General features: G+C 37.0%; 2 protein-coding genes and 1 long non-coding RNA gene across 6 annotated transcripts in view; 2 read left to right on the top strand and 1 right to left on the bottom strand.

The window, feature by feature from the left end:
- Positions 1–2,419: 2,419 nt before the first annotated feature.
- On the top strand, positions 2,420–113,854 carry dph1 (diphthamide biosynthesis 1). The gene is made up of 12 exons (XM_051862635.1): positions 2,420–2,587; positions 6,030–6,179; positions 23,030–23,093; positions 60,501–60,622; positions 67,668–67,822; positions 70,706–70,827; positions 74,072–74,140; positions 75,615–75,771; positions 79,770–79,870; positions 92,479–92,557; positions 99,822–99,956; positions 113,186–113,854. Exons 1-12 carry the CDS (start codon positions 2,449–2,451, stop codon positions 113,264–113,266), a joined length of 1,374 nt encoding a protein of 457 aa, XP_051718595.1. The 5' UTR covers positions 2,420–2,448; the 3' UTR covers positions 113,267–113,854.
- A 22,073-nt stretch (positions 113,855–135,927) lies between these two features.
- LOC127495009 (uncharacterized) lies at positions 135,928–222,754 on the top strand. 3 transcript variants are annotated; one of them, XR_007925037.1, is made up of 6 exons: positions 135,928–136,473; positions 195,273–195,438; positions 200,313–200,461; positions 204,635–204,837; positions 214,689–215,065; positions 216,390–222,754. It is a non-coding gene; the product is annotated as an uncharacterized LOC127495009 (long non-coding RNA). The 3 variants fall into 3 exon arrangements; XR_007925036.1 differs by lacking the exon at positions 214,689–215,065; XR_007925035.1 differs by lacking the exon at positions 216,390–222,754 and having other exon boundaries at positions 214,689–216,375.
- Positions 222,755–237,310: 14,556 nt separating this feature from the next.
- hic1 (hypermethylated in cancer 1) overlaps positions 237,311–239,729 on the bottom strand; it is a 19,484-nt gene continuing 17,065 nt past the window's right edge. For both annotated transcript variants that reach the window (XM_051861367.1, XM_051861366.1), the window contains exon 2: positions 237,311–239,729. This exon is cut by the window's right edge and continues 9,217 nt beyond it. The gene's annotated coding sequence lies outside the window, so the exon portion shown is untranslated.

Genomic DNA, 239,729 nt, shown 5'->3' with positions numbered 1-239,729 from the left:
GAGATATCTGAAAGCGAAACGAAAGTGATTATTGCCTCGACCAGCGACGCAGTGGGGAGGACGCATGAGAGGAGACCTGCGCGTTTAATTGGTATGTGTATACTGTAATACTGCATTTACAATGCATATCAGTGGCGTGCACTTTGATCGCGAAAGTGAAAGTGCCCTTTGCGGTCGTATCGCGGTGCCCCCGCGTTCCCATTTCTCCCCCTCGGAACGCGATTTCTACCGCGGGAGAACAATACCCACCCCCCCACCCCCGGAACGCAGTTTGGTCCCCCCCCCCCCCCCACTTTGAAAATGTCTCCTGCGCCCCTGATCCCATGATTTACTCACCCTCAAGCCATCCTAGGTGTAGAATTAATGAACTATCCCTTTAAGGCAACCAGGTAACTTACTTTTTTAAGTTAAACCAACAATTCTTTTTTACAATGTAGTAGGCAAACGTTGAATACAATCTTGCATATATATATATATATATATAAATATATATATATAGTATGGTTCTTGGCACGTAATCATAGGGGAACCACTTTTGGTGCTCTACAGCACCTTTGTCAAATGGTGCTATGTAGAACTCATAAGAGGTGCCATATTGCATTTTATTTCTTCAACAAAAATGTTGCTAAACAGCACCAACAGTGGTTCTTTGGCTCATAAAGAACATTGAAAGGGGCTTAACAGGTTCTTATGGCAGTGGTGCAATATAGCACCTTAACCACCCCAAAGAACCACTGAAGAACCATACAGGGGCTTAACAGGTTCTGTATACGGTAGCGGTGCTATATAGTACCTCAGTCATCCCAAAGAACTGGTGAAGAACCACTGAAGCACCGAGAGTTGGTGCTATACAGCACTTAAAGTGGTTCCCCTATGATTATGAGCCAAAGAACCACTTTTAGTACTATATAGCACCTTTTTTATATATATATATATATATATATATATATATATATATATATTACAATTAAAAAAAAAAATAAAACTACAATAAAATAATAAAATAATTAGATAATATAAACTTAAACTAAATCACATCATTATCCAATTTGAAGTCAATTTTGGCCATTATTGTAAGGGAATGATTTCTCAATTAGGCCTAAACAATGCCTATGTATTTTATATGGCAATATGTAAATTAATTCTATTCCATTAAAATATTTAATCCTCCCATGCATGCATGTGTCACGATTATGTTCTGTTTGGTTGTTCCTGTCATTGCTATATTAGTTCTCGTTAGTCTCTATGGTTACTAATCAGTTAGTCCTCATCCAGCTGTTCCCATTTAGTTCCCTTATGTTCCTTGTGTATAAATACTTCCTGCTTGGTTCAGTTTGTTGTCGGTCATCGTTTATGTTTAAGTGGTTGTGTTAATATTATTCTCCACAGAACTCCTGTGTTTCTGTCAGTGGATTTAATAAAGACGGTTTTGTTTATTCTCCTTTGTCATGCGATGTATATACACAACCAAATCGTTACAGCATACATGAGGAGCTACATCAAATTTAATTAAGATATACAACTACTACTACAAAAAACAAAAACAAAAAAAAACATAACATGCTAAAAGGTTACCATTTGGGCCAGATGTCTTTTGGAAAAGAGTTTTTTTAGTAAAATAAATTGTAGCCCATGTAAACACATGCATAACTATTATATTTATCAAAGATTAAATATATATATATATATATATATATATATATATATTTTTTTTTTTGTGTGTATTTATTTGTCTGGCCCTTTCACCTCTGTCTGTAGTTTGTACATGCAGGAACACTTGAAACCACTGATTCATTCACTGTGAAGGAGACTGGTGACTCAAGCTATAGCACTTCTGTCTCCATTCACAGGCAGACACACCAGGCGAGAGAGCACAGATGGAGATGAGGAGTCATGAAAGAATTTGATTAATGAGGAGACTGCAGGCTGTGAGAATGACAACACCTAAGCACCAACCCTGTTTGTGTTTAGAAAGCTTAATTTTGTTAAATGCTGACATTTTTCTTATAGTTTCAGTCCTATAAGTTTCAGATATGCATACAGGAGGCTAATGCAGGGATTCCCAACCGGCTACTGTATCTATATAAATAAAATGTAAAAATATTATAAAAAGATTTTGCTTTGTTAATTCTACAGACAGAATTTACAACTTTAAAATACAAAAACAAAACTAAATTTGCATTTAGCCTTACAAAGTAGCTAATTGAATGGAAAATGTGTCTCTTCAAGTTTTTACATCTATCATTACTCAATGTCATACAATGACAATTTCAAAACTTTTGTACAATGGCAATATAAAAGCAATGTATTTAATTTGGGAAACAACTTGCTTTTGATTTTTTATAAAAGTGAATAAATAGTCGCCTTTTTATTTTAAGAAAGGGGTCCTCCTTGGCATCAAAATGTCAGAAAACGTTTTCCTTGCCCCTCAGTACATCGTTCCTATCAATGGTATCGACAGTTGATTTGCTCACATCAGCTCTGTGTTCGATGCGTCATGTCTGTTTCACTCCACGTGCACTTGTTTGGGGAAAGATGGCGGCTCCCACTAGCGAGATTGAAGTGATCACTGCGAAAAAACCTAATGGTGAGTATTATTAGTTTGATTTCTTAATAGTTCATCGTGTTGCGTTTGCGATGTCTATCAGCTATAAAAATCAAGATCTGTGTTTTAAAGTAACGTCGCGATAAATCTGTAGGCGGTAATTCTGTCTAATGCTAAGTGAAATATATATCTTGTGTTATGGGATATATTGCTGTCACTATGTGGCTTAATTCATCAGAAATGTGATCTAAATGTGATCTAAAGTAAAGCATGTGTTACCGGGGCTAGTTGTCACAAAGGCTATGTCTCAAGCACAAATATTTGTTTATTTAGCAGTAATTTTATTTTGGTTTCATACACCTCAAACACTTAATTATGTATAAATTGTAGTTTATGTCGGTCAAAACATTGATTTGATATTTTTCATGCTTCCGTTTCCATTTTACTGTTTCATGAATTGATTTTATTGTCATTTTTTTTTATTGTTACATAAAATAAGACAGGACGTTAAATGCATATATGTTTTGGAAGGCGTTTTCTTTTTACATCAGTACTGTTTTGTCTTTAAATTAAAGAGAACTTCAGTGTTTCTTTACCTATCCCTTCACTCCTGTCCATGAGACGGTACAGCATCACTTGGCTGCAGTGGGCTTGTGAAAAAAGATCATGTTTTCATGTGTTACCATCAGTCCTGCTACACTCAGATCACATGTCTGTCCTCTTACTGCCACCCCTCTTCCCATCATCCTCAGTGTGTTCAAAAACACTGCATCTATATATAGAAATATTCACTGGGAAGTAAAAAAAAAAAAAATTGTAAACATATTATAAGGTTTCTTGCCTGAACATTGCTGTGTTTTTTTGGCTGAAAATGGATATTATTATGATAAGAAATATTGGAATGATTGTAATTTTTTATATATCTAATGAATATATGTTGTACTTTGCCCTTTAATAAGCACTGATTAACTCCGATTAGCATAATAATATATAAATACATTTATCTTAATGTATTACACTTATTAAAATAGTTGTTTGCTTAAGTATTCACCCCCTTTCAGGGCAGTATTTTGCAGAAGAGGCTGAAACAATACCACTTGGTCAAGTTGCATTGAGCCCTTTTTCAAGTCCACATTTAGAGTGAAATCTGAATTCTGACTTTTTTCGTTTCTCCAGAACATTGTTTTGCTGTCAAGTTGAAAGTCAGTCATATTTTCCTCCAGGATTTTTGGATTTTACTCTTTACCCTCAGAAGACTTTGAGGGCCTGCTGTGGAGAAATATCCACACAGCATGCTTCACTATAGGGAATTGTGTGTTTCTGCATAGTGTTTGGTTTATGATGAACATGATGTTTAGTCTGAAGCTCAATTTTGGCAATCTGTAGATATTAAAGATATAGTTCACCCAAAAATAAAAATTCTGTTATCATTTACTTTCAAGTTGCTCCAAACCTGTATAAATGTATTTGTTCTGCTGTAGACAAAGGAAGATATTTTGAAGAAAGTTTGTAACCAGGCCACTATGGGGCACCATTGACTTCCATAGTAGGAAAAAAAATACTATGGAAGTCAATGGTGCCCCAGAACTGTTTAGCTTCCCACATTCTTCAAAATATCTTTCTTTGTGTTCAACAGAAAAAATAAATTTATACAGGTTTGGAACAACCTGAGGGTGAGTAAATGATGACAGAATTTTCATTTTTGGGTGAACTACCCCTTTAATATGACATTTATTGTAAAATGCTTACTTTCTCTTTTCCAGTCTCCAATAAACTTGTGAAGCACCTGAACCACCATTGGTTCCTAATTAGTCTCTTTCTTGCATGGTCATTCAATTTTTGAGGCTGTATTCTGTCTGTAATAAGTAGATTTACCACTGTGCCGTACATTTTCCATTTTTTTTTAATTATTGATTTAGCAATACTAACATTCTGGGTGGGCCGGTATGCAATACCGGTGTTGTGCCGAATTCCTACCCCCACCAAATTATTACCCCCCCTAGTATTGGTAGGTTTAGTATTAGGTGTGGCGGTGGGGTTAGGATTAGGCAATCCGATAACAACACCAGCACTTCTGTATTGTAATCTGTAGCGTACCCTCACTTTTTTTGCGTACCGGCGCTTTTCACATGTTGCCGGTACTCTGACCGTTCCCGGTACTCTGACCGCCCCCAGAACGCGATTTCAACCAAGGTGGACGCTCTGGTGTCCCTTTTTTTTTTTTTTTTTTTTCCCCTTCGCACTGCTCCCAAGGATATTCAACAAGTTGAAAGTATTCCATACATCCCCAACCTTGTGCTTTTCAGTTACTTTTTCTTTTTCTTTTTTTTCTTCATTGTGTAAGTTTCTGCCATAAAACTGGCGTTCCACGAATAGGTAGGGATGTCACTGTGAGGAAATTTTCACACGGGTAAATAAACTTGCGACAACGTCGGTATTAACACCAGGGGGAGATATTGTATATGATTTGCGGGCATCAGGGAGCCGCTATCAATATGCGAGTATTGAAATCGCTTCTGAATGTGCGCTCGCTTTTCACTTTCGCTTTCGAATTGGCGATCATGTGCACTCTGTGTATAGGGAGCGGCGGTACTGACTGCACATTTTACAAAATAAGATATTTGTCAGTGACGGTCAGGATCTGTTGCGCACCAAATCCTATGCCATCGTCTTGTCAGTCATCTCACTGACAAGTGAAATCTGTCTCCTGCTGCAACTCTGCAGCTCGTGCTGTATGGAGCAGAACAGACGCTTTCAGTTTATAATTGTAGCGTCATTATCCAACTCAACTAAGTAGATCAAAAAATCAAAACAACAGTGGGGGCGGTGCCAAATAATGTAATCATGAACACTGTGTAACACCGCTAACACCAACTACTGCAGCAAGCCTACACACAGGTTAAGTATTTATGTGACTTCTAAACCAATTGACTGCACAAGTGTTCATTTTGGTCCATCATAATACATTAGATTTTTTTTTTCTGTTAATCAGTGGCAAAAAATGTTGTCTATTGTTATTTTAATGCTGTAAAATAAGTAAGCATGTTTTATGGATACTGTGTATAGGAATATAGCCATTTTAACTAGCTAGAGCTTGCATTACAGATGGTCTGTCTGTCATAGACTTCAAAAATGAATGAATGTCACTGACAGACTCATTCTGCTGATGGCTGACCTCTCAGTTCAGCTGCTGTCCTGACAGTGTGCTGATTGATTTGTGTGATGATTAATTTTGGATCTAAGAAATGATTGCATGGGCTTTCCTTGTCTTATTATATAGGCTATAGCGCAATCAATTTCTCATAAAAATGAAATGAGATTTTTAGTGGTACTTGCTAAGGCAATTTGCAATTGCACATGTTGTACATTGCACAACAGTGTCTTAAAGCACACTTGAGTTCACTGATGCCTACAACAAACTCAGCCTTCAGTATCTCTAAAGCAAATTAAGCGAATTAACTCTCATATTGTCTTTTTAATGTAGTGCGAGGACCGAGGAGAGTGGCAAATCAGATTCCTGATGAGATCCTCAAAGATCCAGAGCTCAACGAGGCAATTAAGGCTTTGCCAGCGAATTACAATTTTGAGATCCACAAAACAATATGGAGGGTGCGACAAGCCAAAGCCAAGAGGGGTGAGTACATTTAAAATCAGTTTGTTGAAAAAGCTTATGTGTTTAAGGTTATATTAAGCCATTAGCAAGGCTTGAAATTGTGACCATTTTAGTCGCATATGCTCCCTAAATTTAATGTTTACGACCTTAAAATATGTTTGGGACCATTTGTGCGAGTGCAAATAATTGTTGAGGTGCGACCTGTTTTCATTTCTCCACAAAATGTTCGCTGATTTACTGCACAGTATGTGTAGCAACATTACACGACCAAGAGTAGGCCTACAGTTTTCCTGAATATCCTGAATAAAACCATCACGATTGAAAATGTAACACTGGTTTCATAACAGTTCAATAAACCATAAAAAGTAGTTAAAATTAAATCAATCACATTTTAGACGCAATAGTGGCTGTTTTTGTTCTGTTTCAGCAGCGAAAATAGTTCCAAACAAAGATCACAGCAGAACCATGCGCATTTCATGACAACACAATCATGTTTTCATTACTGAATGATTCAGCATTTTAAATGAATCGGTTGAGTCAAATTCAATGACCCATTCATCAACAACCGCCTCATTCTTGAATGAATCATCCGTTTGAACGAATCGTTTGAATGAATGACTGGCGGCTTAGTTTCATGTTTAAAAGTATCAGTCTTTCCAACATTTCTTATTTGTATATTAAAAAAAAAATTAAAACAATCTCATAACATTATTTAATTCCGTTGTAATTTTTCAGTGTAAATTATTTAATTTGACTGGTAACGGCTCTATAGTGTCTTATGATTCTAGTTAAATTTACTGATCAAATTTAAGAATTTAAAATGAAAGATGAAGCATACATTTAATAAGATTAGAGGAAAAAGCCCTTTATAAAGGTTAAAAAAAAAAAGCCCTCGGAGTAAATATCACAAATATGCCGATTTAAATGTCAAAGCTGAGTGAACACTTATTGCTTCAGAATAAATTATATTTACAACACAAGAATCCTATTTTTTCCAGACAAACAACATTTTTATTCGGACAAGCGAATGACAAGGCTTTTTAGTTGTGGTGCTCCTAAATTTTTGCTGGTGCTCCTAACTTTTTGAAGTTGGGAGCACCAGTGCTACCAAGTAAAAAAGTTAATTTCGAGCCCTGTATTAGGTTATGCAGTTCATGTTATATTGAGCTATTTACTTCCTCTAAGTGTGCAAATAAACTTTTGTTTTGCTGCCTACTTCAACAAAAGAGGCTATATATTGTAGGTAGTTTGAGCATGTTCTCGTGTGTTGTATTTTATGTTATTAGGCTTACACTTTCAGTTCCAGAACATTAGTCATTCTGATTGTCTGTCCATAGAAAATTAAATTGCCTTAAAGTTCATCTCTGTTTGCTGGAAAATGCAGCAGCATTACATAAGGTATGTCTCAAGCTTATTGCCTTTATGAGAGCATACAGGCTGCGTTATATAGATTAATGTTCTTCACTGTTGTGTTTTTAGTTATATGGACAGAGGCAAGCAAACTAAAAAGCAGAATTGCCTTGGAGGTTTCCACACAGGCATAAATTAAGTTGTGGTCTTTTTGCTGTTCTCTGGAACAAAGTTCAAGCTTTAAATTACTGCAGAGGGCTGCTTTAAGCCAACTGGGAAAATTGGTGAAATTCATGATGACATTTAGATGCATAATTACCTAATTTTGTCAGAAATTTGCTTCAGTAAAATGTGGAAGATATAGTCATTAGCTTATTAACCATCAACCGATTCTGCTGAATAGCAAGGACGCATTTGCCACAGTCAGAATGACTTGTATTCTTCAGAGCACAGCAGCTTGAAATATTATCTTGGTGTTTGATTTTTTTCTTCAGATTTCTGTAACACTTTACAGTAAGATTAAACTTTGTTAATTCATGATATCTAATGGTACCTAAGTAATGAACTTTTTCTTGGTTTATGTTAATTTCTACACATTCTAATATATATATTTTTTTATGTTTAAGCTCTATAAATTGTTCATGTATTATGAATGAACATGAATTATCAATGAATAATAGTATTTTTATAAAGAAACATGAACCTAGATTAATAACTGCTGTTTAAAAAGTGCCATTCATTTATGATGCCTAATGCAATTTAAAAAAAAAAATGGTTAAATAATTTAGACTTATTGTAAAGTGTTACCTAGATTTCTAACATAGTTTAAGAATCTCAGTAAGTCTCAAAAATGTATGTTGTGTTTTAATCCATGCCTACAACGACCAATGTATAGTCTCATACGGTCGCAAACTGAAGTACTCTGGGCTGTTTTGCATCAAAATATGTTATATCCTCTGTAGTGACTTCCATAAGTGTTTTTTTCAAAGATCTTGTCAGATTGGTGTGAAATTATTCCCCCCGGAAAACAACACTTATGGCTTGTTTTAAAATGCTCTAATGAGATGTCATACAGTTTCTTAGTGAGATTTCAGCAATTATAAGTGGTCAACTTTTTCCCAGGGTTGGCCCAAGCTGTCTCACTATAGCATTTTACTGTAAAAAAATCCTTTTATTGGAAGTAATTACATCTTATTCTAATGCGCGCACTTCACCACCTTAAGCTAACCTCTGAGAATTTCATCATAGCATAAAAAAGATGGTGAAATCACAGCTAGCAGCACGCTAATCCTATTATTCGTGCCGTATCATTTATCGTTATGCAAATTTAATCCTCATTTAGTCTGATGCGTCCAATCAAGAGCTGTTTATCTCTGCGTTGATGATGAATTGACTCAGCTTGAAGGCCTTGTAATGGGTGCCGCGGCTTAGAGTTGTGGGTCTTGATCCAGCAACCCTTTGGCTCTTACTTGGCTTTGCTTGTTTAGCCTGCGCTCTTAATCTGTCATAACCGTGATGTCCGCGCGCTGCAAGCCAAACATGTTATACCAATGACACAGTCTCTGACGTGTCAGAACAGCTGAGTCAAAATAGGCCAGTAGGGCAGTTGTACATACAAACAGTTTTGTTTCAAGAAATGCCATTGCTATGTGACCTTCTATGTTTTTTGGGCTTCTAATTGTGATTTTTGTCACTCTCACCCGACCGACCTCGTATCCTCTCCTTTTGGTCATGCATCACTGTTTGACGGAAATTCGTCCCAAGAGCCTTTTAGCATGTCCTTCGTCATTCTAGTACAGGTGTCAAAGAGCCTTCAGGATGGGCCATTACACAGTAAGACGAGGATAAAAGATGAAGCAGAACAAGGCTTCAGTTGATTTCAGTAAATCTGGATGCCTGTTCACCATAAGGAATTTGTCTGTAGAGTTCAGACCTACAGCGATGCCCAATCTTTAATCACAAAAAGTCCTAATAATGCACAGCAGCCGCAGAAATGCCCAATTTCAAGCCTCTATTGATGTGAATGACAACAGACAAGTGTTTGATGTGCTGAATGTGTTAGCAGGTGGCTTGTGCGGAGTACTTTCATGGGGATTGGAGAGAATGCTACAGTCTGCTGGGCTCTTTGTTGTGGAGGTTTTCTTTTTTAAAAGCCCCCTTTATTTGTGGACTCAATGGGTAAAGATAATTTTTGACCAGATTCTCTCTCTTTTTACGTTTTCCTCTCTCTTCTGTGGTTTTCACTATTATTTTTCTTAAATAGTATCTGAGAAATATTTAAATATTTCAAAATATATCAAGATTCACTAAAATAACATTAAACTCATAAACACAATTTTGCTGGAAAGTGATGGTTTACAATGCAAAACATTACTGATTTGTGCATAGTTTTCACTAGGGCTTTTATATATATATATATAAGCCCCTGGCTAGGGACATTCTAAAATGCTTAACATGGCTTAATGTACTAAGACAGTGATATTAAAAGACCAAACTCCATAAACATCATAATAAACCATACTGTACAGCAAAGCAGATGAGCCCAGAATATGAACGCAATGTGTTTAATTACACGTTTAGTGTTTTCCTCCCATAGAAAACCGTTAAAGAAAAAGCTTAACGTCACTTAATGTAGCCTATACTAAGTGATATTAAAAGATCAAATTCTGCACAAAGCAATTTTTCTGTATAGTATGGTTTATTAGTATAGTGTTTAATAAGTTTGGTATTTTAATGTCACTGTCTTAGTACATTAAGCCACGTTAAGCGTTTTCTTTATGGGAGTAAAATGCTTAATTAAACATGTTGCGTTCTTATTCTGGGCTCATCTGCTTTTCTGTATATAGTATGCTTTATTAGTATGGTGTTCACTAAGTTTGGTTTGTTAATAACACTGTCTTAGTAAATTAAGCCACGTTAAGCTTTTTCACGTTAAGCGTTTTCATGTTAAGCGTTTTAGAATGTCCCAGTGGCGGGATCATTTTCAACTGATTAACATTATGAAAACTGGTAAAACCTTTAGGAACTTTAAAAGATAAAACAGCGAAACTCCTAATATTATTTCCAATAATTCCAAACTATGTTAATTTTCCTGATTGAATTGTCACATAGGTGCATTCTGCAAACAGTAAGGTGGAGATCCTTGTTGCATTTGTTGGAATTCATCGCTGAAGGTTTGATCATGGCAGATTTAGTCACACAAATAGTACAAGTGGCTTATGAAGAAACAAAGACTGGCTGTATGACACTTTCATTGAAGCAGAATTTTGCTGTGGAGATCGCTAAACTCCAGCGCACATGTTTGTTTTCAGATCATCAGCGCTTCTTCCGCATTTAGAGGGAGCGCGTGCACAGAGTTGCCAGATTGCACAGATTAAGTAAAATACGGCAAGAAAGTATATCCTTTAAAGTGAAAAGCTCTATTTGGGAGATTAAAGTTCTTTGCATCTGGCAACCACAAGCATATCCCTAAGAAAAAAACACGTTTTCAGGATAAATAATGAGCGGGCCAATATCGTGACGATTATTTGTAATCAATCGAGAGAAGCAGATATCGTTATCGTGATTAAAATACGATTAATCGTGCAGCCCTAGTTTTCACTACATTCTAGGAGTGTAATGGATCATAATTGATCCGTATGGACCAGGCCCCACGGTTCGGCACACATGTGATTTGCGTATTTATTGCAAAGTTTAACCATCGATCATAGAGTGAAAGTTTATTTTTTGCTTGTGTTTTGCCTTACATATTCAAGTGCAAGAAGAGGCAAAAGAGAACTGAATTTGGCACTCGCATGCTGTTATCTGTGTGCTCGGCCGCACGCACCCAAAGTGCGCTTAAAGAGAGCTGCTTTTCAGACACCGATTTGATTCCTCTTTTGCATCTCTTTGCACTTGAAATTATGTCAAATATACCCGTCTCGGCAAGTATTCTCATAAACACAGTTGGTTATTACTCAGTTGAGAAATAAATTGGATGTATATTGGAGAGGTGGTGTTAACATTATGGCATGGCATCTTACACACAAAAGCCATTGACACATGCCGCCATGCTTAGTGGCAGATCCAGTTGTCATTGGCATGTGCCAATGGATAGTGGTATGTGCCACTAAAATTTGTGATATGTGCCGATGGATTTGATCATGTGCCATTTGACATTGTTGCGGAGCATGTCATTGTATGTTGTCATACCTCCAGTAATCTAATGATACATGGAGCATTAGCTTATGTAAATGGTGTAACATACGCATTTAATGGCAGAATGACATTTAATTAATAATACACTGCTTTCAAACATAGGGTATATTACATTCCGGTTGTTTTTGATAACACTTTTGTTTTCTATTTGCATAGGATTGACAGTTCAGCTGTGTAATTTGGAATAATAAAAGATATTTTTGGTGGCCACAACTAAAAAAAAAAAGTGAAACATTCTAATTAAAGTGGTACCAGCCAGCAGGGGTATGAGCTATTACAAATTGACACTTACCAGTCAGGTTGGTATTTCATATAATTGTAAACTAGCATGAGAGAAAATGCCACAAACCATTCTAAAGTGACACCTACCATTCTGAAATGCATTATGAAAACTGGCACCAAACATTCAGAAGTGTGCTGGACCTTGACACGGCTCTTCACAATGCAGAATAATGTAGGTCTGTAGAAACTAACTTAAACTGGATGACTATTATAATCTGGCTACAGCAAGTCAAATATTTTTAACAAAACATTCAGGTATCTACAGAAGGAATGCATGCTCACATTATTAAAAAAAAAAGAAAAGAAAAAAAAAGGTTTTATTTCTTATTACGTAATTACATAAACTTATTTGTGAAATACTAGATTCATAGATGAGAACCACTAACCACATATTAAATTATATCTATATTTATTTAGATAAATATCAGACACTGATTACTTGTTTTTGTTACCGTCTACCTCGCAAATAACAAATAGACCACCCGTGGATCTTCCTCAGCTGTCGTAACTTAAGTGTTTGTTTATCTTGCGCTGGACAATGTTGCACTTATTTATACTAAAACCTACCAGCGTCGGCGTGCATGCAGCATCATGCAAAAATAACGGTTTACAGTAATGGATGTGACTGTTAATGCAGTATTCATAGTGACTCATGATAGATTTATTCTGTGTGTTTCCTAGAATGGGCAGTTTGTGTGATCAACAACACGTATCGCTTTTTTGCTGATCCGAAAAATGATCTGTGACTCAATCTTATATGGTCTGAACAGTGAGTTTTGTGATCCAAATACATTCAAACTGATGATTTTTGAAAATGTAACCAAACTGCATCTGTGTTAGCCAGCTAGAATTTCCATTGATCATATAGGTGTCTACCTTTCAAATGTAAACATTTGGCCTTGTGTGATGTATTGACTAAATTTTAAAGTAATGATTTGCACTACACTTTCAATATATCAACTGATTGCAAAAACCTTTGTTGAGAGCTGCAGGGCCTTGTCATTTTCACTTGTGTGTATTCAATTTGATGTAGTTATAGTAGGCTGAATTGTGGTTGTATTTATTACCTGTGCCTGGTCAATGTTTATTCTTTGTCATATTAGATTTGTATCAAATATTCTTGTTCTGTGGCATCAGTACAAACTTCATTTCGGTAACACTTTCTATGAAGACCATGCTTATAATGAATTATAGCTCCATTTATACTTATTTGTAAGCAAGTATTACTATTTTATAAACATATTTATAAAAGACCTATACCACATTATAAGAACAGTTATAGTTACATTTATATTATTTATATAATTAATTATAAGTTATGCATTTGCTTTTTCAATGCTCATGCTCATAATCCATTATACACTGATTTATAAGTATTAATTAGTCAGTCGTACGGTTCCATGAATGTATTTATAAAGATACAACCTGCATTGCTATAATGTTATTATATTATAGTTACAATTACTTTTTAGTAATTCAGATTTAGTTCTGTCAAATAAGTGAATATATTGTTATTAATAGCCGTGTTTTGTTCTTATCAATACTTATTGTGAGTAATAGTTACTACTCTCTATAAATGCATCATTGTTGGCTTTAAGTAAAGTGAAAACATAGGTTGCAATTTTCCTAAAGAAAATGTTAAGAAATCATGAAGATGTGCTCATTATATATTTTAATTTGCTTACTTATAAATGTAACTAATGAACAATAATTCCTGTAATAATAAAAAAAAGAAACAAATCATTAATACAAACAGTTTTTTTAAATCTTTTTTAATGTTACATACTTGCAAAACACTGCAACAATATTTTTAAAGTATAATTCCAAACTGCTATAAGCAATACCATGAATATGGCTGAGGAGATATAGATTTTAACAAATCAAAATTAAAATTCATGACCTCTAATGCAAACATTAGCCATTAAAGACATAATTAATAACTAAATGGTACAGAAAACAAGAGTCTATGGAACTATTTTATATATGATCATTTATAAATCAGTGTATAATGAAACATTGAAAACGTAAATGCATGGCTTATAAGTAATTATAAAAATAATATAAATGTATCTATAACTGTTCTTATAATGCAGTATAGGTCTTAATGAGTCTTTTATAAATATATTTATAGAATTGTAATACTTACTTATAAATGGGCCTATAAATCATTATAAGCATGGTCTTCATAGAAAGTGTTACCTTCATTTCCAACTATGAAGAGGAGAACTTTATGTGATAAGGAAACTTCTGTTACAGGCGTCTTTTAAATGTACTGTAATGTGTTTCGTTGTAATGTTCTCTGGGACCGGTGAGTCATGCCTGATATATAGACAAGCTTTCCACACACCTTTTCCACACTAATATAATATGTTTTGTTGCACATGATGTAGTCATAGCCCCAGAGTTCAGAGTAACAGCACTTTTCAGAGATATAGATACATTTCCTGTCTGAAATGAGAGGTTCTTCTGAATATTTTTTAATGCTATGACTTGCATAGCACTAACATTGAAAACGAAACTGGTTTTGCAAGCATTTTTATAATGAATCAACGCTACACATAAGACCACATCCATTAGTTTGTTGTCATAATGCAAATTTCTGCAAATATCATAAATGGTCTTATTAATGCTAGCAAATATAATAAAATAAATGATCTACTGAAACAAAGGGTCACAGTTCTAGAGAAATGATGCAATAAAATTAAAATATAAATAAAGTCTGTGATGTCGTACAGCTCATTATTTTGCTATAGGTCTCAAGTTCAAATATGCACTTTTTTTTTTAAAAAGACCAAGTAAAATCGCAATTTTATGCCAGAGGATAAATGTTAGAAGCCAAGGTGCATTTTATTCTGTGATTGAATTAACTTTACTTGAACTATATGGCAGTAACATGGCTTCTAGAAGGTCAAGAGGTTTCTTTCATGGGCAGACAGATAGAAAGCAGCAGCAGTGAGATGGGGTGGCACAAGAGATGCTCAGCAAAAGGTAATTGCTAGTAACAATTTTCAATGAGGTTTTCAGTTTCAACAAAATATTAAGAAGCACAACTGTTTTCAACATTTATAATAATAATAAGATTTTTTTTTCTAGAGCACCAAATCAGCATATTAGAATGATTTCTGAGGATTTATGTGACACTGAAGACTGGAGTAATGATGCTGAATTCTGCTCTGCCATCACATGAATAAATTACATAAAAAAAAAAAAAAAAAATGGTAATAATATTTCACAGTATTACTGTTTTTATTGTCTATATTTTTTGTTCAAATAAATGGAGCCTTCTGAAGATTCTGGGCTACATCCCCTTCTGCCCAGGTCTAGCATCACTCCCGTTTCATTCTTGTCTCTCCTGTGTCTCTGTTGTTCTTATCTGGCTCAGTAGGCTTCATCAGAGCTGCACAAACATCTGTTTGTATGTTCATTTCACATAATGAGGATGCATTGGTTGCCTGACTGATTATTTTTGAGCTTTTCTGGTCTAAGGATGGCGATGATGAATGCAGAGGATTGTAGAGATGACTTGCCTCCCAGATTAATTCATTCTTGTGTTTGAATAATTCGTCCATGGTATCTTGAAATAAATGTAATCATAATGCAAACTCTATCTGCAGGGCTGTCTGTTTGTATTTGCCAACAGACTGACGGAAGGAGTGAAGATGCGATGTTCATTCAGAGCTAAACCTCTCTGAAGAAGCATCAAGAAATATAATATTTAGGCAAGGTACAAGGGGTTGCACTGTATTGTGAATATACAGTTTTTTTTTTGTGACCATAATGGCTGTTTTCAAATAGGTTTTCCCAGAACACTCCCCCTATCTATTATTGGATGGCCAAACAGGTAGTCCCGCGACCCCGACTTCGCTGTTTTGCATGATAGCTTTTACAGTGTGGTCTATTTTGGAAGGGCTGGAATGCATTCCTGTGTCAACCAATCGTAATTTACGATAATTTAACTAATTATAACATACCTCATCCATCTGAGTATTAGTTTTTATTGTAGCAGCTGTGCTCTTTCAGTCATCCAGAGAGTTTGATGAGGGTTAACATTTTGTTTGTCAGTCCTTGTGGCATGGTAACAGGTGTAGCTGAACACACTAAGCACATTTTCTCTGTGTGTGTTTGTGCAGTTGGGGGTTCTGGCATTTTGGCATTTCCTTGAGCTTCTATGGCATTTCTGGATATGCAGTGTACAAATGTGTGCTCACTTAGCCCTTGGCCAGTGCCTGGCCTCCTTAGTGAGATGGAGCTCGTCAACGGCCGGCTGAGGATGGATGGATGGATGGAAAGATTTGTCAGGCAAGGCTGTACTGAGCTGAATAACCTTTTATTGTTAATAAACTCGCCCTTTCCTAGGTAATGACCTGTCTGTATCTGTCCGAACTGAAGGGGGCCGGTCTTTTAACCTTTTATCAGAGAGTTGCTCAGCCCAGCTGTATTCCCCCTTCTTTGTTTCATCCATCACCATTCCTGGCTGCTCTTTAGCTTGTCTGCACTCAAAACAAATTGCTTATGTTCTTTCTTTCTTTTTTTTTTTTTTTTTTTTAACTTTTCTCCACTCTCATTTATTGCTTGTTTCATCCCAGCTGAGCCATATTCATGTAATTTCAATGTTTCCTAAAAGAGAGTGTGAATTCTAAGTAGGGCACATGCTCCTGAGCTCACACTGATGCATGTGTCTTCAATAGCAGGGCTCAGCATTAAAGTGTTAGTTAACCCAAAAATGAAAATTCTGTCATTTATTACTCACGCTCATGCCGTTCCAGACCCGTAAGACCTTTGTTAATCTTCGGAACGCAAATTGAGATATTTTTGTTTAAATCCGATGGCTCTGTGAGGCCTACATAGGGAGCAATAACATTTCCTCTCTCAAGATCCATAAAGGTACTAAAAACATATTTAAATCAGTTCATGTGAGTACAGTGGTTCAATATTAATATTATAAAGCGACGAGAATATTTTTGGTGCGCCAAAAAAAAACAAAATAACGAATTATTTAGTGATGGCCGATTTTAAAACACTGCTTCAGGAAGACACGCTGATTCATTACGCTCCGAAGCTTCCTGAAGCAGAGTTTTGAAATTGGCCATCACTAAATAATTTGTTATTTTGTTTTTTTTGGCGCACCGAAAATATTCTCGTCGCTTTATAATATTAATATTGAACCACTGTACTCACATGAACATTTAAATATGTTTTTAGTAACTTTATGGATCTTGAGAGAGGAAATGTCATTGCTGGCTATGTAGGCCTCACTGAGCCATCGGATTTAAACAAAAATATCTCAATTTGCGTTCCGAAGATTAACGAAGGTCTTAAGGGTGTGGAACGGCATGAGCGTGAGTAATAAATGACAGAATTTTCATTTTTAGGGTGAACTAACACTTTAAGGTTTTTTCCAGCACGTTCAACATTTAAAAAGTAAAATTTATAAAATTGTTATTGACTACTTACCAGTAGTTGAAAGAGGCCACCCACTTGTCTTTAAGATGTTCTGATCCAGATATCCATCTCACATTTTTTCAATGAAAGTCTATGGGGTGGTTGCTAGGGTGCAGTAGCTAGTTGCTAGGGCATGGCTATGACATTATGTCTCTACTTATTGGCTGCTTGCTGGGCTGAGTCAAATGAGCTCACCCCCATAACTCTATAACGTTCTGATTCCGAGATATGATCGCACAAATTTCGTTCCACCCACCGGGCGAACATTGTACGCCTGATCGCTTCTAAAGGCCCGTTCACACCAAGAACGATAGCTCTAAAGATAACTATAACTAATAACTATATTTGCGTTCACACCAACGAACGATAACAGTTTGTTTATTCTAAGCTCACGCGCTGTGGTTTGTACAACATGTTTTTGCTGTTCTTGATACATTTACATGGCTTTAACCAGCAGATGTCCTCAGCATGCTATGTTTCGAGTGAATAGCTAGTGTAATCGATCTAATCTAACAGTGAATTTAGATGACGAAGTGAATATACAACGCCTAGCAACTTCAAAGGAAGCTAGACATTGTTGTCGAAACTAGCGCTGGATAGCCTACCTGACCTGAGGTCATTTTATTTTACACCGTTTGCTAGCCTGGCATATATTCTGATTGTTTACCATATATCCATTTTCTTTAAATTATCTCTGAAAAGGGGTTTTGAATTGTCAAACAGTGGTGGCTTTTTCTGGACCTTGGTGATTAACTTCTCTGCAATGTCTTCTGCCATTCTAAATGCGCGAGCCCTTAAATTAAAATGGATTCTGATTGGCTGTCAGTGTTTTATCATTTAACAGCTGGAAAAAAAAAAATCATCCTGAAAGTGATCCCAATGATATTGTTTCTCTATATCGTTATAGCTGTTGTGTGGACACTGCTATTCTTGTATGTTTAGAATGATTTTTAGAACTATATCTTTATTTTTATCTTTATAGTTATCATTCTTGGTGTGAATGGGCCTTAAAAGTCAGAGCCCACTTCTCTTCAATAAGTTGCACAATTGACAAGCTGACACCTCATGTGTCCATGACAAATGGTGCGGGATGAGTTACACGCCAAAGTTTTGTCTAAAAAAGATTAAATAGTAGTGTGAGAGATAACAATAGTGATGCTTTGCTTCACAAGCACCACTAATAATAACTGAAAGCTATATATCTGTAACTCCATGTCCGCTATAAATTCATAAGCACCGTTTTGCTGGGAAATGATGACATACGGTGCAAACACATTACACCACAAAAACGACTTCAGTTAGAACCATTTTAACTGATGCTTCCATGACTTTCACAGTCATTTTCGCAATTTGCACAGCACTGCCTGTGTATATACATGTATATACATGTATATACATATATACATTTAAGTAGAACACGCAATGGTGTTCAATACCTCATAGAAAACCAAATGTTTTCAAAACTGGAGAATGCATCGCTGGTCAGATGTGTCAGAAACTGGCCAGAAACTCTCTCACGCTGGAGGGCATGCCATGTTTTGATGGAATGATTATGGTTGTAATTGATTTTACTGCAGTGATCCAGCATATTTTAATAATTCATACAGCAAACTACACCGCTGACAGTAAGCCACTATGTATTTCAGTACTGAGGAGAGGCAGAATATGGCATTTGTAATGTACAATTATGAAAATATTCAAATATTGGCTTGATTTTTTTTTTTTTTTTTTTTTGTAGTGTAGCAGAGTCAGAAGTTGAATTAGATGAGGTGAGATGGAAAAGAAACTGTGGTTTGTTTCATTCTCGCTTATTGACTTATAGAAAAGGCTCCTCCATGGATTGGTCACACTTGTATGACATCATTATGACCTGATAGACATGTACAGAGGTGATAATTGGAAATTTCACTCTCCCTTTGTTTCATTGTTCATTTGTTAGTCTGTATGGTACATGTAATGGATCCAATTTTAGGGCATGAGTCTGTTTCCAAGACAACAGTGCAACATATCTAAGCATGATGTTGGCGTCCAACGAGGAAGAAAAAAAACACACGTGTCTAATGTTATGAAGTTCATCAACCACATAATTTATAGATTCAATGATACAGTGATTTCAGGCAAAAAAGCACAGCGCAAGAACATGATCTCATTAGACTGGTGATAGAATAAGCTGATCTCTCTTTAGCTGTTCTTTTAGCTGTTTTTCAATATTAAATATCCAGGTAAAGTTAATTTGTCACCTTCTTAGAAAAGTGATTTTATGCAAGATAAATATCTCCAAAACTGGGCATATGGAGTATTGTCATTTTGTGTTTTAATTTTGTAAAGTAATATGTTTAGATTTCAATCACTGTTAATATGTTGAAGTTAACCGCTTTGCATGTTTTAGTAATATGTAGTCACTTATTGAATTATTATCATTTAATTGAATTTAACAGTGCAGATATGGTTTGTATGACAGGTCAGGGTCCTCAATAAGGGATAATGTATTGATTTTTCTTAGTTTAAGACATTGTAATGGATCCAACAATGGTATACCACTCAGCTTTGATAACGTCCACGTACCTATTATCATCTCTTTTATTTTATCCACATTAATTTCACACTGATTTAATGCATTCCTCCTTCACAGCATTTAACCGCACATGTATTTCCACCCTAAGTGACGGCTTTTTGTTTTGCACTGTTTTGAGTTCTCTCGAGAAATAAAAAAAAAGTGTATCTTTGTCTCGGTTTTTTATGGTGTAAATTTAGTGTGACAAGCAAGTTATTGCAGCTGTTAAAATGGTTAGCTTGTCTGAAATGCCGCCAACTTTGCATTTATGTTTCATGCCAACTTTGCCAGCTGCTTATGTGATTTATATGCAGAATATCTTAAATGTGTGCATATAAATTTGACCACCATTTATCTTAGAACTTGCACCTAATTGTTATGTTATGTTATGATATATTATATTATTTGTTACATACCTTCTTGTTTACAGTCGCATATAAGTTTAGATTAACAGTTATTTTTTTTCACCCCTTTTTAAGATTTTAGTTTTGAGATTGTCAAGCTGGCAGTGGATAGAAAACAGATAGTATTACTTGTCTGAAATAATTAACAACACAGTAATAATGCAAATGTTCCAGAATTTCTTTATGTACCACTGCTGCAATAAGCAGAACATTGTTTTTTTTTTTTTTTTCCACAGAGACAATGAAAATTTTTAAGTTTGTGTTCAACCTCAGCAATGTGCCAGATAGAAATAGCCAGTGCTCCGTTTCTTTGAACCAATTAATTTCTCTGTACAATTTGTTGGCTGCATTTCATGATTGAAACTGGTTGCTCATAATGAGGCATGACTTTTGTGTTTTGGCATTGTGAAAGCGCGAGACAGAAGCCAATAGCATGTCTCACACCAAATGCGTGAGAGCTGACAACCCCATCTAAAGTATTGTACTGTGGTTTCCTTAAATAATTAGCTGCTGTAGTTGTGCTCGGATGTTCCTGTGATATAGCTCAGTACACAAAATCATTAATAAGTGCTAAACAGAAGGTAAAGTTTTGTGTTTTTATCTCGACAAATAGTTTTGAGGTCTCATACTCATTTGTTGAGTGAATGACACCCTTATTTAGAGTAAATTTGATAGAATACAGATTATAATAGGGATGCTTGTTATATTTGTGGCCGCATTGGTAAATGTGACTACATGTTCTTGTATAGGTCCGATAAGCAAAATAGTGTTTAAGTCAAAACCAACTGTTTATGGAGCCCCAAATTATTTTACATTACATTTAGTTGACCGCACAAATAAAATGTTTCACTTGTATAAAATGTATTTATTAGTTTATTTGAGGGTTTTTTTATTGGCTATTCATGTTGGCTACACAGGGAAAGTAACAGTGAAGACATTGAATTAAATGTAAACACAACTTCTGTGTCTTTATCAGCTTTTCTGCATATATAGCCTACTGTCCCTGATAATCTTCACGCACTTACCGCTTGCTCCGTTACTGTAAATCCGTTTTAATGAATGAAATGAATGACTTGCTCTAACTGTTGCTCTGCTCTTCGTCAATATGCACTTGCACCACCTGCTGGTGAGGTTGACTAACAGCAGATGGAGATTATGTTCGGTACTCTACTGCTTTTCCTGCAGTTCCCGGATGTGAAATGTTGAAATTTGAACCACTGAATTTGTGGACACGAATTTGTGGACATGAAATAAAATGGACCGAAAATTGCCTGCTGAATATTATAGGTTGTATTTTTAAACAGAATGAATATTTTGGAAGTGAAATCTGAATATGCATTTTTAACAATGAAAATGTGTGTGAAATGTTTTGAATTGAAATATTCACAGCTTATATATACAACCATGTTGAATTTCAGCCCATAAAAATGCAAGCCCTAAAAATACAATGCATTAAAATTAGGGCATTTTCCGGGGACAGAACACGAAAAACCGTGACTGTCCCCGGAAAACGCCCTAATTTTAATGGAGCTGTCCGCAGAAATGTCCCCGTTTTACAGTTTGTTCAAAACAACCCGCAAATACATTGCAAAAAAGCCAGACCAGCATTCAGCAGCCTGTTGGTTGTCGGAGTTGGTTATAGAGTACCTCAGAGATTTTTTATTTTTTTATTTTATTTTTTTATATTTATGTTGTTTTATTTTTTGTAAAGTCATACTTTTGTTATAACATAATAGGCATATTGTTTTGAACTGCTTTTACAATGGTTACTATTAATAGTGCAATAGTTTTTTGGTGAATTGTATTAAAACCAGACCAAAAATCCTAATAGGCTAATCAAACTAAATCATAATAATTATTAATGTAGCCTGATAATTCAAAAATGTATTGTCACCATTTTTTAATTATTAGATAATAACAAATGAGATTTCTGCGATATTTGGCCACTCAAATAGGAAATGTCCCCGGTTTCCATTTCAGAAATCTGGTCACCTTAATTAAAATACAATTAAAATTTCAAGTAGTGCAATTTAACATGCTTTTTGTTTCATAAACATATGGCATTATTTTACTTCCATACTCGAGATCATTTTGCTTTATGATAAGTTATCTTCTCGGCTCACTCGCGGTACAGCTGCGCTTACCTGTCGTGAATGCAGTGATGGACAGCTGTCTTTCCTCATTCAACGGGTGTTTGGATTTCATGTGTTTTCTCAATATGGTGGTGATATTATGATAACTCGGTTTCATTAATTCATTTAATCAAAAGCATTTCCATTTTGTAAGATGATTTTCATCTAAGTAATTCCAAACTTTGCGAGGCAGACGACAACATTATGTGACAAACAAATAAAATAAACTTGTTAAACACGCTCCACAGCGCCACCCAGTGCATTTAGTTATAACTGCGAGTTTTGTTGCTTAGGATTTATCATGGATTCACTACATTTACGGCCAGCAAAGCAACAGAGTAAAATTCGAATAGTATTTTTATCTTTTGAATATTAATTACAGGTCGAATATTCAACTGTTTGTGCACACCCCTATTTTATTTATTGCGTCACCAGACTGACATGCAGGAGACCAGGGCATTCATATTGTATTATATTGCACTGACTGGACTCTCTGTCTTTGACCTGCAGTGGCCTTGCAGTTGCCCGAGGGTCTGCAGATGTTTGCCTGTGTGATCGCTGACATCATTGAAAGGTGGGTACCACACACACACGCAGTCTCCCTCATGCAGCGCACCTAAGGACTGTGGATTGGCTTGGGTAGACGTCCTTGGTTAAAAAAGGCAGTGTTTGAGTCTGCAAAAGACCTTTGCGCTCATTAAAAACTTATCATCATTCCCCACCATAGCCCGTATCTGGGGCTCAGCAGAAAATTAGACACAATTGCAGACACAAGCTAGCTATCACGGTCTCGCTAGTTAATGACATGAAGTGGACAAAACCATTATTCTTCTCAATTACATCTTGTTACAGTCTGGGCAGACCACGCAGCATACAAAAGTACAAATCATGGTCCAGTGTAGGTTAAGAACGAGTCTGGCCACATCTCCCACTTTGATTGGGTATAATGTTAATGCTAATGAGCGCTAGCAGCTCCATTTAATGACAAACAATGTGCTGTGACAACAAATAGTCTTGCTAAAAAAAACCAAACAGCTAAAACCAGCCTAAGCGGTTGGCTTGTCTTAGCTGGTCTTCCAGCCTGGTCATAGCTGGTTTAGCAGGCCGGATTTTGGCCACATTTGGGAGGCAGGAGGCTGACCAACCAGCTAAACATCAGCTAGGCCAGGCTAAGAGACCAGCTTAAACCAGCTTAAACCAGCTACATCCATCTTAAACAAGCTATGACCAGTCAACCAGCTGTTTTGTTTTGTTTTGTGTTTTTTATTTAGTTTTTTTGATTTTTGTGGGGGTTTTTTTGTTTTTGTTTTTTTGTTTTGTTTTGTTTTGTTTTCCCAGGTAAATGTTTATGTTCATAGTATAGTCACAGGGCAAGCAGACTTTTCTTTGCTAGAGAAAGAATGTTATACAGGTTTGGAACAACATGAGGATGAGTAAATAATGACAGAAATTTCATTCTTGGCTCAGATATTTCTTTAAGAGCCTTTACATCCTTTCATACTAAACATTTCATTTCTCTCCTACCATCTCCTGGGATGAATGTTCCACCTGTTTCTTTAAAGTATGTTCCCACTTTCCTCAGAATAAGCAGTCCTATTCTGGATGTCTGCTCAATAATAATGAGGGACATTCTCAGCTGTGGAGAGATGGGTGAGCGTTTCCATTGAGATATGTTTAGCCCCAGGAACCACATTCAAAGTGTCACATTCCCAGAGGATTCATCTGTATTACAAAAACATTATGGGACTGAAATGGTTCCGTCTCACTCAGGGCCGCTGGTTCGATTTGGAGGTGAGCATAGAGTCAGTGAGTTGAAGCGAACAGCTTTGGATATTTTGATTGGGTTGTGTGAAAGTCTTGCTGTCTGATGACTCTCCTGGTTAACACAAATCTCTCATTTTGATGTAGTTCTGCTGTCAGCCCTTCTGCAATCACATCCTGTATTCATCAACTTCCAGTTTATGTAACCATCTACTTTTTGCTCTTGTTCCAGTGTTATTCTCAATGAAAACTATTGTTAAAGGGATAGCCCTCAAGCCATCCTAGGTGTAAATGACTAAGTTCTCTCAGACAAACACAATTATAGTTATATTAAAAAATATCCTGGCTCTTCCAAGCTTTATTTATAATGGTAGTGAATGGCACACGATTTTAAAGCCCCAAAAAGTGCGTCCATCCGTCATGAAAATATTCCACACGGACCATGGGGTTTAATAAAGGCCTTCTGAAGCAAACTATAATCCGTACGCAATCCAAAGCGTACACGGAAATGTAACTTCTGATGCAACGAATGACGTATTGACGAAGGTGGAAGCGCAGAGGATAGAGTAAAACAAAACACTGGTCATAAATTATTAGTCTAAAATGAGAATTTTTAAATAGAAATGTCGTAGGATTTCGATATATGAGTGTGGGAGGAGATGAGTCAGAGGTTACGCTTTCGCCATAAGTCGACTTGGATACGAATGTTTGTCAGAAGCTGCTTATTATAGTTTATAAAGTTTTAAATATGGATATTTTTCTTACAAAAACCCATCACTTCACTTCAGAAGGCCTATATTTAGCCCTTGGAGTCGCATAGATTACTTTTATGATGGATGGATGTACTTTTTGGGGGCTTCGAAATCGTGAGCGCCATTCACTACCATTATAAAGCTTGGAAGAGCCAGGATATTTTTTTAATATAACTCCGATTGTGTTAGTCTGAAAGAAGATAGTCATATACACCAAGGATGGCTTGAGGGTGAGTAAATCATGGGATAATTTTCATTTTTGGGTGAACTGTTCCTTTAACAAGGTTTTTTGAGGGTTCCTGTCAAAGATGATGATGACGAGATGGGAAAATGTGTGATAAATTATTTTAATTAAAACATACTGTTAACAAAAAAATTTGACAAGAAAAAAATAAACCCGCAAGAATTTCTTTTAAATGCACTATTGTTAAAAAGTTTGGGGTCTGTAAGATTTTTTTCTAAATGTTTTTGATAGGGATGGGCATTTTTCAGAAATATTGTATTTGAATATTTGGGCTTTTTTTTTTTTTTTTAAAAGAAGTAATATTCAAATATTTGTATATTTAAATAAAGTTTAAATAGAGATGTTATTTTTTAATCATTAAGTTTTGTCTTTCTGAACAAGCTTATGATTAGGCAGTAGTATACACAACAAGCTTAAATTATATCTTGAGGTTTTCATTCAGTTGAAAACAATTAAACAGTGTGTAAAAAAAATATACAGAACAAAAGCATTTAAGCTCAAGCAGTGTGAGCAAATAAAACGCTAATAAAGCAGACTGCGCCAATTATCGTACAGAACGTATGCACTTGAGTTAGCATATGGTTATTGTGCTTATATTGTTTCACATGTTCGTGTTGAGAAAAACAAGAATATCCACATGCTCAGGTGAAAGTTGGCACCTCAGTCTGGCTGCAGAGAAAATACGCTCAGGAATATTGTGAAATTATTAATATTATTATTACAATTTAAAATAATTGTTTTCCATTTTAATATATTTTAAAATGTACTTTATTCCTGTGATAAAAGAAATTCCAAACAACATTTGAAGTGGATATCTGACTTTACTATCACTCAATTTAAAGTGTCCATGGAGAACAAAAGTGTTGTTTTTTTTTTTTTAAGAAGTCTTGCTGACCCCAAATTTTTGAATGGAACTACGTTTAAATGAATATATAAAATATTTTAATTATTTGGTATAACTGAAATTATATTTTCATCAACTCAAATTTTTAATTTGACTAAAATGATTGAATTTAACATGATTAAATACTGACTACATTTAAAAGACATTTTCATTAAACTGACAAAAAAAAAAAAAAAGAAAACTGTAGAAATAAACACTGACCTAATCTCTTTTTTCTATATATTTCCAGCTTTTCTTCTTTGAATATTCTTCATATTGTGTTTAAATGGTATTCTGACGTATGTTATCAATACCATGGTATTAACATCAATATAGTGTCCCAGTAATATCATGGTACAAGGGTTTTGACCTCTCTCTCGCTGTCTCTATGTCCACTTAAGTGTGTGAGAAGTGCTTTGAGTGTGTGTCATGTAATGTGTATAATCAGACAGCCATAGTGCTCTCAGTCAAAGAGCTACCTCTTTCTCATCGTAGCAGGGCTTAGCATCGCAAATGTCCAGACACTCGAAAACCTGTTAAAACCAGTCAGTGTTTAATGAGAGCAATTAATGTCCATTAATTAACTTTGCAAAAGCCCCCGTCTCCTCCTGACATCAGCCACAGCTTTCCATCCCTCTTCTGCATGTTCTTCCCCTCATTCCCGCAGCCACATCTTTGGATCTCTGCCAGCAGGATTTCTTCGATCTGCTGTTTCTCTGAGGGCCTTTAGCTTGGCTTGCATGGGACATTTATTCCTCGTTGGTATTTAGGGCTCCGGCTGTTTAGACGTGAAGCACTTGTTGGAAAATAATGCTCATCATTAGCCTTTGCCACTGTTCAGCATGCGAAACCTAAGCAGGTGCCCACAGATTGCAGGAACACTGTTTACAACTGGTATTAAGCAGGGATGTGCCGATCATTATTTTTTCATTGCCGATTCTGATTGCTGATTTTTTAATTTATTTATTTATTTTTTGTTAACAAGCATATGGGCTGATTCTGATACCAGTTACATATTTTTCATTCTAAGTTGTTCAAAGCGTTTTTTAAGGATGCTGATTTTGGTTACTTTATTTTACAGTGCCTTGTTACACAAATTACGTGTAGTTGCTGTAGTAATAACTATAAATTATGCATAATTGCATGCGACTAACCCTAAACCAAACCCTAATCCTAACCCTATAGTAAATACATGTAGTTAATTGTTAGTACTCAGGACTTAAATATATAATTACATTGTAACACGGACACCTTAAAATAAAGTGAAACCCTGATTTTTTTTTTTTTTTTTTTTTTTTTATATCTAAAGAAGGCAGCCGTCTGACTCCGAGATGGCGACCGGGAACATGGTTTGTGTAATATTAGCAACACATTAGCTGTTTGATAACGTAGTCAAGCCAAAGGCCAATCATCTAAATTACCATTATGTGTCCGACGTTGTAAAAAGCGATACCGTTGTGCAGCGTTTACCTCAGGAAGTTGACCGAGTGGATCTCTGAGTTTGTGCGAGTGAGTGGAGGCGGGGCTAATTAGCATATAGGGTTTAGAGTTACATTCAAGCTATTTAAAGTTTAAAAAAAAAATCACAGGAAACAACATTTAAATATGTCATTTTTGTGATCAAAGATGAGTTTTAAGGGATAAAATTATTGACTACAGAGGGACTTTAAAGCAAAAAACTCTGGTCTGATTTTAGCTTTGCATACCCGCACAAAACAAAAACAACAGACATACTGAATGAAAATACAATTCACTTTCTGACAGTAGGTGGCACTTATGGAATATCAGCGATTATAGCGTTTTCTGGTTACCGCTGTACACAAGCCGCGCTGTGCTCATAAACACTACTTTAATTGGAATTATATGGATGTAATAGGAAAAGAAAATGCTGTCTAAAATTTTCTGAAGACAGTTCCTTTCAGAGATACATTGATATATACCTGCTCAACTCTCTTTGCGAGATGCATTGCTGGTTGTAACGTGGCTTTTAAAATGATTTAATTCGGTGCTTTATTCTGATTTGATTTTACACACACACACAAAAAAAATAGAATTTAATATTTGTCTGAAATAGAACCTAGTCGGTACCGAAATTTTAAAAATGTGATGCTTTGAGCACTGTTGAGTGGATTCGTAAACACCTCTGATTGGCCATTGTGTTGACGCGCTCATCGGATATGTCTGTGATTGGCTTGTCTTGCTGAAGTCAGTACTTTTGACAACTCTAAGCTGAAATATAAACTACCAATCAAACTACCAGACAGGTTTACCTCAGAATGTAGTTTCAAGTGATCCGATCGCAAAAGTTTTGGACACCATTTACATTTTTGCTTAGCGATTCTCTCGATCATATTGGCCTAAGTGGATGTTAATACCAGGTAAACAGTTCCAGATGTTTAATGTGTATGTTGTGGCCCCAGATTACAGTTTGTTCAGGGTCGTACTGGTCTGCCCCAGGGCCATGGGAAAGGATTAATTGTTACATGACACTAAAGACAGCAATAGGCACAGCTCCCAAACATGAGATAAAATAAAGATCGTATTAGACAGTTTGAGAACCAGAATGGATTAGAAACAACGTTGCATACTGGAATCAGCTTGAATGGTCTTTATGGGACTGAGAAGAACACTAGAGGTTGGAGACTCCACTGTCATGTGGTCTGTGATAGACTGAGCTCCATGTCAGTGTGCGGAAAAGAGGTTGTGTAAATCTAGTCAAAGTATAAGCTGATTAAACAAGATGAGGTTTTAAGCTCTAATGAGAGCAAGCTGCTATGTATTACAGCAAAAGCTGCCTCTGATTCACATACACACTCACAATCAGCTCCACTTCCACATAAGCAAATAGCATGTTTCCACATCTGAGACACAAGTTTGTAGGTATTTTCACACAGTGTATTTACATTTCCTCAAACACCTACACAGGGTAAAGGTGCATATACCTTCTTAGAGGTGGATTCCCACACACTTCATGGCCATAATGTATAACATATGTCTCTCGTACACTCGCACCTACTTCTAGTGGAATGGAAATATGAATTGTATGTGGATTGGCTGGGTATTAATAAATCAGTGGTTCTCAGTTTTTTTTTTTTTTTTTTTTTTTAAGCCTTGTTCAGACTGTCAGTCCAAATTAGATTTTTGTGCATATCCGATTGAGATCCGATCCGATTTAGCAGGTGTGAACGTCCAAAAATCACATGAACCACATAAGAGCAACATTCATATGTGGTTTTAAATCCTATTTCAGTCTGACTGCTCTGATCAGATTTCATGTGGTTTGTGACTCTCACGCACGTAAACCGTAAACGTTGTTATTTGGAAACATGCTGAAAGTCACTTGTGTTGTTGCAAAGTGCCGGTCGAGCAGAAAATGACAATATAACGGAGACATGTTTTGAAACCGGCGGAGAATCTGATTAGACCGTTAGCATCTCGCTGCGTAATATCATTGCGCCTGCTGCACCCATGGTACGGCAGCAAAGTTCCTTGATTATATTTCCTAGCCATATCGGCCTAGAAAATCGCAACTTTTCATTTTCCGTCGGTCTTAGTACACGATGTAACTACAGAAGAGTCAAGTTTTAAATAGGAAAAATATCAAACTCTTTGGTCATTTTTGAGCGAGATGCTAACGGTCTAATCAGATTCAATGAACTATGCTAAGCTATGCTAAAAGTGGTACTGCCAGACCCAGAGATCGGCTGAATGGATTCGAAAACGGTAAACCTCAACTGTTTAACGCTAGGGGAGTTGGAAAATGAGCCTATTTTCAAAAAAAGTGGAGTGTTCCTTTAAGCAGAGGGGTTTAGATTAAGGTCTTTGAGTGATTAATCAAATTCTAACCTGATTAAAAATATTTATTTCATCTACAACAACATTGTGAACTTTTAAGCACATCATTGTGCAAAAACATGAGGAGAGTTCTTCACATGAAAGACCCGTAACTGGCAGATCAATGTAATACTTATTTTCTCTCCAGTACGGTAGGAAGAATTATTGAGTAGTGTAAATGAAATTAAATCTGGACTGTGTATTTAAGGACATAAACTGTAACAAGATGATTGACAGGCCAGTTTACTGTGTAATGTAACTATATGCAACAGCAGTTATGACGTGGCAGTATGTCCCGAAACTTGCCTACTCTTCTGCTTTATACTCATGTACTTTTTCTTCACAAAAAGAGTATACTTTTAGGGCATAGTATAAGTAGGCGAATTGAGATGCAGCAAATGCTTATTTTCATGTTATAGCTGATAACCCAAAAAAAGACTCATTCTATATTTTTTCTAAAAATCTATAGTTTTAAATGTGAAAGTGAATTTAGTAATCACAACATTATAATGTACATTTAAAGTGCCCCTATTATGGCATTTGAAAGGTTTTTGTTTTGGGAGTCCCCAACAACAGGTTTACAAGCATGCAAGGTCAAAAAACACTTTCACTGTCTTATAATATGCATTTATTTTTACCTTATTTGCTCAACGACTGCCAAATGATGAGCTCAACGATTCATTTTTCCAAACCCCTCGTTTGCGTGACGCTAATCTGCGGTGATAGGTCAGATGACCAGTAAGATATTATATATTTTATGCCTATGATATCTAAATTAGGAAATGAATGAAATGAATCAACTGAATTCTGTCACTTATTTGTTTGATTTGTTTTGCAGTTTTCTGAGATCTCCAGGTAGACACTAAACGGGGCAAACTAGCTCTACCCCTAATGAAAAAAACAAAACAAAACAAAAGATGATACTCAGGGCTAAATATAGTCATGCTACCAGCATGTTAAATAAAACATCACTGAGCTCTGTGGTACCGAGTTGCTGTTTAACATCTTCATCTGGTGTTCTGCTTTGAGTTTGGCATGTTAAGACACACTGCGACAAACCACGAGAGCCGAGCATACGTCAGTCTGACTTTGATACACCGACAGCCAATTCTTCGAAAGCGTAAAAGGATCTCATGTGAACCCCATTGAACGTATACACAACACTGGTCCAAGACTCCTGCAGTTTTTGTCATGTTTGAGGCCCTTGAGGAGTTCAGAGAAACCTCCTCCTGTGCTGTCTGTCACTAAGTGTTATGTTCTTGATAATGCCGCCTTCACAGCTAAGACATCTCAGAATAGCAACAGGCTTTTCATCCACTTTCCTGTTTAAAGGTCTAGGCTTTTTATTGTATCGATCGTTGCTCATAATGTTTCATAAAAATGTTGGCATATAGTCGCAACTGTAGCCTTTCAGCGCAGTCGTATTGAACAAGGTGATTTTTATCCTTCTAGCCCACAACATTTATGCAAATGTGTTTGCGCTACTCTAAGTATTAAAATAATATGCCTGATTTTTTTTTTTTTTCTATACATGACTACAAGCTTAAGAGAATGTCTTTTGCCAAGTTCATCGGAGTGCATCAGCATAATGGAGTTGAAGGAATATATTTAGCAGAATATCCAGGCTGCTCATGTCACATTTCATTCACACTTCTGCACTTTCAACTTCTGCTAATTAACAATGCTCAGAGGAACCAACTGGGTCAGTCCATGTCAAATCAGACAGATTTAAAGAAGTGTTTTGCTGTGTTGATTTTGTTCACACTTTGCTTATGTGGTATTTGGGAGCTAAAAATGTAGATTATTTCTCATGTTTTTTCTTTAGCCCCCAAGAAATGTTTTCCAGTCCAAAAATATGTCTGTGAAGCCAAGTTTAGGGTTTGATATCTGTAAACTTGTGATTGCTGGCCTCCTATGAATTTGGAGATAAATGGAAAAGCTTGTTCTCTTCAAGTCCAAGTGGTTCATGTCTCCTCAGGGTACAAATAGTACAAATATTTTCATCATTGGCACCTAAATTTGTGAAAAAGTATTGGGTATTGGGGCCTTATTAATAATGAATAAAATTAAAAAGACCAAGAATCCGATTTTTTTTTTTTTTTTTTTTTTAAACTTTCAATTAGAAAGACCCCATCATTATTATAAATATTAACAGTGTAGTCAGGTAGACCTAACATTTATTTTTGTGAATAATGGCATACATTTTGCTCTGCTCTGTTTGTATAGCTTTAGAGAACCTGTAATGGACCATAGTCAGGGTAGACAACATATTTAGTTTTACATGGATGAAAACAAGGCTGTAAGGGATAAGGCTGGCTTGTAAATTGGCTTTATATGAATGTTTCTCTGAAGGGAACTGACTGTCTTCAGAAAAGATTTCATGGCATTTTCTTTTCATCCTAATTAATAAAGTAGTGTGTAGTGCAGTGCTGCTTTGTATACAGGGGTGGAATTAGGGGTAGACTTGTATTATTCACAGTATTTTGACATGACCATAATAACAGTTTGCATGCTAATTACCGCAGTATACAGTAATACGTAATACTGGCACATCTAATATGTATATGGGTCAATGACGTGACAGGTCATTTTTCTGTCCAAAGGCCTTAATAATAATAATAATAATAATAATAATAATAATAATAATAAACAAAGATATGACATCCAACATATGTAAGGTAGTACTCTCTTTTAGATCTCTTTTATAGAATCCAAAAGGTTTTAATTATATTTTGCTACATTTAAAGGTATTTTGAATATTTTGAAGTGTCAAAAGGTCATTCGGTTTAACCGTTCAAAGGCCAATACAGCCATTTCATTTGTGATTTAAAATATCTTAAAATGAAATAAATGTATATTTTTTTTTTTGTTCTGGCATGATTTTATAACATCATATATTAACAGTGCAAAATGGTATTAAAATTATGTGTAGAAGTCGTTGCTTTGTTATGAGAAAGAATGTCCGGAAAAATTAATTTCACTGATGTCATTCGGAGTAACCAATATAAAGGGACCATTCTGGATCAAGTCATGCAGTAGATATCATGTGACAGGATGTGACATCATTCAGACACCTGCACAGGACCACATGGTCATAAAGCAAAGTAACTAACTCTCTCTTAACTATTTGTTAAGAGAGAGCAAAAAAAAAAAATTGAATTGAATTGAAAAATTCATGTTTTCACTTGCTCATACACATGTCCCGAAACATCAGGTCATTCGGTACAACCGCTATAAAACATGGAAAATGTTGTAATATTTTAAAAACTTGCACTAAATATAAAATGTTTGATTGTCTTTTTGCCAGCTAGCTAGCAAGCTAACTAGCTAGCTAGCTAGCTAGATAACAGCCTGTTAGCATTGTTTGAAAATATCGTCATTCGGTGTAACCAAAAGTGTCATTCGGTAAAACCGAAATTTTGGTTAAACCGAATGACTTTTCTGGTGACAAATTTTGTCCATCTTGTAAAAAATGACAAAAGCACTGTTAATTGATTATAAAAACCACAATCTCGTTGTTAACACTTAATAAAACTACAAAATTAATTATGTCTCCATTGTTTTTTTACACTTTTAAAAACCTTATTCGTCAATGACCATATATATAATAATTTCTAATTTTGACTTGTCCCTTTTTCCTAAAAAAACTAAACATTTACAGGTCGAAATGTGAGGTTTATCATTATGTAAAACTTTATTTGTCAATTTCTTTGACAGTTTTTTTTTTTTTTTTTTTTTTTTTTTTTTAACTGTAAAGTCAAACTGTAAGACCAATGTTTTTCTGGTCATTTTACAGTTTAGGATGTTACTATAAACACTAGAGTTGTTTCAAAACCATGTTCCTACTTAAACAACATGTAATTCTATTTTAATATTAGAATTTTCCAAAACAATTTCAAAATCTGATTCCAATAAATTTTAAGTCGAATTTAGAGAATATTAATGTGCATTATTTGTATTATTTGAGTTGTTCTAACCCCTCCTTCTCACTACCTGCTTCAGCACTCGTCCTCATAGGCTTTTTTTCATTTGCTTTAAATTAAATGTGGGGTAAGCCATATTTCAAAAACACTGTTGGGAAGTTAGTCAGACTGAAACCAACAACAAACATGTAGCCAATCAGCATTAGGGGGCGTATGATGATCGAGGAGACAGAACAAGCAAGAGGACAATACAACAGGATATCACTGGAATGAAGGTTTATGACTAAGCAAGCACTTTAGGATACGGTTTAATATTAGAAAAGCTTTCCTGCGCTGAAGAGAGCTAAGAGGGATGGCCTGAAAACAGACGCAGAGGCTTCTTTGATTCTGCTTCACATGTGAGTAACACTGGGTTTGAGTATCATTGAATGTCTGTAGCTGCTGTGCTGTTGGCGACTAACAACAAACTCGTTTGTATTTACTCTTGTGTACTGTACGTTCATTTTTTGTGCTTCCTTGCCGTTCGTTCATCATCTGCGCTTTATTTTTCATGAGGCATTATTTTGTTGAACGTCAGCTGTGATAAACAGACATCCACTCTCGCATTGCATGTGAAACAGAGGCCAGCTAGTGAGAGTTGAGCAGGTAAACCACTGCGCACTGACAACCACTAAGAGAGGGGTGGGTTTGTTTGGGTTGATTTCAAATATCAACACTGTCCAACAGCGTTTTTGAAATATCGCTTACCCCACCTTTAAACGTGACATCTCATCTACCTTAAAGGGTTAGTTCACCCAAAAATGAAAATAATGTCATTAATTACTCACCCTCATGGCGTTCCACACCCATAAAACCTTCGTTCATCTTCAGAACACAAATTGAGACATTTTTGTTGAAATCCGATGGCTCAGTGAGGCCTCCATAGCCAGCAATGACATTTCCTCTCTCAAGATCCATTAATGTACTAAAAACATATTTAAATCAGTTCATGTGAGTACAGTGGTTCAATATTAATATTATAAAGCGACGAGAATATTTTTTGTGCACCAAAAAAAACAAAATAACGACTTATATAGTGATGGCCGATTTCAAAACACTGCTTCAGGAAGCTTCGGAGCGTAATGATCCGAATCATGATTCGATACGCTGATTCATTACGCTCCGAAGCTTCCTGAAGCAGTGTTTTGAAATTGGCCATCACTATATAAGTCATTATTTTGTTTTTTTGGTGCACCAAAAATATTCCACTGTACAACTGTACTCACATGAACTGATTTAAATGTTTTTAGTACATTAATGGATCTTGAGAGAGGAAATGTCATTGCTGGCTATGGAGGCCTTACTGAGCCATCGGATTTCAACAAAAATATCTTAATTTGTGTTCCAAAGATTAACGAAGGTCTTACGGGTGCGGAACTGCATGAGGGTGAGTAATAAATGACATTATTTTAATTTTTGGGTGAACTAACCCTTTAACTAAGGTACATATGAACAACATTTATGTTTTTTTTTTTTTTTTTTTTTTTTTTTTTATGGTACTTTTTGTAGCTGACAGCCAAAATCACCATCCGTATTCACCTTTTGTGCTCCATGAGAGACCAAACAATCATACAGGTTTGGATTGATATTACCAGGAACCTTTGTGATTGATTGATCAGCTAAACTTCACAGACCACATTGCTAGAACTGCCCAGTTCTGCAAATTTTCCTTATATAACATTAGGAAGATCAGGCCTTTCCTATCAGAAACTCCTTGTCCAAGCTCTTGTTCTATCCAGGCTGGACTATTGTAATGTTCTCTTGCCAGGCCTTTCAGCATGTACTGTTAAACCTCTGCAAGTGATCCAGAATGCATCGGTGAGAGTGGTCTTTAATGAACCGAAGAGAGCACATATAACACCCCTCTTTATCAATTTGCACTGGCTACCAATAGCCACTCGCATCAAATTCAAAGCACTGATGTTGCCCACAAAACAACAACTGGCTCTGCACCCCTATACCTAAACTCACTACAGACTTAAGTGCCCTCCACAAGCTGGCGTTCTGCAAGTGAACAGCGGCTTGTGGCGCCATCCCAAAGAGGCACAAAATCACTTTCATGGACCTTTACCTTGACTGTTCCCTGCTGGTGGAAAACCTTGCTACATGTAGTCTAACTTGGACTTGTCACAGCCATATACAGTACATATTGTTGCTCTTTTGTTTTTTCAAAGGCTTCTATTGTTCTCCTCATTTGTAAGTCGTTTTGGACAAAAGCATCTGCTAAATGTAAATGTAAATATGAGGGTGAAGAGATGATAACAATTCTCACATTGCATTGAACTGGCCCTTTTGAGAAGGCTATGAATCATTCCCATCAACACAGCCAGTTGACACGGATTGGGGAAAGATGCCTCCTCGTGCTTTTTATCCGACAATGTTGTTTCGCTCTGCCGTTAGAGCCTCCTATCTGACGCCTGGCCCCATTTTTGCTTTCTTTGATTCATATCTCCAGGCTGCGGCCCACGGCCCCTGTAGGGGAAATGTCAGAGTTAGTGTGTAGGAAAGATCCTGGCATGGGGCTGACAATCCCCATTCCCGACTCACACTGCACAGCTGAGCTGTAGGTGGCAGGAGCAGGGCTATGATTGCGCGTGTGTGTGTGTGTGTGTGTGTATTTGTGAGTCCCAGCTGTCTGTCTTCCTCAGTTCTTACATAAGGAGCTCGTACTGGGAGGAGAGATCACCAGGCCCACAGCCACTGGAAGAACAAGCCAATTCTCTATCTCCCCTTTCTCACTTTCACTCGCTGTGTCTTTCTTGCTCGGTCTGTGTCGATGACTAATGAGCTGCCGTGCCTTTCCATGTAATGAGTTACCTGCCTACACACCCAGTGTGTTGCCTTGTCTCGCTGGCATGAAGTACTGCGGGGGAAAGGGTGAAGGAAATAGAGAGGTATGTGGAGTGGATGGACGACTAGTTGAGTAGTTGATGTTGAGGAGGTCTCAAGGCTCAGTGTGAGAGCGTTTCGGGCCCTCTAATTCACCTAGATGTTTTTTAGGTTTAATATTTTAAACTTCTCAGGGAGGGATTTAACATGCTGTGTTTGAGCCATCAAAAGACAAGCTGTAACAAATTCACCACCTTGAACTGCCTGTCTCTTCTGAGTGCTGTGTTCCTGTTATTATACTCCGTTTGAAAGCATTTGTTTGGTGAATGTCTTTCAGTTAAACTGTGGAAGGGCAGCGCTTTAAGTTCTGTTTGTGATGTGTATGTTTCCCCGATTTTCAACCCACTTTGTATTGTTACAATGTCAGTAGTATATGTAAAATGAACGTTTGCTCTTTCTTTGGGCGGAAATGACTGAACGGCAGTTTATTTCATTTTTTCCCCTCTGTTTTGCTTAAAACACTTTGTTCATTGTCATCCAGATTGAAATACTGAGGTTTTTCAGATTTTCAATTGCGGGGTTCTCTCCATGTTTATAATTCTATGCGTTTAGCCACTGCTTACAACATGCTGGATCCTTCACTGGAAACTGAAAATTAATTTTAATTAATTTTAAAAGGTATTGAATGATGGAGAAAATTCTGTATTACTGTTACTAAAAATAAAGCTGCATCTGATTATGCTATGTTAGCTACTTAACAAAATAGTGTTTTACTCTGAGGCATGGAAAAACATGGTACTCGCAAAAAATCACGAAAATTAGATTTAAACAATAAGACTAAACGTGTTGAGCTATATAACAACAATTCGTTTTCTGTCTATAAATATATCAAAACAGTTGTTCCCTTGTCTATTAAAATGTGTAATATATTAAAGCGTCTTTGGTGTTTCCATGGTTTCTACAAAATAAAATCGGAAACCGAAGCAGACCGAGGGTTAACGCGGGTATGACGCAATTGACAGGCGACTCCTCACACGTCCCGGAGCTTTGGATGAAATTGCAATTTTCTCACGATTTACAAATAGTTGGAAACATTTGGGATATTGTAAGTACTCAAGTGAACAAAATATATAACACTGGCCTAGTGGTTTTTGGATATTTTACTGCAAAAATCTTACATATTGCACCTTTAAGTGAACTAGTTAACTGTTGGGGAAAAACATCTGATGTGTAACATTATATTAGATCCGTGTGATACAGTAGGTCTTAATATATAGGCTGTCTGTTTCATTAATGTTAATCAAACAGTTGTGGAGTTATGGAAAAAAGTTGAATATATATTTCTTCCTGTAGATATGGGCCAAATTTGGTGTTATTACCAGGGATTTTAAGGTTTGGCTGCTAGGTGATTTTGTTTTGGAACCTTCAGAAAACTTTAACTCGATTTTTCTCAAAATTGACTTTGCTGACTCTATCGACTTCAAACAGGTGTAGCTCGTTTTTTTTGTCGGATTCCAACAAATCATACATCATTTTGAAGGTTTTTTAATGTAGAATGTGATAATATACTCCTTGCAACTCATTTTGCCAGCACAGGTCACAAATGCTGTTGATGCATTGAGCCTTACTGTAAAGTGATACCAATAAATTATTCAAAGTTAAGCCTAAGTACTTGGATTTCCTATATCTTGTCAGACTTTGGTTAAATGTAATTGCAAAAATGGCTCATAAAAGTAAATTTAGACACAAGCTCTAGCATAAATTGTTTGCAAATGCCACTTGGCTTGATATGACATTCAGAGATTTTTGTGACCAAAAGTGTCCAAAGGCATTTTGTGGCCACTTTATGTAATTTTGTAGTTAATAAGGAAGAATATGCTACGGAACAAAGTCTGCCAGCTCTTCTTGTTGTCTAAAAAACATATGTAGCTTCTTTCAGCCATTTTGAGATGATTTAAACCAGATGGCCAGCAGTCAACTGCTCTTAGTTTTGATTTGAAGGACGTGTGATTTCTTGAAGACCTTTCGCCTGAGATCCTCTGCAGTCACAGTCACTTTTACAGATGGCCATAACAGCGCTTACAGATGTTAGCGGGGAAGCTGTCATGTCATTTTCGCCTGAAAGATTCTCTCTGTAAACTTTGCTCAATTCCTTTTGCTGTCCACTCTGTTGGGTCTGTCACAGGAGGCGATAGCAGGTGGGCAAATTGTTTGATATACTTTTTTTTTTCTTGGGTACTTGGAATGGAGCCCTTTAAATCCATGCTGTGAACATCACACTGAGGTGCAAAAAGGAGAACCCGCACCTGCAGGTTGCACCTGAACATCACCTTACTTCCAGAGAGTCCCAGGGAACCTTTATCTACTGAAGCTTATATCTACTAAATAAAGACTCAAGTGAGAATGCACCTGACTCGGATCAAAGGTCTGTCAAAGGAAACTCCAGATCTGTTTTGGACAAAAGACTGGACTACACTAACCAAGTTTTGGTAGCAAACACGTATATAAGTCACAAGAATCAATATAGGGTAAAGAAAAAAACGCTGAAATAATGAAGACAGACACCTGGAGAAAACAGCAAAAGTTTGATTCGATCTGTCTTGTCAGTATGGCAAATTGGACGTTGAAAAACCTGTTGGGCTCCAGAGCCATCACACAGGCTGCAAAAGCAAACGGTACATTGGGAATCAGTTCCCAATCTGCTTGACATCACTGTCGTCATAGAGACAGGCCACCTCTTGTCAAAGTTTGTCAACACATTTGGTCATGTTACTTAGTGTGTGTGAAAGTGTACATGGTTGTGAAAAATAAAGGTGCCGCGTAGTAGTCAGACTTTGCTAATTACACAGAGACCACCTCAACGGCATGGTCCTCACCGGTGTTGGTTTTTATTATTTATGAAACGATAAAATAAACATTCTGTGCCTCTGCACAGCAGTGTTGCAGGTTATGGTTGCTAATTCAGTCCAATTCAAGTTGCAGCTTCGATTCTCACTGCTTAATTATTCGCTTAACAAATCTTGTATGCATAATTTAGGGGTAGAAAACATACCCTATTGTTTAAAAATTGGTCACTTTTGATCAATTTAATGCATCCTTGCTGAATAAAAGTATTAATTTCTTCTATTTAGACTACAAACTTTTGAACGGTAGTACATCTTTAAAATAGTTCCGTTTGAATTTGTTGTTCTTTTAGAATCAGTTCTCCAAAAATAAGACACATTAAACAATCTACTATAGAGATTAAGAAATGTAGATCAGACGTTACAGAGTTTGTTTTGTTCGATTTTTATTATTTTGAATAGAGACTGGAGATGGTTGTAAAACAGTGTAATTTTTTATTTCCCAAATTGTCTGCAGTTTTAGAATAATATTTTCTCTTCCTTTTTTTTTTTTTTTTTTAAATAAAATGCTTGAAGTTTGGGAAAAGGATTGATGGGAGTTGGTATAGGAATAGTGATTGATTTATCAAATAAATATGTGTACAAAATTTCAACCGTTTCTGTAACTGGACTCTACCAGTAGTGGAGACATTTGTAACAACAGCGCTTTTGTAATTTACACAATTTGGTAATTTGTATGTTAATTTGTAGCAGATAAGTGTGAGCAAATTATATGAAAGTTTGAAAAATACTGAGTTACAGACATTAAAGCAAGAAGTGTTACAGTCATCCTCCCCTATATGTGGATATATCTGAATTTATTATGGAACATTTTTGAATATATTATGGGATATTTGCTGGTTGTGAGTAAAAATCAACAATGTGGGCTCTCAGCTCACCTTCTCTCCTCAAGGTTACACACACTCACACTTTCCTGCAAATCCTATTTGGTTTAATTGAGGAACAAATGCCCAGACAAGTATCTAACCATAATTTTCTCTACTGTTTGTGCCTTTGTGACTCCAATTTGCATATTTTCCTCATCCACTTTCCAGCATGATCTCTGTGCCTGTGGTGCTTGACAACAAATGTCTTCAGATTTATTTTCACGCTAATGATGTGAAATTATTTAGCAGGGCTTTAAAAGCAAAGTTGAGTGTTGATTTTGTTTTGTTATAGAAAGCGGCCAAACTTGGTTTTACACACCGCACTGCCTTCTTTCCTTGTGCTGTCCTCAGAAAACCTTTTTCTCTGTTAAGGGTTTAGCCTCACAGACTTGCTGACGAGATGGAGGTGCAGAGCACACGAGGCACCTCTGTGAGACTGAAGGGGGTGATAAGGTGCCTCCGGATTGGAATTTGATGTGTGGGCCAGTCGTTCTGTTTCCTCTAGCACTTAGAAGATGCTGAAAATTTTTGACAGGAAGAGAGTGGCTGACTAAGTGAACATTATACCGCACTGTCCAGTTGCATAAATAGAGCCACTAAGTTAAGACTGTATCTTAAAAGGGGTCCTTGATTATGATTTTACTTTTTTCACTTTTTTTAGTGTGTAATGTTGCTGTTTCAGCATAAACAACATCTGCAAAGTTATGACGCTCAAAGTTCAGTGCAAAGGGAGATATTTTATTTTACAGAAATCTCTTTTTAAGAGCTACAACAAACGGCAGGTAGGGACTACAATGAGCTTCTTCCCGGGTTGGTGACATCACAAACTGCAAAATTTACATAAACCCCGCCCCCGGAAACGCGCAACAAAGGAGGTGAGGCAATGTTGAGCTGCTTTAGAGAAGAGGAATCATTGTTGTAGTAGAGTATTGTTGCCATGCCGCCATTTTACACTGGACTGCTTCACAAACGAGGGTCAATTCAACGCTGGATTTCCACAAAAGATTAACATGACGGCACATGCTAGTCGATGAGTTGAATCAACTACACAGCAGCTACATCAATTTATCCACTAACCATTCAGAATTGTCCAGATGCATTCTAAAAGTTGGAACTTCTTCCTGAGTCTCTCCATCAGTGTCTGACTCCGGTTTGAACAATGACCGTTACTGACACATGTCATTTTGGCTGCGTGAGATTCTCCAGCTTTGTTGTTGTTGAGCAATCGAAGCTGTTAAAGCTCTGGCCTCTTTTGGAAATCAGGCCCGGAATTTAAATTTGCATTTAACGGGACACACACAAAAATGGCGTCACACCCAAATAGGGACAAATTTGACAAGCTATAATAAATGATCTGTGGGGTATTTGGAGCTGAAACTTCACAGACACATTCTGGGGACGCCAGAGACTTACATTACATCTTGTGAAAAGGGGCATAATAGGTCCCCTTTAAGACCTAGTCTAACCAACTAACAGTTAGTTAGGGCTAATCAGTCTTACTTTTTGGATTCAAATCAGTCAAAGTATCAGTCTTCTGTTGGTCACATGTATTTGGTGAATTCTGCCTAATTGAACTCTGGAAGGAAGCAAAATTTGCACAAGCTTGCATTTCCTGTCTCCTGCATTTGCATGCAAATGAACAGAAGTCAGTGGAATGAAAAGTATAGTGTGACTGTCCCTTTATTGTAAAAGTCATCGTCTCGACTCTTTTTTTTTCCCTGACCTATCGTTCTGACTTTTTATTTAATTGTTTATTTAAACATTTATTGTGTTATGACATTATTTATGGTTTGATTTATTAAAACTGACCTTTTATTTTTAATTATTCATTGTTTAATTTTTTTTCTTTTTTCAGAGAATTACAATTTTAGCAGCGCACCTTATGTTAATAGTTTTGGTGTAGAAAAGATTGTTCGGTGCAAAAGTTTTGTGGGTTATGCAAATATACTTTTGTAGTTATTTTGTTGAATTGAACTCTGTTTGAAAAAAGCCTTTAAAGTGTGAAAAGGGGAAAAAAGCATTTAATGATGCTTGGGGAAGTGCAGAGCAAGAAGTGTCAAAATTAGAGGAATTTGTGAAAGATGTGGAAAAAAGGGAATGAGAAGAAATGAACTAAATGACTTTACACAACAGAGGAGAAACTGTGAATAGAAACATAAATAGATTTCTGTGATCAGAATGACACGACTGATATATTGAGTGAACCAAAATGTAGATAAAGATGGTCATTTAATTCCACTGTGATAGGGCTTTGAAATCAGACGGATTAAAGGGATAGTTCACCCAAAAATGAAAATTCTGTCATCGTTTATTCACCCTCAGGTTGTTCCAAACCTGTATAAATTTCTTTGTTCCGTTGAACACAAAAGAAGATATTTTGAAGAATGTGGGAAACTGAACAGTTCTGGGACACCATTGACTTCCATAGTATTTTTTTTTTCTACTATGGAAGTCAATGGTGCCCCAAAATGGCCTGGTTACAAACTTGCTTCAAAATATCTTCGTTTGTGTTCAGCAGAACAGAGACATTTATACAGAATTGGAGGGTGAGTAAATGATGACAGAATTTTCATTTTTGGGTGAACTATCCCTTTAATGAATGAACTTGAACCTCATTATTTCCGTGATATGTCTGAATGCAAGGCTTCTCTGTAGAGTCTTAAATCTCAAGCTATGCATTATCATATCCAGCATGTTTTTTTGTAATATCTCAAATATGCAATAAACAAATAAAACAAAACCAAAAACAACTGTCCGTCTGAATGTGTTTGTGTAATTATTGTATAAAGAGATAAAAAGAGAGTCATTTCAAAACTTGAATGATTTACTTTCTTCTGTGGAACACATAATACATTTTGAATAATTCTGTTTTTTTTTTTTTTTTTTTTTTGTCTGTACAATGAAAGTCAATGGGTCCCAATGCTATTTGGACCCAACTGCTCTTCAGAATATTGTCTTTTGTGTTCCACAACAGAAAGAAAATCATACAGCCTTGGAACGACATGAAGGTAAACGAATTACCAGTCATCCGAATCTACCCTCAAATCTCACGGCCGACCTTTCAAGCCCTACACGCACCACTGGATGTACGTTATCCCTTTCTTGCCTTTATGCCAGGTCCATTCGTGATAAGCTCCTCAGATAAGCCCAGAAATTCAGTTTACCTCACTTACAGTTCATCTTACCATTAATGAAAGATCTTTATAGTCGCATATACAGTAGACATATATGACTACTGATTGAGTTGTCTTAGCTTGTGTGGGTGTTCGTGTGAGAACTATCTATTTGCATAATGGCAAACCCATTGGAGGCTAAAAGCATGTCAGGACCAGTGGCTGAGATCCAGCGTGTGGAATAGCTGTAATGATCTTGTTTTTCAGGGGGTTAAGGGATTATCCAACAGCATTAGAGAAAACATCTGTCTGCATGTTCTGGAAACAGGTTCTGTTTGCTTTACTTATTGCACGACTCGTTGCCCAACCAATAATTAGAGGAGGCGCTAGGCTGTGTGGCGGATGCTTTTTCGATCTCGGTTTGTGCAAGTTGTGTGGGTATGGAGACTTTTTGGTCTGACAGGACAGGGAGACTGCTTTCACAGGACAAAAAAAAAAAAAAAAACCCTCAGAGGCTAAAGTGGAGAGCGTTTGATCTTCGCAGTGTCATGCCCTCCTGCTGGTTCTCTTTGTGCTGTTGTAGAAGTGAGGGCTTTTTCCCCTATTTTTTGATAGTGATGGTACTTTTTGTGCTCTCTGTGTGCAAAGTATTGTTGAACTAATATAAAAATTTTGGTTGCGTATGAAATCAGATTTATAATAAAATTTTAATCAAATTAATCTGATATCTTTATTTTTTAAGAAAGGCCTCCAAATGAAGACAAGACCTATAAAGAGGCTTTATTGTCCACAGCAATCCTTTTTTTTTTTTTTTATCTATGTACTCAAGCAGGCTTTTGCCATTTTCATCTCATTTTTAGTTCCATAAGTACCGCATTTTTAAGACTCCATATCAATCTCCATCTTTAAATGCATGTTTTTTTTGTTTGGTTTTTTTCCCCTGTTTTTTTGTAAGATATAATTATGACGTTTGTTAGTCATCCCTTCTGGATTTCGTTTATAGATAAATTACAGAATGAGACATTATGAGTTATAATGTCAAAGTCAGTAAATTTAGTAAGTTAAAACCACCGTTAAGTAACCTGATTCACCAAACTGTACTGTATAGCTGCACATTGCTGTCTGCTTCAGGTGCCGAAATCTGCAAAATGATGTACCGTTTGTTAATAAAGCAAACCTTACAACATACAGCTCATCTCCCTAACTCTGTCTTTCTCTATTTTCCCACTGTTCCTTTCATTTTCTTTTTTATCTTGCTCTCTCTCGATCTTTCCTGTCTTATTCTCTCAATCAGTTTAAAGAGGAAATAATGAGGCAGACCGTCTGTAGAGTTGCTCAGATATCAGGGAAGAGCCTCTCCATCTTGGAGGTAATCTCTCCTCTCCTCATGTCCTCACGCCAGGCGCGTCTGCCAGCGAGAGGAGGGATGAGCCCACGCGCCACAGAACCAAATGAAATATGAGGCATCAGCAGGTGCGGCATATAAATATTTCACATCCCTAACCTGATTTGTTGTGCGCTGTGCCGGACCCCTGTGAGTGTGTATTCGGGGATTACTGAAAGTGGTTTTGTTTATGTATGCATAGATGTGTGTTTGTGTACCTTTTGAAGCAGAGCCTGCATTTACAGAGTATTTAGTAAAACTTTAGAGACACTGAAGGATGATTCAAAATGCTTACCGTCATTTTGACAGATAAAAGATCTGTTTCCCTACTCTGGAAACATTCCCACGGTAAAGGATGCTAATAGGGATTAGAAGTGAAGAGGAAGTTTGAGCCATAGCTTTGTGGGCAGCACTCTGATGCGCAAGAGCGCTTCAGGCGACCCAATAAGTTCGAGTCCCGGCTGGTGATCCTTTTCTAGATCCTGTGCCCCTCTCTCCTTTCTCTCCTTGACTGTCCTATCCAATAAAGGCAAAATTGCCCAAAAAATATAGCTTAAAAAAAGAGGTGAAGAGGATAAAATTAAGTTTTAAAAGAACCCCTGCCGAAACAGACGGGTGTGGGAGAGAGACGTGAGTGGGGAGGATTTGGGCAGAGAAATTAAAGATTCCCAGTGTAGCCCAGTGGAATAATTCATGGAATATTTTTCATTAAATTGGGTGACCAGATCACTTTTTTACACTTTAAAAGCAGAATAGAAAAGAAGTCAAGAGCCCACAACACAGTGCTTGTAAAACTAAAAGAGCTCCTGTTTCTGAAGTTGTAATATCAGTATCACATTAAAAATAGTTAGAATATTTTACTGAACAATGACATGGTAGTTTGAATTTTATTATAGATGTAGTGGTATAAAGTTAATGAAGTCAAAATTGACAATTCTTGTTTTTTTTATGGAATATTGCAGTATTTATTATAATGATTTATCCATGCATGTCTTTCTTTTTATCTTCTTCTTTTTTTTTTTTTCTTTTTTTTAAATTGTGCCTTAATAATCTTTAGTCAAAGTAATTTTTCATCCCTCTTGCAACAACATCTCTTCTCTGATGACATTTACTGGGGCGAAGGCGGGACAATCTGTCGCTCACTTGAGATCACAGCGGTAGCAAACCACGACGATCCAATCAATTTCCGATGGACAAAATCAAGCCCCGTCCTACATTTTTTTCTTGTTTGAGAAACCGTTTCACTCAGATATATGATACAATAGGGAAGAAAAGGCTGTTGCAACTTCCGTTTCATGTTTTAAATCAAATTTTTTGAATAGTGTAAAATAAAATTACAGTATTTTACCACAAAAACACAAATGATGTACCATATGTTATATGATAACTAACTGGGTTACATGTTGAACTCAGTTCATTTATTACATGTTCAATTCAGTTCATTTACTCACCCTGACCAAATTTTGACTTTCATTAAATGGAAAAGTATATCCAAATTATTCTTAAAATCCCTTCCTTTTATGTTCTATTGAAGAAAGAACATCATACAGATTTGAAACTACATTGAGGGTGAGTAAATGATGACTGAATTTTCATTTCTCTGTACAAGATTGTTTGTATAATGACTGTTTATACATGTACATGTATCCATCGCGTCTGTTTGCATGTGATTGTATGTGTGAGTGTGCTATACAGAATGCAGTGACAGCTCTTCACGTACAGATGCACCAGTCAGAGCACTTCTATTGTACTCTGCTCACCTGCCTCTTTCTTACTGCTCTCATGGGATGATGCATCACTTTTACTGTCTCTGAGAAAGCGAGAGAGAGACAGAGTGTTCAGATATCTGATGCGTGTCATAGACCTGGCTGGAATCCTGTAGTGGTAACTGGTGAACACTGTGCTTGCCCTATCAACAGGTTTGGGGTTACGAGAAAAAAAACAAAACAAAAAAAAACAGGCACATGTCCTAATAAATGACACAGCATCGGCACATCGTTTTGCTGCCCCCAGTTTATATAACTGCACACTGGCTTGACTGAATTAGGTCAGATAAAAAAGGCTGTATTTATGTCTGATTAAATTAGAAAAATAGGCAGATTTGTGGCCTGGTGGTTACCACAAATGCAACTGTACACAGCAAAATCCCCAGAGTTAAATTAACTCGGTTCAGAGTACACATGGTCCCTTACTATATAGTGTTAAAGTAACACTGAAGCAGAGTTAAAGTTAATGAGATAATCAACCGATTAATTAAGTGATGATTGAGCATTAGTGATGAACACCTACTGTTAACAAGAATCAGTGAAGAAAAGAGAAACACAAGAACTACAACTGATTTCAGCCAAAGCCTTAGATGAAATCAACTGAAGTAGGGCTGTAACTAACGATTATTTTGAAAATTGATTAGTTGGCTTATTATTTAATTTTTCCGATTAATCGATTAATCAGATAAAAATTCTAATTTTATTTATTTTTATTTTATTGACAAAAAACGCACTCTTGCACATCCTGCTCAATGTACTTCAAACAAATGTGCCAATTAAATGCTATGACATACAGTGCTTAATTTATTAGACTACCTGTCATAATAAAGAGAGAACACAAATATTGTAGGAATCTATCAAAAACTAGTTTAAAGCTAAAAATGGTATTGCCATTTATTAGGAAAATAACAAACTGAAACAACTAAATAGTTTCTAAATAATATTCACACATAATATAAAAAAAAAAAACAACTTAATAACAGTCTCTGTTCTTATTGACTGTAATTGGTCATCTGAAGAAAAAAACAACTATAAGGTGTTTTACTTTTTTTTTTTTTTTCTTTTTTTTTTTTTTTTTCTGCCTTTCTTGTAAAACAGTAAAATCAAAAATTCATGGATAACAACAGTAATTATTTTGTAGCTTTAGAAATACTGCTGTAACTTAAGAGCTTACACATACTTGTGGATTAACCATTACAGAAACATGAAAAATGATTTTAGCACCAATACTGATAGTTTGCGCTGCCCTGACCAGTGGCACAAACCTTACATTGGGTAGCAGATGTCTAATAACTTTAAGCACTGTTTATAGTGAATATAGTTTAAATCTCTACTCTACATTAAAAATAAAGATAGTAATAAAGATAATAAAGAAAAACAGACTCAGTGTTAACCAGCAGGCAAGATAAATGTTTTGCAGGAACACACTCATTCACTCTGGACACAATCACCTCTTACTGTCATTTCTTTACCCTGTAAATAGGCTATAAGAAACGTCTTACATTTATATTCAATTACGTGTTGTTAGCCCTTTACAGTTACTACTCTCATAAAATACTTGAATGAAATGTTGATTTTTAAATCAAAATTTAACTTTAAACAACAGATATTTCAGCAAAATGAATTTTTTTTGCGCTGAATATCCCTCTCTACCGCGTGCCGTCTGTCTGACGCAGGTGTGCGCCGGCGCTCATTCAGTAAAGTTTGAAGTTTAACGCAGACTGTCAGGACAAACATTTATGCAAAATGGAAATCCTAACATTTACAGATAAGGATATAGCCGTAGAATGAACGTTTTGCGCTGAGGACGCACATGCATCTGTCAAAGCGCCTGACAGGGCAAGCCATTACGCTAATGCATTAGCTTGAAGCTTAAAATAAAGAATTCTCATGTTTTGATCAGCTTTGATCACGTAACTTTTTTTAATTGCATTTTGTCCATAGAAATGCTTTATTCAGTTCTGTAATTTGACGTGAATGGCGAAAGTCTTCCATGCACGGTGGGCAGACCCAACTCCCAAATCGATTTTCATTATCGATTATTATCGATTTTATTGAATAGTTGTTGCAGCCCTAAACTGAAGATAAAAGAAGACATTAAATCTCTCAAGATCTCAGCAGAGGAGGATTAAACAACTCCACAAACGGCATTACCAGATTCACTTATTATTAACCGGTTTGACTTTATTTCTGTCATATGTCTACAGAAACTCTTTTTGAGAATTAACATCGGTTTAGATGTTGATGTTTTATTGGGCAAGTAAAAAAAGAAAAGAAAGGAAAAAACAATGCCACCACAATGGGGATCAGTGTTTGCTTTAGTTGGGCTCTTGACCCTTGACTTCCTTTGTACAAGTTTGAATCTAACCTGCTACATTTTCAAAATAACTATAGATTTTTGCATGCTTGACCATGCCAAGCTGCTGCTGTGTGGTTGCCCGGACAATAGGGGGTTACTAAGGATCTCTGGATGGTTGCTAAGTGGTTACCTACTGACACAAGTCAAAAGAGTGTCTTTATTTTGAGTCTTAGATGAATCTGGTCTCTCCATCAATGTCCATCAACATTTTACAGTAGCCATTGAATTTCTATAGTATTATTTTCCTACTATGGAAGTCAATAGCTACCGAACGGGTTTGGAACAACTTGAGGGTGAGTAAGTGATGACAAAATTTTCTCTCGTCAGTAGTTTATCTCCATTTCAGTAGCACTTACATAAACCAAAGTTTGCAATTTTATTCCTATCTATTTTCTGAAGGTTTTTAATGAGGGGGTATATACATATATTATTTTCCTTGTTTTGTACATTTTATTTATAAAATGTTATTTGTTTTTCTGGCCTTTGATGTATTTTGGAGTGATAAAAATAAATATTCAAAATTCTGTCTGTAAAACCTTTGGCTCTAATATGTCAACAAAATTTTGAACCTGGCTTTATCAAATGTTCTGGTAATGTATGCAAATGAGTGCATATTTAATTTGGCCTTCTTTGCATATTTAAATAACGTTTCAGAAAACGTGTAATACAAAAAATGTTTGAAATTCTTAATTTAATCAATAATCTGGGGAAATAGGGTGATATGTATTAGTCAGATAAGTAAATTATTAATAATTAATTAATTTAAGTAATTTCTAGAATCGCTCAAACAGTTCACAAATATAAAGAGAACTCTTAACAAAGGCACTCTGAAATAATAGCTCGGACACAGTTCAATTCAGGTCATCCTCCATATCAGGAGTGTGTGTGTGTGGGAGACCTGAGGCTGTTGTGGGACGGGCATCCTGGCATCCTCAACAGAGCGTCTATCTCTCCTGGGCTGATTTCTGCCCTGAAGTGGACTAACAGGATTTCATAGACGGTGTCACACAGCCAATGATGCATCCCCTCCAGACACTGAGACCTGCTCACACAAGGAGAAAACCACTAAGCGGTTTTGAGGCCAGCTTTTCAGGCTTTTCATCAAATGAGCAAAACGCATACCCGCTCATCTCGTACACCCTCGCACATTATCTCAGCCCCTAAGCTAGTCTGAGAAAACCTCAGTCCACAGAGGCACACAGCTGGACAATTAGAATATTTTTGCCTTTCATAAATCACGTTGACACTGGTAGGTTTGTATCATGCCGAAAAGAAGAAATAGGCACAGAAGCTTTGCTAATAAGGACTTTTATGGCTTTGCAGACCGGATTTAGGGCTGATTTACTCTTGTGTAGGTTGAGAAGGTACAGGTAATGTGATTTGTGTGGGCTGGTGTGTATTGTGCTCTGCTAAGTGGTTCAGGAGTAGTTTGTAGACTGGGGAAACAGGACTGGGATAGGGAAAGTCCAAAGGGACGGTTTTCTGTGACAGCCCCTTGTCGCTGATCTAATATTAGTCTTTGTGTTAACTGAGCTCAGTGAAGTGAGAGGCTAAACACACAAGCACACACAATCCGAGTTATTGAAACAGGGCAGAGGGTGCAGCATTGAATCACTCAGGGGCTCATGTCCTGGGCTTTCATCCGCAACCTTACACAACACAAAAGCTTTCATTCTTATTGTATTTTTAAGATGTGCACATTGGCCCCAAAAATATTTGGACACTTAAGTCAAAGACCCCCTGTGGTGAAAATCAAGTTTTAATTTTGTTTCATTTTTAAAACTTTTAAAACCGCAGTGTACCAAAGACAGTCTCAAAAACGCAGTTTGAAACCGCCCCTGTTTCCTACTGTCATAAACATGTAACCAATCCGTCAACGTGTGGGGCAGGGCTTTTCTCCACTGACTTTCTATGATGTTCAGATGATGCTGATTGTTAGAAGGTGAACAGAAACATGGTTTGTGTAACATTATTATAAGCTGTTTAATAACGTAGTCAAGCCAAAGGCTAATCATATCAATTACCATTATTTGTCCCATGTTGTAGAGAGAGATACATAAAACACATTACCATTCGGATGCATCTAATTGTAGAGGAGCCTGTATAATTCACTCTTCCTCTTCTTCTGAATCAGTTTCTGGTTCAAACATACATGGCTGAATTAAACCAATATTTCCACTTGCCATTGTATAGCCTTTACTACGGTTTACCGAGTGGATCAGGTAGTACGAGCTGGTGTGATTCAGTGGAGGCTGGGCTAATTTGCATATTCATTAATCCACGTATGCTAAATGAAGCAGAGGTGTAGTTACATTCACTGTATTTTAAGGCATGAAGAAATGTTTAAAGGGGTGGTTGATTATGATTTCACTTTTTTAACTTTAGTTAGTGTGTAACGTTGCTGTTTCAGGATAAACAACATCTGCAAAGTTATGACGCTCAAAGTTCAATGCAAAGGGAGATATTTTTTATTTTAAAGAATTCGCTGTTTAAGGACTACAACATACTGCTGGTAGGAACTACAACGAGCTTCTTCCCGGGTTAGTGACATCACTAACCCTAAAATTTACATAAACCCCACCCCCCCCGAGAACACGCAACAAAAGGGGCGAGGCCATGTTGGGCTGCTTTAGAGAAGAGGAAGAGTTGTTATAGTAGAGTGTTGTTACCATGCCGTAATTTTACGCCGAACTGCTTCACAAACGAGGGTCAATTCAATGCTGGATTTGCACAAAAGATTAACATGATGGCACATGCTAGTCGATGAGTTGAATCAACTCCACAGCAACTAGCCTACATAACTTTATCCACTAACCATTCAGAAACATCCAGATGCATTCTAAAAGTTGTGACTTCTTCCTAAATCTCTCAATCAGTGTCCGACTACGGTTTGAACAATGTAAGGCTGAACACTGTTACTAACAATCGTCATTTTGGCTGCGTGAGATTCTCCAGTTTTGTTGTTGTTGAGCAACCGAAGCGCAAGCTTTTAAAGCTCTGCCCTCTTTTGGAAAGCGGGCTGGGAATTTAAATTTGCATTTAAAGGGACACACACAAAAACGGCATGTTTTTGCCCGTACCCAAATAGGGGCAAGTTTGACAAGCTATAATAAATGATCTGTGGGAAATTTTGAGCTGAAACTTCAGACACATTCTGCGGATGTCAGAGACTTGTAAAAGGGGAATTATAGGTCCCCTTTAAACAAATGCTACTTTGTTTAAAATTTTGCTAATGCAAAGAAGACACATTTTTAAGTTTAAGTATACAAATACTGTATGGGTCAACTGTCTCTTAATTGGGATGGGTTTGGATCATTGGGATGGGTTTAGATATCTAGATTTGTAGCTTTTTCATGTAAATCTGGTGGAATATGGTTGGTCTATGTTGGAATTTTTATATGTTTGACAGTGATATAAATAAGAGGGAAGTAATGATCCAAAAGCGCTCCTTCACAGCATAGAAAAGCAGCTGGACTGGCAAATGCCTCTACTGCGTCTTTATACCGCTGCTATATCATGTCAATCAGCGTGCATCATGTATGCGGCCCTTTGTGCACACACTATTCAATAATCAACATTTGTGCTTTGCATGTTTAATGATAAGGGATTATGATTCAAACATTAAAGATTAAAGATCTTAAAGTCATAACTTGGCTCTGTTTCTCACGTCTTCTGAAATATCCTTTTATAATTATAATTATCACTTCTCTAACTCTGTTTCGCTGTCATACTCTAGACAATTACCGGTCATAAAAAGGCACAATATATTTGAAATCATTTGCTTTTGAAGGCTTTGATTAAGTAGCCAAAAGAGAAAGATCTGTTTTCTTCCAGCTTTCACAAACAGGAGAGCTTTGAGCCAGCAGCCCCTCGCTCACGCTGAGCTTTGATGAAAGTCCTGTCAAAGCCAAGTAAAGATTTTACCTCTGAGAGACAGGAGGAATAGCTTGAAACGGATGGATCCGCTTCCAGACACAGCACACCCTAATGTTCATTAACTGAGAGAGTGAGAGACACGCAGAGACGCTGACCGGTCCTGCAGGAGCATGACTCTGAGGCAGGAGGAAGAGAGACATGACAGAGAGACAGACACGTGAACTGTTTGTGGAGTTTATGAGAATGTGTCAGAGAGAGACACTAAACCGTCCAACAACCATCACATTGACAGGGAGTCCAAAGCCATGTTGAAAATCTATATATTGTACATTTTTAAATATATAATATATTACTTTTATTTTATTTTATTATGATCCACTCTGTGTGAGTGTGTCGCTGGCTGACTGTTTTTTTGTGCAAGCTAGCTGCTACAGAGACACTAATTAACAAGCCCTGTTATTGAGATCACAGACATTTCTACATCTTAATTGCATCTTAATGACATTTCAGCTCAGATGTTGTAGTTGGAGCCAGATAGCATGACGGAAAGAGAGAGACAGTGGATTTGATTTTGATGGAAGAATAGCAGAGCTACAGTAACAAGCAGACCGGGGCCATATCTGACGGTGACTCTTCTATCCTGCGGTCAGCATTTGGAGGGGCGTGCAAAGCACTAATCACGACTAAAACCCCTCATCTTACTCGCTCCGAGCCTCAGTCCCAGTGGGAGCACGAACTTGATCCACACTCCTGCTCCAATAATTACAGCGTCATTCCCAGGTAGCAAACACTATCTCGCTCTTGCACAAGCTCCGGTAATCTGACACTCAGAGTTTATATTAATGTATTTCCGTTTTTCATCCGCAAGCCCCTTTAGTCTGTTAATCGGATATACTCGCAAATAAGGAAACCTGACAATGAGGTTTTGCATGTGTTTTGTCGACGCAGGCTGGGGTAGTTACCGGCAACAGATTTGCAAGAGTTTATATTTGGGTCCTGCTTATGGGTGCTGTATGGAAGGCCTTGAATTTAATTTGAGGTGGCAAACAGAATTCAAAATTGTGATTTTAAAATTTGCATTCAAGTAAGTAGATTAAAATAAATTGAAATTTTAAATAATATAACTGTGGTAAATGTAATTTTTAACTAGAAGAGTAAAGTTCGTCAAGGCAAACTTTGACTATTGCCTGTCTTAAAGTTATGCGATGGATGGATGGATAGATAAACATAAAGAATTGTATTTCTATATATATATTTCATTATATTTAAATAGATCTGTATTTATTTCATTAATCGTATTAATTATATAACTTTTGCAGCTGTAGCTCAAGCAGTAGAATGGGGGCTAGTAGGGGGGTATTGGTCTTTTTATTTTAAAGGAATGAAATAATTATAGGATTAAAATGGATTTAAGGGAATAAAGAAATATTAACGGTACATAAAATAAGTTCTAGGCCTAATTGTGAAGTAATTAATTTAAACTATTTGCAAATTCTATTTTATTTTAAAATATGCACACATTCACTGTGTCAAAAACGCAAAATGTTTCTTGTCTTGTCACATTCAGTCGTGAGTTACGTAAATTATAGCATATTTTCAATTCAAAACAGCGAAATTTCATAGAGTTGAGTAGTTTTTGTCGGTTGTTGAATATTTCTATCAGTCAGATATGAAATATTTAGCTACTTGCATCTTATCACACCCTCTTTCGCCGCTAAAACTAGAGAGTTGTATTGGAATTCGCGCTCGTCTTATGTGAACGGTAAGGCCCGCCTCCTTTGATTTGATTGGCCATCTCGATCATTTTGACATTGATGAGCGCAGTTAGAGCGCTGAGGCAGACCAGCCTAAAAATGTAACTTTCAAAACTTTTTGAAACAGAGCAGCATCAATTATATCAAATATTTGGGGGGGACAATTTGGCCATTTCTAATTATTGTGGAGGAACTTGTACCCGTCAATTTCTATGGTGGTTACGGCCCTGCTTCAACTTTTTCTCGGTAAACTGTCACTTTAAATTGTGAATTTCATGGAACTTTAGAGACTTTTCATATATTCTCTGCTTCTGAACTTCCACAGTCAACCTCTCCTCATCCATGTTTTATGTTTAACATGAGAAGTGGGATTTTCATACTGAGTTTTCAGTGTGGGCGAGGCTTCTCTGTGCAGTGCTTCAGTTTGATATTTTGTTATGTGATGCAATGACATTCATACATTTTTAAGTGTGGCTTAAGTTTCTAAATATTTTGGTGCCACTGTATATGTATTGTTCTGAACCATCTCATTTGTGTGCATCTTATCATTTTGGGCTGTTGATGATTCCACCCACTCGTGAATGTGTATCCGCAAACGTGCAGCAGATGGGCAGAAAGCGAGGGACCTTGATGAGAGAAAGGATGAGCGAATCAAATCTACCACAGCAAATATTTATTTACCAGATGAGCTCTCCTCATCCATCTCTCTCTGCTTTACAAGCAACGGCTACTTGCCTGCGTCCTTCACATGAGAATAACTGTGTGAGGAGAAGAGGGTGTGTTTGGGGGCACTGGGTTACAGAAGTAAGCCATGCATGAGACACAAATACAGGCAGTGTGTTATGAAGAGTCGATGTGTGTTTGTGGCTTGCAGACACAGTTCATATTATAGTATAAGTATTATACGTTTTTTTTATAATTAATTGTTAGATTGACATCCTTCATTTTTACATACAAAATGTATTTATCAGGACTATATGTATGTATATTTCAATCATGACAACTCGCGGAAGATTTTTAGCATGGTAATGGATATGACAATGTTTATGTATTTGGTCTTGGTGGAATAGATCTGCTACACTGCTACCGAATTGCTGCTGCTGTTGATTATTGCTGTTGTTGTAGATCATTGCTGCTGCTGCAGAGCAAGTACAGGAACTTGCTACTGCCAATACACCGATACGCTGCTGCGAGTAAGACATAGTACTGCTGCACAAATAGCATATATCAATAACCCATAGCAGATCTATACAGGTGGAGCTGGGGAAGGTGGAGGGTTATAGAGGAGGTCTGAAGCGCGTTGCAAACTGCTATAGTGAATGTAACCAGCCATTTAAATGTGTGAGCAACAAGCTCATTGGCTGCAGAAGTGACATGGACCCATCAGCTTGTGCCATCTAGAGTTTCATGACTGAATATATATATATATAGCATTGATTGATATGACAATAAAGCACTTAAGTCAAGTCAAGTCACCTTTATTTATATACCGCTTTTTACAATGCAGATTGTGTCAAAGCAGCTTTACAGTGATAAATGGTATATAATTTTGGCTGCACAGCAGCTCTTTAACAAAATGCTGTCAATGTATGCAGATGCAAAGCACTGTTGAATATCAAATGTCAAATGTTAAGCACCTAGAAATTAGTTACCATAATGCATTTTTTGTTTTTAGTTGTTTGTAATTCCATTATCTAAATGGTGGTTCTCATTAGATTCATGTATTTCAGTTAAACCTATTGCAGTAAAAAAAAAATTGTTTAATCAGTGCTGCAAAACCCATTGCCTTTTGGCAAAATTCACCATTGTGGCAAAATTCACTGTTTTGATTGCAAAAAATGTAATTTATGTGATTTGTGAAGGAGGTGTTTTTGGATGGAGGTTAAGAACACCAAAGAGTTTTTTTCTCTTCATTTAATTAGATATTTATTAGCCTATAAATCCACATAAATGTTTTTTTCTCGGTCGATCATGTGCTCGACTACAGTGGTGCAAGAACAGGCACTCAGGGACCAGAGGATCACATAGAATAAATGTAAGTCTAATATCTATTCAAATGCTACATCTATCCAGAAATAATTTGCAGTTGCCCCTTTTTGGTGAAATATAACCAGGACATGTTTTTTCGAGAGATTCACCCACCAAGCAGTTACTTGGCAATAGGCAAAAAAGTTGACTTCAGGTGGGGCGCTTGGCTCGTAACAGAGGTAAACGACTACATAGTTTGACAAACTGAGGAAAAAGACCCAGACAGGAAGTAGAAAAAATGTCCAGTGAACAGTCCAGACAGAACGATCAGTACAGACTTTACTATGCGCCATGGTGTTGTATTGGCCACTTTAGAGAGCTCAGTCTGAATGAGAGGTTAGAAGGTGAATCAGGTGGAGGGGTTTAGAAGTGCTAGTGTGTGTGTGTGTGTGTGTGTACAAAAAGACAAAAATGTGCCTGTGTTCTATTAATAATACCTGTCCTAAATATGTCTGCTTCCAGACAGCCAGCTTCCCATACAACAGCCTCTACTCTCTTTTTTCCTCCTCTCTTCTCCTCGCATATTCATTCTCTCTCGTTTTTCTCACTCATAATTTATGTGCTCCTGTCTCATGTTTATCCTGCATTTAAATTTCACACAGAGGAGAGGCGGCAGCAGTGCGCTAGTCAATAGATGTGCTAACACTTAACGACCCCTGCCGAAGCAAACAAAAACAGATCGTTGGCTCTTCAAACAGCTCCTCAGAGATCCACCTCACTGGAATGCTTGTCATTGTCCTACAAAGTGAAGGAAGGAAGCCAAGGACAATTTGTAGCAGCATTTCTTAAGAGTGTGCTTTACTGGACATGGAGGCTCAGTAATGTCCTCCAGTCACTATTTTTGAAAGTTTCATAGTAAAAAGTCATTTAGCAGACACTTAAATTCTTGCTTTCAGAGTCTAATGTTTTACACATCAGCCAATGACTAGTGAATTAATAAATATTTATTAAGTATTTCTTGCTGGCCATGAAACTGTTTTGTATGATATTAAATTACATTTAGATTTGTTTTTGTACTTAGCTGTTGTTTCTTGCATATTGGTAACAAACAGCACAAGTTATTGCATCACTTGCAGCATCAAATGCAAGTCTCCTCTCAAGCTGCGTCTGAATATCTGTATTTTTACAGTATACTTATTCAACTCTTGAAATATGCACTTCTGTCATGACAACTCTGGCATGGTAATGGGTATGACAATGTTGTATGTTTGGTCTTGGCGGAATAGATTTAAGACACACTGCTGCTGTACAATATAGTATACGTGAATTACCCATAGCAGATCTATACAGGTAGAGCTAGGGAAGCTGGAGGGTTTCTGAAGCACGTTGCACTACTAAGGCAAATGCTACCAAAGTATTTTAAAGGTTGAGCACGCGTTCTCATTGGCTTCTAATACAGCAGGAACCAATCAGCTGTGCCCTATAGATAATGATGTGATTATGAGCAAGTTGAGTTAAAGGACATATTAGCCTGCGCCATCTAGAGTTTCATGGCAGAACTTTTGTATTTTTAGGAATGCGGGCCAATGTAAAGGCTGATTTATACTTCTGCATCGAGTGTATGCCGTAGCTACGGCGTAGGCTGTTTGTACCACGCGTAGCCTGACGTGCACCTCTTCAAAAATGTAACAACGCGTCAGTTCTACGCGGACCGCAAGCACTGTGATTGGTCTGCTAGAACCCCTCCCTCGGGTCAAAAAACTGGTGCGGAGCAGTAGAAGATCGAGCGTTTTCAACTTCCATAGGAATGAAAAACGCTCTGTTTCGGGGGACACATTCAGTCAAACTGCAACAAAAGCCATTACCTATTTGCCGCTTCTCTGCCGCTTCTATTTGTAAGCTTCTCTGACAACGTACATTACAAGCTGCTGCTTCTTCGGCTTTTGCCTTGATACTCAACATGACTGCGGACACTGACTACTAGTGGTCTGCATGCACGTTGACGCGGACAACGACGCAGAAGTAAGTTAAATGAAAACAGACGCATAGCCTATGGCACAGAGGTGCCGGTGAAGGTCCGACGCAGAAGTATAAATCAGCCTTAAGAGTTTTGGGTTACTGGCCTTATTGAGTCAGTGCTATATCTCATATTTTCTGATCATGTACGTCCATTTTATTTTTGTGCTTTTCTACGACACTTGGTTATAAATTCTGTAAACCATTTAAACTTGTAAGCTAGGTAAAATGTTCTAGCATGCTGACATAGATGAGGCTTTGTCGAAATTGCAAGAAAGGTAGAATCAGTTAGAACGTGTAATGCACTGTATGCCATCATTTTCCAGCAGACATGTTTATGTATTTATTGCAGTTTCCAAATGAGAGAGAACTGTATAATTTAATAACTGTTTATTTATCGTTTCTCATAATGTATTAATTTATTTGTGAAAAATCTACATTTTTGAACAGAATTCTTTAGAAATATTAAATAATAAATGTAAAAAGTATATATTTAAAAGTGTACATTTAAAATTATAAATGTAAAAAAAAAATAATAATAATAATAATGATCATTTTTATATCTTTAATTTTTATTGAGGTTAGTGAGAATGTTGGCAGGACGGTTAAAAAAAAATCTCATTGGTCCATAATACTGCTCCACATAAAAACATATGTTTAGTCTTGATTGGCTGTTATTGTGTCCCATTGTCAGTATTTTTGCTTCCAATGTAAGCAGACACATTTCTGAGAGGTTTTGCTGAGGAAGTACCATTGAGATGAATGGGAATGCTAACATGCTAACAGACAGCTTTTTCCAGAATTTTTTAGACATCATTGGTTATGGCACTGTGTTAAAGGGTTGGTTCACCCAAAAATTTAAATTCTGTCTTTAATTACTCACCCTCATGTCGTTCCACATGCTCCGGACCACTGATTCCAAACAAAAGATTTGTAAAGCTTCGAAGCTTCATGAAGCAGTGTTTTAAAATCACCCTTTACTATATATTGTTGAATAAAGTCGTTATTTTGTATTTTTTTTTGGCGCACAAAAAGTATTCTCGTCGCTTCATAACATTAAGGTTGAACTACTGTAGTCACATGAACTGTTTTAAATGTCTTTAGTACCTTTCTGGGTATTTGAAAGTCTAAATTAACTTGCTCTCAATGCAGGCCTCACAAGCCATCCGATTTTATCAAAAATATCTTAATTTGTGTTCTGAAGATGAATGAAGGTTTTACGGGTGTGGAACGACATGAGGGTGAGTAATTGACAGAATTTTCATTTTTGGGTGAACTAACCCTTTAAGTACCCAGTTTAGTGGCTTTCTAAATGGTGATAGCTCATGGATTACCTCTTGCAAAATTTAAATCTACTGTATAATCTTTTAGTTACTTACTACTTTTACTACTTAGAGCAAACCATAGCTATTAACCTTAGCATGGAGCTTGACCCTCTACCATCAGTGAAGGTTTTATGTTAATCATTGTCCAGCGCTCTGTTGTCTCTGAAGGTTATTCTAGATGTTTTTCGAGACTGCACAGAGTGCATCAGTTTACAGCTAGCGGGAGCCCACTTAACTGGAGGCATGGATGTCTGAGTGACATTTCCGCTTGAGAGTGATTGATCTGCCAAATGTGTGGACCCGTCATTTTACTTGCGGCCTGAAGATTTGAATTGCAATAGGGTGGTCATCAAGGTCATTGATTGGTTGATTTTGTTGTTTGTCAGATTCACAGAAGCAGACACTTTGGTGATGGGAGATGTGACATATGGGGCCTGCTGCGTGGACGACTTCACTGCGCGTGCTTTGGGAGCCGACTTCATGGTGCATTATGGGCACAGTTGTCTCAGTGAGTTGCACACACAATCATTATTCATATGTGAATTAAAGGGGTAGTTAACCTAAAATGTAACATTCTGTCATCATTTTCTCACCCTCTTTCCAAACCCATATGACTTACTTTCTTCTGTGGAATGCAAACTTTTATGATACTTATTTTGGTGCGTTTTTGTTATTCTTCACAGCTTGGTCACCATTCACCTTAACTAAAACTACTAAAAATAGTTTTCAGTAATTGAAATAAAGCTGAAATACATAAATATAAGATGAAAAACCTAAACTTGTCAGTTAGTTGTCAAGGCAACATTTCTAATATTCAAGCACTAAAATTACTAAAACTGAAATTTAAATAAATGACTAAAAATGACAAAAGCACATAACAAAATTACTCAAATTTAAAATTAAACACTAAAATGAAAGCTTAAAATATATTTTTTTTTATAATATAATAATACATATATAATACTAAAATAACACTGGTACGGAAAAGGGCATGTGAACTTCTTTTGTGTTCCACAGAAGAAAAAAGAAAAAAAATCAGCTTTGGATTCTTCATAGTTGGGTATTATAACTATTCCTTTAACATATTTATAGACTACACACCCTCAAATTAATTTTCTTAAAAGAAGGTGTCTCATGTTTCCCCATCACCTATCGTCTTTCTATGTTCCTACAATTTCTCGTGAGCATGTTTCAAGGTCTTTCATTGACGGATAACTGCTTGTTTGAAAATATAATTGAGAAAGAGACCAAGAAAGTTCCAGGGGAGTCTCTAAGAGCAAAGGTTGGAGACCGTTGGCCGTGGTAAGGAGAAGTGGAGATGTATAGATTTTACTCTTGAAGTGCTTTGCAAAGCTGCTCTCAATAGCTCAGTGTGGTAGCCGTTCCAAGTCGTGATGTGTAAGGGATAGCAGATGTTTTGAATGGTCCTGCCTGCACGTGTACTCAGCAGATCAATAGTGAACATGCATTAAGGGTGTCCTTTGAAAGGCCTGGATGTGCCAGCCTAGAGGAGGCCGCTCCTTCATCCCCCGCTGCCCGCCCGTCAGCAGCACAACATACAGTAGAGGAAATGCTAAATCAATAGGGCCAATATATCTCCAGCAGAACAATCAGACCTCTCCCAAATACCAGAGCCGGCCAAGGGAATATTAATCCTACATCTGAGGGCCGAAGCCTCCTGGAAATATATGTATAGACACAGTACATTATTACACTATTATTCTTGCTATGCTGTGTTCAGGCCCATTGTTGGCGTGTTGCTATTTTGAGGCAACTGAAAATGACTGCGCCACTGACCAACAAAAACCTGGTCTAAAGTCAATGCCGCAGTATTTTTTTTCAGCAGCACACAAACATGCCAAATATTAAAAATAAAAGGATTGAAAGGAAAAGATTATTATTGTGTACATAAAGATAAATATGTCTACTAGAGTTGTCAAAAGTACCGACTTCGGTACCACGTTGGTACTGAAATTTTAAAAATGTGATGCTTTGGGCGCTGTTAAGCTGATTCGTAAACACCTCTTATTGGCCATTGTGTTCATGCGCTCATCAGATATGTCTGTGATTGGCTTCAATGATCAACGGTTCAAAAACATTGTAAATAGTCATCAATGACGCTCTTCACCAAGCGCTTACACAGGTACACATGGGAGCGTTTGAAAGCAGGCATCTATCGTGGACCAGTCCACTGATACACACCTGCTTTCAAACGCTCCCACTTTCAAAACACTTTTAAATTCAAACACTTCCGTGTGCTTTCAAACACTCCTGTGCGTTGATCATTGTAGCCAATCACAGACATATCCGATGAGCGCGTCAACACAATGGCTGTGTTTACAAATCCGCTCAAAGCGTCACATTTTTACATTTTCAGTACCGATTGGTACCGAAGTCGGTACTTTTGACAACTCTAATGCCTACATGTCATAATGGATAGTCATTGCCTGTATCAAAATTACCTATTCGCAGTAATGACGAATGAAATTGGCTAATTATTTGACCAATCGTGGCAATACACACATGTATTTAAACTGACTTGTCAGGTTGAGGGTGTCTATATTCCGCCATGGTGCAAGCGCATCTGCATTTTAAAAGGAATGGGAGATGACTTTTTTTTTTGGCTGGGTAGTGTATATACACATATATTTATACAGTTTTTATTAAATATATATTGAAAGCAATAGCTGTACATTTTATAAACACACAAAGCTGCAGACCTCTGGCATTTTGCACATTATTGAGCGTATTTCTCCATGCCACTTGACACATGCTCCTGTATCTGTGCATTCTTTCATGTTTTCCAACTTTATGAAGCTCCTCAATCATATCTGCGTATATTTCAGCCCTTTAAAAAAATAGAGAAGGGAAGGAGGTGAGGGGATGGAGACGGTGACTGAATTCATGACTATTGACAAAAGCTGTAATTGCAGTGAGTAAGTGCTCTCAGTCTGCCGTGCTAATTGGATAAGAGAAATGGATCGATTCCACTTAACTTCAACCCCCCCCGGCCCCTCCACGTCTTTTTCTTTCGTTTTCTAGCACCTGCGGAAAGAGGTTATTGCCACTTGTGTGTTTCATGTGTGTATGAAAATAGCCCTGCATATATGTGCATTTTGACAGTGCCCCACTTAAATGCGAAACTTTGCAAAAATGAAACTTTATTGCCACAGTCAGTAAAATCTTTCTCCCACCTCTCTGTTTCTTTCTCTCTCTCTCTCCTCAGCCATGTACATCACTTCTTCTAGTTTCTAACCATGAATGTTGTTCATGATGTTTATTCAGTAGCTCTGTTCTAAAACCTTTTTAGCTGACTCACTGCTTATTGTCTATATAAGCAGCTGCCTTCTAAGGGATCATCCTAACTGCCATGGAAACTCATAATTGTCAGATTTGGACGCTCTGCATAGGTAACAACTTTACAACCAGCAAGCAAGAAGCTTGACACACAATACAGTAGATTTTGATGTTAGCATGTTGCTAAGCTAACAGCACAGTACTCTAAAGCCTCGTTCAGACTGTCAGTCTAAATCATACCAACGCAGATATTCTGGAAAACGAAAGAACAACACAGGACACACAAATCGGATCTGAACAGTTGTGATACAATATAGTATCTCATTAATTAAGATTAGATTCTAATCGGATACACAAATAATCGGAATTAGACTGACAGTGTGAATGTGGCCTAAAAGCATAACACAAAGCACACTAACATTTTTAACAATCCTTTTCAGTACTGAATGAAATACAAGTTTGTAATCAACATTTCTCTCACCTTGTCCATCTTTTCCTTAGCTTTTCGCTGTGCATTCTGGGATTTCCTTCCCCATCAACACACATGTGATGCTGTCTTTAAATAATTAATAAGAGACAGTATAATTATGTTTCTAACACGTTCCATGTCGGGTGTTAGAACAACACTCAGCATGATTTTGAATGTTCACCAGTTGTCCTTTTTAAAATGTATACAGGTATGACACTTAAAGAGATGGTTCACCCAAAAAAATTAAAATTCTGTCATCGTTTCTCTGTCATGTCCAGGGCTTGACATTAACTTTTTTGCTCACCAGCCACTGCATTTTCACTGGCCACAATTTTGCTGTTGGGAAATTACATCTTATATGATTAAAGTTGACTTTGGCATGCTTAAATTACTTGATTTTGAGTCATTTTACTTGATTTAGAAGATTTGAAACCCTTTCAAATGCAGAGTGACCACCCAAATCAAGACTACATTGTATATCAGCTGGTATGTACAGGTGGGCAAGAGGTGGGCAAGGGGTGGGCAATATGAGCATAGGCTAATATGAGAAATTTTTATAAGTTATTTTTGTTAGGCTATATAAAAGCAAATTAGCAACAAAGAAGCAAATTAGCAAATTACAAAAACATACAGTAGGTTTATTTAACATGTATACATTTATTTAACATCTTTTGTTGTTTGATTAACATTAATGACAGACATGTATTTAATTGGGCTGCTGAATGCATGGACGTAATATACTGACACATATCCAGTTATTACCCACCTGTTTACGCCCACTTAAGCCATAACCGACTGTATTCACGCGAGATACTCCACACGGACATTTTGACATCTGTGTGTGCGTGTATTTGACTATTCAGGCGCAAGGAGATCTGATCGCGCGTGCGACAGAGAGAGCGAGAGCGCACGTACGCGAGAGAGCGCTTCTGTTGTGTGTCATTCAGCGCAATTCCGCCTATCCCGCCTTCACTAACAGCAAGTTAATCAATAAAGAATTGTAATTGAATTGTAATTTTGTGATACGACGATCTTGGCATTTCATTTGGCTGTAGGCTGAAATTATATTCAACCCGCCAAAGTGGCTAGTGGGAGTGGCTGTCTTACCCGCCACAGCTGATATCAATCCGCATTTGGCAGGTTGGCGGGTGTTAATGTCAAGCCCTGGTCATGTCATACTGTCTTTCTACTGCAAAACACAAAAGAAGATCCTTTTGAAGAATGTTGGTAACCCAACTATTTTGGTTACCATTGATTTACATTGTATGGACAAAAAAAAAAAAAAACAGCACTGAGACAGAATATCCATTTTTGGGTGAACTATCCCTTTAAAATATGCCGTGCTTTCCGGAGTATGTACTCTTTCATAGACATCTCATCAACGAGTGCTTACTGAGAACCCTCTGTTGATCTTCTTGCTTTGAGCATTGTAATTTTACTTCCTCTCTTCCCACTTGCTTTACTGTCTTGTCATCTGTTCTTGCATAGTTAAATGGGCTCCATGTTTAAAACACTCCCTAAAGGTGGCATTTGCCTAATAGCAGTGAAATGGCCATTAGAGCAGTGGCTTTAAAGAGAATGCTACAAGAAGAGCAGCAATTATGACCATCAGCAGTAAATGATAATGTAGATGGAAGAAGACTGAAGCCCGCCTCCCTCTTTCAGCTCTGCTGTCTTTTAAATGGGGTGTGAAATGAATGGCATTAATAGCAATTGTGAGATTTTTCTCTTTTCTTTAGTTACTGTCATCCGTAGATCTGAGGTAGGCTGAGTAACACAAACTTTTGAGTTTTCAACATAATTTTGTAAGTGCAGTTTCTTTATGACAAATTGTTTGCAATGAATGACAGTTCCTACATGGCGGATAGTAATCATTCTACACATATCCATACTTACACAGTAGAACGAAGATTGAGAATTGCTTTATTGATGAAATGAACTAATTTAATAATTGATCATCATTACAAAGGAACTGAATCAACTCTGAACTGACATCAACAGCCAAAATGCATCATTTTCCTGTTATCACTGTAAAGCTGCTTTGAAACAATCTGTATTGTATAGAGCGCTATATAAATAAAGGTGACTTAAATGGACTTGTTCATCAAATGCAGCACATACTCTGACGGTATGTGATTTCAGATGCGTCTTAATGGGATAGTTCATTTTAAAATGCTGAAATTCTGTCATTATTTACTGAACCTCATTTCATTCCAAGCCTGAATTCTTTCTTACTCTTTCGTACTCAGAATTTTTTGAAAAATGTCTTTGTTTTTTTTTCTTTCAATTGAAAGTCATTGAGACCCAATATTGTTTTTGCTTTTATTATGTAGACAAAAACAGTTCTTCTCTTGTGTTCTTCTGTTATGATGATGATTTTAAGGCATTCTTGTGCCAGTTTTATCAGCCAGGTGAAAATCGTCGGTTGGTGCATTCAAGAAATATCGGAAAGATCGTATTTTACAAGTTTGATGCACGTGAATGCCACACCACATTGCTGTACATGAGTGGGGACACGCAAGATTTCCATGTTGGGCACATCAGTAAAAAAACTCAATAAACGAAATGGACAGTGTTTATATTGACCACAAATTTGTTCAGAAGAATGTAATGATTTTTTTTCTTTTTTCTTTTTTTGAAAGTACATAGTTCAGTTTACATCTTCAAAAAAAGAATGAAAACATAAAAAAGCCAAAACTCACCTGATGCACATTCTTTGTTAATTATTTTGTAGAAGTAGAGTTAAAAATCTTACTGTTTTTTTTTTTTTTTTTTTTTTTTGTAGACACGGTACAGTGCCATCTTGCTCAGAGCAAAGTTATTTTAACACATCTGTCATTGTAATTATAGCTTCCCAACTTGATTTAAAGAATTTCAACCAAAAATGAAAATTCTATCATCACTTACTCACCCTCATGTTGTTCCAAATCCATAAGACTTCTGTTCATCTTCAGAACACAAATGAAGACATTTGTAATGAAATCTGAATTTCTGTCCCTCCATAGACAGCTACGCAAGTACCACTTTGACACTTCAAAAAGTTCAAAAAGAGATCGTAAAATTAATCCATATGGATTGAGTGGTTTAGTCAAAATTTTCTGAAGAGAATCGATCGCTTTATACGCTGAACAGATTTACTTTAGGCTTTTATTCACATATAAACATTGATCAGCGAACATAAGCAGAAGCTCAACCGAACCTGTTTTTTTTTGTGAGAACAAACCTCATTGGTTCTTGCGGAAGCTCAAACGTGCTAAGTAACCTCATTGGTTCTCGCACGTCATGCAAACATGCTTGAGCTTCTGTTTACCACAAATGATGTGTGAGTTGATGAATGTTTATATGTGAATAAAATCCTAAATTAAATCTGTTTAGCATATAAAGCGATCGTGTCTCTTCGGAAAATTTGGACTAAACCACTCAATTCATATGGATTAGTTTTACCATCTCTTTATGATCTTTTTGAAGCATCAAAGTGGTAGTTGCGTAGCTGTCAATGAAATGGAGGGACAAAAATCGCTCAGATTTCAATAAAAATGTCTTTATTTGTGTTTCAAAGATGGACGAGTCTTACGGGTTTGGAACGACATGAGGGTGAGTAATTAATGACAGAATTTTCAGTTTTGGGTGAACTAACCGTTTAAGGGATCATTCGTGTCTGTAGCACAAACAATGTTAAACGGCAAATTTCGATTTTTACAGAAAAAAATAGACAGTCTACCTACGAATGGAATAATAATTCAAATGTGTGTTGTGTGAAGTATGCTAATGTTGTTTGTGTCTTCAGTCCCCATAGACTCGACTGAGGGCATCAAGATGCTGTACGTGTTTGTGGACATCCAGATTGACACTGCCCACTTCCTGGACACGCTCAGGTTTAACTTCCCTCCTGGCCATTCGCTCGCCCTCGTCAGCACCATCCAGTTTGTGGCTGCTTTGCAGGTGACCTTTGAACCCCCGATTCTTACTCAATGATAACCATTCCCTGCGGTTAAAGATGTTCTCTGATTCGTTTACTGTCTCTTTCTCTCTATCACTTACCTTCCTGCTTCAAGGTCTCTGACAGTATATACGGCTGCCCATGTGTGTGTGTTTGCTCCTATAACAGTGTGTGTTTGTGTATGTGGGTGTGAAATGCAGTTAAAGTTATTTTGAACTGCACAAGAGGAGGAATTATCAGAAGTCATGTTGCACTCAGCACTCCACCTTACATAAGTGTGAGATTTTCTTCCCTTCCTCTTTTTTTTCCTGTTTCGCTCTCTCCTCCTCGCTGTCGGTTTCACCCTCCTGCCTAAAAATGACCCATGTTATTTCTGGAAATAGCACGGCCTGTGTATCGTGTGTGTAGGCCCGTTCCTGTGCTCTGGGTGGGTGCTGGGGGTCAGAGGGGTGCGAATGCAAGTGTTTTTGTTAATCTCTCTGCTCATCAAAAACAAAATCTTAACCGTTAAGTCTCCACCCCCGTTGCATTACTGCAGCTTTTTTGCTTTAATTTATTTGGCACAATTGCTTTGCTTCCTTTTTGTTGGAAAGAAAAACCTGTAGGTGTTGGGAGATGTGCTGGATGACTCTTCCTCTGATTGTATCTGTCTCTCCTACCTCTTTTCCAAAGAAAAGGTGTCATTGCACGTTCCGGAGCCGGTGCTCAGCTAGAACTGCAAACTTCTGTCAGAAACAGACCATGTTCCCACTGACTATATTACAGCATAACCTGGCCACAAACAAACACTGTGGCATCAGGAGCTTTTCATGTTTATGTATATAACGAATAAGGGTGTGTTCACACTTGTCATGTTTGGTTCGATTAAAACAAACCCTGGTGCGATTGCTCTGTTAGTGCGGTTCATTTGAACATGTGTGAACGCTGCCATCCGAACCCTGGTGCGCACCAAACAAGCGGACCGAGACTGCTGAAAAGATGGGTCTCGGTCCGCTTCCAAATGAACTCTGGTGCGGTTTGAATGATATATGAACGCAACACAGACCAAAGACATGTAAACAAACCAAAAACAGGAAGATGAGACCCTAAAAAGGACAGAATCCTCGCGTACATCGGTTTTTCTCATCATGGTCGCGAGTTTGCCCATGACAGGCATCAGACGCGCGCCTCCACGCAGCAGATCGTTTGTGTGTGTGACGGAGGGATTCCCGCCACTGTTTTGACTCCTTTACACATTTTATAACTCTTCACAAGTTCCCAGCTGGCCAAAATACCATCAAATGCAGGCTACGCACACACAACAAGAGCATTTACCTCAGCACACAGCATTGTTTTGGATGTTCGGTAAGTTCCGCCTCAAAACAGGCAATATGTCATAAAATTCGACCAATCAGGTTGTGAACGTATCCCTATGCCTTTAGGTTTGGTATCTTTTGGTTCGGTGATAAAATTGCCAATCTGAACGCAAGTCGAACTACAAGTGTGAACGCATCCTAAAATTACAATATACAATATTGTTCAAATGTACTTTTTTTTTTTTTTTTTTGTATTATACTTTCATTTATACACATTAAATTGCTCAAAAGTGGCAGTACAGACATTTTTTTGTTAGAAAAGATTTTTATTTCAAATGAATGTTGCTTTTATTCTTTTGAACTTTCTATTCATTAAAATAATCCTGAAAAAATACATGATGATTTAAAGAAAAAAAAAATCATAGTAATAAAAAATGTCTGAAGGATCATGTGACACTGAAGTCTGAAGTAATGATGCTGAAAATTCAACTTTGCCATCATAGGAATAAATTAAACTGCGTTTCCTCCGAAATTACCCGGAACAATTTGTCCAAGGAACTTTTTCCCCCCCAGACCTATTGCTAGCTGCGTTTCCATAGCGGTCTAAAGTACTGTGAAGATAGTCCGGTGACGTAGGACTGCGCACGACTTTCTAGTTCCCGCTGGATTTCGTCCTCCGCAAATAAGCTTAATAAAGCCTGAACCTCATCGTCAGTCCATCAGTCATATTTTTTTAAACTCCATTGTTGATTTGAATAGCAAGCAACTCTTACTGCAACAGACTTTAAAAAAAACAATGGTTGAAATAAAATGCTGCATGGAGTCAACCAATCAAAATGCTGCGTAAACTCAACCAATCAGCATGTTCACCTGGTTCCTGCAAGTCCCACTCCCGAAAGTTCCGGAGCTTTGAAAAAGTACTACCTAGCAAGCAGGTACTTTCAGAGGGGGAATTTTTTACCCGGAACTTCATTTAGACCCTGGTTCCTGCGGTCGAAACACACCGAGTACCACCCCAAAGTCCCTAGTTCCTGGGTAAAGTTCTTGCGGTGGAAAACGCGTCTTTATATTTTAAAAATGTAATAAAATAGTAAGCATTTTCACAATATTGCTGTTTGTCTGTATTTTCGATCAAAGAAATGCAGCTTTTGTGAGCATAAGACACTTTCAAAAACATTTAAACAAGACCCCAAATATTTGAATGGTAGTGCATTTAATATATTACGGCAGCTTTGATATTCAGTAATATGCAGTATATTCAGCATGAAAAAAGAAGTTAATACAGAGGCTTCCAAAATTTGTCCAGTTTGTTCTCCAGCAAAATATTGTTCCAAAAGAACCCAAAGATAAGACTGCCTTTTTCGTTAACTTCATTTGGTGCAAATATTATCCTGCCTTCGGGCGTCTGACATTAGTGATTCCTGGTTCAATACCCGCTGGTATAAGGGATGGATGCGGAGCCTTTTTTCCATCCCAGAACTGCCTTTTCAGGAAAGATAAAAACATGTGGAGAGATTTCAGATTGGACACACCTTGTTGGTTGAAAATTTGCTTCCTTGGTCTCAGCATCCCTTTTCTTTCTCTTCTCAGGCAGCCAGTGCAGAGCTGAAGCCAGATTACGAAGTGTTGGTGCCTCAGTGTCGGCCGCTTTCTCCTGGGGAGATCCTTGGGTGCACCTCACCTCGTCTGGGGAAGCATGTCAATGCCGTCATGTAAGGAAAAAAACTCTAGCCCATGTTGAGTATGTGTAGTAGCACTATGTTTGAATGAGAGTGTGTGTGTGTGGTCCTGGTATACCCTACAATATATTATATTATATGATACAATATATTATATGATATTATTACCAGAAATGTTTAACCTTGTGGGGACATTTTTTTTTTTTTTTTGGTCCCCATGAGGAAAACGGCTTATAAATCACACTAAATGATGTTTTTTGATAAGCTTTCTGTGAGGGTTGTGTTTAGGGGTAGGGTTAAGGGATAGAATATACAATTTGCACATCATTATGTCTATGGAAAGTCTCCATAAAATATGGAATGTCTACTTATATATTTTTATTATGTTTTAAACCATGTGATGAAATTAAAAAGGTGCTCAAGGTTGTGCTTTATTTTTGATAAATTGTAGTTAAAGTTGAAAGAGTGTGAACACTGAGTCTAACACGCTCTATTCACAGCATGGCCTTTTATATAAATGAAATTTTCTTACTTTCTATTCACAAATTCACTAATTCATGTTATTGTTACAAAAAAAAAAAAAAAAGAAAAAAAAAAATTATAGGCTTTCATCAAAATAACCTTCACTTCCTTTGAAACAACTTTCCAGATGATGTGACTAAGGCCTCATGGACAGGAAAAATAATACTAACCAATAATATGATTTTCTACAATCCAGTTAAATCTTTATGGATAGCATCAAGACCCTCCTTACATTTTTACCTACTGAATATTGTTTCTCTATGAAATGTCACATTGCGTAAGTTAAATGCGTTGTGAATGCAGTTTCATGCTGTCATTAATGAGGAGCATGTCAAGTGTTGTTGTAACACAGAGATGAGACATTAAGCAGCAGGTGTGTGTGTGTGTGTGTGTGTGTGCGTGTGCGTGTGTGTGTGTGTGTGATCTATTATTCTCTGTATCACACAGCGGCCGTGAGCAGCAAGCTCTGCTTTTGTGAGATAGAGGGAAACCTCCTGTCTGTGTGTGTCTACACACTGAAAAGGTGTGTGTGTGTTTGTGTTTTCTGCCTCTTAATCCAGCATGCAGAGTCTTTGATGAATGTTAGTGTGTGTTTCAAGAGAGCGGAAGGAGGAGAATTGATGTGTGTTTTCTTTAATTTTCACCCATCACCTCTTCATCAGGGCATCTGTCAACATTAGACACACAAAAGTGGCCCTGTCACTGACCCCCAAAATGACATGGTTATTATGCAAATAGCCTTTCATAGATCATTTACTTTTTGCCCTCACCCTCTGCAAATTAAAAACTTTCTCTGACAACCACAGTGTAGTAATGTGATGTTATATTGCAAAGCCAAATCACCACCATATAATTAACAGCTTATTAAGCTTATACAGAGCCTGACTTTCGCATAAGAAGTAATATGTTGGCCGAGAATCTGAATAAAGTCCTACAGAGAAGATGATTGCAGCATTGTGCTGAAAAATTACACAGGTCTTTGACCGGTTGGCACCTTCATGAAGTCTCTGTTAAGTTGGGCGGATTATAAAACTCTCTGTATTTAATAAAATTTGACGAATGCTACAGGTCTTCACACAGACCTCTGGTTTCCACTTGGGATTTCTTTTGAAACAAGAGGCAACTCCGTCTCATTGCTGAAGGCATAATGAACTGAACTGTGGGTTGAATGGGTCGGTGCTGTGAAAAGCAGTTTTTAGACCTGCAAATTGGGCCATTTCTAATCTTGTATTCTCAGTAGTGCCATCTCTATGAAATGCATCAATTTGTGGCCGTTTAAGTTATACCATTAAAAGCTGAGCCGGGGAACCTCTTAGAATTTAATGTCTCTGCCATAAATGCAATATTTGTAATAGAGGCCCTTGAAGGAGACAGTGCGGTAATCCGGGAAAGCTGGTGTGTTTAATTACAGCAACATATAAAGGAATGCGAAAAATATGTGGAGGGGGAGTTTTTTTGGTGAATGACTGTGTCCGACAGCTAAAAATGCTGCCTTTGCAGGTAGTGCAGTATAAGGACGTAGGAAGGCATCAGTTTTTGGCATCATTTCACTGTGATATCACATATTTCTCACGGTGTAGACGGTGTTATTTTAATTAGTTCTTTTAACAACTGTCATTTTATTTGAAGGCTATTGTACTGTATATGGGGCAATTTTAAAAATTTAGTTATTCAGTATTGGCCGATGCTGCGTGTGCTGCTAATGCAGGAGCCGGCCAATAATGAGCCGGCGTTCTGACGTAGAACACGGAAGCTCTCTACAGTGTTCACTGCGTAGCAGACTGACAGGGAAGAGGAAAAATTGTTGAAGTCGTTATTTTTATGTTTTTGCACACAAAAAAAGTATTTTCGACGCGTCATAATATTAAGGTTGAACCACTGTAGTCACGTTGACTATTTTAACGATGTCTTTACTACTTCTCTGGATCTTGAATGTGGTCATTTCGTTGCTTTCTATGGGAGATTAAAAAAAACCTCTCTGATTTCATCAAAAATATCTTAATTTGTGTTCCAAAGATGAACGAAGGTCTTACGGGTTTGGAACGACATGAGGGTGAGTAATTAATAACAAATTTCATTTTTGAGTGAACTAACCCTTTAATCCAGCAGGTACAACAAGACAGCATGGCAGCAAAACAGTTTTTTTATGTTTGAGGGACAAGGAGAATGAACGCTAAAGAGTTTTTCTGTCACTGTGTGTGTGCGAGAGTGAAGTATGGCAGGTTTAGCCTTTGCTCCAGTGGGCCCAGGGGGATCCCACCCACAGTATGTTCCATAGCGTTTCATAAACGTGTCTTAATTAGCCTTTCTAATTGTGGCTGCGTTCCCCAGGGCATCCATCAGGTTTGCCAGCTTAATCTATACTCCCATTACCTGTGGCAGGTCTTCTCCTGACTGCCCGGCCAAGGATAATTAGTGTGTTGAGTTCTGTTTGCGTGCTGTCCGCGTCATGACCTAATCATATCACGCAGGTTTATTTGTGGAGTATCTGGATTGTAGCCCATCAGCCTCCGTGTCTGTGACTCGCTATCCGGCTGGTTAATGTTGCCGTGACTTGGAAGTGAGTAGGTCTTGCCCAGATTGCTTGATGAATGTTAGAAGGGTGCTGCTCTGGTTAGTGAGTCCTCTAGGCCGGGACCCATTGACCTTTTATATTTTCTTACACAAATCCCAGAAGGAGAATAGAGTTAGAAGTGTTTTATTCTTTCTGCCCACTCAGAATTTCTCTCTGATAGAGTTGTGTTTCTGTCTATAGCTATCTTGGGGATGGAAGGTTTCATTTGGAATCCATCATGATTGCCAACCCAGAGATACCTGCCTACAGGTAAACAAATGTGCAATTGTAGACTTTTCTATTTATTTATTTATTTATTTATTTATAGCAAGCATCATTATTACTATAACTCATAGTCTTTAATCTTTGATCTACAAGTCCAGCAAAGTAGAAATATCCAAATTTAATTGACCAAATTTAGCCATTTTAATAATATACTCCCTGGTTGCAGAGGGTTGCTCCTTCCTCTTGGCCATTTTCAATTATTTATTTATTATTATAATAATTTATAATAATGATTATTTATTTTCTCTGTATAATTTTTTAATACTTTTAATTTGAGAGGCACTACGATATTATTATATTATATTATATTATATTATATTATATTATATGCAAAAAGTAGGGATGCACCGATACCATTTTTTAAGGACCAAAATTTCGCAGTGTCCAATAACCTTCAAAGGGCATAATTACCAATATATACAATTGTTATATAAAAAGAAATAATTTACAAAAAAATTACTAACAATACAACAAATACTATAGAGATACCAATTAAATAAACTTGTTTTTCAGATACAGTATGTTTATCTACCATGTATACATTTATTTAACATCTTTTGTTGTTTTATTAACATTAATAGGCTACTGTCCCTTTGAGACCGAATCCATGGATGTAATATCTGACACATATCCTGTTTTCAGCCACCTGTTTACGTCCACTTAAGCCATAACCGACTGTATTTACGTGAGATACTCCACACAATGGACATTTTGACAACTATGTGTGCATTTGACCATTCAGGCGCAAGGATAACTGATCGCGCGCTGTCTGAGAGAACTGGGATCACTAATCGATTCACTAATCGATAACGAATTGTGATTAAAAGCATGCAGTTCGCAAGGTGTGGGTTGTCGTCTTTAATTTTGAAGTATTTCCACACCCCTGAGGCAGACATTGTTTCTTCTCCTGCCGCCGGTGTCTCTGTGCACAGAAAATTTGTCATGTGAGGTATCGGTCTACCAAAGACCGATTTTATTTTTATCGGTCGGGGGTATTTTTACAAGTACGAGTACAAGTACATAAGCTTGGTATCGGACCCGATACCGATACTGGTACTGGTATCGGTGCATCCCTAGCAAAAAGGATAGTTTCAGCCTTCAGTTCTGACTGACATATATAATATAATATAATATAATATAATATAATATAATATAATATAATATAATATAATAGTATATAATAGTATATAATATAATAGTATATAATAAGATATAATAGTATATAATAGTATATGATATAATAGTATAATAATTATTACAATAATATAATTGTTATTGATGTTGAATCAAATTGTTTTATAATACATTTATATTTGAATTAATACTTTTTATTGTTGAAGGATAATGAAAAATTTAGCTGAACTTCAGCTTTTTATATTTAGCTTTAGTTACAGTTTCTTCTTTCTTTTTTTTTGTATTTTATTGTTTGAAAATCATGTGTTGTCCTCTATATCTGCAGGTATGACCCATACAGTAAAGTGTTTTCTCGAGAGTATTATGACCATGAGGCCATGAAGGCCACCAGACTGCAGGCTATAGAGAGAGCTCGCTCGGCCCAGAGATGGGGCCTCATCCTAGGTACCCTTGGCCGTCAGGGCAACCCCAAAATTTTGGAGGTAAGACCCATCTGCTACCCTTTGTCATACAATATGTTTTCTGTTAGTGTAAAGATGTCTGTCTTCCTTGCTCAGTTCAGTCTTGCACCTGCGCTGAAAGAAACGCCCTGCGGCATTTGGCCGAGAGTAGAGTTCACCTGGGGCATTAATCGATTGTTTTGGGAGGGGCAGGTCGTCTCCCTCTCTTCTTCCTCTTCTTCTTCTCCTTCAAATCCTCCTCTCTTTGTTCTCTGCCTCTTTTCATCTGTTCAATTGTATGTATTTGGATTTGGCTTCGTTTTGGCAGCTTTCTCTCCCTTTCTCGTCTCATCCTTTTTCAATTGGTATGCATAGAGAAGACGAGTGAGATGAATTCAGCACCTAGACAAACAGATAGTAGTGGATGGTGATTCTGACAAATGTTTTTTTCCGTTCCGTATATATATATATATATATATATATATATATATACTGTATATATATTAGGACTGTCGATTTAACCTGTTAATTAGATTAATTACGGTGAAAAATAACGTGTTAAAATTATTAACGCATCTAACGCACTTACCCCGCCCCAGACCTACGTAGGTCATCTGACATTTCATACAGTTCCTTGATGATGAAAATGATGCAGGACAACAACTCACTGCACGATGAAGCCTATAGAATGCAGTCAGAAAGTCCCTAAATTTCAAGATATATGGGCAAAGAATGCCCGTTTGAGTTTTTGAGATTTACATCATATAAACTATATCACAAAAGCAATGAGTGCAATATCGCACGAGTGCCGTTTTTCTGTCCAGAATAGCACGAGTGCAACTGTGATACTGATTTTATACAACAGTTCAATAAATCAGAAGTTAATATTGTTATTTTATAAAACGGTTAGTTCCTGTCCTTGATTCTGATTGGTCAATAGCTGTGTTTTATTCATGATAAAACACGGCTATGACCGCTTCACCCAACGGTGCTTTGTATCACTACACAACACCCTTAGCAACCACTCTTAGCAACGTAAACTGTATGTTTTCAATTGACATTGTTAGTTGAAGCTTACTGTATTATGTAGAAGAGTATTGTGAGAAAGATAGAGTGAGCGAGTTTATTACCTGCATTCAGATTTAGAATTTTCCTTCAGGCCGGTCTTATGTTCATATTAAAAAATCAGTTTAAATGTCTGATGTATTATCTTGTCCTTTTAACAGTTAAGGGGTTTTCCCATGACTGACAGCGCTAGTCAAAGCATTTGTCAGTTGTGTCTTGTTCCGTGCTCACAACAATTCAGTCTTTTCAATATAAAAGTCTTCGCTACTGACGACTCACTCATAAAGACAATCTTTGCCGCCATCTAATGGCGTAATAATGTAACTTCTGTTGCTGTTCACGGTCAGGGACTATTTTTTCCGGCAGAAGGAAGGCTTTTAGTAAGAGTTTACTTCATGAAAGTTGCATTGTTACAGCTGTGACTTGTTCACGATACAGCACAGCCTCTCGTACCTTATTGCTTACTTAGACACAATATTGTCTGTTTTGCTCAATTTTGCCAACGAAAATATAAAGACAAAGCTGAAATGTTCATCTCCGAGCAACACAGAGCTGCATTTCATTTCTGAATCCGCATTTTGAACGAATCGGGTGAACCGGCTTGTTGGACTTAAAGTGGCGCTACACAGACCACTCGGTGTATGACATCAAAGTAACGCAAGAGCGATTCGAAAACATGCAGATTTGGAGTATTAAATCAAATGCATTTATTTACGAAATGTCTCTGGGTCTATGTAACACATCCCTGCATGTTTTTTATCATATAAAACATACTGGCTTAACAGTGAAGAGCAAATGTGACCTAAGCCAGCTTATTTCATAAAATTTGTTTGGAAAAGAGTAGCAGAGTCTACTTCCCCTTCTCCAACCCCCACTTCCTCTCCCTTCCTTTTTTTATATATGGTTGTGCTTTGAAGCTGCCCGTTCACCTGAATGCCTCCTCACTGATGTCTGGAGGTTTTTGCTGGTAATATTTGTGGTCCACTGGGTTTCACACTTCAAAGTGTGTGGGGAGAGTCTGGTAATGCATCACTTTATCCTGAAATGAGCTAGAATTGTGTTATTATTCACGTTCCTGCTGCCTATCACTGGGGAATGAATAATTAGCATTGATGGATAATGAACAAATGAAAGGTGCATTACAATGTGTTTATATACACACTCACACTTGTTTCATATTGTAGTAGGGACCGCCTATGTCTTCTATTGTTCTTAAATTAAAAGTGAAGTGTGTCATTTCTGTGCCACTAGCATCACTGGTAGTAGGGAAAAGTTTAACAACAGAACTCTTTGTACTTGTCAGTAATTTACACAGTTTAGCAACAAGTTTTCCTATAAAGTCAAAGATTTCCTATCAAGGTAAAATGATGGCACAGGTGATCTGTGAAAGTGTAAATTATTAACACAGAATAAATGTGATTCTATTCTTTTTTTTTTCTCACTAAAATATAAACAAAAACTTGCAAAGAAAGGGTTTCAAAAACTTAAATATATGAAAAATATTATTTTACGTTCTAATTTACCTTAGTTTGTATCAGATAAAAATGAATATATTATATAAGGATTCACAATAAATTGGGACCATATCAGTTATTTGGATATAGCTAGTTCTTTTTATTATTATTATCAGATGATACATATACAGAGTCCTCATATTTCATGCTGTATATTATCAGTTATCAGCCATAACAAAAAAAAAAATGATTGGATTATTATTTTGGTGAGAATTTTGATTGGCTTCCTATATATACCAAATTATCCCATTCATGCCTTTTTCTTATGAGCAAACGATCTTGTCCCAGACTTTAGTTCAGCTGTGACATTATCATAGTGATGCCAAAGTAGAAATTGAACCGACATGGGAAAATGTCTTAGCGTGACAAACTGCAAGACAGTGAATCATCTCAATATCATTTTTAGCAGAGAGTCAGATAAGACAGATCTTTTAAACAGGACAGCAGTGCTCTGTACAGGCTTAGGCTAAAATTGAGCTGGATCATGATCAGATGATATGGGCAATGGGAAATGTTCAGTGATAAATCACCTCAAAGTGTCCTACTGTCTTTGAAATGTCATAAATGTTTATTTTGTAATGACTAGGAGAGCCAGAAACCTCTCATAATACACTAAATATCGAGATGTTATGACTGATAACTAATTAAAATTAAATTACTATTTTGCTTAAATAAATTTAATAGAAAACAAACAAAAAAACAGTTTTAAACTCTACAAGTGAATTTAGGCATCACAACATTATAATTCAGTACAGTATTAGAAATGAATACTTATTTTGAGATTACATTTAAGTGTTAATTATTGGATTAACTTTAAGTTGGTGTTAGATGATAGCAAAGATAATCTAAATGAAAAAATAGAAGTCAGCATGAACAATTAAATGTACAATCCAATGGTATCTGATATTTAAAAAAAAAAAAAAAAAAAAAATTGCTGGTTAATTACCAATATGGTACCAATATATTGTGCATCCCTAATTCCGAATCATCTTAAAGGTGTTCAGTGGAGTTCAGGTCTTTGTGCAGACCAAATAGATAAGTATAAATCAATCAAAGGCAACAACAAGGCCCCACATTTTTAATGGAAAAAATAAAAAAATAAAGCTAACTGGCCATTTATGTTAGCAACACAGAGCTGATGGTGGTTACTAAAGCTTTGAAGAACATAAAGGATTTACACAAGCTGTTTGCACACGTTCAGCATCAGCGGTCCTGTGAAGATTTCTCATTAGGCGATAGGAAGCGGTTTTCTTGTTCTTCAGTAAATTTGGGAATTCTTTGTGGTAATGATTTTCTGTTCTCTTTCCTCCTTCAATGTTTGTTGTGGGCTGTTCTCGCTGACCTTGAGCTCTGTGCATGAAATTGTGTTTATGTAAATATGCGTAACAATCAGTATTCAACTCCTCTTTCTTTCTTTCTTTCTTTCTTTCTTTCTTTCTTTCTTTCTCTCTCTCTCTCTAGCACTTAGAGTCTCAGTTGGAGTCTTTAGGCCGTTCGTTCACGTGTGTGCTCCTGTCTGAGATCTTCCCCAGCAAGCTGGAGCTCCTGGCAGACGTGGACGCGTGAGTCTCTCCCCCATCTACATGCACAATCACGCTCTCCATTTCACACAATTAAAAATCAGCTCCTGTGCATTATATGAAGAAGCTCCTCCATAAGGTGCACATTAATCGTAGTTTCAGCATACCCTGAGGACAAGGCAAGGGCCAGTAGAAATATCACTGACAAATATGTCAGACGGGGTCACAGGTTTTGTTAGTGAGGAGCTCCTCTGTGGCATGTGTCTTATTGCTGTGGTGGGCTTTGAGGTTATTGAAGTTCTGTGGAACAAAGGAGTTTTGTACCTTTTGTTTCAGTATATGTACAAGATGCTGTAAGTCATTTTTGTTGATGTTTCACAGGTCAGTGCAATAGAGGTTTCCCATGGTTTCCATGGTCATGGAAAACTTGGAAATATCAAAGAATTTTAAAATGGTCATTTCCAGGCTTGGAAAGTAATGAAAGTACTGTCTTAATTAAAATCTAAATAAAATTAAAAAAATGTATAAAACATTAATATTAACATTCTGACATAGAACCTGGAAGCACTGCACTGTGTTTACAGCGTCACATAGTGTAAAAGACTGATAGGGGAGAGAAGAAATTGTTGAATGAAGTCGTTATTTTTGTTTTGTTTTTGTGCACACAAAGTATTCTCGTCTCTTCATAACATTAAGTTTGAACCGCTGTTGTCATGTGGACTATTTTATAGTATACTATTTTACTAATAGTATACTAAAGTATACATTTTTATGTATAAAGGAGCATTTATTCTGTGTGAAAAATAGTAGGCATGACTCCATAAATGTTTCCAAAACAGAATTATTAGCTTTTATTTGTACTGAAGCTGAATTGACCTGTAGGGAATCAGAACCACTTAAATGCCATTTTTTAGACCTTTTTTTTTTTTTTTAGATGTAAAATTATAATTGTTTGAACTCTGTTTGAACATGGAGCGTGCCCATACTGACTCTTTTTTCGAGGAAGTGCTGCATTATACACACTCCCCCACTGCCTGCCCTCTGCCTCTGGGTACTAGTGAGGGGCACGACGGCCCCCCTAAAATGAAGGAGTGGGTGAACGAAGGGACAGAAAGGTCTGAGAGAGAATGAGGAGGTGGTGGAGGCTGTTAAAAAGGGAACGAGAGCGAAACAACTCAGAGAGGGAGAGAGAGAGAGAAGATCAACCGCCCCCATCAGTCGTGCCGCTCTCACGCCACGTGAGTGACACCACAGATGTAATCGAAGCATAACCATGACCAGAGGAAAGTTACACCTCTATCTCTCCTCCTCTCATTTCCTCCGTTAATGTCAGTCGCTTGTGCTGTGACTGCTGCGGATTGGTGTCATCTTGGCAGAAACATGAGGATCCGAGCAGAGGAAGACATTTCAGAGCGTAACGTGAGTGTTGATTAATGCTGCACTGATGATGTATATGACGTCCTGAAGAAGATAAGATAAGGAACGAAGCTCCAGTCTGCCAGCAGTCGTCACTGTAATGAGAAGGTTAATCGAAATGTCCAGCGTTGAATTACCAGACCAGACAGAAGTGGACATATGATGCTTGGTAGGGCTGCACAATTAACTGACAAATTAATTAATCACACACATGTCCATTGTGCACAATGACAAGAAGTAAAAATCTACAGTAACAACAGTCTGTCCTAATGAGCACGGTTTTTGCTTCTGTTTGTGGTGGCACACGAAAATAAAAGTGCTGTTTGTGGAGTTGTTTAATCAGATCTTGAGAGATTTAATGTCTTCTTTTATCTTCAGCTGATTTCTTCTAAGGCTGTGGCTTAAGTCAGTTGTAGTTCTTTTGTTTCTCTTTTCTTCAATGATTCTGCTTGTTAACAGCAGGTGTTCATCACTAATGCTCAACTATCACTTAATCACTAATTATCTCATTAACTTTAACTCTGCTTCAGTGTTACTTTAACACTATATAGAGAGGGACCAAATGTTCTCTGAGCAGAGTTGATTTAACTCTGGGGATTTTGCTGTGTAGACAGTCAAAAAGCTATGAAACGAAGCAGTAGTCATCATCAATAAATTGTAATTGTGTTAGATTCACTACATTCCGTCTGTTTGCTTACAACCCAATATACACCGAAAGTGAACGATGCAACAAAACTAGAATGCACCCATTATAATCAACAAAAGGTTGACTGTCTAGACAGCTTTGTTGATTATAATGACATGGGAAACAAAGTAAGACCTAAATAAGCATTTTAATGTAAATTCCATTCATCAATTAGAATATCAAGGGAAATAATCGACAGCTATGATTTTTGTCAAATTGTGCAGCAGTAATACCTAATTTAGCACAGTCGGATGTTTGCTAGCGTGGATGAGGCTGTTTGTGGTGCTGTTGGGCCTGGAAATGTGGAGGCTAAACCAGCAGACCATAGCACTTGAAAATACAGTTCAACTTTAATACTCTGAGGTATTTGTGGATGTTTTGGCTGGTGTGAAGTGCTAGGAGCTAGGGTCATTCCTGTTATGCAGTGCCTTTTGGACTACGAATGTAACTTTTGAAAAATTAATATGCCTGTATTGTAATATGTGAAAGTATATTAAGGATAGACAAGATATTCAGAAATACAGTGTGCTCTTGACAAGATGATATTTATTAATTAACTTGATTATTTACACATTTCGGTAATTACATTTATAATTACACTGTTGACCCATCCCTTACACCTTATCCCACCCTTAAACCTACCCATACCACCAAACCTGTCCCTAACCTTACCCGTATCCCACCTCAATAGCAGCAAAAGTGTTTTGTAATACAAAATGAACGCAATAAGTACAAGTGGGACCTTAAATTTTGATAGAGAACAAATTTATACTTGTGATAGTGATAAAAGACAATATTGTTTCATTTTAAAAAAATAGATATTTGAAATGTTTGACATGTTAATTTGTTAAATGAGTTACAAATAGGGGTGTAACGGTACATGCAGTTAGACGACGAATACAGTCAGTCACAGGAGATCCACACTCCAATCCAAAAGGGGGCATGCACACACAGTAATGCTTTTTAGCCTAACCACTTTCAACCAGCATTAACCACCAATAATCACAATAAGCTCTGTGTTTTGTTACTTTCGATTAGAAACAAAGTGCCATCTTTCAAATTCTGTCCATTTTATCACAAAATTCAAACAATAAATGCCGTTTTGACGCTTTTTGATGTGGCGTGACAGATCGCTGTATATGCACCTCAGTTCAAGCGTGGAGCGCGAGTGAACGCGATCATACCTTCCTCTTCACTACTACAGAATGAACATGAAGGTATGTTGAAAGATGCAGTACAACTTACTGAAACATATCATATCTTGTGTAATCACTCAATGAGTGTTTCAACCATGGAAAGATGTCAGTAAAACGGTTTGTAAACAATGTCACGTAGTATTACATTTAACGTTACCTCAGAAAAGCCGTTCAGTGTCAACAGCTTGTTAGTTCCCTAGAGAAATTAACTGTTTTGCTAAATATATGCACTATATTAGCCTATATATTAATTATATTTTGCTTAACCTGTTAGTTAATGTAAGGCCTAAATAAATCTGTCATGAAAACAAGTTATGACAGCCACTGTGTAAATGATTATATTTCAGCAATGAATTGGAGAAACAGAAGTTAATGCAAAAGCTGCCTTATATGTAATTTACATGTTTACAGTACATACATTTTTTATTATTATTTGAGTGTTGATGAAACATACCAAACTGTCATTTTTATGTACCGTTATACCCCTAGTTACAAAACATACACTACCATTCAAAAGTTTGGGGTCAGTAAGTTTTTTAAAATGTTTTTCAGAGAAGTCTCTTAAACTCACCAAGGCTACATTTATTCAGGGCCGGCTCAAGGCATCTGTATTGGCCACCCAATCAGATTTTTTTTTTTTTTTTTTTTTTTTTTTATAAATACGATTTGTGCTTTGATTAAAAACAATCTGAAGTGGGCTGTGTGTTGAGAAGTTTGAAGAAGGGTTGTAGAATGCCCCAACCAAAAAAAAAAAAAAAAAAAGCCAGAAAATTGCAGCATTTTTCTTTTATTAGCTGAAAGGAACAGCTTGGCGTGGCTTCAGTCTATAGTGGATAGCAGAGGCTGACAATCACACGAGCAACAACGGGTAGAAATATTTGTGTGCTATCAAGAAGTTTAATGTATCTTCATGAATATGTATTTTCATATTTACTTGTAAATATGAATATACATTTCTATAGCTCTGACTGATTTTAAAGTGTCATTCGGCCGCCACTAAACTTGGTCATACCATTGCAATCACCTGAGCAGTTGAAATACGTTAGAAAACCCAGCTCATTTAAGAAAATGCATTTATTGCATAATAGGAGCAAGAACATAATGTAAGTGTATAAAATGCATATGCATACCTTCCTCTTTTTGGCTTGCTGTTAAATAAATGTACGAGGCAAACTGTCTCCTTAAATAACAACACTGGAATAAGTGGCTTCAGCATCATTACTCCAGTCTTCAGTGTCACATGATCCTGCAGAAATCATTCTGATACACTGATTTGATGCTCAAGAAACATCTCTTATTTTCAATGTTGAAAACTTATTCATTTTTTTAAATATTTTTAGGATTCTTTGATGAATATAAAGTTTATTTGAAATGAAAATATTTTGTAGCATTCTGAATGCCTTTACTGACATTTTTTTCATTACTTTACTGCAACCTTGTGTTAATATTTTTCAAAAACAACATTGAAAAATTACTGACCCCAAATTTTTGAATGGTATCGTAAATGATGGGGGCCATGAAAATGCCTGAAAGTGTAGCTCAATAGAATTGCCAGAAAGAAGTGTTGGGAGAATGACCTGTTGCTCTGAACTCTTCCACTCTACCCTTATAATTTAGATCAGCATCTTGCACCCATCATTTTGTTTGAGAGCAGACAACCTCTGGGCAGAGATACATCCAGGGAGGTCACTCCAGACAGGTCAATGATACCTGCATTAATTTTTTGATCTTACCATTGGTGCAAAACAGTGTATATACACTATCGATGAGCATGGATTTGAGCTAAACTCAGAAACTGTGAGCGAACCAGCCCACACTAAAGAATCTTGTTTCCACACACGCACAGACATGATGCCACATCAAAATTATACTATATTACATATCACATTATGTAACTGAAGCTATAAATGTTCAATCTAAACATTTGTAAACTTTGTTTGACATTTAGTTAGCGAGCTGACAAAGTAGCCTGATAGCTTAGCAAAATGCTAACAAGAAAAGCATTTTGATTAGCTAAATACAGTAATAATGTTGTAGTGTGACAGGTTCAGATTTTACAAACAGCTACTTTTTAGGGTCCAAGGGAGTAGTATTGTGCACAGTACACCAGAACTGATTAGCTTTTACACTATTTCCATGCTAATTGACGTTGTTGCTGTTAGCAGTTGAGGATTAGGGCAAAAACCTTTGATTACAATAGAAGAGATTTGATTTATCATACTTTATCATGCCTAGTTAGGACAAGATTTAGTAGTTAACACCGACTGATTGAAAGTTTAACCCTATACCTACTGAATCATAATTGATTTAGAATTTCTATGGTCGTTGGATTGATAGTTTACACTTTTTAGCAAGGGCCTTTTTATGTAAATTATAAAATTGGGTACTTTTTTTCTGTGAAATTGATTTTTATAAAGTAAAAGTGAGAATATGTTTATATTGTTAGTAATATTTTATGATGAACATTTTCTGGACTGAATCAGTTTAGGTTTATTTGATTATCCATACATTATTTTTAGAAAAATCATGTTAAAATGTATCAATATGATACAACAGACTTTTGAGGAATGTTTATTGCATCTCTCAATCATTATATTGCATTTCATTATATGTTTCCCCCCACAATAAAAACTACAGATCTTTGATCATAAAACTAAGTATTTAGAAAGTATTTGAATATCATATTGTATCTTACTGAGACATTTTATTGGGAGATTTAGAGTGACAACTGATATGTGTATTTTATGTGTGTAGTCTGCTATAGTGTTATAAAGATCTCATTGATTTGCATTACAAGCTTGTAATGGCTAATTATCAGCATCTGCACCAAATTGCATATTTTTTCTCAGTTTGGGCCCCTGAATAAAATTGTTTTTGTTTTTTGTGAGCTCCAGATTCTCACTATATTATACTATATGGACCATAGAAGCCTGATGTATCAAATATAATACTCAACAAAAACACATTTGTTGAGCAAAAAACTTTATCATTTCGTCTAAAAGTTCAATAAACTGTTCCATTTTAAATTATTATTTCATATATCAGGCTTTACAAGGTTAAAGGCTATTAGCTAACCTGTGTCTACTTGCTCGCAAAGCCAGATGGCTGTCTTTTGGAAAACTTCCGAAAAAGTTTCTTTGCAGCGCTCACCGGCATATATAGGGGCCCTTTATTGTAAGCCTAATGTAATTACACATCTCTGTCGGCTCTAAGTGATGTTTGGAGGCACCGGTGCCTATTTCCCTGTGGATCGGAAAGGTTAATTGTGCTATTGTATGCTGCAGGTCGAGTGGCTAATTAAAATCCATTATTTCCACTCTGAGCGAGGAGAGCCTATTGGGGCTGCTTCTCCCACCAGCATGAGGAAAACCCCCCTGCAGTCATCGCAGACCTCCCGTTCTTCTTCCTCCTTCAATTAGACTCTTTGATGTGAAGTCTCACCCCCCCACCTTCAGGCGATGGTTAGGGGGATCAGCAGGAGCGTGCCCTCATCAGGTCTGCCTTCACATGCTGATAGGGCCATTTCAGAGGAAGCAAAACAGGCATCATTACATGTCTTTGACCTCTCCTCTCATCCACGGAGCAGAAGTGGATTGCGAGAATGGGCTTGATGCGGCCAGACGGAGGAGTGTGTCTCTGCCCGTATGGCTCCCTGCAGCGAGGGCTGTCTCAGGCGAGGGGACAGATGCTGGCTCTGAAAAGCCTGCAAATTGAATTTGGTGGCGTGCTGAGGTTCCCGATGCAGCCTCAACCCTCCTGCATATTTGAAATCCGATTCTGATGCAGATACTAAGTTGATATTTGCATTTACCACCCATTCCTTATTTCTCTCTCTCTTTCTCTGTCTGTCTTGAACTAGACTTCTAAGGAAGACTCCTGTTGCCTTCAGCTCTCTTTCTTTGCTTTCTGCTGCTTTGTGTTTTGTATGATCTTTGCTTGATATTTCTGTAAAACTAGACACAACCCCCTGACTGGATGTTACCACACAGTGTTACCCAAGAAGGTCTATATTACCTGGAGGAAGCTGTTGATATAGATATAGATACAAACCCGATTCCAAAAAAGTTGGGACACTGTACAAATTGTGAATAAAAAAAGAATGCAATAATTTACAAATCTCATAAACTTATATTTTATTCACAATAGAATATAGATAACATATCAAATGTTGAAAGTGAGACATTTTGAAATGTCATGCCAAATATTGGCTCATTTTGAATTTCATGAGAGCTACACATTCCAAAAAAGTTGGGACAGGTAGCAATAAGAGGCCGGAAAAGTTAAATGTACATATAAGGAACAGCTGGAGGACCAATTTGCAACTTATTAGGTTAATTGGCAACATGATTGGGTATAAAAAGAGCCTCTCAGAGTGGCAGTGTCTCTCAGAAGTCAAGATGGGCAGAGGATCACCAATTCCCCCAATGCTGCGGCGAAAAATAGTGGAGCAATATCAGAAAGGAGTTTCTCAGAGAAATATTGCAAAGAGTTTGAAGTTATCATCTACAGTGCATAACATCATCCAAAGATTCAGAGAATCTGGAACAATCTCTGTGCGTAAGGGTCAAGGCCGGAAAACCATACTGGATACCCGTGATCTTCGGGCCCTTAGACAGCACTGCATCACAAACAGGAATGCTACTGTAATGGAAATCGCAACATGGGCTCAGGAATGCTTCCAGAAAACATTGTTGGTGAACACAATCCACCGTGCCATTCGCCGTTGCCGGCTAAAACTCTATAGGTCAAAAAAGAAGCCATATCTAAACATGATCCAGAAGCGCAGGCGTTTTCTCTGGGCCAAGGCTCGTTTAAAATGGACTGTGGCAAAGTGGAAAACTGTTCTGTGGTCAGGCGAATCAAAATTTGAAGTTCTTTTTGGAAAACTGGGACGCCATGTCATCCGGACTAAAGAGGACAAGGACAACCCAAGTTGTTATCAGCGCTCAGTTCAGAAGCCTGCATCTCTGATGGTATGGGGTTGCATGAGTGCGTGTGGCATGGGCAGCTTACACATCTGGAAAGGCACCATCAATGCTGAAAGGTATATCCAAGTTCTAGAACAACATATGCTCCCATCCAGACGTCGTCTCTTTCAGGGAAGACCTTGCATTTTCCAACATGACAATGCCAGACCACATACTGCATCAATTACAACATCATGGCTGCGTAGAAGAAGAATCCGGGTACTGAAATGGCCAGCCTGCAGTCCAGATCTTTCACCCATAGAAAACATTTGGCGCATCATAAAGAGGAAGATGCGACAAAGAAGACCTAAGACAGTTGAGCAACTAGAAGCCTGTATTAGACAAGAATGGGACAACATTCCTATTCCTAAACTTGAGCAACTTGTCTCCTCAGTCCACAGACGTTTGCAGACTGTTATAAAAAGAAGAGGGGATGCCACACAGTGGTAAACATGGCCTTGTCCCAACTTTTTTGAGATGTTGATGCCAACATTATTTTTCCCTTAAAATGATACATTTTCTCAGTTTAAACATTTGATATGTCATCTATGTTGTATTCTGAATAAAATATTGAAATTTGAAACTTCCACATCATTGCATTCCTTTTTTATTCACAATTTGTACAGTGTCCCAACTCTTTTGGAATCGGGTTTGTGTGTGTGTGTGTCTATATATATATATATATATATATATATATAAATTGCCCTAAAAAATTGCCCTAGCACAACACCCCATCCATCCATCCATCCATCATCCATTCATCTACCTAGCAACCACCCAGAACAAATTTCCATCCATCCATATATATATAATATGCAAATTCATTTAAAAAAAAAAAAAAATTATGAGCCCATATAGCATAGGGACCCACTTAGCAACCACTCAGACCCATCTGTCTGTCATCAACTTTCAGAAAAGATCTTGGCCAACTTTACCTGTCCAGTTATTATAAAGAACTACGACGTAAATTGTGTCAGAATCCATAGCTTGTTTTTGATTTGCTGTCAATGTAAAAAATTCTTTTTTTTTGATGGTGTAATTACAGCATCTACCAGCAGGAGTTAACAAGGTCATGCTAATCAGCCAAACTTTGACCCCTTTGTGTTTTTCTACACAAATGCATGGAGTAGTTAAGACTAGTGTCTAGTGTAAGATGGCCTTGTTATGCTTGCAACTGTGTCAACTGCCAAATCACATCAAAAAACTGTGGTTGGTCTTGTACATGCCCATCAAACAGCTTCTTCCTGTAGGTGGTTTTTGGCCAAAGTGAGCCACAATATGGGGCAGACTTTATACCGATCAAAAGAACCAAATTCCCACACACAGTAGTCAAGTAAGGCAGCTGTTACACAAGTCTGTGTCCAAATAAAACAAACTTGCGCCTTTCGCTTAATCAGGGATTTTATGAGTCTTTATCCAAGGAAAGGGTTTCAATAATGTACTGTCATTCGTTCATTTAACTTTGGGGGGTTTGGCTCATTTAGCAACAGGCATACCATGATGCAACCCCTGGAGCAACTAAGGATTAAGAGTCACGCTCAAGGCTGAGATTAGAGGGGTCATGAGAACCAGCGGCATTTGCAAACATCTGTGGATTTACTGACAAGGATTCAAACCAGCAACACCATAATGGATCTATTACTCACCAAAACATTCTTAACCCAGTTATAAGTGTTAAAAGTGAAGCTACAGTCAGTCCTGCCATTTGTGTGTGCGCATATATATATATATATATATATATATATCTCTTTCTATTTTTGAATGCAAGAGTGCATCCTTTTGTTAAAGCCTGCTTATAATACATATATATTGTCTTGTCAGTTTCCCAAGTGTGGAGTTTAACTGCAGGTGTGCAAGTCCAGTGAGTTTTCTCTTACATTAGGCATCCGAATACCCACAATTCCAGCTCCAGTGCTTCTGTATTCATAACACACATTCTAAAGACAAATGCAGTTTCTCTAGACACTCTCGCTTTGTCTGCCAACGATCACTCATACTGTTCTTCATATGACTCTCTGAGCCCTCCCTCACCTCTAATGCCACTGTTATTCTTTTCTGTCCCTCCTTCTCCCTCTCTCTCTCTCTCTTTCTTATTCTCTCTTTGCCGCCTAGTCTGGCTGCTATGTAGGGTAGCTCCGTGGAGACTAGGGCATTGCAGTGCAGTTGTTTTTGCTCACCTTACCTTTCTTATCGCTGCCTCTTTCTCACCTCAATCCGCTTTCCTTTTTCCTCCTCCTCTCCCCACTCTTTCTTTATTTTATTTGACTCCATGCTTGTCTAAATAATAATGCTTTGCAGGGAAGCTTTAGGGCAGTGCAGATTTACTCTCATATTTACAGGAGAGAGCATCAGCACTGCACATCAATGCAGTTCATATTCACATTCTCCCTGCGAGCTGAGCTGTGCTCTGCTTCCCCAAGTGTGTGTGTGTGTGTGTGTGTTTCTCACTTTTCCTTCACTTGTATCTTAAATAGTATGAGGCAGTTTGGTTAATGTTAAAAAAAAATAAATAAAGTGATTAAAGTAAAGCTGAAATAAAATAAAAAACTTAGAAATATTTTTTTATATTTTCTAACTACTAACTGAAATAGGTATACTAAAACTGTAATACAAATAAATGAAGGCTATGTAGAAATATTTAAAAAATGACAAAACCACAATTACTCAAATGAAAACTGAAAATATAAAAATAATGCTAATTCAAAAATACTATAAAATAATACTAAACTAACACATTTGATTTCATTTTGAAATATTTCATTATTTATGTGTTATCGATGGGACACAGTGATGACTACATTATCTATGATAAACTAGTTTATTTTGCATATTTTTAAATAACTCTTACCCTGCCAGCGTTTTTGGAAAAAGGTTGCCAGCCAGCTCTAGCATTTTTGATCATTTTCACAAAAGTTTCATGGCCTCCAGAATATTTTGTTGTTTGAATATCTGAACATGCAATATATCAAAAGAAAGAATCTTTTTTTTTTTTTTTTTTTAAATCAACATTTGAATGTGGCAAAGTTTCATTTAAAAAAAAAGCAACATTTTGAGCAAAAAGCTGAAAAAATGTTTTTTGTCGAAGACTACGTCAGGATCAGATTCACAAGGATGATCAAAACATGGAGTAGATCGAGTCCATCAACACCCCCAAAGCTTTACAGTCCTATAGCTCATCCTGGGTCGACATTTAATTCTGTAACGTTAGACAGTTTTGATTTATATGCTGTTTAATGTTGATGATCGTGTTATTTTACATATGCATCTGCTTACATAATGCTATCGCTTGTTTCTGCTGCTTCTTCGCCTGTGTTTTGATAGGAGATTCAGTAATTTTTTCAGATGATGCATAATAGTGCCCACTACCGTATAACAGTATTTATTTATTTACACTTATCTTTTCATCTCTCCTAAATTAATTTTATTCGTCTGATGTCATTTTAAACACCTTGTAATCACAGTGAGGAGACCACACCCTCTTTCATTTATCACCATAGACTGTAAAAAAAGATGGACAACGCACCTTCACTCTCTTCCATTGTAGTAAGTGAAGCCGCCAGTGTGCCAATATGGTGCTGACATCTTGAGTCTCAAGTCTGCACATAGTGAACTTGGAGCCCGAGTCTGCGCAGTAGTGAACGTGAAGTGGAGCCGCGATATCAAGTTCCCGCCCACGCTCAGAACCACTCATTATGTCGGTGTGAAATAAACAGTTATGGAAACGTAGATATTAAAGTTAAAGCTCCGAATCTCCTCGCGAAGGTCCAGAAAAAAGTCACAGTGACTACTTCACTCAGAGAAGCTGTCAATCTCAGCTGTCCATCATGACGTCTCACCCCCGTTTTTATAGCAGCAAATAACTAACTAAAACCAAACTTATTTAAAGAATGAACACTTAAACTGACACCAGCGTGATAAAAACTTCCTAAAAGGACAGAAACAGTCTTTGGACTGAATATTTGACGTGTAATTTGATTGTTTAGTTTGTCTTGCGTCCCATTACATTTCATGGAGAGGGTGGGGTTTATGACCTATACTGCTTCCAGCCACCTGGGGGCAATCAAGATGCTTTGGCTTCACTTTTCAGGACTCGTGTGGCACGCTTGGTTATCACAAACTTCCCCATGGACACTTTATATTTCATTGTTTATATCACACCCACTGTGTCTGTATTTGCTCAACCAGCCGAGACAAATTTTAGCGATCCAGTCAGTTCCTATTGTTCACACTCTGAAATAATCACATAACTCAAGTAAAATGGTTTACAAACATTTTAATTTTGACTATTTTAACTACCCCTCTCTCTCTCTCTCTCTCTCTCTCTCTCTCTCTCTCTCTCTCTCTCTCTCTCTCTCTCTCTCTCTCTCTCTCTCTCTATGTAAATAGGTGGGTGCAGATTGCTTGTCCTCGCCTCTCCATCGACTGGGGAACAGCTTTTTCTAAACCCCTGCTGTCTCCATATGAGGTACTCGAGACTTACATGCATGCACACAGCACAGTTCTCTACTACTGTACTTTACTATGAAAGCAAAGGCAAAAAGACCATACTGACCATAAAAAACCCGATCTCCTGGGATAGTTAACCAAAAAATGAAAATCTTGTCATCATTTACTCCCCCTCAAGTTGTTCCAAACCTGAATAAATTTCTTTGTTCTGCTGTACACCAAGGAACATATTTGCAAGAATGTTTGTAACCAAGCAGATCTCGGCCCCCATTGACTATCATAGTATTTTTTTCCTACTATGGTAGTCAATGGGGGGCGAGATCTGCTTGGTTACAATCATTCTTCCAAATATCTTCCTTTTGTGTACAGCAGAACAAAGAAATGTATACAGGTTTGGAACAACTTGAGGGTGAGTAAATGATGACAGGATTTTCATTTTTGGGTAAACTATCCCTTTAACATCAGGCACACCTACACATCCACTGCAGGTGTTCACCTCCGCCCCGTCAGTCGACATGCTGCCAGTCATGTTTGTTATGCGTGTTTCTGGGCATTTCTGAGTGCCTTTGGGACATAAAGGCTCTTAATGCATTTGTGTGTACAACGTGTGTATGTGTTTGCATTTGCAAACAAACATCTCTGCATACACCTTTGTGCTATGTGAAGGAACAGGGTTTGTTTACCCACCATCTCTACTCCTCAGAGACCGGCGGGATGAGTCGGCCAGCTCAGGGTGGAACAATAGCTCCTCCCACTGGCCAACTAGCTGCAGCGCCTCTCCAAACATGTCTTTCTCTCTCTTATCACCAGAAGCAAGTGCGCATCTTGATTCATGTCATGCCAAAACAGGACTTAGCCAGAATCACACACCAAGCGTTTTTTCTGGGATAGGTGTCTCGGGTAAATCCCTATTCCCCATTCCCAAATGCAAAACAAGAAAATCTGGCGGGCTTTATCTGCAGATAGACCTCATTAGGATGCCTGTTACTCTTCTCAATTAGTCCATCAGGAATATTACAAGCATAATGTACTAGTGGTTGACTGATATGGGATTTTCTGTGGCAGATACCAAAATCTATACTGATATCTAGAGATGATAGCGGTATAATGCTAATACAAACAAAAATTACATGCAATCAAGTGTGAGAGTAACAGTGGAGTTAGATACACATAAGAGAGAGTTGCTCTCATTTGCTATGTAGTATCCAAAGCATTTGAAATCCACTAACAACTATTTAACAGTAGCTTTCAAGTAGGAAATAATACAGAAATTGAATAATCAAATGAAAAAACATGATGATTCTTATAAAGATACTAAAGTTATTCAGTCAGAAGCAGTGAGTGATTTTCTCTTTTACTTTTGTTGCTTGATTAACGACAGACAGCAGCAGGTTTATTAGGCTGCTGTCACTTTAAGAACGAACGCATGGACCGAATATAGTGACACACATCCAGTTTTCATTTGACCCACCCAGTCGCAACATCTCTATCTTAGATTCAGCCATCCATGATAATTACTTGCTGTTATTTTTATGTTCTTTAGCCTATTCCTTTTCTGCTTATTTGCCTGTGTCAGATGCGGCTTTTTCTTTGAAACTCTGCCTAAAGGTCAGAAGCTGTTGTTTAGCGTGAACTGTTCAATGAAGCTGCCAGCTGAGACTCTACTTGAGGCTCTGGTGTGCTTGTCGTCTTGTTCTTGTGCATCTGGGCCATTCACTTCACTCTCTGTCCTGGTTAGATCCAGTTTGCTGTCTTTTTTTTTTTTTTTTCCCTCCAAGACAGTAGTGCATGAAAATAGCCTTCATCTCTTAAAAGAACGTACTGATGAGTTTCCTGAAATGTGTTTTTGTTTGATCAGTTTTAAAACTAAAATGTGAAATTGCGCAGTGACTTAAAAGAAATGAGACAATGTTTGGCTGTTTCCACACTTAATGAACCATTTGCAACTCTGCCTATAAAAAGGTTTCTCGAATACCAATCAGCACATTAGAAGGATTTATTTAATACAAGGCTTTCTTAGCAGACTGGAGTAATGACAACTGAAAATTGGGGCTTATATGTAGTATATTATAATTTAAATTTATATTTGTTTGTAATAAATATATTAAAAAAAAAACTAAAATATTATTTCAAACAGTATTAATAATTACTGTTTAGTATTGTATTTTTTTATTTATTTTATAAGTTATATTAAAAATGTGTACTATTGTTCAAAAGTATGGGTTAGTAAGATTAAAAAAATATTTAATAAAGTAAGAGTAAGTAAGATATTTTATTGTCATTGTACCTGTACAAGTGCAACGAAATTTAGAGTGGCAGCTCTCAAGACAAAATTTACCCATTAAATATAGACATACACATTAAATTTCATAAAAATCTCTAAAAGTATATTGCACATTGTATAAAAAGTGTTATAAAATGGTTAGTTCCTGTCCTTGATTCTGATTGGTCAATAGCTGTGTTTTATTCCCGATAAAACACGGCTATGACAGCTTCACCCAACGGTTCTGTGTATCACTACACAACACCCTTAGCAACCACTCTTAGCAACGTAAACTGTTTGTTCTCAATTGATATTGTTAATTGAAGCTTACTCTATTATGTAGAAGAGTATTGTGAGAAAGAGATCGAGTGAGCGAGTTTATTACCTGCATTCAGATTCAGCATTTTCCAGTCCTGTTCATAATAAAAAAATCTGTTTAAATGTCCGATGTATTATCCTGTTCTTTTAACAGTTAAGGGGTTTCCCGTGACTGACAGCGCTAGTCAAAGCATTTGTCAGTTGCGTCTTGTTCCGTTTTCAAAACAATTCAGTCTTTTCAATGTAAAAGTCTTCGCTACTGACTGACACACTCATAAAGACAGTCTTTGCCGCCATCTAATGGCGTAATAATGTAACTTCTGTTGCTGTTCACGGTCAGGGACTATTTTTTCTGGCGGAGGAAGGCTTTTAGAAAAAGTTTACTTAATGAAAGTTGCATTGATACATATTTTTGGCTTTAATATTTGTATTGTGTGGTAACCGTTTTATAAAAGCAATAAGGTACTCGAGGCTAGTGCTGTATCGTGAGTAAGTCACGGCTGAAGGGATTGCAGGCACTCTGCTTCGTGTCGTGCCTAACAACACCCTTCAGCCGTGACTTATTCACGATACAGCACAGCCTCTCTTGCCTTATTGTTTACTTATAGTGCATGTATTGAATGTCAACATATAAAAACACAAACAGTCCTCAATTCTTGATAATTATAAAAAAAAATATGGAGTTACTGTAGAAAAAATAAATAATATTTTTAATAATAATAATTAATAAAATATTTTGAATAATAAAAAATAAAGTAAAATAATACTTCATTCAGCAATGGTGTATTGATCAAAAGGGACAGTAATTACATTAATAATGTTAAAAAATATATATGTTTCTATTTCAAATAAATGCTGTTCTTTCTAATCATCAAATAATCCTGAAAAAACTTTTCAACATTGATAATAAAAAATGCATTTCTTTTCTTTATTTCTTGAGCAGCAAATTAGCAAATTTGAATGATTTCTGAAGTAATGGCTGCTAAAAATTCAGCTTCATCACAGGAATAAATGACATGAATAAATGAAACGGCTATTTTAAATTGTAAAAATATTTCACAATATGTTTTACTTTATTTTTCAATCAAATTCAGCTTTTGTGAGGTAGTGTATAATTTTATTGTTTTATTTTAATATATATTTGTAATATTACATTAATTAAAATGTTAAATTACCTATACAGTATGTTTGGGTTGTTGGATAGACCCCAAATATAAAACATGAATTAGCACAATCAATTTTCACATGCTAAGATTACTGGATTTTTAATTAGGTCAGAGTAACTTGCTGGTAAACAAGAAGTTCATTTCAAAATGACTTATTATTTTTATACAGTACATACAGCATTGTGTTCACAATCATAAAGTATAACAATTCAGAAACTTATTTTATGCACTGTTTACTCAAAATTCACTATGCATTGACAATGCTGTTGATTTCATTCTGCCATGAGAGGAATCTTCCACTTCTGTTAATCGGCCAAGCAGGCATGGTTATCTGCCGACACCTCTCAAAATGACTAAATATCAGACTATTAATCATTCTGGCCAATATTTCGGTCTATAGCCACAATGTACCCACTGTACCAGTAGAAGATCATTTATGTTGAGTATTTTATGGCATCATATCTCTTAGTGAAAAATGATAATGCTCTGTAGAGTCATATTGAAGCACTGCATAATCATATGTGGCTCTCATATTATGCGTCACCATAATCCATTTTTATTGCCGCTTGGCCCACGCTGGTGCTCAGCGCATTTGGTCTCGTAGAAACGTAGAGCAAATATGGCATTATGAGAATACATTAGAATAACACGCTGATGTTTTGTAGTGTAACAGCGTTTCTGCCCAGCCGGTTTGCTTAAATATCTAAACATGGAGTTCATAGTAAAAGTTTTCTCGGACACTGCCATCTTAATGCATCTCTGCTTGTGTTTGATCTTTTTGTGGAGTCGGAAAGAAATGAGAGGACTTAAGGGAGTGTAAAAGTGAAGTATGATGAAGAAAGAGAGAGAAGGCAGTGATTTTCAGTGTGTCTCATGTTATATTTATAGTCAATGACACACTTGCCTCTCATGTCAGTGTAGGGATTAGCAGGTAGCTTATGCACAGCACTGATGAAAAGCCAGTGAAAGAGGGATGGATGTGCCAGGGTTAATAAGGACAGGATGGATGGAGGAAGAGAGAACGAAAGACTGATGTTAGCAGCACATCCAGAGCAAGTAACATGCTCATCCTAGATCTTTTTTATCTCATAAACATACATTTTTTCCCACCGTTTTACATTTGTAGATCATTCATTGACTATATTCACACAAAAATTCATATATTTGTGTTAAATGTTTATTTATTTATTTTTTAAATAATGATAATGATTATTATAAAACGGTTAGTTCCTGTCCTTGATTCTGTTTGTTCAATCGCTGTGTTTTATTCACGATAAAACACGGCTATGACCGCTTCACCCAACGGTTCTGTGCATCACTACACAGCAACCACTCTTAGCAACTTAAACTGTATGTTCTCAATTGAAGCTTACTGTATTATGTAGAAGAGTGTTGTGAGACAAAGATCGAGTGAGCGAGTTTATTACCTTGTTCAGATTTAGCATTTTCCTTCAGGTCAGTCCTATGTTCATAATAAAAAATCTGTTTAAATGTCTGATGTATTATCGTGTCCTTTTAACAGTTAAGGGGTTTTCCCGTGACTGACAACACTAGTCAAAGCATTTGACAGTTGCGTCTTTTCAATATAAAAGTCTTCGCTACTGACTGACTCACTCATAAAGACTGTCTTTGCCGCCATCTAATGGAGTAATAATGTAACTTCTGTTGCTGTTCACGGTCAGGGACTATTTTTTCCGGTGGAAGAAAAGCTTTTAGTGAAAGTTTACTTCATGAAAGTTGCATTGATACATATTTCTGGCTTTAATACTTGTATTGTATGGTAACTCCGCTTTGCGTTGTGCCTAACAACGCCCTTTAGCCATGACTTATTCACGATACAGCACAGCCTCTAGTACCTTATTGCTTACATATAATATGTTAATATAATAATACTTGTTTTTTTTATTAATTTTCCTTTTTGTTGTATTTTATTTTATTAGGATATATTTTATTAATGTAATATATTATTTAATAACATTCAATATTATTACATTTTTATTTAAAATTATTAAAGTTTACATTTTTTTTATGAACAAATATAAATAGTGAAATAATGTTTGTATCAATTTCTTGACTTTTTGGTCCCTACATAATTCTTTTACTTCCATTTGTTTTATATTGTAGTTTGATGGCTTTACCTATTAATACAATAGTATATAGTTTATAATATTTTTGTTAATATTTTATTTATATTTAAATATGTTATATTAATAAAAAATAAATTAATAAAATAAAATATTAATACTAAATTTTATAATTTTAATACTTTAATAGTAATACTAAATATTTTTTATTTTTATAATTTTATAACTGTAATAATAATATTTTATCAGTAATATTAATAAAATAATAAACATCATATTGTAAACTATATAATAATATATTAATAGTTAATATTATTAATAGTTGTAATTTCATATTATTAAAATTATAGTTAAAATGATCAATTTACTTTGTAAACAAATAAACTGAAATAGTGCCTATGTATTTTTTTTTATGTACTTTTGTACTTTTTATGTACTTCCATTTGTGTTATTTTCTTGTTTGTTGGCTTTAACTATTATTCTAAAACATTAATAAAACATAAAGATTGAGTAGGTCCAAACTTCTGACTGGTAGTTTAGTCACGGCTCTGACAGTTTTTAATAAACAGTTCACAATGTTCTGCAATCTCCTTCTAGAATATTTTTATTTTTTAAAATTAGAGAAAATGTCATTTCTATGTAGAGCTACTATATTATATAGAGTCTATATTATTAAATACATACTATATTTCAGAAGCCTCAATTTTCACAGAAAAACATTCAGGCATGAACTTCTCGACTGTCACTTTTCCAGTCAATAAAAGCGAGCGACTGTAGTATTAGGTTTTGAAGGGTATTTAAGAGAGATTTATGAAGAAGCATTTGTTTGTGAGGTATTGTAGTATTGTCAGCAGAGAGAGACAGTCCTTCACCGGAGGCGGGGGCGTTTGTCATTTCTCCCACGGTATTAGAGCCGTACGTTACAGCGTGCCTCGCTTGTGAAGTGGGTATACGTGCCCACGGGCGGAGACGAACACGGCGCATTGATTATTCATATAAGCAGCTCAGTCTGACTGGTGAGATCCTGCTGGAGTTTATGTAATGTAGCCACATGCACGAGGAAGTCCTGCATTCCTCCAGAGGCCTTCTAATGTATTCGTCTGCATTTGTAGGTCACATGGAACAGCACGGATCTCACCTCGACTCAGAGTCTCTGCTCGGTGCATTTTGCCAGTGGGGAAGATCTTTGCGCGTCGGTAATACATGGAGCCATCGGGGAGATTTTTTGCGGTATTAGAGTCATGTGACGTGCCCTCTTAGATGAGAAGCGGCGTGTTTGACTAGATCTCCCTTGATATCTGACTGCGCTCATAGCTGATGCGTGTATCGACCCGTCGGCTGTTGGCAGCGCTGCCATGTTTTCTCAAGATTCTCTCCGTTCCTCTGGCTTGTAGCTACAGTGTTTGATGCTGCAGTCAGTTGTCTTTAATTAACAATCTCTCTCTGTTTCAGGCAGCAGTAGCACTGCAGCAGGTGGGATGGCAGGAAGTGTATCCTATGGACTTCTATTCCAATCAGAGCCTGGGGGCTTGGACTCCTAATCACCCAGACAACCAACCAAAAAGGCCTTCACGCAAACCCACCCAGGTGTGTGTGTGTGCGCGCTCATGTGCGTGCGTGATGAGGTTTTTGAGGGGGAAAAAAGCATTTTTTATTGGCTTTTATGTGTGTCAGAGATAATATATGCAGTTTCACCAGCATGTACATTGAAATTCGCTTTCAGAAATCCCAAAGTAATGTGATCTAAGATGCACAAAGTTAACTACAGAAAATAAAATTAGAAATAAAACATTGAATAAGATGAATAAATATACTCTTTATTTTTAGAATTGCATCTGTTTATTTTTATTAATATTTTACTATTTTATTTTAGGCAGTGGCTATTTACACTAAGTGACAATAGCAATATATTCTATTATCACTAAGTGACAATAGCAGCATTTTCTTAGCGATATGCTATTTACACTAGGTGAAAATAGCGATAGATTCTATTTACACCATGTAAAAGTATCAGTTCTTTGCAATAAGAGTAAATAGTAATTAGATGCTATCTATACTTCATATTGGCAGATACTATTTGCACCTCAGTGTTTTTGTACATTAACAGGATGCAATAATATCATAGAGTGTAAATGATTATATTTATTAAAATTATTAAATGGATGCTGCCTTATTGGTAGAATAAAAACCCTCCCTACACCTTCCCCTAACCCTACCCAATAAATACTTTTAATATTATTAGACACTCGTTGGCAGTTTATTTCCACTTTTAGAACATTATTTTCATTTTTATTGAAAATAAATGCGATCTCGGAAAAAGACAGATTCAAACCTGCGTTGATTGTGTTAAAGGCCGGGTCTGCGAGCCTGACTCACTACTGCTGCGCCACTGAAGATGTTGAATTCTGCGTCTCCCAACCAGACATTAGTGGGCGGAGTTAGTGTAAATAGCGTTTGCCAACAAGGGACGCTATTTGCACTTAGGGGGCTTTCACACTGGCAGTTTAGTTCGAAACGGGGCACAGTTCGCATGAAAAATCGCTAATGTGAAAGCTGTCATGTGAACCCGGGTGCGCACCGGGGTATCGAACCCGAGACTACCTGAAGGAGGTGGTCTGAGTTCGGTTGCACTCGAACTGTGCCGCGGTTCGCATGAATATGAAAGCAACACGGACTCTGGTGCGCACATGTTCAGGAAGTAAAGTAACCTGCGCATGCGTTTTCGCCGATTGTAATGTATTTACTTCAATAAAACGCATGTAAGAGAAGATAGTGTTGATGATTTACCTTGGATTCGAGCAGGAGTGAGCCTGCACTGTATTCGCACTTTGCGAGTGCAGTCAGAGCGGCAAATGAATGGCAATCAGCTGTCTCCTCAAAATTGTCTGTTTGCAAGCAGTAGAAAACCATCTACATGCGGCGCACATACAGTAAACACAAGTGTCATTTACTCTGCTGCACATAATAGCACCGAATTAATAAAAAACACAATTTATTGACCCACGTTCAGTTTTCTATCATGCGGCGTGCACGTCTGTGATGACGTAAGATGCACGCAAACGCACCAGGGTTCGATAGAATCAATTTGAGTGTGAAACCAGACCAACGCTGCGGGGGGCAGCGGGAACAATCGCGCCCGGGCTCGGACCGTGGCAAACAAGCCCAGTGTGAAAGCCCCCTTAGTGTAAATCAGGGCTCCAGACTGCACCTAAAACGGTCGCATTTGCGATTAAGTAATCGATTGGCGACCATACAAGTTCACACGTTAAGACTGTAAAATTTGCATGTTACTTGCGTGTTCTGTGACCAGTATCATTTGTTGTGTTGACATAATTAAATGAGATGCTGCGTGTGAAAGTTTCACTGAGTTAGAGCGCCAAAATATGAACGGGTAGGGAAAAATATCACACAACAAACCGACGCCAAAGAACTAGCGCTGATGAAAGCCAACTGTGCTGTTGCACCGCGTCACCTGCGTCGGTGCAAAAAAGCTGCATTTGAACACACCGTTCTCCTCCTGCGTAAAGGAGACAACTGCCTACTTCATATAAATTTGTCTATATTCGTCATTCAAAAGGGGATGGCCCTGCAGAGTGCAGATACATACACAATGCAGCGCGTGCTTACCGTTTTGAACATCGATCATGCTGATCACTTTCATTATTCCACTCCGCTCATGCTCATCAGATAAATTTAAGGTTATTAAAAGTCTTCAGTACCTTAAATGGTATAACAAGAGTATTAATGATCATTTTAAGGCGTCTTATATTTTCTGGATGGAAAAACAAATCGCGATACTCCCTAATGTGATTATTAACATTAATTTCATTAAAAAAATGTGAGCGCTGCATGTTTTAAAGTCAAAAGTCACTGTTTCAGAACAGCTCGCATTCAATGATTAGCGCACGTTTGTCAACCGATTGCTTATGAACTAATGCTGATCAATTATGACAGTTTACTTTATATTATTTATATTATAATGTGTTGTCAACGGTTGTAACAACGTAATTTTTTTTATCTTACTCATCTGAACTTGAATGAGCAGCAAAAGTAAAGCAAAGACATTTCAAAATAAGAGTCCTGCTGTATTTCGGCCTGTTCAATAATCAAAGTCAAGTAGTATGTATATCAATTTCCCCTGTTTGTTATTTGGTTACACAAACCAAATTTAATATATTTATATATTTAATATTTAATATTTAATAAATATATTTGCATATATTTATATTTATTTTCATTTGATTCAAAGTAAACTGTTGTAGCTTCAGGAAGGAAAGACTAAGAACATTATTTGACTCATATTATTCAATATAAAGATTTTGCTAGCCTCAGGGTTAGACTATTATAGATAACTAAAACCATTAAAAAAACTTATTTTTCATTGCTTGAAATAAATGTTAATACTGAAATAAAAATGTATACAAACTAAACAGACATGTTTAAAAACAACAAAAAATAAAACTAAAAACAAAAAAATTATTAAATCTTAACGAAAAATGAAAACAGAAAATATAAAAATCTAATCAGATTCAGAATATTAACAAAAACTATATTTTCACTTAATACTATTATAGTTTTTGTTAATATTTTGAATCCGATTAGATTAAGTGAAAATAGTGACATTCACAAGATGAAAATGCTGAAACTGTAAAGGGGAGATATATAAACACAACAGGAAGACTAAAAGTAAGTGATTTTAAGTTCATTGTTGTGTGGCTCTTAAAATTATTTGGCGCCCGTTTTTTCCCCCTATAGGAGCCAGTGGCTCCTTAATGATTTTTTTTGTCTGGAGCCCTGTAAATAGACTCTCAGTTTATTTTATTATATTATTTTTATTTTTATATTTTTATATTGAAGAAACCAAATCTTGATGTTTCTGATTTAGGTAATTTCAGACCAATTTCTAATCTTCCCTTTATCTCTAAAGTTTTGGAAAAGGTTGTACTTATTCAACTACATTTTTTTCTGAATTCAAATTCAATAAATGATACCTTCCAATCAGGCTTTAGAAAAATCTGCTTTATTAAAAGTCACTAATGACATTATGCTGGCTACAGATAATGGGAGTGCTGTTGCTCTGGTCCTTTTAGATCTCAGCTCAGCCTTCAATATGGTTGATCATACAATTCTCATTTCTCGTTTAAAAAATCTAGTAGGCATTCAGGGTACCGTTTTAAAATGGTTTCAGTCTTTTTGAACTAATAGGAAGTTTTCTGTATGTATTGGTAAACATAACTCTTCAGCTGCACATCTTTCCTGTGGTGTTCCGCAGGGATCAATTCTTGCTCCATCATTGTTTTCTTTATTTTTGCTGCCTTTGGGTTCCATCTTTTTCAAATATGGAGTATTTAGTTTTTGTTTTTAAAGCACTACATGGCCTAGCACCAACGTACCTATCTGACATTCTGCGTTGTCATAATCCATCCAGGTCACTTAGATCTAGCAACCTTGGACACAGGGGCGTAGCCATCATTTCAGAAGTGAGGGGGACAGAAATGTTGGGTGTAATACCAGTTTTTATCTGACCTTTGTCTAATTGATGTATTTTTTTTTTTATCTCATCTCTTGCTTTTAATTTGAAATCAATTTGCTTTTGATAAGAAATCAAATACACTGCTGAACAATAACCAATATCTAATATTTTCCCCTATATTTTTATGACAATTTTATGATTGGTTTATGTACTACAAACACTTGTACATTAAGTCCTCATGGATTTTATACAATGTAAAAAAAAAATATCATAGAATAAGGCAGAAAATACAGTACCTATCAAAATTTTGGAAACATTACATTGTAATTGTACAATTGAAATAGGCCTTTGTGTCTTCTGCTCACCAAAGCTGGATTTATTTAATCAAAAAAATGCAGTAAAAACAGTAATATTGTGAAATACTATTACAATTTAAAATAGATGTTTTCTATGTGAATATATTGTAAAATGTATGATGATTTGATGCTCAAGAAACATTTATGATTATTATCAATGTTGAAAACAGTTGTGCTGCTTTATATTTTTGTGGAAACCATGATACCAATCAAACATTTGTGGTAAGATAAAAAAAGAGAGATATTAATACTTTTTTTCATCAAGGATGCATTAAATTTATCAAAGTGACAGTGACAATAAATGCAAGTAAATGCTATTCATTTGAACTTTCTATTCATCAAAGAATTGAGGAAAAAATGTATCATGGTTTCCACAAGCAAATCAGCATATTAGAATGATTTCTGAAGGATCATGTGACACTGAAGACTGGAGTAATGATGCTGAAAATTCAGCTTTGCATCACAGGAATAAATTACACATAGTATTTTCACATAGAAAACAGCTATTTTAATTTGTAATACTTCGCAATATTACTGTTTTTATATTTTTGGATTAAATAAATGCAGCCAAAGTGAGCAGAAGAGACTTCTTTCAAAAACATTAAAAAGGTTGTCAATTAGCACTGCATTATTCATATACTTTATTGTCAATAAATACCTTGAGATGGCTTGAAAAACACACATAAACCATATCTTGTTGCAATCGTGTGTTTGTCTTCACGTTTCATCAGTCAATACGTTTCTGCATTTTAATCAGCTACTGCTGCTACAGCAAATAGCTGAATTACTTCTACGAAACCGGAGGCGGGGCCAAGATGGCGCCTGTGTAAGTCGCGTTGTTAGTTGCTCTTAAACTATTTTGTGCAATACTTGACCTAACTTGTCCTCATGTGAGTAAAGACAGTATTAAATGTTATTAATCTAACAAAATTAAGAACCCTTATTTTTCTTGAGGATGATGGATGTTTCCTATACGCACTTTATTGGAAATTAGCCTGCTAGTTGCTATTTGAGATGTGACTGCTCTCTCTATCGGTTATAACAATTCAGTCATAAGATTTATTTTCCTCATCGCAACAAATGGAAGATGCTTTAGCAGTGAAACGTGTGCATGATTACATAACGGCACCTGTGCAGGAGGATAAAGCTGCTCTTTTAACTTTATTACCTGATACTCCCACCAAGAGTCCACAATCAAAGATGCGACGCCACACTACAGAACCATCAAATGCAGTTCTCTTGGAAGCAATTGAGAAACTAGGGAAAAAACAGGACGATTTTTTAGAGAAATTAACGGCAATTGAAAACTCTGTCTCGTGTAACTCAAACCGCATCACTGAACTTGGAACTAAAATGGACGCGATCTCTGATAAGGCTGATCTTGCCGTTACTAACTCCAGTGCGATGAAGGATCAAGTTACGTCACTAAAGACTGAAAACAAGCAACTCTGGGAAAAGTTGGATGAATTGGAGGCATACAAAAGACGGTGGAACCTACGGATTGCTGGTATCCCTGAAGTGGAAGGTGAAAATGTAAAGATGGCTGTGATGGAAATAGTGCGTTTAGTTTCACCATGTCTAGCAGATGTTCTCCAGTCTTCCATCGACGTGGCCCACAGGCTTGGGAAGAAAGGACTCACTCAGCCTCGTCGCATTATTGTGCAGTTCACCTCTCGCACGCACCGTGACCTCATCTGGGCCGACGCGAAGCGCTCCGAAATTCTCAAACAAAAGAATATCAGGATAACGGAGGACTTAACACAACGCGCAAGGGAAGCTCGAAATAAACTGTGGCCACTCGTGAACCAAGCTAGACTGGAAGGTAAACGTGCAGGGTTTCAGGGTTCAGCTGCCATCATCGACGGGAAGAAAATTACAGTGGACAACATATAAATGACTATATACAGTGACTCTAATATTCTGTAGTGAGGTTTTTCATCCTTATGGGAATTGTTTCTTGTTAAGGTTCCAACTTAGAATAGTTATGTTAAACTGGTTCTTACTACAGTGAGGAGGTCTGGATAAGTGTTGCACTTACTTTTTTCTACCTCAATCCATTAAGAAGTTTTAGTTTTATTTACTAAACAATAGATTTTTGTTACAAGTTCTTGCTTGTTGTTTTATGTCATTTAAGTTGAATTGTTTTTCACTCAATGTTAGGGGAATTCGAGACTTAACCAAACGTAAAGCTTTATTTCTTTTTTGTAAATCAAAATGCAGAGATGTCTATTTTTTACAAGAAACACATTCAGGTGTGAAAGACGAAAGTTTCTGGTCCAATCAATGGGGGAGTAAAATTATCTACTGTCATGGTTCCAATAATTCTGCTGGGGTTATGATTTTATTTAATCAGCACTTTAATAACACTGTACTTGAATCACATTGTTCGAATGAAGGCAGATGGTTAATTATTGTTATCCAGGTTGGGGAAAGCGTTGTTATTCTAGCTAATGTCTATGGCTTTAACAGATCCAGTCTTAATAATTGTCTCTTTACAGATTTAACATCCAAATTAATATCTTTAAAAATAAAATACCCATCTACATCACTAATTATGGGTGGGGACTTTAATGAGGCTCCTGATTTATGTTTTGATAGATTTCCTCCAAAATATGGCACTACCACTGTTAACAAAATAATTAGTGATATATGTTCCAGTCTCTCGCTGGTAGATATTCATAGATTCTTACATAATGACTCTTCCTCTTCCTTTACTTGGTTCAAATCTGATTTGACACAAAAATCACGTATTGATTTTTGGTTAATATCTGATAGTCTGATTTCTTCTGTTAAATCATGCTCTATTTCCAGTGCACCTTTAACTGATCACTCAGGTATCGAGTTAGAAATTTCTGACCTTAACTGTAACTCGTTTAGGAAACCAGGGTATTGGAAATTAAATACCTCTTTATTACACAATTCTAATTATTGTTTGGGTATTAAAGGCATAATTGATTCTTTTAAAAAAAATACTAATATTTCTCATACCTTAAATTGGGAATTGTTTAAATATGAGTGTCGAAAGTTCTCTATAAAATTTAGTAAAGAACTTCTAAAATCAAAAGGATTACAATTTGAATCTATATTAAAAGAAATTAATCGTATTACTTGTCTTGCCAATCCAAATGATGCAGAGAAAGAAAGTTTATACCTATTAAGAGAAAAATTAGACTCCTTTTATATAGAAAAGGCTAAAGGGGCCTTCATTAGATCTAGGGCCAAATGGCTAGAAGCTGGAGAAAAAAACTCTGCATACTTTTTTAATTTGGAAAAAAAGCGAGCCGAACTTAAAAAAATTTCCTCTTTGTATATTGATGACACTATTATATCAGATGACAAAATAATCTCAAAATTTGTTTCAGACTTTTATCAAAAATTATATACATCATCTTTTAACCCTGATTCAAGTGATTTATTTTTTAACAAGATACGACCTTTCACTCCTGGTATAAGTATAAATAACAAAAACCTTTGTGAGGAGGAAATCTCATTGAAAGAATTAGATGATATCATTAAAAAAACACCATTTAATAAAAGCCCAGGACCCGATGGTTTACCTTTTGAGTTTTACAGAGTTTTTTGGGAAGATATTAGAGAGTTTATTTTGAATGTGTTCAATGAGTGTGCAGCAAATGGGGAACTTACAGAATCTATGAAACAGGGAGTAATTACACTAATTCCAAAACCAAATAAAGACATTTTGCACTTAGACAACTGGCGCCCAATCACACTCCTTAACTCGGATTACAAATTAATAGCGTCTCTATATGCCAATAGGTTAAAACCATGTTTGGAGGAAATCATATCTGTCACACAGTCTGGATTTATGAAGGGAAGAAATATTTCAAACAATATTAGACTGGTGTTAGACATTTTAGATTATTCAAATTTAGTAAATGAGGAAGCTCTTATTTTGTTTTTAGATTTTTGTAAGGCTTTCGATACCGTTGAGCACAATTTCATGTATCAGGCCCTTAGTTACTTTGGTTTTGGCCCAACCTTTACAAATATGATGCACACATTCTATAATAATATCTCAAGTAGTGTTTCTTTATCCGGTGGTACGTCTTCTCGTTTTGTTATCCGAAGTGGTATTAGACAGGGATGCCCTATTTCCCCGTTTTTATTTTTATTAGCAGCTGAAACATTAAATCTTTACACTCTGCATTGCTCCCAAGTTAGAGGTATTGAGATAGGAGATTTCACTTTAACTATCAGTCAACTTGCTGATGACACTTGTTTATTTTTGAAAAACAAAAATCAGGTTCCTGTTATTCTAGAGGCACTCAAACTGTTCTCTGATGCCTCAGGTCTGTCTGTGAATCAGTCTAAAAGTGAGATTATGGCTGTACACCAACTAGAAGACTCATGTATATCTGGAATACAGGTTAAACAGGTAGTTCGATACTTGGGTATTGTAATTAGTAAATCAGCCTCAGAGAGAGTCACAGAGAATTTTTCGCAAAGATTACAAAAAACAAGAAATATTTTTAACTGTTGGCTTCAAAGAAATTTATCTATCCAAGGTCATGTATTGATTTCCAAGGCTGAAGGGATCTCCAGACTTGTATATCCTGCATTGTCTCTTTATGTAGATTCTAAAATGTGTGCTGCAGTTGATAAAATTTTATTCAAATTTATCTGGAGAGGCAAGACAGAGTATATTAAAAGGAAAACCATAATCAGAAGTGTATCAGAAGGAGGACTTAATGCTTTAGATTTCGACACTATCAATAATGTATTTAAAATTAATTGGATCAAGCACTGTCTTTGTCAAAATAACCTTCCATGGTTCTTTATTCCCAATCTAATTTTTAAAGAATGTGGTGGTCTTGACTTTTTACTTGCCTGTGATTTTAAATGTACTAAACTCCCAATTAAGTTGTCTAATTTTCACAAACAAGCTCTTAATGCCTGGAAATTAGTCTACAAACATAATTTCTCTCCTCATTCCTGTGTAATTTGGAATAATCAATATATATTATTCAAAAACAAAACCATCTTTTGGAATGATTGGTTTAACAAAGGGTTAATTTTTGTTACAGACTTGATAAATCAATCAGGTGACTTATATAATTATACTGATTTTATTAATTATCTTGGGACAAATGTATCTTTTAAAGAATATTTAAAACTCATTCATTGTATCTCTTCGAAATTACTCTATCTTATAAAAAACGAAAAGATGTATAATCCTGTAATTGGTTCTCTTCCTGCTCTGACTGTTGAGGGCCTTTCCATTAGGGATAAAAAATTTAATAATATGTATATTAGAAAAATATTAACCAGAGAAAAAAAGTGTTTCGCCTAAGGCAATGGTGAAGTGGAAACAGGATTATCACTCCCTTGTTTTTCAGAATTTGTGGTCAGATATAAATAAATTTGTAATTCCTAATAAAGTCAAAGAAACTCACTTTAAAATAATAAACAGATACTATCCATGTAACAATTTTATTAGTAAATTTAAAGAAGGGTTTTCGCCATTATGTAGTTTTTGTAAAGAAGAAACAGAAACAATTGTACACTTATTCTTCAGTTGTAATTATACCAAATTATTTTGGTCCCAAGTTTCTATGTTTCTTTTTGACTTGTTTTACAAGTTTGTCACTATAACTGATGTAATGGTCTTGTTTATGGATTGTGATACTGGTTTAATGGAATTGGATAATATAATTAAACTTCTTATACTACCAGGGAAATATCATATACATAAAGCAAAATGTATATCGACTGTACCAAATGGTAGACTATTTTCCACTGATTTGAAGATTTTTTATGACTCTCTAACATCAATACAGAACAATCGAAAAGCTGTTAAGACATCTAAGCTGTTGAAAAGGATACTTAATATAATAGAAACGTGACTGTTTTGTGATATAAGATACAGAATTTTGATTTAATTGTTTTATATATTCAAATGTCTTTGTATTCCCCTACTGTTGTTTCTATAAAAAAAAAAAAAAAAAAAACTTCTACGAAACCGTTTTGGACTTTCTGCGAGAGAGCGCCCTCTGGCTTCCAGTATGAAGCACGAGAGTGATCGCTCCATAATGTTTAGATCGGCTCATTTTAGTTAAGAATAAAACGACAGGTCATGCATAAAGTGCGGGGGGCGAATTTACATTTTATTAAAAGTGCGGGGGACACGTCCCCCACGTATTCTACGCCCTTGCTTGGATAGCTTTCTGTTCTAGGCTAAAACATCGTGGAGACTGAGCATTTGTGGTAGTAGGCCCTAAACTCTGGAACAGCCTTCAGGTATTGATCCGAATGATACCATCACTCTCCTCTTTTAAATCTAAACTTAAAAAACATCATCTTAGGGTTCGTATTTAAATGTCTGCTGTTTTATATATTGTAATTTCTTTTTATCTTTGAGTATTATGATCTGTAAAGCACTTTGGTCAACCTTGCGTTGTTTTTAAATCTGCCCTAACCCTAAATAAATAAAAAAAATGTATTGATATGCAATAATATAATTTAATAATATTCAATATTATTGAAATTATATTTAAAAATTATATTTAAATTTGTTATTTTTAACTTTTTTTGTCGTTGTTCAAAATTAACAAAATTGAGTAAATGCATCATCAATCCTTTCCTTTTTGCCTTACCCTGACTAAAGGGTAAGACAAAAACTCATTGATTAACTATGGTAAGCCCATTTTAAGTACTTTATATTTTAGGAATAGTTTTCGTGGGAAATTGCGTTCATACGTCACTCACCTGTGCATGTCTTGTCATATCTGCCAGTGTAGAAAAGTTGCTCCGGCTACTTTGACCCGTGTATGCTGTGGGAGTGGCATAGGTTAGTTGTCACAACTAGCGAGAAAGGTTGACATGGAGCGTGCAAAATCTCAAACCTTCGGGGAATCACCTGTTTTTTAAAAAAAAAAAAAATGCTGAACAGAAGAGAGTCTACTGGCAAAAAGAGAGCTCAACAGAGCTCGTAATTAAACACGAATCAACATTGGAATTTGAAAAGTAAAATTGATGCAGAGATGGTGTTTTTATTACTCAACAGGAGAGTAAGGTATTTTATTGAACAAATAAATTGCCTTATTCACTGTAAAGAATTATTTATTGTGAAGGGTCATATTCATCCGCATAGTCAAAGCACAACCAAAACAATGTTCTTCTGTAAAATGCATGCAGTTTTTTTTTTTTAACCACTAGAGGGCCAAAAGTTACATAGTGTACCTTAAATATATTGAAATATTTAATATGATTACAATTATAGTCAAAAGTAATGAAATTTAGTTAATTTGTAAACACAAATAAATGTTGAACTAGTGCCTAGGCTATGTATTAATTTTTTTGACTTTTTTGGTCTCTACATAATTCTTTTACATCCATTTGTGTTATTTATTAGTTTGTTGGCTTTTAACTATCATTCTAAAATATTAATAATAATACAGAGTTAGTTTGATGGTTTTATTTACTAGTTTGATGGCTTTTAACTAGTATTCTAAAATATTAAAGGAACACTCCACTTTTTTTGAAAATAGGCTCATTTTCCAACTCCCCTAGAGTTAAACAGTTGAGTTTTACCGTTTTCGAATCCATTCAGCCGATCTCCGGGTGTGGCGGTACCACTTTTAGCATAGCTTAGCATAGTTCATTGAATCTGGTTAGACCGTTAGCATCTTGCTCAAAAATGACCAAAGAGTTTAGCTATTTTTCCTATGTAAAACTTGATTATTACGCCGGAATGAGAGTATAGTTCCTAGCCATATCGGCCTAGAAAATCGCAACTTTTCATTTTCTGTCGGTCTTAGTACACGATGTAACTACAGAAGAGTCCAGTTTTAAATAGGAAAAATATCGAAACTCTTTGGTCATTTTTGAGCGAGATGCTAACGGTCTAATCAGATTAAATGAACTATGCTAAGCTATGCTAAAAGTGGTACCGCCAGACCCGGAGATCGGCTGAATGGATTTGAAAACAGTAAAACTCAACTGTTTAACTCTAGGGGAGTTGGAAAATGAGCCTATTTTCAAAAAAAGTGGAGTGTTCCTTTAATAATAATACAGAGTTAGTAGGCCTGCCCAAACTTCTGACTGGTAGTTTGGTCATGGCTCGGATAGTTTTTAATAAACAGTACACAATGTTCAGAGTTGAATCTACATATGTGGGAAATACAGTTTGAGACATTGATGTATGGTATAATGAAAATTATATAACAGTGCCACCTAGTGATGAAGCACTAGCAGAGTATCTGTGCATCTGTTCCTGCACTAAAACCCACCGTCAGCAGAGTCTTACAGGAGTGATGTTCTGTGTTATGTTTATCAAGCTTTGTATGGCTCATCATTGAAAAGCAGCAGTGTGTTGTGAAATATTCCTGTCTTAAAATATTGAAGGGTCAGTTGAATAAAGTCGTTATTTTGGGGGGGGTTTTGGCGCACAAAATGTATTCTCGTCGCTTCATAACATTAAAGTTGAACCACTGTGGTCACATGAACTGTCTTTAGTATCTTTCTGGGCATTTGAAAGTGTTAATTATCATGCTCTCAATAGAGGCCTCACTGAGCCATTGGATTTTATCAAAAATATCTTAATTTGTGTTCCGAAGATGAACAAAGGTCTTACAGGTGTAGAACTGAGAAAGCCATGGAAGAGCAGAAGAAGGAGACGAAGTGATGATAATAAAAACAGCAGAGTTTATTGAATAATCTTAGTTGCGTATGTTTAAATGCTCAGCTTTGTCTGGCTGTTTCAGTGCTCAAACAAATCTAGCAAAGGAAATGAAATTATTTTCATGTTCTGTGAAAATCAGTGCAAAAATAACCTCAAACTCATCCTTCATCTTGTTTCTCTCCATTACACAGAATCAACTTTAGTCAGAAAGGAGCGATATCGTGTAATTGCTGTACTTAGCGTGTGATTAGTTGTGGAAAGTACACCAATAACAGAAACAAGAAACTGTGAATTGATCTTCTTGTAGCTTGCTTGAACATAATAATGTCTCTTCCTCTTCCCGCAGAAGGTGGGTTCAGATGCCGGTCAGCAGGTGAGGAGCTGTGGCCGTGAGCAGAGCGCCTCCTGTGGTTGCCAGGCGGAATAAACGCAGCCTTCAGCACGGCCAATCATCGTGGACATCTGCAGGAGACAAGCAAGCCAATCAGATCTCACTATTGACATCAAAGCTGTGTCCACAACGCACTTCTTCAAATCAGCACTCTGTTGACTTGCACTATGAGTGAGAGACAGGAAAAAACGCAAGTGAGAGGGAGAATGAATGAGTGAGAGGAACACACAAAAATATGAGGAACTCTGTATGTTTCTGCCTGACATGTCACTGGTGTGTGAGAGAGATAATCTGTTGAAAAGAGCGCTGACCCTGAATGCACAGTGTTTCGTCTTACGGCGTGTGGGTGGTTTTAGTTAAACGTAATCATCTTGTCTCTCACTTAGAAAGGAGCTGCCAGCCACTTTGCATTGGTGACCTTCATCCTTTCAAAATTACAGCGGGAAACAAGAGCGCGTTCAGAATTATTCCTCTGCAAAGAAAGATAATACTCATTCTAAATTCCGACCCTGGCTTTTTTATTTCCCATTATGTCGGGATGAGTGGTTCTCCGACATAAAGGAGCTCTTTGAATGTTTTGAGTTTTAGTTAGGCGCAAAATAAAATAAAATGATTTGTTTACAATTTGCTGTCAGACTTTGATTAACTGCTGCTACATGAATGCCAGCATATATTTTGTCTTTTGTAATCACTGAACAGTGAAACCCAGGATGGATCAGCGGTCAGCTGAAACACATGGAGCCAATTTCCCTAAAGCGGATTAGGCAGAGTCTTGGACGAACTTTCGCTGTCAGTAGTGATTATTCTTGGTGAAATCTTTTATAGTCTGAGACTAAACATGATCTGAGTCCAGGAAAGCAGCCATGTTCCTGTGAATTTGGCTCTGAAGATGCTGACTCTGAGACTATCATGCAGGCCTCTATTAAACTAGTTTAACTCCTTTAGTTGTCTTCTCTTAGGATTGAATATATTTTGTGCACATAATTGTTTATTGATATACTAGATTATTTTGAATCAAAAAGAAACTATAAATGCAATATGTGGTGTTTTTGTTGAGTGTCTGTTAAAAATCAAAATAGGATGTATGTGACTTAGATTTAAAAAAAAAATTCCATTATGTTTTTTTTCCAGTCAGTGTGTGTTCCTTATAATAATAATAATAATTAGTCCAACATTTTGAAGTAATAATTAATAGAATAATAATTATTAGGAATTTAATTAGGGATAATTATTAGTTTGACTCTTTATTGCTTACTATTTTATAATAATACTAATACTACTACTACTACTAATAATAATAATAATAATTATTGTTATACGTTAGTCCAACATTTATGGAATAATAATTATTATGACTATAGTTAGTCATAAATAATATTATTATTTTTATTTTATTATTATTTTAAAAATACGTTTATTATTATTATTATTATTATTATTATTATTATTATTAATTAGTCCAATTTAACATAATAATTATTTGGGGGGGGGGGAGATATAATATATATATATATATATATATATATATATATATATATATATATATATATAATACAGTCAAACCAAAAATTATTCAGACATTTTTGATATATTTTTAGCAAAATAAAGTGAACACTGACATATTATACCCAAAAATTCTTCATACAGTAAAATTTGATAAAAAATTTGGAACCAAAAATTATTCAGACACTTTGACCTGACCATGTTTTGTTTAAGTGTTATCTGACATAATTAAGATTAATTTTTTCTGACACAGTTTAACTCTGAGACCTTGTCATATTTTATTACTATTTTTTTAAACTATAGTGAATAAACTGTATTAATGAATAAAAATGTTCAAGGTGTCTGAATAAATTTTGGTTTGACTGTATGTATGTATGTATATATGTATATATATGTATGTGTGTGTGTGTGTGTGTGTATGTATATGTATGTATATATATATATATATATATATATATATATATATATGTGTATGTGTGTGTGTGTGTGTGTGTGTATGTATATGTATGTATATATATATATATATATATATATATATATATATATATATATACATATACATATGGGAATATTTTATTTTTACAACTATAATTAGAATTATAATAACAATAATTATTAGTAACATAATTAGTAATAATTATTTGTATTATTGGTTTGTATTTTATTATTATTATTATTTTAAATTAGTCCCAAATTTATTAAATAATTGGAATATAGTTAGGAATTGTTATTTTTGTTGTCTTACTATTTATTATTTTGAAAATAATAATAATAATTAGTATTATTATTATAGCATTGTGAAATTGGCCAAAGTAAGTGATAAATGAACATGACAGGGAATTGCATAGTCCATTATGAGTCACAGATGTTCAATATTCATGCAGTAATCTATGGCGTTTTTGCCGAGTTTGCAGGTGGACCTGGTCGTACATTATTGCCACTCTCTCTTATATAACATCTGTATCATTTTCTTGATGTTACTGCATTTTTATTGATTACTTGTGTAATGAATAGAGGTGATCATCTTTTTTCATCAGGTTAGGTATTCCTATGTATCAATGTCCACTAGGTGATGCTGTCTGCCTGATCATACAGCAAAGTCTTACCTGATAGTTCAGCCGTCGCTGTTTGCTGTTGGTGATTGATTTACAGCTTTATTTTGCATGGCAGTGTACGAGAACGCATGCTTTAGTTACTGGTGTGGCAATCATTTCCAGATGTGATGAGGATGTCTGTGTTTGCCTCTGTCTCTCCTCCACACACACTCACACATTTCTGTGGCTGTACTAGGTATTCATTTCCTTTCTCATGGGAAGGGCACGAAAATTGACAGGAAGAGCCGAGAGATGCTCGAATTTCTTTCTGTCTTTGCCAATGCATGCGTGCTGAGCTCATGAGGACTAGCAAAAGTTCATCAAGAACCTCATGATGTTTACCATATGTGCATCTGTTCCTCAGAAGACAGGACTTCTTGAATAAATTTGCACAGATTGTTTACTTTTGTCATTTTAGCATTGTTAAAATGTTGAATTCTTTTAGGTTTTTTCATCTTTGATTATTTCACATGTATTGTTCTTCAGGTTTTTTTTGTAGTATGGCTCCCATACAAAAGTATTGTATTGACTATTTTGTATTGGCAAAAATACAAACTAAATATGAGGAAACTCAACTTGGAGATAACCTTATATTTAATTATTTTAAATTCATTGCCACATTTTACTGAACAGACTGATACTGATAACATTAAAAAAGTCTTTTATCATTTTATCAAAACATTTATCATTCAATTCCATTATGACCACCAATATATTGTGCACTGATGTACTTTTTTGCTAGTACTTTTAGAGTCCTGTATCTGAATCTGCTGTGGTTATGAAAACATCAAACTGTCAATTGTACTTTGGCAACAATGTTGACAGTAAGTGTAACAATAGAGAAATTACGTTTTTATAAAAGCTGTGAAACAAGTATTTTTTTTATCCAGCCTTTGTTCAGTCTATGAGAAGCCATATATCTTGGCAGTGTTTTATTGTGTCGTGTGTGTTTGTGCGCATCTGTATTTGAGCTTTTGTCTCTCCTCCTATTGAATTTGAGCAGCTTTTGTTAAGTGCCTGGCAAAGTGTTTATCTTCCTGCTACAGGAAACTCTGAGTCACCTCTGTCGCTATCATGTTTCCGAGCTTTATTTTTTGTTTTTTTTTTTGCTTTTCTTATTATCTGTGTAGTGTTAGGTCTCGGTCCTAATTGTATACTCATCTTCATGCACTTTACCCACCCACCTTAAACAAGGACAAAATGGACGTATTAACTGACCTCTAACCATCTATATCAGATATGGTTCCAGTGGCCATGTGGAACAGAAGCATTTGGGTTTATTTTAGTATGTTACAGTTCAGAATTCTCTGAGACATCTCTTACCTGCTGGCCACCTGACCGCAGACCCGGTGAACATCAGGACTCTTATGTTCAACAGCAGTTACTGAACTGAAGATTAGCCCACTTCTTCTCATTTCATCTGCACTTCAGACTCATTAGATTATCAGTTAAAACCATTAAAACCACTTTTTTGGATGAAACCGTGTCCTTGGCAATAAAGTATTCCCATAGGAATCATTATTTGAAGTGTTATTTAATCGGAAGCAAGACTTGCATCTGATTTGCATCTTGCATGTTAAGCAAAATAATATAAGTACCAGTATATGCTTAAAATCTCATTGAAAGATGAGACTGAATATCTGAATGATTGAATATCTGTGAGACATAAACATTTGAAATATGGCTTCATGGCTGCCAGCTGTTTTTCCTCCATATATATATATATGGTAACACTTTACAATAAGGTTCATTAGTTAACTACGTTAGTTAACATGAACTAATAATGAACTGCACTAACACAGCATTTATTAATCTTTGTTAATGTTAATTTTAACATTTACTAATACATTTTTAAAATCTTGTTAACATTAGTTAATGCACTGTGAACTAACATGAACAAACAATGAACAACTGTATTTTCATTAACTAACGTTAGCGAAGATTAGTAAATACAGTAACAAATGTATTGCTCATGGTTAGTTCATGTTAGTTAATACATTAACTAATGTTTAACTAATGAACCTTATTGTAAAGTGTTACCATATATATATATATATATATATATAAAACACACAAAAGAAATATGGTTAAAGAGTTGGTTCACCCAAAAATGAAAATTCTGTCATTAAGTACTCACCCTCATGTCGTTCCAAACCTGTAAGACTTTCGTTCACCTTCAGAACACAAATATAATACAATTTATATTTATAAAAAAAAAAAAAAAAAAAAAAACATAATTTATCACTTTATTTATGAAATATTAATCTCCAACCCACGTTTAAGAGAGCACCACGACACATGCGTGTTGTGTTGACGCGAGATTTTAATATTTTGATAAAGTGGTAAATTATGTTTTTTTTGCGCAAACAAAACACTCATGTCGCTTCATAAAATTGAGGTTAAACCACTGGACTCACATGGATTACTTTACTGATGTCTTTACTACCTTTCTGGACCTTGAAAGTGGTAATTCGTGCTAGGCTGTCAATGGAGGGAAGAAAGCTCTCAGATATTTCATCTAAAAATATCTTAATTTGTGTTCTTAAGATGAACAAAGGTATTTAGGCCCGTTCACACAGGACGCGAGAACGGCACCACTGCGCTATGAAACCCATTTATTTCAATGGTTTGCGCTGCGCGAGGATGGTTTGTTGCTGCGTCGACCAAAGCGCACGTGCAGCGGAGCACATCATTGGCGAGCTCGCGCGCATGCTGCGGTCAAAGTTCAAAATAGTTCAACTTTTGCTGCTGCGCTCTGTGACGATTACCCATGCGGCAAATAGAAAAGGGGCATCAAATGACAGGACATAGAGCTCCCGCTAAAAGTTTTGAAAACTCCTTAAGATACAAATCGCTTTGTATCTGAAGGACTACGCTGAACCCAGCGGCCAGCGCAGCGCATTCCGCGTCCTGTCTGAAAAGGCCATTACGGTGTGGAAGGACATGAGGGTGCGTAAATTTCATTTTTGGGTAAACTAACCCTTTAAACACAGTAAAGGACATCCCTGCTTGACACTTCATTTGATCATCTTTTGTTATAATAGCTGTTTTTATTACAATAAGTTATGTACATTATGTTTTATTGTATTGTATTTTTTTTTTATACACTATATTGTATGTTACCCTGATACAGTTTATCTATATGTGTGTAACACTGCAGTCAAAAGTTTATTAGCCAATATTCAGTAAAATGTAAGTCTTGATCAACTTTAATTCGTCATTTTACTACCTGTATTTTATATTTTAAGGTGAAAGCAGATTTGATGTAGTTTCAGTAGGTTGCGATATATTAAAACTAGGCTTATAGTATATCAGTATATCTATAAAATATATCATGCTGTAATACCTGAAACATTGTCACATTATTTATTTATTTTTTTTTACAGTGCTGAAAGAGGGGGGGGAAATTTTACCCAATATAGTAAGGGGACCAAAAAAGTGACCAAAATGACACAATCCAAGGTAAGAGAGTTGAAATGAAATGTGAGATTGGATTTTGTGATCCAAAGCCTCGGGTGAAGACTGAACACTAATATCAGAGAAACTCTAATCTGCTAAAGTGAACCATGCAGAGCTGAAACTAGTTGGAGATTTACAAAAAAAAAATAAAAAGAAGAAGATTGACTGTGAAAGTGAGGGAGAAATATCAAGTGTTGAAAGGAGATGAGTAATTATGTGTGGGAGGTCAGTCTGTCCTGTATGATACAGCCAAAAACACCTCTACAAAAATCCAACATACAGTACTACAAATGAATTTTACCACTGTTGGCTTTTTCTTTCCTTTATAGCATCTTACTTTACATTATTACTGCGTCGCTGTTTGGAGATACCAGCTTAGTGAATCATGCACATTTCTATTAACAGTTCTACTCAAAGCTCTTTTAGTTTTGCAAGACAGTCCAATTAAGATTGACCATGATTTGGCTGTTTTCTCTCAAACATATTTTGAAAATCTGGCCATCGACATGTGGCGATGACTGTGTCTGAACAAGCAAAAGCACTCCATACAGGCAGAATACACTAAGAATCACTAAGTAGAAAAACTGCAAGACGATATCAAATGTAATTTGTATATATTTTTATATATATTTAGTGATTTGACAACTCATTTACATTACATTTCAATTATATCAAATACAACCACGTCTAATCATGTTCATTCTACTAATGTTCCTCTGAGGGTACAGAATAAAGGCCTCTTCACACTGAGGACAATAACTATACAGTTCTAAAAATCGTTCTGAATATAAAAGAATAGCAGAATCCACACCACAACCAATACGATAACGGCACAGGGAAGTTATATTGTTGGAATCACTTTCAGAACGATCACCGTATGCTTACACTCCAAAAGTGTAATAAAATTTGCCTTTCCTATTGTGACGCTGATCCATTTAAATTCTATTGAGTGTTTACATAAAATGCTATGGAGAAAGGCAAGTCAAACATGATCTAAAACAGCCACATCAACTAAAAAGACTGATGAAAAGAAGAGAATAGGCCTACATCATCTTGCACCAACATAAATTAAAAAGTCATTATGACTTACAAATCATGCACTTACCTGTACAAATTAATCACTTAATTTTGCTTTAACAGAAAAGATGGTCATTGAATGAAATAATGATACTTTATTTAAGTTTTACAGAAACGTCTTACAGAACCATATAACTAATTACATTGCATTACAAACATTATATACATAGTTAATATGAAAACAACAATTGACAATATACATGCAGACATGGTTGTGGTAAATATTAATGTCCCAATATTTAATATACAGTATGTAATCGTAATTGTATTTTTTTTTAAATGGAGGTTTGATAACTAGTCTGATTTGAGCTTATTCTCAATGCATCAGACAGTTACTTTCATAAATTATGTTAACACATCCTACAGCAGGGATAGGCAACTCTGTACCACAATTTTTAGTTCCAACCTTAATCGAATACAACTGCATGAAATACTTTTTTTAATCTTTGATTTTGGCCATTTAATTCAGAAACGTATTCTTAAAATTCTGACACACGTTTTACACTTGCAATTTTACATTTAACAGCTGACAAACAAATAGCATTTTATTATGATATACTAAAAATAGTGATACATTTACAGTAGCCTAAACAACTGTGAGCTATATGGTTTCCAGAACTTAACGCATAAAAAATATGGTGACCAAATCTGAGAAGTTAAGGTATTTGGGTTAGCATACATTTTACTGTAACCAACCTTTCTGACAAAAATCTCACTTTATTTTAACCCTAAACCTATAGTAAGTGCTTTTTAATATTACTCAGTTGTGTAATTGCACAGTAACAACAACACATTAAAATAAGGTACAGCAACACTTTATTTTAATGTCATTGTTACATATGTTAAATGTAGTTACTATAGTAATAACTATAAATCATGCATAATTACATGCAACTAACCCTTTAGTAAGTACATGTTTTAATTAGTATTACTCGGTTGTGTAATTGCACTGTAACAAGGGCACATTAAAGGGATAGTTCACTCAAAAATGAAATTTGATGTTTATCTGCTTACCCCCAGGGCATCCAAGATGTAGGTGACTTTGTTTCTTCAGTAGAACACAAATGATGATTTTTAACTCCAACCGTTGCAGTCTGTCAGTTGTATAATGCATGTCAATGGGAACACAATCTATGAGAGTAAAAAAAAACATGCACAAACAAATCCAAATTAAACCCTGCGGCTCGTGACGACACATTGATGTCCTAAGATACGAAACGATTGGTTTGTGCGAGAAACTGAACAGTATTTATATCATTTTTTGCCTCTAATACACCACTATGTCCAACTGCCTTGAGCGCACGGCATCCGGTGCGTGAGGTGTGTACGCGCTCTGGCGTAGTTTAAAGGATTAGTCCACTTTCAAATAAAATTTTCCTGATAATTTACTCACCCCATGTCATCCAAGATGTTCATGTCTTTCTTTCTTCGGTCAAAAAGAAATTAAGGTTTTTGATGAAAACATTCCAGGATTATTCTCCTTATAGTGGACTTCAATGGTCTCTCCAAACGGTTGAAGGTCAAAATTACAGTTTCAGTGCAGCTTCAAAGGGCTTTAAACGATACCAGACGAGGAATAAGGGTCTTATCTGGCGAAACGATCGGTCATTTTCTACAAAAATACAACTGTTTATGCTTTATAAACACAAATGATCGCCTTGCTTCCTCTTTCTGTATTCTTCAAAAAACTTACGCTGTATGTCCTACGCCTTCCCTATTCAACTTACGGAACGAACGCGGCGCCAGTTCCGTTTTTTCTGTCAGTTGAATAGGGAAGGCGTAGGACATACAGCATAAGCTTTTTGAAGAATACGGAAAGCGGAAGCACATGGGCGATCATTTGTGTTTATAAAGCATATACAGTTGTATTTTTGTAGAAAATGACCAATCGTTTCGCTAGATAAGACCCTTATTCCTCATCTGGTATCGTTTAAAGCCCTTTGAAGCTGCACTGAAACTGTAATTTTGACCTTCAACCGTTTGGAGAAACCATTGAAGTCCACTACAAGGAGAATAATCCTGGAATGTTTTCATCAAAAGCCTTAATTACTTTTCGACCGAAGAAAGAAAGACATGAACATCTTGGATGACATGAGGGTGAGTAAAGTATCAGGAAAATTTTATTTGAAAGTGGACTAATCCTTTAAACTATGCCAGAGCGCGTACACACCTCACGCACCGGATGCCGTGCACAAGGCAGTTGGACATAGTGGTGTATTAGAGGCAAAAAATGATATAAATACTGTTCAGTTTCTCGCACAAACTGATCATTTCGTGTCTTAGGACATCAATGTGTCGTCACGAGCCGCAGGGTTTAATTTGGATTTGTCTGTGCATGTTTTTTTGACTCTTATACATGGAGTTCCCATTGACATGCATTATACGACTGACAGACCGCAATGGTTGGAGTTAAAAATCATCATTTGTGTTCTACTGAAGAAACAAAGTCACCTACATCTTGGATGCCCTGGGGGTAAGCAGATAAACATCAAATTTTCATTTTTGGGTGAACTATCCCTTTAAAATAAGGTAACACTTTATTTTACCCTGTCATTGTTACATATGTTATATGTAGTTACTATAGTAATAACTATAAATTATGCATAATTACATGCAACTAACCCTAAACCAATCCTAACCCTTCAGTAAGTACATGTTTTATTTAATATTACTCGGTTGTGTAATTACATATTAATTAATATTACTCAGTTGTGTAATTGCACTGTAACAACGTCACAGTAAAATAAGGTACAGCAACACTTTTAGTGTCATTGTTACATATGTTACATGTAGTTACTATAGTAATAACTATAAATTATGCATAATTGCATGCAACCATATCAAACCAAACCCTAATCCTAACCCTGTAGTAAATACATATAGTTACTTAATATTACTCAATACTTAAATGTATAATTACAGTGTAACAAAGACACCTTAAAATAAAGTGTGTACAGAATTTTTATCTGATTGTTACAGCACATTATAGCACCTTTATACAGGCAGAAGATGGAAGTTCACCTGATGACTGTGTCCCAATTTTCACACTACCTATGCTAAATAATATGCAAGATTAAATTTAGGGCATCCCTAAGTGTGTAAAAAAGCCTGGGAAATGTACTATTTTCACAGAAGGTTTTTTTCTTTTTTACATGAATGAACCTAAAACTTAATGCATAATGAATTTTAAGGTAAATAATTTTAGATGTTTGCGCTAGATACAAACAGTACCTGATATCAAGACAATTATATTATGGCCAAATAATAGGGCACTGTTTTAATATATACAGAAGTAAGTACTTTCTTATCACTAGAAGTTATAGTGTACTTTTAGTGTGTAAGTATATGCAAATTGGAACACAGTGTCCAGGTTCATCAAAAGACACATTTCAAAGAAATTAAATACTAATGTACTAAATAAAAAAATAAAAAAATAAAAAAACATTTGTATCATGACTGAAACAAAATTGTTGGTTATGAAACAGATTTAGAGAGAGGATGATGTGTTCTGCCCCCTAGCGACCATGGCTGTAGACTGTTACCAGAAGTGCTGTTGCTACAGTAACAATCTAATGCCACGGTCGCCATGGAGACAGGAAGAGAAGGGTTTGCAATGGAAACTGTAGACAAGCTAACCTGATTGGTCCGTCGGCTACGACACAGCCCACATATTCAGCACAGGGGTTTCCAGGGCAGATGACACAGATTCCTACTCACCGTTCTTAAAGCTGTACTAACCAGGCCCACGTGGACTTTACAAGATTCTTTCAGTGGTTGAATTCTCTGTGGATGGTTGCCAGACGTCAGTAGCCATGACTGTAGACTGTTACTGTACTTTCAGGCACTTTTAGCAGTAAGCAGTCTAGAGCCAAGGTATTGATGCACTGACCTTGGACGCATTCTTCGAATGTACTATTTACTATTACACATCTTGTTTTTCTGAGCCTTGAAAAAAAAATAAAACATTCTTTAGAATATTTATGTTAAAATAAATGTTTAATTTTAAATGTAAAGTCTAAATAATAGTATTTTAATCTACATCTGAAAATCTCTTTAAACAATAAGCAAGCATCTCCGATGGCAGCTATAATAGGAGTTTTCCTGCCCTAGAATGACACCATCAAGAGTCCATAATGGCATGGCCCGCTTCCACAACTCCGTATTGATTGCAGTGGAGAATATCGGACTGACTCACTCCAGGATATTAGCTGGTGGTGGTTGTGATGTTGGGGGTTATGTAAGCCTAATTCAGTAACATGCTCTGACGTCCATGCTGTTGATGTTATGTGTAGAGACATCATAAACTGATGCCCCTTTAGCCGAGAGGATAAACTAAAGTATCACTTGTTGTGACCCTGTAGTCATTATGCAGTATATTTTTTTCCTCTTGCTGTTGTGTTGCTCCTTAATATTTTGGTTTGTGCCTTTAATTTCAATTTTCAAAACACATTGCTAGTTGACAGAAAACAATGTGATGCCTTTTAGATATGCTGACAATCTGTTTTTAAAGGAATAGTCACCCAATAATTAACATTTTTTGTCATCATTTACTCATTCTCGAGTTGCTTCAATTCAAACTCATATGGCTTTCTTTCTTTTGTGAAACACAAAATGAAATGTTTGGTAGTCTAGCCTTAGATGTTAGGCAGAATCTGTCAGTCTCCATTCACTTTCTTTGTATGTGAAAGTGTATAGCCTATATATGAGAAAGTAAGTCACAGGTTTAGAACAGCATGATTGTACATGGTACGTTTTGGATGAACTGTCCCTTTAAGTTATGGCTTGTTTTCTGCTTGAAACCATGTGTGCTATCCATGGTGCTGACAGGGATTTATTTTTCCATTGATTGATTTTTACAACTTCAAAAAAGTTATACGTTTTGATAAAAAAGAATTCAGTTTTTTTATGATTGAAGTTTTAAGTAGCAACATGTCGTTAGTCATATTAAGCAATGGTGCGTGAGCAGACGGAAATATATCTAGGCTATATTAGATATATATAGGCCTATAAGAGAAGAAATCATTTAAATGTTGGTGTTTTAGCCCCACGCGTTTATTTTATTCTCTTAAAGTAAAGTTTAAACGACTTATTCGTGCTTATGTGTTACTAAAAACCCATCCGAAGATTTAGGATCTTAGCCTTTCCCTCACACAATCTCCTGTTCGTCAAATGAGGGGTAATCCCTGGATGATGTCAGTGAGAAGATAGCGACAAGAGTGTGAATTCCATGCCGAATTATTCTGCAAAGCTCGTGGTGGAGAGTTTTGGATGTTCTCCACGTTGTTTCCACCGCCCTCAGAAACCCCCACCTCCCGCATTGCGAACCCTCGTGGGGCGCAAGGTGGACGGCTGCGCATGCGCCACACGCGCGCTGTCTCTTTAAATGATCCCGACGGGCTGTTGGAAATCGTCGGCGTGTGCGCAGGAATGACGCAGGATTGACTTCATCTGAAAGTACGTCACGATATTGTTAATTCAAAATCAAGAAGCTCGAGAAGGGGCATAGAGCGACATTGTAGGCTCGTCTTTTTCCCCTCAACGGAAATGTGTGATTAGGAAATGACAAGTGTTAAGATAACATGAATCATGTCGCGCGGACAGCAAAAAAGAACAGCTGGACACATGCATGCGTAATATGAACGCGCTTGAGGTTTAAGCGCTTCATCTTAGTGCGTTTAATATCAAATCTCAGCGTTTCGCCCATCACTTGCGCTTATTTAACCTTTAAGCGATTTCTCAAAAAGGTCTGTCTATAGTACCGGACAAATATAAGCTCGACTAAGTGTTTGTTCTATACAGAGATGCTTTTCAAGATATAATAATACCAGAAATGTGACATTTTTCAAACATAGCTGCCACATACATTTCTATCACAGCATTTGCTCAACCTTGAATATCTAATTTTTGCGTAGCGACAGGACAAATAGGCTACTTTTAACAAATCCAGCATGAATGTAACAAAATAAGTCTGTAGCTACTAGTAGGCTAATAAAACATATGAAACAAATTGCAAGTCTTTACAGTTTTAATGGTCCCTTAAGGAATAGAGAGAGTTCTAATTCCTTTTTAAAGCAAAAAAAAAAAGCATTTATATGGAATTTAGCAAATAAAATAAGGTTTATCACATATAAATTATGACTATGTGTCTTTGACTTTCCAAGAGACTGGTTTCTGATCTGTCACTGCACATGTGCGCAAAAGTGAGTCACACTGCAGTAACTTTCAGTCGCTCACATCTACGAAATATAACCGGGAAGGCCATTGACACCACAGATCACAAATGTATTCCATTTTTTACGATAGCCGGATTCAGTTTACCTATTTTATCAGTGGTAGCCTAATAATAATAGCCTAATAATTGTAACGTTTTGTTTTATTTTAGCCCTATTTTGTCCAGCATTTATTACCAAAAAGTCACTTACCTCGTATTAAAGCAGTCCAGATTGATTTCAAGAAACTTCTCAGCTGGCATCACCAAAGTGACTATCAACTTCGGTGCATCATTGGTTACCTCTGCTGATGAGAAATGATGCTGAATGGCATGTGTAATGTCTTCCGCTGGATGTATCCACTCACTCTTTTGCCGTCGATCATACTTGTGAAATTTAACGGGTTCTCCCATCGTTCGCAATTTATAGACAGCCTGTAGTGATAGTAATGCGGATGGGAGGGGGATCTCATTCATTGAAAAACATCAGCAGCATCGCGCTTCGGACGTGCTTTATGACGTCACCGAGGACATGCAGTCAACGGGCTGCGCGCGCTAGATAGAGAGGGTCACACAGAAAATGCGTAAAGACCTTCACGACTCGAGTTCAGAGTATTCTTTTTATTTTTATTATTCACCGCGCTAAACTTGTGAGATTAGGGCATCTGGGATTCTTTTTTAAAGTGATAGTTTAAAAAATGTTGTTTTCATTTAGGCTACTTACCTTCATGTCGTTCCAAAGCTTTATGACTTACTTTCTTTTGTGAAACACAAGAATATATTTTAAAGAATATTGGTAACTAAACCGTTTAGGTGACCATTGGCTTTCAATGTATGGACAAAAAAACACATTTCTCAAAATATCTCCTTCTATAGGCTATTCCACTGAAGAAAGAAAGTCATACAGGTTTAGAATGACATAAGGGTGAAAATGAAGAGTTTGTCAAATGTTGTGTGAAATATTTCTTTAAGTTCTATTTCTGAACAGTTGTCTAATGCAGGAGGTTATTTAGCAGTGTATCTGTATAGTGTATCCGTACATCTATGATGTATTCATTCATATTCTTGAATTAAGATTAGTTTTAATATTTTGTGTGGGTCTTGAAGTAAAACATTAGTGTAACTCTGTACAGAGATTGTAAAAAATGAATAATAATAATTTATCACTATTTCTTTTTAAAAAGCAGTGAAGTTCTGTAATATGATATTTTAAGCATTTAAAAAAATAAAGACTAAGAAAAATTGATGAACTTTTGTCCACCAAATGAAAGTCAGTGTGTGGTGCAACCAGTATGTTGGAAACCATTTGTGACCCTGGACCACAAAACCAGTCATAAGTCGTATGGGTATATTTGTAGCAATAGCCAACAATACACTGTATGGGTCAAAATTATCGATTTTTCTTTTATGCCAAAAATCATTAGGATATTAAGTAAAGATCATGTTCCATGAAGATATTTTGTAAATTTCCTACCGTAAATCAAAAATTTATTTTTGTGAGTGGATGTGCGTTGCTAAGGACTTCATTTGGACAACTTTAAAAGCGATTTTCTCAATATTTTGATTTTTTTTGCACCCTCAGATTCCAGATTTTCAAATAGTTGTATCTTGGCCAAATATTGTCCTGTCCTAACAAATCCTAACAAAGCTTATTTATTCAGCTTTCAGATGATGTACAAATCTTAATTTCAAAAAATTGACCCTTATGAATGGTTTTGTGGTCCAGGGTCACATTTTATCATCATGTGCCAAGTAAACTGAGAAAACCCTTTTAGATATAACATTTGAAAATAGCACATTTATACTGTATACTTCCATTCAGGAACGTTTTTAGTACTTTTTATTTCATGGTTACACACTTGACATGTTGATATATATATATATATATATATATATATATATATATATAATGTTATTTTCCAAAAATATAAAACAACAATCACACATTTTTACCAATTAGAAGCTTTTCAAACCAAAAGTGCCAGATTTTTTAAAATGATTTCTCATTTCTGTCATCCTGGACATCATGCTTTGTCATTGACCTGTCCTATAGCATCCAGCAACCAAAAGTCAAATTGAGTAATTCTTCTCATTCACCTGTAAGGATTTATATCTCTAACATGATTTTCAAATGTTAACTAGAGTCTAACAGCAACTAATGGGAATTGGGAATGGCATGTGCATGTTTGCCCAACATGCAGCCTGTCGTCGTGTAGTTTTGCTCACTATGATTCACCTCACACCGATTGGCTTTCAGCTCTCGTCGGCAATGCCAATCCCTCGTACTTCCCCTGTCACTTTCTCTCCTCTCTTGTCACTTCCACCCACACTCTCCTGATCCCACTCTCTGCTAAACATGATCGCCCACACATACAACCACCTCATTCACCTCTTCCATGACACTTGGATTTATTTGCTCTCATTTGTGTCCATGTACCTTAGATTGGAGCTTTATGTTCACACGCAGCATGTGTCCCTGATGAATCACCTGAATCCACTGATTACTCCACCTAATTCTGACATTAGGCCTCCTTCAAAGTTCACGTTCAGGTAGATACATAGATACTTCAAAGGAACTTCAACTTAAATTTGGTGTAGCTAATACAAAAAAATAGAACTATATTATTATTGACCCTTTACACATTCTTATCATCATTTAAGAATATACACTCTAAATAATGCTGGGTTAAAAACAACCCAAGTTAGGTAAATATGGACAAACCCAGTGTTTGGGTTGTTTTGACCCAGTGGTTGGGTTAAATGTTTGACCAACCTGCTGGGCAGTTATATTTAACTCATGTGTTGTTTAAAAAATACTATATGGCTGGTTTGAAATGAACCCAAAATGGTTGGAAATGAAAAACAAAGTCCCTTTAAGACAAGTCATTTCACTCGGCGGCCATCTTTGAAATGCCTCTTGGGCATTCAAGTGCAGCTCCTATCTCTTTGAATGGGGAAACATCAAATTCTCCAAAGCTGTTTGCCAAGCTTTCAATTAAATTTCATATTTGAAATCACCAATGAAATCTGACAACAACTGTCTCATAAATTTTGTTTCTAAACACTCGAATCATGACAAAAAACTGTATTTTTCAGGATGGATCAAGCTAATGCGCATGCGCGATCCGAAATGCGTGTCTCTTGTGTCTCATACTGAGTTCGCACCGCCTTGTATTTACTGGAATCTTGAGATGACAACACGTGACGTTATATTTGGAGCTGTTCACGTCCTTTGACTGGGAATTACACGTTTCTATGGCACCACTATCAACGCCTAAATTAACCTATAGCGGTCAGGTGGTACAGCAGCAACATGGTACATGTGGGAGCTTTCAGAAAACTCCCAGCTTACAAGCTGTAATTACGAGCTCTACGAGGACGTGAACACTTTTTACGAGCCATAATCTCGTAGTTACAGGAATTACGATATGGCGTGAACGCACCTTCATTTCGGAGGCGCGCGTCTGACTGTTTCTATAGGAACCGGAGCTTCTAATGGCCGCTGCAGTGACGCGGTGACATTACCAATCGGCGATTGGCTCTTATTTAGAAGGCGGGACTGATTCCGCCATATTACGCGTTGCACTTTCTCCCATTCAAAACAATACGAGTGACGCATCTTGTGTTATTCTATCCACCTTATTCCTGACTAGCCTACTGCGTTTCGAATTATGGGTTGCACATCCGGTTTAGTCGAACTTCCATTTAAAAAGACTGAAACGAATCGTTTTAAATCATAAGGTTGCCCTACAAATAAAGCTTATCCGTCAGTTTGACTGAATGAGCTGTCAATTTTTCTTTCATGTTTTATTTTCAGACATCATGAGAATATACGTAACGCTTGGTATTTTAACATAACATTTTATAACAAGAATATCTATGGCAAAAGAGCTCTTTTCAGCCGCTGCTTTCTATCCTCGTGATTATTTTCTTTTATCCCTTTGCATACCGCTGTAATAGTATGAAAAAGGACAACATATACTGCATATTTGTGGTCTGTTCTCCCGATATAATTTACGATATATCCCATTAATAATTCACTGGAATGCACGAAGAATCTCTCGTTTTTCTCCTCACAAGCCTCGCGTTTCTTTCCAGGTTTGTTTTCACAGGTAAATACAATTTATTATCTGTAAAATGATGGAAATCACTTTGAAATAGAAGGCTATCACGCAGTGCTGAAGTTCATGAACATTTTTTATTAAGGCAACGTATATTACACAATACAGATATATATCATAGTTATATTTAACCCGTCCGTTATTGCTGTGGAAAGAATCGCGCTTTTTCATGGCCTGTTGAAAGTACCTTGTTGATGCTTAAATGTCCTTTTAATTTTCGTTGGTTGAAGGGTGAGTAGAATAATGTCATCTCATTGTACCCATTTTAAAAATAAAACGTATTATTGCGTTCATAAAGCGAGCCTTTCACTGACTGTTTACAGCTTAACGGAAGTTACACCCATAATTCGCGCAAAGCGTCATGGGGCGTCGGAATAAGGTGGATAGTCTTTGGTTATAATCAAAAGGTGAGCATGTATTAATACGCAATTTAATAAATGTTTATTATTTATTAAACTTATTAAGAAATGTTCATTGATTAAATATAATAATAAATGTTAATTTCCAACCTGTTTTGGGTTCATTTTCAGCAAGCAATATAGTCATTTTTAAACAATAGTTGAGTTGAGTAAAACTAACCAGCAGGTTGGGTCAAACATTTAACCCAACTGCTGGGTTTGTCCATTTTTAACCCAAAATGGGTTATTTTTAACCCACTTTTTTTTTTTTTTTAGAGTGTGGATACATGTGTGTTTGGAAAGAGGACTATAAGTACATTGGGCACTTGAAATAAAAATTTTACCTCAGGTTTGACAGATTTTCAAGATCCTCACTTACTTTAGTCAAGCAAAGTTAATAGCAAGTTAACATAATATATTTATAATGTATTATTTATATTTTTTTATTTTACATTTTTATTTATGCACATAAAATATATTAATGTGAATATATTTATACACATTCCATAGAAGTGTGTGTGTGTGTGTGTGTGTGTGTGTGTATTATATTATAATATTAATAATTAGTATACAAACCAGACCTGTTTTCTTCTTCTTTTTCAATGTCGAAGAGGACACTATTATATAGTATTCATCATTCTAGTTTGCTTGAAAAATCCAACAATCTTTAGTCCTCATTCTCTTCACTCTTCACAGAGTTCTTCAAAGATGAGTCTCCCGTAGCTGCGAACTGATCGTGTTGGAAAACAAGGCAGAAACGCAGCATGAGCTATGCAAACTTATAAGAGAGTCATAAATAAAAGATGTGCACTCTGAAGCAATCATGGTCATGCTGATCCAGAGGCAGCCATTGATTCCCGCCATCTCAAGCAGGGCATAATTAGTCTTGTGAATTAAATATGAAATAGTAGTACGTCACTGAGAGCTCCTCTGAGCCTTACCTCCATCCCTCCTGATCTCCCTCACTTTGCCCCAGTCTCTGCCCTACTTAAACAGCATGTTCCCCTGCCTTGGTCTTTAAACCCACTCTCTTTATGTCTTTTATACTGTAGGTTGCTGTCTCCAAAAGCACCCTGAGCTGGCTTGCCCAGTTCCCCACCATGCAGCAACCGCATCTGTCAGAGAGGCTCTACGGGGCTCAGCATCCATCTGCAGAGTTCTGCCTCCTTCTCCCCTAACAGTCAGTCATCAGTATTCTCTCTCCATCTCTTCCTCTCACGCTCTGTCATTCCCCCTCTTTCACTTCTCCTCAGCCGTGGCATAAATTGAGCCGCACTGAGGCATTCCTCTGACAGATATGGTGCAATCTGCCTTCTGGTGCAGAACATCCCCTCTCTATCTGAAATGTATTGACATGCGGCGTAGCGCATAGACAACATGCGTGACAACTGTTGAATCATTTGATATTGTTCAATGGTGATGCTTTGTTAAACTTACAAGAAAAATTACGCTCTGACACACATTTGACTTGTGCTGGGAAACCTGCTAAATAATTGTTATTCAAAGCAAAAATCAGTTATCATATTCACAAATAATGGATAATTGTATCTGAATATCGACAATACAAACTGAGTAGATAGCTGCAATCAGTGTTTATTTGTGCCTTATCTGTTCTGTACTTGCGTTTAGTGTCCTTTAAAGAAACATTCAAATGGTTCAGTGGCAGTTAAGCTCAATGGACAGTATTATATATATATATATATATATATATACTGTATGTGTATATATATAATTTTGAATCATCCCTTGTTTTCTTATTTAAAAAAGAAGCAAAAATGTAGGTAAATTGAAGCACTTACGGTGAAAGTAAATGGAGTAAGTTTTGAAGGATTTAAAAGCAGAAATGTGAAGCTTGTAATTATATAAAAGTACTTGCATAAATTCCTCTGTGTATTATATGAGCTGTAAATCTGGTAAATTTGTTTTACGGTTTATGAAGTTTCATGACGATAATACTACGGATATAACTACACAGAAAAGGTTAGTAAGCGATTTTTCCATCTAAAATCTTTTTAATGCATATTGTTTATGTCTTGATGTACTTTTGAAACAGTAAGTATTTTAATATTTATGAATTGGCTCCATTCTCTTCCATTGTAAATACCTTTTTTTTTGAAGAAGAAGAAGAAAAAGAAACGGAGGGACACATCAATTTCTGTAGTAATCAACATTATGCCACAAATTCTTTAAATTAAGCTTAACTTGTATTGAACCTGAAATATTCCTTGCGGTGCACAGATATTTAACCTTTTTCGTAAATATAATTAAATCATAAGCACCTAAACATTTTGAGATTTCTAAAGTTTAAAAGTTTGCAGAGCCAATTATGTTGTGTATGCTAGTATGTAATATTAGAAACCTTCTTATCTATTCATAACAGAACAAAATAGATCTCTTAGCTGCACTTACCATTGAAAAGCCCGATCTTAAAAAGCCTAGTGGATATTCTCATCTACAGCAAGTAACTGGAGGAGATAACCAGCCATATGTCCCCATTTATATATGAAAACACATTACACATGCCTCCAGAAGTGGCATACATCTTCCTGTGACTTATGGCCCTTAATTCAGTCTTAGATTTTCCATCAGTCATCATGTTTTCTGTGCAAAAAAAATTCTGGAAAGGATGTCATCCTGGGCTGGTGTAGGTGTTATTGGCTTGTTTCATGAAACACACAGCGCTTTCCAAAAAAACTATTAAAAAAAAAAACATTTTCTAATGACTCACTGCCTGACTACAAAAACCTTCAGACTGACTCACTCATTTAGTGAGTGGTGAAATGGTAGCACACATTAAAGCACATTGACTCGATAATGTTTTATCACTATAGGCCTATACATCAGTCTAAATGCTACTCTGGTTAAATTACAAAAAAAAAAAAAGCCTGACAGAATGCGTCACTGGCGATGCGCTCTATTCAGAAAAAAAAAACCGGTAAGGAGCATAAAACAGAGGCAGATGCAACGCCACATCTCAGGCTTCAGGGAAATGCGTCAGTCTTTCATCTTAACCTGTTCTCCAGGGGCCAGAACACAGAAGAAACAGGCCCGGGAAAAGCACCATGGAGTAACGAGACTTACTCCACCATGAAAACCGCTTTTATCAACTCAGTTCACTCAGATCTTATGTGTGTACAGCTCCAGTAAACAATTCAGAAGTGCTCTGCTTTAAAGCAGCAAGCCATAAATATTCATTAAACTTTACTGTTAGGTACTAAATTCAGAATGGTTATACCGTAATTGTCAAGTCATGCACGGTTTCTGTATATAGGTTTATCAGTAAGTTTAGGAATAAAATATTATATATAATATCATATCATGTTTAAATGGATATGAGGTCCAAGGATATCAGATTTAGGAAATTAGGTATTTGTGTGCGTGGTTTATGAGGACACAAATTTGTAAAATTTACAAATAAACCAAATGACTTTAAAAACATAGTAAACTGTGTGTTTTTTTTCCCCCCAAATTAAAAAAATGGGTATGTTTAGAGGTAGGGTTAGTGTAAGGGGATAGAATATACTGTTTGTACAGTATAAAAACCATTACGTCTATGAAGAGTCACCGTAAACCACATATATGTGTGTGTGTGTGTCTGTGTGTGTGCGTTTTTGTGACATATCAGGACACAAATTTGTATAATGACATGGGTATGACATAGGTATTACAAGGAGAGGGTGACTTATGAGGATATTACCCCATGTCCCCATTTTTCAAAAGGCTTATAAATCATACAGAATGAGTTTTTGTGAGAAAGTATAAATGTGCACAGTTTCCTGTGATGGGTAGGTTTAGGGGTAGGGTTGGTGTGGGGCAATAGAAAATACGGTTTGTATAGTATAAAAACCATTACGACTATGGAATGTCCCCACAATTCACAAAAACAAACCTGTGTGTGTGTTCTGAATAAACTTTAAAAATGTAAAGCTCTCATCCATAATTCAAATTCAAGATCTTACATTCTTCAGGATAGATAGATAGTGTAAGATTCACAAGACAACTGATTTCACACATATAAAATTGAATAGCTTTATTTTTAACTGATTTCTAAGTTGTTTGAAGTTGTGCGTTGCTTAATTGTATGATATTTCTCTAACACTATTGGCTGGAAATGCTGGTGCGTTGTGGGTTTACGTATGCTGAGGTCTCTGAATACAGCAGCAGGTTTGTGAGTCATGAATGTGCTGGAACAAACGTTTTCTTACGTAGGCAGAGAAGATATACCAGTGCCTGTTTGATTCTGCTTCTGCCATTATATGGCATATCAATCCTCCAAATAAGAAGCCGTGGCCTTAGCATGAAAAAACACCCACCACACGGGCTGGTGTGTTAGAGTCTTTGTCTTTCCTCAACTTGTTGACTTTTTATCACTCCACAAATGTTTAATGTTGCTCTAAACCTGTGTCTTCACTCGATTTCATATCTAATTCATACAGTCGTGACTTTGAATTATGGATGAGAGCTTTACATCTAGAATTCATTCTATTGTGACACTGTAGGTTATTTTGTGTGGGTCAGGATTGCTCATCCTGATTTAAAATTGCAGTTTTAATTAAACCATCCTGATTTGCTAATTGCTTGTTCCAAATCACGTATTAATATGTCATATGACATATGGAAATCACATACTGTTTGTCGCAAACACTTTTTTGCTGTCTAAAATTAGGAAATCTATTTAGGTCCCTGATCAGCTGTGCATCCCTGCATCTTAAATTTCTCTCTCCCCCTCTAAAACACACACACTGATTGTGCTGCTGCTGTCCCCACAGAACTAATGACTCACAGGAGTGACTCATCCCCTTTCCTTCCTCTATCACACATACACACTACACATCGTTGTGTTATCATGTCTAACCTGAGCGAAGATGGAGAAAGACTGAGATTTTTTATTCTTTCTATTGCATATTTGTTTGTAAAATGATCTCTCTTTATGTGGCGTGCTGTTGTGTTGATGAAATAAGGCGAAATGTGTATGTTCTGACAGGTGGGAATAAGAACAACTGAAATCAACTCTGAGTAATATGTTTTGTTTATTTGTTTTTTAAATATATATAAGGTACTTTTTTTGTATTCTCATAAAACCCCACTATGGCAAAAGTAAATCAGTAAAGAATCAGTGAATATTTTTTTTTTTTTTTTTTTTTTTTGTGAAATTTATTTTAAAGGGAAAATCGAGGACGGCTATAAATTGGCAGTGTGGGGCACTGAGGGCATTAGTAGACTCTTGTTTGGGTGTTGCAAGAAATTTCAGGAAAAAATCACAGGCCTCTGCAATGAACTGTCCATGCTGTGTTACGCTGACAAGTGCTCACACTCTCTCGCCGACCATGATTGTCAAGAAATCCAGAGGAAAAACCAAAGATATGAAGACCTGGATGCCCAGGTAAGATCTACTGAGATGCCGCAATCAGATATAAATATGACTATTTACAATAGGCTACCCTATCTGTTTTGTAGTCCTAAAACATAGAAGAGAATTGGTATTTTTGGGTTCCTCTGTGAACGTCCTATTTCCTGGTGGTATTCAGTTTATGTACATTTAAAGTAAAAATTTGAGTAAAATAAGGCCTGTGGTTTACATTACTTGAAGAAATTTTGTTCTATAACATAAATTACACACAGTCGCTCAATTATGAATTTTGAAGCCACTATTTTGTGCAAAATGTAAATTATCAAATTGCTAAAGGGTGTGTTTTTACATGCTTGACAAATTTGACTGAAATTTGACTTGAAGGCTTAGTCCATTTTTATTAGCAACTTTATACACATTAAAAAAATAAAAAAAAAACATTCCATAGACTTCTATTGTTTTTCTTTATAAAGAATATAACCTAACCTAATATTTTACCTACAAATTTGTCTCTAAAAGTAGGCACACACACACACACATGTTGAGTTTACATGTTTTATGGGGACTTTCCATAGACATAATGATCTTTATACTGTACAAACTGTATATTGCAAACCCTAAACCTACCATTCACAGAAAACTTTATGCATTTTTACATTTTCAAAAAACATAACATGATTTAAGCTGTTTTCCTCATGGGGACCAAAAAAAAAAAAAAAAATGTTTTGTCTGGTATAGGACCACACACACAGAGAGACAGAGAGAATACAAAATACATATTTGAGGTAGCATAGGAGTGTGAGTAATTTATGCTGTAGAACAAAACGTGACATCATGACGGAACATCTCTATTTCTGAGCATTAGTTGCTAAAATGCGACGTTCAAAGCGTTTTATCCTAATGTTCTTTTCTTTCCATCCGTGTATTTTTTATACTAATGTCATTTATATTTATTTTTACTGCAGTGTGCCAAAAGTAAGTCGTCTAATGAAAGACGATTAGGCAGTTAATAATGGTGTGTACGTGTATCCTATACGTGTATCCTATTTGCAGACCTGTTGCGTTTTAATAAAAAAAAAAATTAAAAATACATTAGGCTATAACTAAGCAGGAACAACTTTTTTTATCGGTCCACTAGTATTTAATAATGGTGACCAAACTAGCCATAACACAAGTCTTTTAGTCAAATTATGTTTTTGTTATGTCGTGTAACAGGTCTTGGTGAAAGTTCTACACTAGTAATGACGTTCTGCTCCACAAGATGGCGGTGTAAGCGCGGGAAAAGGAAAAGGAAGTCCTTTTTGAGACATTTTAACGCGTCCAAAAGAGCTTAATTTCTGTTATTTTTGTTCCTTAATGCTTCAAGTTACTGCGACAGTGGAGTTTTACATCAGTCAGGGCCCAGTGTCCTACAGCATCAACATCTCAACACAGCTTTCTAAACTTATCATCATAATTTACACCTGTGGAAAAAAGTGGACATGAAGAGTGCTTACTCTGCACTTGGCTATCACAGAGGCAAGTGGGATATGTTTCTTAGTAAATTTGATGAAAATTAACATGTCTGCCTTTGGAGACCCTGTAAATCACGGAGAGTAGTACAGGGGGAATATTAATTGGAATAGGAATTACATGCCAAATATATAATAATAATATAATGATCTAAACTGCCATTGGCTAACAGTCACACCTCAAAGATCTCATTGGTAAAACTCTGGGTGCATATGCCAGCATATCATTGGAGCACGTCCAGTCCATGGCCAATCTCTTGCTGATCAAATCCAGATGATCAGTTTTAGATAATGATTTCAGCAAAGCTGAATTTTGATCTACATGTATAATAATTTGCAAGCTTATATTAGTCACCACTAATTGTGTGTAAATCATGCATGCACAGCCGCAAACATTCCTCATGTCCACTCTCATAAATCTGGAGTCTGGAGTTGGCTGAGAAAATTGTAGCTTGGCCGAGAAAATCGTAGCATGGCCTTAGTTGAACTAATGTGATTCCAACTATTTGAGGGTCACATTTTTCCAACATTATTGTCATTTTCGTTTGGCTGGAGTAGCTGGACTGACGTTGGCACTTCCGGAAGTCGAGCAGGCTCAGGTTGGTTTGGTTGAGTTTGACCCACTGGGTTGCAGTTCCGCAGGCGTAGTAAGGTGAGAGATCCAAGCGTGGGATTGGTCCTGTGAAAGAAGTGAGCAGTCTTGGCCGTCGAGACCCAACAGCTTATTAACAGCATCATCTGAGTCATACTGTGGGGGTACATTAATGATGCAGCAGGGGTCAGCATTCATGCTTGACTGTTTATGATTCAGCAGATGCCCACCTTCTGATAGACCCCTGAGAGAATGCTGCTCGATTTAAAGGGTTTGTTCACCCAAAATGAAAGTTCTGTCATCATTTACACACCCTCATGTTGTTCTAAAACCATATGTTGTTACTTAACACATAAGGAGAATATTTATGCGCTGCTCCTTTCCGTACAAAGATAGATTTTTTTGGTCTTTTTTGGAGTATCAACTTACAAAAAGGGAGAAAAAAACACCAAAAGCCTAATTTAACTAGTTCAAATGACTAGTGCACTAGATTGCAAGTTTTTTTTTAAATGTGAATGGCATCTTAAATTGAATTTATTATTATTTTTTTTTTTTCACTTACATGACTTGGAATATAGCTCACAAGTCTTATGGACTACTTTTATGATATTTTATGGTGCTTTTATGGTGGGGTTTTTTTTTTTTTTTTGGACAGTTTGACAGATGTGGATACTCAGAGATGGCAGAGTATGAAATGTAGTAATGTACAAATTATTATTATTATTATTATTATTATTTGGTTAAACTATTCCTTTAAACAGTTGTTCTCAACTAGGAGTCCGGGGCCCACTAGGGGGCCTCAGCAAACCTTTAATGGAGCCTCAAGATGACTTATAATAAAATAAGATTAAATAAGCCTGAAAATAAGTTTATAAAGTTATTAAGTGTATTAGTTATTGCTAAAACAATTAAAAGTCAAGCTATTTCTTAAATTAATTTACCCCCTCAACATATAGGACATATGAGGAAGTCTCATTTTTAAAGTGTGATTTCTAGACCTGGAAAAGTTATGTAAATTGTTAAATTGTATAACTGCAAGAGAATTTTTATACTTTTTTTTATATACTTTTTTTTTCTAGTTATTTATATGCTTATCTGTAATCCTTATCCAGTAAATAATGAACAACATGAATATTGTTGAGGACAATAGTGTGACTTGGAGCCATTAATAGATTAAAGCTTGTTGATGGTTATTTGGGCATAATGTGCTTGGAATGTCATGTTTTTAAAAAGGAAATGAGCAAACTACACACAAGGCCCGTGTAACAAAGTCTACTTTACTATAATGTTGTTTTTCCCCATTAGAAGAATTTAGGATATATGTGTGTTGTTTGGCAATAGACCAAACCACATTTGCCAGATTGGCACCACCACCCAACAAAGTTAAATGTAGTGACATTATTGTGTGAGATTATTTTATTTCACACAACTTGGCCGATTATTGCAAAAGTGGTTCCATATGCATGTTAATTGTAATTGTATTGTTTGTTGAACTAGGCTATTCTCTCGATTTGTTGAGTCATTGTTAACCATCATAGAGCTGATTATGAAAGTAGACTCGCAACACATGTTGGTCAAAATACCAGATAAATGCACAGGGTGAAAAAAAAGTATGCAAGTTTTTGTGTGTGACCTAAAGTGAGCTGTGGTTTGGCTGCAGCTTCGGCATGGCTAGAGTCACGTCCCTCGGCTGAAGGACGGTGGGAATGTGGTGAGTTCGGTCGAGACCAGCTCGTAAAACTTTGCACCCTGGCACTTTCACGCTTCCCCTGTAGACAAGGAACCAAGAGTAAGAGGGAAGCCACACAAGCACATTGTATAGGGTGGGGGTTTCTGATACATTTTTCAGTCATACACACAGTGCAGCTCAGCTGACCCAGAGGTCGTGACCTATCGCAGCTTCCTTCTGTGGTATGATCGCCTTAAAGTTTCAGTTCATCCACGGCATGTTTAGACTCTGTGCCTTCACTTAACCCCTCGACCTTTCTCAGCTGAAATGATCACTCATGTTTACTGATTGTGAAATGTCCTTTAAACAGACCGTAAACACACATATAGTGACTCCAAAACGTATTTGAACACACATTCATATCTGAATATCAGTAGAAAAATAGCAAAGCAATTAGCAAATTATGACAAAAATCTAGCCGATTTTGATATTTTTGACGTTTATTTTGAACTAAGTGATTATACTGTTTGTATATAAATGTGTGTGTGTGTGTATATGAATATGTATCTTTATTTAAACGTCATTTGAACAACAGTAAATATTCTGATGACTCCGTAACTGCTCTGAAAGATTAGTAATTAAAAAAATACTAACTCACCAATGTGTTTGGCTGATAAATTTAAAAGAACCGGCTCATAAGAGTAATTTGTTTATTGTTACAGTACGTGGAAACACAAAACTGCATTATGGACACAGTTTTTAAATATTTTAATTTATATGGCTGCAAATATAATCACATTTGCAGCCATTTTAGTTGTAGGCTGGAGCACTGTTCAGATCTAACAAACTTAATGTTTTTGTGCTGTATTTCTTTATAACAAATGCTACTTGTTTTCTTATTTTGTTATCTAGTACAAAGAGATTCATACATTTTCAATTTTGACAATTTTTTGGGATCACTGTATTTGTAATATAATATATAGATATATGAGTCAAAATCTGCTAGGGGGTTATTAAATGTAACAAATCATGTAAAAATGTATCATCTTTTATTGGAAAATTAAGGCAATTATCAAAGTTTGATAAAATGTTTAATCTTTTAAACGACTGAGAAGATGATCAAACTACATTTTATAAAAATCAAAATAATATAAAACAATCAGTCAAGTATAGAAAATTATTGAAAATATTCAAATCAGGAATGTCAGAATAAGAATGCGTTGTTTGTGCGCAAAAATGTCTGTCAAAACCAACACGTTAAACGATGTTCGCTAACCCGGCAAAGTTTTTCAATTGGATTGGCGTTTATTTTTTTAGCATGCAGTGTGAAGTGTTTCACTCAGTTCCCTGATCATTCCGATTCAATTTCAGCGAGTGAAGAACAAATTTATATTGAATATAAATGTATACAAATTTATACGTGCATTATGCATTACGTATGTTATCGTCTCTGACAGACAGCATGTTGAAGCTGCTCAGGCCGCCATTTTCTCTCTCTTCTCGGAAAGCGATAACATAGTCAAAACGTCCATATAGAGTGGGTTGTCCAGGAAATGAGTGTACTCACTGAACCTCTGCTTCTCGTAAATGCTACCGTGTATTGTGCACGTTATTTTTTTGACAGACATTGATGTTGTGATATGATATTTGAAAACTTTGAAAATTATTAATTTCTTATCCTGCAAGTATTCAGTGAAGTGATTGATGCCAATGAGTGTGTTATATCGATGTTTTTAGTTCTAATATTCCAACCGACAGCCAGCCTAAGTTTTGACGGATGTGATAACGTGCGTGAGGGGTGAACTATGTTTGATTTTTGGGAAATTATAAAATGTGCTTGAGAAGTTCGAAATGCTTTTTGCGTAGTTCATTGTACTTATTTTATGGAATGAAGTTTATTTTGTGGCTTAAATAAATTATGTTAAAATTGCCTTTTTTGTTTTACCAGGAAAGGAATGATTTTGATGCACAAAGTTGTTTTAGTTGTCTCTTATAACGAAAAAATCTTTTATTTAAACCCATGGAAACGCAGATCCTGTTGTAAATCGCTTTTTAAACTGTTGTTCCATTATTACTCCTTAGCAGATTTTGACTCATATATGCACATACGTTGTTTGAGAAACCATAACTCCTTTACAAACAAAGTATGGCACTTATAAAAGGTGTTTTTTTTTTTTTTTGAAGCATTTGCACAGCAAACCCACCGTACCTTTCTTTTTTGAGTGCATTTAAATGCCAGTTCACCTATATAATTTAGTGATAAAAGTGAACTGAAAATGCTCCAGCTGCCAGCTGATGAAACTGGTGAGCAGAGATCATAATTACAAAAAGGCCACACAGATTTCACTAACTCTCTCTGCTCCTCCTGCTTCCGCATACCAGTTGCTGCTGGACAGAATTAACCTGATTTTGGTTACAAACGGAATTTCTCATGCAAAGTGCTCTGGCTAAAAATATTCAGAGAATTTATGCACGCATCACCTTATTTCAGACATCTACCCTGTGGATGGTTCCTATTTGTCTCTAGTTCTTCTCACCATGTTGAACTAAAACGTCTGGTTTAGGGGATGTACAAGCTTGTGTGAAGATCTGCGGTTTGTTGTATTGTATGTTGAAATATCCTTGTCCTTTCAGCTGTAGGCAGAGGAAGGCATTTGTCAAGATCAGAGTTTTAACAGTCGCTATACCAACAACAATAAACACTTAGATCGGTCTGTTGTGATCGCCTGAATTAGCCATGTAGCACTAAAGACATTTTATATACTTGAATGCTGTCTGTTTTATCAGTTTAAGAAATGCAAAGATGACCCTTTTAATGACACGTTACCTATGAAACCATACTTCATTTTCTTAGTCATCACTTAAAGTCATCACATGTAATAAAGATGAATGCTTGCTTTGCTTTGAAAGGATGATTAATGTATTAATAACTTAGTCTTCTAGCAGAATGTTTGTCTCTGTGTAACCCTTTGCGTCTTGTGAAGCGAAAAAAACGCGCATGCTTCCAGGGCGGCGTACCAATTCCCACTCACACTCCTCTGCCATGCCCTCAAACCATTGGAAGGCCTCCTTCCTGCAGTAAATGTCACGGCACTCTTTAAGAAAATATATGAACGCATAGAGCCAAATGATATGATCTAAAAGAGGCAGTGCCGCTCTTTTCATGTGTCCTATCTCTGCTCTGGAGAGGAACGTTTTGGAGCAGGCACAGGGCTAATCATATCTTTCAAGAAAACAAGTGTCATTCATATATAATTAACTCTCGCTGCCTCTTTGTTTCCACATCTGAGTAATTGAAATTATGACTTGGTTGAAGAGAGATGGTTGCAGTTTACAAGAAATAAAATAGCAGGTCATTTCGAGTTTAAAATAGTTTTCTAAAATATGACTTTCTTCGTGTATCAAATGATTAAATCAGCTTTTTTCAAGCACATAGACTTTTAGAATTTGTTCACAGTGAAATAAATTACTCAACAGATATTTTTTTTTGAAAACTGTTTGTATTATTTAAATGTATTTATATTCCTTGTGACTTCATCACATTTCATAATGTCCACTAGAGGATAATTTATTTAATCTTAAATACAAAAAAAAAAAAAAAAACAGCAGCAGCAGCTGAAATGTACAATTATGATTTAAGCTAATGTGAGTTTAAATAAAATACTTGGTCCTGATGAAAATATCATGTTTAATTTAAAATGGTCAATTAAATTTTCACAATAATATTCTGAAAATACATTTTCACATGATATAACATACCTTCTGTTATAGTATGTCTAATAGATAATGCTAAATATTATTTAAGCAATTAATTGGTCTTTAAATTAGATTTTAATGTACAGACAGATTTGTGTCTTATTGCAACTGACAGTTTGTGTGTGTGTGTGTGTGTGTGTGTGTGTGTGTAGGTATTACAAGTAGAGGGTGACTTATGAGGACATTACCCCATGTCCCCATTTTTCAAAAGGCTTATAAATCATACAGAATGAGTTTTTTTTTTTTTTTTTTTTTTTTGAGAAAGTAAAAATGTGCACAGTTTCCTGTGATGGGTAGGTTTAGGGGTAGGGGTAGTGTAGGGGGATAGAAAATATGGTTTGTACAGTATAAAAACCATTACGCCTATGAAATGTCCCCACAATTCACAAAAACAAACCTGTGTGTGTGCGCGTGTGTGTGGCACATATGTGTTTGCCACTATGGTGCAATATTACTGATGACACTGGCAAACAACTTGACTGACTCTCAAGAGCAGAACAACATAACAGGATCACAGACACTCAGTGATATCCATGTATGGAGAAATATTCTTCATAATGCTTATGAATATCATTTCCTCTTTTAAGTATGTGTTCAACCCGATCTCATGAGAAACGCAACTATTTTATGAGGTGGTGGTTTTGTATGCATTTGTATGGAATTCATTCATACGGAACATGACTTTTAGTTGAAAAACATAAGCATGAAGGTCCGCCCCTAAACCTAACCATCAGTAGGGCGTAAGTAAATTGTACAAAAATGTACGACTAAGGTTGTACAAATTCTTACGAAACTTTGAACCAAAGCGTTAAATAGTTCATGATGTGAATGGTTCAAAGGGCAGTTGCACTTGCTCATTGCTTCTTCTGTCTAATGCTTCATTTATTTGTGAAGTCTGTATCCACTAAAAGACAGCAGAGTTCTGCAAAGTTATGGTGGAGTGTATTATTAGTGAGATTAACCGGTATCTCAATCACCACTAGTGTACGTCATAGTCTGCTATCTGTCCCTTTATTTAGAGCAACTGAGAAGTGTGGCCGGTTGTTTCGCCCAAATCAGAAAGTGTGATCATATCTTGACATGTGATAACCCATGTTTACTTAACCCTTACTTCGAGGGTCACAAGAGTATCATACAGGCATTTAGGCAATCAGCAGTAGAGTCTCCGAGTGATTGAGTTTGTTCAAAGTGCCATCTCTTAAGAATTTTAATATTTTTATTTTATACAATATTCCAGCAGTACATGGGTTTGTATATCCATTAGCATAAATGCAGGGATCTTTCTTGATGTTGATCAGTTAAATAAATTTCCAAATTTCCAATATTAAAGCAACAGCTTATTATAATGAGATGGGAGCGATGCTCTGAATGTACTAGAATAGAAGATTAAATACATTTTTACATTTTCAGTGCAAAACTTAACATGTGTTTTTAGCACATTTTCTGAATACCTAAGAATATTTCTTATACCTAAATATTCCTTAAATACCTAAGAAATGCGTTAAATAGGTCTGACAATTATTGTTCTCAGACTATTTTTTGTGAAATAATCTACATTATTTGAAAAAAAAAAATCCTATTTATTGTTATTTATTATTTAAAAACTATTTATTTATTTAAAATTATTAGTTTAACAAAATAATAATACAACCCGAATTCTGGAAATGTTGGGACGTTTTTTAAATTTGAATAAAATGAAAACTAAAAGACTTTCACATGAGCCAATATTTTATTCACAATAGAACATAGATAACAACAAGTGTTTAAATGGAGAAATTTTACAATTTTATGTACAAAATGAGCTCATTTCAAATTTGATGCCTGTTACAGGTCTCAAAATAGTTGGGACTGGGGCATGTTTACCATGGTGTAGCATCTCCTCTTTTTTTCAAAACAGTTTGAAGACGTCTGGGCATCGAGGTTATGAGTTTCTAGAGTTTTGGTGTTGGATTATACATGGGTGCGCATAAGTGGTACGCAGGTGCGCATGCGCGGTAAAAAAAAAAAAAAAAACCGATGCGCACCAGAAAACATTGAGGGAAGCGCTTTTGAGTAGCAACATCTTTGAGGACTGGTTCACAGGGACACGTTTACTTACTGGAGTAGGATTTTTCTCCATCTCTGGTAAGATAGCAATCATGATGATAAGTGTGTTCTTTAATTATTAGGTGTGCAATGGATCGCAGTTAATCCGTGATCCGTACGGATAAGGTCCAACGGTTCGGCACGCATGTAATTCGCGGATTAACTGCTAAATTTAACCATCATAGAGTGAATGTTTATCATTTGGACTTGTTTTGTCTCGCTAGTTAACACATTCAAACGATTTTAAAAGCGGAAGAGGCGAAAATCGGGACTCGCGAGCTGTTATCTGTGCGCACAGCCTCACACCCCCGAAACGGGAGAGAAAGAGAGAGAGAGTCAGACAGCGCTTAAACACCGAATTAAATCCTCTTTCGCCTCTTGCGCTTGAACGGACACATACACACAAAATTATATCAAAATACCTGTCTCGGCAAGTATTCTCTCGGTTGAGTGAACGGTTGAGAAAGAAACCGGATGTATGTCAGTTATTCGGTCCGTGCTTTCCTTCTTAAAGTGACAGAAGCCTAATATTCTTGCTGTTGTCTGTCATTAATGTTAGTAAAATAAAAAAATCATTATCATCATCTACCATGTTCAAGAGCAGTCAGGAGGAAAGTGATGAGGACAGCTTTTAGGATAAGTGTCGCGTAAAGTGAGTACCAAGCAACATCTCAGTTTTATACAATATGTATCACAGGTCTCCACCTCATCTCTCAGAAGGGTTTGGAGAGAGACTGAAGAGCCTGTTAGGTGGACGAGGCCTGGATCCTTCATTCTTTTTTGTCTTCTTGCGCTTAAATGATTTAAAATCACATTAAAATACACACACAGGAATTTATAAATGGAATCAAAATGTGCATTTCTTATCAAATTCAATGTTTGTGGAAATTTAGAACTGGTTCTACAATGGAACCAGTTCTCGATACCCAACCCTAATGAATAATCTAAATAATATATTGTAGCCCTGTCTCACACCCCCTCCAGTGTGACTTTATGTTTGTCTGACCATGTCTTTGTCTTCCTTTCACTGTCTGCTGGGGCCTCCCCTGATGTTCTTTTCTACCACAGTCTTCCCACAGAATAAGGACCTGAAAATACACACATCGGCGCAAATAGAGATGTTCTCACCCCTCAAAGTATTCAGCAACAATACATACCTGTAGATTTTTCACCCAGAAAAAATGACTTTCACAAAATCATGTGGATGTTTTCATGTACAATGTCACACCTCTGTTTGTCACCATGATAATTGTTCTAAGCCAGTTTCAATTAGCCTCTTTTTTCAGTCTTTAAGGTCATTAGGACTGTTACAGATTTCCCTACTCAACTACAGTTCACTAGCTTTTTGATTCCGATTCATTTATTTCACGATTTTATTACAGTTTATACAATCTCTCAATTCGATTTCGATTGTGATTCATTTTATATTTCATAATATCCATTTTGCTTACATTTGTAAGAAATGTGTGTTAATATAGACCTTTCTTTCTCTTAATGCTGTAAACTATACAGTGCAGGGTTTCAAATTGGTAACTTGGTTTTTTGAACTGTTCTTAAAAAGAACCAGCTCATGAAGTCATTTGTTTGTGAATTGAACTAAACTGGTCATGCTGTATGTTTTTTGCATTAAGGACTTTATATATAGAAAGATGCACTCATATTTACAGAGCCCCGCACATGACATGCGAGAAAAAAAATTAAATGAATTTACTAATTCATTCCCTCGATTTACTAAATTGTGCGCACAATTTACTAAAACGTGCGCACGATTTACTATTTCGTTCCCTCGATTTATAAATCATGCGCATGATTTATAAATCGAGGGAACGAAATAGTAAATCGTGCGCACGTTTTAGTAAATCGAGGGAATGAAATATAAATCGTGCGCACGTTTTAGTAAATCGAGGGAACAAATTAATAAATCGTGCGCACAGTTTAGCCTACTATTTTTTTCCTGCATATCATGTCCGGGGCTCCGTACATATTACTATGAATGGAAGAAAGTGTAACATGCAATATGGCGGAATAAGTCCCGCATTCTAAATAAAAGAGCCAATCACCAATTGGTAAAGTCATCGCGTCACTGCAGCTGCCATTAGAAGCTCCGATTGCGTCAGTGTTCAGAGACGCGCGCTTAGGACTACACATGCGCATTGCTGATTCAGCCTGGAAAATGCTGTTTTTTGTCATTATTTAAGCATTTAGAAACAAAACTTATGAGACTGTCGTTGTCAGATTTCATTGGTTATTTCAAATATGAAATTTATTCATAAGTTTGGTGAACAGCTTTGGAGAGTTTGATGTTCCCCATTATGAGAGATAAGAGCTGTACTACTTGCATGACTGAAGTAGCTGCTAGAGGTGTTTCAAAGATGGCCGCCGAGTGAAATGACTTGTCTTAAAGGGATAGTTCACCCAAAAATGAAAATTATGTCATCATTTACTCACCCTCATGTTGTTCCAAACCTGTAAAATTTCTTTGTTCTGTTGAATACAAAGGAAGGTATTTTGAAGAAAGTTTGTAACCAGGCTGCTTTGGGGCACCATTGACTTCCATAGTAGGAAAAATTTCCACATTCTTTAAAACATCTTCCTTTGTGTTCAACATAATTTATACAAATTTGGAACAACCTGAGGGTGAGTAAATGATGACAGAATTTTCATTTTTGGGTGAACTATCCCTTTAAAGTGACTTTGTTCGCTTGTAGCCCACAAGGACAGCTCAATAGAAAGACATTTGCCATTGTTTTGCTGCACACAGTTTTTTTTATTGCATCACATTCAATACAGACTGAGATCTCACATTCACAACTCCATGAATGCCTGTAGATTCTGTGCAGAAACACCTACTAATTTGTCAGCCTACATTATGAAAAGATAAATTAAAAAAATTAACAACATGGACCAAACTATATAGTTCATTAGAATGAAATTATATAGGACAGGAAATTCTGAATAGGCAAATACATTGTCATTCAGCCACAGAAAATAAGCATAGAGTAAAAGATCGATCTTGGGATTTTTAAGAATTGATATCTAGATAAATTTTTTGAAAAATATATATATATATTTTTTACCCAGTGCTCAAAAAGACAAAAATATGATACCATATTCAACAGACACAGGAAAAGAAAGTCTGAGCGGAGGTCAGAGAGAGTTTCTGCACAGGAAACAGTGAATGCATCATCATGACTCACTCCAACTGCTGGAGGTGAAAGCAAGAGAGATGGGTATCGGTGGGCAGGGAGTTATCATCACTCTGTTGCCATGGTTACCGCTACTCGTCAGCTCTCGCAACATGCGCACACATGAGCGCACGGACGCACGCAGCCCCCGTGTGGGAACTGTTCTGGTAGAACAAAGCCGGTATGCTTTTTGAGGTGTGTGGTGTCCTCCGCTATGTTGAGTGAATTTTCTTAAAAAGGGCTGTGGGATGACGTGCTTGCATCAGTATGTGCTTCATTCAGACTATTGAGACGGAACCAGTATATCGTGTAGCGGCTGTCCTTTTCTGACCGTTGTCACGGGGTTATGTTTATGCAAAAAAATAAAATTACTTCTATTTAGTTATCAGACGCTTCTCAGAATGCGACCATTAAAAAAAATCGAGTTAGAAATGACTCCTATGAATTGAATTGGTTCAGAATGGTCAAGTTCGGCATTTGAATCAGCTCTACCTACTCCCTCACTGAACCGGGAGTCATTTTCGTCTGATTCAAAATGAACTGGGAATCGTTACTACTGTGATGTACTGTATAACTTTAGTTTATGAGACTTGCGTCATTATTTTTACTGACTGGTTGTTCATATGACAACATATATTTAAAGATAGGCCTACATATAGTTTTGTTGGGCTGCAGGAATCCCATTACAGGAATTATCAGGTGATTCGTTTGATAAACAACCTGGAGCTCATTATTAACAAAGGGCTTATGTATACAGCCCACTTATGTGTGTATAATATAGAGAAACACTCTTATCTCTTTGTTAGTACTTGAGGTGATTTATGGCTGATGAGTAGGTGCTACTGTACCCAGCCAGAGCACTTACCGCACTGTAATCATCTGTTCTGGGTCACAGCCATTAAAAACCTGTATTTATATGTGAGGACCACATTCACTGTGGCTGCTATTAGTCATTTCTGGATCGCCAGGGTACCTGACTACTGTCTTGTAAAGCTTCACTGGTTTTGGCAAGGGTTCAGTGCCCTCTTCTTCTCCCTGGTTTATATAAAGTAAGCCTGACACTGATGAGGACCGTGAGGGTGGTCTGATCGTTAAACGGAGCTCAAACAGCACCCAGAGCCTCTGCTTCCTTTCATCAGACTCAGGATATACTACTGAGAAGCACACTTATGCTGCATTTCTGTTATTATGGCGATTTAATAACATACCATACTCTTATTTTTATGATGCTTAACATTTTTATGTATTTGTTTTGGCTTTATTTACAGGACAGTAGCTTATAGTTGTGAGAGAGGGAGAATAGTATTGAGAAATTAACTAGGCCTAACCCTTTTTTCCCCCACCTTTTCTACTACTATATTTGTACTTGTTGGTCTTGTTGTTGTTTTGCTGTTGTTGTTGTTTTTTTGGAATGGACAAAAGTTTTTTTGTGGTTTATAATGTTTGCTGACTGATTTCAACAGATACTTGCTATGGTATTGTTTTAATTACATTTAAAATTAGTAGTCAGTCGATAGTTTTTTCAAAGGATTGATTACCAGAGTATGATAGACTAGAGAGTAGGATGGCCAATGGCTAATATAATGCTGAAATATTTACTATACATGCATTTGATTCTGATTGATTAATCGTGCCATTCTTTGGTCAAATATTTTGTATACTGTGTTGACCATTTATTATGTTTGATGATTTTGGTTCTTACCAGTACAAGCAAACTCCAATCAATAATAATTCAAGTCCATTTATTGCTTTATTTGGTGGGATAATGTACAGTCAGATGGTCATTCACACAAAATAAACTCGGTGATACGAGGTGATACGATACCTTGTGGGGTTCATTTTGTGATATTGACCAACTAACTGTTAATTGTACAGTACAATAATTAGTGATAGAAAATTAAATGTACACAAAATTTTATGAATTTATATATGAAATTATGAGTAGTTGGGGTGTAACGGCACATGAGCCATCATGGTATGGACATCACAGTTTGGTGAATATAGTCAGACGATGAATACAGTCAGTCATATGCAAGCCACACTCCAATCCAGAAGGGGGCGTGTGCGGTAATGCATTGCTGTTTGCTAACCGCCACAACAGGAAAAAGAGCAGAAGAACAGGTGATCTATGCATAGATATTAGAGATGCACCGATCGGAATCGGCCAATTTCCCTCATGATCGGCCGATCAGTCTCACTTCTTACCGATTCCGAGCCGATCCGTTTTGTTACCAGCGGCAAAGGCAATAACGTCAGCTGCGCGTTCTCGCTCTCTTCTCTGTCACGGTGAAGTGACACACACCCGCGCGGGCACCTCCTCTCTCTCACTCGTCTCATTCGCTCCGGTTAAATAGTGCTTGTATTGCGCATAATTTTAGTCATTCCCCACAGGTTTTGCGCTCACACCAAAAGTGCGCGCACCACTGATCTATACAGGTGGAGCGGACAAGCCACGCTCAAACAGAGACAGAGGTCAAACAGAGTCACAAGTACCAAAATGAGTGGCTTACTGCGCTGAAACTGTCAAATACATACAAAAGTATGTCAAAACCGGCGGCACAGGCAATCTTGGCGAGTATTCAGATAAACACAGTCAGTTTTGAATCGTTAAATAGCTAAGAAAGTGAACCCATGTTGTGTGTAACAGTATTGGGTCCTTTGAACACCGTTCATAAACTCTTAAAGGGACAGCAGTCCAATATTCCTGCTGCTGTCTGTCATGTTAATCAAAGAACAAAAGACAAAAAAAATCACTTTCTGCTCTTGACTGAATACGTTTTATAACTTTAATGGTAAGAATTGATCTGTATTAATATTTACAATAAAGACTACAGAAATTAAGGTAACCAATGTAAAATAACACTGAATGTGTTATTTTACATTTGATTACTTTAATTTCTGTAGTATTTCTTACCTGAATAAAAACCCAGTTAACCTGAAAAACTTTTTCAAGTTTCAAGTTTCTCTTTATTCTATTGCACTTATTTGGGCTGTTTATATTTTATTACTGACTTTTTACTTGTTTTTTTGTTTTTTGTTTTTGTATGAAAATAAAACTTTGCGTTGAAGAAAAGTAGATTTTTGTTTGTATATGTTCTCAATTAAAGTTCTTAGAAAGAAAATCAAAATCGGCAAAAATCGGTATCGGCAGATCACACTAACAAAAAATTGGAAATCGGAATCGGCCAAGAAAATTGCAATCGGTGCATCTCTAATAGATATGTTTACGTGTAATCTCCAGTGTTTCAACCGTAGAAAGACATCAATAAAACAGCTTGAGAATAATATCTCACGTAGCATTACATTTACCACAGGCAAGTCATTTAGTGTCCACAGCATGTTAGTTCACTAGAGAAATGAACTCTAGAGGGGAGCATTTCAATAAATATATGCATTATATTAGCTTATATATTTATTATATTTACTTTACCTGTTAGTAATGTCTTAATTATTTAATATATGTTTAAATAAATTTGTCATGAAAGCAAGTTATGACAGTAACTGCGTAAATGATTATATTTCAAAAACGAATTGGAGTAGAAAAATAATTGAAAAATAATTTTACAATTAGATTTAGAAGTTAATGCAAAAACTGCCTTATGTGCAATTTACATGTTTTTTTATTTGAGTGTTGAATATTATATCTAAAAATAAATAGCAACTGAATTTATTTGTTTGGTCTATTAGTTGTTAGTTATTATTTATTAGTTATCTGTAACCTTTAGTATTATAGTAATGTACAAGAAAAGGCTCCCTGTATATAGTTTACAGCATTAGCTGAGATAGATTTTTTTCATCCTTAAGAAAATATTAATTATAATTGAATTTATTTAAAGAGAGAGACACAATTTGTTCAATAAACCACTGATCAATTAAAAAAAGAAAAGAAAAAAGAAGCAATTTTATGTTCCCTTCTGTTCCCTTCTGTACCGAACCCCTACCGAACTGTGACTTTAATACTGAGGTACGTACTGAACTGTCATGTTTGTGTACTGTTACACCCCTAATGAATAGTATATTTAATTTAATGGAATTAATTAAATGAATTTTACTATTTTTTAAAAGCAGAAAATGCTTACTATCCTATGAGGATACTAGTCACACTTACTTTCTTATTTTCTCTATTACTATCCTGTAAATGAAGCAAAAAAACAGGAACAGTATCATAAAAATAAGAGCATGCCTGTACATTATAAATTGTCCATGTGCAATCAGTGTAGCATAATTGTGCTTAGAGTGATATTAAATGAAATGTACACAACATTTTATGAATTTATATCTGAAATTGCCCAAGCACAGATGGTGTGAGGACCCAATTGGAATGGCTGTGTTTATTATGAATAGTCATTTTACTTTTTTGTAAAACAGAAAATGACTATCCTTCGAGGATAGTAGATGGTAGATTTTGAAGCTGGCACTTTTGTTAACAGGTCAAGCTGGCACCATTATCAACCAATGCAATATTTTCAAAATGGCCAAATATCAGGTGGTTAATTGGCCTGGCAGAACCACAACCTTTCAAATTCAAGCTTTCAGGCCTTTTTTGTAATACATTGCCTCATATTAGTGCTGCAGGTTTGGTCTCCACCAGCAGAGGGCAGACTCTTCCTTTAGCAGAACAGCCTGGCGCTGTGTCTGTCTTCACCACGGACCTCCATGCTTCAGCGCTCTGCTGGTTGGCTAAGTCACTGGTGCATGAGTTTCTGACACTTTCATTTAACACCGTACACTGACACTCAACATCTTGCGCTCTCTCTTTCTCTCTCCCCTCCAGTGTGCTTGAACGCCTGTGTGGCTGCTGTCTCGGGTGTGTGGTGGTGACTGTGTCACCAAACTCCTCCGACCAATAGCACGACTGAATTAAAGGCCAGCGCGGGCCGAGAGGCCATGAGAAAGACTCAACCCCCCTCACCCTCAAACCCAGCTGCCTTCTGCTGCTCTCGCTCTGAGTGCCGCTCCGACACACACAGCAATAACATTTAAATGGTAGATTCTTGATATGAACCTTGTTCTCACTGGCCCACCGAAGTGGTTGTTTTTGTTTTTTTCTTTTTAAAGTTCTCTTGAAATCCTACACATACACATTAAATACAGAAAATGCCATGTCTTATCGTTCTGTTTTAACTGATGGCTTCTGTTCCCACTCATTTACACTGGAAGTCCCTTTTCCCTTTGACTCAGCAGGCCCACAATTCAGTTCAGTTGCAGCCAGTCCAGTTCATTTTAAGGCAGTGCCAAAACTTAAATTCCCTGGTGAGAAATTAATGCGTCAGTGTGCATTTCTTGCATTTGTTATGTGTCAAATAAGGTTTCTTTCTGAGTGTGATACTTTCTAGTCGTCCGTGCTGTGCCATGACCTCCGTGTGAACTTTTCACCCGGTGTGTGGAGTGTGAACTTGCTGCCACAGCAGGCAGAAGTGAAACCTGTGTGGGTTTCTGGGCTGCCTGTTGTACCCACGCTGAATTGTGCGCCACACGCCAGATCCTGTGATGCTGTTTTCGCTCTTTTTCTCTTTCTTTTTCTCTTTCTCTCTCTCTCTCTCTCATGATGTACTGTGGTCGCATACGTATCGGGCCAACCGCATCATCAGGCTCACACACTTCAACACGGGCAGGTCGGCACGTACACGCCCGTCTTTAAACACGTACCACACAGAACTCAACTACCTGTCTCCAGCCACTCACACGTTTGCAGCTTAGCTTGTACTGTAAACGCTCAGCTCAGAATACAACCGTGAGAAAACTGCATTCTCAGCTCACATTTGTATTTATAGCGTGGCAGGAAGTGTGTTTGCGCTGTTGTGCCCTGTGCAACATTTGGGCACGGTTTGACTTTTATCTCCAGGCTCTTCGCTGAAATATTGCCACTGTTTTGGTCATATTTTTTTTTGTTAATGCTGATTGTCTTAAACGAATTAAAATTTTTAATTATCTCTCATGTTTACTCATGTCTTTTTAAACTTTCAGGTTTTGTGAACTGCATAAACTGATTCTTTGGAAATATCCAATTCAAAAGAACAACTGTTCATGAACCAGACAATGCTACTTCTCTCATGAATTCAGCAAGGATAGCTTGAGTGGATGTCAAGATTTTCAGTAAAAAAACAAGTAAATTTTTTCTAACACAAACCTATCGTATGACTTCAGAAGACTTGGAATAAAGTGCATGGATCATGTGAAACACTTTTAGGATTCTATTTGGGTGTTTTGTTTTGTTTTTTGAGGGGGGGGGGGGTGGCTTTACATCGCAAGTCTCCATTTACTTTCATTACATTGAAAGTTGACATTTAGCAGTGTTTTTTTCTGTTTTCTGTTTTCCGTTCATACATGCTGTATTGGTTCCCATCTTCAGACGTGATCGTTTTCATTGTGTCAGCATTCAACTTTCACTGGGCCTCTTCTTACAGTTGAGAAGTTGAGAATATCAGAGTGTGAGAAAGAGAGAACTTGAGAGTACTAGAGTGAGTAAGCAGGGGTATTTTTTTTGTTGTGGCAGAACTTTTTTCCCCGTAAGATTTTTTTTTTTTTTCCGTTTTTTTTCTTTTTCTTCTTTCTTCTTAGTGCGATCTTTGATGCAAAGGACACAAGATTGTGAGTGTGTGTGAAAGAGAGATAGGGAGGAAGTTCATTGCTATCCTTTCTCTTTGTGCACAGTGGAGCTGAGCATGATTCACTGATGAAGTTTCCAGTGTGGGGCCATTACAGAGCTGCTGCCAATATCAACGCCCCCCTCCTCTCCTCCTGACTGTGGGAGTGAAGCATGCTGGGAGACAGCAGGACTGTTTATGTGGGTGGCAGTGCCCAGGGGCCAGCTCTGTGAGATCTAATGCATGTTATTCAGATCAGTGTCACCAGGGAGTTTCGGGGTAGGGCCGTGAGTGTGCGTGTGAATGTGTGCCGAGAGGGCTGCGTTGGTCTGTGCTCCGTGTACAAAGACGGCAGATCCTCTCTGACAGATGCCACAGTCCAGGCCCTCATCACAGGAAGTCATTCATATTGCTATTTGCTTATCACAGGCACTCTGTGGGCTCCTCTGGGCTGGAGTTAACCTCTTGCTTGACAGGACACATGCAGTACTTCCTCTCATGTTGCAGCTGTACCTGCCTCTCTTTTCCCAGAATCCAGAGCCCTAAACCTCTCATAACTCAGCCGCTCTAATTGGTTGTCAGTGTTTTCCCTTAACCAAACCCACCCCTCATGAACACTGCTCATGTTTAATGGGTTCTTACCGACTTTGAGTGTCATATGTAATGAGAGATGGACACATGTGGATGAGAGAGTGACAAGTGATCAAATCATGCCACATTAATAAGTGTAATAAAATGAATGTAAAAGTCATTTGATATTGTATAGGTTCCTGTTACTGAGCATTTCACAACCCCTAACCATAAGTTTTGAACTTCTGTGTGTAATTTATCCCACATTTTTTGAAGTGTGTGACTTGGAGTGTGCTATAGTTTTCTAGCCAGGCATAATTACGATTTTTGTCTGGTGAAACACAAAACCAGAATATTAGTGACACTTTTTTGCTTGGGCCAGTAAGCAACTAACAGGTCAATGACGTCATTTTTTTTGTCCAAAGGCCTTAATAATAATAAAAAACAAAGATATGACATCCAAAGTATGTAAGGTAGTACAACTAGATCTCTTTTATTGAATCCAAAAGGTTTTAATTGTATTTTGCTACATATAAAGGTATTTAAAAGATTTTATTCAGTTTAACCGTCCAAAGGCCAATACAGCCATTTCATTTGTGATTAAAATATCTTAAAATGTAGTAAATGTATGTATTTTTTATTCTGGCATGATTTTATAACATCAAATATCAACATAGTGCAAAATTATGCGTAGAAGTCATTGCTTTGTTATGAGAAAGAATGTCCGGAAAAATGTTTTTTTTTTTTTTTTTTGATGTCATTCGGAGTAACCAATATAAAGGGATCATTTTGGATCAAGTCATGCAGTCAATATCATGTGATAGGATGTGACATCATTCAGACACCTGCAAAGGGCCACATGGTCATGAAGCAAAGTAACTAACTCTCTCTTAACTATTTGAAAAATTAATGTTTTCACTTGCTCATACGCATGTCCCGAAACATCAGGTCATTCGGTACAACCGTTATAAAACATGGAAAATGTTGCAATATTTCAAAAACTTATTGATTGTCCTTTTGTTAGGCAGCTATCAAGCTAACTAACTAGCTAGCTAGATATCAGCCTGTTAGTATTGTTTGAAAATATAGTCATTCGGTATAACCAAAAGTGTCATTTGGTAAAACCAAAATTGTGGTTAATTGTGGCTTTTTTGGTGACACATTTTGTCCATCTTGTAAAAAAAATGACAAAAGCAGTGTTCATTGATTATAAAAACCACATAATCTCATTATTAACACTTAATAAAACTTAAAAATTAATTTTATCTCCATTAGGTTTTTTTACACTTTTAAAAACCTTATTTGTCAATGACCCTAACTTGTAAGCCCCCTGCAACTACCAGAACATGCTGAAAAATACTTTGAAGTTGTAGAGAATCATAGCAACTGCATAGCAGCTCCCTAGCGACTACAGTCCAAAGTAACTGCATCACAGCATTGAAAAAAACACTTCAAAGACCTTATCAACCCCATAGAATCGCATTAGCAACCACCTAGTGTTTTTTAATGCTTAAAAACTCATTGAAGACGTAGAACACCAGCCGCATAGCAATTCCCTATTACTACCCAGAATACCCTAACAATCACATAGCATTACCCTTGCAACCACCCAGAACACCTTAGCAACCTTAACCTCTACAACACTTCAAAAGACTTTTGCAACCACATAGCAACATCCTGGAGACCACTCACAATTGTCACATCAATGTCAACATGGCGAGTACAGTATATCCTGTTACAATCTACACACATGCTAAACATGCTAACATACTTTAATAGTGGTTGAGACATCATTCATCAAATTCCATAAATACTCGGACAGTATGCAGTATCGGACACAGTAATTTCCTTCATAGCTCTGTTATAATTTTATTTTTTTTTTTAAAGTTGTACTGTCAAGTCACCCTTACACCCTCCTTCATTCACACATGCAGTCTGGCCCCTCCGAAGCCCATTTCCTCTTCACAGGGCATGGGAACCCTGATTTCTCTCCTCCCACAATCCCTCTCTCTTCTTCTCTTCTCCCCACTGTGCCCTTGTCCTTTCTCTCACCTCCTCCTTATCCTCTCCCACCTCCTCTTTATCCTCTCCATCACATCCCTGCTCTGTGGTACTCTACTGTCCTCCTCTTATACACATCTTTCTCTTTCTTTCCCTCAATCTTGTGTTCTCTCTCCCTCTCTTGATTTCCTGCCTCCCTTTGTCCATCTGTGCCCAATTTACCCTAAGCTGGGTCTGTTTTTTTCCCGATAATTTGTTTTTGATTCCCCAGAATTAGAAAACCATTGTGTGCTTGCTGCCTCTTGCCTCTCACGCGCACACACACAGACACACACGCTCGCACATGCACAGTTGAACTCACATACACACACACCACGTACACACACATTTTTATTGTATTATTCTATAAAAGTTCCTATAAATCACTGGTTATTAATCGGCCCCAGACGGCCCTACCTCCCTCTTTCCCCCCTCTTCTCTTGCGCACAAACACAGACCAGATGCAAAGGAAATGGGATGGCAAGAAGGGCACCCAGGAGACAAACCGTGCTTTTCTCTGTTTTTTTTTCCCTCTCCTCATTTTCTCTGTCTCTCCTCATCCTTTTTTTTCGGAGAAGCTTCATTTATGTATAAATGCCCAAACCCAAAACTCACTGAGGGACTGAAGTTTAAATTAGGGTTTAGGAGGAAAAAAGAGATTAAATAATAAATATAAATCTTCTTCTCCTGCCAAAGATCCCGGTGTGTGGGATAAGGGTTAAACGTCCATCCTCTTTCGTTGGAAACAAACGGGGGTCTGATTTCTGGTCGCCCTGAGTCCCGTTTAATGAACACACAAACAGACGCAATACAAACACACTTTTTTTCTTCTTCTTTTTTTACTTCACATAAACTTTGACATGGTGACTTATATTGCTGTTAGAAGAATGTTGCTGTTGTGCGTCAGTATGATTTTGTGTAAACTTGTATCTTTAGTATCCTTACCAGACCGTGAGCAGCAGGTTGGCTTTGAGACAACTTTACTATTTCCTCTCCATCTGCTCCAGCTTTCTGATCACTCCCTGATTGAGACATCGAAAGGCACACCTGTTGGCTGCGGCCGCATGTCTGTCAGGGCAAAAAGTTTGTAAACCACCACAGAGGGAAAGGATACGAGTGGAACCGGACATATCCGTCCCAACCCCCGGTTTGTCAGTCCGAAGCCGGCTAGCGCACTCCCAGTGTGCTGTTCGCTGAGAGCACGAGAAAATGTGAGAAATGTGCGCCTTGGCCGAGGGGACTGTGGGGGGAGTGCTGGTTTTCAGGCACGCAGGGACAGCCTGCAGAGTTCTGCCAAAAGCAACATGGCGCTCTGCTCATGGAACTTGAGGGGATGAAGGGAGGCTGGGCTGCAGGGCTCGCCGGGGTTCCTCAGGGCTCTACCTTAGGCCCTTGCCCAGAGATAAATGGGGTGTGGAAGAACTCTTTTCCATACTGTGCAATTCAGTTAAAGTCAGGAAGAGATCATTCCTTAAACACTCACAGTGCAACCCACAAAATCCACATGATGGTTTATTGTGTTTGGGCTTGTTTGGAAAATGGAGATGAGCGACAATCTTGTGTGGGGTTGCCTCACGATAAGTGACTAGTCATCCAACAATCTCCAGTTGATTAGTGAGGGGTTTTTTTTTTTTTTTTTTTTTTTTTTTTTTAAGTTTATCTAGATTTTATTTTTTTGGTAGTTTTGTTTTTTTAGACAAGGGGTGTCCCATCCTGATCCTGGAGGGCCAATGTCCTGCAGAGTTTGGCTCCAACTTGCTCCACACCAAGTTTCTAGTAATCCTGAACACCTTGATTTGCTGGTTCAGATCTGTTAAATGAGGATTGGATCTAAAATCTGTGGGATAGTGGCTCTACAGGAGCATGAATGGACACCCCTGTCCTAGACAGTTTAAGACCATCTGCAAGGTAAAACCCTCTCGAAAAGTTGCATCCTTAAATTCTCCTCCTGTAGTACCTACATCCATACACATTAAGACAGACGTCTTTAGCTAGATGGCTTCCAACTTTTAAAATTCTTCTTGATTCCACTGCAGTCTGTTCCATCCCATTGTGCTCCATCTACTCACTCAGAAAAGTGTGAAATGGCACCTTTAGGGGTACAACCGCTTGACAATGGGGTACCATTAAAGGGACATCTTTGTACTTTATTCACCCCTAAAAGGTTCATTGTATTACCTTAAGGGCATGTACTACTACTACTACTAAAATGTGCTAATATGCACCTTTTTAGAGGTAGTTAAGGTACAAAGTTGCTCTTTTAAGTGTACTGCCCCAGTGACAAGCTGTTGTACCCCCAAAGGTATAATTATTGCACATTTTTTATCTGACTCTGTAGCCGTCCCAAACTGCCTAATATAGCAGTTGTCTAATTATTCAGGCTTTCTATGGAAATGTAGTTTTGCACATCCCTAATTGTTTTGATATACAAAATTTCAAAGGGTTCTGAATCCTTTTCTCATCTATTGTTGTTTTTCCACTGAGGGTAGGATTTGGTCAGGGAAGATGAAGCAAATTGGTAGACCTGAATGAAGAATGCATATGACCCTGTCTAGTGGCTATACTGACCACAAGCTTGCCAGCAAATAGTCCTGTAAATAGGATGTCTTGGAAGGATCATCTTTTCTCCTCAAAACATGCAATGCTTACTAGCACAAGGGATTGAAGGAGGAGAGAAAACAACCCAAGGACTCCATATAAGGACCTGTTTGGGCTCTGGCACCATTCTCCCTGTCAGTTTCTTGTGCTAGGTCAGTCCCCTTTTAATCGGGACCCACAACATGCTTTACACCCGTCTGTAGTGCAGTTAAACAGATCTCACACACGCTGTACCCTATCACCGTTGATCATGACACACATACAAACAGATATTTGGCGCAACCACCAGAGGCTTATCGGTTGCAAAGCAGACCTGCTGACACTCATTTAGTGAAATCATCACCTCTTGCTGCGGTGTGTGTGGCTGGCTCATATCTGTAGTTCCCTGCCTACTACCCTACAGTGCCCCAGCTGAACTCTGCATGCCCTCTTATGAGGTGATGATAAAAAGAAGGAAATACTGCAGAAAAAGCAGAAACCTCACTACTTCTCATTTTCCATAGCACTACCTCCCTCTTTGGTATGTGTGGTTGTTCGATGTTGAGTGTGTGTGTGTGTGTGTGTGTGTGTGTTGTTCAATGGTTATTAGTCCATGGCTGGTTGGTTTGTGGGTACTGGCCTGTGGTTTTGCTCTGAGCAGAGAGAGAGTGTAAAGATGGCTGTAGACTTTTTAGCTGCCATACTGAGACATACTGGCACCAGTAGGGCAGAGTTAGTTGCTCTTGCCATGCAAAACAAGGAACCAAGACTTTGTGTGTGTGCGTCAGTGTGGGTTAACTTACTTTGTCCTTTTGACCACTGCCTGAACATTTGCTGCAGTCGAGAGCCGTGCTGTTCATTAACCAGATTAAATCTAGAACGTTTGGATTACTGCAGCCTATTGGATTTTGTGATGAATAGGAAATGTGTAATAAATTCAAGCCTCTTTTCATATAATCTAACATAACCAGGCCTTTAACTAGACCACGAAAGTTCTGGTCATAAAATGCGAATGGTTCTGGTCAAGAAATGCCCACTAAGGCCCTGTTTACACCTGGTGTTAAGATGTGTTTTGGTCGATCGGATCACAAGTGGACGACGCCAAATACACGGGGTGTAAATGTTTTGAGCTTGTCCACTTTCGACCACTTCAGAGGTAGTTTAAAACACATTCGACTGGATTGCTTTCGTAGTGTAGACGCTCATGTGGTCGAATGTGTTCGAACAGCCACTAAAGACACCTACTCTCCACCTACTGACTTAATGTGTAAACATTAAGGCAAGCACGCTAGCCAGATGGGATTCAAACTTTTTTGGCGGAAGACCCAAGTTTGGTTTGAAGACAAAAAATGTACCAAGCACAATGTTCTCTCACCATTCCTGATTTCTAACACGCACTCACCACGTTCGGCCGGTCTTGCGTCTGTCAGAGTAGAAATGAAAGCCGATGCCCTCCAGATGTTTTTCCGTCATCTCTGGGCACGTTCATATGTAAATTGCTCGAACTTATTTTGTCCATTAGATCAAAAGATCTAAAAAACCCATACATTTACCAGCCCATAAACCCTCCCCTAGAAGAAATCAGCACAGAAGTGGTTGAAAGTGGACAAAAGAGACAGATTAAAGTACCAGGTGTAAACAGGTATGTGTCTCCCTCGCCTACTTGTGATCCGATTGACCGAAAAGCATCTTAATGGCAGGTGGAAACAGGGCCAGAGACAGAAATAGCCATCTGACTCGCGTCAATCAATCACAGGTCATTCTGTTCATACATCTAGGGTGTGTGGGATGGTTATTATATTGATTTATTTTATGTACATAAATTAAGAATAAGTGTGTGTGTATGCATATGTGTGTATATATATATATATATATATATATAATCTACCCCACTAGTCTACCCCACTAGTCTATATTGATTTTATTTTATGTACATAAATTAAGAATAAGTGTGTGTGTGTATGCATATATGTGTATATATATATATATATATATATATATACGGTGATATATAATCTACCCCACTAGTCTAAGGCTAGTCTAACCAACATATGTAGCAGGCTGGTAAGATGAGGTCCCCAACACTCTTCTTTAACCAGCAGGACGTGGTCAACCAGTTTAAACAAAAGATATAATGCTGGTAGACCAGCATTTTTTGGTCCACGAGCTAGACCAGCCTGAACCAGCATGGAAATTCATTAGAGCCTGTTAGATAAATAGTCCACCATGCTGCCCTCTGGCCCAGATGTGAGGAGGATGCCAGCAGGATGAGCTGGCTATAAGGAGGATGATTGCTTTGTCAAGTTTCTGGTTCTTCAGGATGAGGAGGAGGGTTCACTTCCTCCCCCTGCCTCCCTGCAGCTGGTATTGTTCTCCGGGCACTTTAACCCCCCGCTCCTCCAGTCCCAGTCGGCTCTCCATCTTCCATCCTTCCCTGGAGCTGGCAGCAGAGTCTGGGCACTCTCCACAGCATTGGCCTCAACCCCAACAGGATGTGGAGCTCAGCATTTGTGTGTGTGTGGATTTCTGTTCTTTTTTTTCCTCTTCTCATTTTTTTTTTCTCTGATTTTGTGTCTTGGCTGACTTTTTTACCTCTCGAAGAATTTGGAAAGGCCATGAGATTTTTTTTTTTCGCCATGACTTTCAGCACAGCTCTTTCTCTCTCACTCTGTGCCTGCTGCGGCTTCGCAGTAATAGATTTCATATGTTGCTGCAGTTGACATCAGTCTTAAACTATTTTACATGTGATCTGCAATATTTCCTGAGGAAATCTGTCAGATATTTATTAAGGGCTAATAAAATAAACCTCTCTTGTTCTCTCTCTTTTCTTTCTCTTGTCCCTTGTCTTTCATTTGTTACCTTGTCCCTTCCTCTTGTAGTAGGTCTGAAAGGCGGAGTGATTGTATTATTGGAGTTACTCATGCTTTCAAAAAGCTTCTTTTTTAGGAAACAATTTCCTTCCATTCATAAGATGAGTTGTAGGTCAGGCCTAGGGTGAGTTTGTATGTGTTTGAGTGAGGCCCTGTCCGTATCCCACTTCTTTTCCCCTCTCTTCTGTCATCTCTTCTCTCCTCTTTCCCTCTCTGTCTCTCCCAATAGCACGCTGTTGCTTTCTCAGACTGACACAGTGCAGCGAAAGTGCCTGACACTCTGCTGCGTCTTACTGCATCAAACATGATAACACATTAATGTAGGACCGTGACAGTGAATCATACCATGTGATGCTTATGCACAGAGGACTAGTATTTTTACCTTATAAAGACATTTTACATTTTCAAAGAGCAGCTATTGAAAATACAGTGTAAAGACACTAATTTTATTTTTTGAATGAGATACAGAACTCGTTCTAAAAGTTGGTGCTAAAAAATAACAATAACAAACCATTTTCAATTTACTTGTGTTCATATTGATTTTTCTTTGTGTATTTTAATATTTAAATCTGTACTTCATGACATTTATTATTATTATATTATGAACAGTGCTGGGTAGATTATTTACAAATTGTAGTCCGTTACTGATTCCAAATTACATGACAAAAATTGTAGTTAGTATTGTAATCCATTACATTACATATTTAAGGTAATATAATCTGACTACTTTTTGATTACTTTTAGATTACTTTTGACATAACTAATTTAACACTTTGATTTGAATAGGAAAATCTTGTACCATATTGATATAAAAATACAAAGCGAAATAAAATATATTACATTCTTTGTTGTCAACAACATGAAGTACATTAAATATTACATTACATCAGGGTTTCCCAGACAGGGGTTTGTGATGGAACTGCAGTAGGTTCGTGAGTTTAATGAAAAGCTATTAATTAAATCATAAAAATTGAACACTTAATGAAACACTTACTAAAAATATTTTATTTGTTTTCCAACATGTCATGTGAACATTAACCAACATCAGAAAACCTTGAACTTAATTTTATTATTATTATTATTATTCACTTAATTTTATTATTTACCTAACTTATTCATTTAAAATTTAAGGGGACACTTCAAGTAAATATATTAGGTCAAAGAGGTTCAGCTGACAAAAAATGGGGATTAAAATAAAATAAAAAAAATAATTTGTTATTTATATCCATCTATCTTGCATTCTCACACATATACTCACCTCCTCCCACTAATGACCCACTAGTCATTATGTTTTTACAATCAAAAACAAATGTGAATGATAAAAATTGCAGTATCATAATAGAAATTCTCCCAGTGGGCTGTTAGGTGATAATTCACCCATTTTCATAGTGAAGTTATTGCCCTTCTTTTGCACATGAACATAAAGTATGTCATAAATCACATCCGTTATTTGTTTTTCATGTCAGTTTTTTCCCCTCCTCATTGCCCGGAACAGCAGTGATGGAAAACAAACACATCAGCACTTGGCATTATGAACCTTCGAATTGCCCTCTCTCTCCTCCCCTCGCTCTCTCCTTCCCTTTCATCCTGATTCCAGCTGCACACCCATCTCGCTCTTTCTGGGGTCCCCTGGCTACAGTACCCATAATTCACCATAAGACACAACACCCACACCAAGCCCTTGCTAACCTTTATAGCACGGCCAAGGCACAGCGAGAGGAGGAGAGGGGCAGGGGACTGGTGATGGGGCAAATACTTTCTCTGTGTCTCTTCGGGCCCCTGACCAAGAGCAAGGCCAAGAGGCCCCCTCCAAGAGGGTGAGAGAGATCGAAAGATCTCACAACAGAGAGAACAGAGAACAACAGAGAGAAGATCTCACAGACTGATAAAGCCAGCCATGGTCATTAAAGCAACTGGGAAAGATACGGATCAATGAGTAAAGAAGAGAATGTTAGGAAGAGATGCAAGAAATGAGGGTAAAAGTAAAAGGATTAGTTCACTTCAGAATTAAAATTTCCTTATAATTTACTCACCCGCATATCATCCAAGATGTTTATGTCCATCTCACTTCAGTCAAAAAAGAAATTAAGGTTTTTGAGGAAAACATTCCAGGATTTTTCTCCATGTAGTGGACTTCAACAGGGTTCAATGGGTCCAGGGTCCAAACTGCAGTTTAAATTCAGGTTCAAAGGGCTCTACATGATCCCAGCCGAGGAATAAGGGTCTTATCTAGCGAAACGATTGGCCATTTTCTAAAAAAATACATAAAAATTGATATACTTTTTAACCACAAATGCTTGTCTTGCACTAGCTCTGTGATGCATTACGTAATCACGTTTGAAAGGTCATGTGTGACGTAGGCGAAAGTACCGCGGTATGGTGGAAAACGTCATTTTCTCCTCCAACTTAAAAAATCGTCTGACATCGTTGTTTTAACCTTTTTTTAAAGGCCGTTTGACTTAGTTTTTGCATGATTGCTTTGTAAACACTTGCTCTGTACTTCCGCACGCATGACCTTTCCAACGTGATTACGTAATGCATGGCGCATTGCAGGGCTAGTTAATTTAATATAGTTAGTTAATGTAATATATTAATTTAATATATTAAATTAATATATTATTGGATTACCTTTGCCTCTGCAAAGCTGCGTAACTTGCGATGCTACATTAGAATTTGACCAAAATGAGCTAGTTTAATTAAGTAGCATGGCTTTTGAAACATCCACTGCACAACACCTTAAAATTCTGCCTATGTAGGCATCTTTCTTGGTTTTGGAACAGATCTGCGTTAAATACATGGAGCAAAGAGAGAGAGAAACATTGGAGTTAGGGCACAAAGGTGCCTGTTTGTCTGGCAGAGCGTCTGTGTGTCAGTCTATGGGGATTTATGTGTTTGTTTGTATCTATGTCCCGACTCTGTCACTTCCGTAATGTGTTCCACATTTTCAGCTGTCATACAGGCTGGATCGCACAGCACCCATAGGAAAGATTACCCCACCCCTCCCCTCCTCTGCTCCTCCTCCTCTTTGTGCTTCTCTAGATTCCTTCCTACTACACAGGGCCAAGTTTAAAGTCTCCCTGTGCATCTTCACGTGTCATTTGAGTTCAGGTGTAGGCTGACGGCCTCCTTGCTGAGCTGAGGTCTTCTGAACGATAATTGGACAGGGTCTTCCAAAAGACCTCAGCTATTAGCCGCAACAGCACTGCGTGAGATTCGGACCGCTAATGAAACTGTCCATTTGCTGGACTATATGGGATTTTTGGGCTTTAACGGCTCAGATGTATCTTCACGTATCTGTTTATGTGATTCACATTTTGTTGGGTTATCTTTCATTTGTCCGTTCGAAATCCGCCGGGGGAAATATTTACAAATATTTTCACTCTTTTGCTTATCGGCCAACTCACATGAATGCAAATAGCACCGTTTGGACATGTCAGGGTTTGACAAATGCGGCCCCACACTCTCTCGGTGCTGATTGTGTTAGTGAGCATTCTTCTTTGAACAGCTCACAGACTGTGGTCTAAGGTGGGAGAGTGAACTTGGGAACATGTTTGTGCGATCGAGAGAAAGGGCATGTGTTGTTATTAAAAACGATGGATCTTGGCCCCAGTTCTTCTCTAGCTTGGGGAATGGGCACAGCCCTGTGCCTCTGAGGTCTGAAAGTGCATCGTGTGGAGGATTAGAAGAATGAATTAAGTCATTTGGGCTTCACTACGAGTCACACCCCAGTTCAAATAGAAGGCAAAGCGTGCTGCAATGTAACCCAGAGCCCCTTCCAAATCAATACTAAGAAAAAAACAACACTGCCTAAATCAACCTCCATCCCGTCCTCCCTCTCTCATTATTTTCTCCCACCCCGGGGTATTCTGTTTTCTTGGCAGCACTCAGGAATAAGCCACCTGCAGCCCACCGCCGCCCCCCCCCCCCTTCTGCACTTCTTCGCAGCAAGCAATGGCTTTCAGACGCTAGCTGAGCTCCACATGCGTGGACACACACGCTCTCAGGCTGCCCAAACACTCATAATGATACGTCCGCAGAGAGGGTGTGAGTTTCAAACGTGGCTGCAGCCTCTTTCTCTGTCTCTCACCCTTCCAGCAGGACAGAAAGTCCCATGGCACTCCTCAGCCTAAGTCAGAGAAAAGAAAAGGGATTTTCCATCCTGAATATCTCTTGAAGAGCCTCCTCATTCTTCTGCACTTCCACTCCCTTCTTTCTGTCCCACTCTACCTCCTCCTCACCCTGTCTAGCTTTATTGTGTACTTGCTCTTAAGATGCCACTGTGTTTAAAATCTCCACATGACTGCAGTACTCGATTATGTATTATTGTTGATTTGGGACTGTGAACAATATGAAGTTCAGGATAAAGTGAGGTGCCACAATAAATCTCAGACTGCAGAACATCTCCAATAGACAAGGTGGCTTTTATGTGTGTGTGTGTTTGAGGCCTTCTGTTTGCTAGTGTACTCCTACTCCTAATGTTTGTAATTTTACAGTGTTTTTCTTCCTTTTGACTAGTCAATTATGGGAATTAGGCCTATAAAAAATGATTCCAGTTCTGATTCCTCTTAACTATTCTGGCTCCTTAAAGGGATATAGTAATTTACCAAAAATGAACATTCTGTCATCATTTACTCATCCTCGTGGAACAACATGAGGTTAAGTAAATCACTCGCAATGGCGAGTTATAAAGTCCAATTCTAAGGAAAAAAGACTGACTTTTTTTTCTCAGAATTGACCCTTTGTCCGACAAAGCAGTCAGGGAAGTTAGTAGATTAACATCGGTGGACTTGAACTTGAAAAATGGTGTGTACTGAGGTCTTTCTGTGGTTGAAACAACATTCCTTATGATGTTCATTCATGTTTATTTGATGCTATAAATTCACTAGTAGGAAGAGATGCTCGGTTTACAAGCCGCTTGAAATAAGGCGCTCCAGCGATCTGTCACGACACATTAAAGCCACAAAACGGTATTTATTGTTTAAATTTCTTTAAAAATGACAAAATTTGAAATTTGAGACCTTGTTTCATATCAAAAGTAACTTGCTCTGACTTGTCTGTCGACGCGTTGTCAGTGTCCTCTTTGCTCCGCAATGTATTTTTCACTGCGTGAGAACATGATGTGTGGCGAGAGATCAGCATGGCTTGTCGGACGTAGCAATAGTAACTAAAGGGGGCGGGTCTTTGCGAACGGTCAATTGCAAGTTTATATCTCGCAATTCTGACGTTATTTCTCGCAATTCTGACTTTATGACATGCAATTGCGAGTTTATATCACGCAATTCTGAGATAAAAGTCAGAATTGTGAGATGAAAAGTCGCAATTATACATTTTTTATTTTTTATTCAGTGGTGAAAACAAGCTTCCATAGAAAGCACCCTAAATGATGAGAGCATTTTTTATTTTTTGCTGAACTATCCCATTGAATTATTCTACTAATGATTATTTTAGTACATTTTAAGAAGAAATATTTAGAAATAATGCATTTTCAGTAAAACAGAACAAATAATATTTAAACATTTAAAAGTGTAAATTAATAAAAATATAATTAAATATTTTTAAAAAAATGTATACTACTGAACACTGAAAACTCAGAAGAGTCTCTTGTTAAAGAAGTCACATTACATTGGTCACACTATGTTTTTGATTCACTAAAAAGAACCGACTCATAAGTCATTTGTTAAGGAATCAGACTACACTGGTTGTGCTGTATGTTTTTCATCATTGATTCAGTAGTGGTACCGTTATTTACTACAGTGTTCTGTTCACATCCGTGGCAGAATGTAGATGTCTGAGAACTGTTAATAGAACCAACAATATTCAACACCAACCCTACATTCAAATGACTAGTAAGTGGCATCATGGCACAATCCCTTTGACAAACTTCTAATGGAAAATACATCAACACACAGGACAGAAAACTTCCTCCAGATTGATGTTAATGAGAGAGGCCTCAGCCCTTCACCTTCACACACCTAAAGTTTGTCTCTGTGTGTGCGTGTGTGCTGTGTAGTAATATATCATGAAACCCATGACCAGTCTGTGGAGTTTGAAAGATTGTAAACCAGCAGGACCTGGCTAATTTCAGCATGGCGTACTCAGCGCAGAAGTGTGCGTAGGCAGCACGTTAGTGTGCGTTGATGGACGATGGATTCTCTCTGTGTCGCAGGACACGCTCATATGTCACTACACGACTGCAGCGTCTGAAGCTCCTCCAGGTTAAGCGATGTGTTTATAGTGCAGGCGAACACATTTATTGCATTTACATGGATTTATGCAAGGTGTGTTTTTATGTGAGTGACTTTTGTGTGAAAGCATTTAGTGTGTATGTATGTCTGTAAGTGTTACGTGAATACACATACTTTTTTAAACGTTAAGTGTTCTTGACTAGTTGGTCATTTGTTGTATGATGTGGCAGATGTGTGTGTACATGGACGACTCTTGTCTTCTGACAGCGACAGTGATACAATGCAGGAGGATTCTGGGTCTTTGTCCACAGACTCCAGTGTGGGCGATCCATGCAGAAGGATGCCTCACAACATCAGCAATGAAGCAACTCGACTTCACTAAAGCCTCTTGGCTAAAAAGAATATAGACATGCCAGTCAAGTTTTTTATGCTGGTCTAGCTGGTGGACCATAATAGCCAAGATAAGATGTTCACCATCAAAATGTTGCTGGTGAAAACTGGTCAACTAGTATGTTCATTCTGGTAAAGCCGGTTGAGCTTGTTGGTTAAGCTCATCAAGACGCAGCATATAAAATGCAACTAATTGAGCAGATAGATGATTTTGCAAAGTAGCATATGTTCTTTTGTTCACTGTGAACTTCAATTGTTTGTCCTGGAACATTATTCCTGACAAATAAATATAGTTCTAGACATCACAACATTACGACAAATGGATATTCATTTTAGGATTTGCTAAAGATTACATTTAACAGAGTTATTAAATTATTTGTGTTTTTAAAGTTTAGTGTTTTTAAACTTTAAGTGAGCGTTTGATGATTGCAAAGGCAATATAAATGTAAAAATAGGGGAAATTACAATATGATACCAATATATCATGCATTCTTACCTTGTTGCAAGGCTTATCTTAAAATTTGGTTGGTTGATAGGAACATTGTTCCAAGCCAACAACACATATGTTGATCCAGGAATGTGTGATTAGCTTTGCTGTTCTTTTCAGCAGGATAGTGAATCTATAAGTAGGCTAGAGCAAATGTTCACACAGCACAAAATGCTGTCAAAAATAAGGTTATGTTTTCACATAGTTTGGTTATTAACAAGACTGACCCTCGTATTTTATAACAAAGTCCTTTAAATTTTCATGACTCAAACTGCATTTTCTGTATACGTGTGCTGTGTGAATCTTGCACACCGTACAGTGTGAGATACTGCTCATTTGCATATCTTGTGCGTTGTGATTTTCTCATGTGCATATCTTGTGTGTTGTGATTTTCTCAAGTGGGGTTCCAGTAACTCACAGCGATGGAGATATGAACATCAGTTTTGTGGTCGATACATGACCCAAATGCTGACGGTGGCCGCTTTCTCTCGAAATGGAAGCGTTTTGTACAGTTGAGGCGGTTCTCACATCACAGTCTCAGGGCGGATGTTGCCATAGTTACAATCATCAAAAAAAAATCTTAAAGGAAATGTTTGTGTTGGTGTCATTTTGTCATCTGTTATTCAATTATTAATTATTTATCAATAATGTTTTTTTTTTTTTGTTCACATAATTTGAGGGAAATAGATGTATCCCAGGCAGAGGGCTTTGCTGGAAATGCAAAATCTTCTTATGTGCTCATGCACAACAGAAGAAAAAACAAAATGGGTACATAAAACACTCCTTAAAGGGTTAGTTCACCCAAAAATGAAAATTCTGTCATTAATTACTCACCTTCATGTCGTTCCACACCCGTAAGACCTTTGTTCATATTCAGAACACAAATTAAGATATTTTTAATAAAATCGGATGGCTCAGTGAGGCCTGCTTCGAAGCTTTATGAATCTTTTGTTTCGAATCAGTGGTTCGGAGCATGTATCAAACTGCCAGAGTCAGGCCCCCCAGTGGTGAACCATTGAAATTTCGAAACACTTATGACGTAACGAAGCCTCGTTTACTGAAATCATGTGACTTTGGCAGTTTGATACGCGCTCCGAACCACTGATTCGAAACAAAAGATTTGTTAAGCTTCAAAGCTTCATGAAGCAGTGTTTTGAAATCGCCCATCACTAGATATTGTTGAATAAAGTCGTTATTTTGTTTTTTTGGCACACAAAAAGTATTCTCGTCGCTTCATAACATTAAGGTTGAACCACTGTAGTCACGTGAACTGTTTTAAATACGTCTTTAGTAGCTTTCTGGGCATTGAAAGTGTTAATTGTCTTGCTGGCGATGCAGGCCTCACTGAGCCATCGGATTTTATCAAAGATATCTTAATTTGTGTTCTGAAGATGAACGAAGGTCTTACGGGTGTGGAACGACATGAGGGTGAGTAATTAATGACAGAATTTTCATTTTTGGGTGAACTAACCCTTTAACTGGGAAGAGCAAGGAGACTATGGTACAAGAAGTTTAAAATGATCCCCTCAGATTCAAGACCTGTTCGATGATTGGTTAAAGCCGACATGGCTGCCGCTGAAGCTCACAAAATGATAAAAAAAATGTTATCTTTGGCGGCACCTGTGTATTGACAAATTGCCCCCCCCGCCCCCCCACCCCCCCAGTAATTCCTACAAAATCATGTTATGATAAATGCCGTTTCAACTATGTTATAATGACCATTTATGTATGTATTAGTTATCTTTTGTACTAGCATAGCATACAGATATCGAGTTTATACACGCATTTGGATTTTGTTGCAAGAGCACTGTTTGCGCACCACCAGCAAAACCGCCCACGTTTTGCGGCTTTCCGCATGTCTCATATTGAAAATGAACTAAACACGATTGCGACTGCTGAGTCCCGTGCCGTGTGAAAGGGCCTTTATACTCAGGTAAAAAGAAAATGGGTAAAAATAAAACAATTGATTTCCCCAATCGATTACAATCCAAAATTTGATTTCGATTTGATTCTATTTTGGTATATTTCAGTCAGTGCCTATTTTGCTTACATGTAAGAAATTCTTTTATTGCTGTAAATTATACAGGACAGTGTTTCAGACTGATTTAAACCAGTAACGCAGCTTTTTGAACTATTCATTAAGAGAACCAACTCTTAATTTCTCTTGGTTTTGGTAATCTGGCTACAGTGATCACGCTTTATGTATCTGATTCACTAAAAAACAACCAGTTTATGAGTCATGAATCAGACTACACTGGTCACATTGTACTGTATGTTTTTTTTTTTTAATGTGCAGCCAGAGACAACTCAATAGAAAGACATTTCTTGCAATTATTTCGCAGTTTATAGTCTTTTCACTTTCATAGCTGTTGTGAACATAGTCATTGTGATTATACAGATAAAGATGGGAGACAGCAAATTGATGGGATAGAAAAAGAGATAGGGCAAACAGTGTGGCTGCAGTTAAGCATTCCAGCCGTCACATCTGCAAAGCCCATTCTTATAGAGTACAATCTCTAACCTTGATTTGGAATCTCCAAAAAATGTTCCTGGAAGCGGCCTGCTTTTAGTGCGACATTATTAATCAGCACATGTGTCAACAATAGCTGACAGTCACCCAAAACCACATCTTAAATGAATGTGAAATGTGGATTTTTTTAAAAGGTGTGACTGTCTTTGTGCTGATAAGGCAATCAGCTGATTGGTGCTTGAGCTCGGGAACTGATCTGCTCCCACAGTCACACACCATGAAACCACATAGCATTTTTGCAAAACTAAAGCGGAGAAAGTGTGTCAGATGAAGAACCTGTTGGTGTCTCTGGGAACTCGATGGCGAGTTTTTAAGTGGAAATATGTAAAAGTGATCTCCACACCATATAACAGAGGCTTTGTAGATGTGCTGACTCTCATATTTAGCCTGTGTTCCCGTTATGACATTGACTTTTTTTTTTTTATGTGCACAAATGTGTATATGAGAGTAACAATAAAGGGATAGTTCACCCAAAAATGAAAATTCTGTCATGATTTACTCATCCTCAAGTTGTTCCAAACCTGTATAAATTTCTTTGTTCTGCTGTACACAAAGGAAGATATTTGAAAGTAACCAAGCAGATCTCGCCCCCCTCCATTGACTACCATAGTAGGAAAAAAATTGTATGGAAGCCAATGGGGGCAAGATCTGCTTGGTTACTGACATTCTTTCAAATATCTTCCTTTGTGTACAGCAGAACAAAGAAATTTATACAGGTTTGGAACAACTTGAGGATGAGTAAATCATGACAGAATTTTCATTTTTGGGTGAACTATCCTTATAATGAATATTTTGTGAGTGTATGGGGCATTTGCTTTTGTGTCATCCTCACACTTCATGTGAATTGATAATGTTAAAGGATGTCTGGTTGATGACAGTAATAATGCAATCTTTTGTTTATCACAGAGCGTGTGTCACTGTTGGTGTTGATGCTGCTTTTTGGGCCTCACAGCTGTATTATGGTGCTGTTCCAGGAAGAGCTGGATGTGCGTGTGTTTACTGGCAGAGAGTTGTGTGTCAAGGCCTGTTTGTGTGTCCATGTGCTTGGGTGGGTCCATTCCTTCTCCATATGGCCAGTGTGTCAATCTAGGCTGAACTGCATTGTATTGTGTGTTGGGCAACAGGAATGCCAGTGTCTAATAATGAGTCCTTCTAACTCTCATTTGTATTCTTTGTTATTTTATTTTTGGCCTTTTAATTCCTTTATGTGACAGAACCAGGGCTGCATTATAGCCAGTTGCTTATGGCCTCGGGCCTCCACAGCCTCAGGGTGAGGGAAGCTCAAACACCAGGGTATGAATATGGCAACTGTTCTGGTCAAACACTTGCTTTTTTCTTTGCTAAGTAATAAGGCCTATTCCTTTACTTTGTTTACACATTTGTGTAGCTCTACGTCTCACATTTTAAATCCTTTCTGAGTTCAAACTTTATTGGAATGCTATTTGAATTTTCATAAGATTGCATCAAAAAACAAAAAGAATTTCTAAACTACCAAAATGGACAGTTCCTATTTTTTAAAGCCAAGTCAACCTTGTCACATAAGATAAAGAGATTGGGAATAGAATAGAATAGAATAGAATATTTCTTAAAAATATATAAAAAATATTTTTTATTGTATTGCATTTTATATAAAATTAAATATATAAATTATAATGAAATAAAATTATATATTTTTTCTCTTTCTCTTCCTATTTTTTAGCAAATAGACCTTGTCACATGGGATAAGGGAATAGAATAGAATAGAATAGAATAAATATTTGTGAAGAAATAAAATTATATGAATATTTTTATATACATTTTTGTATGAACATTTTATGAGCATTTTTTTTATATATATAAATACAATTTAATTCATATTTTGGTAACAATTTACAATAAGGTTTTATTTGTTTACAGTTAACTACTTTTAACCTAGTTAACATGAGTTAACATGAACTAAGAATTAATAATACTTCTACAGCCTTTATTAATCTTAGGGTGTATTCACACCTGTCTTGTTTGGTTCGATTGAATCAAACTCAAGTTTGTTTCCCCCCTTGGTGCAGATCTTTTGGGCAGGTGTGAATACAGCAATCGCACTCGGGTTCGGACCAAACAACCGTACCAAGACCCAGCTGAAGAGGTGGTCTCGGTCCGGTTCCAAACAAACTCTGGTACAGTTCTCTGCTTGAGAATTTCTGTCCAATGAATGGATGACCTTAGCACACATGTGATTTTGTTTACAAATTTTGGTTCACTTGCAAAAAGGGCAATGTGAAATCGAACCACACCAAACAAAATAAATCAACATTGTATTTGGTCCAGACCAAATCAAGTGAACTAGGAGACTTTCCTGGTGTGAATACACCCTTAGTTAATCTTAATTTCAATATTTACTAATACATTATTAAAATCAAGAGTTGCATTTGTTAACATTATTTAATACACTGTGAACTAACATGAGCAAACAATGAACGGCTGGATTTTTATTAACTATAACATTAATAAATACTGTAACAAATGTATTGCTCATTGTAAGTTCATGTTAGTTAATACATTAACAAATGTTAACAAATGAGACCTTATTGTAAAGTGTTACCCATATTTTTATATAAACAAAATAAAAAAAAACAGAAACAAACAGGAAGCTGTGTAGAAAAGTAAGGGAAAATGAACCCTATTGTACCACAACACCAATGTTTATATTCCTAATACTGCTTGTCACTAAAATGACTTGCAGGACAGTGCTAAAAAATCTCTCTGTCTCTCTCTGAGTGCTACAGTATGTAATGGATCCTCTCTGAAAAGAGATGCGTGGTGACAGTCTCGCTCTTCACACACTTGCCGTTCATGGGACTTATCACCACCGGACAGACTAAACATGCATAGACTGGTCTTTTTCCATCTTTACCCGAATTAGAGGTGTCTGCACACACTTGTCTAAGAGACAAATGGTCTGAGTCTCTGCAGGCCTCCTTTACAGAAACCGTCTTGGTCGGAGACTACATATATCATGTCAGTACACTCGATGAGACAACTGCACGATAACCTGCCATACTGTACCTTAATAAACATATGCTTCTTTGGTTAGTAATTGCAAACCTAGACCTAGAAAATATGATTGCCATCATATAGTTGTCCCAAAACATATTTGGACACTTAAAGGAATAGTTCACCCAAAAATTATAATTTCTTGTTTTTTCTCTTTACATTAAAAGTCAGTGGGTTCGTTGTTGTTTTGGACCCCATTGACTTTCATATACAACCCGAATTCTGGAAATGTTGGGCCGTTTTTTAAATTTGAATAAAATGAAAACTAAAAGACTTTCAAATCATATGAGCCAATATTTTATTCACAATAGAACATAGATAACATAACAAATGTTTAAACTGAGAAATTTTACAGTTTTATGCACAAAATGAGCTAATTTCAAATTTGATGCCTGCTACAGGTCTCAAAATAGTTGGGACAGGGGCATGTTTACCATGGTGTAGCATTTCCTCTTCTTTTCAAAACAGTTGGAAAACATCTGGGCATCGAGGTTATGAGTTTCTGGAGTTTTGGTGTCCCATTCTTGCCTGATATAGGTTTCCAGCTGCTGAAGAGTTTGTAGTCGTCTTTGACGTATTTTTCTCTATAGCTGAAAGATCTGGACTGCAGGCAGCTTTAGTTGGCATCTGCAGATGGCACGGCGGATTGTGTTTACCGACAGTGGTTTCTGGAAGTATTCCTGGGCCCATTTAGTAATGTCATTGACACAATTATGCCGATGAGTGATGCAGTGTCGTCTGAGGGCCCGAAGACCACGGGCATCCAATAAAGGTCTTCGGCCTTGTCCCTTACGCAGAGATTTCTCCAGTTTCTCTGAATCTTTTGATGATGTTATGCACTGTAGATGATGAGATTTGCAAAGCCTTTGCAATTTGACGTTGAGGAACATAGTTTTTAAAGTATTCCACAATCTTTTTACACACTCTTTCACAGCTCTGCACATCTTTACTTCTGAGAGACTCTGTCTCTAAGACATCCCTTTTATAGCTAATCATGTTACAGACCTGATATCAATTAACTTAATTAGTTGCTAGATGTTCTCCCAGCTGAATCTTTTCAAAATTTCTTGCTTTTTCAGCCATTTGTTGCCCCAGTGCCAACTGTTTTGAGACCTGTAGCAGGCATCAAATTTGAAATGAGCTCATTTAGTACATAAAAGTGTAAAATTTCTCAGTTTAAACATTTATGTTATCTATATTCTATTGTGAATAAAATAATAAAAATTGTAAAAAGTCTTTTAGTTTTCATTTTATTCAAAAACATTATTTTCGCCCTGGGTGAGTAAAATTATGGCAATTTAAATTTTGGGGTGAACTTTCCTTTTAAGCCGCACTTAAAATGTATGAATGTCATGAATTAAATTAGTATCAAACCAGACAGCGTAAATTATGCCATTTTTGCAATTACTTAACTATAGGCCCTCAGGTTCACACAGGTGTTCTAGCAGAGACATTAACTATGGAAGTGTTCCTCTAAGTTTGACAACCAGAAAGTACTGTATGCAAACACTTCATTTGAACAGTAAATCTTTTGTTTTATCCTTTAAAGCCTAACAAACGTCTTTTCGTGAAATGTTTTTCTTGAAAAGTGCACCTGTGCTGTCTTTCTTAAGATAAATGATATTTATTTGATGTAGTGACATTCCTACATTTTAAGGGTGGATTAAGTGTCCAAATACTTTTTGGGGTCACTGTTGTGTATTAGATGCATGCAATGATCCATACACATAAAAACACATATTTCAAAATTGAGTGAAATTGGGTCTCCTGTGACAGGCCGGTTTGGGTCAGCTATACGCTCAGATTCAAAGGAAACAAGCGTAGGAAATTATTTTTATTTTTATTAATTAAGTTCATTCAGAAAAACTTTTGAAGTTATAGTGCCTTTGTATAGTAAAATCCTTATTTAATTATTTATTTGTTATGTTAAAAAGGGAAGTTTTGAAAAAATAAAAAACGAAATATTAATAATTGTCTTCATCAGTTTGTCTAAATGTCCTTTTTTTTCACTAGGCCTCTTAAAAAAAAATTTGCTGACGGGACCAGCATGACAATTCCTGCTGGTTTAAGCATTTCTCCTCCAAATATGACTGATTTTTATAAATAAACTTGGAGTTGTTTAATCATTTCCCATCTGTATATCGGGCAGTTCTTTTCTCTTTTAAAGCATCATGGTGTGTTGCCGCCCGGCTGATGTACTTACATAGTGATTGTGTAAATTCACTGGAATTACAGCCCCTTTCCACTTCCAATCTCTCATCAAAATGACAAGTTTGTAGAAATGAACTGTGACCCGTGTGGGTGGGTGTGCGTGTGGGAGCGAGTGAGAGTGTGTGTGCATAAGTGTGTTTGTTTGTTAGTGAGATCACATCTAGATACGCTTATTACTTTTGGCCTCTAGAGCCCAGCCTGGGGAGAGAAAGAGAGAGAGAGCGAGAAAGGGAGGAAATTGCTACAGAGCGGCTGTAGTCAGCTGTGTATATACTCCGCAAAGATTTGAAAGTGACCGTGTACCCATCCTCCCTCTATCTCTCTGTCTTTCAGGCGGCTGGGGGCAGGTTTCTCCCACAGTCGTGAGCGCTGGGCTGTGTGGCTGCATGTTTATATTGGAGCCCGGACTTCCTAGTGGCAGCCTGCACCTATCTAAACATCCCTCCGGCCGCTGCTCTGTGTTCCCGGCCTCGCACGGCCTCCCTCTCTCCTTCTCCTCGCGCCATGCTCCACTTTAGGCTGGAATGCTTCGGAGATGACTGAGAAGAAATAGATGGAAAAAGAGGGAGAGTTTTTCACATGCAGACATTCCGCTCTTTTTTTTTCTTTTGCATTACATGCTGCATCCCTCTGTTTCTGAATGGAGGGTTCCTGAGATTCTCCGAACTCTGACTTTAGCAGAATCTTGTTGCACACACACACACACACACACACACACGTTTAGCTTGTTATCTAAATGGGGACATAGCGTACAGTCCTACAAAAGCAAGATGCAGTAACTATAAAGGAAATTGGGCCTCTTAATTCTGTAACAATTTTAGGTCAGCTACACTCAGAGGAAAAGAGTGTGAAAAATGATTTCAAATCAATCAAGTTCAATCAAAAAAACTTTTCTAGTTGCAGTGTTGGTGTAGGTTTTGCTTGTTTGCCTTAAATAAAATCTGTTATTTATATCTATTTTATGTTATTCTGTAAGATATTTATTTATTTGTTTGCTTGTTTAAGACTACAGATTAAACCAAACCTTAACCCTTCTCCTTTGGTATTTTGCATATTTAGAAAGAAAAAAATATATTATTTTTATATATACTGTATATGAATCATTTTCTTCCTTTGAGGAAGTTCCCTGAGTTTTTGTCAGATTTAGCTAAATTTTGGGGGAAATTTTGTTCTCATACAAAAATTTGCATAGGTATGTTAATCTAAATGTCCTTAAGAAAAAGATAAATTTACTTCAGAAACATCACTGTAGAGTTACCTAGTCGGTACTGAAATTTAAAAAATGTGACGCTTTGAGCACTGTTGAGTGGATTTGTAAACACCTCTGATTGGCCATTGTGTTGATGCGCTCATCGGATATGTCTGTGATTGGCTTCAATGATCAACGCTGTAAAAACATTGTAAATAATCAGCTTCACCAAGCGCTTACACAGATACACACGGGAGCAGGACCACTGATAGACGCCTGCTTTCAAACGCTCCCACTCCTGCTTTCATAACGCTTTCAAATTCAAACGCTCCCTTGCGTTGATCATTGTAGCCAATCGCAGACAAATCTGATGAGCGCGTCAACACAATGGCCAATCAGAGGTGTTTACGAATCCGCTCAACAGTGCTCAAAGCGTCACATTTTTAAAATTTCAGTACCGATAGGTAACAAAGTCGGTGCTTTTGACAACTCTACATCACTGCAAGTTTATTTGTTTATATATTTATGTTTTTTAGCTTAGATTTTTTCTATATCTTTTTTTTTTTTGCAAGTTTGACTATATAAACCCCCATCCGTATACTCAGAGAAACCCATACGCACATGCCAGCATATATCTTTGTATACAATCACACACATCCCAGATCCCATCTGTTTATGTGTTTGATATGATTGTCTGCTTTTATAGATCAGAATGATGCAGTATCCTGTGTGTAATGCAATGGCTTGGCATGCTGTTTGGACGGAAAAGAGAGTGTTTAGTAATGGAAGCTCCTCGGTCAACTCCAGGGAGAGAGAGAGAAAGCCGTAATGAAATCAGTACGTGACATTGATCGATAAGTGAATGATTATAGCAAACACATTCACTGCTTTGAGTTCCAACAACATGGTGTTTGATTAAAATGCCATTCAAGCACTGGATGAATGTGAATACAATGTGTGTGTGAGGAACAATACCTGTCAGAGCCTGTTTAACTCAAGCAAAGTGTGCTGGAACATGAGAAACACAACGTTTTACACAAAGACACACTGTTTATGTGCATATGTGTGCATATGTAATGATCACAGTGTAGGCAAAGAATTATTGAGGGGTTTTGGGGGTCTCGTCCCTCTAAGACTTGAATCCCCCCCAAAAGAGTGGTGTTAAAATACAACTTTTTTATACTCTACCATTCAAAAGTTTGGGTTCTGTAAGATTTTTTAATGTGTTTGAAAGAAGTAGACTAGACTGCATTTATTTGAACAATAATATCGTGAGATATCATTACAATTCAAAGCAACCCATTACTTCAGTGTTACATGATCCTTCAGAAATCATTTTTACTACGCTAATTTGGTGCTCAAGAAACATTTCTTATTATTATAAATGTTGAAAACTGTTAATATTTTGATATTTTTTTCAGAATTCTTTGATTAAAAGGCTTCAAAAAGCATTTATTTGAAAACTTTTGTAACATTATAAATGTCTTTACTGTCACTTTTGAACATTTTAATGTGTCCTTTCTAAATAAAAGTATTAATTTCTTTAAAAAAAAAAAAAAAAAAAAAAAACTCTTTCTGACCCAAAAATTTGAATGGTAATGTACATAAGTTAAAAGACTTCGCTAGCCACTAAAGTTTCATTACAAGTTAGTCAGAGTGTGTATTTTCACCTCATGGTAAAAATTGGCCTGATTAATAGTCATACATATGATTTAAGCCCAATTACCACTTGTTTAAACAAGTAAACAAAAAGACACTTTTTACATGAAAAGTGGCAAAGCTGTTTAGCTAATTCACCCATTAACATTTTCTTCAAAAACTACAGATAGTTGACGTTTGGCTAACTGTGCTAAAAGCGCCAAAGACAACTTTTAGTTGCACGAGATGAACCTCAACACCCCAAAATTACTGCAAAAGTTGACCCCCCTGAAAGGCGTTGTGTAATTTGCACACTGATTGAGTGTATTAGTCACAGGCTGTGATAGGTGTAACAGCAGCTGTGGAGCGTGTGGTCAGTGCAGGAGTGTCGAGGGTCTGCTAGGGCAGCCAGTGAAAGCTGCAGTGAAAGCTTAGCATCGCTGACAGATGAATTGCTCTAATTAGAAGTCCATAACATCCTGCCACATGGCTGCCTTATCCCCAACACACTTCCTGCTTCAGCTTGGCCCGCATTGTTGCCAGCCTGACACATTCACACACACATGCAGATATATACTGGGAATACAGACGTGTGTGTGTGTGTGTATGTCACCTCAGCCCTTTGTGTCTGCTTCTCTCTGGCTCTGTCTATATGACTTCCTTTGTTTTTTCTACCCCACTCTCTCATCCCCTTGATAACTACCATATCGCTCCCCTCTCTTTCACTGTCTCGTTCCCATCTTCTTCTCACACGCGTCTTCCCCTCCCCTTGTTCTTATGGGAGAGATTAATCAGTAATGTTGTGGAATATCATCATAATTCAAAATCACTGTTTTATATTTGAATATATTTTAACTGATTCCTGTGATGTCTAAGCTGAATTATCAGCAGCCATTATTTCAGTCTTCAGTGTCACATGATCCATCAGAAATCATTCTAATATGCTGATTTGGTGCTCAAGAAATGTTTCTTATTATTATCAATGTTGAAAACAGCTGCTGCTTAAAATTTTTGAGGAAACTGATTTTTTATGACTCTTTGATGAATGAAAGAACTGATAAAAACAGAAATATTGAAAATATGAAAAAAGTAACAGTATATGTTTACTGTCACTTTTGAGTAATTTAATGCAATATTTATACATTATAAATAAAAGTTCTGTATTTATTGATATTTTAATTGTGCTTGATTTAGTGTGGTGTTCTTTAGCTGTTGCAACAGCATTGGCTATTGAATTGTATCTCACGCCAAGGGCATTACGTTTTTTAAACAGTGTATGAAATTAAAAACAGTTCAGCTTTTTAAAAACACATGTCAAAACCTCTGCATTCCGTTTTATTCCATTGCACTCCATCCAGCTGTTTTTGAAAGCAAGAATGCGTCTTATATAAACACCCTATAAGAAACACGTCTGATCAGTTAACCCGAAATCATTCTAATTATACAGGCTTACTTACACTGAATATTAACTTTCTTCCTAAGTTGAATACGGAAGGCGGTCTGGCAGAAGCTTGATATTTGACTTCATAACTTGTTTAAATATGCATATTTTTTTACACAAATGCATTTTGTGTAAAGAAGGCCTTTATTAACACTCCGGAGCCATGTGGAGCACATATTTATGATGGATGGATGTGGATGGAAGCATTTTCTTCAGCTCATACTAGTGACCCCCATTCGCTGCCATAGCTTGGATGCGTCAGGATATTATTTCTTTGATTATGTTCATCAGAAAGAAAAAAGTCATATACACCTAGGATGGCTTGAGGGTGAGTATAGCTTAGGCTAATTTTCATTTAAAAGTGAACTAATCCTTTAATCCATTGAAGCCGTGGGGAGTACATTTATGATGGATGGATGCACTTTCTTGAGCTTCAATCTTTGGTCCCGTTCAATGCCATTATAAAGATTGGATGCGTCAGGATATTTATTAATATATCTCAGATTGTGTTCATCAGAAAGAAGAAAGTCATATACACCTAGGATGGCTTGAGGGTGAGTAAAGCTTGGGGTATTTTTCATTTTAAAGTGAACTAATGCTTTAATAAATGGATAGAAACAATCCAATTTGTTTCTTGATTTTAACTGTTATGGTCATGTTTAGTTTCATTGTCCTGTTCTGTTTAGTTTCTAGTTGTGGTTTTCCTTGTCACCGTTTTGCCTGTGTTCTAGTTCATTATTAGTTGTCATGGTTTCCAATTAGTTCTCACTTGTTCCCTGTTCCGTTAATGATCTTCCTCTGTGTATTTTAAGCCCTCTGTTCCTTCTGTTCATTGTTAAAGTTCATTGTACGCCATGCATTGTCTGTTGGATTATCTATAAAGCTCAACTCTTACATTAGCATAGCATCTTTTAAGATCAAATCTGATTGTTCTGTACATGCATTTTATAGATGTTACTAAATAACTCTCAACTGTTTATATTTTTTCTTACAGGTATTTCTGTATAGTGTGTTTAGTTTGTGTATGCAGTGGTGCTGATTGTACAGTCCCACCACAGTCCTGTCAGACTGAAAAGTGCACAGTTGTAAGGTATTCTTATTCCCCCAAACTGTATTATTTGTACTGAGTATTGTTCTTAATTCTTGATAACAGTGGTTACCCTCTCTCTCTTTCTCTCTTCATGTATGTGGGGAGATGCCGTCTGCCTGGCTGCTTGCTCAACCTTGCGTCTGTCTCCGCTAAATTACTACGTGGGTACGCTTCGGGATTAATTACATGTGCTTTCTGTCATGACCCACTCACTTTCACTCCACTCGGCGCTGCTGTGGTCACTTTCCGTATCGGGTCACAGCTCTTCTGTCCTACAGTGGGGTTAACGTGCTGTGCTCTTTTAGAGGTCATGGCAACCCTGAGGTTTACACATCGGTCACTGTCAACCCTCAGTGCCGAGAGTGTGAGTTAATGATGACTGAGAGGTGTTTGTGAGAAGGTGCATGTGTAATTGACCCCAGTTGGCGGCAAAGAGGTCACGTCTGGGTAAATGCTTAGTCAGGCTAAGTGGAGGGCTTCTAAAAGTGCATTCTCACTGACAGGGATTGTATTGCTGTAGGTTGTCAAATCACTGTAGTGTTGGTTTTAAGTAGGTTAGTAGTTTTCTTAAAAATTAATTACTTGCCAGTAGCTGTCAGTGTGAATGCCCTGCTGAAAAGACCAGCATAAGGTATGTTTTGCATGCTAGGGACCAGCTAGGATGCTGGTTTGCTGGTTCCCATTATGGGAAGTGGGAGAGCTGGTGGACCAGTTAGCTCAGTTTTGCTTGAGAACAGCATAACTACCAGCTAACTATAGCAGTTCAGCATAAACCAGCCTGGACCAACATGGAAATCATGCTGGATTTTTCATCAAGGTGCTCCTTTACACCACATCAGTACTGCAAGTGCGAGATGCAACAAAAAATATAACACTTCTGCAGTCCTCCCCCTGAATCTATTTTTTCCCAGTTGTGGCTGTGAGTTTGGAGTGTGTATAGCATGTGATAAGACATTAATGGCAAGATATGTTTTTCTGTCCTCACTGCCTGCATGCAAAAACAAACAAATGACGTTCACTGCGATTCATGAGTAAATGACTCTAGCTGTTCTTTTTAGTGAACCAAAAACGTACAACATGACCAGTGTAGCTCGATTCACAAATGACACTTATGAGCTGGTTCTTTTTTAATGAATCAAAAATGTACAAAACACAGTGGCACGATTTATGAACTAATGACTGCCCAGTTGGAAAAAAAAAAAAAGGAAACTTCCATAATGTACTTAAAGTGCTCTATTTTCGCACACTAATTTTGTACTTAATATACTAAAAATTCTTCTTTAGTACTTCTTAAGATAATCTTAAGGAACTGTGCTATTTTGAGACAATGAATATGAACTAAAATGTGCTTTTAACATACTATCTCTGTATTAAAAAAAAAATGTATTTAGTTACCACTTGTAGTACACTTGAACCTGTGTATGAAAAGAAAGTGTATGAAAGATGGGTTCAAGTGTACTACAAGTGCTAACTAAATATATTTTTTAATACAGAGATAATATGTTAAAAGCACATTTTAGTTCATATTCATGGTGTCTCAAAATAGCAAATTTTTATAATATATTAAGTACAAAATTAGTGCGCAAAAATAGAGCACTTCAAGTACATTATGGAAGTTTACTTTTTTTTTTCACATGGGTGATGAAAAAAAAAATATAGCATCATCAGTGTATCTCAATTCACCTGATTATGACAGGTTAGGGGTTAGTATTTGTATCAGCATTACAGTATGTAGGCAGTCATGTGATTGACATGACTAATGAGATCTTTAGAATCGGCTGAGTGGTGGGGTTCGCACTGAAATGTTTTGGGGGGGGGAAATCTTGTACATAACCAGACCAATTCATGAATCAAATGACTCCTTTTGAGCTGGTTCTCTTTATGAATAGTTCAAAAGGATCAGTGTTGGGGAAAGTTACTTGTAAAAGTAATGCATCACAATATTGCATTACTCCCTAAAAAAAGTAACTAATTGCATTACTTTGTTACTTTTTATGAAAAGTAATGTGTTAAATTACTTTTACCTTACTTTTTCTCACCTGGGCTGGGCTTGCTTGTTTTAAAAAAAAAAACAACAAAAAAAGTTCTATTTTTGGTTAATGTAAAGGCCCTTTCACACCTAAAGTGAAATGAATAACCCTCAGGCTGAAGGAAATGTATATGTACGCCTGTACAGTAGAGGGCGCAGCTCAAACAAACCTTTCAACTGTGCTGCCATTCTGGATTAAAGAAGAATAGGGCTGCTTTCCACTCCAAATTTTAATGCCCTTCACTTGCTAACTTCCCTCTGTCTCATGGACTCGGATGTGCGTCATTGCTTACGTTGCACAAGTGCCCACTACTGGCGGAACTTGTGCATAAGGTTTAAATGAAATGCACTAAGCCCTTGATCACTTGGAATTCACCATGGAGCTGATTTATTATTTAAACCCCTTTTGTACTTATGAGTTTGTTTTATGCACCATTCTTATATGCTTATAAGTTGTTGAAAAAAATATATAAAATCCTATAGGTATATGAGCTGTTGAAGAAAAATAAAATTACACAAATGAAACGAAATATCAATAGTATAAACTTTGACTGTGAACATAAGGTAGCTACAAGTGTTATGTGATTGAATCTCAACATAATATATTATACACTAATTATGCAATTCATTCTCAAAATAATTAATATATCATACACTTCAGTTAAGCGTGATCTGCTGTGACGTCACAATCAAATTGTGGGATATAGAGCTGCTTGAAGTGTCAAAATCGAGGGGACGAGGGTCTGTCTATATAAACTTCCCTTGTTCACTTCACGAAGTGGAACACACTTAAAAAATGGCAGCAGTGATTCCCCCGAGGGGAAGTGCTTAGGGAAGTTTGCGAGTGCGTGTCTAAAATTGGAGTGGAACGCAGCCTAGGATACAGGAGAAGGAAGTTCGTCACTCTTATTTCAAAATCTAATGTAAAGTAATTTTTGCTTATTAGTATGGTTGAATTAGATCATTGAAGGTCAGCATTAAAGACATTGGTTAATAAAGTGAGATTAAATACATAAAGTATATTTGTGTAATTTAATATAGTTACTTATTACAGGATTGTGTAAAATTCTGAGATTGCATTTCACTATTTTTATTCATTTTGAGGAATACTGAATGTTTTCGTGCAAGTAAGATGCATGTTTACATTTAGTCTAGAACTACAATAACCATCATGTTCACACAGCGCACACAACACCGCTGCACTTTATTTCTCTCAACATGAGGACAGGAGAGCTGTCAGTCAATAAATGTGAAGAAGTAACTTGCGTTACTTATTTGAAAAGTATATTTTCTTGTAAATTGAAAAAGTAATGCGTTACTTTACTAGTTACTTGAAAGAGTAATCTGATTACGTAACTCAAGTTACTTGTAATGCGTTACCTCAACTCTGAAAAGGATGAATATGTCTGATATTAGTCTTATAACATAAACATACCAGAATGAATGAGAATTTACATTGAGAGCTTATGAATTGGAATCAAACCAGATTGAGAAATCTGTACCGATTTCAGTGTAGTGAGGTTCGGTCAATACAAGCAACCAGACACACACTTTTATAATTAAATTCGCAGTAGTGGATGTTTTCTGCTGTCCACCAGAAAGCCATAAGAAGACATTAACGCTATTACGGTGTCTGACAGCGAGCACACAGACCCCTCAAACATAATAGGTGGTCAGACATACACAGTGTACCATTCACTGTGGTTTAGGCAGATTGTAGTGCTATTTTCCTTTTCCATTTTGTCTTCCTCCTGACCTTGCACACACACATATACGCAAACACAAATTCTAGCATATATGCACACGGCTAGCTTCATGTTAAAAGTATGCTGTTTTTGCCTTTTGTGTCGGCTGAGGGAGAGCAAGACAAGGGGAAAAACAATCAAGAGTGATAGAGAGAGAAAAGGAAGGAGGGAAGAAGAGAGAGAGAGAGAGAGAGTTGAGCCACAGAGCAGCACTGCACGGAGCAGCTGTGGCACTCCCAGATTTCCCCCTGATTGCTTTCAGCTGGTACTTGAACCCTGGGCCTTTTGGGTTTTGGAGGCCAGCCCAGACCCCACAATCCCCCCAGCGCCCCATCCAGCTGCCTGACCCCTCTCTGACCCCGCGCCGAGGATAGGAAAATACGAGCCGTGCCAAGCCAGAGAGACTCTTTTATTTTGCCTGCTGGCATGCTGCCGGTGACCATGGCTTACATAATGGGAAACATAGCAGGACCCAGGAGAAACCAGTCCCCCCTCCCCCCAATTTTTTTTCCTCACCAATCTATCCTTCTCTCTGCCCCCCTTCCCTCCCCGCTGCACTTTCTCTGCTCTCCCTCCGCCTGTGATATATCTTTCGGGCCCTCGCGCTCGGGCACATTTATTACACACGCCCTCGACACAATCTTGAAGCCCAGCCACACACAAACACACACACGTGCATGCGCGGGATCCATCGCGCACAGCCGTTTTCACACACGCACATGCAGGCGGCGATGCACGCGTGCTCGAACAGATGCTCTCGTACAGATGTCTGTTGACGCTCCGCTCTGTCGCACACACATATAGGTGCATGGATGTTCATATTTGTTCAAGTAAATGTGTACGTTTTGTACGTACATGCCAGATGCTCACTTCTAAATTGGAAATATGAGCACTTCGGATGCATGTGTGCATGTTAGCATGGTTAAACTGGATCAGATGGATCCTGTCGTGTAGTTACTGATCCCCAGTGCCACCCTGGCCTCCTCCGATCACTACAGTGTGAGTAGTTTGATTCACGAATAATGACTCTTATGTGCCTGTTATTTTTAGTGAATCAAAAAACATACAGAGCGACCAGTGTAAGCTTGATTCACAAACAAATGATGATATATTTTGTGTGAATCAAAAACTTACAGTGCGATCAGTGTAGCTCAATTCACGAACAAATGACTTATGACCCAGATCTTTTTAGTGAATCAAAAATGTTCAGCATGACCAATGTAGCTTGATTCACAAACAAATTACTTGTATGGGCCGGTTATTTTAAAAAACTTTAGCTTGTTCGAGATGCATCGGCACTGCGCAGACCGATCGGCGTATGACATCAAAGCACCACAAGAGCGACTGGAGATCATACGACTCCTTATGCTTTTGAATCTCTCTCATGGTACTTTGATGTCATACGCCGATCGGTCTGCGCAGCACCGATGCATCTCGAACAAGCCTATACATTGCGACCACTGTAGGTCGATTCACGAAAAAATTACTCTTATGAGCCAGTTCTTTTATAGTGAATCAAAAGCATACATTGCGACCAGTGTAGGTCGATTTATGAACAAATTACTTTTATGAGCCGTTTCTTTTTTAGTGAATCAAAAACATACAGTTCGACCACTATAGCTTGATTCACAAATAAATGACTCTTATGAGCTGGTTATCTTTAGTGAATCAAAAAACATACTACAGTGCGACCAGTATAGCTTGATTCACAAATAAATGACTCTTATGAGCTGGTTCTTTTTTAGTGAATCAAAAACATACAGTACAGTTCAACCAGTATAGCTTGATTTACAAACAAATGACTCTTATGAGCCGGTTATTTTTAGTGAATCAAAAAACATACAGTGTGACCAGTATAGCTTGATTCACAAACAAATGACTCTTATGAGCCAGGTCTTTTTTATTGAATCAAAAACATACATTGCGACCAGTGAAGCTCGATTTATGAACAAATTAATCTTATTATATATCAGCGCAACGAGTCCAGCTAGATTCACAAACAAATGACGGATCCCCAGTGCCACCCTGACCTCCTCCGATTGCTGCTCTTGTGAAATCTTGTGAGCCTCTGCATCCCTTCCAGTGTGTATGTGTGACTCCCTTTGCCAGAAACCTGGGAGGCAGGAGGGTAAGAGTGTGTGTGGGTGGTGAGATATGACCTGGGATTGTGTTTGCATCTGGCAATGAGTCTCTGTACATGTGGCAGTGCAAGCGGTTGGCTAACCCTCTCGCGAATGCCAGCTCGCTAGGAGAGCAGTCCATCAATCACACGTCCTCTCTGTAATCTGGCCCTGCCCAACATCCAGCCAGCCTGTTGGGACTCTCAGCATTTCATAAAACATTCTTGAGCTGTTTTTCCGGTGCTTTACGTGCTTTTCTGCCAGGCTCTTTCTCCCAGAAAAGTGCCCTGTGTGTCTTCACTTGCACACCCTCCCCGTTCCCACCAGCTGTGGAGTGAAACCAGCTGACTCTGCAAAGGAGTGGGCGCCCAGGGGTATGATGGGAGAGGCATACCAACTCCAGTCTCACCACATTATACAAGACCCACTGCCAGAGCCTGCTATCAGCGCCCTGAGACATTCATCACAAGTAGATTTTTACCCAACTCATCCTGTTTCCGGGAAAAGTGATGCCAATTAATTCGGTCGATATCCACAGCAGGAGCTCGAGGGCTGGTTCACCTGCTGATGTGCTGCGACACCTACTACCATTAACACTCTTCATACAGTCATCTCAAAAGTGCCAACAGATTATTCAGCTGATTCTGAAATGCTCCAGTATAATTAGTAGTGCTTGCTAAGGCTCATTCGGATTTGAACTCTAAGTATTAAACTTTGATGCATAACTCATCCTGCACTAAACATGAATAATGCGTCAAATCATTCAGCTTGTTAAGGAGAGGTGTGCTATTTATTTAATGACAGAGTGCCCCAAACTGGTTTGAATGTTGATGAAATACTAATAATTATTTTTTTCTTTCTAGTTTTTAGTTTTATGGTTTAATTCATTTTAAAATAATGTAAAAAAAATGTAATATTTGTTTGCATATCATATGACCATTAACCAACATCAGAGAACTGTGAATATGCAAATGTGTTGTTCAGTTATTTCAAATTTAATTTATAATCTCAAGAGATACTTCAAGAAAATGTCTTTGGTCAATGGGGTTTGCTCTTTTGACTGTAAGTAACTGCTTAACAATGCATTAAAAACCACTAAGAATGCCTTGGCAACCACATAGCAACACACTCAAACCACTTAGAACACCTTAGCAACCACATATAGCAAATCCCTGACAACCAATCTAGCGACATTTCCATCAAAAACAATTGTTTAGTTTGTTATTCTGCTGTATTGAGATATGTGTGAATATACAGTATAATGTTCTGGGCTTTTTGCCACTTTTTACTGAGAAAGCACAGGAAATTGGAGGAGAGAGTGAGGGAAGGGGATCAGGATTCAGGGCCAGGTCAGATTTGAACATGCATCTCTTGTATGAGCACTATGGCTCAATATGTTGGTGCACATATTCATACTTCACTTACTGCTTAGCCGCGACAGTTTAGCCCATTCAAGAGTGAGGTTTAGATATAGAGACCAGGGAAAGTGATAATTGATTGATATATATATACAGGTTATTGACGAATAAGGTTTTTAAAAGTGTAAAAAAAACAGATATAATTAATTTTGTAGTTTTATTAAGTGTTAACAATGAGATTATGTGGTTTTTATAATCAATTAACAGTGCTTTTGTCATTTTTTACAATATGGACAAAATTTGCCACCAAAAAAGTCATTTGGTTTAACCAAAATTTCGGTTTTACCGAATGACACTTTTGGTTATACCGCATGACGATATTTTCAAACAATGCTAACAGGCTGATATCTAGTTAGCTCCTAGCTAGATAGGAAAAAGGACAATTAAAAATTTTATATTTAGTACAAGTTTTTAAAATATTACAAAATTTTCCATGTTTTATAGCGGTTGTACCGAATGACATGATCTTCGGCACGTGTATGAGCAAGTGAAAACATGAATTTTTCAAATAGTTAAGAGAGAGTTAGTTACTTTGATTCATGACCATGTGGTCCTTTGCAGGTGTCTGAATGATGTCACATCCTGTCACATGATACTGACCACATGACTTGATCCAAAATGGTTCCTTTATATTGGTTACTGCGAATGACATCAATGAAATGAATTTTTCCGGACATTCTTTCTCATAACAAAGTAAACTTCTACACATAATTTTAACACCATTTTGCACGATATATGATGTTATAAAATCATGCCAGAACAAAAAATATATACATTTAATACATTTTAAGATATTTTAATCACAAATGAAATGGCTGTATTGGCCTTTGGACAGTTAAACCGAATGACCTTTTGACACTTCAAAATTTTTAACATACCTTTATATGTAGCAAAATATAATTAAAACCTTTTGGATTCAATAAAAGAGATCTAGTTGTACTACCTTGCATTCTTTGGATGTCATATCTTTATTTTTTATTATTATTAAGGCCTGAAATAATGCAATGAAAATGACCTATTAATTGGCTTAGAGGTTTTAGCATCTGAATTCATACATATATATATATATATATATATATATATATATATATATATACACTTTCATATATAATAGCATTTATTTTATTTATTTGTCCAGATGCAATTATTTTTATTTATTAATTATATATTTTTTAATTATATTCCTTCAGATATTTATTTAATTTAAAAAAAAAATGACATGATTGATCTCCTAAAAAAATGTTTTGTACTTTGTTCAAGTTTTATGTTACTTAGGAAAACAAGTAAATAAATGAAGCAGTAAGAAAAAAGAAATATTTCTGCTCAGAACTAATAATGCTTTTTGAAGACCTTTTACCAGTCTTGAAGTTGTATTCTAGTCATAGTACATTGTATATTTTGCATGATGTTTTCATTCTTGCAACTGCCACTTTATTTCTCATATTTGCCGTATCATTTCTCATTACATCTCACTGTGACAAAAGGGGACCTCCAAAGAGGCTGGTGCCCCGGGGCCTCGCAGGACCATAATCTGCACATCCTTTTTCTTCCTCTCTCTCATCCTCCCCTGTCGTAGTGCGGTCGTGTCCCTGGGAAGGTCTCCGTCTCAGAGCTCTATAAGATTAAGTCATGGACGGATGTTGAGGGAAAACGCTGACCTCTCATCCTCCCTTGTGCTCTGTCTTGTAGTTTTCAGTCCCGTCTTCATCGTCTCCCTGATCTCCTTGTGCTCCTTTATCCTTGCCCTCATGTTTGCCCCCAAGCCTCATAGATTGTAATAATAAGAGCAATGATAATAACGGCGGCGGTGGCCTCAGCGGTGATGTAAAGAAACACAATATAACAATAACAAACACACTCCTCAGCCAATGGCCAGCAACTGACCTCAGCACTGATAGTGTGTGTGCGCGCGTTCGAGGGGAGAGCGAGGTTGCTGGCATGCTGTATATACGGTCACTTCCTCCCCAGTTTAAACAGAGCAGGCTGTGCTGGCAGCCTCCTCTCTCTCCTCCAAATGGTTTGCATCATGTTTGAACCCCCTTGCCACCGCGCCCCCTCCCTTTCTCTATTTCTTTTTTTTCCTCTCTTCCTCTCCCCATAAATCATCAAATATCTCAGACTTTATGTGAATCTGAAAAAGAGTGAAAGAGAGAAGAGGGAGAGACCTTTTTTCTCTCTCTGCTGAAGGGGCATAAGAAAAAGTCATAAAGTGGCTGGCGGATCTCTTTCCATCCGTCCCCAGCGAACAGGGCTCTCTGGTATCGCTCTGCTCTGGTCCTTTTCAGCCCTCAGCACATACACATTTACGTAGTACATCATTTCGGACATAAGATCCATTCGTGTTTTGAACATAATTACCTTCTTTTTCTGTTTTGTAGACTTTCTGGATAGATACATTGGAGAGAGACAGGAAATGGAAAGGAGAGAGTAGTGGATCAGGACATGTTGCAGGCAAGACTCAGACCTGGATGACCTGTGCTAACTACTGCACCACAGCTCTGACATGCTGTACTTACATTTACCACACTTAGCCCACATTCAACCAGGTGAAGCACAACAAGCTAGAATATGCCAAAAATTGATGCACTTCCTGATGGAAATAACATCACAACATTTATTTCCATCAAAGAGTTTAGCAATTTTTGGTCAAGATCTTGTATTGACAATACAAGAGGTGAGCACTCTGTAAAGTCTACTCCAGCACATCCCAAAAACTTACACTGAGGTTAAGGTCAGTGCCAATTCATGTGTGAAAATGATTCTTCATGTTCCCTCCCAACAATTCTTTCAGAATTTGAGCCTGATAAATCTTGACATTGTCATCCTGGAATATGGCCATGATGTGTCTTCCTACATGGTTGTTTATGAAATGAAAAGCTACACACTCCATCTTTTAGGGTTAAAACAACTGTTGCCTACATAAAACATGATAGAAACATAATAATCACTGTAAAAATGATCCATCCATAAATTCTTAAGTATTTGCCTATTAAAATCCAAACAGCAACCTTTTTTTTTTTTGGCCGGGCAGTGTATAAAGCAATGACATTAATGCCTTTTTAAGTGTGGCTGAATACTTTTTTGGGATGCTGTAACTGCAAATTCTGCCAGTCGCAGATATTTATCTGTGTGTATGTTAGAGAGATGAACAGAGAGCTCAGCGAGAGGATGAGTTGTGCCTGTTGGCAGTGAGCGTGTCATTTGCCGTGGGTGAGCTGTCACTCTTTTTCCCCTGGCTCCACAAGCCCCGCCCACAGTTTAGTCATAAAGGAGAATCGCTGTAAATCCAGAGGAGGTCCTAATAAATAAGACCACAGCTAACTGTGATCCTCAGCCAGGCTGGTAGTGCGTGTGTGTAACTGTGTGGAGCTTCATGGGTGGGCATACATTACTGTCAGCTACTCTGATTAAACGCCTCTGCCTTTATGAACAGAGAGAGGGGTAAAGTGGGGACATCCCCACACCCTGCAGCCTTTGGCTTCCCCCCCCCCCCCCCATTTAGATCATATCAGTTCACCTCAAAGCAGCATCAAGATCCATTTAAAGTGATTTAAGTGTTTTTGAACAGCAAACAGGTGTGTGCAGGTATCACTTTCAGAGATTATCAGCTTCACATTTGCATTTGTGCGCCTCCCACGCCGATCGCTGGCTTCACGGCGAATATTAAACACTTTACAGGAGGCCTGGGATCCATTTGAAATTTTATAAGAGCAAAGCATGTTATAGTAATTACTGACTCCATTTATTAGCATTTCCACTAATATGACTAATTTGTTTTTCTTCCTTTTACTCTCTTTTATTCTTCTGCATGCTTTTTTACCTAGTGAATAAATGCTTGTGTTTCTGCAAATGTACCTTGAATATACTTACTCATTTGTATTTCAAAGGAAGTCTGCTGCCCCAAAGCATTTGCTCGGCTGACTAAACTTGTTCCTCTCTGGAGATGGATCAGACAGGAGTTTTATGAGTCCTGGAGAGAGAGACACTGCCATATCCACTCACTAACCCCAGGGCCTGGCTCAGGTGGGACATACAGACGAAGATTTCCTTCAGGTGAGAGGCAGATGACTCAGAATCAACCGATCAGAGGAAATGTGGGTTAACTGGTTGCAATATTAGAACTCCACCTCCTCGTGTGACTTTGTGACCCTTTTTTAGTTATTACTCTAGCTTTCCACCATGCGTGAATGTGTGAAAAACACTCTTTTCTTTAGTGCCCCTCCCCTCTCATACTGTCATTTTCGTTTTTGCCTCAACGGATCTTGCGGTTCCCACACTTATGTGTTCTGGTAGTGAGTGGCTTCTCTGACAGTATTTGTCCCATCCTGTTCCATAACTGTCATACTATGCTTTAATGGTCGCTGTCTGTTTTGGGTTATAATATAGCAGCATAACTGTGGTCAGTGGTTTTTTATGATAATTATGTGTTCGCTGAGATGGCAAGTCAATCGACAGGCATGCTTTAATTAAGAGAGCAAAAATGGGAGTCTGTGCACTCACAAGTCGTTTGGGTAATTAACGGCAATTACTTGGAAGATCATTAGATTAGTTGTGAGAAAGAGTTTTGCATGAAATGGGTTGGGGTCATCCTACGATACGTCTGAGAAATTTTACGTTTCATAAATAAAAAATGAAGCCTTGATTGCACATGGTAGCACTGACGGCTCGTAATTTTTGTTAAATATGTCAAAATTGAAAAAAAAAAAATTCATAGTGCCTCATTTTCAATGCAAAGTGTAGGTTTTTGTTGTTGTTAGTAGCTGTAAGTAGTTCCAAATGCAATCTAATATGTTAATAAAAATTGCTATGTGGTGTTTGAGGAAATGTTCACTTACAAAAAATTGTTGAGGCATGCTTAAGTATTAGTATTGCTCATTGCCAAGTTAGGGGCTTTTTTTAAACTTCAGCATGTGAATATTGATTTGAAATTTCATGTCTTTCCCCATTCAAGTAGACATAGCTGTGTACTTGACTGCCTAGGGGGTTAGAAATATGGTCGTTGAGTGAAGTAACTTGTCCTAAAGGACTTTGATGATAACTCAAATTGTGCAGCTTGTTGAAGAGAGGTGTGCTATTAAATTTTGATCGGATACACTGTTTTACCTGCCAGATGGAAAAACAAGTCCCATAAAAGAAGCCACACAGATCTAGTTATAAGAATAGGTAACTTTAGGTGGTTCTTTTGACTTGTAATAGTAACCAACCGCCTAGCAATGCCCCAGAAAACACACAGATCACATTGTCAGTAACTAAATGTTCAAGGGCAAGAACCACCTACTTTTTAAATCTTTTTTGAAAGAAATTAATACTTTTATTCAGCAAGGAAGCATTACATTGATCAAAAGTGATAGTAAAGACACATAATAAGAAATATTTCTTGAGCACCAAATCAGCATTTCTTCAGCAATTCAAGCATCATGTAATACTAAAGACTGGAATAATGACTGCTGAAAATTCATCACAAATTAAATTACAAAAAATATATATATATTAAAATAGAAAACAGCTTTTTTAAATTGAATAATATCTCACAATATTGCCTTTTTTACTGTATTTCTGTTCAAATAAACAGCCTGTGTGAATATGAGAGACTTCCTTCAAAAACATTACAAAAATCTTACAGACCGCAAACTTTTGTACGGTAGTGTATATGGATGTTTTTTTGTTTGTTTGTTTTGGTTTGGTTTTTAAGTATTGTAAGTTCTGGTTTAGTAGAAATTAATGATATTCTACCAAATATAGTACTATTAAATAAATCTCATCTCAGCCATTTTAGTCAGCATAGAAATGACTTAAAAAGGGATGAGTTCACTTTTAAATACTCACCCCCAAGCCATCCTAGGTGTATATGACTTACTTCTTTCTGATGAACACAATCGGAGATATATTAATGAATATCCTGATAAATATCCAAGCTTTATAATGGCAGTGAACGGGGGCAACGAGTTTGAAGCTTAAGAAAGTGCAACCATCCATCATAAACGCACTCCACAGGGCTCTGGGGGGTTAATAAAGGCCTTCTGAAGTGGAGCGATGCGTTTGTGTAAGAAAAATATCCATATTAAACAAGTTATAAAGTAAAATATGTAGCTTCCACCAGACCGCCTTCCGTATTCAACTTACGAAGAAAGTTTAACGCCTCTCGCAGTTCAAAACGCTTATGCTATGACCTAACCCTTCTCTATTCAACTTACGAAACAAGAAAGATATCCATATTTAACAAGTTATAAAGAAAATATCTAGCTTCCGCCAAACCACCTTCCGTATTCATCTTACGAAAAAAGCGTAACTGATGTCGCGTCAGTTACACTTTTTTCGCACTTCAAACTCAGTGGCCCTGTTCACTGCCATTATAAAGCTTGGACGCATCAAGATATTTATTAATATAACTCTGATTGTGTTCATCAGAAAGAAGAAAGTCATATACACCTAGGATGGCTTGGGGCAATTTTCATTTTAAAGTGAACTAATGCCTTTAAAAAAACATACAAAATGGCGTAATAACTTTTTTTTGTCAGGGTTTTTTTTGAATGTTGCTAATAGAAATAAATATCATTAGCTCAGTATGAAATCAATTGATAAAGTCATTTGAAATCAAAGTAAAGTTCCTACTATGATAGAAAAAAACCTGTCTGCCTGTGTTTCCATATTCTCATACATTATCTCACAGAAGTGAGTAAACCCCTCACATTTTTGTAAATATTTTATTATATCTTTTCATGTGACAACACTGAAGAAATGACACTTTGCTACAATGTAAAGTAGTGAGTGTACAGCTTGTTTAACAGTGTAAATTTGCTGTCCCTTCAAAATAACTCAACACACAGCCATTAATGTCTAAACCGCTGGCCACAAAAGTGAGTACACCCCCAAGTGAAAATGTCCAAATTGGGCCCAAAGTGTCAATATTTTGTGTGGCCACCATTATTTTCCAGCACTGCCTTAACCCTCTTGGGCATGGAGTTCACCAGAGCTTCACAGGTTGCCACTGGAGTCCTCTTCCACTCCTCCATGACGACATCATGGAGCTGGTGGATGTTAGAGACCTTGAACTCCTCCACCTTCTGTTTGAGGATGCCCCACAGATGCTCAATAGGGTTTAGGTCTGGAGACATGCTTGGCCAGTCCATCACCTTTACCCTCAGCTGCTTTAGCAAGGCAGTGGTCATCTTGGAGGTGTGTTTGGGGTCATTATCATGTTGGAATACTGCCCTGCGGCCCAGTCTCCGAAGGGAGGGGATCATGCTCTGCTTATTCATGGTCCCCTTAATGAACTGTAGCTCCCCAGTGCCGGCAGCACTCATGCAGCCCCAGACCATGACACTCCCACCACCATGCTTGACTGTGGGCAAGACACACTTGTCTTTGTACTCCTCACCTGGTTGCCGCCACACACGCTTGACACCATCTGAACCAAATAAGTTTATCTTGGTCTCATCAGACCACAGGACATGGTTCCAGTAATCCATGTCCTTAGTCTTCTTGTCTTCAGCAAACTGTTTGCGGGCTTTCTTGTGCATCATCTTTCGAAGAGGCTTCCTTCTGGGACGACAGCCATGCAGACCAATTTGATGCAGTGTGCGGCGTATGGTGTGAGCACTGACAGGCTGACCCCCCACCCCTTCAACCTCTGCAGCAATGCTGGCAGCACTCATACGTCTATTTCCCAAACACAAACTCTGGATATGACGCTGAGCACGTGCACTCAACTTCTTTGGTCTTGGCTGTATGGTCTTGGCCACCGTGCTGCAGCTCAGTTTCAGGGTCTTGGCAATCTTCTTATAGCCTACGCCATCTTTATGTAGAGCAACAATTCTTTTTTTCAGATCCTCAGAGAGTTCTTTGCCATGAGGTGCCATGTTGAACTTCCAGTGACCAGTATGAGAGAGTGAGAGCAATAACACCAAATTTAACACACCTGCTCCTCATTCACACCTGAGACGTTGTAACACTAACGAGTCACATGACACCGGGGAGAGAAAATGGCTAATTGGGCCCAATTTGAACATTTTCACTTAGGGGTGTACTCACTTTTGTGGCCAGCGGTTTAGACATTAAAGGCTGTGTGTTGAGTTATTTTGAGGGGACAGCAAATTTACACTGTTATACAAGCTGTACACTCACTACTTTCCATTGTAGCGAAGTGTCATTTCTTCAGTGTTGTCACATGAAAAGATATAATAAAATATTTACAAAAATGTGAGGGGTGTACTCACTTCTGTGAGATAGTGTATGTGTGTGAGAGAACAAGGTAGGGTTAAGCTGACGTGCTGGTACTAACCTAACACCCAGTTAACCCTATGGCTAATGGAAGGCTCATGACCCTGAAACCTAATCTAAAAGAGCTCTCACTGTGCCTAATAAACCACTGTTTTTATTGTAGGCAGAGTGCTGGGCATTACATGTGGTCTTAATATAGGACAGTGGTCCACCCACACCGCGAGATGAAAGTAAACCAGCCCTCCATTTAACACAGGTGATATATGATTCGTCAAACAAGGGCTGTGATATTTCACATGCTTTTATTTACTCATCTGCATGTGCATTAAAGCAGGGTTGTGAAATATTTCGATTGCTGTTTCCTGTTGTAACAAAGTCCAAAAATGCACAGGAAATAACACATTGGCCAACAGATTTACGGAGAGAAATAGCCCTGACTAAAACAATTACACCAAACACGGCTCTGTAAATAATTATTATGTCTGTGTTTTTGGCATTACACCGGCTCAGCTGGTTTTGTTGCAGGATCTCATAAATGCAGCTTGAAATCAAACACAGGTTATCACAGGTAACATTGCATATGTGCACACGAGCCTGCACAAAAATGCTGGACTCATATGGAGATGGTTATCAGCCATAACTTCCTGATTCTCCGCAGTTATCTTATTGGACATTTGCTGAAGTGCATTTTCTCTATCTAATAACAGATGAAGGTGATAGGAGGTTCTAAGGAGGGCCTGTTTCTTCTGTGGTGGAGGCTGTGAAGGGTGATGACTGTGGCGGTGTGTCTTCTCGGCTCTCCTCTCAGTCCAACTCCCTTGTGACCGGCAGCACGGCACTCCCAGTGCTCTCACTAGTAAGTCATGAGGTTAGGTCATGTCCCCACACACCAGCTGTTTATTATTCTGCTTTTACTCACTCTGGGGGGAATTCACTAAGAATGAACTGCACCCACTGATAGTGACATTTGTTTGCCCAAAATGCACTGTTTTATCACCCGATTTGCTAAAGAAAAATTCTGCTTACCATGTGTTTTCCAGAGAAATAGCCATCTGAAATTCCAGTGAAATAGCGATTTTGCAAAAAAAAAAAAGGCCTAACAGGCCAAGTTTACATAAAAAGACATGTTTTTGCAAAAAAAAAAAAAAAAAAAAATTACTTTACACAATTAAATTAATTTAAATTAGTACATTTAAAATTAAAAAAATTGAAATTGAAATATCAGTAATGCCAAATAAAATATGTATATTTTTTCAGTTTTTTGTATTTTATTTAAAATTACATTTTACAAAAAAAATTTATATTTTATTTTAAATTTATTTTATTTTGTTGATTTTAATAACAAAAAAATGTTAAATAACAGTTTAGAGTACACTAAGAAAGCTAAAAAAAAAAAAATGTAAACAAAAAAATAAATAAATTAAAAGAGCTAATATTAATTGAACTAGTAATTAAGAAAGATAAACTAAAGATGAAGAATAAGTCTAATGATTGTAAATTAGCAAAAAAATTGTCAAATTGAGCTTAAATTTAGTGATGAAGGGACAAACTCAAGTCATACTGCTCACATACGACTATACTCTTTCTCTAGATATGGCGGCCTGCTGACATGGAGTTATTATACCACTTTGTTTTCCACTACTGTATGGCCTACAGCACATGTATATCTGTGTTTGTTGTTGTTTGTCTTTGTGTTTGTGTACGTATGTGCATGTTTGTGTAGGGTTCAGGTCACAGACAGCCTCCTGCAGTACTGGTCTGGCTTCAGTGTGGTTACAGGTGCTTCACATTACTGCTCGTAAAACTCAGTGAGAGGGAAAAATTACTGCCACTATTTGTTTGGGAGGGAAAGAGTGAGCAGGGATCTAGGGAGTTCTCTGTATATGGATGGAGTATTGACATTTTAATTCACGATCTCTCTCTCTGTCTGTTGAATGCTTTAGCGATGCATTCCAGAGCAGTGCCCATACTGTTTTTGAATCAGATTTAGGTATTGCTTCGAAAGGGAAGAATGTAACTGTTTTTAGTGTGTTTGTGTCGGTGTGTTTTTTATACCCGCTGGACCCGTGCCATTCTTCTTCAGAGTAAAAGGTCACAAGGTCTGCGGGTCGTGGAGAGGTGAGAGCGGAGAGAGGAAGCAGGCTTAATCTGAAAGAGACTGGCAGTTTCCTGTCTGGAGAGCATGGCACAGAGAGCTCTCTGTCCCGTCTGTCGGCCCCACGCTCTCCCTGCCTGCGCTCCGAGCGTAATTCAATAAGAACCTTGACATCTTCCTCTGACCTCCATGAGTCAAGCTCCAACTGCATCCACCAGCCCATGAACCACCAGCACAAGTACACTGACTCACACCTTCTCATCAGGCCTGCTTGCAACAGAACCACTGATGCCGTTTCAAAACTGAACTGAGATGAGCTAAAGATGTTTAAGGTCGCCCACTCTTTCAGACATTCATATCGTTAAGAATCACAAGCACCATTTATTTAGTACCAAGTCCCATTCTCTTCGCTGTCTTATTATAGTTTAATATTTTTAATTTGAATTATTATTTTTTATTTTATTTTAGTGCTTCCAAAGTTAATCCACTAATTTGTGTAATTTTAAAATGTTTAAAGGGTACATAACACTCATGTTAATCTTGAGTACCTATAGAGTAGTATAGCATCCTTCATATCTCTGAAGACTCTTTAGTTTTTATCAGATTTATAAAAGACAGATACGCTGTACAGTTTCTTTCCGAAAACAACCAAGCTCCTGGAAGCGTGCCGTGGGCGAAGCTAAAGAGTGACGAGCACTCGCAGCTTTTGTGTAGCGATCGTCTGCAAGCTATCGATGGTCAGCTAAACAAATGTATTTAAACACACACAATGCCCCATCACAATAGGGGCTTTCGCACCGGAGGAACCTTTTCATAGTTCCTAGAACTATTGGCTGAAGTACCCAGATTTTGCAGAGTTCGCACCGCAGGAACTAGGAACGATTTTAAACCGCGATGACGGCATATACCTGTTATCTGCAGGGTTGTGTTCTTTTCTCCGCCTCGATGCAACTCTCTCGCTCTGGTTGATGTGTTCCAGGAGAAGTGCCCATACAAGGAATTCCAGCCATTTATCACGTCATACAGGGCCATACTAGAAAAAGAAAAAAAAACTTTCCAAAACTTATATGAACCCTGAAGGAGTGTATTTGGCACAGAAATACTGTCATACGTCCAACTCGTTTATTGAAACTTTGGCCATGTTTAGCAAAAGAATCAAACTCTTTAAGAGTGTAAATAAGTCAGAATGCATGAAATAGCATTAGACATACCCTTTAAAGGGTTAGTTCACTCAAAAATGAAAATAATGTCATTTATTACTCACCCTTATGTCGTTCCACACACGTAAGGCCTTCGTTCATCTTCAGAACACAAATTAAGATATTTTTGATGCAATGCGATGGCTCAGTGACTCCTACATTGCCAGCAAGTTATTTAACTCTTTCAGATGCCCAGAAAGCTACTAAAGACATATTTAAAACAGTTCATGTGACTACAGTGGTTCAATCTTAATGTTATGAAGCGACGAGAATACTTTTTGTGCACCAAAAAAACAAAATAACGACTTTTCAACAATATCTAGTGATGGCCGATTTTAAAAAACTGCTTCATGAAGCAGTGTTTTGAAATCGCCCATGTTTTTTTCAGAGTTTTCAAATTTCAGGTTATTTATCTTTTATTTTAGTTTTAGTATTTTAGGGATGCCAAAGTTAATTTACAAATTAATGTAAAATATAAATAATTGTAATTAATGTATTTAAATGTATAAGATATATTTATAATAAAACAATAATTAAATGAATGCAGAGTTTTAATGCAGGTGAGTTGTAAAAGTTTTATAATATACCATATATCTAAAAATTTTGTTCAGTTAATGAAAATTGATTTCAATTTTTACGATGATAATAATAACACTGGTCTAATCGCTATCTCAGTCCCATCTTTGTCATAGTCCTATAGTCTCAATGCCAGTCTCAACTCTTGGTCTCATTTCTTTCTCATTCCCATATGTATCTCAGACTCATCTCTATTTCAGCCCCAGTGCCAGTCTCATCTGTTTTTACAATCAATTTAGACAAAAACACAAGCAAAACAACTCCTAACTAAAAATGAGACTAAATAATACAACATGAACATCTATATCTTTTATATCTGCTGAATGCAAGCATTACATAAGACACCTGCTCATCCTCACTGGTTCAGCAAAGATCTCAGCTGTAAATAGAATCTTTGTTCTCCAGTCTGCACTGGTTTCCTTGTGTGTTTATTTCAAAGCACTGGTCTGATGGAATATATAACCACAGCTGATAACACATCTCTCTCTGTTACCCCTGACCCGCACATCTGCTTTAGAGCTTTAGTGAAGTGGCACATGGGTGTGGGTCTTTGCAAATGATTCGGATGCTGGGTAACATTATGAGATCAGAGTGGTTTACTGTTACAATTGCATCACATAAAACAGAAGAAACACAACGGTCAGCCAGCCATTGTTTAGTTTCACCCATGTTGATGATCAGTGTGGTAATCCACTGGCAAAATAGAGGGAAGCTGGCAGAGCCGTCTAATAGAAGGCCAGAGGCTGCGCAAACACACAAACTTAGTCATCTCTGGCTTCTCCTGTCTCATTAATATGGTTTCTGGAGGGCCAAGGCTCTCAGGTTGTTTACAGGGTTTATACAGAAGGCAAGGTTTGACTAAGCAGCACTAAATGCATAAATCAAGCATGTTACAAAGGTAGACAATTTGAGAACATAGCTATAATTTGGGGAGAAATTGGATCCCAGAAACTAGGGAAAAAAATCAATAATATTTATTTAAAAAAACAAAAAAAGTAACACAAATATATAAAATTTAAATATATATATATATATATATATATATATGTATTTCATGGAAAGAGTTAGGATTAGAAAATTTTGCTTTATATAAAAACTATAGATTTCTATATTTTGTCCTTATTTAAATACCTAAGTAAGCATGTGTTTGTGTGTGTAGGGGTCTCCAGGTTCGCTGTGCCTGCTGCAGGTGGCTGATGAGCTGAGCTGAGATCAGCTCAAGGTTTCTTGAAGGCCTGTGTGGACAGGAGGAGCCGCTGCTGGCCTTCAGGACTGGAAAGTATGCGCTCTGTGGCCACAGTCCCACCTCTCAGCCTGGGAACGGAAGCAGGGAGTCGTAAGGGAAAACAAGCAGACAATCAGGTAGAGGAGAAAGAAAAATAGAGATACAAATATTTGTCTCGTCATGTTTTATTTATTGTACTTTTATTTTATTGTTTTATTTATTTCCTATACCTGTTTGCTTTTTCACAACCACAGCCACACACCTGTAAATCCTGGGTGACTTCTGCTCTTAAAGAGATGGAGAAAGAGAATTTTATAGACCGAAGTCAGGAAGAGAAATACACATTTATATTAGAATAATGCTGTGAGTCATCAACATAAATTGACATTCGCAATCAGTTTAGTTTCTGACATATTTCTAGGTGAAACAGGGTATTCAACTAGAAAAAATATATAATTGGAATCTATTTTATGCAAGAGGAATTGGTTAGGTGATGAAAAGTTGCAGGGTACTGCATTTTGTAGTTTTTTGAGTAGTGTGCACTGATGAATTGATAATACCAGGTTTGCATATTAAGAAAGCAAATATGTTAAAAATGTTTTTAATTAATCTTGAAAAAAGATTAATACAGGATCCATTTCTTCAGTGTCACATGATCCTTCAAAACCCATTCTAATATGCAGATTTGGTGCCCAAGAAACATTTCTTATTATTATCAATGCTAAAAACAGAAAACTGTGATACATTTTTTCAAGATTATCTTTTATCAATAGATAAATCTTTTTCTATAAAAATCTTTTGTAACATTATAAATGTCTGATCAATTTAATGCATCCTTGGTGAATAAAAGTATTCATTTCTTTTAAAAAATCTTACTGACCTCAAACATTTGACCTGTAGACCTGTGTATATATATATTCAAAAATATTTTGAGGGTATAGGGAAATATAATTTATTATAATTCTATATCATTTATATTATAAATATAATTATTTATTAATTACATAATTTATAATTATTTATAAATTAATAATTTATTATATAAATAATACTTTATTATTATTATTTAAGATTAATCATTTTATATGCTTTATTAATAATTCTGATTAATAATTAATAATCTTATGTGCTTCATTCATATTTTAATAAGCTGTGTTAAAACAATAGAACCCTGTGGTATGTATGTTTCATATGTGTGTGTGATGTGTTGATGTGGAGTGGTTAATGAAACCCAATCCTGCATCAGCATGTATTTGTACAGCATGTGTGTGTGTGTGAGAAAGTGTCGCTGAGCATGTGTTTGGGTAAGGACAGTGGCCAGCAGGGGACAGGGTGGGTTCAGGGCAGGGGAAGAGCGAGGAGACAGAGATCAGGGTATTCATTTTCCACGAGGGGTGTCCTGCTGCCCTGCATGTACAGTGTGTGTAGGTGGGGGGCACAGACCCCATACCCTTCTCCTTTCCACTTTCTTTCCTTCATTCCCTTTTTAAATACACACACAAACACACCCCTTTTCTCCTCAGCACTCTCTCTCCTCCCACCTCTCTCATTCTTTCAGCAGGAGAATGAATGGTTTTTGGAGTGAATTATGTGTGGCTAAGAGATGATGGTGAATGAATGGGGTTGTGGGAGTGTGAGAGTTGAGCGAGGAGCTGGAAATCATATCGGAGTTTAACATCAGATCAGGGGACAGCTGTTTCTAATGAGTCTCTCCTAGTTATTTTGTCACAGTCTGCTGAACAATTATGAGGTGAGAAAGGCGGGACAGGAACAGGAGTGTGGTCAATGGTTTGTACTCTCTCTGGTTGCAGGTTTATGAGAGTAATTTGTTTATAAATAAACAAGTTGGCAAGTCAGTAAGTGTGGTGATGGAATTTGGAGAAGTACTTGACTGTGACAGTGAGGTAAATACAGGAGGGAGTTCGTTCTCTCTCAACTCCTGTCTTAGTGTCAGTCTCATCACTGTCTCAGGCCCAGTTTCATCTCTTTCTCAGTTCCATCCATTTCTGTTGGAGTCTCGTCTCTGTCTTAGTGCCAGTCCCATATCTGTCTCAGTGCCACTCTCACTACTTGATGCCAGTTTCATCTGTCTCATTTTCGCTTCAGTCTGTCAGAGTGCTACTTTTATTTCAGTCTCGGTGCCAGTCTCATCTTTATCTCAGTGCTAGTCTCGTTTCAGTCTCAGTACTGGTTTCATTTTTATGGAAGCTTGTTTCTGCCACTAAATAAAAAAATAATAAAGGTAATTGTGACTTTTTATCTCACAATTCTGACTTTTTTCCTCAGAATTGCGAGATTTAAACTCACAATTGCAAGTTATAAAGTCAGAATTGCAAGATTCAAAGTCGCAATTCTGACTTTTTTCTCACAATTGCAAGTTTTTATCATGCAATTCTGACTTTAAAACTCGCAATTCTGACTTTTTTCTCAGAATTGTGAGATATAAACTCGCAATTCTGACTTTTTTTCTCAGAATTGTTTTTCTCACAATTCTGACTTTATAACGTAATTGTGAGTTATAAAGTCAGAATTGTGAGATATAGAGATATATACTTTTTTTATATCATTTATATCGAGTTTATATTATTGAAGATGGTGCAATGGAAAAGATGTAGATGGAGAAAAGGTCTGTGACACACACGTTATTAACTATTCCTGCAGATGGTAGAGAGGGGTGTTCTCACACACTGAGACATGGATATTGACTATAACTCGCAATTCTGGCTTTATATCATGCAATTCTGACATTATAACTCGCAATTGTGTTTATATCTCACAATTCTGACATAACTCACAATTCTAACTTTATATCATGCAATTCTGACTTTATAAATCACATTTCTGACTTTATATCATGCAATTCTGACTTTATATCATGCAATTCTGACATTACAACTTGCAATTCTAACTTTATATCACGCAATTCTGACATTATAACTCGCAATTGTGACTATATATCACAAAATTCTGACATTATAACAATTGTGAGTTCTTACTTTCAGAATTGCGAGAAAAAAAGTCAGAATTGCGAGATAAAAAGTCGCAATTACTTTTTTTATTTTATATTTCATGGCGGAAACAAGCTTCAATACATTTTTGTCTCAGTGGAGAAAGAGAATGTTATAGACCGATGTCAGGAAGAGAAATAAACAATTATTTCTGTATTGGAATAAGATGAAACTATGCCAGTTTCATCTGCCTCATTTTTGTTTCAGTGCCAGCCCAATCTCTATCTCAGTCCAAAACTCATCTTTGTCTCAGTTCCAGTCTCCTTCTAATTTCAGTCTCTTTTTCATCTCATTCTTCCACTAGTCTTGTCTCAGTCCCAGCGGTGAGGAGTTCACTGTCACTCACCTCTAATGAGCAAAGCAAACATGCCACTGCTGATCAAACTCAGAGGGAGACAGACTCAAGCTCTCATGTCATGCTCTATGCTAGAACTGAGGGAGCATTTGAAAGCCATTAAAATGAGCCTCATAACGTGTGACAGAGACAGTATGTACAGTAAGGACAAACACTGCAGCTATTGTGTCTTCAAGCCCACCACAGATGTTTAGTCAGGCTGCCATAGACAGAATGGACTGAACATCAGAGAAGTACCCTCATTGATGACATCATATTATTCAGATTATTCTGATAGGTAGGTTTAGGGGTAAGTTTAGGGTTAGGGGATAGAATATACAGTTTGTGCAGTATAAATCATGATGTCTATGGAAAGTCCACATAAACCCAATTGCCCCCCTTTCAAATCACGAATTGGATATAAATTAAATTGACTTCAAATTTAAATTGAAAGCACAAGAAAAGGAATTTATTGATTACATTTCAAAAAAAATAAATAACAGTCGCACAACAGGGAATTTTCATTTATCCAACAATGTGTCAGAACAGATCACTTCTTAGGTGTTCTGTTTTCTTCATCTAAATCATGGTGTTTGGCTCCGTTTTGAATGTAAATTAAAGCACTCTGGGAAATCAACTCTTTTGTTCTATGGTCCATAAAATGAATTTTAGTTTTAATATTATATTTAATTTAATTAATTTATAAAATAGTATTTAATTAACATATATGAATGTTTATAATTTTATTCAGTGCTATTTTATTAATCAATATCATGTTATGTTTCTGGAAATACCCCATAATATGTGGTGTATATATGATGTCTATGGGCATTTCATACAAAAAACAAACTATTATTAATTAATGTTCATCTAATAATTATTAGAAGGAACCTATTTGGCATTTCATTCCTTTAATTATTTCTACATCCTTAAATTCAAGTTCAAATTACAATTGTGCATCCTGTTTTCTGCTGTACTACTCAATTCAGGAATTGTAATCCAATCGACTTGGCATTGTTAATTAAATTTTAAATTAAGCACTGTGTGTGTGTGTGTGTGTGTGTGTGTGTGTGTGTGTGTGTGTGTGTGTGTGTGTGTGTTTGTGGTACGTGCTTCTGTAACAGTCTCTGGTCTCAGAGGAATTGCACTGATTGAAGAATGGAAGAAAGACAGAGAGAGAGAGAGAGAGAGAGAAAGGGGGGGACATGATATCCCCAGCTGTCCTGTGACATCACTGCACTGGGGACAGGAAGTGCAGGAGTTATTGGGCAGGCCAGGAAAACAGGGGGTGACATCAGAACACTGTCTGGGTCTCATAGCTATCCATCTGGATAAACCAGAGTGAGACCCCCTCTCACTCTCCACTCACTCTGTTTTTTCTCTTCTTATGTAATTAGAGATATAATGCTCTCCATGCCATGTGTTTCCTCATCTCATCTCCTGTCAGATTACTCACAGCTCATTCTTTCAGTCTGCCCCCCTCAGGGGCTCACACACACACCGCTGTCTGCCCACCGTCCACCCACACTGCCCACACACACTCGATGGCCTTCACACTGCTTGTCATGTATTATGTTCAGCACGCAGAGGAAAAAAACTGCTCATTTACTCAGACATGTGACCTCATTCTAAATCAGACACATGTTTGCACTGACCACACATAGAAACAGATAAGTACACACACGTTTGCACTTTCTATTTCCCATAACATTAGCACATTTGCACGTCCAGTCTGTCAGTGATAGAGAAATGTATACCAGAGCTGTTCAAGATGTGGTGAGTTTGTCAGCTGATGCTGAACTGAAGATTTTTGGACGAAGATGTTTGTTGATGTTAGACAGCACGACAAGAACCAAATAGCTACATCAGTTACTAAGTCAGTTGCACCGTGAGGCCCTAGAGTCAACATGAAACAGATTTCACAACCCTTTTACTTGTGTTATGTCATATATCTGGGTGAAACAAGATATTCAATGAGGAAAATGTACGGCCGGACTTGATTTTATTAGTCAGAATTGACATTGACGATAACTTATGCACAGTTAGACCAGGAACAAAGTAAACTTGGTCAATTTTTATTTAATATTGACTTTACAAACTCTTATCAGTTTAGAGCGTCATCCAGTGATTAAAATAATGCAAAAAATATTTTAGGGATGCACAATATATCTGTACTATATCAGTTTTAAACCAATAGTAGAGTATATTTCATTGTTTTAATTAAAGGTATTGGCCAATATTAGTTATTCATCTAACATTCATAACTTTTATCTTTAAAAATGCTAATTTAGTAGTACTGGTACATGTAATCTTCAGCAAATCTCAAAATAAATATTAATTTTCATACTAAACATTATAACTCACTTGTAGCATTTATTACTTTTTTGTGTTTGATTTGTCTTTTATTTAGACAAATTTTTATTTTGGTAATTTATCGGTTATTGGCCATAACTTGAAAATAATTATCAGCTTATGGTATCAACCATAATTTTTAAATCAATCCATTCCTAATTGTTAGTCCTTTACATATTATTAGAAAATAATATTAAATAGATTAAAATAATTTTATTATGAAATTATATTATTTCATAAAATTAAATAATAGAAATATTAGTGTAAATCTTCGCTGTACTTTCTATTAAAATGGCAAAAAGGCCATATACTGAAATGATAAGGTATGAGTGACAAGAAACTGATAAACCAGTTAAATGCAGCCTGTAAAGTTACAATGACTCACTTCAATCTCACCTGATTCGTCGCTTCACATTTAGACTACTTGTTAGTTTTATGGACTACTATGTTTCTGTCATTACAATAATTGGGTCAGTGACGTGACGGGTCATTTTTTTGTCCAAAGGCCTTAATAATAATAAAAAACAAAGATATGACATCCAAAGTATGTAAGGTAGTACAACTAGATCTCTTTTATTGAATCCAAAAGGTTTCAATTATATTTTGCTACATATAAAGGCATTTTAAAGATTTTGAAGTGTCAAAAGTGTCATTCGGTTTAACCATCCAAAGGCCAATACAACCATTTCATTTGTGATTAAAATATCTTAAAATGTAATAAATGTATATGTTTCTTATTATATATGATCTACATCATATATCAACATAGTGCAAAATGGTATTAAAATTATGTGTAGAAGTAATTGCTTTGTTATGAGAATGTCCGGAAAAATGAATTTCATTGATGTCATTCGGAGTAACCAACATGGTCATGAAGCAAAGTAACTAACTCTCTCTTAACTATTTGAAAAATTCACATTTTCACTTGCTCATACGCATGTCCCGAAAGATCAGGTCATTTGGTACAACCACTATAAAACATGGAAAATGTTGTAATATTTTAAAAACTTGTACTAAATATAAAATGTTTAATTGTCCTTTTGTTAGCTACCTAGCAAGATAACTAGTTAGCTAGCTAGATAACAGCCTGTTAGCATTGTTTCAAAATATCGTCATGCGGTATAACCAAAAGTGTCATTTGGTAAAACCGAATTTTTGGTTAAACCGAATGACTTTTTTGGTGACAAATTTTGTCCATCTTGTAAAAAATGACAAAAGCACTGTTAATTGATTATAAAAACCACATAATCTCATTGTTAACACTTAATAAAACTTCAAAATTAATTTTATCTCCATTATTTTTTTTACACTTTTAAAAACCTTATTCGTCAATGACCCAATTACAATCTGTGCCCGTACAGTTGTGTGTGGCAGAGCAGCGGTCATCCAGTTTAAAAACATCTCATCTGAGCTGACACACCATCCTTTATTAACATACATGTGTGTAGGTGTGTGTGTGAGAGAGAGAGTGGTGGCTGGAGATTTCCACATGGCCTGTCTGAATGTGAAACACATGTTGATGTGTGGGTGGGAGAGTGAGGAGAATATGTGAGGGTATCCATGTCTCAGTGTGTGAGAACACCCCTCTCTACCATCTGCAGGAATAGTTAATAACGTGTGTGTCACAGACCTTTTCTCCATCTACATCTTTTCCATTGCACCATCTTCTCACATACTTTGATCCCCATCCGGCTATTCTCAATGCAAATGGTGTTAGGCACCTCATCTATGGGGGTCGACATCACATATGGCCCATAATGCAAGGGGTTTTGTGGGTTTGACCCTAAATCTTTTGTTCTGAAATGTATGGATTGTGTGCACCTAAGTGTCTGCATTATACCTGAGAGTGTGTTGTTTTGGACGGACGGTGGGAATGTGCGATATGCATGTGTAGGGTGAATGTGAAGTGTGTGTGTGCACTGTGTGACTGTTGCGTGGGCTTATGGTGTCTGGCAGAGAGTGGTGGTGCTGCAGATGGCAGGAGGTAAGGAGAGGTGTGTGGTTGCATTAATACAGCCTGCAATTCTCGTTAGCACTAATCAAGGGCTTCCTGTACCGAAAGAAGCCTGGGTTCACCTTCCCAAGCCCTGCGAGCAGCACACTCTCTGCCTCTCCTTTATACACAAACACGCACACACCTACTCTCGCTCTCCCCGGGCTACACAGAAACATATGCTATGTTCGGAATAACATGCTAGCATACTAGTCTTACTATTAATGCAGTATGTAGTGTATACTGAGCAAAGTATGCAGAAAATCTTTTTGCAGTGAATTACCTACCACATTTGCCGAAATTTGCAGTGTAAAACAGCGCACATAAAACAACAATATATCACACAGTACATTGCGCATAAAATGGAAATAATTACAGATATTAAAATAGATTTTTAGTCTCTTTATGTTATTTGATCAAATTACTAAATGCTGAAACATTTTTACACAAAATTTCATTTAAAAAGGCAAAATAACCATTTAAAGATGACAATTACATACTCACATGCAGTGCAATTTAGCATACTAACAATTTACAGTTTTTTGTCTTTCAATGAAAATATCCTTTAAATTTGGTCAATATTTTGTTAGGTCATATTCATTATTTTTAGTCCGTTTTATTGTCATCCAATTTTAGATTATGTTGTGTCTACCATGTTCAGCAGAAAATGGTAGGCACTCCTGTATTTGATCTTTAATACTGTTACTTTCACACATAGTTCAGTTATTTACAGGAGTGTGACAACCGCTTTCTATAACCAAACTCGTACCTGAAAATTTTCAGGACTCGCAACCGCATTCCCGAAAAACCCGCGCTGTGTGAATGGAACCGGACTGGACAGTCACTGTTTTCCACCGGAGCTGCTCCCGTCAGTTTTGTGTTTAACGCGCAAATCAAATGCTCGCCTCTCAGTTGTATGGACGCCGCCATCTTTGATATTACTTCAGTCACTATTGTTATGATACGGGCTTGACTCATATTGCACGTTCATACAGACAGTATTCGCGACGCTACTGCATTCTGTTGTGCGAACGGGACATTTCGAGGCTCACCTATGTAACGGGGGCCAGCTAGTAGTTGCTGTGCGAGTAAACTCGTTAGAGCGTCCGACTCCCACACTGGAGACCCGGGTTCGAGGCCCGCGCAGAGAGGGGCGAGTAGGACCTGGGTAGAGGGGTTACATTGGTGCCGTGACCCTGATGGGAGTGAGTTTTAGGGGGGTGAGTGTAACGGAGGCCAGCTAGTAGTTGCTGGCAAGTAAACCTCACTTCTCTGATCTCAAGAGATGCTCTAGCGACTGACGCTAGGGGTTGCAGCTTTTAGCTTCCTTGTTAGAGCGTCCGACTCCCACGCCGGAGACCCGGGTTCGAGGCCCGCGCAGAGAGGGTCGAGTAGGACCTGGGTAGAGGGGTTACGTTGGTGCCGTGACCCGGATGGGAGTGAGGTTTAGGGGGGTGAGTGTAACGGAGGCCAGCTAGTAGTTGCTGTGCAAGTAAACCTCACTTCTCTGATCTCAAGAGATGCTCTAGCAACTGACGCTAGGGGTTGCAGCCTTTAGCCTCCTTGTTAGAGTGTCCGACTCCCACGCCGGAGATCCAGGTTCGAGGCACGGGCAGAGCGGGGCAAGTAGGACCTGGGTAGAGGGGTTACACCTATTCATGTAAGTAAATACAGTTGTCAATCCCAAAAACTGACCGTGTGAACGATGACTGTCTGATTAATCTCAGGATGCATTTGGGCGAGTAAATTAACCTGCTAGCAAAGTCATTTAATCTTATTAAAATAAATAAATAAAAAGCATTTTCAGCAGTAAAGCCCAAAGTATACTTCAGTTTTGACATGAAAGCTTAGCGTATATAGCTGCATACAGTCAGACACATAGCCAGAGTATGTACAGCACCACGTGCGTACCGTGCTGATGATGAAATTTATGTTGGGTGATGTATGCATAGCCTAGCTTACGCGTAAAAGCCAAAGTATACTTTAGGCTTAATGCTGCCACTCACTTACTATTTTTGAAGAATAGTGTGCAGTATACAGTGTATACTGCACATTATTCAGTCAGTAATAATCTAGTATGCCATTCCAAACTTAGCCATACTCTCACACACCCTTTGCTCTGACTGGCTCACTTCCCTGTCTGACTTCCTGGGCCTGTTCTACAGTCTCCCTCCCCAGTGAGTTGAACTCACCGTGCAGGATTATAGTGCGCCGTTCTGGGCTCTCTAGCTGTCTATGTATTCCACAAAATGAGTTGGAAAATGCAAAATTGTGAGAGAAATCTTTTCCATATTCATGCAGGCTCCCCACCCGCTCCAAGTCTGCTGGCCAAGACGAGGTCTGATCGGCTTGTCCCTGTGTGAACTCCAGCAGAGGTCGTGACCTTTCATCATAATGGAGAAAGTAGACCACAGAGCGCTAATTGAAACAAAAGACCTCTTTACCGTCATCCTGGCACAACAGGGAGGTGCAACTTATAGCCAGTGCACACATCCTGCACTTTCCCACACAATGACTTGGACTCGCTTATAACTGTGACGTCAAGGCAACCATCTATATCAAAATAACAGCTCCAAAGTAAAGAAGAGGGCATGCATCATTAATGCAGCACACATATAGACGGAAGGGTGATAAAGCATACCTCTTAGGATGTAAAACAATGACCGTGAGACTGTGAAGTATGTTATTCCAACCTACTCTACGTTTTTATTTTTCTTCCCCACGCTGTCGGTCTGTCTCTTCCTCTGCTGAGCTCTAAAGAAGCGCTTGGGTTAAATTGATGCATTTAAGATGTGGAAATTAGGCTTGTGTGCCAGTCAGAACTGAATGAGAATGCCTTTTAAATTCTAATTGAATTCCTGAATTTGAATTAGGGTACCAAACATCATGCCAAATTGCAGTTTCATATCTGAATTTTTGTTTATAATTGTTTGTTTATTAGTTTATATATTTATATATTTATACCTTTGCATCTCAGGCAACTATATGCCTTACCCTAAAAACCAAGAATAAGAAAACTAAATGCATGTTATTTAATAAGATACGTATATAAAATATATATAATTAAACATATCATTTACATTTTTTATTTATCATGACAACTCTCTGGATATTTTTAGCATGGTAATGAATATGACAATGTTAATGTATTTGGTCTTGGTGGAATAGATCTGCTATGCTGCTGCTGAATTGCTGCCGCTGTTGATTATTGCTGTTGTTGTAGATTATTGCTGCTGCTGCAGAATAAGTACAGGAACTTGCTACTGACAATACATACGCCGATACGCTGCTGTGAGTATGTAGACATGCTGCTGCTGCACAAATAGCATATATCGATAACCCATAGCAGATCTATAGTTGTGGAGCTGGGGAAGGTGGAGGGTTTTAGACGAACTCTGAAAGTGCGCTGCATACTGCTGTAGTAAATGGAAACCAGCCATTTAAATGTTGAGCAAGCAAGCTCACTGGCTGCAGATGCGATATGAACCAGTCAGCTTGTGCCAAGTAGTTAACGCTGTAAATATCACCAGCTTGCGTTAAGGACCCATCAGCCTGCACCATCTAGAGTTTCATGACAGAACTAGGCATTTAATTCAATTGAATCAATTGAAATTAAAAGAAATCCATATTTTTTTACTAGATGGGTTTATAGGTCATAGACAGTCAGATAGTCAGATAGATAGATAGACAAACAGATTAGACACTGGACAAAGGTGAAACTTTCTATGACATTATAATCATCATTGCCCTCACCAAATCTTCTCCAGCTTTGCTTGTTTCTCACTCTGTCTCACTCTTTTTTTCTCCTTCCCTTACTTCCTTTCTGCCCTCTTTAATGCACTTTATTAGTGTGTGGGGAGACACTTTGATAGATAGACTGAGAGAGACATAAGAGATTTGGTTTAACTTTTTTTTTACACTTCTCACACTTTTGGCTGTACACTGCATGTGTGTATGTGTGAAATCCTTTATTTTTTTGTAAGCTATCCCCTTTTTTTACAGTGCCCTGGGCTTTGCAATGGATAGCTTTCCCCCACCCTCCTGCTCCAAGCGGCCACCCCCACCCCCAGCGCTGAAACCCGGCCAGCCCCAGCTGCCTGTCCAGATGTGGGAGAAAGGAGAGGCAAGGTCCAACAGGGGATGGAGGGCCTGAAACAGAAAGGGGCTCCAGAGAGAATGGAGCAAAAAAGAGAATCAAGACTTTGAGAGAGAGTAAGATGGAAAGATGTCAAGGGGATGTCAAAATTTGTTCCCAGGGTCTTTAAGCGAAAGGTGGACAAGGAATGGAAAGGTGTCACTGGCTTCCAATTAATTTCTGGACAGTTCCAAATATGAGGATCAATGACATCAAATTGTGCCTTCTCCGAATAGCCAGTGCAATCAAGTCTGATCTCATCTCAGTGGACTGGAACATGTCCTATCCCAGAGAATGCAGACTTGGCATAGTTGTATCCATACAGTTGTTCCTGCTTGCCTGTGCAGGTCCTTCCAGGCCGGTCCTGATTTATGAACACCCCCTGAGCTCTCACTCCATCCTGGAGGGGCTCTCTGATTAGAGATGGAGAAGAGAAGGCGAGTGCAAACACTCATGCATCCACTCGCGCACCCCAGCATTTGGTTCTAATTACACACGGGGGGACTCCAGGGCCGGGTGTCATCTAGAACACGGAGCTAGATTTACACTTGACATGTTTTATTCACACAGGTTGGTCCTGGCCTGGTAATTGCAACATATTATCTGGGCCGATTCATCAAAGGGAGCAGCCTGCTACAGTAAACTCTTAAATGAACAACTCATATGGGTCGCAGACGTGAAAAGTGGAGGGTTTTATTAGCAAAAAAAAAGAGTGAACCAACAAGTACAGTCCAAATGCTTTAGTAAAAGAGGTGTTTGTGAAATGTTTATGCCTTTTTTAGAAAAACTTGGAAATGGCCTCTGTTCTTGCAGAACAAGTTTGCGATTTGACCAGCCATAGTTTGGTGGCAGTATATTAAGTCATGTTTTAGTTGTCTAAAAGCCAAAATGTGCCACATCAGATGAGGGTATCCCCTCTGTTATGCTTGTTAGCCAAAGGCTACCCCTTGCTGCTTTAACAGGAGTGTTAATATGTGAAGCCAGTAAACACGCCAGTGGATTTGGAGACTTAAACATGCTGCCCTGCACTTGATGCACTGAAGGACTAATGCACAGAAATGTGAAACTGGGAAGAGATACAGTAAGTGCGTTCACATTAGGGTTGTGCACCATTCAGAACTGAACTGATTTTGAATTTTTTTTTTTTTTTTTTTTTTTTTTTTTTTTTAAATGTTAAAAAGTATAACTCACAGGACAGGAGGACAGACACAGACAGACAGATAGATAGATAGATAGAATGACAGACAGACGGATAGATAGATAGACAAATAGAATGACAGACAGACGGATAGATAGATAGATAGATGGACGGACGGACAGAGGACAGACAGATAGATATATAGATAGATGAATGGATAGATAGATGCACACCGTACAGATAGATAGATAGATAGATAGATAGATAGAAAGAAAAGATGGACGGACGGACGGATAGATAAATAGAAAAGATAGATGGATGGAAGGAGGACAGACACAGATAGATAGATAGATAAGATGGATGGATGGACGGACGGACGGAGGACAGACATAGATAGATAGATAGATGGATAGATAGAAAAGATGGACGGACGGATGGATAGATATATAGAAAAGATGGATGGATGGAAGGAGGATAGATAGATAGATAGATAGACGGACGGAGGACAGACAGATAGATAGTTTTCATCTATCTATCTATCTATCTATCTGTATCTGTTTCTAATCTATCTATCTATTTCTTATCTATCTATTTCTAATCTATCTATCTATCTATTTCTTCTATCTATCTATCTATCTATCTATCTATCTGTATCTGTTTCTAATCTATCTATCTATTTCTTATCTATCTATCTATCTATCTATCTATTTCTAATCTATCTATCTATTTCTTATCTATCTATCTATCTATTTCTTATCTATCTATCTATTTCTTATCTATCTATCTCATCTGACTCTATCTATCTATCTCCACTATACGTGAACCTTCTGCAGTACTCTAAACCTATTTTATGAGGGTGAAAGGAAAGTTCTTCAAATGCACCCCCTCTTACAGTCTAATCCTGCTGTAATGAGCTTGATTGCATTACATCTAGTGTCCGCCCCCCACGGCATTCTGCCCAAACCCCCCACAGAGCATGACATCAGAGTACAAGCTAAGGCCGGAAATGCGACAGGTCCCGCCACACGCAACATGCGAGATGCAACCTTCGACACGTACGATGCACACCGTGCCGCCGGGAAACACAGGGACACAGCGGCACGGGCTTGATGGACAAACCAGACCGGCACACACACATAGACACACATGTACATTCTTTCGAGAGGAAAATGGTAACAGTCAGTCCTGTGCAGTAAAATAGAATGGTGCACCTTCATTGTTCTGGCCTCTGGACTCTGGCCTCGCTTCCTGACACCTTCCGTTTGGGCTCGCACACAGATGGCCATGGATGTACAGGAGCAAGTGCGCCCACTCTGGCTGTCCAGACCCAAATAGAGAGGCATAGACGATTGTATATAGCCAAGAAGAGGTAAAGCACTTGTTGACCTGGTGTGTGTGCGGATGGTTGATGCTATTAGTGTAATAATGCCCCTAGCCTCGGATCGGACGAGTCCCATGTTATCCCATGCAGGGAGCTATCTATATCAGGGAAACTCATGGAGACGCTTAATGCGTGTGTTTTTATGTAAGTTTGTGAGGAGTCGCGGGGGTGTCACTGTCTGACAGGATGCATGGGTCAACTGTCTACGTGTGAGTGCAGCCGGGCCTGGGCCAACAGGTCAGGGTTGGGCTGCCCACAGGAAACGGCCAAGACATTCTGGCCCAGTGCTGGGGGACTTAACCCTTGCACTGCCAGCCTGGTCGCACTCTCACTGTTGCCGGAACTGAAACTCCCGACTCCAACTCTTTCCAACTGAACTTACAGTGTATAGTAAATGCTACATTTTGTTTCTGACATATGCTGTGTCAATATAGTTCATCCAAAAATGGAAATTCTGTCATCATTTACCCACCCTCATGTTTGTTCCAAATCTGTCTTTTTTTTTCTTTTTTTTTTCTATCATTCAAAAGTTTGGGATCAGTACGATTTTTTTTTTTTTTACATGTTTTTGAAAGAAGTCTCTTTTGCTCTTATGCAAAACTGCATTTATTTAATCAGAAATACAATTTTGTGAAATATTTACATTCAGTGTTATTTCATTATCATTAATATACTCTTACAGTTCATGTTAATATTTTGAATTAGATTTTATTTTTAGATTTTCTTTTGTGTGTTTTTGACAATTTTATTATAATTATTTTAAATATGTCTGTATAGTATTCATTTTTATTTATAAGTATTAGTTCATTTAGTTTTAGCTATTTTAGTATTTAAATTTAAACTAAATGAAAATGAGCCTTGGCAACTTGCTGAAGTAAGATCATTTATATATATATATATATATATATATGGGATATATATATATATATATATATATATAAGGGCTGTCAATCGATTAAAATATTTAATCGCGATTAATCGAATGATTGTCATGAGTTAACTTGTGATTAATCGCAGCTTAATCGCACATTTTAATCAGTAATCTTTACATTATTTCCGTAACAAAACATCGAAAACTCAACCAAACAGCTGATATTTATTTATTTTATAAAATGTTTGAAAGAACAATAACAATTTTCATCATTGTGGGGTTATCCTTTGCTGAAACTTCCTCATCGTCGTGGAGAGCACAGTTCATGGTTGCATAGCAACGACAGACGCCACGGGAGCGCAAGTGCTTTGGAAAAAAGGAGAAAACGGCGCGGCTGCGCTTTCCACGCGTTTTTAGACTTGACATGTGAACAGCCTCCTTTGCTGCATTTCCATTTTCCAACTACGGGCTAGGCCACGGGTCAAACAGAAAATGTGCGCTGCGCTAATCGCGCGTTAATAAAATTAGTGCTGTTAAAATGAATTTGCATGAATTTTGACAGCCCTAATATATATATATATATATATATATATTATTGTTTATTTTAAGTAATGGTTGGTTTTAGGTTTAGGTAATGATAATAACCCTGATTACAATTTAAAGTAACTTTTCTATTTAGTATTTTAAAATGTAATGGCAAAATTCAAAGCTGAATTTTCAGCATCATTACTCCAGTCTTCAGTGTCACATGATCTTTCAGAAATCATTCTAATATGATGATTTGGTGCTCAAGAATCATTTCTTATTATTATCAATGTTAAAAACAGTGGTGCTGCTTAAAGGGACAGTTCACCCAAAAATAAACATTTTTGTTCAATGTTTATATGTGAATAAAAGCCTAAATTCAGTCTGTTCATCATATAAAGCGATCAAGTCTCTTCAGAAAATTTGGACTAAATTAATATGGATTAGTTTTAGATTTATATTAGTTTCATCTCTTTATGAACTTTTTGAAGCGACAAAGTGGTAGTTGCATGGACTGTCAATGAAGGGACAGAAATCGCTCAGATTTCTTTTAAAATTACTTAATTTGTGTTTTGAAGATGAATGAAAGTCTTATGGGTTTGGAATGGCATGAGGGGGAGTAAATGATGACAATTTTTTTAATTTTTGGATTTAATATTTCTGTGGAAACTGTGATACATTTTTTCAGGATTCTTGATAAATACAAAGTTCAAAAGTCTTTTGTAACATTATAAATGTCTTTACTGTCATTGTTTTTACTAATTTAACACATGCTGAATAAAAGTATCTTCTTTAAAAAAAAAAAAAAAAATCCTACTGACCCCAAACTTTTGAACGGTAGTATATTATGCAATATGATATTAAAGCATTCATGTATCCATAATCACAGGAACAAACACAAGTCCTCATAAGAATGTTTGGTATTTTCTTTCTAAATTTAGTCTCTTATAGTGCTCCTCCTCACCCTGGGTGTGACAGTCCAGCTTTTCATACTGGAAACAATGTGTAGCAGCACCTTCATCATGTAACGCAGCACCGCTGTCTCCCCTGCCATAATGGCCCCCTCTCCTTGTTCCTCGACCGATGGCCTCTCTAGAGATCAGTAAGGAAGGGGACTGCAGCGTTCCTCTGGCCACGAGGACACTGCGCACTGGAATACAGGGACAGGAAGTGACTCTCAGAGAGTAGGAATTCTCAGACAGCAGGGTCCATGAGGAAAGGTTGACATTTTTGGAAAGCAAATGATGTTGTGATGTGCCATCAACAGCCTGCAGGAAATGGTGGTCTTTAATGGGTCACGTTTACGTTGTTCAGCCTAATGGATTTTTATAAATAGGTCATGGATGAATCACTCACATCAAGCCTGCTAAAATGTATATTTTTAGTGTGTTTTGACTACTTAATATATAAACTCACACAGTTGCTGCACATCCATGATGTGAATCTCCCGTTTCACCACATCCCAGAGTTGTTTTGTTGGATTGAGATCTGGTGACTGTGGAGGCCATTTGTGTGTAGTGAACTCATTGTCATGTTCAAGAAACTAGTTTGAGATGATTTGAGCTTTGTGACATGGCGCATAATCATACTGGAAGTAGCCATCAGAAGATACACTGTGGTCATAAAGGGGTGGACATGGTCGGCAACAATACTCACGTAGGCTGTGGCATTTAAACTATGTTCAATTGGTATAAGGGGCCAAAGTGTACCAAGAAAATATCCCCCTCACCATTAAACCACCAGCAGCAGCCTGAACTGCTGATACAGTCAGGATGGATCCATGTTTTCATGTAGTTTAAGCCAAATTCTGACCCTACCATCTGAAATTGCAGCAGAAATCGATACTTGTCAGACCAGGCAACATTTTCCCAATCTTCTGTTGTCCAATTTTGGTGAGCCCATGTGAATTGTAGCTTCAGTGTCCTGTTCTTAGCTGACAGGAGTGGCACCCAGTGTGGCTGTAGCCCATATGCTTCAAGGTTCGACGTGTTGTTCATTCAGAGATGCTTTTCTGCAGATCTCGGTTGTAATGAGTGGTTATTTGAGTTATTGTTGCCTTTCTATCAGCTTGAGCCAGTCTGGCCATTCTCCTCTGGCATCAACAAGGCATTTTCGCAAAACTGCTGCTCACTGGATATATTCTCTTTTCTGGATCATTTTCTGTAAACCCTAGAGATGGCTGTGCTTGAAAATCACAGTAGATCATCAGTTTCTGAAATGCCACGTTCAAAGTCACTTAAAGGGTTAGTTCACCCAAAAATGAAAATTCTGTCATTAATTACTCACCCTCATGTCGTTCTACACCCATAAGAACTTCGTTCATCTTCGGAACACAAATTAAGATATTTTTCATAAAATCCGATGGCTCAGTGAGGCCTGCATTGCCAGCAATACAATTAACACTTTCAGATGCCCAGAAAGCTACTAAAGACATATTTAAAACAGTTCATGTGACTACAGTGGTTCAACCTTATTTGTTATAAAGCAACGAGAATACTTTTTATGGGCCAAAAAAACAAAATAACGACTTTATGACAATATCTAGTGATGGGCGATTTCAAAACACTGCTTCATGAAGCTTTACGAATCTTTTGTTTCGAATCAGGGATTCGGAGCGCCAAAGTCACTTGATTTCAGTAAACGAGGCTTTGTTACGTGACAAGTGTTTCGAAATTTCAATGGTTCACCACTGGGGGGCATGACTTTGGCAGTTTGATTCACACTCTGAACCACTGAATCGAAACAAAAGATTCGTAAAGCTTCGAAGCTTCATGAAGCAGTGTTTTGAAATCGCCCAACACTAGATATTGTTAATAGAGTAAATAGAGAATAAAGTCGTTATTTTGTTTTTTTTGCCACACAAAAAGTATTCTCGTCGCTTCATAACATTAAGGTTGAACCACTGTAGTCACGTGAACTGTTTTAAATGTGTCTTTAGTACCTTTCTGGGCATTGAAAGTGTTAATTGTCTTGCTGGCAATGAAGGCCTCACTGAGCCATCGGATTTTATGAAAAATATCTTAATCTGTATTTTACAGGTGTGGAACGACATGAGGGCGAGTAATTAATGACAGAATTTAAATTTTTGGGTGAAATAACCCTTTAAATCACCTTTCTTCCTCATTCTGATGTTCAATTTGAACCACAATTTGTCTAAAATGCATTGAGATACTGCCTTGTGATTGGCTGATTAGATATTTGCGTTAACAAGCACAGCTGAATGGGCATACCTAATAAAGTGGCCGGTGAGTGAATATATATTTATGTGTGTGTATATATATATATATATATATATATTTATATTTTTTTATTTAAAAATGTATATATGTATAATAAATATTACATATAAGTTTGATTTTTATAAATAGATCATGGATGAGTCACTCATATCAAGCCCCCTCAGTATTTCAGGACAGACGTCTGTTTACTTCCTGGTGCCAAACAGAGGGCATCGCTGCTCAAGAGCCCCCTAGATAGCGGGCTAAACTTAAGCAGGGCCCATCCTGTTTTGGGATTCTGCTGTAACCTTGAGCGTTTTGACTTTCCTGCATCTCGCTCGAAAACAGTCAGCTGTTATCATTCCAGCGTTGTGTTTGTACCCCACACTAAGATGTTAGCCGGTCGCTCTGATACTTTACGCCGCATCTGTTTGCTTCTGAGGGAGACGTTCTTGACTGTTATAATTTGTGCATTCATGTCCATTTCACCGATGGCTACGTTCCAACTCTCAGCTTAGACAGTGAGGGCTTTCTTGGTTTCACATCCCTCTTCAGCCAAACACAAACACACACGTCCGGCCAGCCTGACCCACGCTATCTCTCCGCCTGCGAGTGCCAGACGCACACACATACACACACGCCCTGGACCCTCCTGCTCTTCCCACGTTCCTCCTCTCCCTCTCTCCTCTGTTCTTCTCTCTCTTCTCTGCTTGCATTTCCTTCTCTCCTTTCCTCTGCCTCAGCACCCTTGTACATCTCATTGTCTCTGGTCTCTTCATCTTTCTCCACTTCCTGTGTCTTGCACCCCGTGCCCTCTCACGCCCCCTCTTTCAACCTCCCCCTCTTTCTCTCTACATCTCTCTCTCTTCGCGACGTGACTTTTAGCACAGACATTGGGGCTGTTGCCAGTAATCTGGGGCAGAGAGGCGAGAGATGAGCGCGCACACACACACACACACACACACACACACAGAGACACATGAAGATGTAATAGGGCACATTCTAATGGACTGTCTCTTAAACACTGGTTAGGTATTTCACATTAACTAACAAGAGCGATTCACCGTCTTAAAGAAATATTCTAGATTAGACTCCATCAACAGAGTCTGGGGCCCACTGTTGATTACTACTGAAAATGATGGTAACCAAAACACTCTGTGAAAACAAGTGTTATGGTTATACATTTGAAACAACCATGGCCGTTGTAAGTATTACTGTAGACATGTTTTACAAACTGAGGGATGAGTCAACTTTATTTTCTGTAGTAATTGACAACAGGCCACTAATTTACCCAAAATATTCCTTTATATTCGTATTCAATATATTTTAAAAAAATATTATGTATAATGTAATGTTTATACCGTAATCATTTATTTAATGTAGACTTTTTTAATGTGTATAGATTGTATATAATACAAATGTATATACAGAATATATAGTTTGCATATATATAAAACATACAGCGAATGGGTTAAATGTTTGCCCAACCTGCTGGGTAGTTTTATTTAACTCAACTATTGTTTAAAAATTACTGTATTGCTTGCTTAAAATGAATCCAAAGTATGTTGGAAATTAATATGTTTAATAAATGAGCATGTTTAATGAATAATTAAACAATAAACATTTATTAAATTGCTTATTAATAAATGTTAATCTTTTGATTATTATTGTTGTCTCTAGTAATTATGTGTCTGATTTTTAATTTCCAACCTATTTTGGGTTCATTTTAAGCCAGTCATACAGTAATTTTTAAACAATAGTTGGATTAAATAAAACTGCCCAGCATGTTGAGCAAACATTTAAAGGAACATTTCACCCAAAACTGAAAATTATCCCATGATTTACTCACACTCAAGTCATCCTAGGTGTATATGACTATCTTCTTTCAGACGAACACAATCCGAGATATATGTAAAAATATCCTGGCTTTACCAAGGGGACGTTTATTTTGAAGCCCAAAATAAATGTATACATCCATCAAAATATATTCTATACGGCTCCAGGTGGTTAATAAAGGCCTTCTGAAGCAAAGTGACGGGTATTTGTAAGAAAAATATATATTTTTAAATATATCTCCAATTGTGTTCATCTGAAAGAAGATAGTCATTAACACCTAGGATGGCTTGAGGGTGAGTAAATCATGGGATAATTTTCATTTTTGGGTTAAACCACTGAGTTAAAACAACATAATCACTGGGTTTGTCCATATTCAACCCAACTTGTGTTGTATTTAACCCAACATTTTTTAGAGTGTATAAACAATTCTCTGTTTTAGCCGTTCCTATTTTCTCTGGGAATCAAATGACCTTGCCGTTATAAGTGCCATGTTTCCCTTTTTCTTTGAGCTACAGGAACACTTCAGTTCATTCATTAAACCTCACCATGTTGTTACAATGTCCTTTCCATTTTAAAGACATTTTAATAATGCAATAGCATTCCACACTCCAAATCACATTTCTCACTTTGCTTGTCACCTTCCTCTGTCTTCTTATCTCTGCCTCATACTATCATGCTTTCTATCTCTCAGCCATACTCTGACACATAGACACTTAATGTCAATGAGCCATACGCTCAGGGACATTAAGTCATGTCATTTAACAGGCTTCTGAAGCGCTGAATCTAGAATTACTTTGTTGTGTTGTTTTTCCTGAGTTGCATGGATCAAAAGACAGACATGTGATCTTGGGAACAGAGAAGTGAGAGAGAACATTTGTGAGAATGAAAGAGAAAGAAAGGATCAAGCCATAGCTGGCAAAGTCATTCACACAGCCCGTGGAGGGCAGAAGAATGCATGCGATTACAGCGTCTCTTATTGGGTTCAACAGATATGATAGATTTCCTTTTAAAAGTCATTTTAATTAAACAATAAATAAAGATAAATATATTTTTACATGGCAGAAAATTACATACAGTAAATCAGACCAATTCTCAGGTCGTCATATTAGATACTTTCTACCTAGCCCTTTATAGCCTAAGTATTATCCTATTAATGCAAATATGATATAAACATATAAAGTATGTCTACAAGAATATACAAATGTGTGGAGAAGTTGTGTATACCTGAATGTCTGTGTGAAGAATACATACGGAAAGATTTTTTTTTTTTTTTTTGTATGTATATGTGTGTGTATATATGTCAAACCAAAATGTATTCAGACACCTTGGAACATTTAATTCATTAATACAGTTTATTCACTATAGTTTAAAAAATGGTAATAAAATATGACAAGATCTCAGAGTTAAACTGTGTCAGAAAAAAAATAATCTTAATTATGTCACTTAAGCAAAACATGGTCAGGTCAAAGTGTCTCAATAATTTTTGGTCCCAAATTTGTATCAATTTTACTGGTAGTCCACTGTATGAAGAATTTTGGGTATAATATGTCACAGTTTACTTTATTTTGCTATCCTCACTTACATAAATGAACTATAGTGTCCTGTACCCACTAGTAAAATATATCAAAATATCAAAAATGTCTGAATAATTTTTGGTTTGACTGTAGTTGGTTTGGTTTGTCTGTTTTCATTAGGTTTGAGTTAAATGTGTTATTGTTATTATTTCATGAAAACAACAAAATACTCAAAAAGACAGTGTTTAATGCACATATTCCAGACCCATGACCCATGGTGCTCATGCAGAAAACACGTGTTTAATTTTGGCCTCAGTTGTGTTCCATTCCCCCTTCTTTCTCACTATATAATTTCTATTCCTTTCTTTACTGTCCTTATCAACAAAAAAAAGTGCCACAATAAAGACTATTTCAGTCATCCTCTGTGTTATATTCTGAGAATGAACCCACAGTAGAACTTGGTCATCTGCTCTCAGACTGTTTATACCATTCACCCAAACACAGGGCAGTTAGTATTACTAATGGGAGTGCTAATCTCCATTTCCACCACACATACTCCCCATCTCTCCTCCACTCCCTGTCCTCCTTTTTGATACATGTTCACAGAGACATGTTCTTGAAATATTTGATCATTTTACCAATAGTTGTACTGACAGTACACCACATCATCCTGAATACAAATGGCCTGAAGTCAACCTGTCCCAGAATTACTAATATAATAGAAATTTACAGCACAAATATGCTGTTATCTAACATTACACTCCGCCATGAGATTTCAGCGCCGCACCCGTCTTTGTCAGATCTTAGTGAGATAACATAAATCTTACAGTCTCACAAATGAAGTTCAGTATGATCATACAAGTGTGATTCTTCAACTTTCAGGTCCCCAATGATGCTTAAAAAATAAGTTATCATAGATTTAAACTTTTTATTAGACTTTTTTATAATTTTTTCGGTTGCACTTTATTTTACAGTTTATGCACTTACATGTACTTACTGTGTACTTACAAATACTGGGTAATACACAGTGGGTTATGGTTAGGTTTAGGGGTAGGATCAGGGTTAGTACATAGTTATTACCCAGTTATTGCAATTACTATAATAAGTACATGGTATGTACATGGGGAACAGGACTGTAAAATCAAGTGCTACCATTTTTTTCTTCACAAGTGTTGGAATGTTGCACTTTTTCCTAAGAACTTTATGTGTATATATATATATATATATATATATATATATTCAAACCAAAATGTATTCAGACACCTTGAACATTTCATTCATTAATACAGTTTATTCACTATAGTTTTTAAAAAATGGTAAAAAAAAAAAATATATATATATATATATGACAAGATCTCAGAGTTAAACTGTGTCAGAAAAAAAAAATCTTAATTATGTCAGATAACACTTAAGCAAAACATGGTCAGATCAAAGTGTCTCAATAATTTTTGGTCCCCAATTTGTATCAATTTTACTAGTAGTCCACTGTATGAAGAATTTTTGAGTATAATATGTCACAGTTTATTTTGCTATCCTCACTTACATAAGTGAACTATAGTGTGCTGCACCCACTAGTAAAAATATATCAGAAATATCAAAAATGTCTGAATAATTTTTGGTTTGACTGTATATATATATATATATATATATATAATTGTTATTTTTTATCTTATTGTATTATTAATATTATCTTTTAACTGTCAGTACACTGTAAAAAAAATAAATAAATAAAGTTGAGAAAACTTAAAAGTTTAAGGCAACCAGCTTCATTTTCTCAACTTTTGATTTTAGTCAAAAAACAATTACTTTTGGTTTATTTTTATATGTTCAAAGTTAATTGCCTGCTAGTTAACTTGTTGGGTTAGTAAGTACATTTTTACCAAAAAAAAAAAAAAAAGAGAAGAAGAAGATGATGAAGATGAGCACATCATCACACATTGTACCAAAATTTATTTGAAAGTTTATCAAGGTCATCTCCTAGACATGAAACTTAAAAACAAACTTCCTTCTTTTAAAAGGGCTCTGTAAAAAAAAAAAAAAAAGTCCACGTTCTACCTTATTCTGTGCCCTTGTAACGTGGTGAACGGATGTTTGTTAAAAGTGTGTGACTATGTTGCCTAAAGATGTAACACCCAAGTTGAGAGTTTTCGCACATTTCTTTATAGATACACCAACACCCTTCCAGCACAGATACAGGCAGAGAAAGTGATAGTGGAGCTGATAGTGTCTATACGCTCTGAGATCACTGAGCCGCTCAGGAACCTGTTTGGACCCAAACTCACCTGATCTAACAGTAAATCTTACTTCAGCCCAGTATACTTATATATTGTTTATATTGCTTATATATTCTTTATGGTTAAGATGTAAATGATCGTATATTCTGAAACATGCTCACACATTGTGTTCAGTAGTACATTGGTAGTCTCACTCCCTCAGGCATGAGCAGTATAAAAAGGTGTGTGTGTGTGTGTGTGTGTGTGTGTGTGCTCTGTACTCCGAAGCAGGGGCTCCCCTGTGTTTACTGGCCTCAGGCCCTGTAGTACACCACAGTCTGGACTTGTACAATCTACAGCTTAGACCTCAAGCGCTTCATCATAATTCCCTTTTTCACCATCTCAGTGCTACAGCATTACTTATTCACTATTCTCTCTCTTATACAGTCTCTTTATAAAACTTTGATTCTGTGTAAAAACAAATGCAGGTAAACTTGTTTGCATAAAGGTGTTTTCATAAGTGCTTGTATAAGTGTTCAAAAACGGCGATCTCTCTCACTTGTTTTGACACAACTCCTCTGGTAATGTCACAGGATGGGTGGTTCTGTTTGGGTAGGTACCCACAGATGTGTGTCAATCATAAGACAGGAAGTGGCACTGAAAGTTTACACCCTCACAAGTTCACACACACACACACCCTTTTATAAAAAGCATATTGCACAAATATTGCTGTGTGTGGCACATGTATTTAGCCCACTGTGGAGCTGCAAACCTGTTATGTTTGTTTAGATCCTAGACTTTTTAAGGTTTAGCCTATTTAATTAATTAGGCTACGTTTTATATCAACATCAAGATTTCATGTATAGCCTAAGTGTTTGAGTCTATATTTATATAAGTCTATAAGTTATCAACATTGTATAATCACCTTTTTACATTCTTTGGTTTAAAATAGTCCACATTTTTTAAGTTATATTCAATGTATAACTATAAATATTCAATGTAGTCTCTCAATTTACATAAGGTCATAAAACTTGCAAGCATACTGCCTTTTTTTGTACACACCTACTAAAGATGCTAGACATTACTTTACAAAGTCAACGGCTTTAACGTAGTCAACAACATAATGGGCCGTTAATACTGAATTAGTTTTTGCATGCTTTTCTGTTGTTTTATACATGAACACACGCTAGACGGAAGTAAATCGTCTCTAGACTTTATTTTACGAGGTGGCTAATTCGTACGAATTTGTACAACCTCACCCATACCAATTCGTACATTTTGTGCTAAATCGTATATATTTTACGAGTTGCCAAATTCGTTTGAATTCGTACGAATGACCTACCCCTAATCCCACCCCTAAACCTACCTGTCATGCGACATTCACATCCGATTGTCACATTTCACCACCTAGTGGCTTTGAAATAGAGTACCTCAGGGATGACGTGTTTTTGTAGGCAAAACCCGGTTAGCATTTTAGGACTTCCGGTTCCATCGGCCTAAAGTCAATGGGTTTTTTGAATGGGTTTTTGCTAAATTGCCTGAAATAAGGTCTGTGGTTAACAAAGCCTCTAAATATTTTCACGTTTTATCTATGACATAAAACACACGCTTGTTATAACCCGCTTGTGATTTTTTAAACCTTTATTGTGTCTTAAAAACGGCGGTTGCTAACAAATTGCTAAAAGGGACTACTTCCTTTGGCGGGGACTTTAGACGTCATCATGACAAACAGGACATTTGGACAGTATTTCTCATGGAAAAAGTGGATAATCATTCATACACAGTGCAGATCATAATCAGCGAGCATGTTTTTAAATAAAGTTGTTTTTTAAATAAAGTTTGAGACAGCTTGACATTGATCCGCGACCATGGTGTGCTGTAGTCCATTTATAGCCTACTGTTAGCTTTTTATATCTGACGACTTTATTTAGTCTTCAAAATGTATAAATGTTGTGTTAACTTGTAAAGATTATCTTGATAGACAAAACGTGTAATTGTTATAACCCTTTGTTGAACACAGAGCTTATTTTTTGCGATTTTCCAAAAGTCTATGGGGAAAATGCATAGGCTTTTGATTGAGGGAGCGTCATAATCAACGTAAAAATTGATTTAATAATTATAAAATATTTTTTTTCTGACATAATTATTAATAACCGCCATTTGACAGAAATAGCATTTACAGAATAACGTTAGTGTTCAAATATTGGTCATTCTAACTTCGGGCTCATAGTTTTGATTTACATCATATCCGGTCGGCCGGTCGCACACGGTCCAGCCGCAGAAGTTCAAATATTTAAACGCATCCGAAGCTCATATCGGATCCGAAATTTCCGCATTCGCATATGATCGGAACTCCACTCAGCCCCCGTACTACTCTCCATTGGAAATGAATGACTTCCGGTCCAACGGCTGTCGTTTGTCGTGTGCAGTGGAAAGCACTCGGCCACCTCGTAAAATACATACAAATTGGTCGTGAGATAGCGTTGTTGTTTTTTTTGTTGTTTTTTTCATTATTCCACTACCCTGCGTCTCGCGTTTTTAAACGCAAAAGCGTATTATGTGGGGGGGAAAAAGTTATGGCTTAATAATCGGTGTTGTTGTTAAATGAAATTGAAGTCAAATGAAATATAAAAAACGCACACATTTACAAATGAATAAAAGTCAATACACCTAAACTTAAATACATGTCATTTTCTCTATTAATTTTGTTAGTTTCATTAGATTTACCTACTTTTAAAGAGTGCAACAGTCAGGTTCTGGAAGTAAAAACATTCTTGCAACCACAGTGCAATCTTTTCATTAACACACTCACTTCCCCTCATTTCAGTTACTCATTTTTTTGTTATTATTATTATTACCTCTCATTCTCTTTCTCGATCCCTCTGTCTTCCTCATGGCATAGGCTGCTGATGTATGAAAGCTTGGCTAAGAGAGAGTCTGCGGTAGAAAGCGCTGCTAATACATGAAAATCAGAGAGTGTGACTTTTTTTTCCTTCCAAATGAAAACATGGAGAGCTGAATTTCCCACCTCATTGGGAGGAAAAGCACAGTGAGAAAAGCAGGATTGGGCAAAGTGCAGAGAGGGAATTTTTGAAGCTGAAAATGATGCTGTCTACTTATCAAGATTTTTCTTGTTTTTCATTTGTATATTAATGTGTATTGTATAAGTGTTGGCATTTTGCTGCATGGGTGGACCAGTGAGAGTGAAGTTAAACCTTTAATGTTTCACTTGTTCCACTTTTTTCCATTTTGATTCAGAGCAAGTAAGGGCAGAACGCATGTATAATGCAGAACAAGAAACACTTTACGTCTACTTTAAAAATCAGGCAATGCAGGGTCAAATTGGGTAGTTTTAGTTTTTTTCCCCCACATTTGACTTTCTAAAACATATTGAAAAGACAACTTTCAGTGCAGTTTTTATTCATTATAGCATTGACTTCATTTGTCAAGCTCAACGCTCTTACCCAATTTATTGTAAGAAAAGAAATCATCATCAAACAAATGTTTTCTTTATGGTAAATAAAAGGTTATCAGTAGCTATAAACCAAACTGGCCTTGGTTTTTTATGTTATTGAATTATATTGATAAACTTTATTTAGTCTCAATGTTTATTTAATGTATCATGGTTGCAATAAAAAAAGAAGAAAATATTATATAAAATAAAATTCTAACATCATGTAAAATATAAGAGACCAAGTAATATTTAGTACGAGCTCCTTAGGCTGACGATCGACGTTTTCTGAAGGAGAGTTTCAGAGCGTGTTTGTGGAAAGTGCGATGTACACACCCTGTCTCTGTCTGCCAGCATCTTTCAGCTGTTTTGTGAAGCATGCTGTGTTGGCAGAGTTTATTCAGCCCAGGTTCTTGCTGTGTGAGATGTGATTCCATCAACACAATACGCCCCTGTGCCCTTTACCCTCATCCGCCACACAAGTCCCTGGACATTTCCTCCAATGGACTAAGAGAACATAAAGACTACAGATGTGTGTTTTGAATTGAAAGTATGATGTTTGTTTTCTTCCAAAATAAAAAGCTTTGGATGAAACAGTTGTTTACATGCATTATTAATATAGAGCTCATCTATGATTTTCTTTTTTTACAGGCATGTGAATATGCTGTTTGTTTACAGTGTGTTGATGCACTGCTAAGTTCAGACTTTGTATGTTGATGTTGCCAAAACTCTGTGCCCTATGACATTATCTGACATGGGCATGGGGCACGGGGCACCACTCGTTACACGACACCAGATACTTCAGACCTCTGGCATTTGAGCTGCGATGACACCCAGCGGCAGGAGCATTATGCCAAAGAATCCAGCCTGCATGGGCATTCGGATCTGCGGAGTGGCACTATCAGCATTTTATGAGCGCCACACGCTCTCGCTTACTGCTTATTAAAAATCAGCAAAGAATGAGGGGAAACAGAATGTAATCCCCAGCAAGATCCTCTAATCCAATATCCGAAATCTTTGTGGGGACATTTTTTGGTCTCCATAAAGAAAACAGTTTATAAATCATACTAAGTGATGTTTTTTGAAAATGTAAATATTAAAAATGTTTTTTTTTTTTTTTTTTAAATAAGATGATAGATAGATAGATAGATAGATAGATTGCTGTGTTGTCTAAAATCAGAAACACATCTGTGTTTAATGTAAATTAAAGTGTCAACATTTTGCCAGTTACATAAATGATATCAGTCTGTTTCAAAGGTGACGAGGTCTTGTAAATATGCAGATTGAATTCATCAGTGTACAGAGTAAAACTCAGGGCTCATTGTAATTTGCCTTAACACGTCGAAGCCCTTAAAGTTCAGGGTCTTGGCTGCAGACTTGTAACAGATGGAGTCCCAGTTCGCAGTTCTGAAGAGTTCCATTTATTTCGTTTAAACTCCTGGAACCTCTCCTCCTGTCTGCCCCTACTTGTTTTTATAAACTTTTTGTGACTTCATTACAGATCTCAAAATTGGACTCTGTTATTTTTTTCCCCCCGCATCTCAATAAGCCACACGTGGCAGAGTCCTGGATGTGATTATGTTGCTGATATTTCCAGGAAATATTTTCTCCAGCGCTGTCGAAATGTTAATCGAGAGTTGATCAAGTGTTTGTCTGTGCGATTAAGAGGTTGTTGGTTTCAAGGTGTTTTCAGATGTGCTCTGGGAGGTTTTCTGCATGAACTCCAGCTGACAGAGTAATTGATTTGAAGAATGTGGTCTTTTGTAAGTTATGAGATTCATTCAGAATTTCTCCTGTCTGTCTTCTGAACTAAACTCAGCTGGTTAGCTGCACTCAAGTCCAGATGGGAGTATCTGACCCACCTTCACTCTCAGCTCAAATCATTCACTGACCAATACAAGCACAACCATTAACAGAACTGTAGTTTTGTTAATAATATATATTTTTTTAAATAAAACTGTATATCAGTCTATATCAGTGGTGTGTAGTGATGTTCTGAAATTAGGCAAAGTTTTATAAATCACATGTAAATTTGTTACAGTTAATGTCAATTTTTCCTGGTTAAATAAATGTTACGTAAGGCTGGCCCACACTAAAAGATTTTTAAAATCAGATTTTCAAAATGTGAGGGACCACAAAAATATTTTTAAAGTTGTTCCTATAGTGTGTGGAGTTCCGCGATGTGTTCAAAATTGCCCCCTATACCCTTAAATAGAGAACAACTTGAGGGAACATCTATTTGTAGTCATGTTCGAAACCATGGTGGACGTTATTGAGTGCACTTATTCAATTCACCACAATAACAAGTGTGCAACTAGAGCCATCCTTAGGGCAGTGCAACTGGTGCGGCCCCCTGTTAAAACTCAATGGGTTCAGGGGAGGCAAGAAAGACGCAGACTCCCGCTGAAACTTTACCTGCTAGTGTCACTGTTGGACAGTGTTACTTTAGAAAAACGAGTGATTTATATACCTTTTAATGTCATATTTTGTAATATTTGCATTGTTTTATTTTTGTACTATGGATTATTTTCTCATCCAATTTTTTGAGGAGGCAAAAAATTCTTGCCTCCTCGGAGGAAACGCCCCTGAGATGCTGCACAATTTATCGCGATTAAATCGCACGCGATTTGGCAAAGGCTGCGATTATTTTATGCGCAGCTTGTCAGAGCTGTATGGCTCTGTGGTAAATGCTTCTGAAAGCCAGAGGGCGCTCTTGCGCAGAAACTCCAAATATGCTGCAGAAGTAGATAACGTGCGTCATTCCAGGAAATCCCTATGGGCATCATACAATCAAAGCCACTGTAAGGCAAGCACATAGACATTATAATAAACACTAGACGCCCTATTGGCCTCTTTGGACTGTTGCTGCGATACGTCAACGAGTCCGCCATATTGTGCGCTGTTAACAAATGCAAGTAAACGGGCGAGCTGCGTTTTTTCTGGATAAAAACAAAAATAACGTTTACATTTATCAACCGATTTCAGTGGTTTATAATGTATGTGGTGTACAAAAAGTTCTAGTTACTTAAAATCTCTATAGTTAGACATATAAAATATTTATTTTAATAAGAAATAGTCAAAGCTCAGGCTTGTCATGTATTTGGCTACTTTATTCTTGCATAAGAATTGTGAAAACGCCCATACTGAGATATAATTAAATTTTCACATTTAATGAAATAAAGTTTTCTTATTGTGGAAAAGGCATTTTCTGTCTTAAACCCAATTTAAGCTTTTCTTGAGCTTAGAATTGACCACCATTGATAAAATGGAGAAAAAAAAATCAATCAAATACAAATCACACAGGCTGCTTTCTGTATTTTTGTAGCACTAAGAAAATAAAGATGCATATTTAAACTTAAGGAAATTTAGTTTATAAAATAAGATATAATATAACCTAAAACTGTATTAGAAATCATGTAAACTCATGTCTTAACTTTCACAGCTAACTAGCGACGTCGCTAGCTATTTTAGTCTGACTGACTCCGGTGGCCAACTACTATCAATATAATTATATAATGACCAAATACAACCCGAAACAAATGTTCAGTCTTACCTGTGAAAGGTCATTCCCCGGGACCTGTTTTCAATTGTGCAGCGATTTGTAGCTACAGCCCCAAGCAGCACACGAAGCAGGCATCTTTCTCAATTCCAGTTATGAGCGTTATGGGAACGTTGCCCTGTACAATATGGCGGCGCCGTTGACGTACGGTCCAGCGGCTAATAGGGCGTCTAGTGTTTATTATAATGTCTATGGGCAAGCCTGAAACGTTTAGCCAAAAAAGCGTAACGGCTAATGCTAATGCCCCGCCCCCGGCGGTACGCAGAGAAAGAGACCAGAGGCCGTTTTTTGAATGGATGTTAATGGATGAAAGGCTTCACTATGCTGATTAAACAGCTTTTGTGGGGAAATAGCTAATCATCTAATTAATAGACAGCCTGTTTGCTAATCTTCAGCATGTTTTACACTAAACAATACTTTCTTTGGGAACTGTAGATTTTAGCTTGATAAAAATGTATTTTTTCAAGAGAAGGCAGACTAGAGAATGTTGCGACTGATGTCATTGCCATTACACGATAGGCTGAGAGGTGCCGCACGTGATTAAGTTAGCCGTTACGCTTTCTCCAGTGGTAAGAGATACAGACCCTCTTATCTCCCTAAAATAATACGATCTCTGATACTATTGCTGTAGCTGAATAAACAGAAGATTGAAATGCTTTGATTGCTTAAACATGACTAATAAACATACAACTGCCTTATTCGGTCTAAGAAGCCAAATCATCTCACAGAAGGATGCTCAACTGTCGTTATGATGTGAGTTTGGAGTGAAAACATGTTATTAAATGTTGTCTTTTGTTAGACAAGATGTTTCTCATGTCTGGAAAGATGTTTGACGCGTGTTGCTTTTTCAAATGTACATTATAAGTGACTCAAACTCGCAATGCTTTCAGATGGAGCCATACTTCATTGACAAGCTGCGCATAAAAAAATAATCGCACTAAGAATCGCGTTTAAGTTCAATGTTATTTTTCGTATCATGCGATAAATCGGGCAGCCCGAGATAGATAGATAGATAGATAGATAGATAGATAGATAGATAGATAGATAGATAGATAGATTAAAAAAAAGAACAATCTATGAACTTTCAGTGAAAGTTATTTTATTGCCAAGTTGACTCAGATAATAAATGGAAAAAATGACATTTTCACAATGGCTTTTAAAACAATTAAAAGCCTAATCAAAGTCATTCATTACGATTTTGAAACTAAAGAACACAATTTTAATACCCCACAAATGAATTTTATACAAAAATCTTATAAAACATTTGACATGCAATAAATACATTCATTTCAGTAAAAGCATTTTGTTGAAAAAGAAAAGGAAAAAAGAAAACTATCGACAACGCAATTAAAAAAATACTGCTCAAATGTATTTTTATTGCCTTTTTTTGGTCACGTAAATCTTGCAAGAAAGCACTTGAAAGTGGCATATTAAATTGTGTTATATTTGAAACAAGTTCAGAACAAGAAGTAATGGTGATCAGTGATATCAAAACAGACATGCTGGTGTATTACTTGGCTGGAGAGTAATGGGAACATTCACAGTGAGCTGGGTGGTTGAGTTGAGTTTGTGCCTTTTCCTCTTTTTCACTGTTCACACTGTTTTTTGTACTTCTAAATGCCTACAATTGTTTTAGGTCTTTGGTTGGTGTCTGGTTAATGTTCTAGCCCTTTTTTTTCTTCTTCTTCTTTTTTTTGTCCCTTTATCACAACCTCACCCCACTCTTTTAGTCCTCATCACACTACATGCAAGCCTCTGTATGTGTGTGTAAACCTAGAGAAGATCTGGTGGTCTCTTTCTTTCTCTGTCTCGTCAGTAACACTGGCTGTGTTTTAGTAATGGCTTTTTAAACTCAAAGAGACACTCCAAAAGGAGCAGGGCAGCCTAATTAAATCTGACCTAATCTGGAACAGAGAGCAGTGACAGGGCTGTCTGCCATCCAGCTGCAAGTGTGTGTGGTCATGCATGATTACAGCGGCACAGTCCTATCAGGCAGTCGTTTTGCTGACGCTTTCTGTTGTTTACATGTTTGGTTAGGCTGTACAGAATTTTTAAGCACGTCTACTCGAGGATGATAAATACAAACAGAGCTCAGGACTGTGTGGCCTGGACTTTCACTGATTCTGGTCTCCGCTTCCAGAGTTTTAGCTGTGCCTGTGTTCCAATCTAAACATGCAGAAGGAGACACTGGTAGCTGCGCTACCTCGCTGCCAGCACAAAGACAGCCTGTTCCTGTCATACTGAGATGAGGTGATAATTTTAGGGCCTGGCAAAAGTATCCTGATAGTCATGGCATAAGCTTTGCAATTGAAATGTGAGCCGGCGTTACTGTTATGCCTCAGTGCCACTCTGAGAAAACAACTAAAACGTAACTTGACACTCTCAAAAATGTTTCTCTGCTTGCTGTTTAGTGACCCATTCATTACAAGGTCAAGAACACAAGACAGATTTGTTTTGTAAAATCAGTCCCAAAGGACTGACAGAAAACGACACACAATGAACGCTACTCTTGCCTTATGCCTGAAAAATGCCTGTAAGAACCAAAATTGGTTCTTTTAGTATATGGGTCAATGACAAATAATGATGATAATGAGATAATGAAAACAAAAAATATGTTACAAATTTAAAGTGGTGTATCAAGCAAAAAGTAATCAAAAATTCACCTTAAACTTTGAATACATTAGTGTGTACACATCTCTGAAGAGATATTAAAGGGTTAATTCACCCAAAAATGAAAATGCTGTCATTAATTACTCACCCTCATGTCGTTCTACACTCGTAAGACCTTCGTTCATCTTCTAAACACAAATTAAGATATTTTTGATAAAATCTGATGGCTCAGTGAGGCCTCCATTGACAGCAAGATAATTAACACTTTCAATGCCCAGAAAGCTATTAAAGACATATTCAAAACAGTTCATGTGACTACAGTGGTTCAATCTTAATGTTATGAAGCAACGAGAATACTTTTTGTGCGCCGAAAAACAAAATAGCGACTTTTTTCATCAATATCTAGTGACGGGCGATTTCAAAACACTGCTTCATGAAGCTTCGAAGCTTTACGAATCTTTTGTTTCGAATCAACGAATCAGCATGTATTAACTGCCGAAGTCACGTTTTTCAGTAAACGAGGCTTTGTTACGTCATAAACATTTCGAAATTTCAATGGTTCACGTGATTTTGGTAGTTTGATACATGATCCGAACCACTGATTCGAAACAAAAGATTCGTAAAGCTTCGAAGCTTCATGAAGCAGTGTTTTGAAATTGCCCATCACTAGATATTGTTGAATAAAGTCGTTATTTTGGGGGGTTTTTTGGCGCACAAAAAGTATTCTTGTCGCTTCATAACATTAAAATTGAACCACTATAGTCACATGAACTGTTTTAAATATGTCTTTACTAGCTTTCTGGTCTTACAGGTGTAGAACGACATGAGGGTGAGTAATTAATAACAGAAATTTCATTTTTGGGCGAACTAAGCCTTTAAGAATTAAAAAAA

This window comes from Ctenopharyngodon idella, chromosome 15, assembly GCF_019924925.1.
Source record: "Ctenopharyngodon idella isolate HZGC_01 chromosome 15, HZGC01, whole genome shotgun sequence".
Classification (NCBI taxonomy): Eukaryota; Metazoa; Chordata; class Actinopteri; order Cypriniformes; family Xenocyprididae; genus Ctenopharyngodon; species Ctenopharyngodon idella.
The sequence above is the reverse complement of the archived record's forward strand: the minus strand, read 5'-3'. Positions and strand labels throughout refer to the sequence as shown.

Coding starts and splice junctions, on each gene's coding strand:
- dph1 (XM_051862635.1), top strand. CDS start 2,449: ATGGTATCGACAGTTGATTTGCTCACATCAGCTCTGTGTTCGATGCGT. Junction 6,180..23,029: donor ACAAGCCAAAGCCAAGAGGG/GTGAGTACATTT, acceptor TTTGACCTGCAG/TGGCCTTGCAGTTGCCCGAG. Junction 79,871..92,478: donor CTCCTGGCAGACGTGGACGC/GTGAGTCTCTCC, acceptor CTATGTAAATAG/GTGGGTGCAGATTGCTTGTC.